Genomic DNA, 288,358 nt, shown 5'->3' on the forward strand with positions numbered 1-288,358 from the left:
GCGGAAATAGTGTACCGCTTCCAGAACGAACGTATGTTAAGAACACGAAGTATCAATTCATCTATGGATAGAACAAAGCGATAGGGTTCAATAGACGAAACTATTAAGATTAAACCCTATGAATTGCTTGAGAACTTTATTTACTCTATAGATAAACGTTTTAATTCAGTCGGTTCGTGCTACATCTGAGGACTGACCTGTAAACTGTCGACATCGAAAATACATAGAAAGTGAAATTATGTCTTATTTTATTAATAGTTCTCCATGAAATTTTGAAACATCAAAAAATTAAATGTTAGAAAATATTTTATCTAGGGTATATATTCAACTAGAACTAAATTTACATTATCTATCTTAAGCTTTGTCAATTGCGGTTTTTGAATTTTAATTGTCATAATAGGCTGCATGTGAATTACCAGTTAATAAGGAATTAGCGCAAGAAGACGCGGCTCTAACATCGACGACTCACATTTAACGGTACCTTCCCTCAAAGCCTTTACGGGATAGGCAACTTTAGTGAATTCATCGTCCTCGAAGATGATGTCGTTATTAAATCTGTTTATACGTATATGCTCTTAATTACAAGCTCACTTCGTAAAGAGGAAAAGCAGGATACATTAATACAACCTGTTGGCTACAGTTCATACTCTAGCAATCTTATTGTCGTCCATAATACTCATGTGCTCAACCTTCATAGGAGTCTTCATTCAGGATCCGACGTTGATTAGTCTTAGAGAAATCAACAAACATATGGAAATGCTTCACAATCGCTGTCAAATTTACGACCATCCGAATCTTAAAAAAAGACTTGGTTTGTAACTGTTTATTTTCCCTTTACCTTTAGTTAACTGAACAAGGCTGTTAATATCAAGTTGTTTGTCTGTATAAGACTCGCTGCTATCAGCTAGCTTAATTTTTATACAAAAGAAAACGTCATACTTTATGGCACAACTATAAAAGCAGCATTAGGTTTCTCAGTTGTGTCGCTTACCATTATTTGACCATCTTCATAATCCACCTGGTTAGAGATTAGGTTACACTTGTGACGCCAATAGGAATTTTGACTCAAGCTTGATTGATTGGATCTCTCAAGGCAAATGCTTATCTACTTTCTGAGATAATAACGAATCAAATTGTTTTTCTTGTTAGTTCATTGTTGACACGGAACCTGAGAATGTCGTAAAATCATTTTTGGTGCGCGACGTGAATTGCTACTGTCCCGTAACCGTGGAAAGCCCAGCGAAAAAATCGAACAAAATATAAAATACTCCAGGAAGAGATCTCAATAATAATAAGAAGGAACTGCAAACTTTTTGTGCCAAAAGAGTTCACAGAATTACCATTTAGACTACAATTAAAATCCTGCACTCGAGTTCGATTATGCGGAGCGATCGATTAACTTGACATTATATTACTTTTTAAGTGATCTAATACTAACTAAGTAACTATTGCGAATTCTCCATCCGATACTGCAGTTCAACTTCAACTATTTCAGTCAGTTGGCTTTCACCGAGAAACGTAAGTAGACCTACGCCCCACTTTCGATTACGGCGATACTTCAGTTACTCGAATATAAGCAGCCTATCCTCATAGATTTCCCGCACACGCTTTAGAATTTGCTTTTACTGGCTGGTAGCGAACGAGGAATTATTTTTGCAAAAAAAAATGCAATAAGTGAGTTAAATACTGTACGATGTATGGAGACTAAATTTTTAAATGCATCAGCTATTGCTAGAGGTATGGCAGCAAATGAAATCTATACATTTTCCGATCAGTAGGGCAGTGGTTAATATATACGTGCGGAATTTCAGTGCGGAAGATTGGTACAAAAATCAAAATTAGCATTTCATCATTACTGCGAATCAACCCCTATTACTAAGTCGAAACACTTACCTCATCACGTTCACGCCTGCATACTGTCGCCGTTTGAATCTGGATGCAGGGACAACAAGGCTCGCTCTTAGAGTCCGCGTGTCTAACTACGTCGCTGGTATCGCTCCTTTGTTAGCGGACCTTGGCCCGCTAGAGGGATACCATCATACTCATTGAGGAACCCAACGGCAGATTTCGATTTAGACAACCTGTTTTCGTATATTTTCTCCCATGAAGCAGACCTAACTATGGCTATTTTAGACTAACACGACTAGCAAGTGCCAGACTATACTGATTGGCTAATGTATTGATAAACAAGATTTATACGGGAAACTTTAGAATTAACGAACAATCAACGTCAAGGACAGTTTCGTTATGCTTAATTGAGAACTTTGGCATTGTCTCATTGCTTTTTGCTGTACGGCTTGTCTGACATGAAGCTGAATACCCCATAAGAATATACGTACTGAATTAATCTTATAGTGTTTACGTGTGAACATACAATTGCTTTTTAAGTAAAACTGATATTACTTATTTTCAGCGATCATGTATAGACTCAAATGTATTAAAGCTGTTTGAGAGATAATATACAAACACTGAATATACGATAGTTACTTACAACTTTCACGTGTGTTCAACAAGTGGCGCAACTCCGTGCGCCCACTAACTTGAATTTAAGTGTACATTTCTTTGAATGCGTTGCCATGATTCCTATGAACTAAGAAACATACAGCTACGATGGCTCAAATCTCAACGTTGGCGACCACCAAAAATAACGGCCAGGGTCTAAGTAGAGTAAGGAATTACGGAGAAGAAGAAATAACTATTAAGGTTAGCAACTGCTTGTTGGTTGCCACGCCGTTTAATATATTTGATGGAAAATTTCCAGACAAACCCAGCAAGATCAAGTTCAATTAGACTCCTAGAAATAGGCTGCATATTCTTTTAAAGACTGTGTATGTGCACAGTTCTGTCGCGTTCGGTCTTCGCTAATTTGTTTCTAAAATGTTCTTACTATTATGCCTGTCTTTCTCTAGATGAAAGCCATGTTCGAAAGCTGTACGTCCATCGAAGTCCGCCTCTTCCCAATACAGTTCCGTTGTGTTATTGAACCCTTGTCTGTCGGTAAACTGAATTTCTCACGGATATTATGAAAGCAATCCGGTACGTCCAGTCGCCTACAGAGATCTATAATGACGCCAATGGCATAGGCAAAGCATCATCACCGAGCGTGTGGTCAATATGGTTACATCGTTATAGGGTGCGTCTCAATGAAGAGTGTGCAAAACTTAAGCAGTACTGAAGCAAGCTTAAACATTAGTAAAAGTGCTTCATATTTGGTATCAGGCAATCAAGGTTTTCTTCACCGGTGACGGCAGAGAAAGCAGCGAAATTGATAGCCTCGATGGCACTTTCAAATCATAAAATAACTTTGCGGAAACTCTCCTACAAAAATGAGAGTCTTCACAGTGAGGAATTCCAGTACACGTCTAAATCTTTTGACATGCGGTGCTCCTAAAATAAATGACAGGAGAAAAACAATGGCTCAAACCAATGACAAGGCAATCTTAAACAAACTAACTGTATAGGCGCAAATGATGCGGAAGATATAAAACTTATTCACGTAATACATCTAGAAATTAGTTTGGTGAGAGAAAGAAAAAAAAAAAGCAAAATGTCTTCTAGGAGAAATAAAATGTTACCAATGCCAGCCGGAAAGACGCGTGTAGACGATGCGTGGCTGCGAGGCTAAACACGTACACGTTATGGCTTTTGAAGCAGCTTCCTCAGAGTTTGAAAAAGATCGGGAAATACCTTCTATGTACAATCATCAAATAGAATATCTCTAGCAATTATAATGAGCTTAGTTGAGTACAACGCCTTTTCGATGTACTTCACATGATTTCAATGAAGTGGGAATACTTCGTGAAGGCCGACAATACTGTGTTAAATAGAGAGATCGAAGTAGGCTTACAGGTTGAGTCGCCATCCGGACATAAAGAAGCGATTTATCATTAGGTTGTGTTCGCTGAACTCTCGTCGAAATCGTTTACAGTGGAGAAAATAGCAGCCGAACTTCCTCATTGACTTGGCTAAGATTGATTTTTGTTAAATGGAGTTTTTATTTTACCGTGCAACAATAGTGGTAGGCCAATTCAGCCTATATAGAATCTCATACAACAACTTCTCAGACGTATGAGATACGTTGTTAAACGGGTTAAGTAAAGCATACATCAAGTATATCCGTAACAGTAGGTCAACTGCCTATGATAGTTCGATGGATTGAGACAAGTGAGTCACCTATATACAGTTTAGCATCATTCATACGGCCGTAAATAATCTATATTGCGACGATGACTCGTGCTTTAATGAACGCATATAAACATCTGTTAATGCTCGAACATTCTCTTAATTGTGAGCCTATTCTAGAATACTACCGTGGCCCATCAGTTCTCGTAACCCTTTTCTTTCAGAGAACCTATCACGAATAAGCTATTCGTACAGGCGCAGTTATCTACAAGAGTGTTTTAAATTTGTAAACAAATGTGCGGCCTTTTAAAACATCGGATCACACCAGTCCACAGCTGCCACCATCTCGAGCATGGTATTATATATTGTTACGATCTCCTACGTTTCCTAATCAGCTCTAGACGAAAAATAGTTACATAAAACATTTTATTTACGCCATTTGTAGATCGTAAACATTATATCTAATTAGGCAATTGCAGCATTCCAGAATAGCAGAGCTCCCTTTAGCTCTATTTTTTTTTATTATTTATTATATTATTTAGTTTATTAAAGTCTGGTTAATTTGTGGGAATCATTCACTTTCGAATGCATAGCTATACGAAATATTCCAAAAAAATCTGACAGAAAAAAAACTAAAGCAAACTAAAATGTTTACGATTAATCCGTGACAAACATGAAGTATTCCTCGTAAAAAATTGTATAAGTATTGAAAGGAAAAGGTCGGAGGCCTAAGAAATAAAAGCCACTCTAAAGGTATGGGAAAAAATGGGAGAACAGCCAATTTTTTTGTTGTTTCACAATGTCCGTTACTGTACATTACACACGGTAAAAATTTAAAGGCTTAAAAAAGCCAAAGCTTTTATAAACTGATTGTGGCCTTTTTGCGTCGTACTGCCTCATTTATTTCTGCTTAGCTAGATCTCACCTGAAAAAGCAAAGAAATTCGATTTATGCAAATTATTCGAAGTATTTTACTCGTAAATTTGCTCATAGATCGACTACTCGTTAGTAAGGGTGTATTGGATTTAGCATCATTTTAGAACACTATAACATGGCAGTGCTTCATAACTTTAGGAGAGTTTATAGTTTCTTGCACTGCGGATGATACTAATGACAAGGACGACATCCTCAAAGGAATGGGACCCGAAGGAAAGCTTCTCCTGCTTAATCCGAATGTATATATCCAGAAAATGTGCCCAGTAACTATGTTTGAACACTATTTTATGTGAAAATATGAGTGTACACAATTGAATCTGTTTTTTAAGAAGGTAAAAAATTTACCTTCTTTACCTTAAGAAGATTAATTATTCTCTTCCCTAACTATCTATAATCCTTTATTTAGAATTTTTAGGTATTTTGAGCATGTACAATACAGATTCGTTGGTCGACCGGTAATTATGTGCGATTGTGTGTATTATAAGTCAATATTATTGTAATAACGTTTTTAGCCTTGGTAAGTGTCCTACTGTGTGCATAAAAGGCAACAGTATAATGTATTTTTGAATTTAATTGATTTAAGGTGAAAGCAAAACCATGTTGCTAATATAAAAGGAAAATAAATATCTAACGAGAGGCCTTCCTTGTTGATTAACACGGAAAAAAAAACTCTGTAACGAACAAACGCCAATATTTTTGTCAGTCATTCGCATAATATTGGTAAGGCGAGAAAAAGCCCAAATTTTCTTATGCTTAGCATACGATAAACCATATATATCATAAAAGTGTACTTATATATCAAATTTATTTATATACTAATTTCGGACTTATAATAAGCTCAAATATTCTGCAGTAATTTCTGTATATGTCCTGTTCATGTCTGGTTTTAGGTAACCATCATTGCCACATTGAGGAGATCCTGAGAGCCTACCGCACCCTGGCAGTTAACTTTGGCAAAATTGTTTTACCTAAAAAGAACCAGCGAGCCAGCCAGACTAAGCATCACTACGAAAGGAAATGATAGTACGTAGTTATATAGTGTTTTTTATTCCTCTGAATTTGCATTCATTGCTCGGTAAATGAACTAAACATTGTATATACATATATTTTAATTCTTGTCGCAGTAGGCTGGCGACCATCAAAGAAATCGCTAGCAATTGCGAGTGACGTAAGACTGTAAGGCATTGAAAGAAGCAACAGGGACACGGAGGCAGGAGGCTCGGTCGAGTTAGCGACGCTATCTTGGACGAGGCAGACCAGACGTGTCATACGGAGAATAAGCGGCCATATACCATACGAAGTTGCCAGATTCGGACCGTGGCTCCGGTTACGTACTATAACGACGGACGAAAGCGGGATGGCGCCAGAACCGGTCGACGGTAGCGCGCAGCTACTAGGAGCTAACCAGCCGGAAATCGTTGTACTAGAAACACAAAATCACTCACGTACAGAGTTGTAGAGGGCGCAGCCGCGGGGGATGTGAGAATAGTGCGTGGGCGCAGGACGGTTGTCGGCAACAGCCGAAAACAGAAACAGCTGCGATCACATGAGCCACGACCTGATGTCGCTGCTAGTACCGGGAGTTGCCCCGAAGGTGCCAACACAATCAGGCTTCCAACTGGCTAACCCCTTGAAGCGAGCTTCCGTGTTCCAAACTAATCCTCAAATTTCGTGCTTCTTACCCATGTCCGAACTGACAGTTGTCAGTTGTCTTCGTTACGTATTATTCATTTAAAATGTGAAAGAAACGATAGAAAATATTTCTAATTACTGCTCTATTTTTGTGCTTACTTATTTATTTAGAACAGCTAAGTACGAACTTTTGCTCGATGTTTGCACAAAATTTCAGTAGTTTTATTTGTAACAATCACATCAAAAAAGGCATAAATGCAAAAGATATTGAAGATCAAAGCCTTTGACGGAAGAAGTAAACAGGAAATTATCGTAAGAACTTGAACTGTGTATATTCGTTCGAACTATTATTGTACCAGGTATTGAAATAACCTACTTCTTGGATTGCATCAATAGGAAACGTTAAGCAATATGAACGTGTGCGGTCCACCCACGAATTACGAAATGCATAGTTATAAAATGATTAGTTCGGTTCCGAGGCTTCAGCACGTCACCGATTGGGATGTTAGATCCGGTTTTTACTTGAACGTAAAGGTGGCATATTTAAAGTATCGTGATTTTCTTAAAATACGCTGCTTTATAATCTCCCATAAACATTAAACAATTCTTATAAACAAACTATAGAATTTAATACGTATTTTCTTTAGTCGCAGCTAATAGCCGAGCGTAGAAACGTATCTCTACATTTCTACGAAGGTTATATCTCTGTTATCTGAAGTGTTCGACGTAAGTTCGAAAGATCGCAAAACCCCTTGCAGGAAATAAAATGTCAGCAGGAAGGTGGAGATCAACGTAGATTTCGTATAACAGTGCTACTTCGGAAAAGATCCGATCGCCTGGGGACACGTTCCATAATCTTTCTTTGAATACCTTCCTTGTACATCCTTGACCAGACGTAAGGGGTCCCGGGGCAGAATTCTCGGAAGAACAAAGGCGATACATATTCTTTCATAAAATCTTTGAACTTGATTGTAAACCGCCGAAAAATCATCTTAAAAATCTTGCTTGTCAATTAAATCAGATCTATTATGTGACTGTCAGCGGTTGGACTTCGACTAGAACATGAAAACCACGAAATATTATATTTCAATTATATGAGTCACTAGGTGTACGGGCAATAACTATAACAACATAAGGATAACAAGCATATAAACAATATAACATTAACAGGTATAACAAGTGACACTAAAAACCATTTGTTGATATCTACCTGCCATCATATTTAGGCTAGCTAGGCATGACTGAGTTCGCAAATTGGAACCTACTAGCATAGCCAGCAATCTGAATAAACATGTAGATTTTCCAATAATTTTTAGGGGATGCTACCAGTTATTATTGTTGTCAATGTATTATAAATATAGGGGAAGGTGGCAAAATTCCATGGCGCTTTGAATGAGCCAATTTAAACATCACTGGCTGACCGATTCACAATAGTACCGATTCGGTGAATCGGCATTGATCTTGTCAACTTTATGCTTGGGCACCCCTGATCCATAAAGCTTTTACATTAACATTGTCTGGTTGACCTGATTATTGACGCGGAAGGAATTAGAATGCTCTGTGTGTAAAACTCCAATATATGTTCTTGTGTGGCTTCTTCTTCTACTTTAGTTCATCGTGACTAACCGGAAATATATTATTTTTCACTGGAGGCATATTAAACCTGTTTACCAGTATGAAATATCACTATGAAATAAGCCAGGGGCTATTACATGTGCCCTTAAGTACTAAAAATGTTATGCTTTAACGAGGCACCTAAATTCTACAGAGATCTTCTACCGCACTTTAAAGGAGGTTTCGGCATAAACATTGTTGTACGCGTTGGGTTTTACCATGTGAGTTAAATACATGATGCAATATGTTGCACAATTATAGAGTTCACTAGGAAAAGCCCAAGACTGAGCAAATCAATGAAGAAGGTTAATAACAGTGCCACCTTACGTCAACTTGTCTACCAAACTTCCATTACATCGGATGGGCTGGTAAAGTTGGAACCGTTTTTTCCTGTGCGATGTGCGGACATATGGAAAATCGGTGTTTAATTTGGTGATATACTATTTTACGGGTAGGAAATAGAAGGAAAGTCTCGGTACTTACAAGCCAAGAGGAATTTAGACTGCTAAAGTCCAAATTGGTATTCAATATTATAGGCTTTTACCTTTCTTTACCTTCCTTTGACGGAACCTTGTGATAATGTCTCTAAGATCTGTCACAGAATGGGTCAAAATTCGCCAGAGGGCTGGAATCAGCTAGAGCAAGTTTTTTTTTTTTTGTCATCGGAACTTTTTATGCTACTATTGGCCAATTATTAATGCGTATTTTCATAATCGTCCAATACCAGATATAAGAAGATTGTTACTTTGTGTACCATGCGAAAACTCAGCTCTGTATGGAGTTTCTATTCTGCTTTCCACATTTTTCAACTTTTCTGAGCATAAACTGATATAAATCATTGACAAGTGCTTCTAGTTTATTTTTAAGGAACGTATTACTATTCATGTACGGTTAAGTCTAGCAGGATAATGTCTACCTAGAATAGACAGATGATAAGTACGTTATTACCGTAGTAGCAATGAAACCAAAAATATAAAAGAAGTCTAATAGTTGTTTGCTTACTTGTGCCAAGTGTAGAAAAGCTGTATATTCATTAATTACAAATCCAACATCTTCAAACTGCACTATTCACCAGTAACTATGATCAAGTACGGAAAGGACCAGTATGGCCATAATACGAATAAAAAGAAAGTAAACGGGACCCTTGGACAGAGACATGATCCATGTGTTTGCCTGTCACCTTAATTTCACGTGTGTGATTTTTTTGGAGATCTATTAATGATGTAGGTCAAATCTAGCAGGTTTCAGTCCCTACAGCCTGCGCGTGAAGCATTTCATCTTTCCGTTGTTTGTCTTGATTGGTCAATAAATTTTAATATGCACGCTCTCGTTTTACCGAGGTTCCTTATTTTTTTGCGTAAAATCAAATGGGTCGTTTCGCCCGAACCCGAGCCAGGTATGCCTGATCACAACGGTAACTTCGCCCGTGGTATTATGGCAGCAGAAAATCGACGTTGGCCTCTATCCGTTCATCATTACGAAACAACGTTGACGTCTGGACTATCGGCACTGAGGAGACCTATGTACGGTTTTTGATAATGTGGCCACATATCAACTACAGGTTTATCTCCTTCATGCCATTCGCCTGGGACGTACGTTTATATTAGCGTCCCTATTCTGTATTACACGTGGAAAATATTCGTTATAACTAAAAAACAGACCTGATTTAATTAATTTCAATTTTTTTTTATATTGTGATTTTATCAAGTGGTTCTAGACGTGGGTGTGCACATTTACGGCACTCTTCATTGTTCCAGCGATGCTTTGGTGCCTCCATCACAATTCAAGATTCTACGAATACAACGAGGTAAGTCAGAAGAATTATTAATCATAAATTACACAATAGGTATCAATATAACAAATGATTATTTACTCTATTAGGGTTAGCCAGTATTAGGTAGTCGTAGGTGATTGTGAGTTTGCCCCCGTGATAGTGCGTTGGCAAGGTGTTTGACCATTAAACAGTAATAGAATAGGTAGGTTATACTTTAGATTTTAATCCAGACGCGGATACGTTTTGCTTCGTGGTAAAAACGAACCGTATAAAGCAATGCCGAAAGACTCGAAAATACGGTTAAAATGCAAAATATGTAACTTTAACTGGTAGATTAGGATGGTTTGAACGTTAAGTACAGCTATTGATATGATACAGTATTAGAACATGCATGAGCCATTGAAGGCGGTACGTATATTCCTGAAGCTTCATCTGGCCGCATACTCTTTAGTTTTTGGTCGCCGTTCGTTGCTATTTCAATGTCAACGTATTCGGGTAATCTCGTCGCCGATTCAACATTGTACCGCAAGTACGATACATCTTCGTCTATGCGTCTCAGCTTGTCTTCTATGGAAGAACGATGGACTGGGAATCTTGGAGAGGAACTGCTTTCAAACAAACACTTGGCGTAAGAAAAGTAATCCTGAAACTCTGGAAGCGGCTCTATATCCACAGTCATAAGCAATACAGTGTAGATAGTTTGCTTGTTTCTATTTATTCTTGTATGATACTTTGCTTTTTATCTGTTTAAACAGGCTCCATGTCTTTTCTTTTGGACCGTTATTATGTCTGGCAAGAAGCTGTTTTCACGGTGTCAAAAAAATTCGATATTTCTCAAAACACTGATAGCAATCTTTATAGGGAGATGTTCGCAGACAGTCGAAGACTATGGAGGCAAATAGCAGACGGCATATTCTGTAGAGAAATATTTGAATTTTTTCGCAGAATTGTCTCTGTTTCTACGCGCCTTGAAAGACTCGTGAGAGTCGTCAACTTGATCATAATAAATTTATAATATGAAATGCATGCACTTTTTTTGGAACAGCACATTTAATGCAACCTTTGTTTACGCGCTCAATCTCAGGAGGAAAGTGGGAAAATGCATACTAAGATCCTCAAGTGAATGAAGGAATTTGACCCCAATAATGACAACTACGTCCTAAAAAGGATCCGGTGAGGTAACCGAGCTCCGATGGAAATACACTTGAGGTACTTCGTGTCGAGGGCCTTATCCCAGAGGAAGCATTGCGACTCTTACGTGTCAAAAGAGGCCTTTTTCGAGTACTCCTCGCACATCGCCCTCAGAAAGGGATTCCCCTACATGGCACGTTTCAATGAACGGTATGTGCTCAACGGAAGAACAAGAAGCTTAATGCTTACTCATGGTCTTCAAATAATTATCCATGCATGTCATGCAAAGTAGAAGTCCGTATTTTTCTGTCAATCTTTTTTTGCTAAAGATATTTAATTAATATTGCGCGCAGACGGTGAAAAAAGAAAAAACTAAAAGTCCGTACAAGTATATTTCCTTATCTATATAGAATCGTTTGGTGAATGCGATGTGGATTCTACGCAGGCTGGATACAAAACCCTAGGGCAAGGAAACGAGTGCACTGTAGAACCTAAGGTTCATATGGGGGACCACCGAATCGTAGGCTTGCATCAAGTGGACGGCGCGGTCTGGGTACTCGGTGTAGATTGGGTGTTGGCCTTTTTTACCTTATTTAGCGACTTCATGCGTAAATGCCGAGAGATGAAGCCGCCCAGATGTGTGTCGTTGCTAAGCGATTCGTCGTTATTTAACTTTCCGTTGGGTACCTCCTTTATTTAACTTAATATGCAATATGTTAAACCCAATTCAAGAAAACACTGCGTCATCAATTGCCCGTGACCCCATGTTCTCAGTCTACCTTCTTTTGCCATAAAATAAGTAAACGTCTTACGCGCCAATTAAGAATTCTGATAGTTACAACTTAATCCGATCGCTTAATTTGCTATTGGTTACCAACTGCTTAGTATTATGAAAGCATCTTGATGTACTTTCCCTAATTCCATGTGTTAACTGACTTACACTTACAGCGGTCACGACTACTCCATTCCTATAGAGTTCAGTAATAAAATCTACGACGCTCGATATGCAAAGAAATCGATGATCAATGCCTAATTTGATTTAAGATTCACCATGAAAACAGGAGCCCAACGGGAGTTCGCATTTGATCAGCCTGCCGAACCATTCCGACACGCTGCCCTTCCCAACAAAACCGATCTCGTACAAGATGGCTATCCATCCAGAAGATATTAATACAGCAGTTCAATGCAGCAGGACACTGCATTATAGAGGCTTCGTGCAGAAGTAATAACGTTATGAATATTGCATGCAATGATGACATTTCCGAGCGCCGAACTTCTCATAAAACAAACGAAGTCTCTGAGTGCTGTGTTCAGATATGCAGATTTTCTTTTGCCAATCAGAATTGTGCGAGTTTAAATCTATTGCAATATGGAAGCTTGTAAATTGTTTGCGATAGTAATACCATAGGGAAATGTGACCCTGAAAAGGGCTTCAGTCAGACATCTAATCTGTTATATTAGCTTAGCTAGACATAACGTGGCACGAGACGATACTTACGAACAATTGTTGTAAGTAAATGACGGGTGGTAGTCATCATTCAATAGGAATTCGAATAAAACACTGCATGGCTAAGGTCCCTACAAAAGGATAGGTTGGTTATTCGTTTACTGTATCAAGCAATGCAAGTAAATGACAGTTAAACTCAGCAGATCGTAATTTGAAAATATATAGGGAAAATATGCTTCGTTAGACTTGGTAACACAAATATACAGAGCTTTGAGTTCGATCTTTGCTATTATGATAATTATTTAATAATAATAACTTGCGCTCTACTATAGCATTAATGGGCGGAAGTTACGGGTACAGTCGGCGACAGGGTTACCTGCACGATGATGCTAAAATCTATTAAGTTCTAAGCTTTTCATTTCAGATGAGACTGTGTTTATTTTTTCAACTATATTATGAATCATTGACCCATTAAAGTCGGCGGTGTAGGATAGATAACATCGCATCCACCTATACCGCTATGTAATATATAGTTAATAGCAGTATTCTATTCATATGTATATATATCTAGGAGAATACGACTTGTCCTAATTACACGTACCAGTAAGAAACCAAATGGATTTCAAAGTAGATGGAAATGTACGTAGTTAAAAGTTAAAGTTTACTTTCTCTAGCCTTCTACGCTTCGTTCAACGACTGAACACTAGGGATAGCTGACGAGCGTCGATATCCTACTAGATGCACAGTGATGAGAGCTAGTTACTCATTGAGCGAAGGCTGCCAATGCGGGGACAATCAAAAAACGTAATTAGACCAATGGCAAGACTCGTTCCCACGCTGAATAAATGTTCAGTATTTGTGGTGGTAGCATTTTACTTTTTTACTAATAATCAATAAATGGGTTTCATTCATTGGTCTTGTGAGAAAAGCTAGCAAATATATTTTTGGTATGATAGTGGTTACATAAAACTAACCCAGCCGGAGGAGATTGTACCTAAGCGTTGTCACTATTTGTTTAGTAGATTGATCTCTCGTCGATCAAATCGCAAAAAAAAACACCACGAAAAACAACCAAGAGCAAAGGACGCAGCGAAAAATCGTTTTTCCTAGACAGGCTTTTGGTCCTCATATAGAACTATGGGAGGTATGCAAAAAGTATCACGCCAATAGCAACGCTTGGATTTGTGGCCATCCGTTGCCAGAACCACTCAGAGGCCGCGTTACTGTCACACTGCCGATCTAGAAAATTTTGACACTTTCGATATGTATAACGCGGGAACGTGTATGTATATATGGCTGATTAATTCAGATGCTGCTCCATGCATGTATGAGACGGGCGGATATCTCTGTAGCAGTTGGGCTGTCGTTGTTTTCGCCATTATATGTACAATCATGTATTTGGCACTACTACGAGTCTCTGAAAAAGCACAACGGATATCATCAGACAGGCTGGTTTCAATAGAAATATAATCTTTATTGATCCTGTACCTTTTTCTTAATACGCTCCGAACTATAACACCGCTGCTGCTGCTGCTGCTGCTGATGATATCGAGCGTTCCTGCCGTTGTTAAGTTTCCTTATCGTTCTACAGCGACAAGTGATAGTTGTTGCTGACGAAATCGTTGCAGTCGCCGAAGGCGTCGCCTTCGACTAAGGCGTTACCATGATAGGTATTCACTATATATCGATGCGACGTTTGCATGCGAGGTGTCGTGAGATAAAAGCGACGCGATGAAACCCCTCGGCGAGACCTGAGTGCGTGCGGCCGAGATGACAAAGGCATCTTCTATAGTCGTGTCGTTTCTGCATTGGCTGATGTATTGATCTGTTGGTTGACTGCCTACCTGTTCTGCTCTACCTAGCTACTTTAACCATGTAACGCAGTGATGAGAAGGACTGGACTTCGTTCCAGAGCAAAAGCTGATCACTTCGAAGCTTTCATAACTGCCCATCATCGACAACTCTGTCAGGCTGTGAAGTGCAAGTGTCTGTTGCCTTCGGATACATCACAGGCTGAACACTTTTATTATCTAAAGCAAGAACTGACAACCCAAACGAGGCAACTTACCGTTGCGGTACATGACGCGAATGGATGGTATGGTTGAAGATACAAGACCGCCCATAAATAACGTCCTCAGTCTAATTAGGGCGCGTGAAAAAAAGAGCTAAACGTAGAAAAAGCAAGACACTAACATTTTTCGTCAACATAAATTTGTCGCCGGATCAATAAGGTGTTAATCTCATATCTCACCATCGTTCTTATTGGGATGACTAATCATCAAATCAGTTAACTAGCGGTAAGTAACTTACTTCCGAACCTACAACTATATTTGTAGTCCGATCCTTCTGATAACTACAGTAATGAAATCTAGAGTAAGGACGTAATAGCCATTTGAGGAGTTCGTTTACTTTGCAGGAAGTACCGTGAGCTAAAGTCAAAAGTAGAAATAGTTCGATGACGAAATGTTAAGTCAGGGTCCTGTTGACTTGACGTATTGGTAGGTAAGAGCACTTATAGCCTTTGTAGTGAGTATAAACAAAGGGCATGCTTCGTAGGGCCCTTACTGTTCAGGGCAGCTTCTGCTCCCTGAGCAATAAGCAAAGAAGCTGCAAGCGCCGTTGTACCTCTTAGCTCTCCCCAAAGGTAAACATAAATTTTTGGGCATTTACGAAGTTATATTGGATAGCAATAATATTGCAGTAGTGAAAACGTCACTGGAATGCGTGTCGTTCTTGAGGACTGCAATACACAGGCTTCAGCTACATTGAACGGCTATTCGGTTCATTTTCCAGTACGTAACTCATTAAGTTTCAATAAGTTTTTACTACCTGAATCTTGGGTTTTGCATATCCAAAGTGAATAATCGCGAGGTATTTCTTTATCAGCACTGTGGTTATGCGCAGATGGTGTTTATTCAGTGAACACTTTTTTTCCACTTTAAAAACACGGTGCTTTACGTAAAAACCAACAATAGCAATGGTTTTGAAATTTGAAAACTAGCATTTTTTATTATCAGCACCAGGCGGAATTTATAAATTGGCATTTCTCGTGCCCAACATGATATGGCAGATTTCTGGCCAAAAAGACCAAGTTAGAATTAAAACTAAAATCATTATTTCCAATTTGTACGAAATGAAGGCTACTTATTTGGACCAACAAGCTAGCCCACAATCGTATAAAACGTTTGAGCTAACATGTAGCAATTCCCACGTGTCAAACTAAAACGAAAAACGTACTCTTTAAACTTAGCTATGGCCTTATAGTGACAACTTGTTTTCAATGGGTATCTCTTCAAAATCCTGTTTGGTCTCCGCGGCAGTTTCCGGCGACAAGTTCTAATCCAGGCAGACCATCTGCAAGCATTTATTTCTCGTACCCCTCAGTCACTAATTTCAAAATACTGGTTGCTTTATTTAATCACTTTATTCCTAATTACCTTCAAACGTAAAAAATTACCAGTGTATAGGCTTACGGCCTTTTGTTTGCCTTATTATTATTATGCTCTGTTCCGAAACCTGTGCACGTAACGCATAATCGTGTTTCCCAAACATGTTTGTATCGCATTTTGAAGTATTAATTGTAGAAATGGCATCACAATATATCTCTATAGTGTAATGTTGCTCTGGACTTGTTATTTTTTTTTCTCGCTATTTTTTAGTTTTGTTATCGAGCAGTTGTATTGACGAATTGTTTGTCTGCTTTGTTTGTCTAAAAGGTGTTTTGTTGTATAAAATAAGAGTGTGTAGAAGAAAAATTAGTTCATACATCTAAAACAACTTAAACATTTCACTCCAAGTATACGAAGTATTTGCATTAGAGATCCGCATGGCACTCAAAAACGACTTTATAATAGTTGCATAGGACATATAAGGCTAAAAAGTCGATCTATACGAACACTTCTGTTGACATCGAACCCGCAATGTAGGTAGCGTTACGCAACAGTGTCCTTGTCATCGTTTAAAGGGTGAAAAAGGAGCATGTTTTAAGCTGCGTACCAATGAAGCTGCATATATTTGAGATTCGATAGAACTTAATAGAAATTCGTTCCCGGGCGTATTACACGCCACACTGTTAATCAAAGTTACTTGTAACGACCAATTACGTTCCAGTCCCTATACAGAGAACTATATATATGTAGTGTTGCTCTAACCGGGTAAGTAAAAACAACGTAAATACTGGTCTTGTGAGTGTCTCACGGCGTTCTACTGCGGACCTAGTAACGTGCTTCACTAAGAATATGTCATCACCATATATATGCACCATATATATGCTGCAAAACTCAGTTTTTCGTAGCGTGTCACCATGAACTTATCTATTAGGCATCACTGAACAACCAGTATACTGCTATATGGCAAATAAAGGTAACGAATTTTTAATACTAATCGATGTATGATAAGAACAACTCCATTATCAATGAAAATTCATTTTTGCAGAAAGGCTTCACGAGTACTGTGATTTTCTCGGGCCAGTGGTATTCTGTTGGCGACCTAACAATGTCCCCTTTGTGCCCCGTTCTCTATTGTACGAAAAGCTGGATATAGCCACTGCCTTTTCGAGCGTGCCCTCCCGTCCATGTAGATAAGCTGTCGTGGCTTGACAAATCGAAAAGATTTATTGATAACCAAAGGCCATGGGTAAGATTCAAGTTGACCGGCACAACAGACAGGCATTATAGATTATTATTCCGGCCTGCTGAATTCAATTTGGCCAGACTCCAACCTCTCATTTTACAATAAAAAAAATAGATTATATATTTATGTGTGTAGAAGATATGTGGGTCATTGATTTTACGCGGCTGCCCTCTGAACAAGGAACCAGCTTTACCAAATTGCCCTTTTCTAATTTAGTGCGGAACTCACCTAAATGACCATATATTCATGGCATGACCCAGTTTTATTGAAAATCTTAGTTGTTATCTTCTCTATGTGACAAAGCGAAGTTGAGGTAACATGTTGTGACAAACATAGAAGATCGATTTAAAACGAACAGAATCGATCATTTCGTCGCTTCGTTGCGCTTATTCAAGGTAAGATTAGCGTCGAGCAAGAGATGACTGGCTAAATCATTAGATCAATTCAATAGTTACGTTCATCGGTTAAGAAAGCCCCTGAAGTTCGATTTGTCCTGCAGCTGAATCGGAAATGTACGTTATAAGCTTGTTTTATATACAAAACAAGGCACAAAGATGTTGCTCGTAAAATTTAACCTTGATAAATGGCCGTTAGTTTCGTTTCTCATTATATAGCCGTGAAAATTTATAGTGAGATTGCCTTTTACAATACAATTGCCAAATGATTTATTCTTAATATCGGTCGCTACGATATAATGCAGCCCTTTAGAGTTTTAGAGAGAGCCCTTTAGAGAGAATTTAGGTTTAGATACCTTAAAGGAGTTTGGTCGATAATAATTTACCCAACGATTTTCTATTTTTCCGCGGTGACCTTTCGCCTGTCGTCATTATGAATCTCCGTATAGGCACACTTCTGATTTGACGGACAGTTTTTTGGTCAATCAAATCATGATCACGAACGTAAATCCTACAATGATATCGGGACACAATGGTTGACTGACCTACTTCTATTGTGATTGAATTTATGCATGTTAATACAGTGGAAAGCGGTAAACATACAGCGGGAAGTACACGACTAGATAAGAGTGCCAGGGATACTGAAGACAACTTGCTTAGTTCCGATAGGAAAAAAGGCCCATATTAAACAATCAAATGTGCATGTAAGCACATGAATGAATCATAGTGCTTCAGGCCACAATGTATCCCATGTTTTGAATCACTCAAAATATACTAAACGTGTCAAGTTCTACATACGCCCGGATCCAAACTTAGATTACCAACTATCCCTAAGCTTAGCAGGCAAACTCCTTAACCCGAGACGTAGTAAACTCTCGGAGCTACCCTCGTGTCTTTATCTTTGTCCTCCTTGTTGGCAAAACGCGGACGTAAGCTATGCGTTTGAAAATCAGATTATTCTTTTGTTAGTTCAAATCGGATTCTAATTGGAGAATCAAAGCTTGTCTTGTAGCTTAAGTTACGTTTTACGTGAATTGCATTAACGCACAAGTAAAGAAAAATTTTATTAAGCTTACGCCGATAAGAAAGAAGCTATCAATAACGTGAAATAGCTCCGTTGTGTGATGGGTTACGTGGTACTTGCAATTGAAAATTTCATTTTTCATACGACATGAATCCAACAAAAGCATTACTACATTTTGCTATGTTGGATCTAGGCTTACTTGAAAAATATTGTCAATATATTGACGGGCGTATATAGTTAACTGCGTGGTTTTTGTAAGTATGTAATGTTACTTTCAGTAAGGAAATCAGGTCAAGGCTCCAACTCCGTGCTATTATATCATAAATCTAAACGCGTCCTACTTCCTGTCGTACGTCAAGTCACGTTCCAGGGTGACCAGCATTAACTTACTCGTTCCTGCCTCGATATTCTGTGGTATCTGCGGAAGTTCAAAAACCGATTTGAGTCTCGGACTCCCAAGTGAATTCCTTTGTCAGTCACTACAGTTACACTTCAAAAAAAGGAACAAGAGAAGTAAGCTGTTCTCTTTTTGATCTCTGTTATCTAAAAACATTAGATTGTTTGAATGCAATGTGGGCCGTAAGACCGTGGCGTCGTTTTTGTTTCGCACCTATCAGATTTGTCAGCTATGTGTCTGGATTGAGGCGTGTTCGTTATATGTACTGCGTGCGTTGGTGTAGTTTCCTAACTTGGGTATATTTCAGAAAACCAAAGTCGACAACGGGCCTGCATTATGTGCCTACATTCGTGCGTGCTCATCCAGTAAATTTGATTATGAAATTTCTAATTCGCTGTGCGGGAATAAGATGTTAACGAGTCATTTTTGTGTTCTTCATCTTTATGTTAAATGAGAACATCAGTAGATTATTTGTTCTAAAAACGTACTGCATTAAATGTTTCGTTTAATGCGAAACGTTAGCCCTAGGCGAAGCGACCTTATATACGTACAGTGGTCGTTATAAGAATTGTCCGCACATATATATATATATATATATATAGCATTTATTCTCCGGGAAGAGCATGGACAGAAAAGCAGTCTCAAGTGCTTCAAGCAGTCAAGCAGTTACTTAGGACTGACTTAGTCTGAAGTGTCCCACTATGACACATCTATGTGATATCCTAGTAGGCAGCGTGTTTGCCTGCTTAACATAAGGAGACGTTGTGGTGTAGGTTCGAACCCAGAAGTGGGCACGCCTTGCTTCGTGGTGGGAGCCAGCGATCTCCCGTAGCGATACCACACGTAAAATTCGAAACATTGTGCTGTCCCATTATATACGATTTAACAAACGACAATGCAGATAAGGGAGTCAGTCAGTCTCACAAAGCAGCTTTGTATTAATCAAACGATGCATATACCGTACATAATGTTGCGGCTAATGCCAGAATCCCTGGCGGTGAAGGGAGAGAATTTGAAGAGGAATATCTGGTTAGACACGAATTCGGATGTGTAGACGATGCTGACACCTCATAACGAACCGACCCTTACCTAATTCATGTAACATTAGCCAGAACAGCGTCTCGGTGATCTTCGCAAGATATATCGACAACAAAAACCTGATTGTAGCAAAAATCGAGTCTCATCTTGAAGGCAGTATTGGATATCTCGGTAGAATTTTCCGGCTATTCTTCTTTCTGCATATTTCTGGAAATATGAACCTTCGTGAGAAATTCTAATAATTTTGTTTAATAATTTCACCCAGATACACATAATGGCTGTTCATCTGTTGAGATAATAATTCTTAACTTACAACCACGCTGCTACGCGTCGGTGAAAATTACTGCTAGCAATTGGTAATGAGGTAAATAGGGAATTAGGGAGAAAAAGTAACTTCAAGAAAATAAGGTATTGTTATCAAGGTTAGTAGCTGCTTGTATGTTTGCCATGCCGTTTCATACGTTATAGGTCTGTTGGAAAAGTCTCAGATTAGTCCCTTTCTATCATACAGCGGCTTAAAGGTAGCTGAAAGTGGAGCAGTACGTGTTTTGTGTGGGTGACAGTATCGACTTGCAACTATATTGGATAATTACCCCCCCCCCTAAACGATGTTGAGTATTCTCATTAACAAAAGGTTTCATCGCCACAAAGGTCCTAGAGTTTTTCTCGAGTTCTTAAAGAAGGAACTCTTTAAAATGGTTATTCCTATTCATGATTTAAATGTATGGTACGATAACTTGCGAACGGAGAAAGTTGTATGAAAAACGTATTTGCAGCGTTTTACCATACGTGGTTTTTTTTCAGTTTGTACAAATTGAGATTTACTAAGCTAAGGATTTTACTTTTTCTATTATTATGATTATTACGCGTACACGTTTCATCTGTACATACACCTTCAGTAGTACCTCATTATGTCTTGTACAACTGTTGCTTTGTGCCAGACGGCCAATATCAATATCTCAAGATGCTGCTGGAAGTATAAAAAGTATCCTATAGAAGCTTACTAAGTAGCTTCTCTTTTTTTTTTTTCAAGGATAGAGTATCTATTGCTTGATCTTGGCGACAAGAGCCGAGATGTTCTTCGTCACTTATCTAAGTATTACGTCAGACGGATGACCTCCTATACGAAACAAAGGTGCTTATTCCAGCATTGACAGGTCCTCCGAGAGTAGTCATATTGCCACTCAACCATCGCCCAACCGGGTGTTGCGGGTTGTTGTATCCCAACCGGGATTATGGTGTCGCAGCACGCGATTTTTGAATGTCTAACTTGAACTCATGTACTCAGTCCCCAGTGAACTGCTCACGTCTTCTATTACGGGCATTTTGATTAAACTTTGCTGCAAAAGTATGCTCTCATGTCTAGATACTGCTGGTTGTATGAAAGTGTTCGAAAGACCTTTTTTACCGACCAAACATATTTCCCGTCTGACGAATTGAGTGATGCATATAGATCTACCGTTTTATTGTAGTGCCATCTCAAATGTTGTAATTTTTGTCTTATACAATAGTTTGTACGATAGTTACGTGATCTCTGAAATCCCATCTCGAGCCTAAAATGCCTATCTGTCAACCTGACTTGTTGACCTGCTTTATACAGCATATGTAGATCCCTACATAATGACGGTACCATACAGCGACCTAGCGAGGTTTTATTCTACGGTATGCTGAGAGAATTTCGCTTGAGTGCTATCTTGAGTAGTTCACTAAGGGGCATGGGCGACAAGCATGCAGGGCTGTACACTTTTGGAGATTTAACAGGCGAGGAAACGAAAAGCTTTAATTGAACTTACCCGCTGTTCGTTCCTATTATTTAGAATGAACAGGCTTCACTTCTTGAAGTTACCAGTTTCATTCCTGCCACGTGCCTGAACGAATCTGCGCAACTTGCGGGATACTTCGGCCGTTCAAAATGGAGACGCATTTGCAATTCACAAATGGTTCTCTTTTACCAGTGCGCCGAACAATGATCGTTCAAATCGGTTATGATTATTATATCGCATTGACTGCCACAATAACCGCTTAAGTCAACCAGGTGAACAAGGCCTCCTCCTTGACAGAGACAAGCCTTCGAAGTCGTAAAATATAAATCGACTAGTGTCCTAGCGATTTTTCTAGGTACGGTGTGTCCGTCTAAAACACAGGATGCGCAGTAACTTGCCAACTCCTGAGATCGTTGTGTGAGGATGACGTGCTTGCACCCGTTGAGTGTATATCCTCTATATAGAAGCGAAGCAAAGAAGTGTCGGCCAAAAAAAACTCGTCGAAAAAAATGTAAACTTTATCAGGTACATAAGAAGCACACCTTGCTATTCTAGCGGAGTTCAATGTCCCTTTGTATGCTATATAATGTTGAAGATGATCCATTTGTGAGTTGTCACACTTAAACAACTCTTTTTTGTCTTGCGGAAATTCATTTTTTTTAGCTTACATTGGTGCATGATATTTCATACAAATTTTAAAGGTTCCTTCACGCCCAGTATCCCCAAAAACGTGTAGGAATAAGTATAGTGTATCACAAATAACGAACGTGACGACACCCTCTTTGACAAAATGGGTCAGTGCAATGAGCTAAAGGTAGGACCCAAGTAATTTAAAAAAATACTTTCCGTGCTTTGGAGATCAACGGCTTTGTCTGAGCATGTTCAAGCCTCAAGTTCGTTAAATAGGGGCAGCAAATTAAGCTGTACTACAAGTTCGAACAAACTTTGTGTGTCCATTCGCCATTATTGACACTAAAAGAAAAGACAGCTCATGCTAGAACAAGACCGCAAGCTGGCCATTGCAATTGCAAAAGGCCTGAATTTGCAAATGCAAAAAGGGTCAACTATTCTCTACCGCATGGCGAAAGTCTATTAAAATGGCATAAAGAACATTTCTGACTGAACTTTTCGATACGGAAATTAACAGCTGTTTTTATGTTTAGCCTATCTTTAATATCTGTTTTGAATAGCCTATCTTTGAAGGTGCTTCTTAAAGGTAATGTGAAGTCTTCCCAATTTTACGCTTTCTGACTTCCTATGTAATACTGTTGGACTTACTATTGCAGCAAAATGAATGCTTAGGGCGGAAAAGAATAACAGGGTGCTTGCATTTAGCATTATGTCGGACTTTTCCCCGATGCTTACAAGCTAACGCACCTCCTACCCTTAAGCTTCATTTTAAAAAAACTTCATTTGATAGGAGTACAAGCTGATTGAAGGCTGATTACCATTTTCGCCTGATGTACGTTTACTAGTAAAACGTTACTTGCGGATTTTGCGGACACAACATATTTTGAAAATGGCTAGTCGGTCGCCTGGCTTCAACATGTAGTTAGTCTGTTAGCACACACAAAAAAGTTTGCTGAAATATCTGTGCTTGTTTAAATAGACTCTCAGATAGAAATCATGAGAAAAGTTCCTAGTTTAGATGGGCCAGCCTGTTGTAAGTTGCCTGTCACCTCTACCAATCATAGTTACATGGGTTAACCCAGCTGGTTTTCTCAAGTAATGCAACTCTTTGGGCTTCCCGAAACCGTTCATTCCGAAACAGGCAGTCTTGAATCGAATAGAATCCAGTTCGTAAAACTTCAGGACGGTGCGTTCAAGCTGGGAAAAAATCAGGTGGGCTATTTGTCATAACGGGCATGCACTCGTTCCCTAGTGCTGTTAATATGAAAGTGAATTTTTTCTACAACAAAATAACAAACGCGTCATAACGAACTACAGTGCATTGTTTTCAAAATTTCAGCGAAGATCTGCACATGAGCGATCTCTTCACGTTGGGCGAAACTTCAACAAGATCATATATTTTTTGTGTTGTTCCCAGTCGTCTATGCACGGAGTCGCATATGAACATACGGCTGAAAAAGAAGCAGAACCAGGTTCCAGCGCAGGACAAGGAAAATCCACTACACAGAAACAATGATACGGACTCGAAAGGAAATCGATGCCCTCTAAAAGTGCATTTCAGGTTATTCTTCTGTTAACGTCGAATCGTTTGTGAAGAAATTTGACGTAGGTGCGCATACAATACTACGGGATATCTATGAAGATTTTAACTATACGTTATAAAAATTAAATAGATTATTACCAGGATGTTTGATTAGTATTATTTGCTGTTCGATTCTCTGAAGAATGAGAGAGAGAAAGAGAGAGAGGGCCACCTTTTATTATTCTGTGACGAGAAACATTTTATTCTCGTACTAACCGCAAAATTATCGGTAGCTTACTCACGATCCTAAAAAGATATGCTTTTAGCAGGTGGAAGCGAGCCTTCGGCTAAAATTTACGTTCCGATATCCACTGAAAAAAGACACCACACCACTTTACTCCTTCTAGAAGGGCAAACGTGTTAATAAACAAGTTGATCTGTATATTCTACAGACTGTTGCGTAATCCTAAATAGCTGAGTTGTCCAACGAGAGGTTGGTGCACCGGTTCGTGTAGGCTAATCAGCACAATACAAACATATTCAGAATCGAGCGCCTATGGCCGCGGAACAGCTCGGTTCGAATACGTCGGTGTACTATGCATGGAAAGCATAACAGGCCTCGACATGAAAACGTCGGCCAGCCCAGTCGTGTTTCAACATATGGGGGGCATTCGCACACTGCAAAGGGAACTTTTCAAACACGTCCGTGAGCGATTAACCCGCCCGCAATTGAAATTATAACCCCGTTGAATAAGCGTTACATTACATGACGTGACAGTCGGTAACGGTACTTCTAGCGCATGCAAAACATTTAATTGAACCGTTTCAGAGGCAAACAAATTATCGGTTCTATACGTAAGTATGCCTCACCCAATAAAATTAATATAATTACACTTATAAAAATATATAACGGCTAAGGGGACGGAGGACACCAGTCCGGCAGATCTGACGGCAGCGTGTTTGCGTCCTTCTGTACTCTATTGATACGTTTAGCAATCCCAACGATGAGGGGCTGTCTCCAGAACGCCTTGGCTAATAGCCACGATCGATTCTGTATTACAGAGCAAGAAATATTCTGTGTTTATCATGCTCAGGCTAACTCTCTATGTGTCGAGCCTTACGACCAGCATCGACCATAGACATCCCACCACCTATCCTACATAGATATGCTTCAGCTCCGAAATCAGTTCCCAGTCGACAGAAAGCGTAGTAATCACCTATTGGCATTTGTTTTGATTTTTTGTTAAATTAACGAAACTTAGATTATTTTTGTATTATTATTGCTCTACTCTAAATTTTTGGAAAAAAAATGGTAAAAGCTAGAATCGTTCTCTATATACATGGGAAAGTAACCAACTATTAACATACGTTGTTTTATGCAACAAGGATGCGCAGTAAAATGCTCGCGACCGTATTGCGTAGCAATGAGGGATGGATCGCTGCTTAGAGGTTTAGCCCCCTCAAGCAACCCACTATGCTAACTCGGATCATTATTATATCTTGTGGAAACCTACTCTACTTAGGTATGAACCTATCCTTTGTTAAATAAATAGCACATTTAAGGTACTTTTTTGTTGCTCTCTCAGAGAGGGTTTGTTCGGTTAAATATGACCTATGGCACATTTATCTACGATAACTGTCGTATCGTTTTTGGCGTAAGCTGGAACCTTTTTTGCAAAGGAAACACTTTTTAAGCACAATTAGAGTACTATGGACGATTGACTTTCTTCGAACACTCGATTTCTACTGTGAATAGCCAAAAAGTGGCGCGGAACCCTGTTCGGAGGAACTATCGCTTCGCTCAGTATCAAATAAAGCCACTGCGATTCCTCATATCGATTGTTCGGTATCCGTTCACTCATGGTAAGGTTTAAATGTGAGCCAGGGCTAAACGGGCTATATCTCTACCATCTAACGAATCTACACCCGTATTCTAATTTGGTTAAAATTTCAATATGTCATTTCGGTCTGATTAGATTTTTTTCGCGCTATTGTTTGCTCGACTTCAGCTGCTGGGCTGGTAGCGTCCCCTTGCGCCCAAACAGCAAAGCATAGCGATGTGCATGTTTTATAGGGGTGCATTCATCCATGACGCGAAACAGAGTCCTTTTAAATAAGAGGATACGGTGTCTCCTCTCGACCACTAAATGCGGCCAACCTTGGCTCATTAGTGCGCACAAACGTTTGTCGATCGCGTATGCTGATCCTTGCGGTTCGACGAATTTGAGGCAGCGGCAACCCGGTCGCCTCGTCCGTCGGCGCCGACGCGTGTTACCGGGGGTTGTGCGCGCGTCGTTCAAAAGATGAACGCCAAGCTTAATTGTTGCTATGAGTGATGGGTTGCTATTTATCATGTCTGAGTTGAGCTGATGTAGTAATAGCCGTATCGGTTCCCGCTGTCCACTGAGTTGACCAACTTTCAGGAGAACCCTCACCCTTTCTGTAGGAGGCGGCGCCGTCCGGCAGGCCCGGCCTCCATGCCAAGACGCCCTCTGGGGCCGCTTGGTTAGCTTTAGCGGCGCCGGGGGCGATCAGAACTACATCGTGGCACTGCTGTTTACGTCTTGATGGCCGAATTTCAGTGTTATTCAGGCGCCAACAACAACTAGCAGCAGACTCTCCGCCGAACGAAACGGCACGACGCACCATCCTGATCGTCAGTTTCATTCACTCGTCGATAAATCAAATGTAACTAATTTGCAAGTGGCCTCAGAAGAGCCAGTGGGGATACCATGTGTCCGTGAACTGTTCGGGGAAGATAGTGATTTAGACAGCGTTTCCATTAATCGGAAAAGAGCAAAGTCTTGGAAAGCTGCGTCACTCACCGGCGTGTGAAGATGTGGCTAGGAGTCTTCGTATTCGCCATACTCGTAGGTGGATGGAGATCATATGGCGAAGAAATCAAAGCTGGTAAGCAACTGGCCAACTAATATTGTTACAATTGATTAGATTGCGCTACCTATCATCTCCAGTTATGCAATGATATAATACGGTACACCAAATAGCCGCGTATTGACCGCTTAACCCCAAGAGAACTGATCATTTTTCATGAGCTTCTTACATCGGGATAGGCATCGTCTATAGCTGGTTACAAATTGATCTCGGCGCGAAACAGGCATTATCTTCTATTCTGTGGTTCCAATGCATTCGGTCGAGAAAACTCGAAAAAAATAAATGTCTTCTCGCATCTCCTTTAGTAACCCGCTACCGGAAAGGGCCAGGGTTTGGTAAAAAAAGTTGCTTTTATACTCAATCACTAGACTTTGCCTGAGTCACATGAACGGCCGTACCCCCTTCTCGGCCAATAACTCTCTTGTGTTGCGACAGTGCTTTCGGTTTCAGTGTTCGAGTAATTTTTTTCCAATTAAATTGAAGTCATTTAAAACGCATCTCTCGCTAACAACACGAACCACAATCTATGGTGATCTTATTTGCTGCTTGTGAATGAATCCTCACAATTCCAAGGTATTGTTCGAAGGGTACTGACGTAAAAGAGGGCGCCAGCAGTAACGTACTGTAAACTGTGAATATGCATCAAGAACATTTACTTAGTAGATTGCTTATATCATAACGGCATGCCAATGGCAACTTCGCTAAGATTCGTTCGGTGATAGAATTTCCGCACTTTTTATCTATGTACCACCGGCATGTTGTTCTATTAGAGTCGGAGAACGATGCAGACGGGCTGTTTCATTGCCGATGGTACTTTGCTTGCAGTGGTCCTACCCGACAGTCAAATCGAGGTGGATGGGCAGGATATTCGCGCTTTCATATTTAACAACACTAACAAATACAACATCACTTTCGGCGAGGTGGGCCATTTCCTCTCCTTCATAGCGACGAATATCATGGACGTTAGTGAGCTAAAGGAAAGGCAAGTAAGTCAAGATCAAGGCCGTTCATGGCCGTACACACGACAAATTCTGCAAAAGGCAAAGATGAACATCTCGACCTATTTCATTGCTGCAGGGTAAATCCGGAGTCGGAGAATAGCATCAACCTAAACCTGCTTGTGACCGCTCTGGATTGCGAAGACACATACAGTGCTATCGACGTGCAGATGAAGAAATTTCCCACTGCAATGCTTCTTGCTTTCAATAGACCCTTTTGTCCCAGGTGAGTAAGTTAGGCCATAGAGAAACGGCACGATTTCTAATATAGAAGTAGAGCGTGTCGTGACAATTTCAAAATACAGCACGTCATTGTGACGATCCGAAATTTCTGTTTGTACGCATTGGGTTAACCGATCCGGCGCCGGAAAATTTTTTCAAAGCTTATTGCGCGTGTTCTATGCCAGGATACCGATAAAAGTTCAGCATCAACTTTTTTAGCGAACAGTTTTTTTTAAGTACTTGCACAAATTCCCACTAATGCCCTTTTCGTGTTATTACTGCAGATTCGATGCAGATGACCAGGAAATAGCAACCAAAAAACCTTTTGCTATCAGCATTCCCGTAACTGAGGGGCCGACTGATGTCTTACCAATTCTTGCGGACTTCCGAGCGATGCATCCACTCAGCCGGTGGAGTGAAATCACCATTATAGTTCCGTACTCATACAGTAAGCACCGTATTTATGGCTCGTTATAGTACTACAGATCTTTAATTATACATCTTATCAGTAAATTTTCTAAAATATACAAATATAGAAGATTCTATGGTATATTGGATATGCGCTTTACGAGATTGTAAATAGCTAATAGGTGTAAGTAACAGTATGTATTTTGCATTTTTACGCCTGTAGAAAGATGCTGTTTCATCTGCTAAAACTTTTATCCACCATGCAGTAGCTTCACGAGCAACTACATAGACAATATACCTTTTGGCTAAACGATCTTCTCTTCCGAACTGCAATACGTAGCTCACACATAATTCCTATAAGTCTAAAATGTATATATTAGGGGACAAATGGTTTTGACTGTAAATGACGAAAACACAGACGTTTCAATTAGCTAACGCTCGGTAGAAATGCCTCACTTGGATGACTTGGGGTCCGTGGCGGCCTTATCGAGGAACCCTATCATAGTGAATAGTCTCGACATACAACCTCGATATTATGCTAACGGGCATCTTTTACATTGCTTCTATAATGACCCGCCACACACAAGCTAGTATAGCCAATATATGTTAGGATAAATTTCCTAAGTAATTCAGTTATATGTCAATAGTCTTGAGTGGTTCATTTAAATTGCATCTATCTCGACTGTGGAATATGTCGGCCTAAGCTAAACCCCCAATTGGAATTCTGTGCCAAATTATAAACACGAAAAAAGCTAAAAGTCGGCCTTAGTTATGTTTCCAATTTGTAACTCGAGATAAAGCCTCTTCTACCAATTTATTGAATAGAAGCCTAACTTTCATAAAAGCTGAGGCTGTAGGTGATAAAATCGACACCTTGTACAAACAACAAATGTTTATCATATGAGTTGTTGTAATGTATCCTCGATTTGAGATTTCAAAGGCTTTGATTAGAGATTTTTACTACGTTTTGAAATAACATTTACTTTTAGCTGATCAATCCAAAATGATATGTTGGCTTACAAGGAAGATTCTCAAACATAATCAAGGCCCTTGTTGTAGGTTTGCAAAGAGCACATAAAACTAAAAATTAACAACAGGCATATTGTGGCGGAGCTCTTTCTTCAAAGACGTTTTATCTAACAGCTAGAACACCCACCTGGTGACCTAGCGCGGCACACTTCGTCTACATTTTACTCAACGCGGGTTTAAGAATTGGGTGGATTCGGCGTTTCCGGAGCTGCCCCAGTGGGCGGCATGTGACCTGTAAGCGAATGCCTCTTGTCCTTTCCTACGAACGAACCATATCAAGCGACTATTATTTTGATCGTATGAACGTAAAACTTATTCTAGCGATGGATATTAATGTATGCCCTTCTGTGCTCCACGAAACGCCAATCACAATTTGCGCACAACAACTTCTAACAAATGCCCTATTGTTTCATTAGTAAACATTGTTATTTCTGATTTGCTGCAGGACATCATATAGACATACATGTGAATCAATATAATATTAATGGTAATAAAGAAACATTTTACAAAATCTTTCAATGGGAGACCGTAATTAAACGATAAGCAAAACATACGTGCTACATTGTAGATTAAGAACCAAATGTTGAATTCTATTCTTTTAATAAAATTACATCACAGGTTACACCTCAGGACATGGAATACTATGCTGATATTCTTCCAATAGAAGAGCAAGGAACTGAAGCTTATACGTATGCAGACGAATGGAAGATCACTTTAAAAGTTTCCCATGCTTTGTTGATTAAGCCGTGGCACATAGGATATCAGTAGCGTGAAAGCGTGTATCTCATTATTAACAAGTACGCCAAACACGAAAGTCCGGATAACTCGCCCAAGAGTCAAAGCAGAAAGGCTAGATATATACATTAACAATACGGCGGTATGAATGAGGTTTTGAAAAACAACAATCGCTGAGGTATCTGCCTTAAATGTTTAACAGCTGGGAAGTATAACGTCATTTGTCAATGATGCATTCAACATATTAGCTGGAGAATATCTGGAGCAGATCATGCGCGCCGTGGAAGGTGTCCGCAGCAATGATCAGGTCAATTCGGCGGCATCAATCGCCCTTTGGAAATATTGCCCTCCATCGGCACGCTCTGTCGGAAAGTGTGGATTAAACTCTGCGTCCATGAGGGGTGCGTAACTTTTTGCAAGGAACTTTAGTCTGCTGTTGCAAAACAAAGAGTAACGGAATGAATGAGACAAAGCTTATTTGGTGTTGTTTCTATTTAGTTTCTAAAACTAGTATTCAACTATCCGGCTATAATACTTTACTATCTTTACTACACTCCGTTAATCGAGCTTTGATGCAATTCCAATTCCCAGTCAGGTAGGCCTCTAAGGCCTCAGAAAGCAGAACTACTTCTAAATAAGCTGTGGCAGATGGGACCATCTGCAGCAGCGGTACATAGGTAAAATAGAGGAAATATATTAACAATGGTGATAGAATAATGGTATATGTTGTGCTAGTGAATAGTCTGTTGTTGTGCGAAAAATCAACGCTAACAAGCATCATTCAGCTCAAGAACAGCGCATTAGTCCTTCACATCGAGTGAAACAGCTGAAGCTGAGGGGAATTTCCTTTATTTAAGCCTTCGCATGGTTACACATGAAGTAGAATTTTCATCAATAAAGACTCATGGAAGCGACGTCGTACAACAGGTTGTACTTCGGTCATTTAAGTCAGTGAAATTAAACATATCTACAAGTTCCCAAAATGTTTCGATCTTATATTCTGACCTTCGATCGGCTCGTCTTTCTCTAAACAGCCGCTGAAGGAACTGCTCGTTTTCGGTATATGATATTCCTTCATAAACCTGTGCACCATCCTCAAATGCTCTCATGGCTGTGCCTAACAAGCGTGCAGCTGTTACGTGCACTCGGTATACGACAACATGCAGTGTAATTTACTTGAAATAGCACAAACCCAGAATTCCTCAAGCTCACGGTGACCGTTGTTGCTTACTCTCGTATGTTGCTGATACGGTCACTGAAAAGAGTTCTTGGTAAAAAAAAATGTGATAACAGTACTTGGACGCTTAACCTAGGACATTATCTGTTCCAGTTTGTTACACAGATGTTTGACTTTAGTGCTGCCCCCAGATTATTCAGCTCGCTTACGTGCGTTTTCTTATCATTTTCATTGAAATTGAACTGCGTTAGCTTGTTGTGTTGAATTTTCTCTTCAAAGTAATAACAATTGTCCTGGGGTAAGTTTTTTGTCCTAACCACAGTTAAACGTAATGTGTAACGTGACCATCACAGTAACTGAGAGATCTCGATAGTACCCTGTTGTTGTTGTTTAGTAATCTGGCGATCTCAGCGATTGCTTCCAATTAACTTTAGCGGCCCAGGATTTGATCACACAGACTTGAATCATTTTCGGTGGCTAATTTTAAAAGGGGTCAGTGTATGCTTTCATCAAGCAGTTTTAACAGCCAGCAAGCCAGCTAACCAGTAGCGTATTTTCTTAATGACGTTTTAAAACTAGCCGCTATATGGAGCGCATTGGCATGGGCACCCGGAGTGATCCAGGTTCGAATCCGGGCATAGACACACTTTGTTTCTTGATGGCTGGGAGCCAGCTAGCCAGCCGTCAGTGTTTGGGTATGGCTAACGGCGATGCCGGACGAAAACATTGAAACATAGGGAATTGGAGCTTGTTTGCCACCAGCTATTGTCCATAGGGTTCTATTAAGCCATTCGTTTTTAAACTGTTTCATGGCACATGATAACGATTTGCTTCATGCTTTACGAACAGGAATTCTGGATGCGTATCGTGCAAACCCGAAAAAGAAGGATAATAGGGAATTTATCGTAATTGGCGATGAAGAATTAGCGTTGGATTTCTTTGAACAGAGCGTCGACTACGGGATGTTTAGTGTTTTTCGTGAATTCTTCATTATTCTCACCACGCCTTACTCCAATGTCGTCAAAGATTTCTTGTTTGACAAAGTTACGAGCGACGCCAATGTCGCGATCGCATCGACCGATGTTAAGGATGAGGATTGTCCTGTAAGTCTTCAACAATAGATTGTTTTGTCTATCATCGGTAGTTCTATTGGCAGAATCTGCATACCCTTAATGAAACAATTCGTGTACAATACATTTTGCAGTGATTGATGAAATATGTCAGTTGGTTATTGGTTGGCGTACTAACGATCGATGGGATAGAAGACGGGCCGTATTTTGCTGATGTATACGCTGCTCGACGTTCTCGTGACGGTCCGATAAACGTCATACCTGTATAAACATACTTGCCCCTATCGAGCATTTTCAGATTTGCGGTTAGTCGTATAATTGAATAGCTATAGAAAAGATAATCTTCACAAGAGATGTCGTAGCAGAACGTTATAAACGAAAAAACAGAAGAATAGTATTATGTAGCTGAGGAGGGTTATGCAGGCCATGTGCCCTATTCGGGGACTGGTTACTAACGTTAGGGATCATTTTAACGCGTCGAACCTTCAGTGTCGAGCCATTTAAGGTTAGGTATGATCTGTGATTTAAATATCGTTATACCGCCATCCACAATGGAGTCAAAGATTGGTTGTCATAGGGTTGTATTCAATGTCGTCCATTGTAGAGATACGTTTAGCTGCTGCTGCTGAGAGGGATTAACTTTAGAAAATGTAAACATGGCCTGCTAAATACTGATTTTGTCCATTGCAGGTAACGGACAATTGCCACATTGAGCTGCCTATGAACGCTTACATTAATGCTGTGAAGAATAATCCTGATCTTTTTGGTCGGAACGTTGATAAATTTAATCATAAATATACCGTGAAAAAAGCTATTCTGGTAAGATATTTTGAGTAGTTATTTCTCGTTTATCCACATGTTAGAGCTCATCGGTTCTCAACGTACCAACAAACTCAACGGGGTGTAACATATTATTAGCAGTAGGTAAGCAGTATCTCTTAAAACTGCTTCTGTCTATTATCAAAAAAAGCACACCCAGTAAAAGACTCTATGAATATGTCCACTATTATTCTCCGTGCGTTGACCCACCTACCGTTTCATGGCATACGGTACTTGCTTAATATCGTCATGGTCTTCCGTTAGATTACAGCAAAATGAGGAAAAGTATTACTTCTATACATGGGATATTTCTATTTAGATTTCACCAACATAAAGGCTGAAGCTGGAAGTCATCGAGCCGACGGCATCGGCTAAAAAGTCAGTGACTATAGCCCCCCTTGAAAACGCTGCCTGGAAGCCCCTATGTTTGATCTATAGATGTGCTATGTAGCTTAAATTTCAATATTTTCAGAACTTGATCATCTTCTCGGACAGACGAAGCTGCTCTCCTATAGCTCAAAAAATAACGATAATCGATTACTCTTTCTACTTGCGTATTTGTATAGAAAGAATTGCGTGGATCTGGTCAATGTGGCTTCTGTGCGAAATATACTATACGAACCCTGACTGTGAAGGCTGGTCGAAAAACGTTTGACCCAGTGGCCGTTTGGGACTATTTCAATGGACTTCAAATGATTGACGGAGCGACCCGGGTCAACTATCAGCTATTTCCACGATTTCTTGGAGATATGGGTGGAGTGAACCTTCGAATCGGCGTTATTAACGTGCGTTCTCCTGTCCACAATCATTTTTGCTAGCTAGGCTCTCAGTCGGCTTTCCATTAAATAAAGAAAATGTTTCTTTGAAGTGCATAATAGCTCTAAAGATATAGACACATCTTCATGATTTATAGGTACGTATACAGTTTTATATCTAAAAAGTCATCAGGCCATGAGGATACATAGCACATTGCTTTAAATATTATGTTGTTGTATTCAGATGGGTCGAAGTATGCGTCACATACTGAAATCTTTATTATTTACAACCAATACGCACCGTTAGAAGAACGTTAAACGGTAACGACAATGAATGAATTCGCGTTTTCGTTTGTAGTTTGTTTTTGACGATGTTCCAAACTATACTAATTGCTCCTTCAACACGTTGTGTCTTGTAACTTCTTTTTAAGCATAACTTCAATTCGATCAGCGCGGTAATTAATCAACTGCTGCTGTACCGTGAGATTACAGGATTCAATTAGCGTTTATTTCATTCTACTGGATGATTACAGTCCATTTTAGATTAAACAAAAACCGCTAAATTTACGCGACCTTCCTAGGAGCCTCCTATGACAGAAGTAACTTCTCGGGAAGGACGGGTGGTCAACGTTAACGGAACCCTCGTCGAGCTCTTGAAAGAGCTTGCGAGAAAGCTCAACTTCACGTAAGTAAGACTAATATTCATTCGAAATAGGTCCCGGGTGCACTCACTACATGAAGCTTTTTAACCTTTTTTTGTTTCAAACAACCATATTAATCAAAGGTTAGCAAGGATTTACGAGCGAATCACGTGGTTTCTTTCCAGTGACTCCATTGTTTAATATAGCCTCAGCTAGAACTAATCGAATCCCTATTAGACCCGATAGATGTGGGATCCTCCCTAGGTGACAGCTTAGACTGATCCATAAAATTGTCATTTTTATACATTAGAATTATGTATTTAATGAATAGATCGTTTGAAGTAATGATTTAAACAACTCTAAATAAGGTAGAACAAATGCTTTATAGATACACGTTCATCATGCCTCCGGAGCCTGTACCAGGCTTGAAACAGAGCGATGGCCGATGGTCGGGTTTGATTGGTCTGCTGGTTCGTCAAGAGATCGATTTAGCCCTTTATGATTTCACGCCAACGCCGGATCGTCAACAGGCTGTTAATTTTACCGTCGCTTTCGACGAGTCGCCGTACAAGTTTCTTGTTCCCAAACCGCAGCCCAACTACAAATATCTATTCCTCGACCCATTCACTTGGGATGTACGTATGGCTGATCTCGCCCCCAAACAATAAATAAATAGCTATCATAAGTAACACTTCAAGATCACGATGGCATCTAGTCAATCAAAATAAATATAGCGCTTACTTGGCCTAGGGTTACATACATATGCTCGTACCTGCTCTCTGCCTGCCCTTAATCTAACAGTCAGTATCATTTTGCAACGGCTAATCGTACGTTGTCTAGAGTGTCAGGCTAGTTTTCTTGATCCATCATCAGCCTCTTCGCTGGGAATAATGGCAGCTAAGTTAAGTTGTCTAGCGATACATCGCTCTCGGTTCGAGCTTTTACATCGGCGAGATTTTCGTATCTACAAAACGATCATACATTAACGCTTGTATAGGTTGATAAAATGAATAATCAGTGCATATAATTCGTACTCGTTCGTTGAAGTTACGAACGAACTACTGAAGTTAGCGTTTTCTTCAGACCTGGTTGGCCGTGCTGGGAACTGTGTTAATCATCGGTCCTATCCTATGGTGTGTTCATATTAACTCCAAGTTCTATGACTACTACGACATGCGCGACGGCAAAGGTCTCTTCAAGTTAGCCAACTGCGAATGGTACTGCTTTGGAGCCATTATACAACAAGGTACTTGCTATTTAGCAATTTGAATAGCATCATCTGCCCCTGCTTCGCGATGGGTTCGTTCTCACTGGTCTTGCTGTTGCAGGCGGCATTCATCTTCCTGACGCTATCTCTGGCCGTATACTCGTTGGGTTCTGGTGGCTGTTTGTAATTGTTACCCTAACTACTTACTCCGGCAATCTCGTCGCTGATCTAACTTTCCCCAAGATTCGAAATCCGTACGATACCGTTAGCTCGCTACTGAATTCGGACATCACGTGGGGCGCTTTCAAGGGTCACGCAGTTATCGAGATCCTCAAGGTACGTTTAATTTTTTCATAGTAAACAGCTTTCATTTGATCGCAAAGTACTAACACAAACCTTCGATAGCTTATATACATATCAATCTGGCTCTAACATACGGATTTAGTATATTGTGATTACAGGATATATAAAAAGCACATCGCATGGACCCAAATAGGAATATCGGTATGCTTTTTGAGTCAAAGGCTTAGCAAGCCCGTATTTCGTGTTAGTATCTTCTGTTATCTACTGCTAGTCAATAAACATTTTTTTTTTTCTACAAATAAACTGGGATCACATTGGGCTAAAGATGCGGCTCTTTTATAACTACGTTTGTATGGAACCGTTACAGCTCCAGCAACAAGGGCTATTAACCCAACTGTCTGCTAAATTAGCCCATATTGAGACGGCGCATGAAAGTTGGGCACTGAAAGAAGTTGCTGATGGTAAGATGGCTTTAATAGGATCCGAAGTGACTCTGTTTCATTACATTGGCAAGCAGTTTATAGCTACAAACTTATGCCAGTACGCAGTAGCCAAAAAAGAGATTATCCGACAAGTTAAAGTTCTCGCGGTCCGTCCGGGATTTCCATTCCTCGCTCGTTTCAATACCTTGTGAGTTGAACTTTATATATAACCGATTTTTAGAATAACTTTTCGAATACTACTCCACAATTAACGATATTACTGTTTTTAACATGTATCAATCTCCCCAATGAGTCGTTCTTTCGGATGTTTTGCAGATTAACTCGGATAGTTGAGACAGGCCTAATAATCCGTTGGAAGAAGAAATATTGGCCCAAAGAGAACGAGTGCACGGTCGATTCGAAACCTCAAGCCGGGGATATTCGACGAATTACAATTGCCCATATGGAGGGTTCGTTCTGGATATTGGGTGTCGGTTTTCTCGTTTCATTTACACTACTAGCCCTCGAGATATTTCGAAAGAGACGCGAACTTCGAGACCCCAACGGAGGTACGGCACGGTCCTGCTTCATATTTCGAACAATTTCTTTTCGAGTATTGTAAATATGAGAAAAAGGCACACGATCTTTTGTTTTACAATCATTTCTATGAAACAACGCTTTGCATTTAGATAAACACGCGGGCTTCGCTCTGCGCCTGTAGATTTCATTGTACCTGTGTACAGGTGAAAGGCTTTATTGTTTGATAGAAAGCTAGTTTCGAACAGCGGCCAGCTCTTTTCTAATAACCTTTTTCCGTAACGTTGTTTAAACACAGTATGACCACACTTATTCACGTAGCATTATTTTCGTAGAAGTTTTGTTTATTTAATAACAAGTGGTGGCAATGGCCTCGATATGTATAAACAGCGATATGACATTATTTTCAAACGTGGATTGCAAGCAAAAGCTTAATCTACAACCAACCAGACTGAGATCGCAGCCTAAGGCGAAAAGGTAAACTTTCTTTCCAGGGGAACAATATTTGCCCTATCGGCTTCATCTTCCGATACGGCACGCTGACCGGGGCAAAAGTTCCCTACTCCGAGGATCGGATAAATGGGTTTTTCAGGATTTATAGTAATTAACATAAGTAGATAGATCGGTGATGGAAAAGTAACACCCGAAAAAGAGCTTCTAATGATTTCACCTATCTATCCACGGGTTCTTTCTGAATTCACAGGGAGACCCCAGCGTATCGGCCCCAGAGATTTCAAGGACAATTTGTTCAGAAAGACGAATTACTCAGACAAAGATCATTACAATACCGATTATGGCGCACAAGTTGGAGGCGCTGGTCCTGGCGCAGGAAAAGGTGGTCAATCGGGTTACGGTTTCGAACCCTCAAACACGCCCTTCCGAGGTTATTCTGGATTTCCGAACAGAACCGATCTCATTCCCTACAATTATCCAGCCAGAAGATACTAATTCCCCATAGTCAAAACTACAATCAACAATGTCCTAAAAAAGGATCAGTTCGACAGACGTCGTCCGTGCAAAAGATAGTGTCGAATGAAGTTTCCTTTGTTCTTCTCCACTTTGACAGTATTTACTTGTTCTCTGGCTTTGGAATGACTCAGGTTGTAGACGGACCAAGACGAATTGTTGGTTCTAATAATGTGTCCCTGAATCACTAAAAGAAAGTACAAAAAAAAAACTTTGCTAGCATACGTTTCGAAATGCTGCACCTTATAAAAGTTGTTATTTTGTTTGTAATTACAACGCAATTGTTTTTAGTATCGTGTAAATTAAAGTTGTAGCATTGTTGGAAATTTGTAAACGTTGACAATTTCATTTAACTTTATACTGTAATGCCATGCGTAGCTGTGTACATCTATAAGTATAGACATATTGACCTATGGCTCATTCAAAAAAAAAAAGTAAACATTGGCTAGCTCTATTTTATTTTGCTGTGGTGTTTTAAGTTTGGTTGGACAAAAATGATCCCTTGCCCAGTGGCCTTTTATACGAAGTTGTCGATAATTTATAAAATACAAATGAAACTGTGACATGAAGAACAACGGCTGACGTAACTTGATGTAGCGGAATCGAAGAAGTTGATAGGGAAACTAGGATGGGAGAGCTGCGATTAAACTAGAATTAGTTTTGGTGTGAATAAAAATTCTATAAAATCCGTTGTGTTTTTCCTTAGCGGCTTTTATGTCGGAACTGCAATGAGAGAAATGTATACTCAGCCTGTGATAATGGCCTAACTGTAACACGGCAGCATAAACCAGTGTAAGGACAGTGTGCACGCAATATGGATCATGGATCAGGATAACAGGGCAACCTGCAGGTTATAGCGATGACCGATCAGGTCTCTACCTAGACTTCGTTAATGTTCAATCCCTAACATGAAGCTAAGCAGTAATGAATCGGACTCCGCGTACAAAGTGTGCAGATTGACATTGAGGAGACTGAATTCGATTCGTTTGAGCTCAGCGATATTTTCAGGCAAGGAAAACATAAAAATGAGGGAACGTGATGCTTAAAACTGGGATGACTGTTCCGAGACAATTACACACAATTTATAATTTCAAATAGAACCAGAATAAATTCTCTATTCTAATCGCACCTAGACACGGAAATATCTTTGAAAGACATTGTTTCCCTGCACCGATAAAAAAAATAGCCTTGGCAAATATCACTGAGCTTCGATCACGGTTTCAACCCAGAGCCTATACCGACTACGAATCTTTTATTCGAACATGCCCCTCCATGTTTTAAACGCTTCCCTAAGGGTCACAATCAACTCTAGGTAAATCAGATACAAGGTTTGGACCGCGGGGCTGTCGTAGTCCTTGGTAAAGGACATTCTTGGACAGCGGCGTGCCATTTTGCTGAAAGGCGTGTAATTCACCATTCTATATAGCAGCCACCTATTTTCCATCCATAGAGTTTTTTGGGAATGGACAAGTTTTTTTTTTAAATACAGGTGTGGTGGCATGGTGTTTCCTTAAGTGAATAGGGCGTTTGGAACGTGGATACTGGTTTAGCTTTATCCATAATGGGGACGTTTTCAGGATCCTTCAATTGATCTTTGCATCCATTTTCTCGTTGCTAAAGAATCAACGACTGTTTGCTGGTTTGTAATGAAGAAAACTCGGGAACAAATGACATGGACTAAGTTGCTTGGCTTTATCGTCCTTAGAAGGCTTTTGTCCACGATAGATTTGTACCTGAGGCTTTCATGAACATGCTGAATCATTGCATTTCTTGTTCAACGGTGCTTCCACACCCTTCCCTCGCTAATAAGCAAAAGACACAATTGATTAGAGAGATGGCTTTGATCAATGTCAGATGAGAAAAAAATTCGGAGCATTGCATCCCACAAGATGTACCTAATTCCGAAGATGTTTCAAAAGCTTCCCGAACTAAAGAGTTCCTGCGAGTGTCATGGACGTGCTCCCGTTCAAGCTCCGTGCGCTTTTCTGTTAAGCAATACTGTTCAAATGACTATAACGAAATAATAATTAGTAAAATACCGTACATCGTGTCAAGAAAACAGACCCACTTCCGCTCGTCTCCGAAACTGTTAATGAGTCAGGCTACGCTGACGAAACCCAAAGCTGTTCTTCTAATGAATACAATATGGGTCGTATCTCGACATCGGCACCTTTACACTAACGACTTTCTTACACTAGACAAAATTGCACAAAATGTAGCTTTGACGATAGACTTCACTGTATCTGCTCTAAGCAGGTATAAGAATTATCACTACATTAGATATCCATGGACCACGAAAACAACGAACTACGTAGGCGAAATCGGTTCGGCTTCAGCTATAAACGTAGATCAAATTAGACGATTTTCAAATCCATGCATAAAAGCCCGCGCTGTACTTTCCTGGCCACCAATCGCAAATGCGAGTTCGACAGCGTCCATCATGACATAGTTTTTGTCAGTTAGTCAGCCTTAACGTGGTCTCAGCTCTACGGCCCCCTCTCTCTCTCTGCAGTCCTCGAGATTCACTTGTACGAACGTACTGACAAAATACCATTAATGGAAGTTAACTTCTACAGCGTACCTAACTAACGACTAGTAACTAACTAAGGTTCATCTAAAATGACAGATTTCCTATACGTTATTAATGATCTAGAAAGATCTAGCAGAGTGCCGCTATATTGTATGTCAGGCGACAGTTCCTTTAAATACGTCCTTTTTGCACAAGTAAATTCATAGATGTCGGAAGTCTTCGACCACTGGAAGCATGGTGCGATGCACATAAGGTACCAACACTGCGAGCGTTTACGTTTGTACGATGCGAGGGCAGGCCAGCGTATCTATGATTGTATATAATGAGCACATCATAAGGCTTCTATAGTAAAGCTTAGTAATGTCACAGTCGATGCTACATTGGTCCAGACGGTAGGGTAACAGGGCAGAAAGGTCCTAGGTGTACAGAAGAGATACGAACATGGTCACTTGAAAATGGATTTTTTTTATTCATACAGGCTATGTGAAACAGGTCGCTTGGAGAACCTGAAGCAGCAATTCGTAGGCTCTTTCTGTCAAAGGCTTAGCGGTCCGAGCCCCCGCGCGGGAAACGAAACTCCGCCATAGTAACCATACCAATGCAACCGTACCCTTAGCATAAGAGTGGCCTAAAAATGAAGCCGTCCCACAATTGTTGCCTAAGCTGGCAAAAGCTGGGTATATACCAAATGTATATATAAATGAAGACATTGTTAGTAGGTAGCAATAATAGTCTAGTTTATATAGTGTTAGCGCTCAATTAGAAAAGCTAAACAGAGTACTATGAAATATCTACCTGGCCTATTCTCTTTGCTTTCTAACTATAAAGATAGAAATCAGTAGACATACTGCTTTTATGAGTAATGGTACTTTTATTTCCTGTTTTAGCCAAGTCAAATTGGTTTGTCGTTTTAATATCAATTTACGGCAGTATCAGATCGCGGACGTTGCGAAATGTTCCAAAGAAAGAATAATGTCTTTATTATTTATTTGTTTTTATGTTTATTGTGATTGTTTGTAATAGACGTGCCACCTGACTAAATTATATATTTTTAAGCGCTACAATGACACTTGTCTTTTTAATTTTCCAAAGTTACTTTTTTTTTTTTGTTTTTTGAATAAACGAAGTTGAACAGATAACCTGTATAGAATGTGATGGAGATTTAAAGATGAACTTTGTTAAATTAAATGTAGATAGGTATTCTCAATAGGTTATTAGTAAACACTGTTAATAAGTCATATAAGCAAGATGAGATGTTTGCTCGATATGACTACTCTCAAGGGTGTCAGGGCTACTTAAGCAGCATAGGAATGACGGTACCACCCAATAATTAAAAACAAAAACCAGAGAAAAGTAAATCGAGCATGGTGGGCATAATTATCTATTTAGAGAGCAAAGGGGAACACTGAAATACCTCGAACGAACAAGTAGACAAGATAGTAGATAGCATTCGATCTATTTCTTGGTATTACAGTGTGATCACGTATATTAAGTATGATAAAATCAACTGCCATTATTAGCGCAAACTAATTTATTTGTTAAAGTAAATAAAATTAATCTTAGTTTATGAACCAAAGCCAATTTAGGCAAGCAATTTGTTGTTTCCCTTTTTGTCGATTTCTTTGACTTTTATATTTAGGGGGCATTAAATAGCTTGGAAAATCTATCCTTTACTTTCCGTTTATATTTTTCATGCGCTTCCTCCTATAACTTTGTTTCGACCTAAACCACGGTCGATTACAAATGCCGCAATTGAAGTTTTTGTCGACTGCATGTGCTCGAAATGTATTTGTTAGACGTATAAGATTTTCCTATATAGGAACGAGCGTGATAGTGTTGCGAATTGAATTAGGTCGCCTTCTTAATTTTAAAATGGAATCGAGTATGTAAGCCAAGTATGCGTAACGCTTCTGCAGCGGCCACTCTGACCGTTTCCCCCTACTCGTACTTCTTCCCTCGAGAATCCCTCCGTTCTCGCTGAGGTCGCCCATGTGTCGATCCTGTCTTACTGTGGAAAGTGTCTTCAACAAGTAGGGCATGCATGACCGGGGGTGCCGGGACCATCTATGACACTATCGCCATCGAGCGAAATGTCGACCAGGTTTGGCCTGATCGGCTTCCCTCGACGACGGCTTATGTTCAAGGCGAGAGAGAATGAAGTTGGTTTGAAGGGGGGTAATCATTCGTGCGACTCTTTGAATCCTTGGACAACGCATATCTATCTTGAATCCCCATCAGTGTTCGGGTGCTTCCGTCAGACTACCCCCATGAGTATCCGTGAACACGCTGATTGGTGTGGGCGGTCCCGTGATGGGAGAGGGCGGCCGGCCAATAAACGATCGAGGAGCGGTCTTTGTCAAGGTCTTTGAAGTCATGAAGCTGACCACGTCTTCAGATGGCGTAAAGCGTGAATATTCCAAGCCGCTATGGAGATCCTTTTACGGTAAGTTTCTCTCGTTAACAAACGATTAAATGTGACATTACATTGTCTTCGATGATAGGGATGTGTTACACCACTTTACGCTGATAGGGCTTTGCGCGTGATTGACAACCTAGCGAACGGAAAAGCACAAGATGCTTATTCTACTTAATTTAGTTTTCCTTTTCAAGTCCTAAAAAATAATTATTCACATCAAAGGATCACTTAACTACGGAGCTGAAGGCGACGTGCGCATGCACGTGCAGGCGCCCTTACCCGCCGCTGTAATGCGATAAAAGTAACACTAGCGGGAGGGTATGGCGTGCTGTATCGGTAGTGTGGTACGTCACTGCATGTATCGTGATTTATACCTGTAATACGTCGATTTGGCTTGGGTACTTGGAAGGTGGAGAATCTGTTGGAAACGGAAGCAATATCACGGCCCAAGTAGCTTTCGTGATGTGCGTTTGCCAAAATCAAAGTGGAGCTTTTATTGGCATGATTAAATAGAGAGACTTTGCTGAAGTAGCATAGAGCGGTTGCGCAAGTACGCTTTCGTGATGGCAGTCTCTTTCTGTTCATAGTTTGTTTTTTGGAAAACTGATAAAGGTCCACAATGTTCCTAAAGATGCAAGCCTATTCAGGCCGAGCAGCAGCTTGTGCAGTGTAGTTTGATATTGAACACGATAACGTCCTAGAAGAAACGTAGTGCCGGCGCGCCTCGAAAAATGTTCATTTTTTTTTATGTTCATCGTTAGAGAAGTGTCCTTACCGTTCGATTCCCATCCATAACTCATTGATTTATTGCGTTTCTTTTATTTGCAGAGTAGTATACGAATTACTGGTGACTCTATATTTCGTCGAAAATGGTCTTGGACAGACGCTTAATATTGGTAACAATTTCTTTATTTTTTTTGTTTTATCCTAGCGTTTTAGCACTTCTAAAAATGAAATTCGTGCGATACCGTTACGGTGAGCATACGTAGATGAAAGCTTCTAACAAAGTAAATTTGATATAAAGAACCCTGTACTATTTTGATTGATCACCCAGCCAAGTTACCAAGCTAGTCCTACCGTCGTTTCTTCTTTGTGTCTCCTTTATTGTCATACCAGCCTGTATTGGCTTACAAATCGGCCATACCGCAAGTGTGCCTCTTACTCATAGTTCTGAGTTTGCTAAATTCGCAGACCGCTAAGGCGGTACCGATCGAAGAACATCAGTCCCACAACGAACGGTGTTCCCTGAGGCAATGTAGATCTGTACTGATATGTGGCACCCTACGTCCGACATAGAGAGATATACACCGATATAACCTCAGACCAACAATGAAATTGTTTCATAGCGACTTAGGGGATTTAGCTGCAAATAGCTCGTATATACAAGTACTAAAGATTATTTCCTATACACTTGGGAGCATATTTCACACAAACTGGTCGGTTTGTCTATTAAGCAACTGTTGTGAAGACGTAAACCGGATTTGCTTAGTTCTTTACGCATAGTACTTTGCCATAAAAAAAAAAATAATATTAAGAACGCTTCCCAGGTTCGTTTATGATAAAGTCAATTTTCAGCTGGGCCTTCTCTGGTCCGGACCATAACACACACATATATATATATATATATATATATATTATTGCAAACAAGCAAAAGTTTATCTTTAATATTGAATAAGATATAATAGATCGGTCAGAAAGCGATTTCAGCAATTTTTAGATCTTTTTGTTTTAAGGCGAATGTTGTCTGACCTGGCCCACGTTTGCTACAGAGATTACGTTTTAACAGAGCTCGCAAATAGCAGTGTCCTACATGATCGAAGACAAAGTATCAAGGGCTGCATATATGATATTTTATTCATTATCCTGCTGGGAAAGCATCGTTGAAATGACGACGATCAAAGATGCATACGAAATATTTGCCGGATAAATAGATCAAGACAATGTTACGAGCAGCCGCATCGGTGTCGGTGTAAGAAAGCCAATGGGGTAGATTTAATTTTTCCCTAAAGGCTAGCAGTGTTTAGAAGGGCTGAAAAAGGAAAACTACTTTTTAAGCTATTCAATAGTTTTAGGCTAGCATAGATATCTATTGGTCTAATTGATGCCAGAGAAGCATTTTGGCTCTTGAAATAAATAACTGCCATCATGTAACAAGAACTATTATCGGGTGAGCCTTCAGTAACGTTACATGTAAGAAAATTCTATTCATAGCTCGGATTGCTTCAAGGACTTCCGTATATTATTCAGTATCGGTACAATAAGCAGTGATTGACCCTGTACACGAACCAAAGTCTAAAAGAACGATGAGTATTGAAGGTTCGAACGGTAATATCTATCGCTTAAGAGTTGCTAAGCTAAACAGCGAAAGCAGTTTTGTCAAGCTCAGACCAGTAATTAACATTAATAAGCCGTTCTATCGTATAGTCTTTGTAAATGAGCTGTATCAGACCTAAACCGCCAGAGCGGTGGGGCAAAACGGTATCGGTCTACGCCGATCTCAAGGACTGCCATCTCGTGCCGTACTGACCCTTATTGTTGTTCTCTCATTGTTGATTTCTATCTCCGCGTACAGTTTCTATTAATTAGAAAAGCTCATCACTGCCAAGACAACTTTTTAGGGTCGTGTAGTCGAAGTAACGACGCTTGTTTGGCTGATTGGAAGCCGCAGTTATTGCCACTATTCAGTATTTACATATCTTTCTTTGTGAGCTCAACGATCCCGAAAGGGACAAAGGGATCTCTTGTTAATACTAGCAGTGCATTGTCACTGCCTGAATTATGATGCCCAGAGCTACGCGAAACAGATTATTAAACACCGAGGTATTGGTGATGAGGTGTTTTAGTCATACGGCATTAAATTTACTAGACCTTATTTCTGGTATGAGTTCTCATATACAACAAGCCTAGTTTTTCTATGCCGTTCGCAACAGAGTCGCGGGAAAAGCACTCACTCTCACTTTATTTAGCAGAAAATATAGTCAACTAATTATGATTTTATTTTAAATATGAACGTTTCCATACAGAGGTCTTCATGTTTCTCTTTGTCCATGTAATAATGTACATATATACAGATCCGTCCAACTAGAATTCAGCAGCTCGATACCGATACATTGCACACGATGCGTTCTTACGAACGCATCGTGTGCAATATATCGGTAATGGAAACGAAAAATTCTTGGACTTGCAATGAAAATCGTTTCCTGATAAAAGTAAAACTGAGCCCAATGACCCTAGTTGTTTTTGGGTCAAGCTAAACCCATATTAAGGTATACGACGTAGCAATCGAACGCATTTTGATTAAATGAAACAATTCTATCTATAGTTGCTGGCTAATATAAGGAGAAGAGCGGGAAGAACTCCTCGGGGGATAATTCCACCGGATTCCTTTCAGCAACAATAAACCTAACTTTGCAGGACGATTTCCGCCTACGGTAAAGGTACAATTTCGTTACGGCGCTTCCCCAATCCGTTTAGGCTACTGCAAAATTAGTGCGTTGCGCCCTATATTCTATCCTGCTGCAAAAACCTGCAGATATGTTAGCTGGTATGTTAGACCGTTACTAAAGATTCTCCTAGGTTACTGCTTGAATCACTGCGAGGCCATCTTTGTTTCATATAGAGTAAAACGCTGGTTGAACGTCAATACAAGATAACATTTTCTCCTTTGAGGAAATAGAAACATGCAATATTGTAATCAAAAACCGGGTGAAGCTATATATCCATATGACTCTACATTTTCATGTGTGCGGCTCTAATTCAAGCCTATTTGTTTATTAGACCTAGCTCATCCATTACCTGACAAAAATTATATACAATAAATATAAAAACGAGATTTTGACATTCATTCGGCATAGCGCCTGATAATTAGGTATTATTTATTGCTCAAATATCGAAGTGCCGGATGTTCTGAGTGCCTTATAGATTACATTAGAGATCAGGCTGGTTGATAATATAACTACTGAAAATTTTATATTTTTTTATATCAACAAAGCAATGCGTAGCAGTTGACGCATTTTGCAGTGATCTGTCAACTTTACGAAGAGTTATTAAACCTGGGCCAACTCCGTCGTAGCCTCGCAGATCTTACCCGCCCTTGGCAACGAGGGACCTCCTTGCGCGCGCGCTCGCCTATGGTCCGTCACTCTTGGATGCGCGCAGCGACGGGTTGCTGGACCATAAGACTAGCCCAATATATCACACACACACACACACATATATATATATATATATATATATATATATATATATATATATATATATCTGTAGAGAGAGAGAGAGTAATACAAACCCAGCTTCTTACCTATAACCATGTTCCTTTGTCCCTTTTTGTAACGAATTATGCCAGAACAGAAACTCCCCACCAATGTATCATTTGTAGACATAACATAAGCATCACGCTCCCCGCCAGCGGTCGAAACCGCGCAAGAAATGTCAGAACAAGAGTCGTTCTGCTAGGAATACCCCGAGGGAAACGATCGATCAAGCTACAGTTCTCAGCCCAGCTAACTATTTCTTACCCCCCTCTTTCTGTAGCAGGCTCCCTGTGTTTTTCTCTATCTCGACTTCATTGGGTTCAGCTCACGCGTTACAACCCAACTTTCTCGCTTCAGCCTACTAGATGAGCGTCCGCGTCGTGCATGTTACCACGGCGACTTGAATCTACCTACATACAAATATTTGCTTGTGCGCGCGTATGTAGCATGGCGCTCGGACCGATAGGCATGATAGAACAATAGCCTATCCAGCACTCCGAGCACCACCATTGTTACTGGCTACAAATACTTTTTTCGATTGAAAAATCGTTTGTACCTCTCACGCCTCTTGTTTGATAGCTTATTTGTTAAGCACCTACTGTGCCCATGTAATCTTTTTTTGGCGTAGCCTTTTTTTTGTTGTTCGAACATTGCATCCGCTTAACTAAATTACATATACATATTTGCTACATATATTCTAATTACACCTAAATGAGCAACAACTCGGATTTCAGTGGCGGCCAGTGGCGAGTCCGCGTGTATTATTTACTCAGTCAGTGTGATCACCTTTAAAAATGGCCATTGGAAACGCTGTGCAATCACTTAAGTCGCTTACACGGATCTTATTCAATAGCGTTGACCCCGGACTCACTGCAGACAATCTTTGACCATTCGAGGCTGAAGTAGGCCTTATTCGAAAATACCTACTAAAATCATACTTGACCGTATGTAACGTAAACTCAAAAAAGTTACGAGATATGTTTACGACCCATGTTTTATATTTACGACCCATAATCGTGATTTGTTCGTTGTTCGCACGCTAGGCAGTACCTTAATCGCCTTCAACTCAGGCAAGCATGATGACCAGTGGCCCTGATTCTACTACCATAGCTATAATGTCATACCTAGGAAACAGTCTGATCTGATCAATTTTTTTGCCAACTGACAGCCGTCATCGTCGAGAAGAAGTTCGAGCTGGCAAGACAAGCCGTTGAAGCTGGCCTACAGCGTGCAAAAAACGACGGAAAAACTATCCATTGGCAGTTCGTCGTTATGGATGCAGACGACGAATTAAAAGATTGTAAGTTTAAAATCATGCTAAAAACATTCAGGCTTATTAAGTAGTAAGTATTTGAATAGAACACTTGCACAGATGGAACGGCAGAATGTTCTATAAACTTCTACTCCTGTCTTAAACACCGCTCAGCAATTATGATTATTAACTCTAATAAACCAATGTGGGAACGCACGGCGGCTGAGCCTTGGATTTTGTCGACTTCAGTGATCAGATAGGACAGATGCTTTGTTCATATGAAGTTTTTTCGTATATATTAAAAGCTAGTCTGGTTTTGAATGGGTGTTCTCGACGGGCTTGTTCAGTATGCGACATCATTATGGAGAATCAGCCGAGTCTCGTTATAAATACGGTTCGTACACCCGGAAGCAACTATTATAAACTGACAAAAGAAATCAAGCAAACAGTGAGAAATCTCGCTATACCAACACTGGATCTCTCATACGGTATGTTGTTTGAGATGTATTTCCTAATGGGTATTTAACCTATTGTTGTCACAATGGTACGACGCCGCATGAGTAAAATACATATCGATTATATTGTTTGACCACCTAGTTAATTCGTAAGTAACCGAAAGACTTATCGTTTGATAGGTTTTTGTATAGCTGTAATCTGTTGTTTTTCTGTTTGTATCGCAATGGTCGCATGATGTGTTTCTGCCCCAGTCGCAGGCTTAGAACTGTTCACAAACAGGAATTCTAAAATAGATGAAAAAGAGCCCAAGTACCGTTGTGTTTACGAAAATTTAGTGATTTAAACATGGAGAATACGGACTTCAATCCCTTCAGATGAAAGTTGGTTCTGTAAACAGATCCTTGAATATTAAAATTAGTTTTATATTTGAAACAATTTATAAGCTATATTTTTACGTTACGCAGTTACTTTGCGAATTCCGCTTGCTGAGAACATTTGGAGTGGATGCATTGAACTCATTGTTATTGTGTGCGTCGTAAATAGTTTTTTTGTCAAGGTTTTGTCGGTGTGGCGTATAAGGGTTCCGTTGACTGTAGCCGCTATCATAAGGCGACTTCGAAAACGTCTCTAGCATTTTCCTTATTCTACTACAGGTTTTTTGACTCCAGGAGATGATGTAGAAAGATCTGCCATAGGCTCAATGATTTCGTTTGTCTACATCAATCTTCAACTGATTAGAACTAGACAGCAGCCTTCTTAAATCTAATATTTATTTACTGATACCGTGAACTCATTTAGGCGTTGGCTATTGACTCATAGATGGCGCGCTCCCCTGCCATTTATAGCCTATTTACGCCGCAAACAAGGGAATTAATAGATGTGGAAATATTGCTGTTTTGCCATCGTGAGAAGCTGTCACAGGGACTATGGAATGACTTCAGGACACGGGACCAATCCCAAGTCCTGCCTACCGTACCTGCTCTAAGCAGCGTGCACGAATGCAGAGCTTATTCTTCCGTGAATAATCACTTCGAACATATTAACATAACATAGGCCTATTTTTATTTATTTTTACGTCATAAGCATTTTCTGATAAACTGCAGTGACCAAAGGCCTTATTATAGCTATAACCTTGCGATATTACATTCTACTTTATGGGGGCGGCAATAATACGGCACAGGAAGCACCGACGAATATCAGATGAGTGGGTGGAATGGTAAAAAACCAGAGGAGAATGACTACTTGATACACGTGACGCCGCCAGGCGATTCGTACACACAGGCCGTTCGGGAACTGAGCATTAAGATGGACCTAGCGACAGCTGGAATTCTTTATGATAAGAGTGTCAGTAAGTGATCAAGCTACTAAAGAATAAAAGTAGCGCCAATTACTAATCTGTACACAGTATTTATATGACATATGTATATGTTATTATGTTCTTGAAAATACACAAGTTCATTCGCTGAACTTATCCACTTTATCTACTCGTCCATTGTAACTTGTTTAGTCCAAATACTAAGTAACTCATTCTCGTTTACCTATGTTACAAGTTATCGACCACAAATACGCTCGCCTTTTGGAGAACGTTCCCACGCGACACATCATGCGCCAAGTGTCCGAATCGTCGGCGGATTTTGTTAACAAGACGAAGGTTATTCAGTCAACTGATGTGTCCAACTATTTCGTTGTGGGAACTATTAGCCACCTGAGTAATGCCCTCCATTCCGCCCAGGAGAACGACTGGAAACCGCGTCATCATTGCTGGGTGCTAATTACAAAACAGGAAGGCGAACCGGTCTGTGAGGATTGTATGAACCATGAAGTACTCTTTGTCCACCCTGCTGATAAGGAAGGAAAGCGTATTGGAATCGATGGCGCGTACGGCAGTGAGAAGGTACCATCCTCTAGATAGATACCGCCCTCTAGCCAGAAATAAGGTGACACTTGGCAATTTTCTCGATCTTCAATAATGTATTATTACTGGAAAGGAATAGAAAAAGATCTACCTATACAATAACACGTATTTTGTTGATTTACGATTAGCTGGACGGATTGTTCTATGAGGAAATTACCTACTACATGATAACCCGTATTTTCGCGGATAACAAGTATTCGAAGCAGCCTATTAGGGCATCGTGTCGTGAGAAACCCGCCACACGAGATGATTATAACCTATTAAACGCATTGGAGTCATCGAAGCTTTCGACCCGCTACGGTGACATTTACTTCACTGATGCGGGAAACAAACCCGGCTATCAAGCCATTAATATGAAGGTAACTTATAATTCGCATCTGCTAATTTTCGAAATATTTTCTTATTCTCGTCTGTAGAACATATATCGTTAAACGAGCAACACGTTGATAGCACGACCATGAATAAGTGAGTCTGTTAGCAGTGAGTCATTGTTTGCCTCGTGTTAAGCGTCAGCCACTTAATGCCGGTGCCGTTTGTAAAACATACAACGACGAAATTCCGTTTGCCTTATAAAGATATAGCATAATGATGAAGATGTAGCATAAATGACTAGATGATCGCTAGTAGAAATAGTTTTTGACCTCATGCGGACTTCACTAGGTGGCGCACTTTAACTACACGGCGTCTAAAACTCGACAAGACAACGAAAAAGGCTTTTACGTGTATGGGGGTGATGCGAAAGCGGCGATGTGGACCAAAGCTGATCAGACCGCACTGGAACAATTCGGATCGGTGACTTTCTACAAAGTGGTCACTCTAATCGTAGGTTTTAAGTGAAGAATTGTGTGAATCAATGTTATCAAATGAAATTACTTCGATTATGAGCTTCGCTTTTATCTTTCAGCACGTTGATTTCAATCGTTGTGTAGACAGACGTATGAGTAGACGAGACCATAAGCGATCGAATAGTTGATTTAGGACACCTATTGCATTTTTTGTTGCACGGCTGCATAGCAACCTCCGTTCGTTTATAAAGGCAACGGATCAGGCCCAGAGTTTTACGGTTATTGTATCGACCTGATTGACGAAATCAAGAAGATTCTCAAATTTGAGTATAATATTTACGCTGTTGAGGACAAGCACTTTGGATCGAAAGACAAGGAGACCGGCCTGTGGAATGGACTTATTGGCGAGCTCGTAAAAAAGGTTTGAAATCAACCGATCATAAGGAACACGTACGAATATGCTTTAGGCTTATGGAAATATGTTGGAACATGAAAGGTATCACAAGCCGTGTTGTGGTCCTATCTATCTCTTATCCTACTAGAGACAAAGAATAGTTTTCCCTATGTGAGGAACTAGATATTTACGAACTGCACTGGGGCTTCTTCTACACCATGTATCTAAAACCCGCTGATATCTAGTAGAACTGTATGGGTCTCTCAAATAGTGCCGACTCACATTTTGCCAGACCGTGTGGCATTGCCGGGTTACACAATATAGAAATTTTCCTTATAGCATACGTTCTACATGAAACATCCCTATCGAAGCTGTTAAAAAATTTGATTCTTTATTGTGCTCACGAGCAGAAAGCGGAAATCGCCCTTGGACCGATCGCGGTCATGGCGGAACGCGAGACAGTGGTTGACTTCACGGTGCCTTATTATGACCTTGTCGGTCTGTCAATTCTGATGAAAAAACCCGAGATTAAACCCTCGCTATTCAAGTTTCTTACTGTACTCGAGACAAATGTGTGGGGCTGCATCTTGGCTGCCTACTTCTTTACATCGTTTCTGATGTTCGTTTTCGATAGACTATCGCCGTACAGCTATAGGTAAGCAAAAATTCTAACCTCGATACTTGACAACATTCGGGATGTTTGTATACTGAACGATCTTTTCAATAACCGACAGCAATAGGCTTCTATTTAAGGTCTGGTAGTTGAGAGTCACTCATCGTATAATTTATTCGATTTTCTACTAGCATAGCTTGAGATAACTTGAATGAAGTTTGTAATGCTCTTCGTCGAATATGGCTTTTCCTACCGGGGGTAAAGAGCGACAGTTGGCGCACACACATACACACACACACATATAACAGTCTTATAAAATAATAATGTGTTCGGGTCCCTTCAGAAACAACAAGGAAAAATACAAAGACGATGACGAGAAACGTGAGTTTACCCTGAAGGAGTGCCTGTGGTTCTGCATGACATCGCTGACCCCTCAGGGTGGTGGTGAAGCTCCACGAAATTTATCTGGTCGACTGGTTGCAGCGACCTGGTGGTTATTTGGTTTCATCATAATTGCTTCGTACACCGCCAATTTGGCCGCTTTCCTCACTGTGTCCCGTCTGGAGTCGCCAATCGAATCTTTGGATGACCTTTCTAAACAGTATAAGGTCAAGTACGCTCCCCAAGGTCAAACGACAGCCTCTACCTATTTCCACCGAATGGCTAACATCGAAGAGAAATTCTATGAGTGAGTATTACGACATTATGAGGTGATGGTTTCGCTTGAAAACTACAGTGTGTAAACAAAATCATATTACAAGACTTGACATAAGTTTCGACGCACATAGTAAATATTACTTTAGATTGCAGATCTTGTTGCTAAATCATCGGATGTATTGCTCACTGAAATCTCATTTACATGATAGGATTTGGAAAAACATGTCTCTCGATGACACGCTCACTGACGATCAGAGGGCTGAGTTGGCCGTATGGGACTATCCAGTCAGTGACAAATATACTAAAATTTGGTGGACTATGCAGGAAGCTAGTCTGCCCCTGACTTTCGAGGAAGGCGTAGCCCGCGTCAAAAATAGTCAGGGAAGCGACGGTTTCGCATTCATTGGTAAACGAAATAACTATTTCAAACATTATCTGCGTATATGCATATATTCAAATCTACTTACAACATAAACCTGAATTAGATGTTAGCAAAGGACCTGAAACAAGTTATAAATCTTACCTATAGAAGCATTATAGACTATGTCAATGGAAGACCATGTCACAGCCAGTTCAGAAAGCTAGGTCATATAGAGCTTCCTTACCAACTCTAAAGTTGGCAATGTTCTTGGCAATGTTCTAAGTAAGTCTTTTAGATTCCCAAGAAAGCCCTTGAAATTGTTTTTGGATACATTTTTAATTATAACTATTGATTGTTCTTTGAGTTATTGATTATCGTAAATATAAGATTTGGCTTTTAATTTAAGCCATCCGATCATACATGCCCTAAAATTAATCTTTTATGCGCCATTTTAGCTGATGCGACACAGATCAAGTACGCAACAATGACCAACTGCGACCTTACCCAGATAGGCTCAGAGTTCTCGCGAAAACCGCTGGCGCTTGCTGTACAGCAGAATTCTCCACTTCGTGATCAACTTTCAAGCGCGTACGTAGCATGACCCAGGTCTAGATTAGATATGCGTTTAAAACGAGTGAGATAAGCGTATAAAAATCCGTGGTTCCTCACTGGTTACGGCCTAGTTTTTACCTCTTCATTGTACTGATAGCGCATACGGTTCATTTAATTGTGTTTTATGCTCATCCGACTCAAAGCACCCTCTTCCCTTTCGAAAATTTGACCCTAACTCACACCGTGATCATCAAATCGCCTATTTTTAGACGTTAGTTGATTGTTTACCTGGCCATCTTCGAACTCATCTTAGCCACAGCGTGAGCTGTCGAAAACAATAACAACAAATATTCTGTTTCGGATACGCTCCGTAACTAGGCCAAATAATCAGTTATTTTAGTTCTCGCTGTTCTGCGCTACTTTGAGGCGGTTAAGATTTCAGGCAAGTGTTTATGTTCAAACTTTAAACTATATTACCATTCATATTCAATTCCCTACCAACGGCAGCTCTCTACTAAAAACCAACTGAATCATTTAAGTTTATCTAAAAACCCTTGGGTAGAAAGTCGACATGTAGAGGTACACAGAACGGCCAGCATATGTGTATATTGCAACCTCCTGCACATTATATGGCGCCAAGCGTACATTCGTCGACGATCGTTTCTTTTGTTACCCATTTTCGATTATCTATTCCCAACGATGCAAACAATAACATTTACTGAATGGTTCCTCACGTATCGAATATTTTGGGGTCGTAAAATCTACTTAACCCACGCTGGTCATTTAGCACTAAAATGTAAACGTCGACATAAAATGTTTAACGAATGCTTCTACACGACCATGACCACTTCGGGAAACATTTGGCCATGTCGTCGTTTTGTACCTGGAGATTTGGTCTTGCAATGCCTATTACCATAAAAAATTTGGTACTTGACCATTGGACCATAGAAATGCACCAACCGTTTATACGAGCCATTTCCAATATGCCTTGCTGCAATTTTCCGGTTGTGAACTAAGTTCTTAAAGTCAGTCTTAGTGGCTAATGTCCATTTCTTTCAAATTCGTTGGGACATGCTCCCATCGCTGTTTCAAATTCTAGCATAGAAAATCGTCATCATACGGTTTGATAAATCTGTTGAAGGAAGGTAAGGCCAGTAGGACCCGCTTCGGCTAGACTTAGAGGGGGAAACTCCTTGCCACTAATATGCCACAAAGTGATATATGATAGTACAATACTACTTGGACAAAGGATAGGAATAATGTATATATATATATATAAAAATATTCTGTCCAGCAAATTCTGTGTTATCTCACTATGAGTACGGATCGTAACTTTCTTCGGCCAGAACGACAAAAAATGCCTCGTCTGAGTACAAAGCGACCTACTTTCCGATCTTCTCGCAGTTCAGCGATTACTATTGCTCACCGACGGCTCACCAGTTGAAGTGCCGCCAAGTCGTCATCGTTGTAGAGGTTCTGGATAATCAAACTGGTAGGCTAGTCCAAGATTTGCTCACGCAACGCGAAACTAGAACAGCTCGTGGAACCCGCTCCCTCCAGCAAGTGCCAAAGGCTTCCGGCATATAATCTCGAACCACCTGGAACAATTCAGCATAGCACTCCTTCAGCGGCGAGAAAAACAGGGAAACCTGATTTCGTCGAGCTTCGTTCCTAACTCCTCTGGCAGAGGCCGCTTGGCACTCCGAAACGTTTCACCAACTTTCCCATAGCGAAAGAAAATTTCTTCCAGCAAGCTTGCAACTCTTGTTTTGTCCCACGTTTGGTCTACACTGATTTTGGCACCGTACCGCTATTGGTAAATGTCTACGCCCGCGTCTCACGACCTAGCCCAGTGACCACTTCCGTCGCTTCGCAAGTCGCTCGTACTCGCTAGCCCTTCGCTTAGACTTGCTCTCATCGAATCTCTGGGAACAACCCCCAATCAGCCAGCCGTTGGAGAAACTCTTTAGCTACTTCGGTCATATCGCAATCCATCGCTCCGCTGCCATCGAAATGAAGCGGACTGCTTTAGCTTTATCGCTGGCTGACAGGAACGAGCTCCGCGCTTGTATTCATAGGCGTGTATTTATTTACATATATTTAAACTATAATATCTTGTTTATCGCGATAAGCACATATTTTCTTTTTATCATGGTACAAAATTGTGCCGGGCGGATTTGATTTGCTAGGTGACATGCGCAGATATATCGTCCAAATGAATGATCCAATATGTTGTAGCGGTGACATGATAATTTTCGCTCAGCAGAGTAACTTTTGGCAAGTGAATATTGTGACGGAATGACGAAGCGGAACTGGAATCACTGTGCCAAATATTAAGCGAATATTTCTCACTATTTGATTAAACGCGGTATAGGACTGGTGGAAAAAATCGCTGGCAGCGATCGACTGGCGATATACCTTAATCATCTGGTCTACCTCCATCTAAATTAGTTTCATCGGCTTATACGTTTTTTTTTCCCGTAATTTATGTGTTGTCTAAGCAAAACAATCAGCGGCGCCATACGCTAGTCAATATCGTTGTTCGATATTTTTATGAAATTAATATTTTTCCTCTCAATTTTTACATCATCATAGTGTACAATTATATATATGTGAGATTGCTAAGTATGTTTATAGTACTCGATCGAGCTTTGGCTGAATCATAAAGAAGCGAAATTACCGCCTCGTTTCACTATCGTAGTTGTGTTTGTCTCAATTCTATGTTAAACTGTAATTAAGTTATATTTCATCAAACTCAGTAAACTGAGCCCTCATAATCCTGATGGGGGCTAAACCGGCGAGATAAGAATGCGGGGCTATATGGACCAGCACTATTTCGAATGTCGTCGATCGCTTATCAGGCAGATAAATTAGAAAAATCAAATTGTCCCTGAGTACAATTCTCCATAGTAGGCACACATGTATCCATTATTTTAGAGTAGCTTTCGAAAGAAATTGTGCCGTCGATATTCTCATGCAGGATCATCGAAAAGAAAATACGTTTGTCGACAGGACTCAAACGCGTCATCCTGATAATCGCGATTACTATGTTACACGGTCACTACTACGACGATTAGTTAACGTCTTCAATTTGCTAACAGGTCAAATTTCTGCAGGCATGCTTGTCCTTTTAAGTTGACTGAATAAATTTATCTAACAGCGCAGTAGAATAAGCATTTCTCAGTGGCGCGTCGTCGAAACTACGCGATGTCGCCGACAAGGGTATCTAATTCCTAAATGTATCAGATTTTTAAACGTATCATCGTATCCGCAAATGGAAACCCAGTTCTACCGTATTTTGTGTGCACCTCAAGGACCATATGCCAATGGGGGCACCTGTTGGAAACTGAGGTTTTTCAAGTCTGTCTTGATGGATCACACGGTTTCAAGGCTGTATTAACCGTTTTATCGCGACTACATGCTGTTCCCCGGAGAAGGCATGCTTGCTAGTTATGGATAAGCACGAGATTATAGAGATTTAAGCGCGATCAAATTGGCTTTGAAAAAGGGCATCCATATCGTACACATTCATCATGGCGCAAACAATCTACAACCACTGGACGCGGCAGTCATTTATACAATTCAGTAGAATGTTGTCAGTGCTTACAGTAGAAGAATCACGATCTATCACATAATCAGATTCGTAGAAAGTGCGTACGAGGAATAATTTTCGGTAGGAAATATTGTTTCAAAGAACAGATATCGTTCTGTTGAAGGGAAACATAATCATAGAAGATGGTCTTTTTTCCTTCAATGGCACAGATTGATAATTAGCCAGTGCTGTCGAGTTATCACGGAGCGTCACTCCGGCAGGTCAGCCATGTATTCTCGGAAATAGAAGCTTTGTCATGGGAAGTCCCGTTGCTGATGCCCACCCTACCGCAAGTAGCAAATCGTAGAGCGCACAAGTCACCCGTTGTTCTCACAAAGCATCATCAGTAGTTTGTTTTTGAAGACATATGCGCTTATTTGCTTTAACTGTCCGACAGAGTAAATTACATTCAACTAACTTCCAAATAAATTTACTGCCCACTCGTATATTAATACCTGTTTCTTTAGAAGAGTAGATAGGAAGCGTCCAACTAAGATTATAGGAGCGCTATCTGTTCATTCCAATAACCCTAATAAACTTCTTTACGCAGAATATATATATATATATATATAGAATCACGCGTATAATCCTACCTCTGGCCGATAAGGCCCTAGAAGGTGGGATTGTAAGGGCTGACAACATAGAAGTCTTTAATTGATTTTTTTTCGAAAACTAGGGGTATATTGCTTCAATTTAGACAACAAGATAAAAGACTCCTTGGAGAATATACCCATATAATTCTCTCGTCTCTTGTAGCAAAATTTTTATCAGCTTTTATAACTTTTGCTCTGTGATAGCTTGTCCGCTTTGGCCCATACAGCTTTTTTGGCCTATAGATATATATATATATATATATATATGTTTTTTTGATCAGAATATCCCTAAAGTTACGTATGATACGAACTTTGCAGCATTCTGAAGCTTTTGAACCAGCGTAAATTAGAAAGCCTCAAGGAAGCGTGGTGGAATGGAAACCCCGAAAAGAAAAACTGTGATGATGAAGGAAAAAACAACGATGGTATCTCTATCAAAAATATCGGTCAGTAACTTATTTTTTCTAACTAAAAAAAACTGATACTAAAAGTAATATTTTGATTATTTTGCATAAGCGCTGCAGTATCATGGATCTGCCTGATGGTACATTTACAGTAAAAAGGGTATGCAACTATGGGTAGAATATTAACAACGCGCTCTGATCTTTAATACTAAGATTTCACGTTCAGCTACTGAACTACATAAAACCTTACTGCCTGCACTGTATGACGCTCCTTGTAACCAACTTGTAGTAAACACGAGATCAATAGTCGCTGATGTATACCTTAAATCTATCTTCATAAGAAGTGCGTTTAATAAATGAAATCCTATTTGAACAATTGTAGCAGACCTCGAAGCAGCATAGATCCTGTATGATCTTTGTCCGAAAGTGCTTTTTGCCGAGAGGAAAATTATTCCATCTGCTGTACCCATCATTACTTCGGTTTAGGGAGTGCAAATTCTGTATTAGGTAAAACAACCTCAGCGAGAAGTGTAGTCCTGGTGTTGGAGTTGGGCCAGTTCTTTAAACGAGACCACTTAGAACTGTACCGCAGGTTTATATAGGTTCATAGCATCCCTTTTAGCCTAAAGTTGCTGTTTCTACTTTTTCTTTTTTCCGTAAACCCTGACACGAGTGACAGAAAAAAATCCATTGGCTTTCTGGGAAGTCTTAGATTTGTTAATTAAAGTTTTTCTAATGCAATTTCTAGGAAATTTTTGACATCTAAAAAACTCTGCTTGCAAGTGGTCCTATTTGCTTATCTCGGTGATAACTTTAGACATCAAGAAGGACAGTCAGTTTTTTGTCCATTGTCAAATATTTTATCAAAAAACAGATATGTCATGAGACAAACTTTCCAGTTTGCGCAAACTGGTAGTTGGTAAATAGCTCAAGTTAAAGGTCGTGATGGTCGCTTCATGCTGTTCTTATATTGTTTCAATAGGTGGCGTGTTCATCGTGATCTTCATTGGCGTGGTGATGGCTTGCATCACATTGGTGTTTGAGTACTTCTGGTATAAGAATAAGAAGCCCCGCTCAAAGGTCGTTTCAGTAAAGGACCATATGCCGCAAAAGAAGTAGAAGGTCCTTGCCGTCATCAATAGATTCAGCACATTTCGGACGAGAAAGAGGCCTTTTTTCTTCACTAGCAGTCAAGTTCTTGCTCGCTATTTCGGAGAATGATGATCACTTAACCGTTTCAGGAGTATGAATTGCCATCGACTGATCACCACCGAAAGGACCAAGATTTGATGGACAGATATTGAGGTGGCTGATATAGCATAGGTGATAAATGAACTTGATAGTGAAACTTCTTAACCTTACCAGGTATACGTTGAATAGAATTTTTAAGAACAGAGAAAACGCTATTTCGAATGTAACATTTCCAGATACATTTGTTAGTGATTTTCGCTATTTTTTTTTAAACCCATACTAAAGTAAGACAAAAAGGTGATAATCCACCTGAGATCGTAGTCGTTTACGAGTAGTAGGTATTCCCTATGAAAAGTGACATCACTGAGTGGCGTTCCAGAAAACAGTGCATTTAAGAGAAAATCCAACCATAAGATCGATTTCGATAAAATCATTGATGGCCAGCATACACATCCTTATGAAGCCTGATTAAATTCAACATATTGAAGGAAAAAGTCTAGCGAGGTTTTGCAATGAGCGTAAAAACTTCTACCTTTATTTACGTTAGGAGAAAAGATCCTTAGTAGCCAATGCAATGCCACTTGTCTTTGCCTGGCTTGTCCTTTATGTTTGATAGTATCCTCTAATATTAAACATATGTAAGAATATTTAATAAACATTCTCCTATAAACTTTAAACATTATGCTTATCGTTTGTCTATTCTTGGAAATATTTCGGTTTCAGGGTTCGATGTGAACTTTCGATTGATGGACGAAGATTGTCGCTAAAACGATACGGTGGTAGCTGTCTAAAGTCAATGGGGCTTACCTGCATTGCTACTAATGTGCAACTAGAACTTATTACACGGACGTTCAACTTACTACAAGAATAGCCGTTAAGTGGCTCAGTGATGAAAGATCTGTGGCCCGAGACCGACCGTGATGTACGCTTATTCCGGAGGAAAGCGCAGTCAACCTTGGTCACCTACCTAAGACATAGGAATTTTAGAATTATCGAATAGCAGTTTTTTTTAGGGGCAAGCTCCCTGACAGCGGGTCGAACCGGATTGGGCGTATAACCGGTGTGCTTACTTGAAGTTTTTGAGACCGCATAAGCTAGGTGACTGTGTGCGCGTTTCTAAAATATCTATCATATGGCATCGAGTATTAACGTAAATGGCACGTCTCAAACACACTTATTTATTTAAATTTATAAATTTCAATCTGACTTGGTCAATTAAACAGGGGATTAATTAACTAGGGGTGAGAGGGTTTCAGTCTGAATCGGATCCAATTGATATTAAGCGCAAACTTCAATATAAATGATGCTTACTGATTGTCACTGACCTGGCTAAGTACTAAATGTGTCCTGTAATATAAAATGCTACTATACAGTTTTAAAAGGATCAGTGTGCAATCTCCTTTAGCTAGTGACGTTTATATAAGAACAATCCACATTATTTTTAAAATTCGTCAACTTTTTGGTTAGTACGCGGTGGGTGCATTGGATATCCTGATCGGCACAATTTTGATCAAAATTCGACATCTTTTGATGTTATTACGCTTCCATTGTTTTGCTTTTTTTTTTGTTTTAGAAATAAAGCCCATCATCCAATAATAAAAATAAATTTCATAATAGATAGCCCCTAGTAGCGCTGTAATTGTTCACAATGGTCTGTGAATACACAATGTTTTATTCAGCTGTTGTAAGTTAGTGGCTAACTTGACAACGCTAAACGTACGCGCCTCAACTTCGATGGGGTCGTTAGAAAACATACATAGTGATTCAAAGTATACAAAAGGCCCACATTTTAAGGCCTGATGCGTTTTACACGCTAAATAAAGCAAAACATGTACCTTTACACTACACTATATTCGAGAAGATTTTTGTCCAGTTTTAAATTGATAATATATCAGCTAATACGATCGTAGAGGCAAATCTAAAGTACGAAATCCGATGATCTTCAACTGGGTCAAGACACAGCAAATGAATTGCGCCAAAAAAAACAAATGACTAGTCTAAACATCAGAATTACACCAAGTTCCTATAACTTTGTCTAAAAGGTCATATTTTTAGGCTAAGATCTTGTTTAATATACAATAAAATACAATAGAATTTCTTATTGTATTTAAAGCAGCTCGACGTTTTTTGAGAACTTGCTTTTTCAAACTTTCTTATAAGGCAACTTATGTACATCCACAATGTAGTCCTTCTCATTCTTTTACCCGCCCGAAGAAACATTAATTTTCAGTCGTACAGACCGATCTTACCTCTGTTCGTCTAGATGTGCCACAAATTAGGAAGGAAAAAATAAAAGGTCAGGTTCTGCCCTCGCAACTACTGGCAACGAACCTCGACGACATTTGCCGAGCTCTCTACTTAGTGGACAAGTCTTGTTTAGCGCGTTGCCGAATGAACCTGCTATGAACTTTTTCTCGATGCTCGTATAATGCTCATAAACTGCATTTGAACGCCTCGTGCAGACCCTGCGCTCATAGCCGCATGTGAAGTTGCTTATAGAAGTTACTTATTCAGACAATGACAAAGTGAGCTAGCTTCAAACAGTTGCCAATATGAAACATACTGTTGTGTTGACACAACGACCTTGTCATATCTGCTACTTTCCATTATTTGTCCTGTTATGATAGTAATGGCTATTTTTGTCTGCCGCAAAACCCTAATGCGACCGCACTAATGAGATTGGCTGCCTATAATAGTCGGTCGGGCACCGGCTGGGAATGCTCGTAGTGATCCCCAATTCAATCTGAGCAAATCTAAATTCAAAGATTATCTCTGGGAATCGTTGGTATAGTTATCTGACCAATGGCACAGAGAGACCCAGCTTCGAATGTAATGACGCCCATAATGCTAGACGGAATGAGGTCACAATCTCCCAAGTGGCGACAGTGTTATTTCTGCTGCGATTTAGCGAGGCGGGAAATTAGATGTAAGCAAAATGTCTTGGACTTGTTGCGTACATTTGTAGTACGGTAGCCATATATCATAACCAGCCAGAACAGTTATACTGTTCTCTTGCAGAATAAAACTCCCGCCTTTCATACAGACAACCGGCCTGGCTCAGGGAGACAACCTAAGCCCACTCTTACCGTCCATCTTGCTTAAGAGCCTCCCTGATAAAACAAGAACGCCGAGGAAATTAGTCGAAGTCATCTTATACACGGTCGATTTGATGATGTACGGGTCCGGCAACTTTTAAATCCAGCAAACTCTAGCTAGGCCCCACGCGGTGCTTATAAATTTAGGACAGACCCGGGCCAAGTTGGAGACAGTAAAGTTTAGGCAAAAAAGCAGAACAGAGCTGACTGACATCTTGTATTTTGCCAGGTTGCCTCTTGTCTATCTAAACCGGTTTCCACACTTCGAGTTGCTCTACTTCGCGAATGGAAGAAGTTTCACTGGAAGATGTAGGAGGCCAGTGTTGGCCATATGAGCAATCAAAGTACCTTATCACTTGCCCCTCGCAACCGCTCTCAGATTGTTTGACATTAAAGAAGCTTCGATCGCAGCGTATAATATATGGGTCATCCTAGAAGATTTTACACTGAAGAACTTTGAACAATTACATTGCGTCAAAGCCTCCTCTTTCCCCAAAAGGGCACTGAAAGTATACACCCAAAATCGGCTCGTATATCTCCTAGCCGACTCGGTACTGTTATGCGAGAACTTAGGTCATCGCTTTGAGCTCACAATAACGGAAGCCTTTAACATAAACCTTAGAAACTCGATGCAAAGAATTCCTAGAGATAAATGGGAATTTCTTTGCTTCGGATGCGATGAGCAATAACGAGTGGAAGAGGGACGAGTCGTGCTCTAAATGCGAAGGAAATTATGCCTGTGCTACCTCTAGGACATGTGGTAAATTTCTCAAATCAGTTTTATAAGCGCAACACGATTCGCATAGCCCATATGACGCATACTGTCTTAAACGGTCCTATATACTCTCGTAGATGTAGAATCACCAGCACTATATAGACATACATAACTTCATATAGAGCAGCTTCTTCTCCTTTTTGTAAACAGGTGAAAATGATATTAGAAAGGTGCATATTGGATTACTGTAAAGGTACATCGATTATGAATTATGGCACTAGGGTAGAATTTAGAATCGTACTTGCTTACCCCTACTACCTGTTTCGCTGATTTTTCTATATCCCCTCGACATTGTTACAAAGCTATGGCTTAGACTTTAAATATCGGTGTTAGCAGGCTTGTTACGTTAGCGTGGTTATGTATAACGAAATGTTGGGCCTTTGACGGCCAACTTACGCTTCTAACGATCCTGAAATAATTGTTACTTTATTAGAATTGTGACACCTTGCTACTTGAAACGCCTAAATAACGTTTATCTTTCTATAAGCTTAACGCTTTGAGTAGAGTTGCCATAGTTAACGCCAGATATTAGTTGTAAAACACGTTACTGAACATAGGGTACTTCTAAAAATACAGCACAGAGAATTTGGCAATAGACAACGTTCCATATTTATCAAAGCCACAGCGTTTCGTCTTTAGGAAAATCGAGTATTTCGAAACAACCGTAACGTCAAACGAAAATCGCAAAATTATTTTCATAGACGTCTTAAGAATTTTGTGTCCTATTTCTTCTGACCGAACAATCAGAAATCAATAGTGGCTGCTCTTCCGCACGCTAGTTATATTAAGCTATTGAGATGTTACGTACAGCAAAACATTTCAGATTGACACACCCGGATTGATTGGCCCTAAATGATTACAGATAAAACTGATCATACTTGATGAATGTTTTAGATGTCAGCGATCGAATCAAGGCTCCCTTCCGTAGTGACAGATGCTTTGGGTTTCAGTATGGTTTCGGGTGCATACAAATCTCTAAACGTCTACATACCGCTAGCTCGATCTGAGCAATTATTTTCTGGCTTTATAAGCTTAAATCATAATTTCCTTTTAGATTGTCGTCGTTTTTTTCAGCTACTCCTACTCCCGCCATACTCGCTCTGTTAGGTGATTTCTTCAAGGCTCTTTCCGTTCCGTTCTGTCCTTGTCTGTCGGTTTTGTGCATGACGTAAATTTATACGTTTCGTTGCATTGTTCGTATGACGATAACGCGTATCGAGTGCTTTGGCGAACCGTCGTCGGATGACTCTGGTCACACAACCGATAAAATAATATTTACTCTATGAGAACGGTCTAAATAGCTGTAAGATACTAAACGTGAGCCTAGTCAAACGCCACAACCGTCGAAAGATGAAGGACCTGTACTGTAAATTAGATGTGTGGCTATTTAAAGCAAGTGCGTATGGGCCTATTCGGCCCAACAGCAACTACTGAATGTTTAATGTAAAAAAACTCTTACTTATTGAGCAACTAACGGATAGAATATGTCGCTATTACGGATATTATATCATTCCATCATCGGCTACACAGAGCCTGCAAACAGCGTAAATCAAATAGTAAATCTAATAAAGGGGTCTCACTGAGACAAGGTTAACTGACTGCTCAATGGTTTGCCAAACTAAGATCCCTCTTCGGTGCCCGTCCTTATCATCGGCTGTTCGCAGTAACGAAACTTAAAACGTACATTACGATTCAATTGAAGTATTCAAAGATGGACAGACGGTCGGCACTCGGTAGCATGGATTGCAGCATGTGTGTACACACGTGAACGATGCTAATGGAACAGAAAGCCCGTGGTCTTTTTCGCTTTCAGTAACCTTCAAAGATAATCGCCTACACAGTACCCGTAAAAGTTCTCGAGTTCGCTAGAATATTTAGTTAGGACCAGTACGCAGGACGACGTGCTAAAATTTGACCACTCCACCAGGGCACTAAAACCCACCAGTAACTTAAGCCCGATAGCGCTTAGTATCTCGATGTAATAGTGGGTCGTAAGTGCGTAAGGGTATTTATGGAAGGAGAATTATCTCACATGACATAAATACCAAAGGAAGAATTTCCATCAGAGCCAAAGTGTAGAGCAAGCCTCGAACGCTTTGGCCAAAGACATAAGGGTATCATTGTCTGACTACACGTATCTATTCCTCATTATAGCAGACGATCTAGACAAGGCAAGAAACATGTATGCATAGAAGTTATCATAAATATCTCTGGCAAATTTAAGGCCATACTGGATTAAGTCATCAATTCTTATTGTATGTCATCGTCGCTCGAAGGTGTAACTAATGAAACCTGCAACAAGTATGTCTGACGTATCTGTACGTACTTGGGACACGTTCAACTGTGTACTTAGCTGGTGAATGAAGCAAACGCTTGCAAGCGTCAGTGCATGAACAAATGAAGTCGTGTACGTTGGGAAAATAAGATTGTTTATAGCAAGACGCTGCTGAGGCTATAAATAAATAAAAAGTAACAATTGTCGTATTTGGGAATTAGTATACTCGCAACTAAATCATAGAGTATAGCTACAATTATATGGAGGAAAATTTACAATGTATTGTTCATCAAATCGCTTAAAAACGCACATGAGAGACCATAAACACCCTTCCTTTACCCAGCTCAGACAAAAATTAGGGCGTTATTGGTTCACAAATATAAGAATTTCAACATACGACCTTAGACAAATAACCCCTGTCAAAGTTTCCGGCATGGATTGCCGTGTGCCAAAAAAAAAGTTGTTCGAACTTAATGAAGTAGCTTTGGAGCAAATTTTAGGGTAGACATTCTTAGGAAGTCTTAAAGAAGTTCTTAGGACTCCAAGAAAGTAACTCTAAGCCAAACAAATTATAAGTAACGTTAAAGTAGCGAAGTAATGGTAGCGAACTATAATATACATAAACAGTATCTGTTGACGCATTGATACATTGACAAGTTAGTCCTCGACGCTGATATCATATATCGGTTAACGCTTATATATATGTATATAGATCATGCTTCAAAAAGGGGTCAAATAGATAACTTCTATCTTAAAAGGATAAAAAAAAGATGCTCAGCACAATCTGTCTAATGTTTAGGTTTCTATAGAATCATGACCTTTTGGGTTGTCCCGTTTTGTTTGATTGGGATATCTCATAATAAAGTAGTGTCAGCAGTTATTAGGGTCATTACCAGCCCACAAAAGATGACAATACAAAATGGAGATATAATTTTGCCGACGCCCGTTGTAGTTGTTTAAGATACTGCTCTGTTGAGGCGCGGTGCGGATTGTTTTCGATGTAGGCTGTGTTAACAGAAAAGACTCTAATGTGTCATTTCGAGCTTAATCGAGACATACTTTCCTATCAGTTTGGTCCACTTGGGGCATAGATCGTGTGTTTCTATTGAGATTATATTAGCAGATTGTTCGCCAGTGATCTTCCGTTGGCGTATTTCGCAAAACTCAGCGAATTAAGCTACACACTGGCTCTGCCATTATTTGGAGCACTCTTCTAGGCCGGTCTATTGTGTGAGACCCAGCTCGAACCTAATATTTCGTTAGAGGGAAACAACTATTTGTGTTTAATTCGTCTATAAACTACGTTGCTATCACTACAAATAGCTTTATATTTGTAATAATCATATAATTACACCGTTCCACTTACGACTGGGCCGACATTCCGCCTGTAACTGAGAAATCGACCTGCGCATACACAAAAACATCTGTCAAGAACATCACAAAAAAAAACACCATCGTATCGAGCATGTGGGTGAATAGAACGCGTACGGTCACATAAAGGTAAGAGGGGGGGGGGGGGCGACCACGACTCAAAAGACGTGTAAAAATACATCATCTATATACGATTTTTCGCCCGGTCGAGGAAGCATTTAGCAGAAAATTGATGAAGTGTCCAACGATTTCGCAGTATGCTAGTCTGCTGTATTCACAAGGCTGTGCCTGAAACCCTGATTACTTTTTGATTTTGTCAAATCCTTTAATACACTTACAACCGTATACCTTGTGATAAGAGGATATGATAGCACAGTTCATAGTATAAAAACTACATGCTGACAATCTTAACTACAGGAGAAGGAGAAATGCTTCCACTAAATGCAATCAACCAACTTTATTAGAGCTGGAACCAAAAAATACAAAGATCAACTTCTAAATGTAATATATACCGATGCAAACACAGTATAATTTTAGATAAGTTAAGCTTGTCAACCGAACTAACTTACTCCCCAACCCCATGCAACTGAATCCGCGGATCGTCGATTTTAAAAATCGTATTACGAATGCGCCTAAATCAGTTTCCTTATTCTGCAATACTTGACTTCCTGTTCTATTATCGAACGTCCAGAATTTCAGCTTGTGTGTCATTTTGGATAGTTCAACATGGTTCGTGTCGTAAAGCTTAGCGATTTTACCCGATCTACCTGCGTTACCTCTCTAGCGAAAAAGCTCAGAATAAAATAGATATTTACGAGGAGCTACCCTTCTTTGTAATGTTAGTCGTAATAACGCATTCCGCCGCCATGACAATTACGAAAGCAGGCTGATTTTAATATGGGACTCGTAGTCAATTGTAGACTAAACAGGACTAAGGATTTTTTTTTCTTTTAATTTAGAAACAGACTGTTTACAAGACGCGTATTGAATTGAATTACACGAGATTACGAGTGATGATCGAAACCAATACACGAATAGTAGGAAGGACTGCCCATTTGGTTGACAGAGCTTATTCATACAAACAAAAAGGGAAATTTAACAAAAAAAAAAAAAAAAAAAAACAACTAGTTAATATATTTCTTAGCATTGCGTTCATCTATCTGGCCTTACATTAACCCAACTGCATTACAATAATATTACATATGCAATGTGATGTTGTAGCGTCCCGATACTGATGATCAATGTGCACGTATGTAGGACTCTGACATACAGTTCCAGCTTCTGGCAATCTGTGAACCCACTCGATTATTCTAAGTACTGCCCATACGGTAATTTGGCTAAATACCCAAACACGTACTTATCATTCAACTAGCAGGATTCCCTATACAGTAATGTTCGCGTTCATTTTCTTTCGCGTCGTGAGAGGCAGGAAGTACGAAGATGCTCATATGCCATCCTGACTTAACTGATAGCCCTAACAAACGTCTAACTCACGCAATACCTAACCCTTGCAGCCTCAAGGCTTTACAATAGTCCATTACGTATTGCACGTCACACTGGAACACACTGACGTTTTCTTTTTATTGCGTAATTTCGTTCTCGTTCAAGCAACTATATTCATATTCTAAACAGAGATATCAGCTGATCGATTATGATTTTAACAAATGTCTGTAATTTTACGGAGTAGAAACAGGAAGATGGTCCGCGATATTCAGGATATTTTCAACTATTTTTATGTTACCGAACTTTGATATTATATCAGATCTGTACGAGTCTAATATATCAGGACTGCAGGAACAATAAACAGGCTTTCCTCATCAGAAATGCACGATCATCGACCTGATCGAAAGGGGTTAACGTATTGTTTGCATGAATCGTTTTATATTTGACTAGTTAAAAACAGCCTGCTACATTAAATTCGTAAGTTCCAGTTAGTTATATATGATTCTTACATATATCACATAAGTTTACTACATTAAGGTTACCGTTCAGTAGAGTTATCTATAACATTTCCTTCAACTACTGCTTATCACCTACTAGACAAAACTTTATGACTTAATATCGTATAGATCGATAAGATTAAGGCGAAATTAAACTGATGTTCAAGAGAATTATTTAGATCCTTTTTCAATTCACCGTCTCCAGGCAAACATACACTGGCATTGCACTGCAGCCATTATGCAAGCCATATATCATTGCCCTCAACTAGGATAACCTCGACTATTCAGGACAACTTACATCGCCCGACAACCCTCGTCGATCCCGTGTTCAAAAACAACAAATCTTTGCTCCACAATGTAGTGACGATAATACATGCATGGCGTCGAGGAACACCGGTAGCTTCTCCCTAGCCTTTCAATCACTGGATATATATACGTATTCTCAATGCAAACAGTACGTGTAGCATTAGTTCATCCTATATGGCATCCGTTTTATCATAAACGGTGATTCTTTCCTAATAGATCTGTTTTCCCAAATACGAATGCCAATGTTATTCAATCAAACCTTGATAAACATCAATGAATGGTTTGAGAAGCATCCTATGAAACGATAATGAAACATAAATCGTATTGACTTTATATACTTCTACGCACGTAACGTAATTTAAACGTATTATGCTCTACAGCGGTCCAGCACTCAACGATTCTTGTGGCAGAAGTACGACTGAGGTACGAATAAACGGAAAACAGAAATAGTCAAGTGGTATTAACATGTCTGATGTATGAAATCAGAGATCTGCGTAAAGTCGAAGACGTCTGAAGCTACCTGCATCGCAAAGTCTAAGTTACTTCCTCAGAACTGCTTTATTAGTTGTCAGAAAGTATATTAACTTTAACGATAAAATAGATAACCATATGAATTAATGCACTTTTATGCTTGACCATTTCTAGATACACAATATTAGCGCGCCCACGATTTTAGGCCTTTGTAACGACAAGTTACTTAATTCAACGTCCGTCATCGGATTTATTTAATCGGTAGAAGTAGGTCTTACGGTGAAGATAAGTTGTTTACGCATGATCGCCTCGTTTGTCTTAAGCTTGCCGATATTGCGGCTAAGGAACAGTTCTTCAGAAGACGGAAACCAACAAATCACTCTTGCGTGTCCAATTCTGTGCATTACAGAAGATCGCACACGAAGGATAGGAAAAGTTGCAAATGGGAATGTCAAAGCGAAGGAGTTTTTGGCTCGGCGTTTCGCCCAGCTTGTGTCAACAAGGACGTTCAGTCGTCTGGGTTGTTTGCAGCCCATCTGCATTAACACTGTCACTGACGAAATTTATCTATGGTTATAGGAATATAGCCATTTCGCTGAGGTTCTGGATTAGGAAGAATACGTTAAAGAGCGAAGTCCCTAACATTTTTCGGCAATTGTGACTATGTAAATGTCTCTCTTTCAGAGAGGGCTTCTAGTAGCAGCGTTCATTCCGTGAATCAAAAACGCTGTACCTAATTCCATCGGCAGCTAACGATCTATCAGGTGTTGACGACCATATATCCTCTACAGATAAATAAAGGGTGAGCACATTTAGCACCGTCATGAATTCTACCTTCTGAGCAGGTCGTTTCGGGGAGACCCGACAGCCTGATATGATCTATTTTTATTGCAAAATAACACGCGTAAAATATCAGCAATCGAACGGATTTTGTGTGTATTCAAAAAACAAGCAGATGACCCTGTGTACAATCATCTGTTACGCACAGCAGGGAACACTCAAGCACAACGACCTATTTCTGTACCACGAATGTCTGTGGTGACACGACTATACTTAAAGGCTGATAGCACTACGGCTGCCATAGCATGGACCGGCCTGGCTCAGTCGGCCAGTGCTGGGAGCCAGCCATTTGATGTAATGCCTAACGGCGATACCGGGCATAAAATTCAAAACATGGAGGCTCAGCCAGCCCGCCAGCGGTGTTTAAATGGCTGCCCGCCAAATCATCGCAGGTATGATTTTTTTATTCGCATAATTTCGAAGAATTCCATCGGGCTTCAAACGAAGCAAAAATAGCAAAGTATCTATTGTTATTGTATTAGGGCACCTGTATTAGTAATGGTGTCTGTAAGAAGCCAAATTAGGATCTGCAGAATGGATATAATGTTGCGTCTTTATATTACGCTACTGGTTAGTCGATTGGAAAAGTGGGTCGTACGCAAACTTCTATGGAGCAGGTAAAAGTGTATTGAAGGACAGAGCAATAATCTTGAACGTAGAGTTGTCTTTTATGCAGTCATATTGAAAAGCCAGCTTTAACTAACTGCATCATAATTTAGTGCACTTTTTTTATTTAGTACATTAGAAAAGCTACATTCAAAGGTAGGTAACAGTAATTGCTTGGCAAATATATCACCCAAGCGGCTTTTTTTTCGCGCGTTGAAACATTTTTAAAGGATCGAGTTTTTGCTTAAACAAACCTAAAATACCGACGACACTGACGGGGTTGTCTGTCATGTGTTTTTTGTACAATAGTGGAACCTGGGTATCAACCGAAGTCTATATCAGTTTAGTTGGAATAAACCTTTCACTCACCAAAAATATTCCTTTTTTGGCTCTATTTTAAGTATCTTCAGTTCCTCGCGATGCTATTATTTTCCCATATCGAAGCACCATATTTTAATAATGGAATCACGGAAGTGCTAAGCAGGCCTGTATATACTTTCGTTTGTGTGTAACATAAGGCCCCAAAAGTCCCAGTTTTTTTCAGCGATAAGTTCGCGGCATTACTTTCCACGTGCTCTCTGCACTTTAAAAAAAAGTGGTACATAGTAATTAAACCCTAAACAATGGCCCAAAAACTCGTCTTGCAGACACAGAATGTAATGTAAGAACGCAAATACATAGTATTGATTAAATTCTATATTCTGTCAAAGTACACACGTATAAAGGCTCGCTCGAGACCAACCTTGGCGGCTAATTCACCCTCTGCGAAATTACGTTATGTTTGAAAAAGGATAATTGAATTTATGTAGGCCACCCGTCAGGCTCTAAAGGATTATGACTTATGTACTATAAATTAAGTTTGTTCTAAGAAAAAAGGAGACTTGTGCCAGCTCTACTGGTTCGGATATAATAGAAATACTTTTGAGGGCAGACATCGCTGAGCTTACTTCTATTCACGTAAAAATGATGTGCGATAGTCTTGTTTCTACTTAACGATACGGTGCCCAGTCATTACCGTTGTGTCGTTGTGGTGATGCCTTACAAATCTATAAATGTTTGCCCAAAGACGTGAGCTATGTTAATCGAAGGCAGGCGATTTCGGTCAGGTTTTCTTCGCAACCTCTGATTAGGTATCCCATATTGGTAATGACTCAGCTAATGGTCAGCCCCATAATCACGGCGTCAATACGCTTCGTATTTCTGATTGCAACATCTATAATCTTCTCACAGCATAATATAGCCAAGATATATATAGGGTTGAACGATAGTGCTACTACCATTATCAATTAAAGTAGACTGCACACCCTTGTGTGGACATTTGTTTTTAGAGATAGATTCTAAGTTACTCTGTGTCTATTGTGTTGAATAGATATTGTTGTTCTTACGTCCGATGCTGTTGCTAGACACTGCTTAAGACGGCTGGCTCCCAGCATAAAACATATTGTTTCTACACCGGATTCGAACGTAAAGTTCCTGTCCAATAGGCAATCACGTTACCACTGCGTCATCACAGACACGGGTGTCAACCACCTGCATTAGTAACAAGCTTCTTCGTGCACCGGAAGATGTCGTTTTGATCTCGTCTTTAACTCAACACTGCGGAGAGCGCAAGCCAGCTCTTCTTCGGAAGTCCTTCAGAAGCTACGTGAGAGTTGGTAATCTTTTTTCATTTTAAAATTGAGTAATATGAAGTACCCGACTTTTCTTAATATCCTTATTAGTTAAGTTTAGATTTTTGGTTGGCTAGTGAGCAGCAGCTGAAATCTTGGAAATAAAAAAAGAAAAATCGAGCTAGACTCTCATCGCAAAACTACGTAGTTTTAGGGTTGATAAACACAGAGACTAGCTCTAGAAATAATCTAGGCCGAAACTTTTGCGTCGTAGTGAGACGGTTTGAATATAGAGTGCGATGAGTACAGAAACACTGGTCCGTGTGTTCTTCTAACAGTAAAAAGAAAAGTACATTAGATCTTTCAGAAAGGCTCTCTTGCCTAACAGAAGAATGCCTCTAAAGACGCAAAGTAGGGCTCTGTGAAATAGGACCGCAGGCCTTCCAGTGAAATGTGACAACAACCTGATCTATTTTATAGTGGACGACAGCCTACTTGATCAAGCGAGGTAAGACAAAGGAGAATTATAGTCCAGAGGCCCATTAACGGCTGCAGTAGTAACCTTATTTCTATTTAATCTGGAAAGTATCTTGATAGTTTACATACATGCTGCATATTCCATCAAAGCTTTAAACTTCTGAAAATAGACTGATCGATATGAATTTAAATGAAAAGAGTAAATAACCAGATACAGGGCGTGCAGATACAAATAACTCACAACAAAGAGGCTAACTCTTGTAAACGAACGACCATAAGGCCAATCGACATAGGCTCTTCCGAAATTCTACATGCTATTTATATAGTACATAGGCATATCGCCTTTCTGGCTCAAGAGATACTTAGGCCTTTTATTTAAACACTAGTTGTAGCATGTTTCCTCCATATTTACAGATTTATATTATTATAGCGTGTATCATTGTTAACAGTAACTAAATACATGACACTTACAAACAGTTAGAGGGCGTGTCTAATTTACGTTTCGCTGGAGTTTCTTTCCAACTTAAAGCAAGCGCTACCCTTGCACAGGTTTTTCTTATCCTTCGAACGTTTTTTTTAGTGTATCGGAACTTTGTGTCATGTTCGAGGCAACTAAGCTGAAATCTACTAAAATTCACATTATCTACTATTGGCGAAATCCGGTGAGATGGATCTGTGTTTTGAAATTAAAATAAGCCTGTAGGTTATCTATCGGGTATCTAATATGGTCTTATAAAATTATTTTTTGTTAGCAATTTAAGCACACAGTTTCATTTTGATTTCCTGTGAGAGCCGAGGAGGAGCCAGCGAAGCAGTTCGAATAAAAATATAAACTTACGCTTTATTCCGTAACTTCCAACGATATCGTATCAGCATGGGCAGTAATGATCAATTTATTACTTGATTTCCAGCTAATATTAGTAATTTTCACAGAAACGATACAAAATATGGTCATGTCCGTACAACTATAATATTTATATGAGACTTTTTACATTCCTTCAGTCATCATATTCAGTATCACTACTATCAGTAGGATCGTTTAAGGGAAGCGAAGTTCACTATAGGAACTGTTGTTTTTCGACCCGGTTCCTTGCCGGTTTTTCTGCCAGCATTTCTAGTAGCGGGCATGAACTTTTGGTAACTAGTTTGACATTTTATAGTTAAACAAGTGTTACGGCCAAAGGCAAAGTAAAGCTAGGAAAATCAGCTTAAGTTAACAGCTAATGCGTGGTATGTAACTCTGCTCTATTGCTATAGCAGTTAAGGACGCAAAGCTAAAGACATCTTTTCGTAATAGGTATATACTATCAGTCAACTATGTAGCTCACACATGTTTGCAACTCTATCGGAAAATTATTTGACTACTGGAAATAATCTTATTTTAGCATCGTAAACACGGATTGAAATATACCTACCTAGATATAACAACATATCGGCTAAAACAAGGTGCATCCGTAACAATGCTATATTTTCCATTGACAGACTTTTTCCTAGGAAACGTTTTTAGCAATAGCTCACTGAATTCACAGCCTGTCACCTACACAACAGAAACTAGTCCTTCTTGCTTGGCAGAACAGGGCTATATTATTTTTTAGGAGTAAGGAAAACTCTGAAGATCATGGCCAATGAATCCTCAGACAGCTTCTAAATTCCGGCTTGAATTCATTTACCCAGCTGGCACGTGACCGTCCCGAACTGGTATCTACCACATGTTCTTTACCGTTACGCTCAGTTGGTGCGAACGTTTGTTGTTACGCAGGTTATAATATCATGGCCATATTTCAGCACATCTAATATTTTGCTTACAGACATTGGCAGTTAATTAGCGATGAGAAATCGCCTTTCGGACTTCTCCTTGTTTGTTCCTAAGTGAGATGATAAGTAATGAGGACGGATCTTTGAAGCTGGGCCGCGTTTTAATTACGTAACGGAATTGCTTGTGACCGTTAAAGTGAAAAAATTCAAAAAAATAAATCAAGCAACAGGGCATAAATGTGCTTCGAAAAAACCGACAGTATCTGAATTACCGTTGCAGAACTCTCGTTAGAGAGAATAATTTGTCGAGCTAAATAGCTATAATACAATCAGCATATATCGATACAATAATAAAGGCATAAGGCGCCTTATACACTACTTAGGCTCTGAGGCCTTTATGAATATCTTAGACAACAGCGTCTTCGAATCTCCGTATTATGCGATATGCCTATGCAGCTATCAGCTTTATTGTGCTTAAAGGACGCTTCGGTTCACCTTTTGATGCGTTTTAGGTTTCTCGACCAGAGAGTAAGTACCTACTGCTGTACCATCACCACCACGAAGATGACGACGAGTCGGCAGATGGCCTGGTCGTCTGGTGGGCGTCTGTCAGGAGAAGGCTGAAGAGGGAGGAGGGCAGAGGCGGCGGCACTCTCCTGGGGGAGGCACGTCTGCGGTCATAGCAGCAGCAGCAGCAGCTACTGCCAGCAGCTGCAATTACACAACCAAGCGCCCACTTTCGCCATTGAGGCCGTGGGCTGGAGGCCATCAGTTCCTCAGCATAAAAGGCCACGTTCGAGGCTAGTCGGTCTGTGATTCTTGTTCGTGCTCTTTCGTCTCGTGTGCGTTCTACTGCCAGAAAGCCAGGGAAAAAAGGACGAAATCCAATAACCACAAAGCTTAAGAACAAACGAACTTGATAACTATACTAGTGCGCACGGATCGGGAGGTCGTCTATCAAATCAGCGAAGAAATTTAATTCGCTTAATCGAGGTTACAACATTAGCACATTTCCGGTTGGCGACAAGGACGGATAGTTGCGACCACCTGTTGTTGTAGCTGCCAGGTGGCTAGATTATCCGGGACCTTACACGGTAAGTCAGGGAGATGCACGTGCTCCAACTTCTAGTAGTCAATAAACATTTACGCTAATCAACAACTGTTTTCCCATGCTATAGGAGCGGTGTAGAGTCGACGGCTTTGGTTGTTGCTACGCAGGTACCTACTGTTCTCGTGATGCAGGCAACAAAGGTGATGGATAATCAAAAGTATGATCAACTTTTATATGGTTATTTATAGGGATTGCTATATTTAGAATTAAGCTAATTAGTTTCGGGGATACCATTGTACAGGGTAACTAAGAAGTAGCCGTCCAATTAGAATCTCAGAGAGTAATAAAAAAAAAGAAGGGTTCTGCCTGCAAAGTTCTGTCTGCACTTTTAATTACCTCTTACAGCTCTTGAACCTAACAAGGCATGTAGGCTGAGAGAAAATTAAACGAGATATCGGGATCAAACGTGCGCAAAACACTTTGCTTACTTGTTGAATATTCAATGACAAAATGGCTTCCTGATCAAAGATTTTATGTGATAAAAAAAATTCTGGCAAATCGCAATACATACGATTTCGTCTGCTAAGACTGATACTTGTAAACTTATTTTTTTCCTTAAGTGGCTCATCGCACGTAGCACCGAACAAAGTCTTATTTAACGACTTACCAAGTTTGTAGGGACTATTTTACTTTCGAGACCTTTAAGCATTAGGTAAATTTTTCTTGCATTTCGTGCACATGAAAACGGCGGTGTATAGCAGCTATACTCGTCGAAGTGGTTATACTACGGTCTTTAAAATGTCTGCTAAGCTCTTTGCTGTGCTCGTTTCGATAGGACCGTTCGCGGCGGGTTCACGGGAAGTGGCTTCAAAGCTGGATATGAACGTTGTTGTCTGATAATCTTTTTAGAAGTAGCACTTTAGTCGAAATCGTTTATCTATTTTTCTTTATTAGAATAGAGTCTCAGTCAATTTGTGCACCGCTTAGTTTGTTTACGTTCACTTTGGGAAGTTTGCTATAGTAGCTCCCCGCTGTCCAATTTAGTCAATATGAAATAGAAAGTATTCGTGTTTGAAAAAGCCTAACGAGACGTTGTTAACTTCAGCGTGTCGGTGGTGAAGGTGCCAATATCTGATGAGAATTTCTCATGCAAGAAAAACGTCCCATGTTAGATGGTAATGCGTTATAAGAATTTTTTCTTTTCTTTTTTTTTTTTTGATCAGATGCAATACGGCTACGAAAGCGCAATAATGCTTTATCGTAAATAGGAGATAAACTCATAGCTACATAGTTGGTACAATTTGAGCTGTACTTTGCCCGAGTCAAAGCATAAATCTCAAATAACGCAATACGAAGCAACAATTACCTATCTAGCAACGACGATGCGTTCCGCACAGAATTTTCTTATCTTGTCCATAGGGTACCAGTAGAAGCGTCTATCAGACTTTCATGTAGCACTATTCCACTTGTTACTGCGTAGTGCGTAAAAATAAGGCTTCAGCATAGACTCTAAACCATTTTCACCGCTACGATGAAATTACGTTCGATTACTGATATATTGCGATAACGGTTGCATATCTCCAGGGTCATCAGTGACGATGTCGATAACCGGCAATATAAACAGTATTATCCGATTGATGCCGTACGGCGCATATTCATTTGAGCGGAGACATAGACGGCGGTTCACGTGCGCTCGACGAGTGGATTTCGAAAAATACGGATTCGCTTATCGGAGTATTCGATGTACCGCCGCGTTTTGCGAAACTGAAAACATCGATCGTTTCATATTTACAGCTCTTAATCTTACCCTTCGCATAGTTCGTCTTAACTACTTGCTATTGGGGGGATAATATAAACAGAAATATTTATTCTTGAGAGAAGATTACTATGACGCGAGCGCACTTCAAAGGCTGTTGGCAGCCTGCTAGAGACTGATATACCAAATCGTCATTTTGCTTGCCACGCATCGACGACTGCGCTGTACATAGAAAATAATAGGCTAAATCTAAACGAACTTTACTTGTTCTTCCGTTTTGGCTCAAGTTATTTATCTAGAAATTGATTGTGTCGAGTCTGCTTGACAGTTTATGGCTAGACAGTTAGCCGCAAAGAGTTTCCATCCGTATCTCGAACTATAGAAACTAGTGCAAGCCAAATTACGTATAACTATAATTACATACTACCTACGAGCTTACGTGGAATTTACCCGTCGACTAATCTCATTTGCTGCATATGAATGAGACCGCGCATACAGCCACCGTCACTGAACAATTGTTCGAACTAATATATATATCAGTATCACTTTCTTAAAATACTGTAAAAAAAAACAGGCAAGTAATAAAGCTTTTTGATAAGCTCGGGCCTTTTTCGAACGTAACTCGTGTATTCTGAATTGATAGAATAATGCATATTTGGCCATTTTGATCCGGGGCTGTCTATTAGTATACTGTACTGCTCGCCAGGCCCCAGAGTATACAACAGAGTTGATGAGATCATAGTATATACAAAGATTTTAGTACCGAGAATAATAGGTGAGTCCCTCGCTCAATGCTACCTATGACAAAGCAAAATGGCTGTTTCGAATAAGCCACTCTAACGGCCCCCCATGATCACAATACTGTGAACAAGTACTATGAAGGTTGGTTACATTCATCCTAATTGTGTAAAGCAACATACCATAAATTAGTAATGATTTCAATCAGTAACGATTCATTATTACGCACCCACAGCGTCGAACGGACAAGCACGTAGACCCAATTTCAGCGGCTGGTTAAGGGGCAATAATTTTCAATGTATTCAAGTGTTTAATTAGCTCGGCCTAGAATTACGTTTCGCTACTCTTTCAATATAGCATATTCAAAATTCGTATCATTGTGGTACTGCTAGCAAGCACAGAGTTGTCGATAGTGAAGGTTTCTGTTGCGACAAAGGACATTCAGTCAACAAACTAAATTCAGCAACCTAACTAGGCTTATCGAATGTCCAAAGGAAAGCCTTTCAAGTATACTCAAGTTATCAAAGTTGCAGCGGTAGCGGCGGGGCCGGCAGCGGATACACTGCACGGTCTTGCGCCCACACGAACTTAAAAAAGCCGTTCAGAGGGTGTGCAATTTCAAATCCGAGAACACCCCGTAACCCTTGGGCGCTTTTGTCGTTATAGATCATTGCTGTTCGCCCGGGAACAGAAGCTGCCTCATAGAGCGTATCGACTATTGCGAACCTCAGTAGTGTAAAGTTACCCCCCTTTATAGGTGAAAGTAGATGGCGGTACAAATTTTCTTGACTCCTACTTCATTCTGCGCCCCAGGTATCTTCGAGTTCTCTAGCAGATTAGATATCTCTGAGCAAACTAATTCATTTCTGAATAGCAATATAAATCGTACAAATATTATACCTTGCGCGGCCTGTCAATTCCGCATTATTCGAAACATCCACAGATATTCAAACGTATTCAATAATAATAATAAACTGATACAAACCCGTAATTCTTCTCTATCAAAAATTCCATAGCATCGAACGGTACGAGGTTCAACTAACCTAACCTTGCCGCAAATCATTCGATGCTCTGGAGAAGAGTCAGCTTACTCTTCTTTAGTAAAAACAGATACTTCCAGAAAAGTCTACCAAGTTTAATATGCCATTGTCGACGTGACCAACGGCATTTTTTGGCACCGACTCATCATAGCCTTTCGAGTCAATATTGTCTTAACTAATGGTGATGTATCAGTAAAACGGAAGATTGCGGCGTCCAGTCGGTGGCGTCTGCTGCGGCACAGAAATACAAAAGGTTTCGTAATTCATCGCCCACTTTCGTCCGTCTCTTCTCACATGTTAAAATATCGCCCTAACAAAGCTAACACTCGCCATAGCGTCGGCGTTCCCGCACAACCGTGTAGAAATCCGTATGCATTTTTCGACGCCGTTAACCTTCCTAATACCAACGAGCATGTTTTCCTCAATACGTGTGACTACTATAATGTTCGTAAAAAGTGAATACGTCTGGTTACGTCATCGTCAAGTGCCATGGTTCTGCGCGCACGTACCTTTGCGGTTTGTGGTCAAGCAAACGATTTTTCAGTCTCGTGGTGGCCAATGCTGGTGGCAGCAGGCGTCTTGAATCGATTGAACTATGATCATATCTGTGAGTTTAAACACTGTCTTGGAAGCTGTGCAATCAGTTTAGCAATATCTACGCCAGGTAACCCAAGAGTACGCGGTAGTTAGTTATCACGGCCTGTCTAAGCCCAATATGGCACACGATGGTGGGAGTGGGATATGGGCAGGAAAAGAATGACTATTTCTAGGTATCCTATGTAGCCTCAACTGAAGCGGCGGTTCGCCCCTTGAAAAACCTGAGGAAGGAAAGCCATTGGTGCAAGACACTCTCAATGCTAAAAGTAAATTTCGCTCTAGGTCCAAGGCACTTTAGCTATACGACTCCACCAACCTCGTCACATATATCTCCTCGGTTTTTCTTTCTTTTCATTGTATCGAACACTGCTCCCCCGCTTGGTTTCCGATTAGTCCAAGTATCTATTTTAGCGCTTTTGGTGGGTCAACATGCCAGCCGACCATCGATCAGCTTGATTGCGATTATCACCCACAGAGTTGGGCAGTATGTCGTACTTTTCGGCGCTGTCATACGTAGAGTGTTGCCTGAGTTGAACACTGCAAATCTTCGACCAAGATAAGTCTTCGAAGCTTATTAGCATAGGTCTAAAAGAATCTTACCTTTGTTTATAAATTATGCAATGTCAGAAGATATGACTAAATCTGTACCATAAACCATACTGATATGCAAAGCGAAAGCCTGTTTTTCCTAACTACAACATTTGCTTATTACAAAATAGCGGACCTATTATAGTTATTTCCATGGTAGACTTCCGTGTCTAATTATCTCCACTCGTGCTGGCCACGTGAATATTTTCAAACTATTTCGTACGTCGTAGGTTCTAAATACGGCAACAATTCACTACAAGGTCTATTCCTTATATAGGACATAGATTGCTAACGTGTCGTACAGTTATACTAGGCTTGTATATTTAACCAATTATCCAAATAAAACATGCTTTTACCTAAGCTCTATAGTGGGCCTTTAGAGTATACCAAGATAGTCGGTCACGGTTTTGGTCTTATTATATAGGTGGTTTTGTTTATTACGAAGCTCTAGTCTGTGACTGCGTATCATAATTATAGATGCTGGCCTTTTTAGGAACGCAATTCTATTAATATGATCGACGCTAGCCGAAAATACCAAATCCTCTAGTTTAGTAAATAACTATACAGATAATCTTTCTGTGGTGAATTTATCGAATATTATGGAAGTAATCTATTGCTACATCAGTATAAAATCTTAGCCAAAAGCCATTGCTTCAAAATGATCGTTACTTATGACCGTCTTTCTGAAAATAGTAGTCAGTAGTACAAGAAGCACTTTTTCGTGTACACTGCGGAACATATCGGCAGAAGGCCTTTGCCTGAGGGCGAGCACGTTATCAGATGTTTCTTCGCCTTACTGGTGCAGCTTTTAACACTTCATATGATGATGATAATGGTCAACGATGGCTTCTGACCGATTAACACTCATTCGGTATTTTTTCGCTACTGAATTTGTCCGATTAAATTTGTATAATAAAAATAATTCGAGTAATACTTTTGGGTTCACATGGCCCAAACCACTGAATACCACCTCTAGTAGGTTTATATGACCTTTATCGATCCTCGTGTTGGTCAAATCAAGTATGAAGCGCCTTGTCAGATTCGGGAACCATTTCACGCCGCAGTAGGAACCTGGTAAGCCTCAAAGATAGTCGTACGCGGAACTTCGACGTGCCTACTACTACCGAGTCGTATTTGGCCTACAGAACTTCACGTCTGACATATATTGAATAAAGGTCAATCAAGAATAGCCACCTTTTTTAGAGAAAAGTAGAAGAATTACATATTTTGAAAGGTGCGCAACTTGCAGACTTAATTGTCGATATAAATCCGGGAGTTTAACAGACTCGATCCCCTACAGTAAAATAGCATGAACTTCTACGCGTTTTCTTAAGCGGGTCGTCGTAGAGACTGCTAAGTGCTATACGCACTACTTTACACTGCTTTCATCAAGGTTTATATTTACCTATGAACGCGCGTCTGGCCTATGGCTCCGTCCGTTCATGTGTTACCCTCAACAGCAGAAACAGGGCCGATTCCCAAGCTTCCCTTACGAAAGAGCTTATTTAATTCGACTTGAAGGAGGTGGGCGAGAAATAGCAAATGCCGGGTAAATTGGGCAGACCACTTTGAGCTTGAATTTGTAGGCGTCTTTTAAATATTCGCCTCACAGTTACTCGGTACCATTAGGCGTTCTACGATCCTAACTGATGTTAAGAAGTTACGCGATGTCGAGTCGACAGAGTCGTGCTAGCCAAGAATAATTGTTGACTTTATCCGGCGCGGGCTGTATCTCAATTTGTGGGCGCATCAGATATCTTAAGAGGACCAACCGCTTCAGGCTAGCTACCCGTTATTTAGTCAAAGAATAAAGTAAGGTAGACGAACTGCTCTTATTCATATTGTTTGTTAATTCGGTTGGGGGAAGCGGCGTTGTCAAAAATTAGCGCGAAAAACCGTGCGGGTAAACCCTAGAGAATTCTTCGATCGACCAAGGTTAATGTAGTGGCACAATAGAAATACACACTTTAACTTTCGCTGGCGTGAAAACCTGGTAGGCGTCCATAAATGGTTTATGAGGTTTGCCCAAATATTTGAAAAGTTTCGGACAACGAATGAATTTAGAAGCAGGAGCTATTCCTAGAAATCATGTGCCATACAAACGCCACGCGTATAATTTACACGCATGTTAGGGGCATCTGTCATACAGTCTAAACATTAACATTTATATAAGGTCTGTCTTTCATGCCAAGCAACATCTCTTAGAACTGAACCGTTTTCACACAAGTTTCACACAAAATAAAGAAAAGGTCTTTTAGCAGCCCTAAAACTTTGCAGTTTCGTAGGCTAGCGATCATAAGATTCAAACGTACATATATAGAAAAATATGTACTGATACTGTTGATTGGGAAAAAAAGTGTAAACACGTTTACACTTTACTGCAACCTGAGAAATGAAGCTAAAAATATATTGGCATAGACCCCCATAGTCTGTATATTTTATTGACTTTGTTTCACTAGGGAGTATCATGCGATTTGATAAATTTTACAAGCAATATATTATATTGTTCTTTCTGTTATTTGAAGCATTTCTCATCAAGTAACAATTCTATTCTTCACTAGTTCTCCTTCTGAACGGCTAAAGTTTTTTGAAAAATCATATTTATTGCTTATTGACGCGCAAGATTTTATAGGGAATAGGTATACTATTTGAAAAAAAAAAAAAAAAAAGTATATTTTTCTACAATCCAGTTTCAGAACCTGATGCTATCTTTCGTGACGGCTGATTTAGCCTCACAATGAAAACCTTGAAAAATGCCGTATTTCTTCTCAACTAATCAAGTGAAGCTGAGAATTTCCGTAAGGGACACATTTGTGAGCGTTGATTTGACGAAGGATGAACGTTTAAAAGAAGCTCGTGGAAGCTGCTGCCACGTTCACGTTTGAATATCAAACACGTGGTCTGCCTCGATCGTAGATCAGCCGTCAGATAGATTTACCTATTGGAAGCACGCCGACCTCTTATCATACTTATCAACTCTACCTACGTTAACCTTATGAACGCAAGCGTTGGTTGCCAACATTGTTGCCATGATTTTTGTAAAGGACGTTTCTATTTTTATGATATAAAATATTTTCAGTCAGCTTTTTCGTTTAATATCCAATCTTCTGCAGATAGGAACGCAGGTCAACCTAACCCACGTTTGCCCATTAGCTTATCTTGAAGATGCGTAATATAGATATTCCTATAGCTAACAGTGCAACGAACCGTAATCAACATTTAAGCTATGTCCCACGTTGATTGGTGCCAATGAATATGAAACCAATTAAAACTGGTGGTTTTACTGGACCGTTCCCATTTAAATGAATGAATCATTTCTTGAGAGGATTAATATAGAGATGACTCATTAGCGCGGGAACGGCGTTTTCTCTTGTTAACACTCTATTTTTTTTGCTTGCCGTCTCAATATATTTTCGTATAATCTGCAATACATATTTTGCGTTTCATCAATAGCTTAGGAACAAACTAAATTAAATTTCGCATCAGCCATTTTAATCGAAACAGCCGTCCTAACCGTTGGCGCTATTCCGTGCGAGTACGCTTCACCCATGGGGGGTTTCAGCGGATTCGTCGCTTTAGGGATTGTCCTAGTCCCGAAATGTCTCGTGCCATTAAACAATTCGAATCGACAGCCGCTTTCTTATGACCGTTACCGAGTTGTACGCCTCCCATCTTGTATACCGTTAGAAACAACCAGCAGATTTTCGACCCTTTCGAACACAAGTACTCAGATGCAACTGTGCTTTTTTCTACTGTGGCTAGAAGTATCTGAATTATGTGATATATTTTATTGCAATTGAAAGGTATCAGCCGACTCTCAAAAAACGAAAGTATTCGACAAACAAGGGGTTCTGCATGTTCTAGACGTGTTGGCCTCATACGGCTATACACTGACGAAGAGGATCCAGTTAAAAGTTAATGGAAAGCAATTTAGTGCTGTTTCCCTGCGATGAGCTGTTTGCAAGAAAATGACGGTGAGTTATAGCGGTCAGCCCGAGTAAGGATCAAGAGAAATCACCAAATGCTTAAGACAAGAAAAATTCTCGATTTAAATGCCAAGCTACGCTTATTTTTTTTTATCTTCAAAATTTAGAGTTTACCTATCTAGTAAGAGGTACCATTTACATTGCTAATTATAATGCTGTGTTATGAAGCCACTATTATGAATAATTGTGCTTTTACAACGCACGATTAGCCTTGAACAAGGCCTATAGAGGTCCTGAGAAAATCCCTTGTAAGCATTTTCCGATATTTAGCCAGAAATCGAAGTGCATCTTAATCTAATCTTTGATCTAATAGGTAGCAATGATGTGAGCTCATGCTAGAGGCTTCACTCTAATTTTCCATTTTGTGTGGGCGTATGTGTAGGTATCTATGTCGGCGTTCATGTTCGAGGACGCTATTGGTGTTACATGTTGGTTGCATCGTAGCTACACGATTTGGATGCCGGCCACGATGTGCCGTTTGTTTTCTCGTTGAGAAATAAAAGCCAGGATATAACATCTGGAAAGTGACAGCGATCGCAAAAGCATTGGCCTAAAACTAGTTGGCCACCTAGCGATTCACGTACAACCACATATTAAGGACGACCGGCGTTGCCCAAAAGTATGCAGCCGGAAAGCGTCGTTCGGAGACGGTGACGATACGGAATGGCCATGAGCGTTTGACTGGAAAATTAAGATGACAAAACTATCTCGTTTCGCGGCTTCACGCTCATTCGTTGCTGCTGCTGCTGCTGCTGCTGCCTCTTGCGGTCACGTTTCACGCGACTGCGTCATGAACGACTGCTCCAACAACACCTTCAAGTGTGAGTGTTTCCTGTCGCCGCAATAACAATAACAACAAAACAAACAGCCCCGAAAACCCCTACGGGAGCGGAGCAGCAACTGCGACAACAAACTCAGTAGTAACCAGCGAAAGCGTGTCGAGGCGCCAACACGAAACGCAACCTTGGTATAGACACGTAACCTTACCGCTCAAGTCCTCCCGTGTGAGTTGTCCTGGCAAGCAGGCTTACCCTATGCAGGTTGCTAGCGTAGCTGCCGCTGCACTCCAGGGAAGCCCTCCCATTGTACCACCTTCTTCTATATGTTCTGAAAACATCGCCTTTGAATAAGAAGCTTTCCTATGTTTAATTCTATGTAACACTTTTTCTATGGCCGGTAGAACTTGTGGTGTTTGCTTTTACAGCGACGTAGTAAATGCAGCTGCCTGTCATATTGAACCTCGTTACTAGGTGCTCATTAGGCCAATACCTTTTTGGAAAGTAAGCATTATGGAATCGGCATGTTATCGACAATTTACATGAAGCTTGAGTGCACTGTCAACGAATCCTAGGACGTGCGATTGCTTGCGAGAAACGCACCATATGACTTTCTGAAATCATTATATTGTACGCGAAAGTGCTCAGCTGATATTTTCAGACCTTTTTTGCTCCTGTCTTCCAGGCATGTGTAGTATGCCAACGAAATGAAACGACCGCATAACAGAGAACCTAAATACAATGTTCCTGTGACGGAGCAACTAAGGTGTAGGAATAGGCAAATCTCTTTCATTTTCGATACAAGTCTTCTACTCTTTTGCGTCTGCCACTTTTATGCGTCCGAATGAGAAGAAAGCAATGCTTTTCGCCTGGTCTATATAGTCCGCTTGTGTCCCGAAACTCCTGTGAGCCTCTGAAGATATTTGAAAAATACGAGAACGAAGATAAAATAGAGAAAAACACATTTTTTTTTTTTGTTCTTTGGTAAATTTAACGAGAGTCTGCGGTAACTCGACTTGCGTTTCAGGTATGTAACTCTGCTATGATTGATTTCGTGCAATTATGCAAGTCGTCGTGTAAGCGCGATAAGTACAAATCACCATTTTATTCCTAGATAGTATCGTTCCGCATCCGCAAGGAGCATTCAAACAGGTACAGGACTAACTCCGAAATGCCTCGACTAACTAGGGTGTCCCGCATGTTCGATTATGGGTGAGGGAAATTTTGCAAATAACAACTATTAAAGTTTAAATAGCGATATTCCGTATCAATTAACGACGATTCGCTTCACAGTACTTGCCAAATTTGGTCAGCAGACGATTTTCCGCTCAAAGTTTTCTTGCCATGTGTTCTTGCGTAATCAAGATCCATAATAAATCAGTTGATTTTGGTGGAATCTGTCAAAGTTTACTGATACGTTTAACTGACGTTCGATTGACCCGCTAGGGGGGACATCTATACATTTTTAGAAACTGGAAAAAGTAGAATTGTAGCTCAGCGGTCTAAGGACATGCGCGATCTGGATAGAGTACGAAAAGTCAAATATGGACGTAGTGAGGATCGCCGCTTGTCGTAGGCGTTGTCTTAGCTGGCATCGTTTCAGCCAGCTAGCTCCCTTCATTACGAGACGAAGCAATGACAAGGGGTCGCTGTCATCAAGTAACTGGCTGTATCAGACTGGTAACTTACTGATTCTATGTATTTTTTCGGCGTTGTGTGGCCGGAACAAAACAGTAACGCTATATGCCCTTGAACCATTCAAAGCTATTGACCATCCAGGTGGTAATGGGAATTCCGATGTCTAACTAGTTTAAAGAACTTTGCCAGCCTTTCGATGATGTCGCTTTATGTAGAAAGAATAGAATCATTTGCAATTACGAAGGACGGCTATGATGAAAATCGGTACATTTATTAGCCAAATCGAATGAGGCCTTCTGCCGAACCGTCGACATTCAGGAATTTTCGATAGCTATCTTGATACTGCCGGTGGCACTGATTGAAGCTAAGGGACACAAAACGGCCTGTACAATACAACGGAAAGGAGCCGTATGCTTCCGTATCCCTGAAATGATCTCACGATGATGTCAAATGATCGTCACGAGACTCTGCCGTACATAATAGAGTTTACCAAACGCTGATCGCATCAAGGAAATAAGCAGATGTAGAGCTAGTAAGCGGAATACGCAGACACCAAATCGCTCGAAGACGGACTGAATGATACAATTTATATAACGTAGCGGCGTCAACAACTGCGCAGTTTTCAAAGAACTCGACGATTAGCAGACGTTAGAACTCTTTCCAAATGAGTTGTGGAAATTTTTTACGCGTTTCAGTAATTGAATAAACCAGCGATTTTTGACATCCGACAAACCTCGCCAGAACCTAGCAACGATATTTTCGTTAATGGCAATGAACTAGTTGATACGAAGGCCGAACAACAGTAGGCCGACTAAGGTCAAAAATCAGCTTTCGCGTCACGACGGCTATCCGATCAATAGGGTTCGTACTATATTAAAGCAATATGGCGCATGTAAGGAATCCCAGCGGTCATGCTTTGCTATCAATACCTGCGTCAGACCAGCCGACTTGGCCGCGAATCGCGCTTAACACCACTCTATGCGGATAACCCATACTCCATCTCCGAAAGCTTCTCAAGCACCACTGCCGCTACTTGTCCCGTTCCAGCCCCATTACCCCAGTAGACAGCGTTGCTTTCGTAATGATGCCGTACCTTCAAAAGCCAAACTCAGCATCTTTGCCGAGATTGATTCCTCTTATTTGCTGATGTATTTGGCATTAGCCGCTGTTGCATGTACAATCATCTCTATCGCTAATATAATAATTCATAAACAAACCTAAATGTTGGCCTACCAGGTCGGATCTTCTTCTCGAAGGGGGACAGATAAAGTAGATGCGTATTTATTTGCATATTCGAACAAGTGATGCATAATTCATTTAACGTTTCTGCCATTACCATGTTTTTGAAAAGAAAAAGCCGAAACTAGAAGCAACGTCAGTTCCAGCAGTTAACTTCCAACTTGTATCGCATTCTGTCGAACAAGACATGCCAATGAGATTGAAAAGTTCCGGGAGCCGCATCGACTCATTGCGGTTCAGTGATCTTCTCCCGTATCTGCAGCGAGCGACTAGCGTGAGCTTTCTTCGTTTTCAACGTTTTATGGATATTTTAGCGTACTACCTTCTCTATCTCACGTAAGGTAAAATCCTCGTTAGTACTTTGTCGTATTCTAGCATCTGGTTCTTTTTAAGTTACGATATCCTTAGTTCTTCTTAAATCGGATCGAACATCAACGGGCAATATCTTGTGTCCATTGTAGTGAACTGGCCTGTTATGTTCTCTGCGTGCCAGTGTAGACTTTTCCTCTTAAGGAAATAGAGAGATGATGTCCAGCGAACGCCACGTACGATGTGAAGTAGTTAAAACTGGAGCACTCTAAAGTTAGCAATGAATAAGGAACTTTTTCGTTTGGGAACTCGAGCGGTAGGATCGCCCAGTCAGTGCTGCTCACTCAGGGATACTCTGTTCACTTTCGTGAGGTCTGAATGTCGCTATGCTATAGTCTAAATATTCCTGATCGTTCACTTCGCTGCGGACGTCTTGTATGTAAACGCGCATACAAACACAGCCACTGTAGCAGCGTATGGCAGCGCTCTATCGGCGGTTTTATTGACATCCCAGGAATGCTAGTTCTTGCATGTGCCCGGTCATGTCGGCTTGCACTATCCCCTTCCGATGTATATACACCGACCGCGAAGTTATTCCTGCGACCCGATGAAGCAACACGTAAGTGCACCATTAAGCCTTGATAGAGTTCATGGGTTGTTTCGTCGGAGTTCAAATTAGAGTTTCCGAGTACTTGGGCATGCAGAACGCGTGCCCATACACACACATGCGGCAATATGCAAACAGAAACAGACTTAGAGACACGCACGTCCACGCGAATTCTTCAACGGACGGTCAGATCGAATAGAGAAGTCAAATCACTTCGGTTGCATCATCCCGGATCGAGCCTCCTAGGCAGCGAAGGACAGAGTAGGATGAATGCGGAATTTGGTACGAGTTGGAGGTGACAGAGGCCAACTGAAGATTACATTAAAAAGCCGATATCTGACGAGATGGGAGGTGGGAGAGCTATGGGTCTCAAAATCAAGAGTATATATATGTACCGTACTATAGAGCCTAACATCATCAGTAAAGACAGTGGCTACAATTCACGCTGCGGTTATGCGTGACCTATATGGGAGAGAGAAACGAGGGCACCTGTCAGTTCCAATCGGAAGTCTTCCGAGAATATAGGGTATTTATTCTTGACCAGGTGCCCATTATTAACGTCAGGACCCGCATAGAGGTCATTTATATCTGCGGTTCTTTAGCAAATGGATCTGCGCAGAACTTTCGAGTTGCTGCGTAGGCTAAGCTATGCATCGCATCACGCAGCTGATAGCGTGGTAAGTAACAGGTTGCGTTAGGAAGAAACGCTGCGGTTTTCATGGCGCTTCTATTGAGACGTAAGATCCATTCGATAATCTGAAATGCACGCGTCGACCGCGAGAGGGCATGCCCGCCTACGTCGGAAGGCTGTCGCATTGTTCATCGCTATTTAAAATACTTTAGCTTTATTTACTTGTTGTACCAATTTCAGCAATAACGGATGATTCGAATTAAATTGACAACGCTGTAAAGTTGCGAATTCTACTAAGTCATTCTTAACCTATCCGTATATTGGAAATACAAGCTATAACGACACCGGTTGTTGTTAATTTTCGATTATGTTTTAGTATGTATCGTATCGTTTGAGTTGCGACTATGCGAGACAGAGATAGCGGCCTTGAGAGGAAGAGGCCTGCAGAAATTCCCGCCAAAATTTAGGCCATTGACAGTTTGATTGCTATGAATAACTATGTAATCTTTCTCGTTAGTGTTAGCTAAGTGTTTTAGGGCAGTCCTATCACGAAGAATAGGCTCGGGCTGTCAAGTGGTATCAAACGCAGAAAAGAATGAAAGCGACGATAGTTCAGGTTTACGAGATGAATTCTGTTTACGATGGAGAGGTCAACATTGGTCACGACGCCAATAACAAATGGCATGAGTGATACTTGCTAAGGAAACAAAATACTGTTATCGTTAACGTTCAGGAGAGCGTTCTCCAATCTTACACACGATAGACACACTTGAGAAGCGCCAGTTGATAAACGTTTCAAACTCCAGATTTGTCGTAAGTGCGCTGGACAAGTGAAGAAAGTCAAATGCAAAACAGGGCTACGTAGTTGTCGTAGTAAGTAGCAGCAGCCGAATGTAACGTCGTCAACCATGATAAAGACCGTATTACGACACCACGTACTCTCAATGAATAGTCAGACAGGGCACAGGCAGTAGGAAAGGCCACCGGAAATCGCACGGTTTCACTGAGAAAGCGCCTCGAGTGGAAACTGATGCTAGTCGTGGATGCTGATGTTGATCATGACGATGATGATGATGATTATTGTGGCGACGAGGATATTCTTGATGCGATGGTACCGTTTCGAAACACGAACCGCGCCACACTTGTCGAAACTCACGGGCCAATAGGTGTCCCATAAGTACGGCAGTCCCTGTCTGAACGGCCATTAACGCTAGTCACCTATCTATGAATGGAACTTCCCGTGAGCCCATTCAAATACTCATTTTCGCCCAAAGTCAAGTACGGCTTCCGTAGTAGCGGTGCAGATTCGAAGGCGGTAGGTAATATCGGCGCCGCTATACGCCAATAGACCAGCAGCCTAAAAGTGAAGCAACTCAGACAGCAATAAAAACCGTCATAGCAGTGGATCTATTTGGCCAACCCGTGCCTTGGTCGAGCCGCCGATTCTTTTGACCCAACCACCAGCGGACAAACCTAAGAATGAACGAAGGACAGAGAAAGAGGGGGGCCGCTTGAGTGTTTCCTTTAGGTGGCCCCCGAGAATGCGGAAGTATGGGCTGTGGCCGACTTTTGGGCCAGCGAGGTCACAAGGAACCGCTCGAGAACTACTGGCGTGATCGCAGTCGTGAACGAACGAGCTGAAAAAGCAATCAAAAATATCGAGAAAACGAAAATGAGGAGCGAGGCTATCTACGTTAACAATTCGGAATGTTTTTAGCGGTAGCTACCACACATTTCTATAATATATATGTATATATATATACGTATTAACACTAACGGTGCAGGCTAAAACCTAGTTCCAGCAGACAGGCAGGCAGGCAGACAGACAGACGCGTGCTACGATACAGTTCTATAATAAGCAGAAACGTTTTGAGGAAACTTTAGAAACGGGATGTTTAAATGCTTGGCTACAATGTACCAGCTTTGAAAACTGTTCGGCCGTATTCAGATCTACCGAATACTATGCTTCGGTGGAGGATTCGAAAACGAAGCTTGACCGTGGATGTGAAGGTCTTGGCGTGTCGAGTCGACCATTAGAATATCATGATGAGCTCTTTGTCATGGGATAGTCTATAAAACTTCTGAAAATTAACTACGATGACACTCGCTTATACCGTAGATGCGGACTAACAATAGTTATAAGTTCTATTGGCACTATTTGTGCATATAATAAATTCAAGAAAAACCGTACATGGCAACCAGGGCATGGCTTAACCTCAAAAATATAAAAATACACCCAAATAGCGGCGAGGCAAACTTGGAAACTTTTAATATATTTAAGAACCGACGAAATTGGGTAGCTACAAAAACGGATTCCATTCTAACGGGTATTAGTTAAATCTCAGTCTATGGTCGATTTATTCTTAATTATTCGCTATACTTAAGAAAGGACAAATTGCTAGGCCATAGCATATAAGCAAAACTTACCAATGTCTAAAAAAAGATGATGTTTCCAATTGAATAATGGCGAAGGTGCGGCATAGAATGCGTTTTTCCCTTGCAGAATATATATTTTAACACTTAAATTCGCGCCTCGACCATTGTCATCAGTATGAGAACTGGCCGAAACCGTCCTATATAAATAAAAGTAATTTTCGTAGTTTTTTTTGTTTATCAATCAATGTTATTGTGAGAATGAATGTTTACCAGTGCCGCCACGAGCTTATACATGTAAAATTGATATCAGCCGCTTCTGTTGTCGCAGCATCTCAAAGAAAACTCTATAGAAACACAGTATAAACCGCGCCTAGTGAGCGTTCCAAAAATTTTAGAATCGACCCCAGCAGTTCGATTATCATTATCATCAGCGCGATAACAACCGCAATCATCAGCGTTGACCTCGACAAAAAAGAAGTACATCATCTCAGTTAGGAGAAGCTTAATGAAGTACTACGTGACCAACGTCAGGCAGGCGCAAAATGATACATTATCTAGCACTCTCACAGGCCTACTACCCAAATATTGCCCGCAGAATTGATAAACAAAGCGTCCTACAGCGACAAATAATTAAATGGGCTGGAAGAGGGGTTAGTTAGTAGGTTATGACCGCTGAGGCCGGCCGCAACAGAAGACAGGTAAAGACGAGCTGCTATGCTAAACATACAGCGACCATCACTGCGAGGACAAGTTCAGCTGTTTCAGAGAAGCAGAAAGAAAATGAACGGGACTACTCATTACAATATATATCTTCTATATATGCGGTATTTCTGTCTTCTGAAATACTGCAGTCACGGACACAGCCGCCAAATATGGTTCGTGGCCTATATTCTGTGTTGCGTCGTAAATCGAATGATGAATTATCATTGTTACTAGTTGTCGTAATGGCCCCGACGACTCGTGCCGATTGCTGATGACGCCTCGCCTATCGCGGCATTAGCAACGGCCGTAGCAGCAACAGCGAGATTCGTAAGAGCAACTTAACGGCAGCGGCTGCAAACGACGTCCTATCCTCCGGGGTCAGGAGATGGTGGCGATGCAAACGCCGCCGTACGAACGCCTGTAATGCCGTTGCTGAGTGATAATCGTAGTCACAGGAGGATGGTGACGCAGGATGTGATGTCGGAGGGGCATCCCTGCCCATCGTCGTCGCCGCGCTGGCTGGCCAGTGCCGCTAAACGCTACTTAGATGAATCATCCTTAGCTTCTCTGTGACTGATGCAGCAGCAGCAGCAGCAGCAGCAATGACGCGACGCCATTTGCAAATCGCTGCCGTCAACGAGACGCAACAGCGGCTAAAGAAAGAGAAGGACCGTGTGGCAATGAACAAACAGGAATTACCAAAACAAACCAGAAAAGGGAAAAATGAATACAACAACTCGTTGTCGTTTGGTAAGGACGATTCATAGGTTCCGTCAGTTTGCTCTGTATGCTCATTTCTATTTATTATTTACTTCCATGATTGGTAATGTCATTGTTAGTTATCCATGTATCCAAGATCATGAGCAGGACCGCGAGAAATAACCTCAGACACGGAGCACATAGCAAGGATCAACAAATGAGGTGCAAGCTACTATAAAAATTACCTAGAAAACCTACAGAAAATCATTATTAGGGATTAAGGATAGAGATAGGTTATTTTGCGAAGTATCTAACTAGTTGAAGCTTGGCAATTATCAGGCGATAAGGCAAACTTCTTTCATCGCAGACTCTAGAATGTGTACGTAAGTTAAATATCGACTAAACAATTTCTCAGGCAATAGAATTGGTCAGGATTTTTTCGTCGTCTCGTCACGATGGAAAAATATCGCTTACGCGTATATAAATTAAATGAGCGCTAGAGGTGTGTCAAAAGGCGAAACATACCGTCAGATATTCCACAAGACGTTATTTGAAGTAGTTAGTGGAATAAGACTTGTAAAATTTTACTGATGTTACACTATGCCATTGAATATCAATATAAGTTTAAATAGGAACACTCACGAAAGTCGTACGGCTTCAATACAGGCAAACAATGGCCATAATGTAGCTGCTAACGCCTGGATTTTCAAGCAACTGATATCTAAGAAGCGGAATACCACAAATAATTATAGTAAAAAAAAAAAAAAAAGGAACACTTAATGCGCTGAGCCATATATTGGACTATTTGTGGAATGATCATCGACTAGCAAACGCTCAGACAATTGAATTGCCGATCTTTCCATTACTATAGCTTTGGGTTAGGTTCAGAGCGTCTCCTCATAGTTCAATTAAATCAAAAACTACACAATAAGTAAATTTGCGATCGAAAAAGCCTGTCTGAAGAGCTTGTCTTCGCGCATTGCTCCGGCTTGGAAGACATCATTGGAATCGTAGTTATCTTTCAAACCTAATACTAATCCTCATCAGAAAAGACGACTATCTGAAAACGAAAATACATACACGAATCCATGAAGCTTTCTCAGAAATACTCTCAACCGGGCAACATGAAGAAAAAAACATGTCAATAGATTGGATTAGCTTGAAAACGTATGCGACGATATCTTCTCGATAGAGTATATACGGACCCTCTGAATGAAGGACAACAAATATAAACGATGCGTTGACATGAAAAATAAATGAAAATTGCACTTTGTAGGCCAACTTCCTGTGTCACACAACTAACCAAGCTACATACATTTCCCAGAATACCTAACAAAGCTGAGGTACAATCAATAACTGCCTTTTCTTTCCGTCCCCTGTAGATTTACCCCGAATCAGTCATCAAATTAATTTGAGGTAATTTTTAGTTTAGCAGTTGCGGGGACGTGCCCCTACCCCTGTCCTCTTCTCCAATCCCCTCCTCCCTAAACGGAGGGCCGTTCGCGCATTCGGGGAAAAGCGCATGTAACCGCTGACCGGTGAGTGCCGATCCCGACCTACCCACACTTTGTTGTCAACTAGATCGATACTTAATTTCTTGCCGACGGTTGCCAGCAGAGCGCCTGAGACAGTGGCAGAAAGGAGCCGCTTTAAGCGTGCGTAAACCGCATTCATCAACAACCGCGCTCCGAGGAAATACACAAACGGGGAGATAGTCCCAATAACTAGAAGCCGACATGAACGTATCTACCGAGACTCTATAGGCATACGCACACACATGCACAAAGGCCAACGACATGGATGACTATTATTTTGCTTGCAGCTGTGCTTCCTGATAACAGTGAAAGGAAACCTTTCCTACTCTGTCAGCAGTAGGTTTGTTATCAGAATCGCTATTAGAAACTATGCTGCTCATGTTCTCTCTGATACTGTAGTTTTCTGTTTTCTATAGAAGCAGAAAGACGCTGACACTTTCAATATATCGGGAACTATCTCAATGAGTAGGGAAATGACTACACGTAGGTGAAAGATGACGAGGTAAACGATAAGGAAAATCATTGCTCGTCAATTATGAGTGTGACGATGATGATGGGTATTATTGGCAGTATTAGGAGGGCGTATGGAAAGATCTCGAGATAAAGTTGAAGCATTAATGAGAGAATCTGAACGGGCTGATGCACTCATCATGTGCTAAAGCAGCCGAACATGATACAATTTTTCGAGGCACTGCATTACCCATCTGGTTGGGAACAGCTTTAAACTAACACGAACAAAAAAAAAACATATCTTCATAAGTCTGATTTAATAACAAATACTGTACATTTGTATAGACATCGATAAAGGAGGGCTGCTTGGTTTTCTTGAGGTCTATTCAGTTGTGGGGCGCTCATTCGCATACATGTCGACGTATCTCTGGAATAGCGGCACGAATGTTTTGTCAAGTCTGTGCATTGCCAGGAGATTGTCGCACACGTTTTACTTTCTAAATAGCCCCATGGAGCGAAGCTGAGGGGCCGTTGGACGTAGTCCCACCTGAAATCAGCCGCTCATCAAGGTGATCCTTCATTAACTATATGGTGAAACAAACCACGTTGCTGAAATCACATGTTTCGCAAACCTGTTCCAACAATTCGGGGAGCACAACCTAAAGTTGTGTCCCGGTAGTAAAAAAGTTCGAAAAAAATGTCTACTACAACAATTCACGGACGGTGGATGAATTTTACGAAAATATCAATGCTTCCATTAGAACCAGATGTGTATTAAACGTGGTCAAAAGTCGGATTAAATAAATAACTGCCATGGAAAAGTTTTTATTGATGTTGTATTCAAATAGAATTTTAGATGTATATAGATTCCAAATAAAATGAGATTTGTGTACATACACTCGGTTGTTCTCTATTGGCGTCATTTTGAAGTTGTTCCTAACCGTGCGTCCCTGCACCGACCTACTATCGTAAACCTGATCATGAATTCTAAATGGAGCGCGAAAACTATCACCTGAAACGTCAGACAGCGTTCACTTGCCAATAACTTAATTCTATCCTGACAGAAAGTCCTCGAACTTGAGAGTGTGCCTTATTGCACCCCGCTAAGTTACAATATTACGCCAATTTAGTGATTATTTCTAAATGTGGCATATTTTTCTTTACTGAACTAAAAGTAATTCTTGTATAAACCGAATTTCAAGCTGATTGGAAGTGACGTGTGCAGGAGAACTTTTCAACCTGGGTTAGGAACGGTTTTTATCGGCTTCAATGCCGCTGTCAGAATTCGACTGTGAAACCAAATATTCACAAGAATAGCTTTTGCCTTAAAACAGTGGTTATTAGCCGCACGTTTTCACGTTTCTTACTGTGCTCTATGTGCGATGATACAACTGGGGTTCAACCGATATAAGTATCCAATAGCAAGCCTATTCTTCCGTGAAGATTTTTGCATCTTATAAAGACAGTACGGTGGGCAGACAACGATCAGACGACCTTGCGAATGATTATGCTGACAAATAACAATAAACGTCCACCTTTTCGAAGCTATATCAGCGTTAAAACGTACGATACGAGCCCTATCACAGGATGATGCGCATGAAAGCGAAACTACGCTTGGCCGCTTCGAGTAGGGCTCTGTCGTTTGGCGGCGGGTCTTGACTTGCCCTGTCCTACTGCAAACGAGATGAGAAAGGCGCAGGAAAAGCGGCGCGTGCAGTCTGGCGGGTAGGTCATTGGGTGCATCAGCTGGCACGTACAGCAGTATGATATGAGTAAGTGGCAGGTGACTCTAGAAGCAACAGGCCAAGTGAAAATTGTCACGCACGACACGCAACAACAGGCTGTATCTTTAACTAGAGAACTGATTTAGTCAAGCTGAACTCTTCTGTTTTCAAAATGTGTTCCAGGCCATCCAGGTGATGTTTTTTAAATGCTAGAAAAGCAACTAACACTGTTCGACAGGTAGGGGTGATAGGCGCAATAAGAACCCTTATAAGCCATATAGTACTCAAAAAAAAAAAGCTCCTCGTCACCATTTGTCCTGAGACTAAAGTTGGCTGAGTGACGATAATTACAAAGCAATAATTAGTACGGAAACTTTCACAAAGGAACAAAACTATAGTATGTGGGGGAATCCGAGAAAAAGAGATTATATGCGCACGAACGAATGTATATATGGGACTGTAAAGAGCTTTCGAAATGTCCACTTTGAACAACTAATGAGTTTTGGATATTGTTATTGGCCTAATTTTAAGAAATCTGAAGAGCAACCATATGAAGTGAAGTAAATTACTTCACTGTAGCGTATTTCACAAACACGTTATATTAATATTAATTGAATTGACAGTTGTCATCGCTATCCGATTATGACTTCATTAAGAAGTAAAAGTAAACATCTAGGTAATAGCTGGATGGGTACACGCTTACTAGGGTCGTTTGTTTAGTGGAGCCATATATATGATCGTGTCACATACTACAGATATTATTAAACATTTAATTGAAGTAATTAGCCCTAACAACGATTACCACATTATTCAATCAGCCGCTTAGCTCCCGCTCATTGACGTTCCTATTGTGGCAGAGTACTAGTTAGCAGCGATAAAGGCAAATCTACTGAGTTTAACGCCAACTAGATCCGCGGCTAGGTTTTGCCGTGTGGTACCGCTAGGGGGCTGGCGGAGCTTCACAAGAGTACGACTACTAATAAGGGCGAACCTGGTACGTCGACGATAATAACATTTATTTTGTTCTAATTCTCCACACGCCGAGGTAATTAGTCGATCGACTGAATAAATTATTATAACCGACCATCTTTTTACCATTTCAACTATTTACAGATGTCCATGATAAATACTCTAAAGGAAACCTCCATAGCGCTCCACTAATTATAAGATACTCTTGAAAATAGCTGAGAGATAGAATCCTTTACATTTTCACTAATCAGCCAACCGTGTATAGGCGATGCTGGCTTTGAGACGCCATCCGCTACGGCTGTACCTGCATAGCAACGCTAGTTGGAAAACTATTCCATCTTCATAACAAAGGGTTAATGATCTAAGATGCCTCGGTCGGCCTATCTTCTATTAGCGTTGTTACGTCGATTCAGTCATCACATTAAAAGTAATTTACATCTATTAATTATAGCGTAAAAATAACGTAATTAGCGCATGTTACTGCTTCCAGAGGCGGTGGGGGGTGCCATCGTTTCATGCCTTGACGTTCTACCCGCTAATATTCCATTTCCGTTTTCACATTAAGCTTTTGCTTGGACCGTTTTCGCATTACTTTGTACATCGAAGGGTGAGATTTTTTCGTGCGGGTGACTACAAGTGAATTGGGCAAGCTTTCGAATTGAATAACTTTAGAGCTAGACATCGCTAGCAGGCCAAATTCGGCCAGCAACTAAATACTCTAGGCTTCTACAGACTTTCGAGTAAAAATGGGTCCAATTAACACCAGAAGAAGATTTGGAAGAAAAAAACGTCTTAGGGGCCAAACGGATATTCTACATGTAACGCGTTATAGAACTAAAACGCCAATACTGAAGATGTGGAAATCGAGCGAAGAAGTAGTTGAGTTGACTCCAAGCTACCTGCAAACGCGTGTGATATGTTCCATACGCAATTTTCGGAACTTCAATCAACAAAAAACCTACCGGGAGCATTCAGTCGCTATGGACGGGATGCGGCTTAATCTCTACTGCCAGCCGGTAACGCAAGAATGGCATCGTTCTAAAAAGGAATTGAGTTGGGTCCAGACGAAAGGTAATAATAGTATTTACAAATGACCTAAGAGGCATTTACTACTATAAAATACTCGCCGAAAATAAAGGATTGAATTCAGCCAGCTATCTTGAGCTCCTTAAAAGGCTCACTGACCGTTGGCATAGCAATTGAAACCACGCAGTCTACTGACTTGATGACAAGCCCAGACCTCACCGCTATTTCTTAATTACTTATTCGATTGAGCAACGTTAACCTCAACCCGCTTATCCTCCCGAGCTAAATCCCTGTTGCTACGGGGCTTTCCGTGCCCTAAAGAGAGCAACTAGTGGATAAACATGTCCCAGTATAGAGTTACCTCGAGAAGTGATAGGTAGAAAAATTATACGTGAAAACGAGAATGGTAGGTGTATAGCTGTCTAGAAACCGGCATACGAGTGTAAGGAATACAAGGAAAGAGAGCACCTTTGACACACATTAAAAATCATCGCTCTAGCTAAAATATTTCAAAATTTATTCAATATCAGTGACCGCCAAATTTGCTTATAACAGCCTAGTATTATGCTTACGTGTGGCTACACATCACTGAATATATTTTGGGCTAAGTACATATATTAATGTACCCGTAACGATATTCAGGCCACGCTTTGTTATATGCATGCCTACGTATTGCCAGTTGAATCTACGCGACGCCGCGATTTGGATGTAACTCAACGAACATCTAAATCTATTCCTTCAGTGAACTTCAGTTTCTGTTTGTCCCTTCCGACTAAAGTTGTCTAATTTATTCCGTTTTTGCTAACTCTATCTTCAATCTAGTTTCCTTTTGCACGAGTAAATCTCGTATTGTATACTGTGCTAGGTCACTTTGTGCCCGTTACTCTAGGACCGTCTAAGGTCTCCAAAGGAACAGACGTATATTAAGACAGTGCTTACGGGAAAACTTGTTTGACCGCCTAGCCACTGGTGTTGAGCTCGACAAAAACAAATTCTTTAGTTTATACTACGAAGGATAGGGGGCGTTCACAATGTTAGCGAATATTGTCATATGGATTTTGTCCTGATCACATTCTCCACGAGCTTTGCACAGGTCACTAAATAATGACCGGCCCTTGATGGCAGGATCCCTATAATTTCTGGAGTCTTTTTATTGCCCAGTTGAAAAACCAAAAACCAGAATTGACCTCCTCGTCCGTTGTAGATGCCCAAACATGTTCTAGCGAATTGAACGATGGAACGCTGTTCCCGTCTTTGATCGTTCGTTCGGCGATTCGCCGTATCACTATGGGGAAAAGGGCAGCCGGAGTCAAGAGACGTTGTTCCATCAGATAGTTCATCAGGCTACTACGGCGCGGCAAAACATTTCGGACAACGGCCGTTCACCGTAACTATTCTACTGAAGTATTTTTCAGTTTCCCCTTCATGCGCGTTGTCGACCTCTAATATGATTACGACCCGAAACGATCTTCTGTCACCGAAATCATATTTAGGTAAAGCTATTCCGAATGTTTTGCCAGATCAATCTTGATTAATTGAAAAAATCAACCACGTATCACTTTCACAGTTGGCTATACTGCATTTGGGGAAATGACTGCGTCTGGAGTAGTGGCGTTTACCTCGATACATAACATTCAAATAAATGACTATAACATTATATATATATATATATATATATATCATGAGAATTGTTTAATGAAAAATAACTTGACTATTCAAATCATATATGTTTCAAAACCAATCGGCCTTAGAATAAGTTATAGCAAATCAATGCAGTAGAACGCATCAAACATCAAGATCTCCTTTTAAATTCTTCCTTTCCACGATTAAACTAGCAAGCGCATTGTCCTTCTCAGGCTCATACATAGAAAACGAAAAAATGACAGCACCCTCCGTATGACCTGCTCTGTTGAAGAAGCGTTCATTTAGCTATTCTAACTAGCTTCATCGAAGAGAAGTTATCAACGCCATGTTATTGCCTCATAACTAAACGTTGGGAATCTTAAGCTGTGAATTTTAACTTAGTACTGACCCTATCCAACAGATACGCTGAGAACGGGTTACATTATTCAGTTACCGACAGGCTGTTTGTTGGGAAAATGAACGAGTGAATGAGTGTGGGTATGACCGGGGGACCGATCAATATTGGAGGAAGGATCACTCCACTATGGCAAAGTCATATTTTCTAATTAATCAATTAGGTTTAAAATGAAATCTTCTAAACTAGTGAGTCGGTAATTTTCACCCCCCTGTTGTTACTAAATTCCAGCTTTATTTAGGCTATCTGTCCACCTCTAAGTGAGTTATATTCTTGACCGAATCAAGAGTCAAGTAGCAGCGGGAATGTGCGAATTAGTACGATCGTAGGTTTTGCCACACCAGCACGATTCGATATCCTTGAAATACACGCTTCATGTAAATCAAGACTGACTATATCTGAAATCTGTACATGATCGGGACGGAGAAAGGTCCGGGTCACTGTATCGCTCCCGACTAGATCTGGTGATATTCCCGTTTGTTAATCTCAGAACACAGCAGGTGCCGACACCATAGTTCCTGCCAAAGTCATGAGACGCTTGTACGGTTCTCTACCACTACAGCGCTAGCATATTCCGTCACGTTAAACGATCTTTGGTAGTAGGCATACTCTTGATTATTATTTGCTATTAGCAACTGGTACCCCACTAACAAAGCAGCGCTTTTAAGCCGGAAACGACCACTGTGCCGTGGAAGAAGTTCTCTTAAGATCGGATCTATAATGTTACTGTAAGCGCATACTATGGCCTTTAGAAACGGTTGCAATCATAACGCTGACAGCATCGCATCTTAAACCCAACTCGTGCGCCGTTCGCATGTAGTATTTATTCATACGTAATGTGGAAGCACTTTGTACTTGCTTACTTTATTCTGTTCGCGTGTACTATTTAGTGCTAGTATTATATATGTATGAGGATGCTACGTGAGTGCGTGTTAAAACCACAGAAAGTATGCAGTACCGTGCACTTTCTTTACAGCGTCGTTCAACGGAAAAGGACACCATAACGCGCCAGCCAAAATGTAGCTGGAGTGCGATGCGCGATGCCGCCGCCGTCGTCGTCGACGCTGAACATGGTGTTAGTTAACTGGAGTGTTCGGTAGTTCGATCAACGATAGATATATAGCGGATCATTAGAAACACGTCAGAGTGTATCATTGCCGACGAATATGAGACGACGTGCAAGAGATCACGCCCAGCCATTGGCGATAGTCCGGAGCGGTCAGTTGACATCAACCGGGGCCAGCGCGCTAACGGTACCCAGACGTGCCGTGATTTCGCTTTGCTAACCAGTACGATAAGTCAATAGGTGGCGTGGTGGGTTGGCCGTAGTGTGATGCAGCGACACTGCTGGTCGGCGGCGGCGTCGTCGTCACTACCACCAATACGTCTTGTCTACATTGCCATATCCTTTTTTGGTCAGTAATCCCCTCGCGCGGCGGCAGTACGCCAGCCGCAGGTGTTAGTCAGACGAGCATCGGTGCACACAGAACACTGCCGCGGTGCTCGCTGATGGCGGCAGACACCGGCCACCAGAGTGGTCTGTTAGGCAAGTGCTTATAAGCCAAAGTGAATGCTCGCCCGGTCGCTTGGCAGTCAGTCATCCGTTCTTTCGTCGGTCCGTCATGGGGGTAGACAAACATCGTTGGGCATCAAAAGGCAACGAGCACTAGAACAAAACATGGCGACGAACGACAGCGACGGCTAAGTCGCTGCGGCAGCAATGCCAGAGGAAAACACGATCAACTAATAAGAACTCGTCTGTGCACCAAGCCCCCTTCACGGAGTAGCGTCCTGTTTTCGGTGGCACCTGATTCGCGTCACGTGGTCGAATCCGATAACGACAAGGAAATATATTGTCTATGCCCATGTTTCCTTGTGGTGATATAGCAGTCGCAATGATGCCGCTTCTCCGAGTGATTGTATTTGTCTACGCAAAGAGCATTGCGTACATGCGATGCTGTACTTTGCTATGCGCTAGTTGAGTCCAAGCGTATGATGAAATGTTTCGTCACATCAGCTGAAAGGGCAGGCGATCTTTGGATGAGCTGATATCTTCGCGATATCTGCTACCATTATAATAACTATTGCTACAAGCGATCATACTACGAGCTAAGTACTACAAGTGAAACCAACGGTCAAGAAGAAAAAGTGCGCTGATCTTCACCTCAATCAAGCTAAAACAGGGAAAGAGGCCTCTCAAATAGAATCGATTCTTTTAAATGACGGACATCCTCATCACACGGAGCAGCTGAGATGCGTGAACGTTATTTGGGGATGATGTAAATTTGAGCAAGCCTTATTGTTATTATTTTATGGCTACTGGGATATTTGGGATCTAACTGTACGACGTACACATGCACATGCACAAATAAATAGACAGTCCTTTTTTTATGGTGTTTATGCAGATGTTCATGACGCACCGTAAGGTGTGCATGTTCATATATATATATATATATATATATATATATATATATATATATATATATTGCTATAAACCGCAAAATAATAGCTATTCTTCCAAATGACAAGAAATAATCTGCTCGTTTTAAACACACCTATTATCTAACGCCTATCGTCCGATCATTTTGTTTTACGAATATGGGTTGCTCTTCTTTGATCTCATTATGCAGAAGGATAACAAAAAGGGGAAGGAGACCTAATCTATCGGACAGTTTTAATAGATTCAGGGCTTCTTTTACGAAACGGTTTTAAAGGTCTATGTGCAGCAAACACATGGACTGATGCAATCCACCAATGAATATGTCACTGGTGGAATGTTTGACCTGTAGGGCATGCATGGGCCGCGCGCAGGACAACCACTAAGTTCCATCTTCGTTCGGGTCTGCGCGCTAATCCCGGGTCGTTATGCCTATGACGTTCTTTTAGCACGACGCGCCATTGTCTATTCGTAGTGAGAAGGTAGAAGTAACTTGTTATAGCTACCGTATCTGATGTCCGTTGTCTGACGTCACCAACTAGGGGGATATACCGTTCAGAGGGTTTCGCACAACGGAGATCTACAGAGATTCGCTAGCTTTTGGGGGCCAATGGAGAGGGCACGCTTGAATCCATGACAGCCGCTCACACGAGGCCATGAACGGCCAACGGTAAGATGCTGCTGTTACCGTTGTTATTACTGTCGTGACCGTGATGATAGTGATCTTCTCTATCCAATTGGTCTCCGTGCACGTTCCTGTAACAAACAGCGCGCCATTAGTAATCAGCCGTTCTTAAGTAGATAGCACATGGTCGCTCAAGAAGTCTCTTGAATGAACACGTTCCTATCATTAGAGCTAACCAATCCGCGCTCGAGGTAACTGGCACTACTTCTCATGTTTTTTTGAAAAACTGCAAAATTCAAAGTTAGCATTTCACGAAAGAGTAAATACAAGGTAGCGGATTATTAATACCTTAAAACAAGAAACGTTTAAACGGCAATTCCAAACGGTTAGGATTGCAGTAGCGACCCATTGTTTACACAGCTTAATTTTTCCTATTGTTTTCATAGAACCGAAACTTGTCATTATGAATGCGGCTAAAAACTTGGCCACAGGCCTCTTTCAAGCTGGAAAGTCTCCAATTGATAGGTAATTTTTTTTTGCAACAACTTCCTAATTGTATGTAGCAACAATCAGCTTCTAATTGAATCAAGTTCCCATTAGATCAGAGGCATATATTATCTAAAGGAGATCATACTTGAAATTCCCCCTAGCGATGCTCCACATGCGCGAATCTGCTCTAAATAGCGGGCAAAATATTAACCCGAGCATTGCCTTGAAGAGATACAAAAAAGGCTACAACAGCCCTATCGTAGCCGCACAAAACTACTATGCAGCACATTATCTTGGGGCCGCCGTCGTCTGGGAAGCCAACGCACAATTCTTCGAGCGCGTTACAATGGTCGCCATGACCATACGCCCGGTGCTAGCCAAAAATTCCAGCATAGGTTGATAGTTATCCTGGCGTATGGTTAGCATGACGGTTCATAGATTTGTGGGAAAAAAACCCAAATAAGTCCAGGAAACCCATCACAACTAGATCTTTTAGTGGGGGGCGAGTCCTTGATGCTGTACCGAAGAGCGGATTCCTTAGACTTGTTCACACAATAGGAATAGTCAAACGGGTTATAAAATTCATAAGAAATACTTTACAGCTAAGTTTGCTAGACTTTCTCTCGGGCACACAGCCTGCCAGAAAGGGCACCAACCCTCAGAAGAAGTTCCTCTACTTGACATCTTTGTATCTGATAAAACGATCGAACTCGGAGAATATTATAGAACCCTGACATAAGGTCCCAAAGACGAATTCAGATATTAAAATGTAAAGGTCTCTGTCTCATCACAATAATGTTTCCGCTCTCCAAGTGGTAATTGCCTTTGCTCAAGTCGGAGGTATTAAACTCCGGAATCATTGATCATTTCTCATTAACTCGGGACGCAAGTTCCGATTATTAGTTCTTCGACGAGAATGATCACGCGTTTCAAAGTAGATCATCGCTCGCACAACTGATCCCTGAGGGACGCTGTCGGTCAGAATTCTAGTCAAAAAAGAAACTGTCTATTTGAAAGGGATGGGCCGCGCCTGTGTATATTCGGCCTGTTGGATCAGGCGTGCTCAAACCAGATTACACTAGAGAAGAAGTGATCGAGATGCTTTCCCCAGAGAACAGTTTTTTTCCACTCTAGAAGCTTCCTTTTGAACCATCCAACGTTCCCGCGTTCTTCTCTCGATCGATTACCGGCACACGGCTGTTACCAGTCAAAGCCGACAGCCTAGAGAAAGTATAAGCGTTCAGCTGGATATGCTGCTATATCTGTGTATATGTATGTCTAAGCGCGTCGTGCCAGCAGCCACGGCATCAGTACCTACTGTAGAAGCAGCAGTAGTACTGGCGTAGTACTTCTTTTAAGGCACTAGCATCAATAGCAGTAGGCGTAGCAACAGTTAGCAATGGATTTTTCTCCTCTCCCCGAAGAGAGCGGGGCGGCTAGAGTGGGCGAGTGAGGGCAGCACTGGCGGCGATGGCAATCATGATGGTGGCTTTCGTTTGCTCCTACACCCGCCGCTATTGCTACTACCGTCGTCCCGTTGTTGGCGTTGTCATAGTTGTTGTTGTTGATTGCCGTTCGGTCTCCTCCATTGCTGCTGGTGTTGATAGTGGCTATGGTTTGTGGCGTCTGCCTTGCTGGCGAGCTGCGGGTCGCGCGGTTCGGCCCGGTTCAGCCCAGGCAGGCAGGCAGGCAGGCACCAAAGAGAGAAAGAAAAGGAGAGAGTAAAGGAAAGAAAAGGGGGGATGGGTCACGCGCGGAGAGGAGAAAGCCGACTCGAAGAAACGACGCGGCAGTAAACGGCCTGTGCGTCGCTCGGTGTGCTTGTCCGTCCGTCCGTCCGTCCGCCCATCCGTCCGTACGTCCGTCCGTCCGTCCATCCATCTGTCTGTCCGTCTGTCTGTCTGTCAGCATGTGTGTGTGTGTTTGTGTGTGTGTGTGTGTGTGTGTGTGTGTGAGTGAGTGTGTGTCTGTGTGTGTGTGTGTGTGTGTGTGTGTGTGTGTGTCTGTCGGTGTGTGTGTGCGCGTGTGTTAGTGAGTGTGTCTGTGTGTGCATGCGTGTCTGTTTGAGAGAGAGAGAGAGAGAGAGAGAGTCAGCGCGTTATATGAGCGACCTGTCGGCGCAGCGTGGGTCAGTTCAGTAGTGTTGTTAAGGGTCGCTGGATGTGTTTACACGCTTCCGAGCTCGCTGCTTGACTTGGACATGCTCCCTCTCGAGCCCGCCGACTTCCATCTTTCGACAGGCAAACAACTCTCAAACGCAAAGGACGTCTCTGTGTTAATATCGACGATTACTTCAGTACTATCAACGTGTAGAAACGGCGCCAACACTCACCAGGACGACGCAGTCAGCGCTCTGTCATACGGACTTGCATGACAGTAATTTACGCTAGGGAACTTTTTCCAATTCTAGTGTGTGTGTGTGTGTGTGCAACCTCGTGCCACCTTTACAACAAGAACAACAGCTATATATAGCTACAGCGGCTATATTATTAAGCTTCAAGTAATTTGTGTGTTTGAAACCAGTTAAGTAACAAGCAATTATTATAGAACGACAAGTTAGAAATAATAGTAATCTTAGCAAGACAGAGTCGCAAGATAGCGAGGCGGTTGTGCTACATTGTATCCGCTGAACCGCAGTGTTTCGGAGGAGCAAGCTCAAGAAGCCCCGGATGCAACGTACAAATGGTTGTTTACTTGTACAAGAACAGACGTGTACGACCACTGAATCAGTGTAAGGCTTATCGTTATCAGTCGTTAACATAGCTGCTTTAGTGAGCAATTGTATCAGCGACGAAGAACCACTTTCATCGTGAAAGACAGAAATCAACGCATTACCTTTACCATTCTGTAGCAGAAGTTGGACTGAGATAAATCGCCGTCGCCGACGATGTCCATTCATATATCTTCGGTTGTCGTAGTTTCTCTCGTTGCCGTCTTGTGATTATTGAACGCTTAGTACCGCAAGCGTGCGCCTACGTGAGTCAAATAGTACTCACTTCGACTATATTCCGCTCTGGTGATTCTCAGTGGTCCGGCACCAAGTTATGAACCGTGGGTCGTGTATATTCGGTCGTAGTTCGCTCCTCCTCCCGGCACTGCTGGCAGTCCTACTAGGCCTGGTGGTCCTATGCCAATCTGCAGGAGCCTATGTGCTGCCACGTCGTGGAGCAGTATCCGGTCGCGAGCAGAACGTCGACGGTGTGGACGCCGGCGCAGGACCCTATTTCAGCAGACACCTGCGCTCGCGAATTCATCGCAATGGCCGTAAGTAATGAAAACAACTTTTTTCTTACTCTATTGTATCGCACCGCGCATATGCTCAGTCCCTCGGATAGGCTATTTCACAACTGCTTTCAACCGACAGGCAGCGTAGACTTCGGTCGAGTAATAGTTCGAGGCCGTTCGCACCTAAATAAATTCTACGTTACAAAATGAAGATGCGACTGTTGAAATGCTAAATAATTGTCATCTTTTACTCTTAATTTATCGCAAAGATTAGCTACGAACGCGATACGGATTCTATTAGCGAGCCTTATTGAAACCCGTCTATGGTAGCCAGCGTTGGTTTACGTCAACGCATGTCGATGGGATACTCCATTATGACGCTTGTCGCGAGAGAGCGACGGGACCGCGACAATAAGTTGACCTTTAGCCGCCAATGCTTTGTTTTTTTCTAGTCAAAGGTTGCGAAGAGACAGGTCGCATAGTTCCGCCTTTACACTTTCTTCCCGTTATTTGAGTAAATGCCGCCGGTATAGGCCAATGTTGTAGCTTTGGACTGCAACTGCCCTAGCGCTGTAGATGAGCAACTGACCGTCCTCGGTTTTTCTTCCAAGGAGAAAGTTTATTAAGTGGGCTATTTATTATCTAGCTTGTTATATAATATGTCTGATTTCTAGCTGCTAGCTACTAGCTAGGACTACTAGCTATCGATAGATAAACTAAAGGCACACTTCGATTTGGAAGTGTGTTCCGAGCCGTCATATTTGGTTGAGCTCATTTCCACAGAAGGTTTCTCCTTCCGAAGGGAAGATGGGATCGCCGCTGTTAGCGCGCGCATTGCGCGATCTTTAGCCGTTACAGCGTCGTCCATTTACTGGTGCTATTGGACCAACAGTGTGCGCCAGCCGTCGCGAAACCGATGGGACGCACGTGGTCGCGATTGAGCGCCGCCTCTTCCAGTGGCCCTCTCTCAGTTTAGATTGATTAACTGTGTCGCGGCTTTACCCGCTACCGATAGACGAGGATAGACAGCTCCTCGTCTGAGACCATCATGTGTACCCGTATTAAAGAGATATACAACAGAGGTGAATCGCTGATGGTTCGAGGAGTCATTTCAGAGCAGTCAGGGCTACCTTTTACGTGGATCGTTTGAGTTGACTTCAATTGTTTAGTTTTTCCATATCTACTATATGTATATATTGAATATATTTTAATTTGTTGCCTTGCGTTGTAGGAAGTGATCGCCGTCGTCATGGTCGCCTAATCGTAAATGTCACAACTTCTGAGCAAGCTGTTTTCCAGAATGACCAAGCCGTCCTCCAGTGCGAGGCCACCGGTCCCTCCCCGGCGATTGTTTACTGGCTCAAGAACGGAGAAAGGATCTCACAGGTAAAAAGAACGACCAGTAGATAGAGCCACAGCAAAAAAATACACCTCTAGTAGAAACACTGCCTCGTAGACGACGAAGCATTCGGACGTTGGAAGTTGATAAACAGCCTACGGTGCACTTGGCCAGCTAGCAATTAGCTGCCAGCCCTTTTCTTACTACTTAATTAATGCTGATGATCGCTTTCGTGTCATTGTCTCGGTGAATCTCTCACTGATTCTGGCCGAACTAAGCTTCGTAAGCATAAGAACATCAGGCAGCCATCCTGTTACTGTTGAACCAGTCGCCTCAAGTATAACAGTATAAAAGCCCGGAGAGCTCTGTGCAATTAAGGACACTCACACGCACACAGATGCACAGGCATAGACAGCAAACACACACGTACACATGCACACACGCACGCGCGCGCGCGCACGCTTAATATCGTCGAGCTACGAAAAGCAGTGGCTAATAAAACTGTTTTTCTCGTTTCCGGTTGAGCAGCAAGATAATAGCGAAAGCCTGAATCTGGTCTCGTTTGATGATACCGACATCGTTAAATCTACCGATTTTACCCTTACCACCGTCAAGTCGAAGTTGTACATTGACTGTGCTTCAGCTGACGATGAGGCCGAGTACACATGCGTGGCCATTAGCAATGAACAGACGGAGTCGGCGACTTATAAGCTTCAGGTGTCGCGGTCACCAAACCCAATGACCCCGACAGGCTGTCGCACACACGCCAAAAAGTCACATCATATCGGTAAGTCTTTTTTATTATTGTAAAAAATTAATTTCTACAATGAAGCTGATATGATTATAATCTGTGGACTAGATGATCATTAGCTGTGGTTGAGGCCAATTTTGCTTAAGGTCCGCCTTGTCGAACAAGGAACACTTGTGTATGGGTCTTAGAGTTGATTACTGGAATCACCGACGAATAGCTGACCAACCTGTCTACGATAGTCCTAGAGAGAGAAGAATAGATTATTAATGTAATTAGAAAGTGCTTTCGATTTCTAGAAGGAATCGTTATTCACTCGTCAGCCAAGCTGTGAACCTTTTCCTAGCTAGCGATCATCGTCTGCTTTGTTTATTTCATTCTGCAATGCAGACGTCGTAACGGTCAGTCTCGTTACGCTTGTTGGCGCCGGAATTTCAGGCAAGCCCGCGCGTATCACATTCTGGACTCACAACAAGTTGGTGCCACTCAGCTCCAGCGTAGTATTGGTTTGTCGTGCACAAGGCACGAACCCGGCGATTACATGGGTAAACGAGGAGACTCAAGCGATGATCTCGGACTCAGATGCGGAACGAATCCACGTACGTGACAATGGTGATCTCGAGATCAAGAATGTTCAATGGACCGACATGGGCGGCTATGCGTGTCAAGCGGAAAACGAGGTCGGCGCAGACCGCCAGGTCGCCTTCCTCTACCCCTACACTCCATAAGACGCAGGCACGTATGGATGACCACGTCCGACCATCTACGCAGTCAGCTCCTCAATCAGGAGAACAAGATAGCAGGATAGCAGGATGACAGGACTACACTGGAAGAAAATAACCTGTGAAAAAAGTCTATATTTATATACAGACATGTAGATGTATCGGCGGATGTGTGGGCTGGGTAGGTTGTAACTTATAACCGATTATTGGTGCGTGTGTCCAGCACGCCACCCAAAACAAACCGTACTGCTCCGTTTCCTTCCACACGGCCTGACTCGCGCGCCTCGAGGGGCCCTGATTGGACAACAACTTTCTCGTACTCTGTTCTGCCACTCTTACTACTATTACTACTAGTACTACTGTTACAACTAGGCAGAGCCCGGCTCACAAGCCAGTCTCTTTAGTCGAAGTATGGCCCTCCCTCTTTGAAAACTTCTTTCACCTCATCCCGTTTTCGCACTCGTGACAGGGACCACTGGGAAACAAACACGTTTTCACATACACGGACTGAGCTCTGAACCACACTTAGTCTCTGGATCCGAGAGTGATTATTGACCGGATAGCCCTTCTTGCTATGTCTTTCCAAGGACGTTGATGACTATGATGATTCTTGATGATCACTGACTGAGTACTGACCGCGCTTTCTTCAATTCAACGAACCGATACATAGTATATATATAATTAGTGGGCAACTACTCAATGAGATCTGATAGACAGTGGTCATCTTGAACAGAGCGCACCCGTCGAATGCTACACACAAGAAAACAGCACAGAAAAAAAAAATATGGTAAAATTATATGCACGATGTTGTTCTATTTGAGATGGCACCGCTCCATAGAGATGTGTACGGTTCAAACACAGCGCCTGGTCACATGCAATCGTCAGATGGACACCGCACATTGAAAAGTGACAGGATACTGCTCCTTGTGTCTCGTCCATTTTTCTGACCTTACATTCAACTATAGCCGCTTCACCTTTACATGATCAGACTGCGTGTCTAGAATTGTCTTCTAAACCTCTTTCGGTAATTTGCTGCCAGCTTCTACTCTTACAAATACTATGACCACAGACGCTACAAGATAGGGCCCATAGCGTGGCCTTCGGTACTAGCAGCAAATGCCAAAAAGTCAAAAAAAAAAAACGTTAGAAATAACTCTAATCGAGTCAACCAAGTAATTAGCTATTAACAAATTAATTAATAATCATAAATAAAGAACAGCCGTGAAGAACGAATCGCATGAAGACGCACAGACGAAAACTGATAGTTACACATGCGTATACAAGCGATAAGTGAACAGACAAACATATTATGTAATGATTTTTTTTTGCCGAATAAACCCCTATGAGAAGCTAGATTTGTCTACGGAGATCTAGACACTTAGAGGTCGTGAATGATCGATCTACAACAGGGTGACAACAGAGAACAACCGGTACGAAATAGCTGACATCTTTAATTGTCCCGATCCCCCTTTGAAGCGATTCACGACAGCCATTCGAATTCTACAGCGACCGCTAACTGGACCGTTACTTTCCGATCGGTCGTGTGTTCTGTCGTCAGTTTGCTAATCCGGTGTCAGACCGAGTGCTTCAAGTGGTGCTCGTCCTGTTTTGTACCAATTCGGCTTATGTGTACCGGTCAGGAGTTGAAAGCCTTGCCAAAGTCGGCCCATTTTCTCTAAGAATGAAATAATTGAATGAAGGTGTACGCGTTCTAGGACCTTACTTTATTTATTTACTAGCTTAGCACTATTAAATTCAAATCTTATGTACATATTGCTATTTATGTTTAGGCGCATATATGAAATTAACTTAATAAATTTTTCGCAAAGGTGAATATTGTCTGCAAGTAAATCCCGTACGTGTTGTCAATTCTCATAATTTTTTTTATGCATTTATGGATGCGTAGAAGTCAATAGAAGTATTTAGAACCTTTTACTAGACGACAGCGACTACAAATCGCTTCTGCTTGTTATCTGGTTGAATCAATGGATGCACACCAACCACACAAAATATATAAGTACTACAATATAAGGCCTACAATATATATAAGTACTGTATAGTAGTTCATTATTAGTCAATTTTCAGACAGTTCGTAAAAATATAATAAAATATAGGTAATAACACGCCGACACTTTGAGTTTGAAGAGTTAGTTTTCTGGCCTCGAACAGACAAGAGGATTCCTTTAAGGAGGCTAAACTACTCCTGATTTGCCTTTACAAATCAAGCGACAAGACCGGTTCGTGACGATGACTCTTTCTGACAGCCGCGACCATCGTGACGTGCCGCAAGAGAAGAGTTTACTTATACAAAACATTAGCGATACAGCAAAACAACTATGTCAGGGAGGTGGCTCTCGGAATAAGTTAAGCAACGACTAAAACCATAAAGTTCAGGAGAACAATACTGCACATACATACTTCGGCTAAACCTTAAAGGCATCTACAAGGTATTTTGCAGCACGCATCAAGAACAGGATCAAGGGCAAAATGGTACCAGTAGTTAAAGTCCAGAATCGTCGAACGCTATCAATCGACACCGCCCTAAAACTGTTCAATCTAAAGATTGCACCGGAGGTTTCTTATGGTATCTGATCTATAAGGCTTCAGTTGTCCACTCAGCTTCGACACTTGAGTTTCGCACTTCATCACGGAATCGGGATGTATCTGTCAGAAGGTATCTCACCTTGATGTTATCTGCGAAATGTCTGACCTGCACGGAACAAGATCACTTCGCATTTTCACACATAGACGAAAACGGCCGGAACAAACGGACGAAAAAGGACAGATCCTTTGTCCTAGAAATCACTAATGATGGTTGGAAGTGCACTAACAAAAATAGTCGTCACATAGTAAACAGGTTTACAAGTTGAAGATTTCATTAGCTGACTGTGAAAGGTCATAGCCTAAATGCGAGGTTCGTTTATAAGTGTAGTAAAATTAGTTGTTGTTGTAAATAGAAAAAGCAAACAACAAAACAGGGTATTGGAAGCTACCATTTTTAGCTACTCGGCACGAGCTGAGAAACATTAGGTTGGAAATTTGAATAGATCCGCCTTATAGCTTATATCAGATTATTCTGTCAAAATTTCACCCAGAAACCACAGAAGTTTTACCGTGAATGAGTTACAATGTTATCAAAAAAGTGCTAGAAAATTGTCGATCAACATGGCCCATTTTCGTGTATATATAACGACAGCCCACAAACATGTATATATAAACAAATGCTTTGTTACAATTTTCGTTTAAAAATGATCGCTACTTTTTTGACAACCCAATATTATTGATCTTGTTCATAAATGAGTAGAATATCAGATTATTCCTTTTGAAACAGAAAGTTCTTTGTCTGCGTATCTTTTTTAACTAAAAAAATATCTCATGGTATTTCGTAACAAACATAGCACAGATTACGCAAAGCCAAGGCTGTCAGTCATTTACAGCATACAGTTACCTTTTTTTTGACCTCGCCTCTTGCCCTAGAGAGAAGCGTATTTGTCTTCCTGAGGGCATTTAGGCTAAATGTTTCGTGTTTTACGTCCGGTGCGGCCGTCAGGCGTTCCAGCAGACAGCTGCCTCGGAGCACCAAGAAAAGTGGTCCAGGCTCCGATTCGAACCCACACCGTCACATGTATCTCATTGGCGGGAAACACGCCGTTCACTATGTCATCACCATGACGCTCTAAGAAAGTCATCACTTAAGAAACTCTTAGCAAAATGCATGTGCATTGGAGGCTAGTTTCACAGAGAATCGGTAAGAATGCCTAACCTATGCTATACCCAGAATTTTATTCCCAGAATTGCCAAATGTCTGCTGTATTCATGTTGCAGACAATCGACATTGCCATGTATGTTTATGTGTATGTTCTGTATTGAATGTTTTTTTTTGTGGCAACGATTATAGAACAAAGATCGCCTCTCAGATCGTATGTAAATGATATACAAACAATATATATATATATATATATATATATATATAGAAACATCACTAAAATTTGTAGCCACAAATATTCTGTAATGCGGTCGCGTGCCCTGTGGACTTGGGTCCATCACCTAAACAACCGCCGCGAAATGATTAGTACCATCACATCCTATCCGACACTAAATATACGTAAGCCACAACACCGTATCAAATAAATCGAAGGAAAAAGCGCTTGCATAACAGTAACGTAGATTTATTCTTGATCTAATTGTTATTTCGGGCTGTCGACGCTTAGCAGGCCCTTCATTAATTTAAGTGGCACCCGGCGCGAAAATACAAAAAGTCGATGAAAATATATCATGATGTGACGCGTACAAACTAAGCTTAGGCTATTCTAGCTAAGATAAGAATGCTTGGTTACTACTGTTCATGTATGACCTTTTAAAAATGAAGATACTAAGTGATCCAGACGATCTATAAGAACGGAAGTGGCTGATTCGTAAATGGCTTATTAGTAAGAGACCTAATCAGAGTGACTCTTCAGTAGATAATTTCCCAAATATCAAGTGTACAACGAGCGACCAGTTAATCGAAGCGCCGGTAGTATTGTTTTTAAATACTATTAAATCCTAGTCAAAAAGTTAAATAATTAAAATTTTTGATTTAGTTAAAAACCTGTATAATATTTTCGAATAAAGTGCATGCTACTTACTGTTTAGCTACAGGTCTGCTAAAAATCTTGAGAGTAACCCCCTTTTCAAATCAGATCCGTTGGTTTGGATGACTCTGTCTTGTGAATCGCTCCGAGGGATTAAGCGAATATTGGCCGAGTCACAATGTCATCAACATTAATCAGCCATTTGAACTTTTATAATGAATTGGTGTGCATAGACCAAGCGAGACATTGTACAATGCCCAATCGATATGAATGCTACGATTTTCCCTATTGGAACTCAAACAAAGGATCTTCAACACGTGACTTAAATGGATATTTTTCTGTATTTTTTAGCAGCTACTCAGTTCCGTAGTATCTTCTGAACTAAACGGCAGAAAGCATCAGACAAACTGAAAGTACGGCCTTTCAAGTTTTCTTTCATACCTCGAAGACTAACTGCTTAGCAATTTATTGATTATCATTTAGTCAAAATGACATCTATTATTATAATGCAGTGCTGATAGTCACCGGAACGTATCGAATAGATTTCAGTCTAGCATTATAAATTTCAGACGTGATGTTTTTGGGTAAGTTAGTCTAAGAATAAACATATTTGGTTTCATAGACAGGGGCAGTCACGGCGATGGCGGGGTGTTAGCATCAATGCCTGCCAAAGATTTATGGACACGATATGGTCAAGGTTCAAAATCAGGTCTAGTTGTTTAATGTTGGAAGCCAATTGTCTGAAGCAGTGGTTAATAAAAGTACATAAGGCTCGAAAAATTTACGCGCTAGGATATTGCAAAATAAGAGTAAGCCTTCTTTATTTCACAGTATGTTTTGTATGTACGTGCATGAAGCGGGACAAAGCTCAAGCATAGTTAACTAGATAAAGAATATTTAAATAATTAAAAACTAAAAAGAGTTAGTAGAACTACTTCGGTTCTAAGCAAGATTAACATGAACCCTAAGAAGCCCTTCATTAGGCTTCCATGTGACTTTCTGGCAACGATGACTGTGGGATAAAACACTTCATCAAAAGCACAGGTAAATTTTTTTGGTCTACGATCGAACGGCCTATTTCATAGTTCTTTTTCTATTAATTAATTATTAATAAATAGACTTGTTATAATTGAACCTTTTTGTGGTCTAGTTATAAGAAGTCTGTTTCTCGATTTAAGGAAGCGATTGTATGGTGAACTGTATGACCTTTAGGAATGCGACTTTAGCAACGAATCCACATGATAAACGGTTGGCTTATCGATTCCTAACCATCACAATCTAAGCTAGAAAATGTTGACTGAGAAAAAATAAGCAGATGCTTGTAACACTATACATGTATATAATGTATAAACGAATATGTACAGATAGCCTGGCAGAATCTAGGATCCAGTCTATGACCTCTAGAACTATGACGAAGAGATGAATACCGCTATCTTTGCATAGTGTGAATATAAGGGAGGTATCAGCGTAACTAAAACGAGCTGTCTTTCGGTGATTTTAATGTTGCAGCCTTAATAAACCTAATAACTTGCAGCCTATTTTCAGGCCTAAGGGAAAATGTTCATAGACCCATACCAATAAGTGAAAATGTGATTTTAGCTAAAGCAATATGACAACATTTGCAGTACATGGCTTCAAATGTGGTGATTGCTCTTCGAATATATCATGATGGAACAAAACGAGTTAGTAAATAAAAAAAAAATCGAACTTAGCTATGATACAAACAGAAGTCGTTTAATTTACGTCGCGGATAATTTACGATTATGAGTTTTTGCTTTATCTACGAAAAGTGTTCGCAGGCCTTGCCTCTCACAAAGGTTTCCTTACTGCTCCGCAAGATGCGGTTTAAATTTTAACGTATTTGTAATATTGAAAAGAGTAAACAAAAAACGACTGGTTTGCTTCTTCGATAGTGTCTCGTCGCTAATATAAAGCATGAGATGGCTCCTGCGCATCGACTGCACTTGTAGCTGTTACGTGGAGCTCCGACGGTACGTGATCGATACAGGGCTGAGTCACGACTGAAAAGAAACACAACATGAGTGAACTTTAGATTTAATTTGCCGAAACTAATAATGACGTTATATGTTATAGTTTGTTAGAAAACGTAGTTATATAGTTATATAGCGATTATCCTCAAATAATACAAAGTTAACAGTACCACATCTTCAGTAAATTGAATGTTGCTGCAAAAAAGCTCTTTACTTCGATGATTACTGCTGGGCGTACAGCCATTGCTAATTTATAATTATCGTCAAGTTGTATTTTGAAGTTTTCAATTCAATCTATTGCAAAAAAAAAAACTGCGATTTGTTAGAGGTATCTCTTGCTAGGAAGCACAATGTATAGCAGATAGTACAATGTGGTAAGGTATTTACCGGGCTGTTCTGAATTGGGGTGAACGTGTTGCGGAGTTGACTGAATTGTCTCTGTTGGCACGTCTGTCTGCTGAAAAAAATTACATTAACGAAAAAATTATATTTAGAAATTTTGTAGTTTAACTTGTGCTTTCAGCAATTTCTTTTTACCTCCTATGAAACCCAGGCAATCAACCCGTCTTTTGCTTCCCTTTTCTACTATTTGGGTCTGTGTGATCTTCAGCCAGTAATTCCTCGCTGCTGTTTCAGTCATACTGACGAAGACTAATACAACATCTAGCTGATTGTAAACGCCTGTCTATTTATAACCGAATTATCTTATAATTTTAAGTCATGCATAGTAAGATTAACAAATGAATGACCTACCGGCCGTATTGCGTATATAGGTCTCAGAGGGCAGCAGGATCCCTGAAACCGGCAGCAATGTCTGCAATACCGTGGCAAAGACAAACGATTCAGGTATAATTATATATTTATCCCCGATTCCTTTGATTAGGTTAGGATTTTTAAGTGTAGAGTATGGCTGTTTGCAACTTCCATGTATATATACTACACCACAAAAAAATCATTTTCTAGCGGATAGTTGTATATATAGTTGTCAAAAGTCGTACCGCGCAGCTATCACGTCAGGAAATTACGATTTTGAAGTCCATAATACAATAATTTAACGTGAATTTGGTTGCTGTTAAACGTTAGTTTATTCTGCATGTCCTAACAAGAAGAACATTTTTCTAGAAGCTATCTGCCGCGAAGGCGAATTAACCTTTGCGATGGAGCGCGTAACGAGCCGCAGTTTTCCGGAAGACAGAGCGAAGTAGCTCTGCGGATGACTGTGCCAAGAAGAGAAGCCAGTGCATTTTTTTTAAACTGTATGAAGTCTGCAAATGGTTGGTAAATCTGCGTAGATGTTTCAACAAAGTGCACCAGTTCAGCCGGTACTGCTGCAGGTTTTACGGGTTTTTTCTGTCCTGATGCAGGTTTTACCGGTGTAGTCTGTGCTGGTGGGACCTTCATTGGTGCAGGCCGTAGGTTTACAGGTGTCACAGACGTCACAAGGCGCACGCTGTGCCGAACCGGCGCAGCGTGCCCTTGATCTAGAATTGTAGAGGTCGCTATTGATATGCCCTTGGATTGGCTTAGAGGCAGGAACCCTAAAGAGAGTAACAAATCGATGGAAGTTGGCAATATATAACATTTCATCGTTACATTGAATGCAAAGTTTGGTTGGGTAGCACCTTAGATTTTTGTAATAGTTAAAGGACAAATTAGCCGAGAGACATGCGCTTAGGTTACATTTATAAAAATGGGTTTGGCCTTAACTTTAACTGCAATGCTGTGGTCAGCTTACTTACTTGTGTCATACTATAGCCTACGTTTTCATACTTCAGGTTTGATTTTGATTGAACAAACCTTTTTACTTTGGTAACCTCGAGCCTAGTTTTTTGACTTGGGTTGAGGTTAGGTTAGGTTAGGTTAGGTTAGGTTAGGTTAGTTTTACCGACCCACAGAACAGAGGTCTTAGAAATTCTGTGGAATAACATAACCATATTAAAGGTACAGATCAACAAATACATCGTAAACATACCACAGCTAGAATGTCAAAATACGCTTTTTGTCTACACAAATCAACAATGTTTGCCTAAATAACGATATCTGGATGTTACGTTTTCTAGATTTACACATGGTGCTGGCGGACCGCTACGTTCCAGCAATCTTGAAGCGGATAAGACTTGCAAATTTACTATCGCAACATCGAATTCATTGTTAGCGTTAAAGACTGTTTGGTCCATGCAGATGAGACGCAATATTTTTTTCAATTTGAAACTTTTTCATAGAGAAAACACAGTCTCGCTTTGAGGCCTTAAATCATGATTCACTAAAGTAACAAAAGATACATTGCATCTGTTAGGTATTTCAATAACGTTCTATTCTTTCTTTCGCCGCTTCAGTTTACCTGGTAATATCGCAATTAGTATCGTATATACTGCAATACTACAAATAATTACACTGAATACTGGACGAAATGGGCAAGCAACCTTGAGTAAGTACTTTTTTTTTTTATGTTTTAATACAATATTAGCAGATAAGAGTACAAACAAGTGGCAAAAAAAAGAGGTATTGTGAAAATTTTAGACAATTCTATGCAGTTCTAACAATTGTTCGCTAGATAATAGAATTGTCTTGGTCTCAACGTGACTATGCAGCAGCCTAGATGCGAAGTGTTATTCTAAAGCAGTCATTGGGAAGCCACAGCCATGCTTCGCTCTGTGAACGATTCGAATTATAAAAGAACTCCCCCTTGAATTAGCGTTATTTATCATTACCTTCATATCGTTTGCGTAATATGTATATTACGTAATAAATATACGTATAGGTTACTCGCTCTACGATTACATTGATTAATAAGACGTGCTATTTTCTTTTGTAGTTATTCTTGACCCAGCCAATTCGATCTTCTCAACGGAGAGGTTACGTGTTAGATGATATCCTTTTTCGCGGAAGGATAGAAATTGCATTTTCAGTGTCCTAAACCCAAAAGTCCAACAAAACTAATCAATTGCTGACGACAGTAATTGTCGACGTAAGGATCGTCGGGCCCTATACTACATGAATCATAAATTGTCTGAAGGCTGCCCACCAACTGGCATTATTAGTGCGAAAGAGAATATTAATTTGCCTGTAGGTTTATTTATGATAGCGTATTCTGTTGTATTTTAAGATTTTGTTTCCATAATGTATAAGATTTCGATCTCCATAAAAGTTTATAAAGTACACTTGATATTTATAAGAGTTACAGTTTAAATAAAAAATAAATTTAGTACAACATCCGCTGCTAGGGGCCTTATCGCCATTAGTGTCTAACGTAAACAGAACAACTACCTGAGACGAGGTAAAGCAATGTCTCAGAGTTCTCAACAATGCGTTATAACATGTTCGTCACACTGTTTCTCCTGCCCACATTTATGTATTTTACATGAAACGCCTTCCATAAAAAAAAAACAGAGTAATATTCAAGTTACGTCCGTATTATTAATTTTATACAAGTATTTATACTGCTCTTCAAAACGCAGCCAATTATAACGCAGGACTTAACACAGTCGGAAGCAGAGGACCATTAACCCTGCCGTATCGGAAGGTCTTAATTTCGAAATCTAGAGTTGCTTTTGGATTCGACGTTTGATTTCTGGAAACTGCTGTTTTAAGGCTCAGAGCAATGGAATCAGAGTCGAAGCTGTACTTTCTCACCGTACTTTGGCCTTTTTTTTTACCTGATCTTGGCGGTGGTACTCAGGCGAACCAGGTATTCTCGAAAACAAAAAACATGTTGGGCTACTCTGACGAACAGAGCCATAGAAATTTTCCTACAGTTTCCGATCCACCCATAAAACTCTGAAGAAAATTTAAATATAGTGAGTAAATGTATGTAGTTCTATACATTTATATAAATATAGAGGTGAGAAAAAATTTATTTTGTCATAGCTTTCTTAGGTTTATAGTTTAATGACCACGTCCGCATTTTGGCAATAGTATAGATTGCGATTTAAGTAATTGTTTAAATATGTACCATTGTGCCTATGCACGCCTAAATGTTCGGTCACTTGTGGCCTACAGGATGTTCCGTCATTTGCACGCGTAGTTCTAGCTCAGCTTTTCGTGTATGCATGCTCCGCACGTGTTCTAAGAAATAAAAACATTGGAGTGACAGCTTCGCTTATGGGGTAATTGGTAACCCTTTGTGCATTTCAGCCTGACTACAGTTAGATCGAATACATTGCGGTAACTGTTACGTATACGTGTCACATGCCTGAAATCCATCCCACTTATGCCATGAATCAACTATTCGAAGCTTGATTTGGCTAGCAAATACGGTAGGACTCAATTGATAGCTTGCTTTCGAAAAGACGACAAGTATTCGTTTAACGGTTTTTAGTGCGCACGGCATACCCAGCTAAAATTGATAAAAGCAACATTCTTAAAAAAAATTACTCAGACGATTGGGCAATTACAGCATAATAAGTTCCCTATAGTGTTTTAACTTGTTGTACCAGACCAAGGTGCGACTGATCGTCCATAGTTAACCTTTTATTCATACCTCGCTCTGTATGCTGCTGTAAGTAGAACTATTGTGTTTTGTAAGCATCACCGGTCTGTTGCTTCACGCATAGATTAGAATGCCGATTTAATGAAGTAATTACTCTGCCAAAATTCGGTTTATAGAATTCTGCCCTGTGTCTTAATTGTCGCTCGGTAAAGCTACGTTTTATATAGTTGAAAGTGTGTAGAACTGCACAGGCTTCCAGATCCTTCATCTGTCAACGTTATTTATCTTAAGAGAGAGCCTGCCTCTGGTTTGAAGTTACGATGATAAAGAAGAATTTTGCATTATCGGCGTTAGTCGTATAGGTTTTTCTTGCTTATGCTCTATGGTAGTTGCCCATACTCGAGCTCAACGAATACCTTTTTCTATCTAAATCAGAAGAAAGTGTGGGGCCAAGTGACATAACGTGTAGTTGTAGTAACTTAACCGTAAATAGATCGCGCGTCAATCACACTTAACACTTTGACTATTCTCGTAGCGTAAGTTGCGATTGCGGCGAGGATTATCCGCAAAATAGATACAGCTGCTGCCAACCGATGAGACGTACGTTGAGAGACAAAACAGCTAATGGTATAGCCTACCTAATCTAGAAGTACACTTATGCGATGACAGGATAGGATAGGTACTTTGACTTTTTTAAATAAATCTTGAAAATTCTCTGTTTTGTGGGCCACAGAAGACGCGGCCTATACGAAGGACAGTGGCAGTTCGTCGGGTGGACCATTTAGGAAATCTGTAAAACTTTATACTGTCAAGGTAAGGACTATACGAGTTCTATCCTAAGAAGATATTAGTAAATGCTAAATAATGACTAGGACAAAGCCTACAAAACGAACAGCAGTAAATCAAGCCTTATTTTTTTTTTCTTGCATCTGCTGGGTAACAGAAGAGTTGCCTGCCATCGTACAGGCAACTTCAGATGCATAACCTCTTTACCTTTTAATTATATTTGATGATTGAATTTAGGATGAACAAGTGATACTGTTTAGTCACCTACTTCACTTTGTTAGTATTTAACAATTTCCTAACAAAGATAGAAATAATATTCTCACAATTTGGTCACCCAATAAATTAGCTGTAGGAATTACCCTTAAACGCGTTTCCAAAAAAAAAAAAAAAAAAAAACGTAACGATAACCTAACCTCAAATAACGTATCTCAAACACTCAAAATCAAATCTGTTAAGCTTGCGAATTGAAATATATCTTTCAGGTTTCAGGTTTGTGTTTTTAACACATCAAACTTTTTTTTTTTTAAGTGTCACGACAGCGGTCTAGAACTCACCATCGAGATAAATTCATGTACAAAAATTGCATCCGTAATTAGCAATTAGGTTGAGGTAGACCTATTGATCCCAAATATTTCGGCCCTAGAGCTTCTATTGTGTAGCTTCGATATGCGCCAGCAGGTACTGATGAGGCTTATATTTTTATGACAGAAATTAGCAGAATGCATTCTTGTACCTTCTGCCTAACACCAGTTTATGTGGACAGATCCCATTGTGTCACTTCGTTCTACATTGGTGCCAATATTCGCATTGCTTTATAGGAAAGCCGCCATCTTAGCCGCGCAAACTGTTGAATTTATGCATACCCCATGTGCGTCTTGTTTTAATTAAATATTGAGCGTTACCCGAGGTTCACTTGAAATTGATACGAGAACTAAATGTTTTTTTAAGTATTTAGGAAGTAACACGGGAATAGCTGCCGGTAGAGCTGAACGCGTCGCTCGAAACATTAAGCGGATGGCCAAGGTCAATTGTTTCACTTAGACTATCATTATAGCTAAGAGTTTGGCGAATAGTACGTATAGGGATTTTGCTCCCTAAAAACAACAATACCAATTTTTCTCAGCCATTTAGGATCACAGTGACTAAATAACAATTAGAAATCTTACCGTGAATTTGCGACACTCCACATAAAAGCAAGACAACAATCCAAGACGTCATTGCGGAGGCAATCGAAACTCAGATAACTTTCGAGATAGAAAAATTTTCCGTTTGGAAAATCGAACTTGCGATTGAAACGAGCAGCACCAACGGCCCTTTGCGTTGCGTCGCGTCGCATCGAAACGACTCCTGGGAAGATGAGATGCCATGTGAGCCTCTCGTGAACTTAGGGTAGCCTTAAAAGAAGAGGGGTACCATGAGGGTTCTCTCTTCTTCGTATTGGGAATCTCCTTTTCGTTAGAGATCTTCACGGACGGCGACATTCTACAACGAAGCGAGTAGCTAAAGAGGGCCACAGTCGTAAGATTCGACAGGGCTGCTCAAAGAGACAGCATTCGATTTTGGCGCCAATCGATGGCTGTAGCATTAAGAATTATCAGACGCTAATTTCCCCTAGTTAACGGCGCAGTTCATACAGACAATCGGTCTAACGGCTTAGTTACACTTTTCTCGAAAGTGTAACTTTTTCGCGGAAGTTTCGGCAGAACGAGTGATAAGTTACAAATAAAGGCGAAAAATGCCAATTTCGAAAACGGAGATTTTCGTTTGAAGCGTTCAAAACATTCAATAATCAGGCTCAACAACAATCGATGATCGTGTGCAAAAATTCGCTTCAAGATTAGCTGAAATAAACCCTTTAACGTCACGCTTATTCCAACAGTGAGTCTGTTTGTGGCTCCCCGGCTGATTGCATATAATACCATAAGCTTGCACACTCTAACAGTCTGTCCCTTACGACTGAAGCGACAATCCCTTTATAATAAACAACTTGTAGTTTGGCTCTGCTCAAATTGTTTGTCCAATACGATGAGCCGTTTATATTCTATGCTGATTTATTTGTATATTTACAATAGGCAAACTGAGAATCTCGCATGCGCTGTTTAACCGGTATATGGAGCGAAAAGAAAAAATCCTCGACAACTGCTGAATTTACGTTCTTTCCAAGCAAAGATCTCGCATCGTAAAGGATCGGACGAGCCAGGTATACGGATTACATTAGTAATAGTACAATAAGACATATGGATTCGTTTATAGAAGACTAATACAAATTTAGCCCGTTTTTCCGACTTTGTACATTTGAGGCGTCTTTCAATGATAAATTTGTCTTATTTTTGCTGTTAATAGTGGTACATAGTACGTCTGTCGATTTTTCCCAAGTGAATTTAATTTAACGACCATCGTAAATAACCCCAAAAGTAAGCAAAATGTATGCGACTATTAATTCCTGCTCGTCTTTCTTTATATAGCTCAGCCGCCAACATTCGGAGAATCCATATCTGATTAGGATAAAATGTATATAGGACCAGTCATCAGAAGTACTTATTAGATAAGCAAATATCACATTTGCCGAACGGTGTTCAGAATGATCAGACGAGGAAAAGTACCAACACCGAAAATGCAGCCATTTCGTTCAATTCATAAATAAATCTTAATTTGTTCGCACTTCCTGGATCGATACCGGCCGTTAGCTGGCTAACGCATAATTCCCTATAGACGATCGAGTGGCACAAATCTCTGTACTAAGAGTTTGTTCAAGTGACGTTGAATGTACTAACACACTAAGTAACGCGTACAGGAAGGGCTGACAATTGTCTCAGGCGAATCAGACATACAGATCCCTAGATTCGCTTGTGTCGAAGGGTTATGTACTATCATTCTCTACGTCTTTGTTTCCCTTACAGAACAGTTTATGGTTTTGAATTGAGTAAAAGGACGTTGCACGTATGGCATTCGTCAAACTCTTGGGCCGAAGCCTTTTTGTCCACGAATTGAAGGACCTTACAAGTGTGGCATTTGACAAGCATTTGGATCGAAGTTCTTTTCGTCAGCTAAGCAAATCGTGTCTTATACATGCACGTTTTTAGTTAGGCCAGGGTTGTTTCAGGCCATTGTTGCGTCTCTTCTCTCCTATAGGCCTGGAAAACAAATGCGACTACTTGCGACACGGCATATGCCGCACGTCACTGGGGTCGTCGCCATAATGACAACTCATGTAAAACTACACGGTCACTGGCGACCTTGACAATGCATCGATCCTTCAGTTTTCTCTCCATGTGTTTTCCCCGTACGCCTTTCTGTTCATAGGTCCTTTATAATCGCACATCGAGCAAATTTCTCACCAGCGCAATAACAGTAGAGTATCTGTGGAAAGTTTGCCCTGGGTACTCAGAGTAAGACAACACAACATAATCGAAATACTATACATGTGTTTAACTAAAGTCGACATTAAATAACAGGTGTACACGATGCGCTCTTGTATGGATACGCGCGACATTAGAGTTAATGACTAAAAACAGCAAAGTTCACTACAAGGTAATATTTACGCCTAACAAGTTAGAGCATTTTAGCTGCGATGGAAGTTATTAACATCGTCCAGACAGCCTCAAACCGTTCGTTTGGTATGAAGAGTGATTCTGCACAACTGCCGCGTTCAAAACAATATGGCAGGCCAGTCTCACTCAATGCACCGCTGCGCGTGTAAATTCAAATATTAAGCGAGTTGCAAAGAAAAAAATCGAAGGGATCTGTCGTTTCGATATAAGGAAAAGTAGCTCGATATTATTTACTGCCTACAGTTGGCCATTAGCAAGGAAAGACGCAACTTTTGCGATGCGTATTTAACCTAGACACAAGGCAAGCTTTAATTATCACGTTTATATTGCAGCTATGTATTTGAATCGTCTGCTTCTCACTGGCTCTGGGGTGGGCCGCAAGCAGCATTATCTAATTAAAAGCGTATTAACAAGCTACTTGCCAACAGACGATTGTATATTAAATTTAAGCCGCATAGCATGGAAGTTTAAAGAAACGACTGTTTCAGTAGACTTGGGAACGTACCCTGGGAACATGCTGAAGTTAGAGCAAACCGCTAGAAATGGTTTTCTTTCGGCTAGGTCACCTCATAAATTATCAGTCATTCTCTAAACCGGCTTCTGCGGTACTTCGAGTTGAAAGACCAGGATCAATTCTCTGACCTCTTGCCGCCTCTAGTGCTGACCAAACGTCATAGAGCGTAAGCGATGTTGCCTAGTGACCCCCTCTACATATAAGGCTGCATATAACAAGTGAGGATCATTGCTGCAGAAAAGCTGAATATCGGCAGCAAGTTTCGAGGCGGAAGGAAAGCTAGGGAATCGTGCCAAATTGATTTTTTTTGCAAAGAAGAACTATAAGAATCCTGCGCTCGCGCTGCTCGACACTTGCGTACCCATCTTAGATATCATTACGACGTTGAGATACCTAGCTTAAGATAGAGGAATTGTGGTTGTCTTCAGCGCGGATTTATAATCGCATTCTTCAAGCTGCCTTTTCTATCGTATAAATCGTGCGAAAGAAAGCCATCAAACTGAAATCTTTCTAGAAATTAGTTCAGAGTCCGTACACCATGTATGTCTACGTGTTAAGACACGGCACATTCGTTTATCATTGTGCCCATGACCAACTTCGAGGGGTAACTTTAAGCCGAGCAGCGTTTGTAAATCGTCAAGACCACCCTAACGTGGGTGTTCACGCGCTTTTAAAGCAGGAAAACCACTAGTGCAAAGCCCCTCTATCCTTATAGATCTTTGTATGAGGAAATCAGCTGTTCCTAGAAAGATTCAAAAGCCAAGTGTTAATTTAAGTAGGCTAAACATAGAATCTTATAATATAGATACTATGAAAATCAGTTTGTTGGCAATAGAGATTTCACATCGGATACCGTAGGTATACAGTGTTACTTTTGGTGGCTTGAAAAGTCGATTACGCAACCCTCCAAAATTAGATTTATAAAATATGAATTTTTAGGAATATTAGCTACGTTGTACGTCTTTTCGCGATAAAAATAAAACTAAAAAATGCTTCTGTTGAAAGGTTATTGAAAACAACAATCTCCGCTAGGAGCACGCAGCAATACCTAAATTTATTCACAACGTAATAGTTAATATCAACATTCTATATATTTATTATGGTATATATATATATATATATATATATATATATATATATATATATATATGCATATTAGCATATATGTACAGATTGGTGTTCGTCAGTATTTCTCCTGACTTATATATATAATAATAACTCAGGAAGGAGTGGCAATCGTATAACGTTTTCGTACTTTCTTCTTCAAACGACCGCCATTGCCTTTCTGGTGCAAGCTAGCATTCACGGTCTGTAACTTCGCGGCCATACAAAGAGTCAAAGTGCTACACGTGTCGACACCTGGAGAGTAACGTCACCTCCTCAAGTACAAGATAGAATCTGTCATATATCGTTGATATATATATATATGTATATATACGCGACTGCGTAGAGCGGACATATGGAGCCAGGTCAAGGCTTGCTCTTGATCGATCACTTCATTGCTATCTTTATAATATCAAGTTTGGCTTTGTTTTTAGTCATTAGCTTCGATGGCATTTCGCGACGATAGTACAGAGTCAATACGTCTGTTTCGAGTACATCATCTCCTGTCTTTCCTACGCAGACGCTGCGATCGCATTGTATATGGGATGTAAAGAATGGCAGTTGTTCAGACGCTCATCCCTTGTTTATGTTCGAATGTACTAACGATAAGGAGAGCGGCACGCTGTCCAACTTGTTCATGGTTTGCCTTTTCAATTTCTGCCCTAGCAAAACATTTCTGAGTAGCAGTAATTCGTTACGTTTGGAGAGGACGAGCCCCTAGTAAAGCTTCAGGTGGTAACGGATATTCCTTCAACGGGTTGGCAAACTCTAGCTAAGGTACTTTGTGGCTCTAGCATTTAAACATGCACGACAAGACGAGATCACGCGTACTCGTTTTTTTGCCGTAGTGCGTACGTGCATAAAATGCGCCCACGTCAGTGTCCACGGTTTCTTGACGCTGGCTGCTTACTTCTTGCTGGTGCTGGCGTCAGCTTATCGAAGACGTATTGACCGCTTTTAAGCAAATATTTCTTTTAATATTTCAAAATGTTATTACTTAACTCTTTATGCGCCGTTCTAATATAACCGTCTGTAATTTTTCCGTTGAAACCATAACACAAATGGAACTTTATAACCATAAAGTTCCATTTGTGTTTGTTTTGGTTGAACGATTGTAACAAACAATTTTTACGTACTTTCAATGGAACTAAATGAACATTATTAATGGTGATAGTCTGATGATACAAGGTCCGGGCGGATGTATTGAAATTGTCGTCCAGCTTCTCTCAATTTTTACCGACTAGCTAAAAATGCTTTATGTGATCTGGCGCTGTTATGATGGAAGACGACGCTGCCGATCTGTCACTGTCAATGATGACAGTAGCGATTCAAATCAATCGTTTCGTCACACGGCAGCGACCTTTAGTTTCACCAAATACATAGCTGCACCTTTTCCGGCGTCGGTTTTGCCATAAATTGTGGAGCACACTTATTTATTAACGTTTTTTTCTAGTTCAGACATTATTGTCGTATGTAATCCACTTTTTATTAGTCGTGATCAACCGCTTTATAGATTACTTGGTACTTTATAGATGACAAACGGAAATAGGGTCGAATACATTTTTTACGCCAATTTAATTTTTGAACACGAAGTTTTTTTTAATGGCCAATTTTGTTCAACCGGCTTCAGACAGTTCCTTTGCGATATGACCGCCATTCCAATATCGGTGTAGCTCACTTTTGCCATAATTTCATTAACTTTTTTTTGCTTAGGTCGAGATCTACAGAACTAAATCGGCAGAATCTTCTTTTATTTCTATTCGACCGTCTATTCCATATTGACCATGAAGAACAATTTCATGGACCTAGATAGTATTTGTGCCTTTATCGTAATAAGCTGTAAAGTATAGAACATTTTTGCAGAAATTTCAATTATCCTCAAGGAACTTTAAATCTAAGTATAGACACCTTAACCATTTCAATACGTCTAGTATTACTGCCCAAACCAGATGACACCAACGCCGATCGTGTGATTTAGCTATGTGACTCAAAAGCTGGAAAATGGATCAATACTTTGTTGACAAGCAAACAGTGTAGCACGTATCGACATTGTTAATGATGGGCAATGCTTATTTATACCAGAACTTTGATTTTGCCAACATGAACAGGCGACAGCAGCCGTGACGACTATTACTGCTCCCGCTGCCATGATAAGAAGCCGTACACAACATTCTGGGAAAGCGTGACCTTCCCTGCACAATGAACTGTGGACGCAAGAACTTTTTTTCTAAAAGAGGACAAGCCTTCTGTAGCCTGACTACTATTATGTATTTTACATTAGGACGCTAGCGATATGTAACTAAGCTACAGAAACTGGATACATTTGGTAGACAAGTGTTTTTCCTAGAGATTTCTTTCCGAGTAAACTCATGCCACGGAAAATTGACAGATTACAGCTCAACCATCATCTCATTTTGTTACGCCATGTGTCATATCTTCCGCTATGGCACATTCATTGCTGAGGTGACCATTAGCGTAAACTCATTCCATTATTTTAAATAGTGTGTTTGCCATTATTCATGGAGACCCAGAATTCACTTGACCATACCATCGCACATCTCTATGCTTCGAGCTGTTAGACCCAGTTCCATTAAACGGCTGGCTGACTCGCAGACGAAGTCTATCCATGTCCGGGTTCGAAGCTAAACCACAACATGTCGCCAAGGTTAGACAAATACGTTACTCAGTAAGCTATCACGGGGACCACCGCATGTCTCTTATATCCAGGCCTATCTGTTTGTTGACATTAAAATTTTCACAGTCCAACATTTAATTGTTCGCTTTTTTTATAATCTCACTTTATTTATTGTTAGTTACTATAACTTACTCGAGCTAAGATGAACAGCTGATAGCACTGCCCCACTTGAAAATTGTAATCTCTTTCAGCATCATCCACACACGGTTTCTGTCATTGGAAGCACCAGACATGCACAGGGTAAAACAGTTAACCAACGAGAAGAACTCTTCACGACACTTCGATAACTTTAAAACTCGTCTTAGCACAACCCGCCATCATCATCATAAGATGACATCATATTAGAGTTTTTGCAATAATATGACATAGCGAACGACGTATGACTAAATTGACGTTTTCAATGTTAGCATTGTCGTTGCAGCTGACGTAACGTGCCTCGCTACCAATCATTATTACAAATACGTGTACTCAACAAAAAGCCCGTGACATAACCTCACTTGTTCTCATTATCATTACCTTCATCACCATAATTACGCATGTCACCCATGTTGTAAATAAAAGTCCTTTTTAATATGTCTACATTTCTATATCTATATATATACTTCGATATAAATATGATTACTTATATCAACTATCAAAGCTCAAAATCACAACACGCGGACGATTGTGATGGGACCTTTTCGTATATATATATATTAGTTCCAGCAGAGCTGTTTGCAGAATGTCTATGGTGCTTGCTGGCGTACTCGTTATCGTACATGCTGCGCATGCGTAGTACGAAAAATCTCCCGGCCGTCTTCATGCACAATCAGCTTAGTAAACAGATGTCCGCTAGAGATATATCGCTATATTCACGTGAAGGAACGTGTTGACATTTCAAGTTCTTCGTACATACCTAGGCGAAGACGAATTATAAGTAAGTATGTAGCATTTTTCGCCAATATTCTGCTGTTGGCTGTTGCTGCGGAAGCTTCTGTAGCACGAAGCTATTGCTTAACCGGAACATGCGCCATAGTCCTCAGATTGTGGGCGGTGAAGGCTAGCGACCTGAGTTCGTTAAAGGACCTTAACAAAGTGAGGTGGTCCCATACCAATGGTCAGTACAACCGGCTCAATGACTGTCGGAAATATCCACAACGTTGCGCTAATTATAAAATACATAGGAGCCCGCTCGTTGTTGATTATTGTTATGAAGATACTGTTATTGTGAGAGAGAATTCAGAAAATGCTGGTACTGCGCATGGCGACTGACGGTCAACTTCGGTCGCTTATGCAGTTGCTCCTATCGCGGTGGACGCACTCATATGGAGAGTACTTCCGATCTCGAATTGAGTCGGGCTTGGCGTTCATCTGCGAAGCGTTATTTACATAAACATGATTTTGTTCTTCGTTAGTATCGACTGTTAGCAAAGCGTACTCTTTGTTCCCTGGCGATGCGAAAGCAGAAAAAACGAGACCTTGACCAGTCAGTAGCTTTCATATGGGAATCGATAGAGCAAATCTCATGCGTGTAGTCATAATTCATGCTAAGACCCTGCCCAGTCGCACCAGCTACGTATCGGCTTAGGTTGACGCAGATTAGTTAAAGGGAAGGCAATCGGATCCAGTGAAGTACTCTCGTCGAAAACCAATCGACGATGCTGATATAGAGTTGCTGTCCAGGCCAAAGCCTATACGTGTTTTGTCGTTGAGCCGTGATAAAATGATCACAGTTAGTCACAACTTATATTCTTCCATGGATGCGATCCTGCTGAAATAAAAGTTCATTTGGTGTTGTTTTCAATGGATCATTTGAAGCTCACTATGATGGTTAGTTGTGCATCTCACCTCGTCGTCCGTTTAAATTATTTGTGCTTACGCTGCCTTCTTAATATGTAGAATTACTCATTACGCTATAAGTATTACTAATGATGCCATTGATTAGTTTTCTCGACTCTATGCGCAAATTCCGTTTCTGTTTAACCTTACGTGAATGAAGGGTTTTCGGTCGAGTAATCTTATCGAAGCCTGCCAACGTATGCGACCACGAAAACTGTGCGGCCAACAAAACGAGACGTCTACGTGTCTTGAAAAGATACGTGGCAAACAGGGCCAGTGATGCAATAGCGTATCACAAAAAAACTCTACTCATCTCAACTCTCCTCGACCATTCTAATTCTCCACAGCGTCATTGCTTAAAACTTGGATGCGTTACCGAAACCTTCATCTCTCTAACCCCAAAAAAAAAATAAGAAGATCGCTCTCAGAAGGTTGACAAGAGTTTTGTGCCTACACGGCCGTGCTGTTGTTATTGTGATGGTACGGTTGAGCGTAGGCACATCTTCACCCTGACTGCCCAGAGTGTAAACGTTTTAAGTTTCAAATTATCCAAGAGTCGTGCTATTATATTTATCACGACGTTTCTAAATTTATTTCAGTCGTCTTCAGCACTTACGTTAATAAATGCTCGTTTCGTTGCTATCCCTGATTTAACGCAGGACTGTTTCTGCAGGACACCGTGTAAAAGTTACACCGCTGGAGAAGACTAATTATTGACTACAAGTTTCTCGCAGGTCCTATACTACCTTCCTAAAACGCTATTTAGGGTTTCTAGCACTGATCTTGTTGCCTAGTTCCACTACTTTTCACGCCTGTGATTTCAACGTGTTGGTCTTTGATTACTTCGTACAAATAATATCTTCTGTAACGATGACTTCGTTGCTTCTGGTAGAGCCGGTCGATTTATTGAGGGCAAGAGTCGATCTGGTACCGGCTGTATCTCGGTCCTCCTGATACATTGGCGTCTGATCCGTCGAGCTCCCTACCACGATGCAGCTATCCTACTAGCTGGATAGAATATGTGTGCGGACGATAGAATAGTAAGACTGACCAATTCAGCCTGTGACAACCGTCACAGATATTGAGTCTTATAATATGTATACCCATGTACGCTCGTAAGCGATAACGCAATGCGGTTAGATGTTGTACGACGCTCTGTCTAACAATGCGAAGCCGATGTCTCCGCTAAGCTTGCAGATGTACGCTATGTAGAGATTGACTTGAGCTCTGGACTGATTACTGGGATCCCATTGAAGTCGACCTTGAATGGCTTACTCTTCGAGCTTGGCGATTGGCGCGGAACAATTATACCCATAGTTGGTTTCGGCGTTCGACTCCTCAATAGCTACACTCACACACTCCGTTTGTTGTTGTTGGATAATTAGATGTGAACGACCCTCCTGATGGTGGCATTGATGGTAACCGCCGACGGCTGCCCCAGGTTCACCTTGGTCACGGTAACCCTGTGTTGTCTCCTTGTATCCGCTATTTCTGTCCTTAACGTGGTCTGCTTTCTGTGAGCCGTTGTTGTCCTTGACGCGACGTCCCTTCCTGTTTGTTTGCTTCGACGCTGCGATCTCCGTCTCTCCATCCTGAACCGTCACCCCTGATCAGCGCAACATCGAAAAACGCAATCAGGACAAAGTACAACGAACATAAAATAAGGTCAGACATGTTAGTTGATATCAATTGAAAAGATTGCAGGTGAATAAGCATTGTTAATCACGTTAACGTATTGAGCCCATAGGAGCCTGTAATGCGTCTTGGGTTCAGACAAAGAAGCATCTACTACTACAGTCGCGGAGCTGAGACGTGGTAGTAAAGGTAGCAGTTAGTACAATCAAGCTATTAGAAGCGCTGCGTCCAACTGTAAGCCTCAGTCATGTTAGATAAAATGGATGACAACAACAGCAGAAATAACAACGCGGTCAGACCGTACGGTGAGAGGACGGCGCGTCTCTAGAAGACGTTCCTATTGTGTATAGAGATAAAAAGGCTTTGGGTTTCCTTGATTAGTACAATTTAAGAATGGCAATTCACATAAACATGACAACAGCCCTCTTGAAACGTCTTTGGATGCGTTCATCCGTCTGGCAAGGATAATTTACGACCTCTTTTGGAAATCATCTTCACTTTTTTACTCTTTTTTAGTGAAACAAATCCTTTACATATGTCGCATTGCTCACGTTAGCACGCACCATAATTAAGACAGTTAATTAGGCAGCAGAGATACTATTTCTTGCAAAGAACATAGGCACAGAAGGCATCCCGATCGAAAATCGACCGAAACCCCGTCTTCCTGCTCGCCAGTCACCGCGTTGGTGTTGCATGGAAGTTACATGCTGAGACATAAATCATATAGAACTGTGCCACTAATACTGAGCGTGTCCCTTGATATAACCAATGAAAATTGTAATAATAACTAACGGGTATTTTTTTTCAGAGTAATATTTCATATTTTACCCTAATTGCATCGAGGTATGAAACTAGTCGACTTTTTACACCCAAGGAAATATAACAATGATAACAATGCAATCCACAAAATGTAAGGGATACAGTTCTTAAGTGATCTATATTTATTAAATTACATGATTTTTAGATATCGTTCCCCGGGATTTGGAAACGAACCTCAATAATTAATGCAACGAGTTTAAAATTTCTGTATTTTTGAGACACACTATAAATTCCGAATGCCATGAAAAAAATGGCTATGATTTTTTTTTTATCATGCTATGGTAGATTTGGTATACTGGGAAATGATCAGCATTCTCGTATCGCCCTGCCATGAGGCAAACACATGCAGCTGAAAATAGCTGATTTTTTGTTACAGAAAAAACGTAGTGCAATCGCATCGTGCATGGTTTCATATGCAGAACATTTTTCTATCATAGGACGATGTTCTAACGTCTATATAGGTCTTATATGGCCTATCGTCATTTCATCCTGTCTGTGCTTTATTTAGACTCTAGCTTATCTACGAATTCTGTGTGCCTTTAGCAGTTTAAATAAACAGTAAATAGACGGATTCGGCGATTCGGTGAACGATGCCCGTAATTAGATTCACAAAACTAACATATTATAATAGTATTAAAGCGTCGGCCACTGTCAAATGTTGGCCGGGTACTCTTCATTTGTATTAGTCGAAATTTAAATAATCATTTAATTTAACATTATCCTATACATTAAAAAATGTAGATAAAAGAACATGTATAATAAAGCACATGAACTGCGTAGCGCGAGCGTCTCTTACGGTTGTTTCTATCTGTTGTTGTTCTTTGCGCACCCAAGTCAGCGGGTCTTTTCGTGAGTGACAAATGAGTTTTCCCAATATTGGTCGCCGGCAAACAGAAACGAAGAAAAGTTGAAGCGAGACGACATTTTCTGTGACAATCGCGTTAAGACCATCAAAAAACTCATAATAAACGTATGTTACTTTATCAATGAAAAACCGATCTACACCTAAGCGTTGTACGTTCTTCATAAATTCGAATTTAATACCTGTCACAACGTATTACCGTATTATCTTCAGAGACCATCTTGCTAACAATGAGTTTTGTGACCAGCCAAATTTTTCGTGCGCGTGCTTTAATAATCCTTGCCTGTCGACCCTTGCTTGGCCGTTCCTTCCTGTTCTATCCGAGTTTTTCTCTATACGATTTGTCGGCGTAAAATCCTACTCGTATTTCCTAACTATATTGGCATCGATAACGATAAAGCAAACTGCCCATCACTTTGCAAATACCAGAAGCCTCCATTACGCTTATGCCCTGGCTGATTAGTTGTACAGATCTTCGAAACTATTTTGTGTATATGTATATTTCAATGTGTGCGCGAAGATCTCCTGAGATTTGCCGATTGATCGCAAATCCAACGAATCCGGAGCAGCTGTATTTACCATGAATGTGAACTGGACTTTTACCCAGACAACCAATGAAGTCACAGCCATCGGTTAGCCATATCCAGATATTTCGTAAAGAGGAGAAGAAAGAAGCGGCCAGATCGAGAAGCAGAATCAAATATAATACTCTCATCGAGAAATATTTAATAAGGTCTTCCGATAGCGTCTTCTCTACACATTATGATCTATCAGCAGGACCCAGATTTCGGCCACTGAATTGGTCAGCATTGCGTTCCGGCAACATTTATAAGCGCGAGCATGGCCGATAAATTATTAAATCGGTATGTATTGAAAAAGGCATCATCTTTAATTATGACTATCGTTAGCCTTTGGATTAATAGGTCAACAAATGCTATCTATGAAACGATACGAACGTACAAACTGAAACTCACCGCCAAATGAATTAAATTGAACTTTTCTCTTAGAAGTATATATTATATAGGAAGAACAAATAAATAACATGATATCAGGGCTACGGAGTTGGAACTATACGGTTCCAAGTCCCTCATGTTATCTAACGCGCAATTGTGATTCTCTCTTCATCAATTGACTTATCATTAGCTAATCATAAACATATTTTTATTAGCATTTAATAATAGAAGGTATAAACAGGTCTGTACAAAGAAGTTTAGGTAGCTTGGCCTACGGTGCACGAAAGAGAGACAGCGTTCGCACCATGGGTGCCTATTGATTGCTTACTAGCTAAGTTCAGAGATATCAGAAGACTTTTCTATTTAATGAATAGGCGCGGGTGTAGTATATCAAGCAGTATTCGATCAGCAATAGAAGCTTGTAAATGGCTATAGTGTATATAGTTTTGAATACTAGACATATCGGTGAGAAATCTCTCAGTTGGATTATCATTGGCATGGGATTTCGAGGCTTTTCTAACAACAACAATAACAAAAACCCCGTATGTACTCAGCCGTCACCGCTAGCGACTACATGGTTGTCTACCTATGAAATTCGCTGTAAGATGCTTGATAGCGCTAGCACAAAGACGTGCGTATGACATTATCATGCACCTCACATGATTCGCTAGCAAAGCTTCAACAACACCAAGTATGCCTTATGTCTGAAATAATGAAGAAAACAAAGATAGCAGCTTTGCTTTCGATTCTCCCCGGCGAAGCTCAGGCAAGTATTGAGGGTAGTCAAGTATTGAATTTAGCGATCTCATTTTGTAATTGGTAAATGGCACGAAGACAACGCTTAGCGTAACAAAGCGCTGCGGGCACTAACATAGCATTTGGTCTAGCGAATACTGATTGCCGTTTGAGGGTGGGCTACGCCTGTTTATTACAATGCTAGAAGCGCTTTTAGCAATTTTCTGTCTTGCCCGTGTCGCTTTTAACTGCCTAACTTCTAAACTGCATTAAAACGTTGTAGCGTACACATACCAGTCGACTCCTCGGTACAGACTCTTTCTCTCTCCCTCCCTCCCTCCCTCCCTCTCTCTCTCTCTCTCTCTCTCTCTCTCCCCTCTCTCACAAGCTTTCGTTTACAGTTGTTTTCAAAAGCTTTAAGGAACAAATTGTATTCTTACTATATGGCCACGGGAGTTGGCGGTAGTCACCAAGAATTATAACGAAAAATTCTGGTTTATGCAGTGCTAAAGATGCTGATAGACTTAGCAGAACTGCCAGGCCATAAGCACCAGAAATGCTACGCATGCGCAACGCTTGACGATCACGACGCGCTTTTCGCTGTGGTCGAACCTACCTGGCAGGGCGAGATTATAGAGAGAATCATTGGAGCCAAGCAGACGATGACGGCGAAGAGGCGCAGCGCGCCGCGGCTCTTCCGGTGTTATAACAAGTTTGAGGAAGCATAGGAAGGCGCCCAACGCGATGAAAAGTAACCCCACGGTTCGTGTAGGCGTCACTTGAACACCTACGCCAATAAACAGCAAAAACAGACCTAAAACACGGACAAACAATGTATCAGATTCTACCCGATTTCGTATTTCAGTCAGGCATGGTTTGTTTCGATGTAATTCTGTGCCGTCTGTTAAGCATTACCTGGTATTCGAACGCACCACGCCATCAACGAACGCTACAGGTAGGCACGTGATTCAGTGTCTTAGGTAGACCGCGATTCATAAACGATATATTTATTTAATGCTAATAACAACATCATTGAGTCAAATGAAAATTTGGTATCTAAAAAGCAGCGAAAGCTGCTGACTAGCTTAATGTGTGCAGGAGTCAAAATTTCAGTTTTCAATAAAGATTTCCACCGACTTTAGTTTGCTGTTGTATTTATTTATGATATGCTATACAGTGTAACTGCCATTGTAAGCGAAGTTAGTCACCTCAATTCCTGCCGGTTTTAAATAGATAGTGAATAAGAACCCGTATTCAGGAAGGCATGGAAGCTAAGAAGTTGTTGGAGAAAGCTTCAATAAAGTATTGTTTGATTATGGCAGTCCTCATGCATATGCGCACTATTGTGATTTTCGGTTATTAGTAATACCTATAGTTACGAACATGATCGTGTACATGTATACATTCTTCTGGATTGACCAGGACAGTGCCTAAAAGGGACGATGACAATTCAAAGTATAAAACAAATATGAGTTTTTTTCTAATTGGTTGAATTGAAGTATTGGCGATTTGTCATGAGCAGGATGACGTCCTGTTAGATCTTAGTCGTAAGTTACCTGTGACAAGACACAGGGTGCCGCAATACATAAACAGTTTTTCCCGTTGTTCCTGCTCCCGTGACTTGAATCTGAAACGAAGCCAATAGCCAACACTTTATTTTTATCGCTTATTGAAGTCAATGATCGTAGAATGAATGGAAATAGCATGTAAAATTATTAGCAAAGATCATTTGTGATCAGTGTAGCCGTTAAACTTATCGGCATTAGGTTCCTTTCCTCAATTGCTACATTGGAAATGAATCTGTGTACGCTCTCACGTCTTCCTTAACATTTTTTTTTTTTCTTTGACAGTTTTGCTCAAACAAAAGTTAAAGTCGCCCTGGGTATTCTTTCGATTCTTGCCATCTACGAGTAATTGATTAAGTCAATAGGGTGTCGAGCGAGTTGCTGCTTGCTTCCAATAGAACTACAAACTTTATCTAGAGTTAATAAGTTAGCATTGATCGCTGAACTAGGCAAACTGAGTTAGGCTGGATAGCATTTGATTTGCCAGAGACGACAATGCTCGTTTTCAAAAGAAATCGATCTAACTTTAACAGTGGTGCTATCCAATAAAGAACAAATCCGCTTTGACAGAGCAACCACTATCAATTACTGCGACGCTCGTTGAATAATAGTCTGCGTGCGTTGCTGAGAAACCAAATGGATCCCTTTCGAGAAATACTGAAAGCAAGTTTACTGAGCACATTGTTTCCCTCTGCATAGCAAACCTATTTTAGAGCTATATGTAGGTTTTGCCCTATTCTAGAGGGCGGCAATTCCTTATATAAAGCAATTTGCTATAAAAAGACTGCTTGCTTAATAGATTTGTTTTTCAAAAGTCGCAGTCTCGGAAGGACGACACGTAGTAGCTGCTCCTACAACGATAAAAACCTCCTGTTTCTCATTCACATTAACTTACAACGCATTACACTGCACCTTACGTTTTTCACTGTCTGCCATTACTACCTTTGGCTAATGTATCCTATGTATTACATTCTTATATTTCTTTTTACCGTACGAAACCCTTACGACTGTAAAATTAACGAAGAGATACTAATAGTTGGGCATCTGATATTCGAACACGTGAATCTAACACTTTCTTTTCATCTCAACCCGAGTAAAGCCCAGTCACGTCTATTGCCTTAAAGAGAGACCCGGACGCAGCGCACCTAGCTAACAATGCTTTAAGGTCGCCTCGTTTCTGCTTTATGCTATACTATGTGTGTGCTTGTGTAGTTTTTTACCGATCTGCGTAATTTACGATTTTCCACATCTCATTAACAGATGAAACTATTTATGATAAGGGCGTGGTCCACATACCATGGTTATATAATGGTAAATGAACTAGTTTTGTATTTAAGAGCGAAGCCGTTATTGCCCGTCACAAACGAAGTACCTCATGTTTCTCAGATGTTACTATACCATACGCCAATCTACAGTAGTTCGATAAATGCCATAACACAGAGTGATAATTATTACAGAACTGGAATAGTTATTTTTAATAGGGAAGCTATGCGTTTTTGATGAGTGCAAAGCTTAGGCACTGCATTCAATTGCTTAAAAACAATAGCCGTTTTTATTCATCGTTTATTTTTGCTAATTTTTTTTGTTGTTAATGATTAACAGCCTCATCCGCTGTAAGAAAGCTCTTCTTTTTCCCTACAAGGCTTTTTGCGTGTTCTTTCTACCATTATGCTTAATTTTAAGTTTGAATTTTAAAAATGTATAGGTTAAATAGAAAAAAAATAAATTTTCTACACGAATTTTTTTTTAAGTTAAAGTCGCCAAACTACGAAAGTAATCCTGGAAATTGATTCGCGTATAGTGAGTACTTTATGCATAAAAGATATTAAATCAGCTACCAATTATCTTCTTTTTTCTAAAGTAGTCAAGCTTGAAAAGTCGACAGCGATGCTTTCTTTTGCTTAAAAATACTCTAGTTCTTTTGGCAACTTTTTGATCTTGCGCCCCGCGAATAGGACGGATGGAAAATACAGTTTCTTTTGCCGTATTATTTTTAGACTAAATTTGTAATTTATACAGAGTTTCCCAAAAATGTGTCACCCTGAATCATCAGCGATTAAGAAACAAGAAAAAAGAACCGCCGGACCAAAATGGCCATTGCCTTTCTGACAATCTAATGTTTTGCCACTTTTAATCGATCAATCAGTCAATCAACAGTGATTAATCAATACTTCCTAGAAGGCGAAATGTGGAAAATGGCAGTTCGTCGACTCAATATTGACCTAACGAAATCTAGAGAAAGGTCTGTTACCTCCGTAGGTTCATTAGTCCTGTTTGCGTGGGGCTACCCTTGCTTCGTCACCCCTCTTAATGGAATCCTAGCAAAATCTGATAAAGAAGACAAACAGTATTTTCGGCCGCTCGTTCTCTGACATACTTGTTTGACTCTGACCGGTAACACGTGGTCCATGTTGCGAGTACAATAATATACGAGATTAACGAGACATCACATTGTGCCGTATATATATTGTACATATAGCGTGTTATACATAGTACATGTACACACATCGTGTGGTACTCTATTATATGCCATTCCTAAGTGTTAAGTGCAATCTATCCACTAGAAGATGCCTAGAGAGATCAAGCGTGGTTCGTAAACGACTCGCCTGTAGGTTATACATACATTAACATGACGTAGATAATAAACTGGGATAAGCTGGGAGCTGTGTTCTTTCTTAACTGAAACTGTTAACTATAGAAATTTAAAATTTGCACGAAAACGCGTAGTTATATCAATAACTATTTTTTTCCGAAAGATTCCGAACTTCCACGAGTTAAGGAATTGGTTACATATATAGAAGGAAACAGTATATGTTATTATTTCTGTATCAAGATGTAGAACTTACTCATAGAAAAATAATTTTTCCTCGTTATAGTGCACTATGGGGGACAGCAAATGAGGTGTCTTCATAGCCGCTTAAAATGCTATTAGAATTGACTGACCGTATCGTGAACAACCATTGGCTGGCCCTACATTGGCAAGGAAGCAGTTAAACCAAAACGATGACACGATATTTTTCGTTATGTTAGCATGTATTAGTATAAAGCATGAAGGATCGACTTTTCAAAAAGTTTGTGACTAGCGCAAGGCCTATTTGCATATAGATGGCTATCGGAGTTTTATCTACTAGTTGGTTTCATACACGAGCGTGCGGAACGCACTAGGTACAAAACATCGAGCACGTCGGTTGACTAATCCATGAAACTGGATAAATCGTGTTAATACTAGTTTCTTATGTCGCACATATCATCCTCGTTGAGCCTTTGCACGGGCCTATCACTACCTACTCTATGTTGCATATATGTATCCGTTTAACATATTGGAATGTATGTGTGATAAGCCTCAGTTTGACATTATGGGTTAATTGCACCACTGTCGAACGAACCATAGAATCCAGAAGGAACCACAGGTTTAATTATTTTTTAGATGCATTTCATATTTCAGTGTTTGGCTGTGATCGCTCGCTGCTCTTAGCGTTATAAGTAAGTCGTCGCTTAACAGTAGTGTCTAGGTGTTCTAGGTTCCTATTGTGTCCAGGAAGGGCTTGGGGCCCCCAAACCAGCAGAGCTACCCTAGACCATTGCTTAATGGTGGCTTAGTTATAAAGCGTAGCAGGATCGTAGCAGTCGGAACCACAGCGATGACTACAAGGACAAATTGGAAAGGGAGCGAGATGCTGGGGGTATGTGGACAGTAGTTAGAGGTGCTTATTCATTGTGCTGTATTCTATTATGGGTATGTACTGTGTGCATTGCCGTGATGCTCGGTTAGTTGGTGCGGTGTCTGGACGGTATTCGTACCTGACAATGCGTTGTGGTATGTCGAGCGTGGAAACGGACGGCGCTCTGTTTGCGTCTCCTTGGCTTGCGACGTCCTTGGCCTGGCCTCCAAATGAAGCAGCGGAACTGGCCCTCGCTAGGCCTGGTTTGCTCCGCTTCTTTTCGCGGCGCAAGGCCACCGCTGGCATTGCCGAGATCATCTTGATTGTTGATCGGCGGCTTGCTCTTCTACTTTGTATTCTATTTTCTTTTGAGTAAACACTAATAACTTTTCCTCTAAGATCTGGCTTGTGGTCTTGATCGCAAAAGGTTAATTAACTTCCCGTTTGAATTATGCGGCTTAAACAATAGACAGAATCTAGATAGAATGTGCCAGTTGGTGTTAATTTTGGTGTAAATTTTCACAAAATCTCAAGTGTCGTTGCTTGTTTCTGTGTGTATTCAGTGACCACAAACAATGTATCTCCATGCGATTCAGGTGTATGGTATATGTGATCAGTCTACAGCCGAAACCATTGCTATCCCTTAACTCCGGTTCGCTGGGCTATGCTAGCTAACGTGAAGCAAAGGCTCGTTTCTGTTTAGCGTGTTTTTTTGGCAATGAGACCCAATTAAGCCTGCTAAGCGGTATAGTCACTGCAAACGGTGGCTCCCACTGGTACGATTGGGCAAAGGTTGTTGGGCGAAAAATGCAACAATGTTAATTATGCAGATTTCCTTCACTGGGCCTTTTTGCCTACGTCTTCGCTGCGCGAGCCAATTATATATTATCGATAGTACTAGAACATGTTAGTTATCTAAATCAGTTTCTTTTTATTATCTGCACCGAACGTTGATGTTGAAGGTGTTCCAATGTCCAAGGTATCCATCTTCAAAGTTCCTGTTTGCGTTCCTTCGCTTCTGCTGCCCTGTATGTGATATGTATCTGTAACGGAAAAACAAAATAGAATTAGGTCCGGAGAACTCACCTTTATTACACACTCATGTTGAGGTCTATAACTATCTGTACCCTGTAACTGGTAAGGTGCCGAGTTCGAAAACGTTTCACCGATAGGTCAGTCAATGGAACATAAACGCATAAAAGTAATGAGCGAGGAGGCGCAAATTAATGGCTTGATGTGGAGTCAGTCCTGTCGTATATTCTCTTGTGGAATGGCTAGGACAAAAAGGACTGCTTCTTCTATGCAAGCAGGTTAGATTAGGAATACAACTTAGAACAACAATATAACTCATAGGGCACCAACAGGTTTGGAACTAACCTAGGAGAGTGATATAAAAGTTATGCAAGAATTGGATACAATATAACTTAGGTGGTCAGTGGTTAACTGAGGCGTTTATGTCACGCTTACAGATGACCCCGTTTCAGCAACGTACCATTCGACAAGCCTCCACTGATCAACGATCTACAAATCCATTCGGCCTTTGTGATCGTTCCGTCAACACTCGCTGCCAAAAAACTGACTTTGCCGAAATCCTTATTTCGACTAAAGGTCTTTTAAAGAGAGATTTAAGAGTAAAAATTTAGCTCCATCGCTTTCGTTCTATTATGTGAACAGCAAACGAGTAACATGTCAATGGAGAAAAATGCTGAATGATTCTCAAATAATGGCAAAAAGTAGGGACAACTGTTAGGGTAAAATACCTATTTTTCAGATCACACGCCACCTGTATTCACTTCGAAATCTATAGATAGCGTTGTCCAGACTCGTTGTTTATATTCCCTTCTGCCCCTCTTTCCCTTACCACCCGCAGAATAGGTCACCCACGGAGTGGCAATAAACCAGTTCTGTTTTTATTGTAGTACAATTTCAATCATTCTAGGTCAATGGTATATACAGACCTTTTAGCTTCTGTACCCTGCCAAACATGGCTTGTTCTATACTCCTACTTATCGTGCTTATTACACACAGCACCTTTTTGTGCCATTGCTTTATCCGCATCCATAGCCGCATTCGTTCTATGGCTATGTTAGTGGCTTCTGTCAAGTGGAGGATCATGCTTGTTGTTAGGAATAGTTACGAATTCTCGACACAACCGAGACGCCCTCTTTTTTTCTAGCTAGTATAAGGCTTCATTTGTCTCAAAATAGAGCTCACCGCTTCAACAACTTCCTGATTTGATGGCAAGCAATCGCTCGTTACCCTGCCGGCATATTGAAAAGTTTTCACGTACAATCGCACTGTATGGTTTCGTATGATTGGAAGCCGATGCTCTGTAACCTGTTCTTTCCTGTGACCTTTTCAGTCTTTATCGTTCAACATCCGCTTAGCCTTGCCAACTTTTGCCTATCGATACTAACTTTCACTGGTCCTTATTAGAGAAAAAACCAGCAGTATCAGAATTCGGGCACGTTGACCGAAGACGCAACATAAAAACTGTTTGCGTGGGCAAACGCAGTTCTGCCTACGAGATGTTCAAGCGTATATCGGTAATTTAGGTCGGATCCGTCAGACTCACTTGTGCCACAGTTGTTTTCGGTCCCCTGACTTAAGAAAAAGTATGGCGTAAAATAGGCTAGCATGTTGCCCCTTAAATTGATGCCATTGTCTTTGACAATATTCGTTGCCTTTAAATGCAGAGAAAATAAACGGAAGAGAAGTTGAATGCCAATAAAGTAACGGCGAATTGAAGGAATTTTTATGTTTCTGTTTTTAATCCGCATTTCCTGTTTGCTTAAATTTTAACAAGAAGACTAAACGAAATGCCCTGTAAAATTTCGGTCCTCACTGTCAGATAGCGTCCATGAATTCCACAATCTATCCGCTAATAGCCGTGGCGCTTTTATCTGCAGACGCTACATGAGAACACACTATGATCTTGTAATTAGAAAGTAATATATTAACATTTGCTGTTGTCATCGTACTACTACTCTCATACAGTTAAAGACAATCCTCCCCATGGGCTGAATAATGGTATTCTTCTTGTCACTAATGTTACTTTAACTGGTAGAGCCGTTTTAGCTACCCGACGTGGGGCATAGGCCCCAGACAATCCGATGTCCTACGCTCTCGCTCACAGCTCACTCGAAGCTCGGATTCAACTGTCCGACATCAAAAGCCCTTATTTTTGTCGAGTTTGTGAAAATCCAATGGCTTTTGGCAAGTGGCTCATTCGTGTCAAACAACTGAGAACTTTGCACTAAAGATACAAATATTATCTAGAGTATAAGCGATTCAGTGTAGTGTTTGAAACGTGCGCACGCCTAATGATGTCAACAAAAACGTGAACAGGTGGTCGTTTTCTGAAACGACAGGTCGAATGAAGTATTGCGTGCGTATGAAGGTCCAGAAAGAGAAGCGCTTTTTCCGCTATGGAAAAGCATCATCACACTGCCTGCGTCGTCCAACAGCTTCCTCCATAACCATCAAAATCGTCATTATTCGGCTGCTGTTAATTTTCACTCAGCTACCGAAATGATGTTGCACCATTGAAGGCGGGCACAACGTAAATTGCTCGAAGCCAGGGCACTCAGGCGGTCCTCGATTCACCCACCTCATCTACTTCCGGAGAGACGACGGTGAGGTACCACTAAAGCAGCCTCGCGTCAGAACCCAGTAGAGCCCTCTCAATGTCATCTACGGTACCGTATTTTGTCGCGTAAAGAGTTTGCGGTATCGTACGATTCCGAAATATGCATGGATCTGCTATCCCGACAAACGACACTTAGTTTAGCATTGCTGTACCCGACGGGTCTGAGAAACGCAAAAGAGACGAGCAACCTACTCGGGACAGGCGAGAAACCTCTCCGTAGCAAAAAAACATGAGGCGCGTGGCCGGAAGAGAGACTGCTGCCGACTATGATGTTCTTTTTCGAGTGCAATGAAATCAAGCCAATCCTTTACCGGTATCAGTTTCGAAACACTTAATCGTCGGATGTCGTCTGCAGATGCCGAAGACGCCGGCAGCCGCAGCGACACTGTCAAGGGTTCCGCCCACGTGGAAAGCAAATAGAGTAGTTCTACATTAAGTCAGCTTAAACGTGTACTATACCGGAAAAGCTCAGCCGGGTAACGCAATGAACTATTAAAAAAAAATTATGTTTTAGCCACTTGTACTAAATGCAAGAACTTTTTGTTGTAGCTCAGTTAAAGATTTCGTCTAATTACAGTGGGATTTTTCTCGCGAATTCATCAGTAATAGCAATAATTGCTATAATGATTAAGTGAATCGTAGGTGTAGCAATAACTTTGTCACCAGCGGTAATCGCAAAAGTTAACATTGTACTACCTATGTTACGATCCTAAACGACTTTTGTAGGTAACTGCGTAGCTGGTCATTTCGATGTAATTGTACCGAAACTATACATGGCTCGTAAAAGCCACCGTACACTAAAGCTAGCAGAAGTGACAATGCAAGATAATATTATCTGGCCTTACAGTTCGGCTAGGACGCCAACTACCGCCTTATTTAGGTTGAAGGACAGCCTTTGCGGTACGTCCAGAGCATGGCTCCAAGGCATCGAAGACATACATGGGTCGATTTTCATTCGGTAAGCATATTTCGAAAGTAGGCTTTACAACAAATCACGGCAGATAATTATCAGAAGACCTCCTAAAGTTTACCGCATACGTCCAGTAGTTGTATTTGCAGTCCGCTTTGTGTGTTAAGTTAAAAATGTTTTACTTGAGAGAATTAAACATCTTTTCGGTTTTAATCTTAAGCTGGCAAGGCCTAGCTGGCGACCTTGCAATCCTTGAAAGTATCGTCTTTAACTGGAAAGATACTTGCCTTTATTTATTCTGTTAATTCTCCCTTCTTCTTCTTGCCCAGTTAAAATACATAAGATCCCAAAAGACATCATCGTATAATAGGTTGTTGATTCCACAGGGACTATCGCAGATGAAATTCGGGGGACTTTGTTTGTAACGGCTGAAACTTCTCAAATCCGGGAACCGTAATTACGGGTACGATGCTCTCTACACTTCGCCATCGTAGCAGATTACATGTATTCGTATTTATTTAACATAGAGGGCTCTTGAAAAAGAGTTGCGAGATTCAAATCGTTGAGTCACCGACAGGACAAGGACGTACTCAAATGACTCTATATTCTTTACGATAGCGTTCACAAAGCATGTTATTGCTTCACTGCAAATTATCGATATTTAGCTAGTGAACAACCTTTTACGTTTCGCGACACTTGGTTTCCTTCCTATTTAATTATTCTCTTACCTTTTCTTGTACCGTCAACGTCAGTCACATCGTGGCTTCGCGAGGTGCGGAAAATACACAGCAACGCAAAGAGAGCTCTCGTTGCCGAGTGGTTGACGCAGGCGGATCAAAATCGCGCAGCCACCAAAAAAGTACGACGAGGAGAGGCAATGGCGCGACATCATTGACTGTGCTTTATACCTATTCCATATCTCTTTCATGAAATCTAGCCTGTTTTTGCTGAACCATATGGTTGAGGATCACCACGCTACCAATACATCAAATAGCTATCATATGGTTTCCATAATCTTACGTTGTTTGAGGGTTTTGATAGAGCGTCCTGGATGGATGGACGGATGAATACAAGCACAATGATGAGGGATGCTCATCAAATGCTAATAATGACCTGTGACGCCATCTTTGGGGCACAGGTCTCGCTAGATGCATTGCCTCTTCCCTCGGGAAGCATAGCAAACCCACTCCTATGGCCTTCTTTAAGGCACATTATGGGAGACCGTCGAAAAGCTGATTCTGCCATGACCGAACTGCCATCAACGCGCTGGAGATATTTTGAAACATTCTCATGATCACTACGAAGTCCATCTGTCGGCCAGCATGAATAGCTTGTTCCAAAAACAAGCTGCTGAAAGACTCCCTTTATAATAAAAATTTGACAAGGGGCAGAAATAGATTCTATGTCCCTCTGGTGAACATTAAATATTGTTATGAAATGTCACAATGATAAGAGCTATAAATATCTATTAGGCGTTTAATTAGACAATTATGAAGACGATACGCTTTGCTGTTGTTTGCTAAAAGTGGATGTTTCCGAAAGTGAAATGATACTGCTGCAATGAGGCCCACGTTTATCCACTTCCTGATGATAGCCGATTTAAATGTATTAGTAATTAACTAACTCATTTAGGGTAACGCCCGCCGACGTCGGCGAATGACGCGCAACTGCGATCCCAATGGTAACGGAATAATTACGTTTAGAGCCACTAGTATTATTTTGTAGAAAACGTAACGTTTTTTCTGTTAGCTCATCGGGAGCAAAAACTTTTTCGAGGTAAAAGTGTTTGCTTTTCTAGCAAGCCTTCCGAATATATTTGTTGTACCCCGTACTGAACACTTGTTTAGCCTCACTTGTAACGAGTCACATAGCGCCGCTCGTTCGGATCTTGCTGCGAGTCATTCGTGCCCTTCTAAAAGCAGCATCGTATTCTACGGAACTCTAAACGTCGCCTATATTTCATTACTCAGACAGCAAATACGTGTCTCACTATAGGCAGATAATCAGTGACGTATCGGGAAGTGGCTACTTTAACTCACATTGAATAATACATAATGAGCGGATCATTTTTATATAAGAGAATAAAAATCGCACAGCGCTCAGACTTACGAAGCGGCAGCTTCCCAAATCAATTAGATCGGATTCTTTAAAGAAGTTCGGCATTGAAGCCGTTTACATCCTCAGAGAAGCGCACGTCGCGGCCGCCATACACGTGTAGTAGCATAGCAAAGCATACGTCCACCGAATATTTTCGAATTGTTATTTCCTCCTTTGAAAAGGTCCTCAATTAAAAGCCTATCCCGCTGATGAACGTCTCTATATTCCACCTACAGGCTTACCGAGCTGCCACACCCAGCTTGATTCCGACCGCGTTTACTGCGAAACATCAGGGATAGAGGAAAGGCGACAGGCAAACGAAACTGACCCGCAACGTTTAGGTTATATCATAGAACATATTGCTACTTTTACTGTTGTAGTTGTAATAGTAAGCCATTGACCTGTAGCCATAGCCTGCAACATCAAGACTTTAATTCCAGTATATTCTACAAGCCACGTTCATTGCTGGAATAGAATTACACGTGGCCAAAAGGTGTACCCACAGACCGATCCGATGTGCCCAGTTTCGGTAACCTTCAAGCGACCGCTGTGTGTAGTCACATCAGGCAACACACGTACTTACAAAGCGTGGTAACTAGGGCTCACGCTTATTTTATGATTGGTCAACCTGAGGAATAATTTGTTTCACATAAATCGTTTTTATTCAAATCTTCGCACTTCTACTTAGCTGTGGTTGCAAACGGGATACTACATAAAAGGAGCAACGAAGTGGACTTAGGTAGACTGTGAGCCTGTTGTTTTATGACGGTATTGTATACTCTTCAGTAGGCGTGCTGCAGGTTCTAGTAACTGGGGGCCTGTTAAAGAAACTGAACACCTCATTTTCGTGCAGATTATATAGTTGAACATGTAGTATTTAGTATCTAACGTGTGTCACGAAAGCCGTATTGTTGTGATACCATAAGATTTGCTTAACTCAGGAGTTGAAATACACAGCCGTTGCAAAACGTCGGTCATTTCCTGTTTAGGCCGAAAAGCAGCTGGGACATGATATTAATTTAGTGCCGAAAATCAGGTGATTCACATTTATAGAAAAAAAAAGATGTCAACAGGCCGTCCTTTTTGTCTAAATACTATAGACGTATGGTAAAAAAGTATTTGTAATTGAAACTAGGTGGGTCTGAATTTAAGTACATGTCGTCCGGATAAGACAATGTCGTGCGCCATTTTGCGTTCGAAACGGTGAAGTTAGCGCCATTTTCTCTAAAGTGTTCGTGCCACAACGTCACTAGACCTTTAAACATGTCTTGTTCAAAAACAGCGTGTAAGCACTCGGTCTGGAAAGAGTGTTGGTTATTATTTAGTGTTAGAAACAAGACGGCAGGTACGGCTGTTAGTAATACGACCTTAACCTGGTTAATATTAATGAAAGTGGGGTTATTTTTCATAGTTTGACATTCATGCATCAACAATAAATAACCCCATATATTAGGGATGAGATCGTCATGTTAATAGATAGCTCACTGAATAGTACGCGAGAGAAACGGTTACAAACAGAATGATGTTTTACGAGCGTGTTTTTGCGGACACGTCTACCGTACTTTTAATGCCTACACATGTTTATAGGTTGCTCTGATATAACTGTAGCTATTGGTTTGCTGTATGGAACAACCGTATAGACAGGCATATAACTTACATCCTTCGAGCTCAAACGAATGCTTTTGTCTCAGCGATAGAACAGATGAAGAGACTTTAGGATTTGCCTAACTAATCCATTTGCAAATAAGATGGCAGGTCTATTCCACTTGTGTTGTTAAATGATAAACCTATATGAGTACTCGATACACCCTTCTAAAGAGAACAAAAGGCCTAAATACGCTAATAAAACTGATTCAAAATTCTGTATACTCTTAAGTCTCACACGTCGACGATTCTTTCTATTTGGTGTTGTGTCAAACATTGACGGAAGTTGTTATTATCGTAACGAAAACATCAAGTGAAACCTGAGCAAAGGTCTTCAGCAGTTCGTCTTCGAGTAGGTCAGTAAGTCAGACGTAGCACCCACCAAGGACTACTCGTTTTTACATATGCTAAACAGCGGGCAGCTGGAACATAGTTTTTCTACACGATATGTCAGCTATCAGCTATACCTTTCTTTCAAGTTCTTGAAAAAAATCACTAGAATTTATACCGGTACCAGCTTTTCGTGAGCAAGCGAAAAGTTCGCTTTTGTACTATGCCAAGCTCACCTTTTAGAAGACTGCGTACACGTTTCTTTGACAAACACTTCATAATGATGTCCTTTTTTTTCTGTCTTAACATAGAACAAGGCTCGATAACGAAAATCATCTGCTCACTTTATAATCCCCGCAGGGTGCTGCTAGCTTCAGCACTCTTTTTGTAATGATTAGAGTAACAAGTAATAATGTCGCGACGGTCGTTGTGCGACCAAAGTGCCGTTAACAGATCTCTTTTTGGTTTTGGGAAACGTTATCATCCTGTAACAGCAAGAGCATCACTCGCCGAGGGAAAACTTGCCCTATTTATTACGGTAGAGGTCCTGACCACGAACACCAAGAGCATCTCTGTGCGGTACATTTGCCACAACTCCCCGTTCTTTCACAGTCAACTACTTTTGATAAGTCCTGGTATTCTAAAATATGTTCGGGTGCCAACATCTATAATTTCCTTTATGGACGACAGTATCGCCTCCTATAAACACTTGGTTGACAGTTTATTATATTGTGAATTGTTTTGAAAATATAATTACATACGATATTATCGAAAATAAATTACCATAAGAGCTAGAAACGTATATAGTTAGCTTTGTAAGCAGTCTGTACAATCTCACATCTGAAATTGGCAAGTCTGTAATTGATGCAGACGGTTTCACTATAGATGGAAGTAAGCCACCAGAAACGGCACTTTTTTGCAGAAACGGCAATTTTTTGTTATATTATTTTCTCTCGACTCCCACGCCGTTGCCATACCTGAGTTGCATTATACAGTCCTGCCGTAGGCTTTTCCTATGCTCAAAGGGATGTTTGTAAATAGTTAAAGACCCTTTACTGTAGACAGTGATTTTGCGATATATATAGTTACTCAAGCTAGGTGCAATTTTTTCAGGAGCCAAGCACCTTTATTATAATTGCATGAGTTGTGTTTACATAAAATTCAAATTAATAAATATTAGCAATTGGCTGTCCATTCGCTGACGTTCACTACATGTGAGACCAATAATCCTCACAGATGTTTTTCGCCTACAAAGGCATTTGTGTAGCGCTATCCTCTCGCTCTGTCTAACGGGATATAGCGACGGAATAATTATCTGTGAGCACACTGGCAAACACTGTCCATTTGTTATGTAGCAAGTATTAGCCTGGTTGATGAGCAGACGCTCTACAATAAAAAAAACAGTTGTATGAAGAACTGCGCTAAAGGGAGACTGTAACGGCTACCTGCACAAGCCGCTGTATCAGCGGATAAGAAAGTGATGGTAATTAACGACGTGTTATGCTGGGCTCCACCAAGCTGCATCGAGCTGTTCGCCACGTACGCCATTACCTGTGACCGTTAAGGATCCTTTTAGATTGTTGCCCGTCGTGTTATGCAACAATGTCTAGCAGCCCTTCTACAGCCCCACAGATTGAAACGTTGTGGAAGCATAAACACCCCATGCTCGGGGTTCGGCCCTACACATTGAAATTACTAACTTCTCACTGACAGAATCTGTTTCCATAGGGACAGCCATAGGGATATAAGATCAAATCCCGCATAACTTTAATTGGATTTGGCAACGCATCGACTGCAACGTAAGTCATTGCCTAAAAAGCTTGCCCCCTTTTTTAGAGGAATAGGGGAGGCATGTTGGTAGCGTTGTGTTTCCTTGACAGCGATCTTGTTACTAAAGAGAGAAGGTACCATTGCAACTCGTCTGTTGGAGTGTACATTAAATACCGAAACCATGCACAACACTTATGCTAATGGTGAACGGGGCAGTAGTAGTGATGTCTAATGACGTAGCACTCAAAACATTATACCGAACACGCTGATTGAAGTGGTGCTTCGTCCAAGGTACCCGATTAGCTCAGGTGATTGCTGTTACTCCTTCACTTCCTGCCGGGTTATAAAGCTAGAGCGATAAACATAAGACACAAATGCTAAAAGATAATCTAACATATTAATTACTACCAAATTTTTTGTTCAACGTGAACCCCGCTATCAACACAAAGCCGTACCACGAAATATTGTATTGCAATGAAATGTACATCCTTATTCTACAATATAGGTATATTAACGTCGAAAATTCTTCTTCAGTTCCTTGCCGTTGTGTTACAGTGAAATAAGAGTTTAAAGTAAATTACAAAATAAACACTTCAACAATTGCTGCGAACCGCTTCTTTGGCCCTTAGGAACCTTTAGCGCACTTCAATGATTTTTTTAAGCTCTGTTTATAACCCAATTATGAGCTATTAGTTCCCTTACAGAGAAACGATAGCCCAAATCATCTCAAACCGAATATCAGAGAAGATTCGATTTCTCTGATAAAAAGTTATAGTACCGTCATAATTGCCACTCCACGCCTTCTGTTCATTACAATAACGCTTTGGAGAGAAATATATGATCGAACGATTGCTTTGAGAAGACCCCATTGGGTTGCCGTAAAGACGTGCATTTTTCAAGTGGAACTATAATATTGATAGGCAAAGAGTATGAAAAAACGCTAGCATTCCCATAACAGACTTAATACATAACGAATATTAGACTAAAAAAGTCTATCTTTACTTGCACACGTATTCAAAAGAGTACTTTTTCTATTCGACATAGGTTTCAAGTTAGCTTGAGTTCCCAGCAGACACAAATTCTAACATTAATCTCAAGGATAAGGAAGTAGGAAAATAAAGCTAATTTTGAAAGCATATTAACCTTGTACCTTCTTGCAAGAAAAAAGAAGACGTATTCTCTTTATACTTCATGCAACGTATACGTGGTATTATTATTTCTCTAGGAACTTGTAAGTTTTGTATTCGAAGATTTCTCTCGCTAGAACGCAGCGAATGCTCATGCACGAAGACCACTAAAACTCAACGATCCAAATTCGTTTTTGAGCTGTGCTATTTATAGACAGAATCGTGATGGAGAACGGTAAAAACAGCAGACCCTTTCAAGGTATAGAAAGCACCAGCTAAACTACGAGGCATCTGAGTAAGAATCTATTACTTGAGGCCAGCATATCCTGTCAGATACTTGAAACTGCTCGTAGGCCTCGTTTCGAGCAGTACGTGCAGAAATTTTTTCAGATATTCATAGAACTAGCATATTCGAGTAGTATCCTGACGTCTGACGGCTGCGTATGTTGTCTGCTGTGCTGTTTCGTGATGAAATGAATGATGAAAAATGTTATGTGTAATTCTGTTTCATAAAGTGTCGAACCGTTCCGCGTATGTTTGTGGGCGTGGTTAACGAATCCTGGCTCCGTTGTCGCCTCTATGCATTGTCTGCGCGTATAGCTGGGATACAGCTGAAATCAAAATTAGCAAATGGAGAGAACGCCAGATGGTATAAAGCTCCTCGGAGGAGCCGACTAAGCATAAAAAACTACGGCGGCCGTTTCACGGAACGATGCCTGCCTAATTCCGACAGAACTATATACATATACTTCGAAGAGCATCAGTTTAATCCTCGCTATAATAAGTATCGAAGCAGGTTGCGCGTGACTATTTACCTATGAGGTAACTATTTACCCTCTGAAGTTTATAATATGAAAAGGATCCTTGCTACAATACAGGGCCATTAGCCGCGATCTTTTCGAACTTGTGTAACGCAAGTCAACACAAAAGTTTATTACCACTAATAGACAGCACCAGACAGTCTCGATAAATAAACGGATACATTTATTAATGGGTAACAAGCCCGGGCAGCGGGCGCGTGGCGATCAATTAAATTCTGTATTCGTGTGCTGTCATGTGAATCCTGCAGTGTACCTACGTGCGCACAAATGTACATAATATATATATATATATATATATATATATATATAGAGAGAGAGAGAGAGAGAGAGAGATGTGCTTGTATATGAACGTTTGCAATATATAGGGCGGTGGCTTCTTTTAGCTTGTTTAGGCCACTACTACCGGATTGTCTGCTGTATCTCTTTTGAGTCATTTACCATGAATCGCTAAGCATGGCTATCAGTGCGATTTCTCGTTGAGACCTCGAAGTAACATTAATTGTAAGGGTACAGTTGCCGAAAGCTGCTGATAGGCCACGCCCCTTTCACTCATTAAATGTTTGCCTTTGGCTGATTAGGCAGTTTTAATGCAGAGTGGACGACCGCAGAAGTATATCTGCGATCATCGATTGGTAGTTTACTAAGGCTTGCCTCGAAGTATCTGCATGATGGACGTGAAAAAAGATTGCCACATATACTGACTATGGGCTAAAGTTCGGGAATAGCGTACCTTTTAGCAGATTACTTGCTATCCAGCTTGGCTCCTTGACTAATATATTATCTAGAACCCAACCACAAGCAGTGACACGACTCCTCACCTACCTGCGTAACAGAAACTGCTATCTGTATTAGCCAAGTTTGCTAGCATTTTCTTTAGCCTAAAAATTGTCGTTGCACCTTGTAATCTAATTGAAGCGTACCGTAGAAGCTGGTTTCATGCCAGATGTAGATTCGTACGATGCACATCTGCATAGCACTAACAAGAAACAAAAACAAACTGAAGAAAGCTCAAGGCGTCACATCGCTCCAAAACTTCGATAACATATAAAGGCGCCTTTCTGGCTAGCATTGGGTGAGGATGCTACTTTGTTTTGGGTGGATTTTACTGAACATAATAAATGTCTACTATTCCTGCCTTAAACATATCATATTGCGAACAAATGGAACATTTATGGGTTATCGTTTTCAAACCCCCCAGTCTCACCGTACACGTATCTTATCGACTTGTCTTATCGTTAATGTTGTGCTAACGCATGGATAATAACAGCGAGTGAAATGCCATCGTGTTTGGCAGTATCCGAATATTCTTGACACGTGCTGTGACAATGAATGAGGGTGTTTGCGAGCCGTAAAAGAGGACAAAACCCACCCGCGGCAGCGACCCAGTTGTCTTTATCATTTCCAAACAAGCAGTTTCCGTAGCCTCGGTACCTTCTTCTCCACGTCGGCCTGCGATTTCTCCTGATTCGGCAGCTATACGGAAGCTTCTGCAGCCTATCCAGGACAACGGCGTCTGTGGCATATCAATGCAACCGGTTTCAGTCACAACAGCAGAAGCAGTATCATTCCGTAGGGATCGCGGCAGTACAGCTGCTGCTGAGGGCGGTCTATGGTTCTCTTTCGCGCAGCACATGGCCACCAAGCTGACATGTAGTCTAGTTACAGCGATAACCAATTATGTATTGACTGTATCTCAGTTTTGCGTGGATGCACATGCGCATATTCTCATTTACTTTTGATTGAAGTCCGGTAAAAAATCAAAGTTGGCTGATCCTTACGGGGGTTGCAACTGTGACACCGCTGTCTCCTGACCTAAAAAGCGTATCGTCCTTCTGCGAGACAAGATCTTTATAATTCAACCCTTGTAGCAGTTCGCCAGGACAGGGGGTGGCGATGGTGCATTCCGGATGGACGTTTTCAAACAGCATTCTCACAAGTGCCTACGGTTCAGCTAGAAATCGCACCGTTTCTAGGCGATTACGCAACATTTTCGGTAAATTAATGGAACCTTGCAACAACAAAGAGACGTCAGCATTCGTGGATTGAGGGGAACATAGGACAGGTTGGATAGCGATAGGCTGAAACAATAGCCGCTAAGTGATAAGGCGTGGGTTTACTTCGATTGGGACGTCGACTAGCTAAAGGTCACTGTTCATTAAATTGAAAGCCTTGCGCTTTGAATCTCGTAAGGAATAGTACCTATCATGGTTTGCAGGTGGAGTTTCCTTATCTAGTAACTACAGGCTTTTCCATTTTCTATGTTAATTTCTTACATAAATCTTTTGTATAGTTTGTACAGTTGCATCAATTTTCATGATTTAATATCAAATTTATGTAAACAGGCGCCTATGCCCAATTCTGCTGTATTGACTTCACAAAACTCGAACGCAAAAATGCAATACTCTTTCATCCTATGACGGAATCATACATTCGCAATATAGGCGCAGCTCGATAGTTGCAGATGAGTCTTCGCGTTCAACGTTAACCATTGCTGGCTGATATGATAACGTAGATTTGGCAATTGGTTCGAAGTATCACATATATTTGACGTGCCGATTTCCGACAAATCCTTACCTGAATACTTGTTGCAAGCTAGCTGAGACAGATGTTTAGCGACGGATCAATCGTCAGAAGAAAGAAGTTTTAAAGGACATCTCGTTTTCAAGGACCAATTATGCAATCCTATATATCATCTGGTCCAAATTAGACTTCTCATAAATTCCATTGACACAAAACATAAGGGGTTGCGGCACCTACATATTTTCAGTTTCTGAAATCTATGAAGAGGATTTGTAAGTACTGAAAGTTCTCAGGTCCCGGTTGAAAACTAGTGCTAGTCATAGGCCTTGACGTAAGACGTAAAAACGTTCGAATGTAAATATAAAGGGCAGATATAAAAACGAAAGGTATTGGATACACTCAAAGCTTAAATGGATTACCTCTTCGAAGTAGTGCATTTCAAAACCCTACTGCCAAATTACATCATATACGTGTGTCTTGTAAATTTCATAAAAAAAATTGCACTTATAAATATGAGCGGTGTTTATATCCTGCGTGTCTTTTCTTTATATATGCCCTGTGAAATTAAGGCCAGACATCCAGTAATAATCCTACAATTAACTGAACCTACAGTATTACCCGAACTAGATCGAACAGTGTGGCCTGAAATTTTGTATGATGAGGTGAGTTAGCGTTAGCGCATTAGTAAAGCAACTCGCGCTGTCATTTTAATAAGAATAAACATCTAAAATACAAACTCATGAATCCTCGAATATTCGTTAAATCATTCTCGTTGTATCATATTAAAATTTTAGACCACGAAATGGCTTAACAAGTAGTACGTTTTTAATTGAATGGATGTTAAGTAGGCAGGATTTGAAAGAGATTCGGACATCATGCCAAGCATCAAATACTGCTGCTGTTGTTTTTTAATTTGCCCCCTACCATCGCTGAGCGATGAACACGCTGGATTCAACCACTCCGGTGGACTGATTTTTAATCTTGTTCGTGCCAAAAAACGAGTTCTGAGTTTAGGTGATTCCCCCATCGTCAACTACCTCTAAAAACTTATTTACCATATCGGTTAAAAGTGCAAGTGCATACGCAGGCCGTTCTGTATGTAAGGACCGTAGTGCCCCTTGATGTAATCCCGTAATTGAATGCATAGATCACGCCAGCTACATTCGATTACGATAAAAGCAATCAAATGTAGAGTTGTATTCTAGTGAAGATAAAATGCATTCTATTTTCTTCAATTTTTAGGTCGCCTCTTACTGTGCCGTTAGTACTAACATTTTAACACCAAAACACATTGTTTTTAAGTGCGTCCTCCAAGTCGCTTGATGCTATATCAACGTTCGCGTTATTGACTCGCTTCTCACCACCTACGTTGAATAATAATAAATACACAATGTTGTCTTTAACTAGCGCACTGCTTTGCTTTATCTGTGTTTGCTTTCTCCTAAATAAAGCTTTGTTATTCCATAGTGAGACGGGCCTGCCAATTACTCGTTGCTCAATGAAAACTTCGAAAGACGGACTTATCTGTAGCGAGGATTGTAACATCAGGTTGTAGCCCCGTCGCCATCGTCTTTCTTATTCGCGAGTTCCAATTGTCAGATGTCTGTGACAGGTTGTGGCGGTGGGGTGCCGGCGGTGGTGTACTAGAGCAGCAGTATACAGGAAATTATAAATGAGCGAGCGGCGGGCACGTCGATCATCTCCGCTTCCTTTTCCCTTTTTGACTTTTCCGTCAATGAAAACGACGATCACTCTTACAACTCCCGGTGCCGACGATCGCAGAGAATCGGTCGTTTTCTGTCATTACTGGCAACAAGACCTGCCTGCTGCTTGCCCGCTAAATGCCCTTAACCCCTTCGCCCCTACCGACCGGCCTAAGAAAGCTGGGGCCTACTGCACTGATGGCTAGCACTGCACGTAGTACATACCTGTCTACTGCAGCTGGTTCTCACCATAGGAGCAGCGGATACGGTTACTGCTGTTTTTGATGCTGCTGTTGCTGCATCGTATCATCATACTCAACTTTCTACGTGTTCCCGTGTTCTTTATCACCCATCCCCGAAGGCAACTTTCCGCCGCTTATTTTCAGCTTAGCAGCAAGACTTTTACAACATTGACGACTGCTCTCGTAGTTGCGCGGGTGCATTCATCTATGCCAATCATAGGTAGAAGGCCAAGGAGAACAATACGCCAACAGGAATACAAAAGACAGGATACAGACAGGAATCCTTTACTGGCACTTACAGTTCCGGATAGATTGTGTCATGATAATGCGTCTGGTCTAACGACAGACGAGCGAACAGAGGCCGAAGAAAGAAGCACGGAAGTCGGTTTCAAGGTCCATGAGGTTAACCACGATAGCGTAAGTTAGCTGGAAGCTTTTCCTACCACACCGCAGCCACAACGGTAGCAGCAGCGAAATCTTACTTAAGCCCTTGTTAGGCAGCAGGCGTCTACGCATGACTGTTCATTGCACATTAGCCCTTTCGTTTCCCTTCGGTTGTTAGCAGTCTGAAATTCATTAGGCCTGACAGGGCCCATTCTGCGGCTGTACGAATATGTCAAAGGTGTCAAAATTTCAGAAAAAAAAATACCCTTCCATAACACCTTTTTCTATACATATTAAGCCTAGACAAGGAGGATTGCACAATTCATTCTGAACTATATTGTAGACTCACCTTAGTGGATGCGCGTGCAACTGGTCGGTGATCATGCATTTATACGAGTGTGTGGGCTTCGATGTCTGAGCAAAGAATAGTATTCGAATTGTCCTTGGGCCTAAAGCCTTGTTGCATAGTAATAGGATAGACAATATGCAAAAGTTGTTTCTGTTGGCTCTGCTGAGCGATGCCTGCCTTTGCTTGTGAAACCTTCGCATGTTCCCTCTTTTACTTTATAAATCCTATATCCTAGTACCCTTATAGCTACGCTGCATCTACTACGTAGCTTTAGGCAAAATTGCGTTTTTGTCTACATGCCGACAGGGAGCCTGGCGCATTTGTTTACAGGGCTTGGTATCCACTACAAGCTACAGGTGTCTCCATGCAAGTAAGCTCAATTGCGATTTGTAAAATCGCTCATTTCTTTGCACCCATACAAGTGCTATTTAGCTTTTTTTGGTCATCTAAAGGGAAGGAACGTTTAAGTTCGGTGGCAGTAATATTTTCTCTTGGGTCGGTAATGCTTTGTCCAATGGACAATACTAATCAAGAGGTGGATTGTCGCAGTATCATACGTTACTTCTTCGTTCATGGTACTCGTTCATGCCATGACGACGTCCTAAGCTATTACCCTTGCCTTCCTGTCTATGATGTGTAAGCCACTATCTAACGAGTATTTGTTACTTACAACAATCAGTTTTGAACAATGTCTGATTAGACAACAGCCGCACTCTGTGGGACCGTGTCGGATCAGATACATCATCAGGAACGTAATCGATCCCAGGTTGCGCCTATTCAGATAAACAGCGAGATGCGCCTATGTGCTTGAAAACATATGGGAAACAGAGCACAACGTAGCTTAGGTAAACAGGTAAATGGTAACGACTATTGCTGGCGCTTCAAGGTCAAGACTATAGTCAGTGTATGTAGGGTAAAGCAAACGTTAACTATATAAGCATGAAAGAGGCATCTTTTGAACAATTTTGATAGATGTACATGTATCCGCTCCCTTTTCATGAAAATAATGTATCTCGCAGTGAACTGACTTTTCACCGCACAACCAGCACTACACACCGTTCGTTAGACCGCGAATCCAAAATTTCTGCCATACAAATATTTATCAATGACGATTATGTTTAGATTACTACTTATGCCGCGTAATTAGTCTCTCTATATTTATAATTGTATCTTTGACAGGATAGAATGTCTTACTAGGTGCATATATAGAACCCACCTGCAGCCGCAAGATGGCTATCACAATGTTCTTGGACTATGACTGAGTCGTTAGTAATGATATGTCTTCGGATGGGTAAAGGTTCACAACCTGGGTCACAGCTGGCCTTTGTGGCCAAAAATACGCAAAGAAGCACAAGATGTTTGGCACCTTCCAATATGATCTGATGTTGCTATGGTACTTGTACTCCTTGTTGCTTCAGCTATACACTACACACTGTATCGTAACATGGACGATTGATTTTTTAATCTGAGGTCATTGTGGCTACGCTAAGATTCGCAGAATTGTAGAAATGTTAAAACTCAATCTCCGCAGTGGTCGTGCACTTCCTTGTTGTTATGGATGGTCCGAGACGGGCGCCTTAAACTACTAGTTTGGTCTAGTTGTAATACGTACACATAAACATTACGTATTTGCACGCAGGCGTCATACAGACTTATTCGAATGGATGGCTTGAAATTCAAAGGATTTTGCTACCGTATGAAAGAAAGCAGTCAATCTAGAAGAGAGATACACTTTTTTCTTCTGCTTGATTAAATCGCGTTGTTGCTACAACTGGCCAATGTTTGTTGCTGCCTAAGTTGTCTATAGTACTTGGACTAGTCTAAAATCTAGTAAAGAACATAGATCATTTTCTCATAACAACGATAGCAATAAATGTGTTGGTATTTTTTTATGTCTCTCGTTTTTCTTTCTTTGTAATATTAGACTCTTTCAGATATCGTGATAATTTTTTCATATATATATATATATATAGGTGTGTATGTATAGATCGAGGTCGTCGATACTAGACTTCCTACGTCACTTGGCACTGCAGCACAATACAACAAAAGCTCTGAAATTGATAATAGAGCTGGACAACTGTCAGAGCAATAAACTAGGCCAACGAAGCGGGCACGCGACTGGTAGACAGTGTGTCGCCCAGAAGTGACTGCTAGTAGCAATGGTGAACGTACATAATAGCAGCTTCCGTTTCGTGCAGTTGGCATGTACGATTCGGCGCTTCTTATTTTTTCGACGTAATGATCGGTGCACAATAGACACACGAAGGCGGTCACGCCTCGTTTTGGCTTCGGCTGCTTACAGACGACACCGAAAACATCAGGTGTCGGAAGACGGAGAGGGCCTTAAGATTACTATCGGAGGGGTCGGAGCACTGTCAGTGGTTAAGGGCCATGCTGTTTGGCTCCTCTCACTATACCGGGCGCTTTTCTCGTGCGCTGCTGCCGCTCCTGCTGTGACACCGCGTTCTGCTCAGCATTCTTGTCTATGGTGGTGTCGCGGCTGTTCGTTGGCCGGAACCAACCCGTCGACCACCTGACAACCGAAAATAGGAAATTACTGCTGTAACTGTACAACAGTGCCAGCGTACATAGAGCGTCCAGCTGCAGACACGTCACTGTCACTGCGGGGGGCAAAATCTATTCTACACACGTTGTTCTCGCGGGATGCCAATACATACCTCCACTCTTTTTACACGTGCTTCATTTGTTCTGTGCTGTTTACAATTTTGTTCGTTGTTTTTTTCTGTTGTTTGTGTGACAACAAGAGAAAACAATTTCTGCCGTCTTATCGTGTGCAGCACAAATTTTCTTAGCGCGAGAACATTTTTTAGGGAAATTATGAAAATTTCCGACTTTCATACTTCGTTACATTACGCTTCGTGCGACTGGTACATAGACTTCCGAAAATAAAACGTTTCCTGCTTCAACAATTGTAGAGCGGTAATTACTTCGTGAGTGGCAAATAAAGAACTAATTTTCTTTTTCTTTCCTTCTTCTGTATGTTCTCTACAGGTCTCTTACTGTTGCAACCCGGTCCATTCACTCTAAGTAGATAGGTACAGAAATGCCGAGCAGGCGAGTATCTAGTCGTGTTTTGCTATACGTCGTACGAGCTGTCTGTATGGCGAAGGGTGAGCCGAACGATGAGTCCCTCCACCCAGAATATGGGAGAGACACGGGGCCCGGCCGTTGGGGCGAAAGAGCCACGATCAACACTCGATGCTCTCCAGGCGGTAGGGACTTGGTGAAGGCACGACTGGTTAGGTAAGGTCCGTTTCTGCTTGTGGGGAGAGGGCGTTTCTAGGCGCTTGCTTTCACCATCGTCAAAGCACGGCAGACCCCAAACATAGGGGCCTAGGGAAGGAACGCAGGAACCTCAACATGACAGACGAGCATCTGGGGGCCTTGTCCAGGTTCTGCAGGTTATGAACGAGTGGTCAGAGGGTCTCTGAGGTGGCTGGTCGAGATTCGTTGCTTACTTGAGTTTCGGCTTCTTGGAAGGTAGCTGGGGCATGGTGCAGAACAGGGGAGAAGGAAGCGTGGGGTTTGGGTGAGCACGGAAGGATATTCACTGGGAAGAAAAGGTGTAAGAACGTGTATTTGTAGGGCAACCGAACGAAACAGAAGCAAGGTCGGGAAAAGTACTTGGTTAGTTCATTACGTTGAGGCCTAGTGTGTATGATCGCTACCACTTTCCGACGTACCAATGATCTTTTTTGTGATAAATAGTTAACAGTGATTATAGACCGGTCAAGATCACATTGAATAATATCCTATATATCACAATAATTAAAGCAATGTAGCAAGGGGAAGTTGGTAGTACTAAGACTGAACTTACGAAAGGTGAATGCGTCAATAATACGATGGTCAATAATTTGCTACTGAATTTCGTTTGAACTTCGATAATTATTATGTATAAAAAACACGGTTTCTACGTGTTTAATTATTCCGGAGATGTGCGAACGACATCAGTCGTCAACGGCCGTGCGCCTCAGATAAATCCGATGCCTCCTCAACAAAAACACATTATTTATCTTTTTTTCGCCGACGCTAAGGTGGGCTAGGCCTCGTAATGCCCTTTATTATTATTACGATGCTTTATTTTATCAAATACATACCTCTGCTGACATTTGTACATGCAAATACGTTACGGCAAAGATTATTACACTACTATATTTCTGACACATGCAACGTAAGTATACACAGCGAACATGAGTTCGATCGTTCTGTTTGTCATTTCCATATTGCACTCAATAGAGACCTCTAACTGGTTCATCTAACCTGCTGGTACGGGACGTTGAAACAGTTTTTCTTTTCGGATGTCTCATTTTTTTACAGATATGCAAGCATTTCCCAGCCGAGTATAATCATGCCACTCACCCATTCTTTTCTTTGATCTCACTCAATTTCTCTCTTTAATCAGCTGAATATCAGACGAACGATGTCTCTTTGAACCAAATTGGGATGTTCTTCTCAACATAAATAGCAAATCGAAAAATGGCCGCCCTCCGGGACGATTCCTTCGTGGGCGGCCGGCTACTGCAAAACAACAACAAGGACTAGTAGACGTACTAATCCTTCATTAGCTTCTTGACGAAAATGTACCTGTTAGTTCACTCACACAACAAAAATGCAGCCGCCCCGTCTTCTATTATAGAGACGATTTGATAACTATAGCCTTTGTCGCCACTGCAACCTACAGCGCTGTGCTTTACGGTATATTTATACACATATATGTAAATACATATATGCATATTTATATACATATATGTATATATATATAGCGGAGCACAAACAAAAGCAAGCTCCTAATGTATGTGTAATCCGATTAAAGTGACGGATCAGAAGTCCCGAAGGCTGAAGTCATCGTTCGTTTGGTTGCTGACAGCAAAACTCTACATACAGACGCGAACTTGAATATATAAAAGATAATGCGAATATTGTCCAGTAAATATGTGCACACACATATATACAAACGTGGACACACACAATATTTTTCTAGCTTTATTTTTAGGATATTATCTTGACTATTGCCATTGCCACCATGTTTGTTGTTATTGTCACTAGGCGGCGCGGTACTTCGATATTTTGCCGTCGACAAGGTCTGCCAGTTGTAAATCATCTTTTACAAGCGGTACGGGTCTGTGAAACAAGCCGAGATCTTGTAAATTACTACCGAAAAAGTCGTGAGATTCAATGCCGAACTTTCTTGATGAGAAATGCCCTGCACTGGTAAAATCCAACCCTGCCGCAAGGCTCAAGGAATCTGCTGAGGCTACCTTTTTTATAGGCGCAATAGGACTGATGTCAATAGGTCCTTTGTGTCCAGATCTGCCTATTGCAGGTACTGCAAACTCGGCTTCTGAAAACGATCGTAGTAGCGAAGGAGAGCTTAACGAATCGTGAAAGTTAACGGAAGCACTCGACGTTAGACCGAAAGGACCACTAGCATCGGCCGTCTGTTTTAGAAACGCGGTATTACTAGCTAGCGACGCCACCTTGATGGGAGACGCAGATTCAAGCTTATCCTCAACGGGTGGGATCTTAGACAGAGGTGAAATAATGCTATCCGTAGGAATTGACTGCGTTTCGGCTGCGAGGCCGCTATAGTTTTCGTCCTGGAAGTCATCGATTAGGGGAGCCGGCGCGTGATCCAGCAGAGTGTCAGATAACTTCTTTTCTAAATCAATGGGTAGAAACGGTTCGGCGCCAGCAACAGATGTCCTTGACGCAGTACCGGCAAACCTTGGCAGGGAAGGCTCGATAATAGGAAGATGGACCGGAGTTGGTGTGATGGACCCAAACGACGGTCCTAAGGGCACGTCGCTGATAGACGAAACGTGGTGGTGGCCTTGAACAGAGTGCCCATGTAGATGATTTATACTAAAAGATAAACAAGAGAAAACATAATACAGATAATACAGCAGCTATCTACACCTTGTAATAGGTTACTAAATGAGAGATAAGTCAACTGGAATATTTGTCATCCGATTAAGCAGTGTTGCTCTTACCCTAATAGCATTCAAATAGTACAGATCAGCATGCAGACGAGCTAAGCCGATTAACCCAGTGTCAGATCGTACGCAAAAACACTCCAAATGCAAGGGGTTGTATTCTTAGCACTGGCTGCAATTCGTTCTTAGGGAAATCCGCACTTGCCGTACACTTTATATGCACTCGATGTTTTTTTCCATCTGCTGTACGTAAGAGTCACTGAGTCATAAAGATAACAAAGCATGGAGATAAATTTTGGTCAGTTTAGGGTGGTCAAGTATCAACTAACAGAGAGCGTGCATTGACGTCGTTCATGCCCTTAAACGAAAAAGAAAGCTTAAATTTTAGCTAAAGTGGTCAGGTAATGAATGTTAAGGGTTCAGCCCAGCAATTGAGCTACAAGACATTTGTGTCTTTTTTACGTTAGGATCATTAACGCTGACTACATTATCTGATCTCCTAATAATCACCATGTACATCCATTGCTATTTTTGCATACGACGCCGGCTTTCCGGCCGAAAATAGTCTTAGCAGTCTTAGCGATATACGAGTGCTAATAGGGTCGGCGCGACACCGATGAATCGTATGATTCCTATACGGATGTTCCAATTGGTCTATCTTTTTCCACATACACTGTTTCGTGCAACGAGTTGTCTATCGCAAAATTGTGTTTATATGGGATAAAAATATGGCCAACTTTAACGATTGACTAGAATTCAGACGTTTGTCATGTTTACTAGTGCTCTATAGCTTCTCACTCGACAATTAATCTATAATTGAAGATTTATGAAGATCATTTATTTTATTTATCGGTGTGCCAAGTTCGTATTTTTCTTGAACTTTAGAAAAAGCTGTTTTTGATAAAACTACAAGTGGCACACACGGTTCAATTGACTTTTTATGGGAATCTAATAGGAAAACTAACACAATTGTAAAAACGTATATTGAAAACGCGTATTCGGTTGAGGATAATACTAAATATACAATATGGTAAGTGTCAAGCAAATGTTCCAAAGCTTCAAGCGGGACAACAGCGGTGCCAAAAGCTTTTTTTTTTTTATATATTTTATATATATTATTTTTATATATGCTGTTCATTCTCTGTTTAATGCAGCAATAGTATATCGGTCTAAGTATTGACAGGCTAAACGACAACAAACAATATAACTGATATGTATAGAACATAGGACATATAGGATAGGACATAGAAATTGCAATTGTTAGAACAACCATTGGCCATGCCATTGATCTAAAGCGTATATACTGTTATTAGTAACTAGAATCACGGGGTCGTACATGGTGTATCTTTTACTGTACCCCTTTGCAAAGAAAGGATACATTTATGTGTTTAGACTTTACATCTTTCATAGAACTAATGTGCAATCATAGACCTTGATGTTTACTAATGTTTGAGGGATTTATTTACTCCGTTAAATATCAGAGCGCGTCACGTGGGTTCGTAGCAAGATCAAATGAACTAATTTAGTTTTGTTATCGCCCCGAGACGAAACCAGCTTTGTACGATTTCAGTCCTGGTCGGGACTGGGCCCATGACGTATTCTGCGAATGATAATGAAGTTACTTCTGAGTGATATGTGGACGGCACCAGTTTTATAAGTTACCGTTCTGCACTTAAGCTTCAATGCTACGCAGTGCGGCATTACACTGCTGTCGCACGATTAAACCAGACACGTTCGATTCTGTCATTAAGTATTGTTTATACAACTGGCTCCTTTCGACATAAAATAGGATACGTTAAATTTGGGCACGCTTACTCCCTATCGATTTTATTTTCGCCTAAAATCTATAAATCTGATCTGGAAGTTGCGTACTACTTTGAGTTTTTCTGAAGGCATTTTTATTCGAAGGAGAGGATCGCCGATGTTTGATAGCGCATTGAATTTTAGCTAGCACTTTGGTTTCTACACTGCAATGCGGTAATATGCGGCTTCTGATGTTAGAACGTTAAAACCAAATAGCTTCGCAAAACGACCGCATATATGTGATGTAATTATAATAATAAATAAGTATATATACTTATAGTATAATATAAAAAAATAAATAAAAAAGAACCTATCATTCAGCAAACTCATCACGGCGTACCGAAAAAATCGTTGATATCAACTACTAACATAATAATGATGACTACGTCTGTATAGCCACTGCAATATTGGTTGACCATTGGTTTTCTAAAGCCCTAGCCCCACCGCACGACACACACCCCTTTGGCAAGCTGGTGCACGTTAACTGTATCTGTGGGGGGCTTATATACGAGAATAGACTTGCTCCAAAAGTTAAGTAAAGCCGTTTGTCGCTATGGGTAGTCAATCAGTGATTTGGAATCGAGCAATACAATTTGAATAAAATTGGTTAATTAATAGTATATATATGTAGATAGAAATGACCGCGGCAGCTGTGACAAAGTTCAGAGCATTTGAAGGTACTGAGTGGTTAAGACCTTTAGAAAAAGATAGTCCTGAATGATTTTGAATAGTCGTTTAGGACATCGGGCCAATAATCTCCAGTTCGGACTCGACCGCCAAAGAAATCAGTGTAGAAAACTTCCCTGATTCATATAAGCTATACAGTTAGGTCATCAGAGGGACCTAAGACAGCGAGTTTCAATCTCTTTCAATTAGAGACCTAGTTACCTAAATCGAGCAACGGCAATTTACTAGTGGAACGGAAACTGAAATACGCGACAGATACAAATTCGCATTCGTTATAGAGACAACTAACCGTATTTAGCAAGCGAACGTAAAAACTCGCAGGCATACAAAAACAGCGAAAGACTGCTAATCTGTTGTTAGTCAGTCACCCAGAAACGTACCGGCGACCGATATCTACATAGACTGGAAAATGTCAGATGAGGCTTGAATCGCATTGAGCTGAATACGAAGTAAAAGACCTAGCTATATACGAAGATATTTACATAACACTGTCTTACCCATGAGATGTACAACGAACGTTCCCTTCATGCTAGAACAATTACTACGATAACTTGTCATGCATGTCTTCATAAAACAGATCGTAATAGAACGACGTATTTTCGTTACAGACACTGTCGCCAGTTATAGACACTGATTAAAAAAACAGACGTATGTGAAGGCATTTATAGATAGCTAGGTCTGCGAATTTGGTTGCTACATCGTTTTGTCATCACCTGCGGCTCGTTTTCAGAAGGTTAGCGTAGCAAAATGCTTTACCTGATAGAGACCGCTGCTGCATTTAACTGGTACAAAACGAATAGCTGCGAGAAGAATCAATCACACACAGTGAAATAGATGTTTTTTACGAGTACGTTATGATTATCTCAGAAAAAAAGGTGTTCACAAAATTAGCATAGTAATGCCGGAGCACCAATGGACACTCAAAGAAATAAAGTGTCGTATTCGGTGCAACAAATCATTACATTTTATTTTTCTCTAGCTGCCATTGGCTGCATAGTAGCCAATAACAGAAAACAACGTCGAGGTAGGACGTCTGAATGTTGCCAGAACAAGCCTTGAAAATCGCATCAGCGTTGCGTGTGAAGGCCTGTTGTCTACTACGGCCGCCAAGCCTAATCTAGCCTACCTCAACGCCTGAGCTTACATAACGTTTCAGGACGCCAAGTGGGCGAATGTCGCCAAACAGAATTAGATGCAATGTGAAAGTAAGTTAAGCCTATACTCAGAACAACCACGGTACTGATCTAGTTCTTAGGTTTGTGTGAATTACGGATGTACATTTACATGTAGGGCTCGGAAGTGTTTATGCGTACAATGTTATCATTGCTTATCAGCGCCACGAGGCATCGAATCATGTAGCAGGTACATGAAACGTCGGTACTCACTCGTAGACATGGTATTTCGGATCATGCTTTTTATGTCCGATGCTAACTTTAATGGTGGGAAATTTGCTCGTTCTACGATCATGCGTATCCTTGCGAACAGGAATAGGTAGTGGTAGAGGCACAGGAATGTGTATGGGACGTTTCAAAAAGCCCTGCAAAATAAGATGAAGGAATAAGTATACATGAATGGGATTATTTGAAAAAAAAAAACTACAGTTCATTGAAATTAGTGAGATACGTTACATGAAAAACGAAAACTACGCAGAGTATGAAGGTGTCATCGTCGGTGTCGGCCATTTCTAAGATTTACAGCTAGAGTATGTCAATGCGATACAGTATACATCACCAAAACCGTAGAAAAGACATTTAGCGAAACATTCATATTGTTAGTTCAGTCTGCCGTACGTGAATCTTGGCCGCTGACGTCCTAATTAGCTATGGAAGAAACTGTTTACAAATTCGGTACTGTGAATTTGACGAAGGGAACGGCGATAAAATTCAGAAGAAGAAGGCTGACTGGTTCTCAAGACGCCCTCCCTACAACCGGGATAGTCCCTTGGCTGTGCGTTTCTACTGGGCCGTCTCTTCTGATCGCACGTCACCGAAATATAAAAAAAAAAAAAAAACAACGATAACGGTTTCTACCAGTAGGAATCTTTATCTTCACTAAGTCGCTAGCCCTCCGGCTACCCGATCTCTCCATTGGCTGCTTACAGCGTAGATATCGAACTAGGGAGGACGTTCCTGCAATCTGGTAATTAGAGCGACCCTGAGCTGTCTATCTTAAGCGTACCCACAAATTCGGCTGTATGGCGCGAACTTAGTTAGTTTACTCTTTCGTTTATAAAGCATTAAAAAAAAAACATGTTTCGAAATCTGCAACTGTATAGGATGCCTGGAACACTGTGATATATATCGCCGCCCGTGATTTCTCCAGTTAAACTCGCTAGGAACCCTAGCGTTTTAGCTATCCCGAAAATACATCGTCTTCGACCTTCCCGAATTGCTTGAAATAATATGTTTATACGAAATGTTACTACGGAATAATCTTTGAGACCTACCTAATGAAGAGAGCTACGTTTTGCTTAGCCGACTCATGATTCAATGCACCAATAAGGAAAACAAGAGACAATATCTGTAATCAAAGGTAGATGAAACGTCATACGAAAATATTGTTTTAAATCGCTATTATTTTTTCATTATCTATACTATTGTACGGTACTATATTTGGCTGTGGGGATTATGTATCTGTTTAGATCGTTACGTTTCTAATTGTCAAGAGTGGACTTAGCAAACCCTGACTCGACTTATAGAATATACGTATGGCGTAGATTACTTATCCATATAACACTAACGAAGATCAGTTCTTTAAAATTGCATACCTTAAAAAGCACGAGCCGAATGATCTTATGAGCTGGAATAGCTTCGGAAGGGGCCGCCGCCGCCAATAGATACATTGTCACTAAGATGCAAGCCGATTTCATTACAATAGAAGAATAATATTCAAGGGATGCCATTGTAACGTAATAAATAGGCGATGGTCGATTGTATCGCCACCATACGAAAGCTAAAGCACACACGACAGCTGCAAACAAACAGAAGACATAGACACATTTATACACCTGTAAGATACTTCGTAGGTTCGGACATTTTTTTTTTTTTTTTGTTCTAAATTTTGGAACTTCAATGAAAAAACAAACAGTGGGATACCATAACCGTTCAGAAAATTCACCTCATTTTCTTAGATCGATTGCCGTGTGGTTGAAGGCGCTTTGAAAATACAAGCCAGCCTATGAGATGCTTTTAGGTTGAAAAGGCCCAAAAAAGACCCAGTGGCGAAAAAGCGTTCACAGTTACCACCGGTCAAGCAGCGTCGATGCATCGACTGATAATTTTTTTCTTTAAACTGAATCCTGCTTCCTCTTGGTTGCTGTAATATTTTTTGCGCCTACTTGGTAGTTTTATCTCTTTGTGGTGAGATAGAAATTTACCATGGCCGAATTGGGTGGCCATAAAAGATGTCAGAGAAGTGCAGCTTTAAACTAAGTTCCTCACCGGCCACACCCGATTAGCGCTAGTCTTATCAAACGGCTGTACAAGTTTATCTGGATAGGTACGCATGAGATTACTAAATTTTTTTAAAGGTTTTGATACCTCCTCAAACATACCGAGCTATAAAAATTCACAGCGGTTTAGCATTCGAGGAGCAATTCGTTAGCACAGTGGACATATGTTGGCCAAAAGACACTACTTTCCCAATAATATCATGTTGATTTCTATGATTCTATGTATGATCATCTAAGTTGCATCGCATCCAGTGGAAAAAAACCCTCAACAGCAGGTGTGTCTCAGCGAATTTAGTTTACTTCAGCTTTTCGGGGTTTCCCTGTTCCCAAGAGTCGTATAGACGTCGCCGAATTTGAGATAGGTCAAATACGTTGACGTGTGGGATTTTTGACAGAAACTCTCTCCGTAGTGGCAACAATTGGCGTAGCAAGGCAGAATCAGTTAGTCTTCTAAACACACAGCCGATGAGAGCCTTTGTTTCTCGTAGAGGTCGTAGGCCGGTCGTCGCCAATCATGAAGTACTGAATTTGAATAATAGAGAATTGAATATAAAAGCAAATGATGTTTGAAACACGACCCCCGTTTTCAGTATAGGCTTTGATTTGGACTGATAACAGATGTAAAAAGAAAGAGAATCCGCGCTTAGCGCCAGTTACTCTTAAAAACACCAGGAACAGAGATCATCGGTACATTTGTAGTGGTTCTATGTGAATGATTTATTCTCTTGGTTTGAGAGTAGTTTATTTTCTTGGATTGAGCTTGAGGTACACAGTAGTATCAAAATGAATAGTTACAGAAGAAAAGAACCAGTGTTGCAAAACAAGTTACTATCTTTATAGTCAAACATCGTTTAGCTCTCCATAGGCTTGCGTAACTTTCCGAGTACCTAATATTGTCCTAAGTCCAATCGACAAATATAGCGCTGCGGCTAAATCATTTCCAATTTCTGTGGAATTTCTATAGAATATTTTTGCGACGCAGACTTTGGCTTGATGAATTTTAGGACCGAAAAATACCTCCACTGTTCTTCAATCAATGTTTTATTCTGCTTCGGGCCAGCTTGTTATGCCCTTTGAATGTGGGCACCGTAACAGTAACGCTAGGAAAACTTCGTTACGTCATCTTGAAGACATTCAAGGACTTTTACACCCTTCAGGCGCGCCCCGTACGAAAAACGGCTTGTACCGCATGCCAATCCGAACGAATAAAAGTTCAGTAAACTTTCGCCCATAGCGCAGACCGATACGCCAGACCTTGGGTATGGATAGCACATAAAACTAGTAGTTATGGATAGGACTGGGAAGTTTGTTTTGTAAAAAAATATAGCTAACGTATAAAGCAGCGCCTTGGTTACTACAGGCAAGGCCAATGATATCTCGCGCGTTTAGTTCACTCTCTGAAAATGGGAGAATGTCCACTTTTTCGTATCTGCTGGCAACGAGCGTTGATGCACAATTTGTCCTTCCTACAACACAGCTAATTTTCTCCGACGAGAAAAACTTCTTATACAATTCCAAAATGCTTGTTACGATAGTGAACGAGTACATCGCGTTACATTGGAGTGCGGTAGGACTACCGATTTGATACAATATGCGCAGACGAGATTCGACGGTACGAACCGTTGAAGCACTGACGAAAAGTCTGCGTTTCACGATCACTTAACACTATGTCTACCAGTAACTATGGAGTCGCGCACAACACTGATGGACTATGGATTCAAACTCCCTTTTATTAAGCGATAACTTTACCATCGTTGTCTATTCCGAGCAAGCGCAAGAAGGCATCGATAAGCCTATGGCAGGACAGCACAGTAACGCCCAGTAAGTCGGATGCTACCGCTGTATGGGCAGTATGTCGTATAAAGAAGTGATCCCGACGCACGCGCAGGTGAGCATTGAAAACAGATGGAAGTCCTTATCGTCATTGCGCACACCAATGACAAATATTCCAGACGACGATAAAAGCATTATCCTAGTTAGATTCCATAAGGATAGGAAGAAACAACCGGTTTATACGTGTGTACGCGTACGTCAACATTACTATACGGAGAAGAATTTATCGGGTAATGCCATTTGCCATCGAAAAGATACATCCATTAAACTATGATGGCTCGCTCGCAGTCAATGACTGTTTATCATGAGTACGTATTTACGTCATTCGATCATTGTAGGCAACTAGGAGATGTAAATCAGACAATTTACTTTTGCCCTAGACAGCCGTTTTCCGTTGGATTAATGTCAATGTCATTTGATTCGATTATATCTTCCGGATCTACGACGACCAAGTACGGCATGATGCTTCAGATTACTAGGCAATAAACTTATTCAATAGAGAGCACACGATATATGGCCATGTCGAGACGCGTTACAAGTCGCAGCGCCGGTCTAAAGGTTCAGTTCAGACGTTTATAATTCAGCAAAAAGATATTACATATACTAGAATTGACTGAATTCTATATTACGATAGGGCAAGTATTTGATGTCTGAGGTGTTTTTTTTCAAGCTGAAGATACTACATTACAGTGAGCAAATGTGTGCCTGTTTGAAGACATAGGTACGAATAGTGTTGCTAAATATATTGAATTCGTATTTACCGCACCGGATTGCTTCTCGCTAACGCCTACTTTACAATCATCCCAACCCAAATCCGCCATAAATCGCCACTCGTAACATTCATTATATTTACACATTTCGAAATTGTTTATATATGTGTATACACTTCGTTGCAACTGAAACATTAGTAACGATGCAATCTATTATTTTTATCTTTAAATCTAAAGATAACAAGTCCGTATCTGAGAGGCATAGAAGGGTGTCGAACCGACTCGTTTGCAATGCTCGTACGAGTGCGTAAATCGGAAGGCGAGCAGAAATCCAAAGAAATATAGCCGTCGGTTTTACAGTAACCCGAAGCATTTATGTGTCTCCTAATAGTGGCTAAAGCCTCCCATATTAAAGTCCTGTTTCACATGCTTTGTGGATAGCAATCAGCTTTTCTATTAATGGTTAGTGCGCTAAGCCCTAAGTTTCTTATAGCAATGAGACTTAGCATTTAAAAATAGAGGCGATGGTCCGTACTGCTGTCGCGTTCCCAAAATATGGACTAGCGTTTTCTTTTTTAAAACGTCTCTGTGTTGTTCCTTACACTGAACATGCCACCGCTGCCCAGTGGTGGATATCTAGCCCAGAGGATTGAACCCACCTCTGCACTTCTGAGTTTCTATCTATATATATACATATATTCAGAGAAACGGGACAAGTGCAGGCTTCATTTGGATAATGCGTTATATTATTACTGTAGTTGGAAAAGTGTCTTTTACACTGAGTTTAGATTTCGTCATTATCCTTTATTATTGTTTGTTTCCGCGTCTCTTTTCGGTCGAACAACAGCTACCCAGCTGGGTTTAGAACCGAATTCGGCAGTTTCACGTACGCCGAACGAAATCCTACCACGACGCTCCTCTGCGAATAGAACTGATAAAGAAGATCGCGACCGTCATTGGCCGTACGATGTATAGACACAGATTGAGTGCTGTTGTATTCAGTATTAATAACCGGCCGTATTGATCGCCAGCGAGCAGTAGAGAAATACTAATATTAACACTGTGAACGAGGATTAATTAAATGATAACCCTTGGAACATGCGGGAATAGTGGTGCATTCTCACAACGCAACCCGAACGGGGCTATCGTATTGACAAGTGGTGGCATGCACATAAATTAAGCCCTCCGTTCATTGATCTTTTCCGTACTGCTCGACGCTAAACGTACGTACACGACGTCGCTATGCCATCACACGACGTAATAAAATCAAACACCTGTACCACTAGCGTTACGTTTTTTCATCATTTTTAAAATGTCTATTTGTGAATGCCTTGATTATTGCCATTTTCATTCACTGCAAGCGTATGCATATGGATTTTTTTTCCAGATGCAGCTGTGAGTCCGTTAACAACTTATAATTACAATGGGAACTCACATATCGGAACTTAGCGGTTCGCACTAATGAAGTAAGTTATGGTTGTACAGATAGACCTGTCGTGTGCTGTAACGCGTTGAGTTTTACCTATCGAGATGGCCATCCTCTGCCCACTATGAACAAGTTTTCTATTTAGTCGACAAACACAGTTCCCTAAAAACTAAATCGTACTGCTAACAACAACAAATGAATAGAATAGCGATTCGTTCGTAGAAAAACCTGAGAGACCCTTACCAACCTGTTACGTTGGGCAATAAACGAGTAGATCGCCCCCTGCAGAAACAAACAGCACTGTTTATTAGATAATGTTTGACAGTGGTAGATCCTAAATTTGTTAAGTGGAATGTAAATATTTTCTACATTAAATAGGTAAAAGTTTATCGTACTACTATCGGCCGACTACCGCAAGATAAACTCAGTGTGTTCTGCGGTATGGCAAACACCGTTGATTGCAACTGCATCCCAATCATTGGAGCGGTATTCACCAGAAGTATTAAATATGATTTCGGGTTCTGTGTCGACAGCTTGACCTGGCACCCCCGTTCATCAAACTAGCTTCCCACTGATTTTAAATAACCCAGAATCAAAGACAACTACAATCAGACTGACGAATATCACTAGCGGTAATAAATATATTATTATTATAGGCAATAATAATTATGATTCATGATATGAACGGGACCTCTGTTGCACGGGAAGGTCTTGACCCAACTTGCCGTTATCATCGGACTGAAGAAAGGCCGTTAGCTGCCTATTGAATGAGGTTTACCTTCGCTATACATAAGACTTAGGTAATGGCAACAGCAGGTTTGTGTACAAAAAGTGGTTTTTTTAATTGAGATAAAATTAAACTGGACGCGTGTTAACTGGAAAGTTGAACGTTAACTGTCGTACAGGAAAAGGACGCCAGATTATTCAACGAAGCTGTAGCTCTATTTCGATGGACTTCTGAGTTTTTGGCGAACTTTAGCAGCGTGCTGCACCAAAAATAAGAATGAGTTATTTAGTAAAGCGGCAACTCTTAACCGTATTTAAGCACCATACTCCACTGCTACAACAACGTTGTAGCTTTGGTTCAATAATTTTTAAGTTGAACAAGTTGTCTTCTAAACTTCCGAATAGATGACTTATGTTAGTTGGTCGACGTTAAACGTTACAGAATAGGTATAATTAATCTTTAAGTATTAATCAGCGCACTTCTTCTGTCATTTCTGTACTTACCTATTATTCGTGCTAACCGAATGATATCGTTCCCATCAAGACTAGACTTTATACTACTTCTAATCGTTCAGTGTAAACCTGAGTTAAAAATTAAAGTTCGTCGATTAATTTTATTAAAAAAATATGAAAATAATACCAGCGAAATAAGCCATTCTATGTATTGCGTCGTTTGTGCACAAACACCCCTCGGACAACCATTTCTTTACCACCTCTCACCTAGTAGTGTATGTCTTTATTTGTAGGGCTTGTTGTTTTATTAAAATGAAAAAAAAAACTGCCTCTAATCCTGTTCTCTAAGCCTAAAGCTTCTGAAAGCCACTGAAATTCGCTAATGAGCAGTGGAGAACGTATACAGAATTTCCATAGGCGATTTCTAATTAAGCACTAAGGGTCTGTTTCACCTCGAACGGGACGTCAACGCTGCCATTCTAGTGATAATCAATTCGGAATCGATACTTTTCTTTTTAAGGTAGGTAAGTCTCCTATAGGTAGGTACAATGTTAAATAACGCTAACCTTGTCAAGTGGCTCCGGCCTGTAGCCTAGCCTGATTCCTTCATACGCTGTGAGGGTTTATGGATGTAGACAATCTAGTGGCTTGCCAAGAAGAGGCTAATCGTGGACATAATTTCGCCGCTGCACTTATATACCTTGATGCATAGGAATCTTCCATGAGATTAGCAGTGCTCACATCTTGATGATTTAACATATATCTCACGGATATTTTTATTTTTCTTCACGGATAATATTATTCAGTATCCATTGATACAATTAGAGGAAATGTTATATGGATTTAGCCAAAATAGTATTATGCCTCGTTACATCTAACTTCTATCACTTATTATAAGTGCACAGTGATTTTTCAGCACGGGATTATTGTACTAGAGCCATTGTACTTATTGAAAATTTACACTTAGTTCAAGTTAGAAAACGTTTTAACATCAAGATCAAGATGCAGACTTCAATTGCAGTAAGATGATGTTTTACTATACTGCCTGTCAGAAGGTTCCTGTTCGAGTCCGTCAAGCTAACAGGAAGTCTAAATCAGATTAGTAAGTAACAGTTACCTGTATAAATACATACACTCGGTACCATGAAGTCGGCTGTGTATAAGGCTCTTAAATAAGATGCTTAGGTACCTTAAACACATGGAGTAATACGTTTAGAATGTAATTGTTGTTCTTGCAGTTTTTTTTTTCACACATATACACGATTTCGATCGATGACCTTCTGCCATTCTTCTGGTAACAGCATAATTCCAATATTGTAAAGCTTTTACGGCTTCCAGGTGACAAGCTATCCTAAGTGATTTTAGCATTCCTTTATTGAAAGTCAATAGATGTAAACAATAGTGCAGTACGGCGGGTGCACTTTTCCATCTAAGATTTCCCAATTTTTTTAGCCAGCTAAAAACGTATGTGATGTGACATTGTTATAATAGAGGACGATGGCCTTTTTTGCCCACTAGTTTCGGTCGATTTCTTCACTGGGATGTTGTAATCTCGTTAGTTATTAACAGTAAAAGTTCGACTCAATCATTTTGTCTTCCTTGCCAGTTCCATCAAACAATCACCTTCTTTGATTGAAACAAATTTTCGAGTACTTCTTTTATTTGCACATTATTGTCGTACGTTAGCCACCTTTCCTCGTGACCAGCCACCCTAGAAACGCTTCAATTTCGTTGCGTTTCTGCTGAATTTTACAAATAGAAGATAAAGTGTCCTGCATTAATTCGTGTAATATCAACGTTTTTGATAGCCAGTTCTTCTCGGATAATTTAAAATTGTACAGTACTTCCGCGATATTAAGGCCATCTACGTGTCGCTCATTCTTAACCTTCACGACTGCTTCATCAATTTTTTTTTTGTAGTAGATTAACTACCACATCAGGGAGCGACCTCCACATCAAATCTCCAGGACAAAACCGATGGAACTATTTAAGCCGTTTCTTTCGATAACGCAGAGCAATTTGTTATGAGCCTTTCCAGTGTTTGTGGCCTTCTCGTAATAATAGAATTGTATAATATAGTTACATATCTAATACACAATTTCGCCGAAATTGCACTCATTGTTTTGTGTTAATTTCGATCACAAGAATCGCGACGATTCTACTAGGCATCTACTACAGTCGAACTTCAGCTTTCAAATAAGGACAACGCTGAAGTATGTGACTTCAGCCATCTAAATAGAAAAACGGCCAATACGTTTTTGAAAGTACGCGACTTTTGACAGATTTCATCATATGAAAAACATTTTCAAGTCAAAGAAAAATAGATTGAAATATTAGATATGATTAACAGAGTAACCCTATAAGCAAACAAAGTGTATCATAACGCTTACTTAGTAACGCTTATTACTTGTCTTCAATTTACTCAACAGTATTTGTCTTCTTCGTAGCGTTTTTGATTTTTATTGTCGATTGTTATTTAAATCTGCTTTTCAGTCCATGTTTTAGTTGATGGCTCCTTGCTTTTCCAGTTGTTACACTTTTTTTAACCTTACGATATCTTTTTGATGAACGTTTAGAAAATACTCTAGAAAATACTGCGGCGTTGTAATTGGCTATTGTACAGATAATAAGATAGTATTAAACAAAACTACGGCTTGAAATTGGCTTTAGGATCTTTTCAAAACAACCAAAGCATTATTGGGGTTATTGCTAAGCGCCACCGGATAGTACTGAGTATACGGAGCTCAGTATTTTGCAGTGGACCGAAAAATGGGTGGGTACAATTTCGAATTCTCTGTTCAGATGCACCATAGTACCTCACTGTAGATATGCATATCAAACTGTCAAAAAAATTATCTCTGCGGCACCTATTAACTCCTTATTGGCCAGCATGCTTACAATGAATCTTACTGCATAATCATCAGTTTAATAGCGCCGTTTATATTCCACCTGCATTGGCCTCAAATACCAATTTCGAACACGGCTTCCTAATGTAGATAAATTGCTCTTTTCCTTCGAGCCCCTAAAGTACTATGCACTATTTGATTTTCTATAGCTTGTTCGACAAGAAGAGAAAACCAAATAAGAAAATTAATTTAAAAAAATACATAGACAACTTCATTCTAAAAAAACATTTTTTAATACCTTCTACATAACTTTGTGAGCGGAGACGACTGAACTATCGTGTTTGCTCTCGGCTCGGTTTGCGATCAGCATCTTCGTAGAACTTCGTAGAATGAGCTCTCCCATAGCTTCTCAAGATATCAGATTTATTAAAGAAAGTACCTACGTACTGCAGAAAGGTAATATAAAATAGAAGGGTCAATTATTAGCTGAAATATGCAGTGAAAGAAGCCTGGAAAACATGTATCTTTAAGATTTTTTCCTATAGTAAAAGAATGGAAACGTGATGTAGCCTGGAATAGTTTAGGACGAAATAATTTGGCCCACTTAATTTGACAGACATTGGGTTTCAATCTTCTACTGCACCCTCAATAAAAACAGTTTATAACCCATAAAATATTTGCAATTAACTACTGTCAGAAGACACAGACATTGCAAACGCGTACTATTATATATATATATATATGCATGTTAAGGCATACAACGAAATCTTTCCCAGATACTTCAAGAGCCATTTAACAACTGGCAAAAGTCTTTAGATTAGTTTATTTCGGTAACTTAGACTTTACCCAACACGGAGTCATTGTATAACAATAGATAATGCTTGTTCATTTTCAGAAAGCAAAACTTCCGGATTCTAGTAAACAAAGTGTGCCTCTAGTGGTAAGCACAGCGAATGAACGCATGCGGGCGACGACAGGGAGCCCCCCAGAATGCATCTCAACTTATCCCGAACACGCTGAGTATACTGTAGGTAAGTAATGTACTGGAGAAACTTCATGCATAGCATAACTAATTACAAAACTGTTGTTGGCGGTATTTATTATTCCGTAGATTGTGTACGACTGTCAATTTTTTTTTTTTTAGTAAACAAGATCTGATCTGACTTTCTCTAGAAGTACATTTATCCATTACGACCATCTACAATTTGTACACTGAAAATGCAATAGAAATGGCCGATCTTGTTTGTGTATCTTCACTTTGTGACTCTGTACCCTATTACATGGCATCTATCTACTGAACCCACACATCGTAATGATGTACAATTAGTATTATATATAGACACGTATAAAGTAGGGCACCTAAAAATCAATTGTCTTTCAGACTATACTTAAACTGTCAAATAGTGTTAGCGGAACGAAATTTTCTGCGTACTCGATTTAAGAGGATGCCATAATTATATTTTCAGTCCAGACAACAAATCGCGAAATGTTCCTCCTTTGATCCGACAACATTTGCTTTGCTAGAGACCGTGCGACAAGCTGTAACAATAAACGCAAGCTTGTTGTAGTGTCGCAGGAAACCTCGACAGAATTTAGCATCAGATGGATGGTCAACAGGTCAAAGGTGGTAAAAAAGTGCCAATAAATACTAGAAGTACAAAACACACAGGAGGTCCCAAGAAAACTAGCTCAGAAAGAGCTGATTTGGACGCCCTAACTGACTATCCATATCCAGCCCTACAAAAAATTTCTATATAAAAAATCGAGGCGTCTTTTCAAGCCACTTTGATAAACTTTCACAGAAGTTATTTCGGTTAGCCTTTTGGAAATGTCCGAATTATTCGGAAGCCGCGTAAAAACTAATAGTAACATAGACGGCTGATATGAACAAAAAAAGTTGATAATTTTGGTGGTGATTCATCCCGCACGAATACAGCCGATCATAACTGACTTTTCTTAGGTTCGCTGTTTAGTTCGAGAAAAAAGGCTTTTTTCATATACCAAGAATAGCGAATGTATGACCGTCACGACAAACAGCCCGTCAATATATTCTAATGTTCCTTCTAATATATGTGGCTCCATCGAGTAATCGACCTAAATGGGTAACTGAGCAAATAGTTGATCCCTGTTTATAGACCTTCAGGCATATGAAATCGCGCACACTATAGCATCTAATCTAGCGTAACGCGTTTGTTGATTCTGCCTGAACGCATATCTGGATGTCACAATACGCTGTTCTAAATTTCTACACGGAAATCCTAGAGATACATGCATATTGTGTAATTACAAGTTTGTGTAGCCCAGAAAATTTCGATCTGTCTGGAGATACGCGGGATACGTACTAAAAATAGTAATAGTCCATCGAGGCACTGTAGTACAACATTTCTAGTAAGTTCGAGGTGAACGAAGGTCGCTAGCTTCATTATTAAGCCCCCCGATCAACCTGATGTTAAATCCACACGCCGACGCTTTACGTTATTAACTAAACTGAGACGTATTGTACGAAGTACTACATGACGTACGCATTATTCTAGCAGAGTCAGAACAGTATCGGGCGGTGTCGTTGCGATAATTATGAGCTTGACACGAAACACAAACCAAACTAGTTTCTACAAGGATATTGTAATTGATATCTGGGAGAAATTGATACAAACCATTGAGTTTAACGCATACAGAACTAATTGGTTGGTGGAAGTTCACTATATAATCTACTGCTCTACACACTACCAGTCACAATACAGACATAAAATCCTCAGCATTGAAAAAAAGGAAACGCACCCATCAATAGGATTACAGGAAAATAAATTTAATTGAAGGCAAGGGCAAAGGCAAATTCACAAACACAAGCATTCTCACTTCATCTTTAGATCTCCTATTTTTTAAATGAAAAGAAAGTTTTGGTGCAATGAACAGGGCTCTGGTCACAGAGCAACCATAATTGAATAAAGAAACGTACAGATAAGCGAAAGCTGAGCTAGAGGATATCAAACATAAATACTATATATATATATGAAATAACGCGTACCCCAATAACATTGTCACCCTAAGTAAGGACAAATACTTTAAAATACACAGCATACCAGTATAATTGTGTGACAGCGAAGTTGTTTACATTGTTATGGGGCAATTTATTAGGTACATTACATATGACAAGATATAAGTAGAATACGAAGCGTCGCAAATCGGTTGCAAGTTTACGACTGAGAACTTTGTAAAGCAACATAAACGACGAAAAAAATATGGCTCTAGACTTTTGACCTTTCATAAAATTGATACAGTCAGTTCTAGACGCCGTATCATTTACAAAGGAATGCGTATTTATTAGCCCAGATTGTGGGTTTACTTCAAATCTATACATCTAGGACCTATACATCGGACAGACTTCGGTACGGTTATAGGTCGCGAGCAATCTGTAATGCTTACCTAATATAGTTGAAAAAAGCACTGTGTGCTTTATGTTATATACATCTTTCGCAGGAGACGTGTTAGTACAGCTTATGTCGGAATGGCACTACACGAGTTGAAGTAAGTTCCATCTTTAGCGTTGGTAGCACCACACATATTTCCAGTGGGTGTTTATCTGTTACATATGTAAGCCCCGCATTGACAGATTAGCACAGACGCAATTGCCTGGAACGACCTCAAAACTGGTTTTATAAACAGGTGAAGAACACAAATAGAGCTTTCACGGATGTCTACTTATTAATCGGTCTACACACTTTCATATACCACAGATTGGAGCATACTCCTACACTGATACAATGTATTCAAAAGATTTTTAATTTCAGATTGAACGAAAAACAGCAGCTGGTAACTTCTTTCTTCCAACTATAAGCCACCAAGATGGTGCAAAGCAGTGTACACACACACACCTACATATTCTACATACAAATTACATGCACGATACGGTCCTGTGATTACCGCAAAGTGTTTTGCTTTTTTTTGCTTCCATTCTCAGCGATATCCAGCTCCCATCTATATTTAAAGCATAAGATGTTTTCAAAAAAAAAAACTGTTCATTTTTCATGCCCTCCATTCGATAGTGTTTTCACGTTAATATAGTAATTGTACCGTTACAGAACAAATGCACAATTTCCTCTCAAGTCAAAAAGAGGTATGGGAAAAAATTCTATGTACATGTAAAAGAATGAACGAATAATTCTGCTCATATTGAAAAGAATATACGTCGTAGGTGCGCTCTTTGCATGGATTATAATTTTTAAATACACGCTGGTGTTAATTCAAAGCACGAAAAAGGTTCATAGAAACAGGTTGTATGCTTTCCTGCTTATTGGATCATAGGCCTAATCTTGTTCTCGCAACTATCTCGTTTCATCCTTTGAAAGGTCCATAAAAAACCGAAACAGATCTCGTCAATCTTAATGATCTAACACTGTTACCAGAGGCATCATTTGCTTGTCCAAAACTCGTTGCCAAGACCATTAAAAAACGAAACCCTTTATATTAAATTTACAATAAACTCACATCCGTTTTCGGACCAGGACAAAGTAGGGCAGCGAGGATTTGTGGAAATTCTATTCTGGGGAAATCCATATTGTTATAAATAATTTTACCCGTTTTCGAAACGCTGTTGGCTATAGCGAAACGAACTGTTTTACCCTGATTCATTCCCAAACATACATTACAAAAATAGACTACTTAACATCCTATCGCAATGATTATAAAAGTCACAGTCTTTGAAGCCAGCTTATGCTATTTGACACAAAATATATACCCAAATATATCCGAAACACCAGTAGTTGATTTTTTCCCAAATGTAAACCCAAGATCGCCCAACTGGAATTGAGAGAATTACTCGGTTATATATTCTCTGACTAAATACTTCGAGCGAAAATGTCCTCCTTACCAATCATCTTCGCAAGGCGTTATAAACACCTGCTCCTTAGATGAACCTGCCGATCATCCTGGTACCTGTCTATATGTTTGCTGCTATTTACGACAGTCCCTCCCCTCCCTCCCGTTCCCGCACCAGATCTGTTGCTTTTATTTATACCATTTGAAAATTCATTTCTGTGTTTTGTAAATGTTACACTCATGAGTACACTTTTACCTGTTCATATATCGCGCACAGGGACCTACACATACCGAAATACATACATGCTCCAATACATTAGCTTTTCAAAGTCCTGTAAATTGCCATCCATATTAGGTGGAGGGTATACGAATCGTGCTGCCTTTAATAACTTAAAGGCACGTTATATTTATTCAATAAATTTGCTGACTAGTCGTATATTTGTGGAATACGTGAGCTCGATGATTTATCGCCTTACCCATAACTGAGACACGCGGCCTGCCTCATTCTATAACGGGAAATGTCTATAACAGGACAGGTTATTTAATTTGTTTCTTCTTGGTTCGTCGGTCTTCTTCCGGCTCTTTTCCGCTTTTACTTCCTCTCGATCAAACTAATAGATCGCGCTGATCATTTACTCAGTAAGCAAAAGTTTTGTAATGACTCATTGCGTCGATTACTTTTCACAGGGGTAGCATTTGTATACACACTTGTTTTTTACGTACACGCATGCAATGCACCCGTACGTGCAGCGTGAAATGCCCTCAGCGAGATCCTTGTACAGGAGTCGAGATTCTTCATATTTCAGGCACATCTAATCACGGTCAAATGCACTCTTTTAACACCGCGTCAATTTAGAATATGTATATATATATATACGTGGACGATGTACACGAACGAATCAATTGTGCACTTTTCACTACAAAATCGATAACGTCTAGTTTCCGTCTGTTGTTTTTGCCCTTAGTATTTCTCCTTCCGAACAGTGCTATCCAGCTTCATCAAAAGATTAGCTACGTTACACTTGGTAGACGGTGGCACACCTTCGGACTATCGTTTAAGATAGCACAATACATAAATATGGTAAGTAACTTGGTAATGGTAAGTGAAGAAAGGTTACATTACATAAATAGAGCACAATATACACTAAGAAGGGACACGTGAACAATTAGGCTTATCTTATACAAGTTACAGCGGTTATCCATTACTCCTCTAAGATGACAAATTGACGCCGAACGTATCCTCGCATTCCTGTAATTGCATATTAGCCTAACGTAAATAACAATTTTATCGCCAGGTTTAAAATCTTAGTAAAAATTAATAAGCGGCACAATTGGCTGGCCTGTGATTGAGTCGTTATGGCCACTTACATCCTACCGGTGGTCACAAGATTTACTTTGCTCTTCCCAGCCAGGTAGGGTATCATGATTTTAACCTTGCGGCATCTGTATTCGCTGACGCCTCTTAAAATCACCCCCCACCCGAGTGCCGGATACCTCGCGTAGCCACTCCGTTAACAAATGAATCCAAGTTAATACCCGTTCGAATGAACTTACAATTTACCGCCTACAACCCAAATTTCATTTTATCCTGTACAGTTTTCAGGAGAAGTTATTTAAACAGCCGGTATATTAACAAGCTTTTGGTATTATGGTCTAAAAAGCCTAGAATATATTAATCCGCACATGACTCTGTAACATTTATGATCACCAGTGCAACACTATGTACACGTTGCGTGACTTGTGGTACTGGGCTCTACTCCTCCTCGTATCACGTAAACCTCCGGAATAGTTGAGGGGGTCCATCTACTAACTATCCATCTCATTACGAACGTAATTATAAATAGCTTAAATATACTTAAAAACGTTCTCATTTATCGTGAGCTAAGCTCCAAGGTTCCACTTGTCTTGATGTTGATTCTGTATTTTCCATATGTCGCGGTCCACTTCAATTTTATCTGCGAAACGTTTAAACCCACACGATTGTGGTCTATTAAGATATTGATCATTTTAATTTTCGCCTGAAAGACTCAAGCTGTCCTTCACATGTTGGATAAATAAGCCATTTTCTATAAGCCTTTTCATTAGATAAATTCCGCGTTCCTCTAGGCCAAGACGAGTCAGTCAACTTCCGGCAAACGCGCACTTAGGGTACCTTGATTCAGGTCTGTGGCGTTTGAGTTATACCGAAACTTGTTACCTTCCCTACGTTTCCGAATCGCACATTCAAATATCCAAAGGCTGGCAGAAACCAAACACACGCCGCCCATCGTGTGGAATAGGCCGTGATAATTGTTCGATTCGTCCTTGAAATACCCTGAAAAATCACGAAAATATAGAAAAACAACAATATTGCTAATTATTGAGGGAAATAATGATTTGATACAAGTGCGATGGCTAGATTTCATAAACAGGGGAGAGAGCAAACATTTCTCTCAGTACAAGAGAATTTTGCCGCTCTGTAACTTCGTATTTAAAAAATCGTATTCATTAAAAACTTCCAAATGGCTTCAAATTATAATTTTTATTAGCGTATTTGGTATTAACCGTTATTCTCAAAGCTTCATTAATCTATGTTTCTAGTGATGATCGGTGAGCGTGCCTGAAAGCACCCGCACTTTCGATTGAACGAAACGTTCAATCCTCATGTGATATCCTCGTCTTTTATAGAGCAGAAAAGCCCATTTGTGCTCAGAAGTTGGGCTCAAAAGATCTCCGACGTGGGTACACATTCAGCTGTTGTTCCTGAGGTAACTGTCTATTATTGAACATCTTCCATTTGCCTTCCGCGAACAACAGTCTAAGAGGCACGGTTTTTGTTCTTCTTTCGTGATCAGTTACGTTACTAGTTTCACTAAATGATCCTTCTGAAAAAGGAAACAGCATCAAAGCTTCCTTTTATTGGTCCTTCAACGGCAGGCGCGATCAACTACGCTTGGCTTCACAAAGCTTTTCTTCGCATGAGTGTAGTTGCTTTAGGAATGAGTGAGTATGAAAGCGTAGTTCAATGAAGGTTATATATGAAGGGATAGATATTTCTTGTAGGTATACGCATATATCCCTGGATATAGCAGAAGGTATATTTGTGCGTCATGTAACTTGCGTCACCTGCATCGAACGGCTGAACAGCTGATAAGCGATATATAAAAAATAAAAAGAAATTTCCAGGCCGAAAAGAGGTAAGTTTTTCGCTTCAACGAGAAATATGGTAATGAAAGAGAGAAGGAGAGAGAGGTCAAATCGTGGGGACTTTTGGGAAAATCAGACGTGAGAACGGTCGGGAACAGCTGGGGGCAATCTAGGGCCCGCTCTCTTTAGTACGAACAACTCGTTTGCGTTGGCTGTAAACAGACCAGGTCACACTATTTTTAAAAGCAACGACCCTCTCTCAGTTCTCCGCTTCCCTGTTAGGTTTTATGATGCCTAGTCACGCAGTGGTTCGCTGAACACCTGGCGGCGTCACAAAACGAGGTCTATCTGTCGCATAAGACGTTTCGAACGAATTTCTGGTAACGTTGTTTTCAGGCGCAAATAAAGCGAAGTGAGGCAAATGAGCTACATACGTTCTGACAGAGCTATATGAAGGTGGTGGTACGTTTTGATATACGAAACGCGGACCTCTGCATCTGAAGGGCAAAGAAACTTTCAAGTTTTCAAATAAGCTTTTTTCAAGCTTTCCGTGAAAAGAAATACGATCGAATTATTAGTTTTCGGTGTCGATCTTAATTTCCTTCACCTTATACGAACGTAAAGGTCAGTTAAATTATCAGTATTTTTAGCTTCTAGCGACGAATTAGATATGATGTTTAATACCAACGTTTTTATATATATATATATATATATATATATATATATATATAGATTTGATGTTTCATTATTATCTACTCAAGAGGTTAGATGCTATTATTTGGATAACTACATTTTGAATACTTTTGATAATAATCTACCTAGCTGGCGGGTATCCGATAGACTTGACGTAGAAATCCCCATGCCGTACGCTAATAGCATCGTAAAACATCTATCAAGCAAAATATCACAAGTATCTTTGGTCTTCGTAACGATAGTTAAATACAAACACAGCTACCTAGACTGTGTCTGTTAGCTTATAACCTACGTTTCATCGAGCAAATTGTGTTTCGATTTCGATGTGCCTTACCTATGAAAGCCGGCCTTAAGAAGCCTGTGATTCCCACAAAGAAGTTACTCAATCCAACCGCAATTGGGGCCCTCTCTATCGGTAAAAACTCCGTGATCAGAATTGGGGTCAAGAACACCTGGCAAGGGTCAATTAGTTTAATTTACCTCATCTCCACATTCTCAGCCAAATCTTGTTTCTTACAGCTTTACATGTTAATATTTATCATATTTTATAGTTGAGGGACATTGTGTTGTTGATCTACATAATATATATATATATATATACATGAATATTTTGACGACTACCAGCACACGCGAATAAATCAAAGGTGATTTGCTGTTTTACATACTAAAACAACACATGTACATAAAAATCCATTGTCCATTACATTTTAGTTATTTGGTTCAATATGTTCTTTATAATATTTGCCCTCAACTTAAACGATTGTTGATCGGTAAACTAGCGCTTATACCCATCTTCCAAGTGCACTTCCCTTATATTTTAGCAAGTTATATAAGCCTGCGTTTGAAATTAAGTTTATAATGGTTTCGTGTCTTCTATGTGACTTACTAGTCCTCCTGTAAGTAGGCCGTAAAGAAACGAGATCACGGAGAATCCTATGTATGACGTTGTATGTGGTAGAATGAAACAAATGGCGCCCATTGAAGCAACGCCAATAATCATAATGTCTCTGTTCGTAAGAATGTTCTTACATGTCAGCCAGCCTGAAACGAAAGCGGGCGGAACGAGATATAGAAAAAAAGAAGTGGCTAAACATTTCACTAAAACGAAGACCGAGAACATATACGAAAATGATCTTTTGCGTTAAGCACATCCACCGGTACAAAGTCTACATTATCATTTTCATTTCATTACTGATCTATGGGTCTCTGCTTCTGCTTGCCTTTATGATACCATTCGTTTCGACAAATGAAAAACATGTTTGTAGTTTTAACTTTAACTAATATACTACACCTAAAAGCTTGTGTTTGAAATCTCCTCTATAAGCTGCAAGTTATTTATTGAAGTTTCCCAACAAACCTAACCTTGCGATGTTTATTACATACTAATACAAACGACTTGGTGAGCACCAGATAAAATAACACTGTAATGTCCTCTCCCCCCGTCCCCCCGGGGCGCCTTACAAGCAAGAGCCTAATATAAGCTGGTCGGTGTCAATTTACGGAATTTTCTAAATCTTTATTTGCTTCAATTATTTGATACGCTATCGATAAAAGTTTTCTTGTAGACAGTGCTCCCTCACTGCGTCCTTGCAGGCAAATAGACTGGTAGCAGGGTGTCAATAAACAGCAGAACATGCGTCGTGTGTCATAGATACAACGTAAAAAAAAGTAACTCACTATCGCCCACGCGATTCATCTCTGTACAAGCGACACCGACACGAACGTGAGACGCTATACAACAAAACGTTTCCTTTTTTGCTTTCCTCATCATGTTAACTGTTGGCTTAATGATAACGAGAATCCCCCTTCTGTTGGAAGAGTGAGCTGTGTCTTATGTCGTTGATGTAGTTAAAGAAAGACTTATCGAGTTATGTAAAATGCATCAAAATAGTACAATCGTTAATACTCGAGAAGCATAGTACGAAGGTCACTAGAAGTTGTAAGGGCCAAACGATGGGTCAGGGACCTCTTTTGTACGGCCATATTCGACAAATAAACTTCTGCAGGTAAATTTTGTCAGTGAAATAGGCTTACTGCACAGTTTACGTCGTCAGCGGATGCCGAAAGTCTCACCCGAATAGAAGACGATTATGTAGACCCCTTTATACATATATTTTAATTACACTTTCCTGGATACCTCACGATTTCTAATCATGCAGCCATCACCGCAGATATGTTCCAACATATAACTACAAAGTAAATGAAGTATTTTAGAATATAGTTGGCACAAACTGAGATTTTACCTGGCACTGGCTTTACAAGAAGGTCCGCAATGCTAAATATTGTTATGAGGTGCATAGCATTTCCGTAAGATATGCCGTTATCCATGGCGTAGTCCGTTATAATGATAAATACCGTAACGTAGACGAAAAGAAAGCATACAGACGATACTGTGACGAGTTGGAAATAGGGGTCCGCTAATATAGAGATTTCCCTTTGTGCTTCACTGAAAAAACGACGGATCAATGAGGGCTGCTTGATCCTGACAACTGAATTTGCTCCAGCGTTCAGGTCCTTGCGATCTGTGTTTTAAAACAAAAGCCAGCATCCAAAGAACAAACGATAAAATAAACTAAACAAGTATTTTGAAGATCTGTCTGGCTATTCTAAATCATGCCGAAAGTTCTACTAGGAGGATACAGTTTGATAGGCATCTCGTACTGAAGCAGACAACCTTCTACTTAGACAATTATCGTTCTTTAATAGTTTATAATGTTTTCTAGAGACACAAGATGATATATAAAATTATGTAATTTAATAGATAACTTTAATTGGCGAAATTATATTTCAAATTCCCTATCCTGAGCTGCTTTACAAGCCCGGAACGATACCCACCGTAGGCATCTTTGGTAATCAAGGGTATTCCATTGGCCTTTTTGACTGCAGCCTGAGAACTGACCGTGACTACGGCGAGCTTGGCTTCCGTGCAGCTATCTAGCCCATTTTCGACTCGCACCTCGATTCTGCCGCCGTTACCAATATTTATTCTTTTAGAAGCTTCCTTGTCCATGGTGTTCGCCGTTCCCTTGTTCGCAAGTGCCGTATCATTCGGAACGGAATTCTTCGACCGTTTTAGAAGCATTGATCCCAGTAAAGCGTGTAGAATTAATCCTGCAATATTGCAATACAGATTGGAAGAAAGCAAGCATTCATAAACCAAGTTGTCTCAGACAGTGTACGAAGTCCATGCTGATCTTGGTACACAAAAACACTGTAGTTGCTCAAAGAGAGAACTTCTTACCATTTTTTCGCTATTGTGTGTACAATTAACGAATAACTTTACCAACTAACACGAGATTGTTATGGTAGTCTGTATGAAAAATAGATCATAGTAGTCTTTTCTATATGAAGACCCGTTGATAAAAAAGAAACTCGACGCGATCTTCCTTGTCTTATATATATATATATATATATATATATATATATATATATATGCAATACGCGACTCCCGTGTACTGTTTACTCACCTCCGTAAATAAGCATTGCTCCTCGAAGGTTAACCTGCTCAATGAAATACTCAATAAGGTACGGCCAAGCAAATGATCCCAACGTAGAACCGGCGAATGCAATACCACACGCCTGGAATAACCTCAGCGTTAATTAACAATAAACATTATTTGAATATAAACCTTGAAGCATTAATTTAGCTTATTTTGAAATAAGTTACTTTTTTTTTTTAAATATATACGTGCTGTTCTATTCCCCTGCTCGGATTAAAAATTGTTTGCTCCGAAAGTCAATCCCTGCCTGAACACACTACGTAATCCGTACGGTAACACTTAATTTGATTAAAACAAACCTAAAATCAATCATTCAAGCCTATCCGTGGATAAACAGGGGACCGAAACCAGCACGGATCTCTATGATACTTAGAAAATGTGGGAAATTGTGCGGAATTCGGTCAGACCATCAATAAGCCTATAGAGGTCTTCTAGGCAGCAAATATTCTGTCAACCATGGGGTCAAAAGGTAAGTTCACTAAAGACAACCGAAAATAAGGTAGTTTTTGTTTTTATCAATTGTGGACAGAAAACAGTAATCAATCTTTACCTAGGTACCTAGGACTGCTCGAGTGTGTTATTTTGTTATAACAGTATTTAGTGGGACAGCTGATGATAAAAATGTTACGGGTTCTTATTCACCACAGAACTCTGAGCGATACCTAGTGGGAGCTAAAGGAAGAGCCTAAGTATAGGCGCTATGGCTTGGATCTCCAGAAAGCGAATCTGGTGTTGCTACTGGTAAAAGAATAGCAGTAGGAAAACTGACTGGCGCCTGCAACCGATACATAATATTAGGATGAGAGGGTAGCCCGTAATGTATAGGCAAACCCTTGGAAGGTCGTAGTGACTCAAAATATGGAAGCCAAAAGTTACACGATTCCTAGGTAGAGACCTGAAGCATGCTCCTAAAAGGGTGTGCAGTTTAACTATTCGAAAAAGTGCTATATTTACGGAATTGGCTGTGGCATGAGCAGTGTGAGCTTTACGCATGTCAATGGCAATAACATTAGCTATTTACAATGGAATTAACCCATTTCAGTGAAACACAAACTACGCATAGGACCGCTTACTATTACCAATCCACTTAAGGACGAGACGTCTTTTATCAATAGTGAGTGACTAAATTATACTTTCATTCCGGACAAGCTGCATCCAATGTCAAATGGAAGGCACGCTCGATCCACACTAGGACCCCAATATGGTTCGAGATTTTCGAAAGACAAGGGAAAATACTCTTTTTCTTCAGACAAACTTTTTTTTAACTACCTACGATTTGATGAGTGGCTTTAAGCCAGCGTGCATATCTACTGTACGGCGTAAAAACTATTTGGCTCTAATTACGTTGAACGTATTAGAGATCAAATGGAAGCAGACGATACTCATTATTTATAAGATTTAAGAATACATCATAAATATTGCCTTAATAAGCCCTTTCAGAGTCTCTTCCATAGACACAATTGAACCTACGTTCGATACCGGTCGCGGACAGATTTTACGTTAGAGGAGATGAACCGTTTGAAGCAACGCTTAACGACAGTGCAAGACGTAAAACCCGAAACATTTAGTTAAGGCAGAACTAACGGTTATATTTTTTTGAGGCGTATGAAAAGTAATACTTTACTTTATATTAAAAATAGTTAGCTAGTAATACATAACTATATACTTAAAGAACAGCTGAATATAATTTTCTTTGGTGCCTACGCGCCCTCGACGCTTTTTTTTTCGAAAATCGATAGCTCTTTTTAAAACGGATTCCCCTACTCGAAATTCTACGCAAAACGTGTGTGAACGTCGACGATTGAGGAATACATTTATTATTGATTCTGTCGATCTGCTATACTAGCCATGTAGTAATCTATTGCGAGTTATGCCACGTGAAGGAAGTAGACAGTTCAGTCTTAATTGGGTTTCGTATACATGCTATTTTTTACAATGGCGAATCCCGTTCAACAGTTCGACCCAATAGCCCAATGTATTACGTTGAAAAAAAGTTTTGGAGCTTTTTTTACAGCTTTTTTTTTTTTTTTTTTTTTGTTTTACTCAGACTGCTTCGACGGCCACCTGAATTTGAAAACCTTAACCATTGTCACAACTGTCCTTCGAGGCTCTAAGTAGGAAATCTTTCTGCATCCTCTATAATATTCAGATCCTTCGCGGACAGACTTTCATCGTTGTCGCTCGCTGGGCAATTACCTCAGCGGCCTTAATTTCGACACAAATCAAGAACATAACGTTTTAAAGGCCAGCAAATATAAAACATGGTAAGTCCTTGACATGGCATTAAACATAGCGTGTTTTTTTTCAGTAAAAAACGCAAGAACTTATTTTTTAAGCTCATACATTGGCCGTATGTCGAAATGAATACAAATAGGTACCACATTTCGCCTAGGAAGTACTTTGAGCTAGGACACGGAATCATACCCTGTTAGCCTTAACATTCCAATGCCAAAACTGCTAGCTGAACTCCATTTAGTATTTGGGACGGCTTTAACCAACGAGCGTATGGTGTCATTTGTAAGCGTACAAAGGCAGTACGTACGATACGACAAGGTGAAAAATGATCGTCAGCGAGCCGCGACGGCCATGCCACAGGTTTATTTGAGATGTATTTCTTTGTTATATCTGTCTTCGAAAACGACACGTTCGAGATTCATACACTTGAAGATGTTGGTTTCTTCCTTGTCCCTCTATCATGTACGAATAAATTTTTTCTTTGCTCTGGATTTATATGCATGTTGTTATGTTAAATTTAAAATAACGTTATACAAACTGCTTGCACGATAAACGTTGCCTTGGAGTTCGAAGGTATTATTAAGGCGTGTTCGTTCGCCCACAGTATCGTGCTTAAGGTGCACACGTAATTAGGAACTGCTTTTTCAAGGTACAACCGAATCGAAACCCTATCTAATAATTACCATAACGTTATAGCTTATATTTCGTATCTTGTTGTTGTTGTTGTTGTTGAAAGGCCACAAGGCGCCCATACTTTAGGTGTCGTTAGACATTTTAGCCTCTTTTGCCGGGCAATTTAAAGAACCGAACACGTTACTTATACGTAACCAAACGGCAGACATCAACGTATCTCCGCATCCACGTTTAAACCAGCTTGGCAGTTTATCAAATTTGCCTTGCGGCACGTTCTTATAACACGCCCCCACACGCACACATATGCAAAGTAGACAAATGGGTCTCTTAGAGTGAACGAAAGCGTTTGTGACGTTATCAAAGCACTCCAATAGCCGGCAACACCTTCTGATGTTTTATAGTTATTTATATACAGCTGGATCTATAGACGCAGAATATAGTTTAGCAACAGATTTAAACTTCGTTGAACGGTCGGCCTAAGCCGGCCCACGATGCCCCTAAGAAGGGCGCTAATACAACGTACAGACGGCACAAGCTACCGGCAGCAGCACCGGTAAATTCTTATCAAACGACTAGATATAACTAACAACAGTGATATTTTGAAACGATCTCGATAATATTATGGCATAGAGGGTCTTTATTAATAGGCTAGTCAGTTGTGTATCCAGATAGATCAACTGTTTCATATAGCCAGCTGCATTAAGGAACTTACTCTGTCTATTGCCTAGTTGGTTACCTTAAAAGCTGCAAGAAACCGACGCTTCGGCCCTATGCTAGATGGTGGGATAACAGTCCACTCTGACAAGTCTCTCGTATAGACGTTATTTTAATACAGTCCTTGAAAGGTCAACAAAAAAAAAGTCGATCTACATAGTTTTTTTTTTTCTTTAATTTCAATGTCCGTTACATTGCTTTCGTACTTTATGCCGCATTAGATCATGCAACAGCATGCCTCAGTACCTTTTCAAGGAACTTCTAAGCTCATAATTTTATTGATTTGGCGATCTTCGTCTGGCATCTTAAACTAATTGACTCTGATCAAGTTGTAAACAAACTACGTTCACCGCGAAACAAAATGAGACATAGAATTAACCTAATGAACACCGTAAAGCATGGGGCTTACCAGGGCACGGCGTTCTGGCTCGAAACGCTCATTAAGAAGGATCGGGGTTAAAGTGGAAGCTAGCCCGGTGCCAATACCGTACAGGCCGCCTATGAGAAGAATAAATATCGTCACATTATAAGCAAAATAGCATAGAATAGATGAAATGGCAGCAGTGAGCACTCCCCAAGTCACAATTGCCCGAATCGACATAATCTTCTCCAGCAATCCCGCAATCGGACCTGAAATCATCAGACGGAAAAAGCCGAAGAGAATAGGTAAACTTGAGGAGGTTTAGTTTCATTAATAAGTAGTATACAAAACATGTACTGAAATAGTCGCTTCGACCGTCTATCTTTTTTTCTATAGTTCTAATGAAGTTAAATAATTATTAAAAGTTTTCTTATTAAGCTAAATCCGCCCATCGAATACAATTAAAATTTTTGAGATTGTCCATATAGTATATAAGTAAAAAGGTCCCATAAAAACGGTAACATCAACTAAAGGAAGAATAGTGTTTTTTTTCGTCTACTATTAAAAGTATTAGCAAACCTAACTATATTTGTAGATTATAGAGGATTTTTTCTATTTACAGTTTAGGGAAATCGCATGTATCGAAGTTCTCCGGCACGTGTTGCCATCTAACTAACCCTATGGTGGTTGCGTTATAAATTTTTCCTTTATGGGCACCAGGAGAACTATACTCTGCTTTAAATCAAGGGAAAGCTCTTCATGGATAGAGATAATTATGTAGATAACTTGATTTCATGGTGCATCTTTGACCCACGGCGTAACGACGTTTCGTTGAAAATACTAAAGTGGAGCGAGCTGAAGTAGTTCGGGAATCTCTCAATACAAAAGGATGCTTCTATCAGACCATTAGCTGCTGGATGAACGCTTGACTTCTGTTTACCAATAAGGTGACGTGAGTGGTCTGACTGCACGAAACTGTGCCAAATTAAAAGCCATAGGAAAAAAAAAATAGTTAATTTTTTCGAAGAGACATCTCTCGTCGATATTGATCACCTACAGACAACTAACTGTCAGATTATCCACATTTAGATACCTCGTTAACATCAAAATCTCTTTCTAGACGGCCACGGATAAGGTAGAACGTTCCTACGCGTTAGTTGCACGTATGCCTACCTAGCAGTAATTGGAATTCAATGCCAGTTTGTTTCCACAGGTAGTCACCAGAATCAGTGCAGCTTGCAGTAACTGTGTCGTCTTTTCCGATCGCTTTAAGGCACAACGATTTTTTGACAACTTTAGTCGTCAGTCTGGTCATATACTTGAATTAAGAAACACATTGTAACATCAAAAACTTGCGTCGCCCGATTAGCACTCTAGCCATACCTTGTAACTAACTAAGAAAAGCAAAACACTTACGTGCATTTATGAAAATGCGGACGTAAGAGCAAACGTTGGCGAACAATAAGATTTCTAGCTTCTGGAATCAATTGCGGCGGACATCCATTAAGTCAATCGAGATACTTAGACTTATGCCCGTCTAATACAACTTCTGCAACTTAGAAATTTTCAATTATCGTTTATTTAACACAATGAAAGAAGGTATTTTGGTGCTAGTGTGACTTGATTGAAGTTTAAGTTTAAACTAGGATCGAACCGCATTCGAATAGAATTTAGTATATATTATTGTTTATAAATGGGAGCAACAATGCTTCGATCACGCCGCACAGAGCGTACGCATAAACCAGCTTCCTATTTCTCCCATGTACAGAAATACAGACATTTATCTAGAGTACTAACGATTTTTCCGTATGCAGAACTAAAAAACGTAAAACGTTTGAATAAAGGTTCTGTCCTTTGGCTGATTTAAAAGCAACGCTCCGACGACATCAGCACTGGCTGCGTCCGAAAAACACGAAGAAGTAACATTCAGTTTAATTCAACTTTTCTGATGGCTTTCGTGGCAGCGTGGACCTATCGTACTAGAAACGTAAAAGTTGAGATGAAGATACATTGGAGAACGAGTAGCTGCGCGTACTTCTTATCAGATTAACCGAAACGTAAATCGAAACGAATGACTTCACGTAAACGCTGCGGGTGGTGTCGAATACATAAATATAAGGCACCTGCTGTACCCACTTGATTAGAGGTCATGATAAATTGATGCTACGTCAATTGTCTATGCAAACCCCCCATACTGAAACTGTGATCGATGCTATCGCAACCAATTCCACGTTATCAGTAAATGTCAGTGTACAAAGAAACTTACATAGATATAACCTACAAGCAAGAGATAACCTACGAGCATACCTAACATTATGTCCGGAAAATTTCAAGGTTTCCTATTCAAAAGGAGTTATTATCCGAAACGAAATGTAATGGGATTGTATATTGGACAGTGCGGCCGTATTACACCCGGTGAGGCAGCGACAACAATCATCGATAGTATACATCGCGCTTCGATCTTGAACAATGGAAGGCAAGGCGAGGATGATGGTGTGCTTGAAGCAGCAGTTTAAAATAATGGCAGGGAACGCGCGTACGCATGGTGTAATGCCTTTCTTCTAAACGGATTTCAGATCTGAATGGTACTTTTATGAAGTTGAAAATGCGATGACAGGACGTCATGCATCGCGTTTTCCCTGGATCATTATTTAAATATAGCGAGAAAAAAAAAAGTGTATGTACCATTTTGTGAACAAGAACATTTCAGCGTCTGGATCATTGTTTTTAGCATCCATCCACTTCTCTACATATTCAAGGGAGCAGTAGCGAAGGGCCAGTGCTTATTACGTACAAAAGGAAGACTGTTCAGTGAAAACAATACAACCTAGATCAACCTTTTGCTCCTCATTCATAACTAAAAAATCTGCTATGTCCTTCAATATGACACTGGGTAATGTTGGAGCTGCGACGGATGCTTCAATTGGTATTCTATAAATGACTTGAATACTGATATTGTTTCTTCAGTTTTCAACCGTTGCACTTCATGATTTTTTGGTCTTGGATCGAACCTTGAAAAAATCCGTTTTACGACTTCTAGGAACAGCACTCCGTGGAGCCCGACCGACGAGCCAAGTCGGTCACCGACCGCTGAATGTTTACTAGTGGATGAAGAGTTAATTCGTTAGAACTACACACCCGTTTTCTACTATCATACAAGTACATGATTTTTCATGCACGAAAGGAATGTTACCAGTGTTGGATATAGAAAACGATAGTTGTTCTTTGCTGGGGGCCAGTAGCGACCTTTAACTCGTCCTAATCACTGGTCACCTAACAGGGGTATTTGTTAGGCTCTCTGAGTCAAACTTCTACGATGTTCCAGTTCAAGCAGTTTTGTTACTAGTATACGAACTAACAACGACCGTTCAAGTTCTGCTTGTAGCATTTTAGTATTGTGCTCTGTGATTGCTCTTATCTATCTTCCCAACGATACTGCAGTCTATTTTAGGGCAATCTATAGACAGCCTTGTTAAGCATTCCAGTTAATGATGAACTCAATCTCATTCTCGCTTTTCTTCTATCCTCCCGTTGTTGCTGCTATTGCTGCTGCTGCTGCTGCTGCTGCTGATCCACTCACCGCAGTTTTTATCGCCGTTGCTGTTGTTATAGAAACTATAGCTAAAATATTGCTCGGACGCCGTACGTACATGGAATAGTATATCGTATTTTTACTATTATGCTATAAATTGTCATAGTACAGGTAGTGATTGTGCGTTCCATGCCTTTTTCAGGGGCTATACGCCATCTATCGTCGTCTTTCTAGCCTTCAGCAACAGCGACAATATAGATGGCGCTGAATGAGGTGGTTTTGTAATGTGGCAACCGCGCCAACTACTTTGAGCAGCACGTGCGCCGCCGGTTTAGACGAAGTCAACGTTTGCGGTCGTTGCCCGTTATCGGCTTCAGCAAGATCATAAACATCATTGTCGTAGTTAGCGTCGTTATCGGTGAAAAAAACTCGACTGCAGCAGAAGCGGAGGCGGTTAATTTTCGAATTATCAACTTGCTTCGAAACCTCTAGTTCGCAGTCTAAATAAGCAGGCAAAAAACAAACGGAACGGCCAATGTGACTGCAGTATAGCCGCAGTCTGCTTCATATCTCTGAAAGCTGTTTTTAACAGAGACAGTAGCACGACAAAAGTTGCAATTCAACTTTTACCAGCAGTTCATTTCGTAACTCCTTCTTCTTCTATTATATCTCCATAGTCCTGTTTGCTTTCTGTCGCTAACCGGTCCTAGCAATCTTTTATCGGCTCAATTCCCCCGCCATGTTGTCCGACAATTTAGCTTGTCGAATTGTGCCTTGCTCACTTCTCTGCTGCTGTTTTCGAATAACCCGATTTTGCCGTTCATATTGGCTTCCCCTTTTAGTTACTGCCGTCTCTGATATTAATACGGTTGTTAACTTGCACTTCTCGACCAAAGCAGCCGTTGTAAATTTCAGATCATGGAATATAATCATGTTTGCGATTCATAGTCAATATTTCGCAAATCCCTCTTCTATGCTCGACTCCTTTTTCAATTTTTTGATATTCACTGATTGGTCGCCAGCGAGCGTTTTCTACGCCATTGCAACCCAGTACCCATCTGGCAGCAAATGACGACCCACTATGGCCGCAAGCGCCGATAGCTGGCCTAACCATGATCGTCACCTTTATAATGATAATAAGGGGTAATGAGGTCTCCAATGACACGTTTGAATTCCTTCTTTTTCTATTCGCAAACATATATATATATAAACATATATATGGTATTAAAAATAGTCATCCTTCTGAAAAATATTGGGCTGCAGAAACCATTTTTTAATTTCATCGGAGGATGCTTGTGAACGTGGCTACATTAAAGTATATCTCAGTATTTGAATAGCAGCACGAAGTGACATCTGCTACATACAATTAGGAATACTTTGTTTTTACGTTTCTTTTACGCAAACTTGAATAGATCTGTAAATTTCTTTAAAAACCTAAATTTTGTACACTTTTCATCCGATCTGAGTGTTTCAAATGTACCTAGATAGCTTACATACTTAGATAGACAGATAGATAGAAAAGAAACATCATGGGTATCCTCTGCGTATTCAAAGAGCTCAGCTTTTTCAAGCGATAAATTATATATATATATATATATGAGAAGTGTGTCTATGCCCAGATTCGGACCCAGACCACAACATGTCCCTAAGATTGGCAGGCAAATACGTTAACCACTGAGCTTTGACAGGGAGCTGAGCTAGTAGTTTACCGGTATGAAATAGCTCAGCTTGAACCGACGCGCATTTTTACCAACGTTTACGAGACGTTTTTAACTTTGCCCACCTGTGTTTCGACAACGTATTGTACATCATTTACCTTACACAGCGCCTGTGTGACGGAAATGAGAGGTAAATACTCAACTAACTTGAGCATAAAATCAATAAAAAATAATTTTTAGTTCCAAATTAATTAACGCAGCTAATAGCATTAAAAATAGAATATCAATATCACTCTGCTGTAGGAAAGATTCTTTCCTGAGAGGATTATTTTGATTTTTGCTATTTTGATTGTTTCAACATGTATGAATACAACTTTCTCATAGAGCGTCCGAAATCCATAATGCCAACTGAATTACCTTTCAGAAGTGATAAAGTGAACGGCTAGTACTATGACAATTTTATTATTGTTAGTTATTTAGGTGTTATTTAGTAATGCCAGCAGACGGACGCTCAAGGTAAATCTTTCACGCAGTTAAGAATTATACTCACTGCACAAATTAACGGAAAGGCGACAGTTATGCCGATAAGCTTGTTGGTAAACACGAATTTGATTAGCTCTCTATACGTGGTATACCTCAGGGATCAGTATTTGGTGTCACTCTGTGGAACCTCAAATATGATGGCGTACTTAACTTACTAGGCCTAACAAAGGAGCCGAGTAGCAGACGCCGATGGCCTGCTCTTGCTAGTCAGCCAGTATCTGAAAGATGCCTCTTAGAATAAAACAAACCCTGCACTAGCCAACATAATAGTTTAAGTGAAAGCGCGTTTTTTCGAGATTACACCAGGGAAAAGTGAGGCTATTTATTTGGCCAGTAGAAAATAGTGCCAATCAATTAATATCCGGATAATTAAATGCCCTATTCAGATTGCGGGAATATTGAGACATTTCGGACTAATCTTCGACAGAGGACTTAAGGGGGGCGCATGCGGAGAATGTGCAACGGGGAAGGCTACCAAGAACACTCATTAATTTCACGAGGATAGGTAGGAGGTCCATCGAAAGATGTCTATTGGGGAGAGTAGCTGAATCTGTGGTTCTTTACACCGCCCCCGTCTGGGCAGAGAAACAGACGAACTCTACTCCCCGTATCAACAGGGGCAGCAATCAGAGTGGTCCAAGCGTATCGAACTGCCTTTACGGAAGCCACCCGATGTCTTGCTGATATGCATTCATGGAACCTACTGGCTAAGCAAACTGCTAAGCACTAACCTGAGGAGGAACTGGATCCCACAACAGTACGAAAAGCTACATTGCGAAAGTGGCAAGAAAAACGAGTGCGGGATGCATCCTGAGATTAAACAGGGGCATCCAGCGAGCCAGGTTCCAACCAGCCGCAGCCAGCTTCGAACATACGGAGAAGTACCGGCAAAACACAGATGACCATGTGTTTTCTAGAGGAGCAGACGAAGTGGAGCACACGAGATCACACCGTGGCAAAGTCTTGGGCACCACAGAAATCTACACTTGACGACGGTTAAAGAAGCAGTAGGAAACATGATGAAGACATAAAAGTTAAGGGTCGCAGGTTCGGCTTTCCTCGGTGTCAGTATACGAAAAAAAGGGGGGAGCTAAAATATAAAAGACGATGACAGGTAGAAAGCTTTAATGCGAACCCTAGAGTGGAAATGGCGTCGATAGGATCTCACCAATTCATTCCCTTTCCAGAGTTCGCAGTAATGCAATATAACTAGGTTGAAGACACATTGAGCAAAACTCATAGCTTTAAGGTAAAATCGAATGCTAGATTAGATAGAATCGAATGTGATCAGGCAAAAAAAAGCTTTTCAATTTGCATTACAGGTCTTCGGACATTGCGAAGAGGTTATGGTCTGCCTAGGATATAGCGCAGTTGATTTTAGCTAAAGCCATTACTGCATTAAACTGTTGTCAAAAGCCATCTATTATCTATACGTTACATAGAATAAGCTTGCTATCAATATACACCAGCTTTTAAAAGTAGCCCCGTACTCACTTCGGAACTTTTGAGGACCCTTCAAGTGACTCTTTCCACGCGCGTTCATCGTGAAGTGCAATCGGCAGTCGAATAGTCGTACAGCGTCACCAAACTACCGTGCTTTTACTTTCGTCAAACTGATCGTCGTTGGTCGTTTTTCGCGACTGAATTACCGGCTATTTATTTTATGCGATCAAGCTTTCGGAATCATCACCATGGTTATAGCACCAAAGACTTCGCCCCATTAGGAGTCCAATCGGTGCACTTGTCTGGGGTTTTTCCAATAGACCCGCGAAACAGTATGTTGACCATACAAGCAATTATTACCCTTAAAAATAGTAATCTTATACTGTTTAGTTCCTTGTTTGATTTTCGTTCCTTGCTTTCTTGATTACTAATAACGAGTAATAAGTTTCGCTAACGCTGAGATATGAATTAGAGTGACAGCATGCGTATTAGTTATCGTCACCGTAGCAGCGCACTGAGAGATGCGTATCACCCACTCGGATGACTGTCTTTTTACGCTAGTCGTGGTAACGAGTAGATTTTTCGTGATGCAATCTTAGTCTCCGAGGCACGTCACTTACATCATATTATACAAATCGTCTTACTGAAGGATAAATACATGGCGAAGAGGTACCTTTTACCTCAGAGTTATGTTGCCGTAATTACTGGCTAAAGATGCGATCATCTTGAGATTTCTTCTTTATTTCGATTTAACAGAGATTTAAAGAAAGCTGTTTAGACTAGAAGAACAAATACCAATACTTCCTCCACTCGAACGAGTGAAGACAGGTGGTACGAGTTAAAGAAGAAGTGAAACACCGGTGGGAGGGATAGCGTCATACATTTTGGAATGCCTTTGGTTCATTACCTACAAATCGAATATCGTCCTATAATATATATATATATATATATATATATATATATATATATAATCGAAATTCCTATTTATACAATCACTTGAAAGCAGTTGTTGTCTGCAATTTTATGAACCTGAATAGCGGAACAGCTACCATCACATGTGTGCAAGATTACTTTCTATATTCCTGCATATTTCCTCGTGATCCTGAGAAATTTTTCAGCCAAAAGGGAGTGAGTGGGGCGTGTGGTCAAGAGGTGGGGCATTTCGCATTCCACGTAATGTTAGCCTTTTAGGGCATACGTTATACGACCGCTGACACACATAGACATGTTGACACAAGGAAAAGACCTATAAAGGAAAAATACGTGAAGAAGATCGGCCAGTTCCAAAGATCGTCTTACCAATCATCTTTAAGGCTAGCTATGAGCATAGGACAGGCAGTAACGAACAATGTCGAGCACCTAGCGCATTTCGTGGCGTTTCGCCTCATAAGCAATACGTATTACTAGCTTGTCGCTCCTCTCGTCCCGTTGTCGTTACTTACGCGGACGTTGGGCATCTCTGGCTCTAGGCGATGGCGGCTGTTGACCATCAACCATGTAAGCACCGGTGAGCCACAAGGGAATCGAAGCACTGACGACTCTAGTCGAACGATACTCGAATACTAATTGGCCACTAGGTCAGCTATAATAATGGCATAATGCTGTGCAAACCCTCACAATTGGCTAGCGTCGGTGTACTTCGTCGCTTGTCACGTGACCTTTATGCGGTATGCCACTTTCCATTACCAGCTGACAGCAGAGGTGCTTGCGCAACACCTGGCGACAATAATGAGAACAACTCTAATCTCTCTAACGTCAAAAGCAAAAAAATACGAAATATCGTTCCATCTTACATAATCGTACGCTCCTATGAAAACGGAGACTTTTTTCTAGTTGAAGCACTCTGTGCTCTTTGTGTTACGAATACGTAGAATAGTATCTTCCTGATAACTCGTCTATGCTTTTTACGTTTTTGTTAAAAAGCTTACGTTATGACCTAGCCATCCATCCATCCATCCATCCATCAAAAACAGTTATTGTTCTATCGGTTGTTAGCAACTACCACAAGTTGTTTGTTCTTAGTAATCTAACTAGTTAATCTGATTACTTTAAATTATTTTTCAATATTACACTAATGTACAGTGACCGCATCATCGAATGGTGCTCAGATTGACGTCTATCACTTATGTGCCGTATCCAAGTTATCCTGAGTTCCATGGCCGGAGGAGGAAGGATGAAAAGACTAGGCAAATCTCCTTGTTTAGCAGCTAAAAAATATCTGAAGAGTTTGGATACTGAGACGAATCTTTGCTGGACAGAGCGTTCTAAATTGATGGCAATAGTTGGCTTCATTGTCACTTGGTCGCGTGGCATGCTCGGCGTCAAAAATATATGGGAACTCTATTGTGATAGCTAAATGATAGTGCCTCTAGAAGTAACGTGCTTTACTATTATAGCAAAGAAGTTCTTTAAGCAATAAATTAAATACTATCGTTATATAGTGCAACAAATGCCGAACGGGTTCATTTCAGATAAGATCTACGTGCTGACCTTCTTTGGCTCGCGTAATAGGTGTTTGTGTAATAGAACGACTGGTTCTTATGCAAAAGAGCGGACATTTCGGTAAAAGTTACTACTTATGCACGCGTTGCTTAATAGCATTATGGACCCACTCAAATACGGTATATTTACACTGACATAATTAAATACTTCTTTCATAGTGTAGTCCAATCCAGTATGCCAAGTAGTTGATAATATTGCCTCTTGATACTTAATGGTTCAAAAATACAAGGGCACGAAGGGCACCCGTAAGAGCTACTCTCCGAATAATGTAAATATATATACACACACACACATGTACGCGTATGATCTTCGAAGCAGTCGACGCTTATTTTTGTTAACATCTGTGAAATCGTAACATCGAACTTACGATCAGTCCTACGATAAGGTAGGTACTTCAACCCACGTGTAGTGAGCGGCAGTCTGGCCTATGAGAATTCAGGACGTACAAAAATACTTGTGCTGTCGATATATCTAGCACGCGGGATGACAGACACAGGTATCAGAAACGGATGATGAATTTTTGTTACGGAACGCCAAATAGTCGTTTGACTTGTCGTTAAAGGACGCTATTTATCTGTAGGCACCCGCGTGGGTCTGGAACAATCGACGAAGTAGCCCATTTAGAACTCGATGTTCCGTATCGGCATGATGCTCCTGTATGCTGCCGTTGCGTCTTGATTTAAAGGCAGTTCAGCGACGCTACGTCTAGAGCAAGGCGTAGGCGTTCATTTAATTAGCTGGACGCCTCTCCGCAGCAGTATTCAATGAAAAACATACGAATCTGACGTATATTCGTCAAATGAAAGAAGCTAAATGCTCGGAAGCAGAGGCTATGAAGAATGGAAGTGCAGTGTGACCGCGCTACAAAACGAGACATCCAGCTAGAAGATACAGTGAACAGAAGGTCAAAACAAAGACTTACAAATAAATAACTACCGAGAGTTAGATGAAATGTTGCTTTTTTTTTTTCTGTTTTCCTAATTATAGTCAATCTTCTTTTTTGGTGCAATACGGCTAATGGCAAACTCAATTTAGTATAGATCTAGTGAATCTATATCAAGTTGGATTTGTTATCAGTGATACATAAGGTCGATTCATACGTTCTTGGAAAATCCAGATCTCAATAATTGAAATTTTATTTGCGAGCTATCAAACGTGTCGGAGTATATACGATCTACTGAATCTAATCTATCATATCTGAAGGGACATACAAACGTGGAGAGTAGCAACAACAAATCTGTACAAAGTTTCCATATACATTTTGCCTGTTGGGCTAATATAGCTTTCAGCATCCTTTAATCTACAAACGACTATTTAGGTCCTTGTCCTTAAAGTGGCCAAAGCAACGTAGGAAGCTATGATATCAGTTGCCAAAGTTCGTGCCTTAGACAACAAAAGTAATAAGGAGAAAAAGTGTGTGGCTACGTAATTTGCTCCATTCGACGATTTGGACTAATCTGTGTCTGCATAATTTTTGTGCAGATGCTAAATAAAAGAAAAAAACGAAATGACGAGAATCACAATTTAGATTATAAACGACACACGTAGCGATGGTACATAAACATGTAAACATGTTAATTTTTGGGCAGAATATCGATGTAGATAAAGCGTAGATTAGCGTCTAATGAATATTTGACGATCGTTTACTCGAGAGGGCAAAGGGCAATGAAACAAAGTAACTATAATCGGCGCTGTCCTTTACATTGAACAATTTCTTTCATCACCAGATTTATTTCGTCACTTATTTATGCACGGATTATTTTCTAGCTATGCTATTTTACTTTGATAACTATGAAGGCAGTGGTACAAATAACACTTTTTTCAGCGGATAGATAAATCAATGATCGAAAAAAAAACATCTAACAGTTCACGCTTCCTAATCATTTCGTCAGCAGAATGGAGGGAGGAGAATGAAAGGATTTCAGTAAATTAACATTAATCAGATGATCGTACACCTGAATGTGTTTAGAACTGTGACAACTATAACTTTACAAGGTTCCCAAAATAGTACATCACGGACCTTTTCTTAAACGTATAATTGCTTTAACAACCATCCATCGTGATACTGGCAAATGTTTAAGTCTAATATGAAGGACCGTGGAGGACGCCTTAAGTAGGGCCTGAAATCATATATTTAGGCGGCGATCTAATGTTTTCAAGGTGAAATACGTTCCCATCTATGGTATTTGTCACGAGAGCATAGGCCCAAAATCAGAAACACTAGTGGCTTGGTAACACGGTCGCCTGCTGTAACAAAAAATGTTCTAATTGTATTTCCATAAATTATTTGGCAAATCCGTAGGGTCAGTTTGCTTTAATTAGTATACCCTTATTATTTAGAAATAACTATTCTTTTGTCCAATGCGTACGTTTCAACAAGAAATTACTAAGTCGAAAAGCATTTTGGGGATGTAACGTTCTTTCAGATTAAATATAAGCAATTCATTTGCTTATTTCTATAGATTGGATGTCATATAATATACATTTTTGCGGTCCATTTCAGTGAGCTAAACGAAATTAGCGGAAGGCTGTAATTGAAGTTGAGACTGAACGTAAATCTGTCCTATGGTACATATGTTTATATATGATTTCTTTGACATTTCTGTGGTCGAATCTCGATACAGCGGTAAGCATTTTTTTTATAGACAAAAAAAGATCTATAAATCGTTTAACTTCTCTTATTTATTAAGGGGCATTAACTACTTTTCTAGCGTTTTATCCCGATGTGAAAATCACACATCTCAAATAGCGTGGGCCAGCGTTAGTGTCATTTAAAAGCATACATTCGATAGCAGTAGATATGCTAACGTCGTAGGAATGGCTTTGTTCAGATTTAAGAAATCGGTAAAATTTCTGCAAAAAAAAAAAAAGCTAATTTTTATAAATTTTATCACAATAAGCGCACTAAAAGCCCGCCATCTTTGCAATATAAAGAAGAAAACTGACTACAAGAACAGCTCGGCGTTACGGGTGCCGCACAAATTTACGCAAACAGAAAAAGAGTTACTTGATTGTATTTTTATCTGCGAAACACTAAAAAAAATTCAGCGAAAGTTCTTAAGACGGCTAATCATGTCACATAGAACAATGACGCACAAATATAAAAACAAAACTTCGAAAAATATACTCGACCATCTGCGGCAATGCTCGGACTGATGCGAGACAGAGTGCGAGATATGCTTTTGGTAGGTCTGGACGAAAAATAATTTATTGGACCCCTACTGACAACAGCTAAAATAATTACGACAAGCCACTGACAGACTAACGGAAATTAGTGAACAAATAACCTGTACACTATTAACTATATAGCAAAAAGCAAGAAAGCTCAAATGGAAAATTCTAATGCAATTGCCGTATAGGCCGGCCGGACCTTGCAACATCAGGCTATCTCTACAAAGCTTGATGGTGTTATTTCAGTTTAACGGAAGGAGGCGAAAATCACTTGTCGCTTTTTTATTACGGACCACACAAGTTCTACAGTGAAAGGATTACAGTTACACCAAAGAACGGCAGAAATCAAACTAATGCATATCTAGTTATGTAATATAGTTTCAACATATAACAAGAAGCTGCGCCAATTTTCGCCAATATAAACGTTCAATATATATGCGCTATCACTAAGATGTGCATGTAAGGCCTCAGCTAGCCTCTCATTAATGTTATCTCGGATCTGCTACCTGCAGCGTTTTCGATTTGGCTTTACAGTTAATATACAAAGGTAGCTTTCTATTTTCGTTAGAAAAAAAAATGTGTCCTTATACACGCGTCTCTCCTAGGAATCGAAATCACTGCGATACGACAGGCCGGGGATGCCATTTACTGTGCACGAAAAACAGACATTTGATCAAACGCTTTTTTCTTTTCATCTAGTTTGTTATAAATTTCTAAGTAATTGGAGTTTGTTAAGTCCATTTTATTAGATAACCATATTAGATTCAGAGGAATCAGAAGTAAATTTTTGAATTAGTGGCTACTGTTAGCTCATGTGGCTCGAGCAGAAATTTTACGTTTACGATCCTTTCCAAGTTGACCTAAGGCGCATCATCTATGCGCAAGATAAGATATCGTTAATTCAACAACGGATGGTCTATTAGGTTCTGACGAACAAATATACAGGGTGCTAGCTTTAAATCCGGGCTTTTTTTTGGACTGCTTACCATCTGTCCTTTGATTTATCTAAAACTAGCACAGTTAAACGAGGCTTCTTTCTAATGAAAATGTAATCAAACTTGGAGCCATGACGTACAACGAACCTTGCGACTGTTTTAAAGAACCATATCAACTACCAATTTGGTAGCCGAGGTGAGCTCTCCTTTTGAACCTTTTAGCATTTCTAAAACTTTAAGGCCATTTTGAACATTTGTGTGCAAGGTACTTTTGGCCTACTAGCCGTCCAAAATAGATTCCCCTAGATTTTTTGTATCGCGCGTGTTCGACATTTTGACGAATCTATATTCACAAACATCGCTTTATCCGCGGTTACTATTAACAAGTTATTCTCGGGTTAAGGAAAGACCAACTACTTTGGGGATAACTAGTGCATGGCTTAGGTTTTGGATTAAAGTTTTAATCGAGGTAAACAGGGATTACACTGAACAGATATGATCATTAAGAGTGACCTTGTTAGCACATGCGTCGGCTAAAATATTCGTTGAAAGATCTCTTTTAGTTAAAATAGAATTTCAGAAATCACGCATAAAAAAACAATTATAGGCTTCAGCGTAGCACTTCGTATACGTATGCGTACATATATATATATATATATATATATATATATTCCAATTAAAACAATACAGTAACCGACACGGTTCGTTATGGCATCGTGTGGAATCGACGCGGCATACAAGCAACGTAATTAATTAAGTTTTTAACTGTCTGCGCTGAAGTTGTAAACGTCCATTTTAAAATAGTAGCAAAAGGCGCAGATTCGACCCAGATCGCCGATCACCGCAAGCTACACGTGCTCACAGAACCTCCTGCAGATGTCACCGGTCGTTTCCTTGGTAGCGTATACACAAAAAGTAAATTCGTGAGATCTGCGTACGTCTTTTGGGTTGCTCCATGGAATTTTGATTGGCCGTGCGCTTGCGCGCGTGTCACGTGAATTAAAATGTATTACCGGTGATAACGTCCTACGATACTGATTTGTTTCGGGCGTCGTATTGCCTCTGGTTCGATAAACATAGTAAGGGAACGAAGAAAAAAAAACAGATAATAAAAAACGAGGCCAATAAAAGGCTAAATTAAGATAGTTTATTCAATCTATGTGGCGTCATGGGTCCGCGCTACTGTGCGGGAGCAAAGATGCGCGTTTCCGTAAATCAGAGGCACTTTTTCATCATTATCGTCGTCGTCGTCGTCACGATACTTAAAACTGTCACGAGTCATCGCCTCTCCCTGTTTGTGCCCCCGAAACGTCAGACGCAGCAACTGATCTTAATGAATGAAGACAATCATGAAAAAGTTGACAGAACACGGGAAAGCCTTCCAAGTACAACTACGGCGACACCAAGATCACCATCGTCATCCCTACGACCACCAACATTGATTCAGTAATAGCAGCGGTGATGTTCATCGTTAGACGGATGGCGCAATGCTGCCGGCCGCCACGGGTCCCATCTGCACCGCGCGCATCATCGTCCAACGGCTCAAACGCCACCGTAATCAACTGGCAGCGAACCTGACAATACTGAACATGTAATAGCAGCACCATAATCTATGATAGTGTAATTATTATGGCCGCCACCGGCCGTAGCAACAATGGTCGTTTTATACGGCAAATGACAAGACGACAGTGTCGCTAATAGCAGGGGGCGTAATGGAGGAATAGAGCATGTTTCTAGCAGCGCAATCATAAAACGATGCTGTTGCCGTACAACGAAAAGCTAATGGCGGCTGCTGGCTTCGATACTGCTACGGGGAATGCTCTAAAGGCAGTCCGGGGACGATAGAGCTCAGTAAACGAGGTACTCTTTACAACGAAAATAATAGTGCACTGACGCTCACTTTTCCTTCTAAACTATACATGAAAATAGATTGTAAAAGGAACGAACTCCCTAATATCGTTTCGGGAAATGTCTTATTATGTGAGAAGTACGTTCTTAGTTGAGAAGGTAAGAACATGCACGAAACAATCGGCAGCCGTTTCTCCATGTTGATTATAGTCTTACAGTTAACAGTAATGGCAATCTAATTTTCAAGTATTTTACTACACGCTACATATATTGGCCATTGTGACTATTTTGATCATTGCTCAATGCACGATTCTACTTTGTGATGAGTTCGTCGCAGATGTTACTAGACTAAACGGTGTTCACTATTGGGCTTGTACCAGTTCGATCTGATTAATTGTGTTGAACTTCTTTAGGTAATGTTAAATCAACGAACGAATTCTCTCCTTTGCGTGCCTATCTCCTCTCGTACCTCTTTAGTTCAGGGAGCATTTCGCACAAAATCATATCTTTTTCGGACTGATATCTGCCGAGTTCCGGTTCTTAGCGCCACCTATTGTTGCCCCAGGGGTTCCTCTAGGAAACGCCTTGCTCGCTGAACCCTGGCACTCCCTCGAAAATCGACGCTGAATTTTAGAAAATCTTGTATACTTCTTGCTCCCAATTCCTTTTCCCTCGCGTTAACTTGGATTCGCTAGGATTGCCTCCGTTTTCCCAGCGAGAAAGCGACAAACATTCCACAAGAATCGATTTTAGATCAGCGACAACGTTGGTGAATTGGGAGCCGTTTCAACAGCCGAATAAGCGGACCGAGAACTTGTCGATCTTCATCTCGCAATGGATACGAATACACCCAGAAAACGTAAATAAGCAAGTTTTTGGATGGCAGCGACGCGACAAAAAATAGAGTTTCTGCAAGCGTCATCGATTATGACTACATATATATCTAGATATATTTGTGATTGTCACCCTGTGTCTCTCTGTGTGCCGATATGTCGCACTGTATGGATATGATATAATATGACGACAGACTGTAAATAGGCAGGCAGGCAGGCAGGCAGACAAAATGGCTCGCTTATACCTGTTATCTGTATCTGGTCGCGTTACGTTGCGTGTTGCATCTGTGTATCATCGTATAAATGCCAATTATCAACACCGAACGATAGGCAAAACGATCAATATAATAAATGTGTTTAGCGAGACAAACTTTAGCGAGAATGAAGGATGCGGCAGTGATAATAATAATAAAGGCAGGCTTCAAGTACTGAAACGTGTTCATCAGTGATTTATCATTAATGCCAGGTCCGTATTCAATATCACGTATATATATCATTCAATTTTGGAGCGAGAAAGTGATGGTATGATGAACCGTAGCTCTTAGAGGGTCCCCGGTATCGTTTGGTCCCATATCATAGAAAATGAATCGTGTAAATAACCCATCTGACCATCTCGTAAATACATATGACAGACACGATACATTCACAAACATATATTTATGTACAACAGCGCTAGATCTATGTATATAACACAAGTCACGCTACACGCTTGTCGACTATTTCGTTTAAGCTTGATACTAAACATTTATCCTGCACTTTTTGTCCTGTTGAAAACTTTTTCAACTTACCTATTAGGCATATTGAAGACCCTGCCAACGTCAGAGGCCATGCGGCGAGTTCGTGCGAGCACTCGAACGTCTCTATCAAAGCGACATAAAGCAGCGCGCCTGATCGAATTATACCGAAGAGACAGAAATTGATAAACAGTACACATAATACTAAGAAATAGTCCTCAAATGTTTTAGTCCACATCCTGCTGTCCCGCAAGGCGTAGACGTGGATTTCGTGGCGACTTCTACAGTATACTTCGGCGGCAACACTGACTATATTTGAAACATGTAGATATAGACTCAAAGTTGATAATGGCTTTCACTGTATTTTGTTGATACAGAACTCACTCAGGAGACTGATACACATACTTTCAGATGATTAGGGTCCATGTTGTATCTCGAGCTCTGTTTGCTTACGGAAACCTTCTCTCGAACTGTGTAGCTATCACTTCTTGCGGCAACACTGACAGTCAGTAGAATCAGAAACTGCTCCTAATTCTCCCGAATGATTAAGTCCCTTCTATAGATGACGACCCAAATCGCCACAAAGTATGCTTATATTTATCTGTGCATATACAGGAAAGTGCAGGACCAGGAATAGGTGTCTTTAGACAGCATCTTATCGAGCAGAATGGCTAAATATGTTATTAAAGCGAAACACACGACACAACAATCGCGCAACTCCCTGTTTTGACCGGCTGACATTGACAGATGGTTGTTACCGTCTCGTAAATGTCTACACGTGGGTGGCGACGCGCTTATTTGCTACTGTCGCCGTTCACAACGACTAGCACTACCTCGTTTACGTTCATGTGAGATGTCTCGGAAGAAACGGGCATCGATAACTGTGTAGTGATTACTTCAATCGAGTGCTGTCTGCAGATTTGTGCTGACTGAATGCATGCGCAGATCGATTCGTCCGCATCACTTCACTTTGGTTCGATGTCCTCACTGTGTTCCACTGTGCTGCCCGCTATGAAGATGTAAACTAACAGATGAAACTCGCAATCTGAGAGCTACGCTGACAGGGCTGCCGATGAAGTTGCCGGGAGACCCATTTCACTGTTACTGCACTTCGCTCGACTGTCCCTCGGTGAATTCAGCATCGGCGGCAGCGGTAACGACGAAGACGATGATATTCAGCGGCGGGATCGATTGTGCTGCTAGTAGCATTGGTGCCCGTAGGGGCGACCGACGCGAACTCGTGAGCGTCGTCACAGTGTTATCTGCCGCTGTTATCGACGTCCTCGGCAGAACCACTGCTGTAGTTGCGCGCAACTTTGCGACTATACCCGACAACGTCAATAACTTCATACAAATTACCACTACCACCATTTCACCCTTCCCCAAACAAAGTCCGTTCCCTGTCATCCCGTTGGCAAACACCGGCTGGCATCGTGGCGTGCGCGGCCACTCGGCCGCGGCAGAGCGTCATACGGCAGAAGGGCTGGTATCAGTACCGCGCCTAACTCGGTCGCCGTTGCTGTCGTTAGCGTCACTCGGTGCAATTCCTCTTCCACAGCACTTCCAACAACAACAGCGACAACAATAACAACAGTATCAGCTGCAGCCACGGTGTGCCTTTCCACTCGCTCAGTTAATTAGTCGTTTGGCAACTCTTTCACACGTATTCTTTCCCGTACTCCTTTACTTCGTCCTCTCTCAACAGCGATCACTGCCTTCTCACACGCCCTCTGGATTGCTGCTACTATAGCGCCGGCAGCTGCTGGCGCGCGTGTCGCTGCTGCAGAAGCAACCACCATCGCTACCAGTTACGATTGAGAATAATACTACTATTCTCACTAGTAGACTGGCTGTCTTCTACTAGAAAAACTATCGATCTCGCGTAACATCAGCACGGAGACACAGCGGTAGCGGTACGAGCCCGGGTCTCGCATTGGCAGCATGAGGGCAAACAGTCAGTGGCGAACGCTTCGGCGCTGTTCAGGTTTCTGTAACCGTTTTATCGAACTGTCACCCGACAGCTTAGCATCCGACACGGTCGTTGTAACCGGGACGTAACCGAACAAGTCTGTTATTATACTCGAAGTGCTTGTGGGACGATGTGTAGCCCTTGAACTGGAAAAGTTATGATCCACTTTGAATGGTGGCCAGTCGCTATTAGACGCCGATCAAGTGACTGGATGGAGAAGACCTAAGTTACTGCATCACTGTTCTAAACTTGTTAGTGATTAGGCGATATCAGCATATAGTTGTTGTGAAATTCAAATATGGCAGTAGAAAAATTTTAACGCTTCTTATCTGCCGTGCCGCCGATCATTAAGTTTATCTTCAAGTTCAGGTTACTTATCTTTACTAACTTAGTGCCTCCTTATGTATGCGCTTTCCTTACGAACTTTTCATTCTCAGGTAAACTTGAAGAGCGAAATGTAACCTGGAATTGACACTTAACAACAAAAGATAGGCTCGAACAAACGAAGTCAACTGGACAACTTTGAAGGTTGAGTCAAAACCGAGGCACTTAGAGGCGGTGAGGGTTCTATCCAGTTGCCGCCACCGATCCGTAGGGGCTAAAAGTCAGGCCGATAACAGTCAGGTGGTTGCGTTTCGTCCGGTAGTAGTAGTAGTAGTAAAAAAGTGTTACATTCACAACGAATTAGTCATTCTTATCTGCCCTGCCCGTTAGGCCTTTTTGCCGTCGTCGCTTCGCGTGCCTGCTGCCGTCCCCATCGTACAAGCTACAGTCGCTGTGGTCAGAACTCGATGGACTGTTCGCCTACCTCAGTGAATCATACTGCAATAACGAGCAACAGCGCTCGTTCCCGATCACGCGCATGTACGAATGTGCCACACAAGCATGGCCAGGGCTGGATCAGTGCGTCTGTCACCATTGCTTCTGCTTACGACCGTTCTACCACAGCTATATCGAGTTAACGACTAGCGCTTATTTTTATCCTGACATCCTACGTGCCACCAAACTAGCTAGTCGAAACTGACTGACCGCCGAAAAGTTCACTCTTTTGGCTTATCAGGCCCGCCCGCCCGCCCGCCCGCCCGCCGGCTTACATCAGTTCGCCCACTCAGAGTCGAGTGATGTAAACAGCGAAACGTCGCTAGCGCCTACACCCAGCGGCCGAACAAAGAACGTTTGTAGAGGTAACAGTCGCAGCACCACCAGAAGCAGGAAAAGGATTGACGATAACATTAATGGATGCCGACAGTGATGGTATCACAACGCTGCTTTTAGCCACGTTTTTTGTAGCGCTAACGACGACACCATAATGACGAGGAGACTGATAGAAAGCCATTGCTGCGCGACAATTTTCTATTTGTCAATAAACTAAAACATAGTGGTATCCATTGGTTGGAGGTGTTGCGCGCTGTAGAATAACCAACTGCAACACGGTCTGTCATTTTCCGTGGCCTTACTTTGGGGGCTTCTCGCAGCTGGCAAGGCCCTATTCCGGATGCCTGACTGGTATACCTATTATTCTAGGTCTCTGCGACGTTGTCACGTGCCTGCTACCGCTGCTCCGTAGTCGCTTACCTTATCTCACCGGAGGACGTTCGATTCGATACGTCCAATACACAAATAACCCTTCATTTGATGTATTTCGCAGCTAATCGTGGGGACACGTAGCGGCCTAAATTGAAGTCCGGGTATGGAACACTTTGTTTCGTGCTGGGAGCTAGTCGTCTGATGGATGAATGGCTAACGGCGATGCCGAACGTAAAGCTCGAAATATTTAGTTCTGTCTTGTCTATCACAGTTACACCAACTAAGCGTGACGGCCTCACCTCCTTCGTCACGGGACAGACGCTCACTGGTGATGGTGTGTTAAAGAAAGGCGAAATAACGAAAAGAAACGATAGCAGCTTAAATAGGAAACAAGCGACAGGAGCTTAAGTGACTGTGCCGAACGACTTGACTGCGACAGCTGCTATCGTGGTAGCGGTACCGCTTTATGTTTTCGCAGCAATTGCAGACCCGCAAGGAAAAGCTCTAACACCATTTCAGACTTACTATCGAACATTGGCATCGGCCGTTGTTTCGTCCGTTTCGCTAGCTATACTGACCGTCTTGTCTCACACCTTCTGATCAGGCCCGCTTTTCTCCGTCCCGATCGTGCTGCTGCTGTTGTTGTCGTTCTTATTGGCACTAACAACAACAATAGCAGCAGCAGCAGCAGCAGCAGCAGCAGTAAGCCTGGTTGTTGTTGTTGTTGTTGCTGCTACTGCTGCCGCCGCCGCCCTCGAATACACAATACCATTTACCATTCGCTAGTTGTGGTGACGGTAGCGGTGGTGGCGTGCCGGTAGCCCATGAAAAACAGGAAGTGTGAGCTTTCCCTTTGCTTCAAGTAGAGAGGACGAGGCCCCGAGGAGGAGGGCCACTGCTTGTTTTCTAGCTTGCTAAACTGCGTGTGTGGGAGGGATGAAGGCCCATATACACACAGAGACAGAGATGCGGATTCTGGCGATGCCTGCCTGCCGGCCGGCTGTACCGTTGACAACTACTGTCACCGTTTTGCGCATATATAAAAGAAAGAATACAGCCATAGTATACGTACAGACTCTATATCTGTAGGCTGCAGATTATAGCCAAACCGAGCTGACAGGGCACATACAACGGCGTTTCCATTAACCTACTAAAGCACAGAGAGAGAGAGAGAGAGAGAGAACGAGACAGTAAAAGTCGGAATGTACATACATGAGCTAGTAAAGTTATACAAATTGAAAACAACCGCCAGAGAGCGCAGTCGATAAGGCGGTGCATACGTGAAACTGATTAAGTTCAGGGGGTTTGAATTTGCCGCATCTCGTATACGATCGATAAATGAACTAAGCTGTGAAATCAAATGTGGGATTTCTGTATACGGACTGTAATGTTATTTAGTTCATTCAATCCGAAATGAGGCTGATGAGCTTATTCATGCCTACTACAGAATACTTTTAAAAACAATGACTTCTCAGACAATTCGTCTTCTTAAAGCCGATTGTTGTCACTTTATGAACCTCGAACTAAGGAAAAAAGGACTAGACAATATCTATAGGACTAAATTGGCTTCAAAACCATTTATCGTTTTTATATTTATTAGTGGCACTAGGAAGTTACAGTCGTTCCTACGCAACACGTAGCCATTTCCCTGTTGGTGCTTTTTCAAAAGAAAATCTGGTTTAAGTCAGGGGTTCATTCGAATAGTGTCTTCAGATTCCCTAATGGGTTCGCAATGCCAATTAAACACTTACAAAAATAATCTCTGTCATCCCAAAACCAAGATCTACAATGGAACTTACGAGAAAGGCCACGTTACCCTGAGGTTGCATCTACGGGGCACAATCCTGATGTCAGTAACTTTCTTCTATGGGAACAAAAGTAGCCTAATCATCTCTGGAGCATCACTCACAAATACTGTTAACGACTTCGAAAAAGTATATCCATACAAAGGGCGCATCGTCTAAGCCTAATTTCTAAAGTTTCACCATATAAGCATGCAACTAGGCGACTAAAAGATAGCTCCCAGAAAAGCGCTGCTAGAAACAACCATGCGTTCATGGCGCCCGTCCATAAAGCAGGTCCTATCGATAGATGTCAGAATCGAAGCACCGTAAATGGGACTATGAAGACCTTTAATTTATGGGATCAGAGGTCTACACAGTGAGCACTTTGTTAGCTAATATGAGTGGATCAAATAAAGCTTGAAAATTGATCCAGAATCCTCTCAAAAGTATTTTTTTTGAGGATCCTAAAGCCTTGATGCACAGATTATCCGCTATTTTGGAATAGAGAGTATTTGTTGACTATCGGCTCGCTTCAGTATGCACTAAAAGTTAGTTTTCTCCTGTTCCCTGCATCTTCCGCACTTTTTCGGCTTTTCCGATTGTTGGATTTTGCAGAAGTTTAAACTATTACCATCTAAATTCACTGCAGTTTTTATAATGTAGATTGCATTTGAGCTAGATCTGAACGAGTTTCCATGTGCCACCATCCATATGCCAACTATTGGTTATACGTACACAATTAATTTAACAGCTTTACGCAGAGTTACGAACGGATTTTTTTAAATTAACTTATCATTTATTTGAGGCGAGAATAAAAGAAAAGCAAATGGTAGCCGCACTGAGTAAAAAGTTCGCCAATCGCGGAATTGTTCTTTCGGAATACTAAAAACAAAATAACAGAATTGCAACTTTTAGTGAAATCGATACGTATAATGAATAGCATTAAATTTTAGAGAAAATTACTGCCAACCCTTCGAAAAAGCTATTTTCTCATGGAATCTTCACAGTGTTTTTGTGGGATGTTTTTGGTCTTCTAAAAATGTCTTCATTTCTTACTCGTAGTTGTTGGCTTCTGTTCATTTAGTAGATACGAATCACCGTAGCCGCTCCCTGCTGGTTCTAAATTGAGTTTACGTTTCACAACCCACTTAGTTCGTTCAGTTCACTAGCCATACTGCAAACTTTGACTTCAGAAGGGATCCTGCCTCTATTGTATCACACATCTGCAATTACGTAGACGTGACAAACATTCACCGTCCAGCTTCGGACGGTAGATGTTTAATGCGAAAAATTAATTTCTAAATTAAATTTCTAAAATTAATTTAATAGGCCGACTAACGAAACAATGAGCAAGTGAGAATTTTTTTTTTTTTTTTTTTGAGTAAAAAACGAAGCCTGGGCCTTTCCGGTCATATAATTTCATGAGCCATAAGTTTGAACTTGGTGTATGTGTAAATTTAAGCTTGTTACTTAAGTTGGGGCATGCAAGTATAAACAAAAGTATTTTGACCCAGGCCTGTAAAAATACTCTACTAAACACCACTTTTTGCACTCAATTTTCAATACATTCTTATTTTATACGCATCGTTGTTAGCTTGGACTTCTTTCGTCATAGCGATCTACTATCTACGCCAGCAAGTCTTTGCGTGATTTGGCGGTTATCTAACTAAAGAGGCTACGAGACAAAGTATATTAAGCAATCAACCCGCAGGTCACTCCACTTTAGAATCAGTCAATATTTTTCGCTGTATATTGAGACACACGATATTAAAGAGCGTCTTTGTCGTATCCTGCAGGCACTTAACACACATCTGACTGTATCATAAAGGTAAAAAAACTTCTTGCTAGAATTAACTAAAAAGTTGCCTGCAGCTCTCTGTGCTATTTCCCTGTACAGTTCGATTCTAAATCGTGTATAGACGATATTAAGTTTACTATCCCAAACTTGTGAAACCAAAAGATATGTTGTGGAACGGGGTTCTGCAGTTTTAGCACTCATTGCACCTCTATTCATTTGAGAGCTTGAACTCAGATAGATCAAGTTGTCCTTGTTGCTGAGTTCAACCAGTGACAGGTAAATAAACGTGGTATTAAGTAATAATCATGTTAATTAACAGAAATACTCGGGTCCTTTATAAACTATTGAACAAGAGGGAGCTTGTTGTGTCAGGTGCGCTGCATTTAGCACAATACATGTCCTGGTTTAAACCAATGCTGACCGCTAAATGAGAATATCTAATGTTTTAAAATAGGGCCCTGGCATTATTAGCTGCCACCGTATCAATCGGTTTTCAGCCGTTCTTATTGAGCGTTAATAACAAAGCCGGGTTTAAAATGGTCCACTGTTAAATATTGACTGTATTCAAAACGATATCAGGAAAAAGATACTTTGATCACAAGACGTAAACCCTAGTGGCTTCAGGCTATAAGGGTGCCCGTCATAGCTTCATGGATGACGAATTTGCCTGCTAATCTTTAGCACACGTTGTGGTTTTTTCTTCGAACGAAGTCCGGGTTCGAACTTCACTTTGTGTTGAGAGCCTATTGACGTACGACAACAACAATCGAACTTCCTTCTTCGTTTGACCCGCAGATCAGGTCAAGCAAGCACATTTCAAGGAACCGTTATGGTATATCAATTTCGAATTCGACAGTATCTTTTTTTCAGTTAGATACAATAAGTATTCCAGGCCCGGGACCACTGTTAAAATTGGAAACCCACAAATATGTACAAAGGATATGTGTGAATATTCGATGGCCGATGAGAGTATCCTTCGCTGTCATGCCGAGTGGAAAGTAACTTGGATCGGCCCGATACCGCGTGCCCACTAAACTTGGGCACGTATGAATCTTGGGCTCCAGTCTTGAAATGGGTAGATTTGTTTGGTCAGATACATTGTTTACTGCAGTGCCTACGTGGAACTCCTTTTAGCTCGATCGTTCTTCTAGCTCGACCGTTCAAAATCTGCTAACCACTGTCTATTTTTGATTTTGGTCGCCAAATTCTCTCGATAGAGGTTCATGCTTTTATGTTTACAATTTGATTTATGACCATATGTCATCCTCACAACAATGTTTCCTTGTAACTTGTACCTGTACATAAGTGATGACGAAATCCAAAAGCCTTATTTTTATTATCATCTACTTCCGTCGTGTGTTTCGTTTATTTTTTAACCACTTCAATTCGCTCGCATATATATATATATATATAATGTACAATCAACACTTGGATAAATTTAATTTATTATTTATTTAATTTATTTAATTAAATTTTATTTATTTATTATTTCTTTGCTCTGTCCTCTAATTTTTATTTCGTTTTTCATTTTAATACTTTCATTCCGACAATCTATCTAATTATACCTCATTTAAATAATTATTATAACCCTATTTTACTATTATTATATATTACTAATTACTATTATAAATTTTAATAGTTATTTATCTCAAGTGTTCATATTTATGCTACTCTCTTTTTTTTTGTAATCAGTGTTAAACTTAAAGGTACACTATCTGTAGATGGTTAGTGATTATTTGAAGATCATCGATATATAAAGTTACATAGATAGGTTAAACAAGGCTAGTGGATAGTTGCGTAGACGGCATTGTAGCAACTGCGAGCAAATATTAATGGATTGATGTCAACTAGTATTTCTAGTATTTCACCTCACAATCATTTGGTGTTCGATGTTAAAAACCATCAATCGGCACTTGTAAAACAGGGTACTAATAGACACCTGCAGTACACCTATCTGCAACGATTCCTTGACGGAGTAATGGCAAACATGGATATATAACATTGGTATATATCAGTTCAGTCCTAAAATTCATTCTGTATCATTATTTTGCCTGTTACACAATAACATGTGGAGTGTCCGGTCCGTACATATCCATTGCAGGCAAACAAACACAATGTCCTGATATATGCGCAATTTGTTTCATTTTATATTTAACGTGGGCTCCCATCAAAGCGATTGCTGCTAGCTCATGGTTTTAAAAGAAATTAACATTTAGCAGATTTTTAGTACGCTATTCCATTTGTATATCAGGCGATGGTCTCGATCGTTCAGTAACTTTAGCAGTGACGTGTAACTTTCGTGTTGTACCAACTACATCGACAAGCTTAACGAAAGGTACGTGAGTTAGCGATGCTTCTTAAGAGAACGTCGACACTAAACCTCGTTTATATATTATTTAAAGATTTTTCCCTTCCGCTATATGTGTTTGTCTATTTTGCCGGAGCGGTTTAATAACCCTATGCATAAAGTATACTAAACGTGGCTCTAAACATAGGGATTATACACCCGTAGGGAAATTTCAGTTTATTTTTGTTCTTTTCATGTGTCTTTTGGCCCTAATTCAATCCATCCTACAGAATTATTATTAATACTTAATATAAAATAATTCAATTTAAGGCATACAGGACAACTAAAATAATCTAAATAGGATCTAGAATTACTGACTACGTTATGTTAGTGAATAAGTTACATTAGAGGAGATCATTGAAATGGACGGTTTGATTTCGTAGGGCCGCGGCAGCCACTGGATAATGTCTGGAATAGTTCCGAAATAAAAATAACAACATCGTCGACCGATCTAGTTATGGTAACTGTAGCCGTATTGAGATATCTATCTTTATAACTAACAAGTGAAAACTGCAACCTGCCAAAATCAGCCCCCTTTGCCCGTACGCTTTTATTTTTTATAGCTTAATTAGTGTTAAATATTTCTATTCTGTACAAATTGAAAAATATGACTTGTAACTTATACTTATTACTTGGATCACCGTTTTCCGGAGCACAAAATGGCTTATTTTCACAAAACCGCAACGTTTACTTTGAGGGCAATACTCCGAAGTAACATTTCCAAAATAAAGTTTTTTACCTTTAGCATCAAGGACTTGTTACATTACGAGTCTAACCGGAAAGGGCTCCACTGATCTTAGCTGGGCCTTTTTTTTAATCGACCGCTAGTAACTTCAGATTAACAGATATCCACGTTTCTTTAGTTCTTTGTTTTTTGTATTCTGGAAATAATTTTTTTGTCAATTTCGAAACTGGAACCAGCGTGATAATGTGTTTGCTAGTTACGGTTGGCATGGCAACAGCTAGACCACCTCGCCCCTACTTTGAGCGCTGCTTATCATGCACTGCCAGTTAGTTACAAAGTGCGTATCTCGGGAGACTGTTTATGCGATAAATTTGTGCTGTACAATGACTTGATCATCTCGGGCCAGAGGTGGAGGTCGCCTGTACTTGACATTCTGATACCGTGATGTACTTCTGTTCGGGTACATCGAAAACAGAGAAAGTCTAATGCAATACAATCCGCGCGAAAACTTTTAAGGTGGATAAAAATTTGCCGGTATGTGAGTTATGCCCATCAGGTTCGAATTTTGTCACGGGGCTCTTCTGGTACGCCTGGGCAGATTTTCAACACAGCCAGTAAACGTCAGTCCTGTGAAGTCTCTAATGTACGACCCCAACCTCATCATCACAGCTTGGACCCTAGGCCTTCTAGGACCTTTGCAAAGCAGCACGGAAGAAGCATATCATACATTTCATTCTACCATTGGGAAAAACAAAGTAGTACAACTGTTGTTTCTAGCTGTGCAGGGCTACGTTTATGGGGGTGCTTGCTATAGGCATTCAAGGGAAAGTTGCCGTTCCGAAAAAAAGAAAGCTATATCAAAAGATAATCGTCTAGCAAAAAATGGCGAATTCACCCCTATATAACCTTGAGAAGTAAAGGCACACGAATAAAGTAGAGGTTGGTGGGGCCTGAGTTAGCACGTCAGGACAACTCAGCTGGAAGGATATTGTCCTGGTTTCAAAGCAAATTAAGATGTTTTGTTTTGAATTTCATTCGACAACAAAATTAGTCTAGAAAGGCCGCTATAACGCTAGTGTAATTGCAGTATAGATAGATCTTGCTTCGGAACTAAGTAATGGAAGTGTCTTTGTAGGTAAACACAATCAAGGAATACTTTTTTTAAAAGAGTTCTCGCATTTTGAAAGCAAGTTATCTACCATTATTAGTCGAGAATTGATAGCTTTCACTTGTTAACATCGAATTAAACAACAATTTTCGGGTGACCGTAACAGCTTTTCCTAGTTACAGAGATCGCTCTAGGTCTAATTTGGCCACATTTGTATAGAGGATGTAGATATAATGGCCCACAAAATCAGGATTGTCTCTTACGAGATTTTAAATCTCGTACTAAAATAAGGATTCGTATCTTCTATTTCTTCGTAAGTTAAAGCATTCATATGGTAAAGCTTCCAGATACCTTACGGTGTGTACATGGTTCTCCAGTCGTTCGTTCGTTGTTGTACTACGACTCAATTTTTTCTTTGGTCTAAATCATGCCGATACCCTAAAAATCATTCAATAGTTTAATCACGGCTGCTTGCGATATATTTATCATTACCATTAAAATATTTATTAAGTCTAGATTTAATATTTGGATCTTATCGACATAAATTATCTTTTTGATTTTTTTAGTAAATAAAGTTTGCCTTCATAAGCTAATTCGCTAATGTGTAAGCGTTATTCATCTCATTATTCTTAAGCACGACATCACCTGGATCGTTAGTTCCGGAATAGTTAGCGGCACACGTCGCTATATCGGGAATACGGGGCAAAAACTAACCCCACTACCGCTGAACCCAAACAGACCCCTTCTTGCTTATATGTTACAGCTATTTCGACCATACTGGATGAATGTGGCACTTTTTAGAGTTCTCCCACTTCAAGTTGTTCAACTCGTGCATATTCCGGCGCAAACAGTCAATTTTGTTGGGTCTGAAACGGTCCGTTTGTATTCCAGTCAGCAATAAATTGGTAGACTGGCCTTCTTAAAGAAGGTTCTGTGACGGAACGACTCAAGGAAGAACGGTGTGCCTTTTTTTAAGCCAGTATGTTTTGTTGTTCAGGGAGATTATAGTTTGGCATAGACAAACTTATATATACATCTGTCAATGCTTCTCAAAATCGATTTCTCTTTATTACTGAGCGAAAGTTACTCAATCTCGCGAACTTCAACAGGCGTTTTGCCATAATAAGCAGTTAAACGCGCGTCTGCTACGGTCGCCCAGTAGGCAGCTATACTATCACGGCTCGATAATCTTATTTCTTAAGCAACTCCGACTCAATCATGTCCAAGCTTCCTGAAGTATATGGATTTCGCCCCAAAAAGTAGGCCAGTAATCATCTAAGGCCGTTGCCCGGCTTGGTAATTTAATAGTTAACTCAAATGCATTTCCTTTGCCCTATATCGTATCTAGTGGCCTACCAATGTGTTGAATTTGAAAATTATTTATAGGATACCACCAGCCTAGTCTATGTTCTAAGATGAGCATGGACACACGGTTCGTTTCGTGCGGGGAGCCAGTCGTATGTCTGATGGAGTGCCTCACAGCATTACCGGACGTAAAACACGGAACATGGATACCAGCGGCCTCAAGCTTTCGGGTTTCAAAGCGGTACTGACTAATAGAATACAGACCTCACTGTTTTATATTATATTATAGCAATATTATACAGCAATTATAGAGGAGCTCTTCGATGCCCGAAAACAACACAATTGAAGTTCGAACTTTTCGCAGTGAAAGATTAAAAAGGTCACTTAAGCGATCGGTAAGAACGAAAAATCAGCATTTGTCGGATTGCCCTATAAAAGTATATTAAGACAAACATTAATCAACATCATCTGGATCGATGCTATTCTGAATGAATGGCATAGATTTATTCAGAATATGGAATCGTTTGTAATTGCTCTTAGTTTTTACGAACGAAGAACGGAGCGTGTGCCTTTATTGCCGAAGACAAGCTTAGTTCCTTAGGGCATGCTTGCGGGGGGACACTACGGGAGGCTATAGCTATTTATCGAAATGCAGGTAGAATGTTCATAATATCTTTGCTTTTTCCTTCGATACGGTCATTTTGAGACAATTAAACATTTTTCTGTAGAAAAAAGGGGCGGTGCTTCTCTCGACCAGATGACGGCGCATCGAAAAATTGAACTTTTCCCGCCACTGTTGTAATCCACTGTCGACATTCAAAAAATTAAACTTTTCCCGCCACTGTTGTAATCCACTGTCGACATTCAAAAAATTAAACTTTTCCCGCCACTGTTGTACTCCACTGTCGACATTCGAAAAATAGTATTTGTCGTCCGTTTTAAAACATCACATACTACGTATCAGAGAGGGAAAATTTTCTAAAGTAATAAGTTAGTTTACAGGTTATCGATAGCGATGACATTTTAGACGCGATGCAAGAATCGTACATTTTTCTCATATCTTCCATTTCTTATCTTACAAAATACGAGGAAAGTTCTTATTGGCAAAAACCGTGCCATATATGCATATGTACATGGCAGGATTTCGCATGGACTACAATGATTCCAGCTCATATCAAATTTAAAGTAAGTATGGTCTAATTCAGTAAGTAACTTAGTCAAGTATCGAATGATATTATTTTATGAACTAATCAATACTGTGAGTCAGCTGTAACCAGTATATATGTAATATGTAATAATGGTAACTTTTCAATCGTTGATATCGTTGAATCTATCGTGAATCCGTTGTCTCTAGCCACTTGAGCGGCCTTGCACCTCTTCGCCTGTCCGCTACTGTGAATCCTTAGGACAGAGCATGTACGACCGCCGTTTAATGTCCAGAAGATGTCAGTTGGCGAAATATAATTCTACCGCAGCTAAGACTAAGTAAAATGCCATACTAGACAAAGGTACACGGCGACCGATTACTAAAACTGGTACCTTATGCCTGACGGCACGAAATTCATTACGAAGGTGTCTGTGTCACCGTGGGCATCTGGGATAGACGTACTCCGAATAGCCGTCATTGTGTATTTGAAGCACGTTTGCATGGCAAATGTCGTTGGGCCGTCAGTGTACAAATGCAAGACTTATGAAACCGCTGCATGAAGTAAAGCTTACCATGATATGAGAATGTTTTTAAGATAGCCAGTTGCGCGCCACGTAACTTTAAACCGTCTCTCTTATTAATGTTTTGGTTTTTGAATGGTTAAAATAAAGGTAGTATCATAGGAAACATCAATTCGCAATGTGGAAGGACTTGAGCTGATATTAATATGTAACATTCATAGTCATATTTTAAAGGCATGTACGTTTCAAGAGGGACGCTTAAACAATATCGCCTTTCAAAGCTGTCGTGTTTGGGTTTAAAATTAAGGACCTATTGATTGTTTTGTTTTATTAGAGTTTGTTTTCTTACGTGTAGTAAAAGAAATAATTTAATCAATGAACACTGGCATATGTGTGCCTTTTTTTTTTTAAATGTAGGGCTAAAACTATTTACGTTTTTAACTTTGACCAAACATATTTAGCGATACGCACATTCAAACTGTATAGGCAGGATATTCGGTCGTTACGTCATGCTGTGTCAGAGCCACCCGCACAAAACCGACCAGAGGCGTATCAATCAGAATAATCAGATATTGCATTTTATCTTCATTTATATATTTTTAATTAAAATTAGTTTCAATTATAGGGAAGATTGAAGCGACTAAGTCATCAGCAGTGGCGCCAGTTTTATTAGTACCGTTCCGCCACCTTCTTTGCTTACGCTTGTGCTAGAACCTTGGCTTCAGAATCATTCGTCGCTTTTTTGTTCAAAACCTTTTTCAGTCAATAAAAAGAACCTCACAGGGTGACAAGTACGAGTGTAGGTATAGTCATCCGAGAGATGCGGTGAATCAGTCAACCTTTCTTAAACACTTCACCTCAGAAAACCAAGGGATTCTGTTAACCAAAACATTGGCTACTACAAAGCCTGCGATATTTTTCCAGATGTACACAAATTCCATTTTAAAGGGCAATAAAGTCGCTCCTAATGTGGAGCGTAAATAATAATAATATTTCGCTGCGTTTTCTTGAGTATTAGGTTTTCAAGAGCGGTATGTTAGCTTTGCCTGTGTCGATTTAGCCGCTATCAAACCCGCAGATACGCACGAAATCTAAGAAAGTTTCGAGCTTTTTTGTGCAATACCACCGTTAAGCGTTGCCTTAGACGGGTGACTCCTAGCATGACACAAAATGCACAAAGCCGGCCTCCAACCTAGGCCACCTCACGTATCCCTAGGTTTAAATGCAAACATGTTACCCACTGCACCATTACGGACAGAGAGACAACGAGGCAATCAACAGGGACCATCAAATATACGAAATGACTTCGTTGGACACATTCTAACGGTTTACAGCGTTGGCTAGGACAGGTAATGCACCAGTGATGAATTAGCTATAGACAGATGTGGTCACGAATAAAGAGGCACGTTATGCAGAGACGTTATAAAGAGGCAGAGAGGTTATGTTTGTATTTGGTGCATGCAGGAAATACTGGGGTACAGAAAGTAGTTCCGTGGTTTAAAATGTACTTTTTACATACTAAACATACTTGAATATGCGCCAGAATAATGTGTGGGCAAACCTTTTGACGTTTGTTGCTCCTGTTCAGCCACGAAAAAGCGATTCAAATGCTCCAAAAAAACACAGGCCAAGAAAAGGAGAAACATACCCGTACGGGACAAGCAGCCGACATTTCGTTACAATTATTTTCCGATAATCCAATATGTTTGCGTAATTAAAGATTATCCTTATCTATTTATATCTCAGACATTAGTAAAACTCTCTTTGTTTGTCCATATGTCCAAAACGATTTCTTAGAGTAGTTGAATCGGTACCATCCAGAACAGAGCTGCGCATGAGATAGAATGGATCGGTTAAACGCTTTACGTCCGATAGAGCGTAACCTGCATTTGGACAAATTAGTCGGTTTTTTGCAATCAATGCACTTTTTTGTGGTCTTTTCTGCAGTGTTCGTTTATACGTGTCGAATCCTTATATAGAGGTTTATGTGGAGCGAATCGTTCTTGGTAGCAATCGAAAGCTCCCGCCCAGTTGGAGAAAACACGATATAGTTTCTCTCAGTTTTCAGGTTGAAAATGTTCCCCGACAATCAAAAACTTTTTTCCTTGATGCCGACCTTGACAGGCTAAGTACAAATTTAATGCACCTTCGTTTTGCTGAAATTGATATTTGGGCGTGAAAAAGGTTAAAAGCCAAATGTAGTAGCTTCTTCTGTTTGGTGACGCTGGAATAAACATTTTCTACATGGCAGTCGGTGTAGGAGAGCTATTTCTTGATGTCAATCGAAAGCTCTGGATAAGCCGAATCGAACTGCAAAACATAGTCATATACCTAGGTCGGAGTCTTCGGCTCAAAAACGTTGTTTCATATGTGAAAATTCAACATGATACTTATGTAAAGGGAGTTCTTCTCGATGTCGGTTAAGAAATCTTGATAAGCCCAATAAAGATGCAATAAATATATCAAAAATACGAGAAAAAATCGCAAAAACCTTGTTGGCCGTGTTAGATCGTCCATGTAATAATCGGGAGAGAATGCGTTTCAAGCCGTCTATTCCTGGCAAATTCCTGATAAACGTTAATTGGAAAGTTCAAGTGGAAAATGTAAACTTAATTTCCATACAACTCCTCCTCGACTAATTTTTAGTGAAAATGCCAAAAAATCAGAATTTTTATTAATAAACAGAAACCAAAAAGATGAGAAAGCCTTGAGATTTGGTGAAGTTTCAGAAGTACAGTCAATAATCCATCAGTTGGAATAATTATGGAATGTTTGTCATCGATTCATAAAGCAGAAAGGTAAAATGTTAATACCTAGGTAATTTTCTGAGAATCGATACGCTAAACAAAATGTATCAGTCGAAACCAATGTACCCCCATATCATATATATCTTCATTTAAAAAAAATGCTTAACTACTCATTACAAAAAAAAAAAAAAAAAAAAAAAAATGGAAAGACATCAGTCATGTCCACGGCGGGCAACACAAAATTGGTTTCCGCCGCCTCGTTATCTGAACTAGAGCTGGGCATTGGATAGAGCCAATTGACTTTCTCTTAGAAGAAATTTATGTTTAATTCTATAGAACTTAATGTAAATTGGGTAGATGTTTTGTTTTTCGTGCTGCTTACCCTTTTTAGGTGTTTATTTTGCACTATTCTCCTATGAGAAAGCTGTAAGAGCTAATGTAGGTTGTGTCTTGAAGGGGCTTTGAAGAGAATTTTTTCCAGTGGCAAAATGGTAGCCAAATGTTTATGTGGAGGTCTATGCAGAGTTGTTCCTTGCGCCAATTGAAAGCTCTCGATGAGCTAAATCAAAATGCTACACATATCTTTATATCGAAACCTTACCTTTCAGGTTAAAAATGTCCCTCGAACAGCGAGAGCATAACGTGACGTTCTGTGGTCGTTCCTTGACGCTAATCGATAGATTCTGACGAGTTGAACAAAGAAGTATATGTCCCTATACATAAAATGGATATATGGCGGGAAATTCATTAAAGTCCTATTTAGAAGTTCGCTTCGCCCATGTGAGGGTGGGTTGAAGATGCGTTCCGATCTACATTTGTTATTTCTGTTAGACGTCAATTAGAACGTTGTGACAAAAATTTTTAATCAAAGATTTACTAAAATGTCAAAATACCTTTTCTTTGCAAAGTACTACTTCAATTCTTCACATCAATCAGTAGATAAGTCGACTTTAATGATATCCCAAGACTAATTTTGATTAATTGTAATTTGTGTAATCGTTTGTTTTTTTCAGAATTTTGATCCTTAATCTTCGGTAAGGTCGCAGGAACAGAATTAATAGGCCAGCGGATTCTATCAACAGCGACGTCTATTAACAGCTCGCTTTTGCATTATCAGTATTTTTTCCATCGTAACCCTTATATATTGATATATTTTGCAAATTATCGTTTTATCGAAGATAAAAAAACTCTTCTCAAAAATGCGATTAATTTAAGTTAGTTTGGCTTGGAAACGGTTGCCTAACAAAGCTCCCGCCTAAATTTTGCAAAAAAAATCCCGCTTAAAGTAGTAATCAAACAATCACCAAGATCGAAATGTATCAAAGGCTCATTCTCGAATTGGACTCCTCGATCGAAACGATCATTTTCAGATTTAGATCGTAGGTTTAGGGAGACAACACAACATATACATACAAAGCTCTATATACATAAGATATTGAGATGTTTCGAATTTCTTGCTTGGAATAGGGTTAACGTAAGTAAAAAATTTCAACCCTTGTATCCCCCCTAATTTTATTAATACTTCACCACGAACGCTATACTAGAGTTTTGTTATTGATTGGTTTTGTTATTGCACTTGATTGCATAGGTCCACGAAGCATTTCAGACACATTAAGAGTCATGTGGAATGGAACAATCGTTCCTTTTCTTGCCTTTCCATTGCTTGCCAAAGATCACCAGAGATTTCGATGAATAACACGTTCTCGGATGAAGGGGAATCCTTCAGTCGGTCCGTGTCCTTAACGGATCCCTTCTGAATAAATCTAGAAGTCTGTTTCGCTGGGTGTTAAGTGCTTCTATATGATTCGCGAACAGTTTTTACAATTGGTTAACTCTCGGTTCCCGGCGCGTTTTTTGTGCGGCGTTCTTACAGACTGCAATAGATGCTTCTGTAGATTACCATATATGCATCTTTTTTTCAATGTTCAATAATTATTATTACGAAAATGCTTTTTACTAATTACAGTTACTCCAGGAAATGCCGCAAAATTTACAGATACAAAGTCTTTAAGGTGTGTTGTGCTAATTTGATCGGGTAGGAGGATACAATGTACATAAATACTGATTCAGAGCTGCTCTATACCACGAGTTCTAACTCGAAAAATTGATCAGTAAAAGGTGAGTAAGCAAAATAGACAAGGACGTACGATAGATAATTACGATAAGATCTATTCGCGACAAGTTATCTCAGGCTCTATGTCACACCGACGACCAGTTAATTCATAAATCAAAGCATTCAATCTATTGGACGATTATAACCGGCAACGTCATATTATAACTTACCATATTAATTATCTGCACGCAACTCTAAAAATATTGGAATTTTTAACGCAACAGTGATTAGATTAATCATACGGTCGCCTTGTTCTGGCTAGCTACGCTAGGTTCTCTCCTCACAATCAAAAAAAAAATTGCAGAAGTTTTTTCGACGAATTGTTTTTGCCGCTTTTCCTTCGGTGCCTATTGCTGCCATTGTTATCATTATGGTTATCATCATCAAAACTTTAGCTATCATATATAACCTATGAGACGTATGAGGGAAAATGAACATTATCTCTAATCGGCTTAAAATAACGTACAGTTTAGTATTTGATAAGCATTAACGCGTCCGATTTACTCCCTTCGATAGCAGTAGAATTTCATCAGAAAAATAGCATCATAAATCATAGCTGATCCGCGTTTAACATTCAAATTACGAGAAAAACATCTGTCTTTGGATCGATACGTTCTGTCCATGTAAGCATATAGTGAAAATGTTTTATTTTTGGCATTCTAAATAATAACAATAATATTTTGTGTGTATTAGGGCTAGGATCTTTGGATTCTAATACCATCAACTTTAGTTTATTCGTATGATGATATCTACTAAAAACTCTCAAGCAATCACTTCCGTGTGAAAAAATCACTTCACTCGTAAAGCAGAAGCGCTCGGTAACAGCAACTTCTGATGTCAATTTACTGCTTTTAAGTGCAAAATACAGAGGTGAAGCTAATTAAAAGAGAAAACAATTGGAGCCTTTTAGGCAAGCTAATGTATATGATATCTAATGGAATTACGGGACCTTGTGAGTTATTTGATGAACGCCCGAATGAAATTCAACTGAAAGAGGAGGCTTATGTTGGACGTTATTGAATAACTTATACTATAATGGCTCCGATAAAAAATAATGAAATCATAGACGTAATCGATATATAGTGTAGTGTAATACACTGGTAAAAACGAGATGTGATAATACGCTTTTGCGAAAGGTATTGTGAGCAGAAAAAAAACAATGGAAAAACTTTAAATTAAGCTATTCATTTTAAAGGATCGAATTTGTTTTGTCACGACTTTATTTGGGAAGCTACCAATAAACATTTATATAAAGTGTGAATAATTATGCGCATTTAGCAAGAATATATTGGAAGAGGAAATAAAGTCCTCCTATCGCTGTAAATAAAGCCATTATGAAAAATGGCTTCGGCCTTTATCTAACCAAGTCTAGCCTTTAGCTTTCATCTAACGGCTGATAAAAGAGAGATTTTTTTTATGCCACTGTTAGGTAGGTAGGAACACTGTCCAGTTTAAATTTTCTCGTGCATCCTTGCATGTGATTCATTGCAATTTGGCAAAAACGATTTAGAGCTGGAACTATCACCATTAGAACAAATGGATCCTGCTTTGCCGAGCTCAGTGGGTGCGGGCCCGAGTCTGATCAACGCTCGTATACGCACGCACTTGTTCTGAACGAGAAAATTCTCCAGAGAAATGAAAGAAAACCAGTGAAATTAGTTATCAATATGACTCGCTACCAAAAAAAACGAACCGCCCCATTATCATGTAGTACCAGAAAAATTTTAACCATCTAATCCATGTCAGACGCCACATCTTTTTTGTAATCGATGCAATTGCACCATTAATGAACAAGCACAGAATATACGCGTTAATAACACATTTCTATGTGCTTGTGGGTATGTTCCCAATGCAAATGCTTAGTCCAGTTGTAGGTCAGCCATCTTCAGAGCCGCGCTTACCTCCTGCGTAGGCTATAGACGCGCCAATCTCAGCGAGCCATACAGTGATTGGAATCATTGCTTTTGCCAGAACAATATTTGAGTGTACTGCGCGAAAAAACGTGATACGCCCAACTATGTCATATTTAGGTTACGTATCACAAATGAAGTACATTGTAGCCTTGGGTACAATTGGGTCTGTTATGGCTCCAAAGCAACGTTTGTTACGAGCTGTGTCTATTGCTCTTGTTTATGTTATTGATTGTTGTCTAGGTAGCATTCGGCGGAAGCTACCCGTAGTCCTGCAGACCCTTGTCTGAGTCTATCGCTAAACAAAAACGCCGTTTACGTCCCGTGGACGTAGACCGGATTTTTCTCTTATCGCCATTATGAACTTGAAATATTTCCCTCTATTTACTAATCGTAGTCGTCGTGCTCAACGTATATATGGTCACAGCTGATTTTTTAGAACTAGATCGTGACATGCTTGGTTATGCCACTTCTGCTGTTAAGAGCGTTGCGTTAATTCCATACCTTTATCATGTAAGTCGTACACGACCTTCTGCTTATGGAAGCCTGCGAAGTCCAATAGCGATCTGCTCAACGTAAATTGAGTTGATTATTAATGGCTTATATATTTTTACAAAATCAAAAGCGCGGCTATTGCAAACACTCAGCGACAGTCAACAATATGGCTCCTTACCGTTTCTACCAAAATCACTCAAATTGGAAGCGACGAAATGGTCGATTTATCCCAATTCATTCAAAGGCTTGAGAGATACGAAATTTAAGCTATCGAAGATATGGAAAATTCACCGCCAGGTTCTGAAGCTCGCACAAGACGCAATAATTGATGCCCGCTATAAAACTGGTCAATTTAGAATGACTCATATAAAAAAAAAACTATCGAAAATCTGCGCTTCTAGAATCATTTTAGGATTTATTTTTCAAATTTGGCGGTATACATTTTTTAGACATTGAGGTGCACTCTTAAACAACATTACAACTTCAACATAAGTTGGTTGTACACTTCAGTGGGCCAATGGGTGCGTGGAACGGATCGATAACTTCTATGGCTTCAACTATTTCGATATTTTTCTGGTTCAAAGTTGCGTATAATAACATTGCTTCGACGTTTCCAGGAATACATCCTTGTGGTGAATAGCTGGGTATCCTTGTTAATTATAGTGACTGATGTAATACTTATCTATGTGAACTTATCCACAACAGAACCAACCTCAACCTCTCAATTGTAAGAATACATAATATAAGTATATGCTTGCACATCCATTGTAAAAGCAATAGGATGTACATGCAAAGGCGTTCCATTATTTTGGCTACTATGCTCGTCGCTCGGTTAACACATCTTGAATCAGTCCAGCTAAAATACTTCCTCATACAACAAACAACATGTCAATGGTTTAGTGCCTTTTTTATACTGATTTGAAGTGTCGATAGGGCCTTCCTGGCACACTAGTACACAAATGTACTAAACGCCGCTAGCCAATGTCTTTTCAGGCCATTCTTCTAGAATATTTCAATAGGAAGAGCCAAAATTGACTTGGAAATAAGCGTTGGATTATTAAAGGAAAAACGATTGAAGGACGAACATGACATGCAAACTGCAAGGCTTAAGGGCACATTTCGTACTCTATGTGCCTTCTCTTTTTACGCGTATGAATTTCAACTTTTTGTTTCCTGCAGTTTTTAGAAAACAGATCGCCATCTTTGTTAACTATTCTTTCGCTGTTTCCTTTAGTCTTCCATTTGTATCAGATGTTCGAGATCTAATATTAAAAGTTGTGACCGAAAATCTTGTTTGAGCGGGGTCAAAAAACCTCCTCGCGGGAGCTTGTGGCACATGAATACTGCAATGTCCGCCCGATATATAGTGGTTTGTCCACAAGCAATAATGGACTCATATAGTATCAATAGTCTAGCTTTTGTTATCGCTTTTTCTTCTGTAAGTTGTAGGTGCTCTAGTTCAGTTTGAAACGTAATGCTGGCTTGGGTCTTGTAGAAAGGCTACAGACTACGACACAAAGTAAAGCACCTGATTATGACTACTACGCAACAGACGCCCAGAGACGCAGATCGTACGTGTCTGCTGCACAAAACAAATGAGTAATTATACTATGATAATAAAAGAGCCTATGTAATCTATACTATGTAACAATCTAGTAAGGAAATATTCTGTATTTGGCTGGTTGTTGTCAATAAACCGAACCAGTCGTCTATGACAAGCAACTGGTTTGCTAGATGGATTCCCCTTGATTTGCCCTGAATTGCTTTTCCTTACAACTTGCCCTTGTTGAATATTTTGTATGACTAAACCATCCTGCAGATTGTAAATGTCTTCACTTCTTTACCGATGCTGTTCATATTATAGCGAGAATACGTCTATTAGAGCTCCTGTAGCGTCTATTTTCAGGGACTCGAAGTTCGTCATCTACCCCTTCTATACAACACAACGATCTTCTCTTGTAACAAGTTAAACATGGCGGCTTTGTGTGATATGTCGCTATTTGCTGCGAAATAATAATTTTAATGGTTAATGCAGGTATAAAAATCTTCCGGCTTACCCAAGGAAGTGATGCCTTGGTCGCCAGTGAATTTGGCTTTCAGTAAACGTTAACCGGTTTTCGTTCCGCATTCAATCTGTTATAGCATAGGGCGGGGTTATATAGACAGCCATTTAAAAAGAATGACTTTTCGGATATACACATGGCCGCGCGCGATATTCTTTCCGATTGGCATAACTAATATAGCTGCTGAAGCTTGCTGTATCGCCAATCTGTCGGAGCCGAAGTAGTAGTCTTCGCCTTCAAATAAGAGTCAATGGGAGTAGTATGGAATATTAAATGGTATATATAATATTAAATGGCGATTTTAGGGAAATTGAAGGTATATCATTTTTGCCTGCATTATTTATGCACGCTAAACTTTGCCGTCACGACAAAATCTGCGCTTTCAACTGCCGGACATCAACAACACAAACAACAATCGAGAGACGAAACACCAGTACAGCCCATAGTATATTTTTTTTTTGTATCTATAATTTCAATATAACCCGAAGAGTCCCTCAGAGTCTTATACGAATTTGTTTTCCTTCAAATTTTCAATTGTGCGCTGTCATAGTCGCCACTTACGTCTGGTCTACGCCTACAGAAAAATGTATATATTGAGCCACCAAACGGAACTATCCTGTTATAGTCTCAAGGCCCTTCAAGCTCGGCTCTTACCGCAATGAAGTTCGACACCTAAACTTGACAGCTTTGAATGCAAATAAAAGCAAACACAGTTGACCTTCATCGCACATACAAGAAAGCCTCAAGCTGTTCGCGGTACTTTGGTATTTAACGAATGTCATGATACTGCTATTAGGCGTATGGCTACATGATCCGAAACGTAAACACGAGTATCAATATAAGTGAACATTTGACATTCTCTCAGTTTTGCGAATTATGTGGGAAGACTCGTTTGGGAAAACTACACGAACGATGCTGAGAATTTTTGATTGACATCTCCCCTATTGCCATGCCTAATAAATGAACTTATCGCGGGAAAATTGTTCCCTCTTAGTCACCGATACGTCGTGCAGTTAGCTCTGCTGTGCAAGAAGACCGCTAATAGAACGGAATCACATAACGAAGCTCCAAGAAATATCTAGAAATTAGTATTGGTATATTCTATCATTAACTACGTTATTATGGCTATTACGGTTTTCGGCGTACTGCTCACTCAGCAGTATTGTTGTTTCGTTCTTGCGCCGTAATTACAATGCAGGTTGTCATAAAGGCTGTTGATCATGGCTTAGAGGTTATTAAAAAAAAGCCTTTCCCAGGTTCACGTACTACAGTCATTACCCGCAACATTTTGCGATTCTTGTATTGAAAGCAAAAATAAATATTTAAGCCGCTTATAACCATTTCGAACTTACGAAAGCTATGACCTACTTCGGCCATCGGGTCAGACCTTATCACCTGGCGCGATAGTATCCACGATGGTTAAGCCGCCATCAGTCATCTTGGAGATCTATAGGTTCCAATATAATTCCTTAGAAATCTGCCTTTTTGAACACGTTGTCCAAAACATCGTTCATATAAACTATAGCGACTTAGGTCAATCAGGCGTTGTGCAGCGTAATTAAAAATGTCTCCCCAGTCGACCCTCGATAAGGAGCGCCTCATAGTTTCTGGCTTTGGAGGCTTTCAGGTCACTGCTACAAGAGTTTCAGCGTTGTAGCCACGCATCCTTCATATTTATCTCTCCGGCTTGGTATAAATAGCATATCTAATCTTCTAGGAGACACGCATGCCTTCCTTGGTAGGTTTCTATCGACATGATGCCTCGAGTCGTAAGCTTCTTTTCCGGCGCACAAGTTCATGCCCTTTCCCGTAAGCTCTAGGTTATTGTCTGGCCTTTGCGTTTTTCCTTCCCGTGCTTTGAGAGGCTAGCCTATCAATACGAGGTCCACGCTATTGAGCCTTCTTCTTTTGTGCGAAAATATTTATAAAAAAATATTTGACGCCTACGCTCAGGTTTGCGACGGCTAATGTGCACATGTGGTCTCTCGGATCATATCCGAACCCATTAAATGCTCGGAACTGGTTGTGCACAAGTATTCCTCATATCAGTCACGCCTCTATAGCTACATGAGATTGTTTTACCTAATGTTTAATTAAGCGATTCGGGACCATCCACTTCGCTTTCAAGCTCAATGCTTTCAATATAATGGGCTACATACCAAAGGTAATATTGTAGATATTGCTGACTAGTTACCTCGAACCACGAAAGATTCGACCTATGCCGCAATATATAAACCTGTGAGGCTACTGGAAGATAGGTATTTATTTAGATATTGTGCGGATATTAGCCCATCTAAGCTAATATGACAAATCTACAAGTGGACAAAAAAAATGGCCTACAATATCAATAACAATCTGATACTTTCGCTATTAATATAATGCTACATGGGTTCGTTCATAGCTAGATATGCATGTGTTCCGCTTATTCAATACCTCGACTATCGACTGTCGATTATTGAAAAAAAAAAAAAAAAAAAAAAAAAAAATGATAGTAACTTCCCTCAATCACCGTAATGAACAAATGATGAAATACGCTACTGGCATGTTCATTCTTTAAACTTAACTGCTTTACTTATTTATCTTGATATGTTTGAAACAACGCATCAGTTCAATAGTCCAGGCGAACAAGAAGCGTTCTCTTTTGTTTTTTCTTTTTTAACCGTTAGCGGCACTGTACCTCGTGCAGACTTCACACTACCTTTGTTTTCTTGAGGAAAAGAGTTTAGATAATCGATATTAATTACGCAATTCTTGGCTTATGTTACTAGACTTCTACTATGAGCAAACAGACTGAACCTCTACTAGAACATGGTGGTCAATATATTCCGTTTATTTAATTACAAAATAACACACAAATTGGTTTATATCTAGCCTCTAGCCGAAGTAATACAGAAGTCTTTGAAGTATTTGAGATTCATTAAAGCCACGGAAATGTATACATTTTATAGTAAATAGAGTCCCTTTCGTATTGAATGTGGTCAACCGTTTAAAGCAATACTGCATGATTATAGTAGTGCTTGTGGTACTAACTATGGTAATTAACATATATTTCTCAAGATTCGTAGACTGATCTGTCAGTGCTGAACCATGACAAGGACTTCTCCTTCTGGAGCAATATCTGTTTCAAGTTCATCCTTATCACCACCAGTTAGAACGTTCCCGGGTGCCTCTTTTCGGAAAATGCTTGTACAGAATATCTACAGCAATCGCCCTTTTAGATTCTGTCAAGTTCGGTCTTACAAACGGAATTACCGAATATAACCTAGGTGTGCCTGTTGAAATCAACACTCACATATTTTTTTTTTTATCAAGAGTGTATATAATAGTTTTGTGCCTGATCTCAAAGCCATTCACCATTATTTTATTCAGATTAGAAATTATTAAATGCGACTACGAATATTCAATTCAAACTCATATTTGCCGTCATCTCATATAAAACGAAGTTAAGGTTATTGTTATATTTTAACTTTAACATAGTTTAACTTTTTTCGTACGTTAAGTAGTTTTCTTCACCAGCAACGCGGATTAGCTGTTCATCATTATCTATTGGTTTCTAGTCAATAGAGTAGAAATAATCTAAGCTAAATTGAAATACTGTCTGTGCGCCCCGTAGTATCTGTAGGCCACGGACAATGAGCCTTTGCATAGTTCTTACTCGTAAAAATACGTCAAAATCAGAACATTATATGTTTTCGACAATTTAATGTTGTCTATAGTAACGATTGAATGTTTCTCTATATTAGATGACTGTTTAGATTTGAATGTTTAAATAGTTTTTCTCGTGAACGAATCATCATAGGGGGTCAACAGAAATAAGGGACAACCTGTATATAAAGTGGTACTTTGGCAGCTGGCAATATAACTCATAAAGATAAATTTTGTTTTCATCATTATTATTTGTTTTTATTATTATTATATTTATCATCAAGGGGATATCTCGAGAGTATTTGGCGTCTTCTTTAGCTAAAGTGATTATCTGTATAAGCAAATTTTTTTTATTTCTGTTCGGTGATTCTTTTTTGTGACGATCATTGTCAAGGTCACCGCATCCCCATAACACATCTTGCTCTTTAACAGAGCCGGCTTCGAGGTAAACGTCTTTCTAGCTGCCTCAGCCCCCTATTGACGTGTGTATATATATGCGCGTCCGCATTTCTGCTATCGTTGCTTTAATAGGCTCTTTGCACAATCAACTATGACAGCATCTTTCAGAGAACTCTGAAATCCTTGCCTTTGCTATTACGCGCGTTATTTCTTTTTCTTCGCTTCAGGCAGTGTAGGCGAAAATCTCAACGAAGCACGGTTCAAATTTTGGCGCCGTATAAAATAGTAATCTAAATCACGAGCACTGGCCATAAGTGGCTAGAGGAGACTCAGAAGCAAAAGTGAAAAGCAGTTGGGGGTAAATACGTCATCAAGGCTACAGTGAGGAGAGTTGGAGCTTTGCGTGCGAGAACAGGACGGAGACGACCCCGCTTTGTCCCACGTACTGGTCGTTCAGTGTTTAATGATGTTTGTTGGAAAAGTAGCGGTGGGCGATGCTCGAATAGGAATAGAGCGTGACGAGCCTCGTCCCCACCATATTGTCGACGTAGCAAACGTAGACATTAAACGCACATAACGAAGAACATATGATTCTTTATAAGGTCTATGCAGGAACTTTTAAAAATAATACCGCTAATAAGAGATTAACTTCCAGTATCTGAGGAGTAAAATACTGCACGCGTTTAAGATAAGACATAAGATCTACTTTTAAATTATTAAATTTGCTCAAGAACAACACAAGCCTAAATTTAATTATCTAGGTAGTCAAACAGGGCATGTCTAGCCTTGTCCGACCTTTTCATATCTATGGATTCATGAAAAGTCAATAGGTGTATATCAAGTTAAGCTGTTATTTTTGTTTATCGTTCGTTTACTATCATCAGAAAAGCTCGTTTGATCTCGGTCAGCAATGAAATTAGTTCTCTAGGTTAAATTGGCAAATGTTTCCTGTTCCCGTGGAGTCGTAATCAGTAATGGTAAATTCAACGAACTTACTGGATAGATATAAATAAAAGTAGATACTCATTGTATGATACTCAGCGTTGCTACTTGTTTTTTCGTCTCCTATAATCACCCACTGAACTTGCTGGTTATTTTAAGATGTAATTTTTGAAAAATTGAAAAAATAGTTGATTCAAAGGGACCGGAACGGGCGTGGATAGCGTCATAAGAGTAGAAGTTAAAAAAACTGTTTTCGGATCATCTACGAGACACGGGACATGTACTTGCTCTTCTATAATAATGTAATGACAGTCGTATTTTGCTATTTTATGGAGTCGAAACGAAGGGGTTCACTTAACAGGGTCTCGTGTTGCAACGTCCAAGCAGGCTACCGGACTTTCAAACAACGGGCTTCACATTGAAGCTCATGACCGTTCAATAACGGGGCCCATAGCAACGAATATGTGCGCCACAGAGGTAGGCATGCGAATAATATAAAAACAGAATTTGACAACGGACCACGATGAGTGCTGGAAACTGCACGTTTTACAGCTGTATCTTGATATATATATATATCAGTTCTGGTTTAGGGACAATTCGCTTGTAGTTAAGGGTATGACGACACGTCGCTCTGGCAGTTCTATAGTGCGAAAAACTTATCTCTTTCATAGCCGTCCTTCGTTAAAAGGGATGTAGCAGCTTTTGTGGAGCAAACTTGTTGGAAGTCGCCGAAGCTCGCTGATTCAGAATATAGATAAATAGCTTGTGTGCGTTTTTATAAGGTAAGTATGACTCTGAGCTCCTTTTGCCGACACACAGGTTGCACAAAATACGCGCGTCAGCAGAGTAGAATCAGCGATAATCATTGATATTAAGAATATAGGCATATTTATCTGTGAGTACCCAATCCTGATTACATTAAGAATTCCATAGAAAAGGTGATTTGTTTACTAGACCAGTAGACGCTATTAGCTTTTTTGATCGGAAAGAAAAGGTAGAACGGCAAATAGTTCCGTGGGAGCTTTAGCGGAGAATGTATATTGCTTTTACTTTCTAGTACTCAAAATAGGAAAACAATAAATTTGTTGAAAAACCCAGTACGTGAATAGCTAGAATATTTCGTGCAGCTTAAACTAATTATAAAATACCAATGTCGAGTTCATTTAAAAAAGAAAAGAGATATGATGAGGAAATAACATATTCTTGGTAGGTATAGTATCTCTGTATAGTATATGATTGATGTAGAATACCTGCCACATTGGTTATACATTGCATTTAGTTGTAGCAGACGCCTACGTTGTGGAAGAGACTCGCCCCCGATCGATGCGCGCGAATGCTGCACTCTCGGACATGCGCGTGGTATCTCTCAGTGGGATCTTGGGGGAGACGTGGGGAACGAGCGAGGGACGATTGTCGCTGCTGTTGCTGTATTTGCCGCACGAAGGAGCACAGCCAGAGAGCCCATAGGGTAGTAAACCAGGTCCAGGGAACGAACAAGCAGTAGCCACTGACCAGACAGGACGAAAGGCAGATGTATTGAAACCGTTCAGTGTTACGACACCAGATTCGAAGTTACCGATTCCTTTGGAACATAGTTAGCATACACAAAGCGATACATGAAAGGGATCTTATTTGCGGAAGCACCGGTGCCCAGGCCATTGGCATGTGGCCTTGGCTGTCACGGAATAAATAAATAAAGTACGGAATAAACGGAGCCACAGATGAAATCTTTGAACCCGTGTATATCTGTGAATCTAGTATAAACTCCACGAACAAAGTAAACCTGTGCGTGCGGTGCTGGAATGAAGACCAACACTTCGTCTAGGATTGTTTAGCCAAATTAGAAATGGCGCTGCTATCTCTCGTAGAGAGAGCGTAAGTCTGACATCAATAAATTATTTGTTAGTGTTTGTCTTCCAAGTGACGTGCCATAATATCGACTTAATATTAATATATAAACTTGATGTGTCATGGTAACTTTATTTTTCCTCCCTTGTTTAAACAGAACCTGAGTCCCGCCATTAGATTGTTTGATCTATTTACCTTCACAGCAAGAATCGTACTATCACGGTATTTTCCTTATCAACGTCGCAGCCCGCTTTAGATGTCACTTTCTGCGTTGCGTTGCGAGTGCCGTTAAGCTTGCTATACCGCTATTGCTACCGCGACAACTGTGCAACAGAAGTATCAGGGCCAGCAGGGCGTCAAACATTCAGACGTTTAATGACTAACGCGTCCGTTACGTCATAGTGGACCCCCGTTTAATGTTTCACTATCCTCCCCTTCCCCTCCCCCGACCCATTTTTCATCTTGAGCGAGGACCACAACCATAACCATCATCATTATCGCCACCATCACCATAATCGCCAGCATCAGCACCATCAACAAATAGGCAAGTGAACAGACAGACGCGGGCAAAAGCGGTCGCTTATTTGCGTCGGCAGCAGCGTTAGCGGCGGTTGTTTTCCATGCGTCGCAGCACGACGTTCCCGCCCGCTGGATATTCAATGCTTTCATGGTGGCTGGCTAGCCCCAAGAGAAGCGAGCACCATCATGGCCATCCACCCTTGCCCCCAGAAGCTGTGCTAATGCTAACGGCAGGATCCGTTCACCGTTAGCTACTGCAACTGCCGCAAGAGCTAACGGCGTGCAATAACAGCTCGTGTCGTGAGCAGTTATTAAAGTGGTCCACGACAACTGATAGATTCTACCCTTTCTTTCTGTCGTTTTCAAATTGAGCTGACTGCCTCTTCTGTATGGTCTAGTGTGACGGCACCGAGCAACGGTTTGGTGACGTCTAACGTGACGGCTAAGTTGATGAAGGTGAATGTCCTAACGGAGAGGACAGAAACACGGTCAGCTGGCTGCTGACAGGCGACGCTGTCTCGTACGGTGTGGGTGTGTGTGTGCGTGTGCGTGTGTACTCAGTTGGAGGTATTAGGGGCAACTTCCAGTGCTGATGGAGGTGATTCCGGCGATTATCTAGAGGATCCTATATTCGCACACATTAATTGTGGTATCATTGCTATAGTTTCTGTTGACTCTGCTTCTGTGGTATCTTCGGTACTCTCTGGGTGTTTTGAGTTGCTTCGCTGCATGGTCGTTTACCTTGACTTGATACGACGATATAGGTGTACGGCTATACGAGTCACTATAGTTAAGAAGTGAATTGTGCTACGTTATTATATATTACTGCAAAGACGAAGACGCCGTCGACACGAGTTAGCCACGACTATACGAGGATATAGGTGCAATGGCGAGACTATCATGTACCAACTGGATTTTGGATTCAAAGCTGTCCGCAGGGAACGGCTGCAGCGGTCCGCTGGTTCCGGACCTACTGAAGAACGCAATCGACGACGGATTAGCCGTTCGCTGCAGACAAAAGCTGGCCACAGAGTTGCAGCTGCAGGACGACAGCAAGTTCCTTGAGATAAAGGCCGGTGGAATCGATTCGTATGATGATCCCAAAGAGTCTAAAGAGAACGTTGAGGAGGGTACAGAAGTATGTTACGTTGATAGCCAAGGCAGATGGAGTGTATGTCACTTTTCGATGCTGCCCAAATGGCTTCAAGATAACGACTTCCTGCTCAACGGACACCGACCACCCCTGAGGTCATTCAAGGCCTGTCTGGCGTCCATGTTTCGCGTGCATACGGAGACCGGAAACATCTGGTCACATCTGATCGGCGCGTTCATGTTTGCCTGTACGGGCTTTGGCTTCCTTAGTGCCCATCCAATGGCGTTTAACGAGCAACTCGCGTTCGCGGTGTTCTTCACGTGTGTATTCATCTGTTTCTTCACATCGACCCTATACCATACAATGCATTGTCACTCGATGAACGTGAGTCGGGTTTTCAGCCGATTGGACTACTGTGGGATTATTAGCATCGTGGCTGGTTGCTTCACTCCGTGGATCCACTTTCTATTTTGGTGCTCCCCAAGGATCAAGATATTTTACATGGTGCTCGCCTATACACTATGCACGCTCACCGTCAACCTGACAATGTGGGAGAAGTTTGGACGGTCACATTATCGATTATTACGGGCCGCCGTCTTCACTGGGCTGGGGGTGAGTTGCTCGATACTCCCGGGCATTCACTTCGTGCTTGTGCACGGTCTGCGGACAGCTTTTGTCGACCTTGCGTTTGGTTGGCTGTTTGTGATGTCGGCTGTTGCAATGCTTGGTGTGGCACTCTACGCTCTTCGAATCCCTGAACGCTTCGTGCCTGGCAAGTTCGACATCATGTGCCACTCGCATCAGTTCTTCCATATCGCTGTCATTGTGGGCGCTTACGTGCACTTGCATTGCCTATGCCAAATGGCGCGCTTTCGGCACGGAATAGGCGCCATATGTCCGGCTGACCTCGACGAAATGAAGGTGTTCTAGAAACGGGGCAGTAGTTGAATCCTTACGACGTCCCTTCGATGATTCAGCTTGTTCAAGCTCTATAGAAACAAGCTTTCCACCCAGCTAGCTTACTTCTTCTGGCCTCGTTCGCGACAACATTTCTAAGCTATCGAACTTCAAAAACGTTGCCGCACATGGTGGCCCGCTCCATACTAGAGAGGGCCAAACCGAAGCAAACAGATGTTGGATTACATGCAAACACAGTTCAACACCGATAGTTACAGAAACTCGAATCAACAATGATATGCAAGAATAGATCAGCGGCAAAGATCAAGCCCTAAGTAGCCTTGGGGATTTAAAGGACATCGCACTTAGACCTACAAAATTAACCGCCCGCAGCATAGTACGGACCGACAAGCTCAAGCAAGCCGACAGATAAAAGCCGAAAGCATGCCTAATACATGACAACATAATATATCCGATTCGGACCACCTTCTATAACGTTACAAACGATAATCAGCTTCCACTGATTAGCGTGATGAAGGCACGTGACAGCAAGTGTGGTATAGCAATAATAGCGATCTTGGTCATTGGTTATCTTATTGATCAACTGGCCTTTCCTCTAAAACATTAGATCAGTTGCACGCCAAACAACTGCAGTATCAAATTGGCCTTGGCGAAACTTTTCAAAGATCATCTCGAGCGAGATGGTTAAGGTGTGTCCAGCTTTCGAGATGGCCAACACAGGACAAATAATTAGTATAATACTAATGATAGTTATAAATGAATTATAGTGATGATCTTTAAGAGTAATCCATTCATATCTGTACATAATCATATCTATAGTGCTGATAGTGAAAGCTGATAGTGAAAAGGTGACATACGCAAACTGTTGTTTTCTAGCCAGCAATACGCACCAATTCCTATTGGAAGGCTTTCTAACAAAAGAAAGCGACAAACGTTAATTTCTGACATCACCATACGCTACGGCAAAGAGCACTAGCTATCACGACATTCTAGCTAGAATATATGTAAAAGGGATTTCATCAAATCGGTCATCAAAGTAGATGCTGAACGCAGGTAATTTCTGTGTTTGTCTTTCGACGCTTACAAGAAGTGAAACCAGATATGAGCTGAAGATAATCCATATAGCAAGTACGATACTGTGGTCAGCTAGCGCCCACATGAGCTATTGTTTGGTTGACTTGTACAAATCTGGCTTATACAACTTACTGCTTCGATTTTTCCTGAAGCGCCACGCTAATTTTTTTAGTTCAAGGATGAACGGGAGAGCGCACTGCTTTTTTATGGATTCAGCTGGTTAGGAAAGACACAAATCTCCTTGTACAAACTAGTTATCGCGACCCGGCAGAACGAACCAGCGACTGCAACACAACTACACATCTACATACAATATTAATCGATAGCACCAACAGTTATTAACGATAGTGAGCGCAAAAGACTTCATTCGGTGACTAGGAATTATTGCAAATCGTACTAAACAGTCCCTATTGTTTTGCACTCGTATAAAACTTATTCGTTTGTGTTTTTCGAAACGGTGCAAGGTTCTGTTCTAGCACATAGAAAAGAAAGAAGGTACGACTACCTCTGACCGCCATCTTCCACTAGCCAAAATATAATAACGGTCTAATTTTATAATCTTGATAAAGACGCTCCTGATCTGAATGTGTTCACGTGTCTGGCCCACCTAACCTAAGCTCCGTCTCTAAAAATTCACCACGCTACTCCACCGAGTAGCGACAGAGTGAATATAAATATATATATATAAGGAGGGAGATGATGCCGGTAGACTAACTTCGTAGCTGGATACTAGCAAACGATATTGTTGCCGCTTTGACAACTATCACCAATGTACAGCGGTTAAACTACTGGTAACAATTTACTCATTGTGCTGAAAATAACTTTACTACTCGTGTAACAATATTATCGATTATAGAAAACGCCAAACAATCGAACAATAATATTGCCAGTGACTTCGATGGCCATGACGATTTGCGCATGACCATGATGATGTATACTGTGTACTACATGAAGTGACATTGAAGTGAGAGAGGGCGATTAGAGCTAAGGTCGTATCATATTATTATCATTATATGGTAGTGATGGCAATTATTACTATTGTTTCATCGTTGTTATTACCGCTAATGAGCACTCTTGTGATCTCCTGTGGCCAGAGACTTGTGGACGAGTGGGCAAACGTTGACAAACGCGAAACAACTACATCTTTCTGCATTTGTAAGGCGTGCCGTATAGTTGTTAAAGTGGCAAGCTTGTTTTCAGCCGCCAACTTTCGATATGTCTGCGTCTCTCAATGAACCACGTATGTGTCGACGGGGTAGTTGGCCGCAGATGCAAACTACCCTTTCATCAACGTTTTTACCCCCCCCCCCACCCCCCACCCCTGGAACAAAATGACTAAACATCATCAATATCTTGTTCAACTTTGTCAAGGCAGTAGCGGACATTGACCATGTATTCTTGCCTTCTCACTTCGTCGCTGCTGCACCAAATTATAATAAAGTATTAGTTTTGTTAATTCCTTGTGATGGTAATGGTAAAACAATCCCGATGGACGAGGGACACCTTCAGCCAGTCAGGCTGACGACCTTTTCATCCGAGTATCGTGTCGCAAAGCCACGTTTCAGACGGTTTAATCACACTGGTTCCCATATAACGTAAAAATATAGAAATGCTAGCTGATCAGACGGTTACTCCATTAGACATACGTGATCGAACATGGCGCAGTGTACGTCGACTGGAAATCAACTCTTATCAAAACCATTCCAACACAACGATCACGAGCTCTGTCTGGATCATATAATTATAATACTAATAGAATAAAACAAGCAGGCCAATTTGGAGTTAGTAAACTGAAAGACCAAGGCCAGAACGTAACTTAAGAAAAGGCTTAGCGAAGAGGGAGGAGGTATCGAATTCTTTGCAACTTTCGGCAACAAAATGTAATAGATGAATGGCGATAAACTGGAACACGTATCTATTATATACGTATATAGTTTATATCATTACGTGAAAATGCTACCACGCGTGGTAAGCGGTCATAGCATCATATGTTATAATCCGCATTGCCAGTCAGTTTACACAGGCTGGTGTTTCAAGGGAACAGATCTAATCTGACCTCTATTTCTGCTGCTAATCCATGTCTTATTCTGACTCTTTTTTTTTTGGTTAAACGGGATCTTGTGCGCGAACTCTTTAACAGAATTGGCAACGCTTAACAATAGCCGTTCTAGATAAATATCGTGCGTAGTTGCTGTAAGGTTCTTGCCCTTTTCGCGTATGCTAAACGTCGTCCGAAGACGTTTACTAGATAATAGAGTGGTGCTAAAGCCCTGCGTATCTCCATTCTTATTCAATATTCGCTAATTCTCTTCACTATAAGTATACATGCTTGCAATAATTAGCACAGGTAAGTCCGATCTTTCTCGACATGCTATTCTCTATCGTAGCCTCAAAGTAAAGCTGACGTTAGGTGGAGTTTCCGGATCTATACTGACAGGGAGATTCGACTCTGTCCGTGACTGAGAAGGAGACTTGAGGTTCAGATAAATCAATGAGAGAACACAAAATAGAATTAATAAAAGAATTATATCGCCAACGGACAAGGCCACCTTCCTTCGCTTGTCTTTCCCATAGAGTATCTTTGAAATTCATGCGACTCCGAGGGTGCGCTCTTCTCTGATTCCGAAAAAGCTACGCGGCGCGCATTGAAAGTGATACGGCGCCTGTAAAAAGTGAGCTATCTAGACTGACGAAAAAAAAGCTTCTAGGGTATAGAGAAGATCATCATGCACTTTGAAAGGTGCAGTATATGCAACTCAGATTGAAGCTGGTGGAGAAAAGTTCGTAGTAGATTTTTCTGTTTCTTCCTTGAAAAGTGTGTGAATAAAAGAAAGAACTTATTAGATCTACTAGCGAAGCACACGGGTGGGAACCTTTGGTGGCACTTGCAATTCAGCCGACCAATAAATGATATGAAAAAGAAAAGCAAATATAGAAAGAAAACCATAAAAGCCTAGAAGTAGGAAACGAATAGCAAACAAGATAGTTATTGTATATGACGATCCATTTGGAGGAGCAGTACAGGGGCAGAAATCTTGACTTTGTCTAAACCTAGTCTTGTGAATCAATCGTGAAATTATGAAATTTTGCTAGACAAATTATATCGTACACTATTGATCCGGCTACCTTTATTGAAAGCCTTTCTTTAGCTCTGATGATGACCATCTTGTTTGTGTGACTGTCGTGCGAATATATCGTATCTTATTTAATCGACAGGTATATTTACTCTAGCTTTGAGCAAACGTACGATTCAGAGCTGACGCCAAAGCAACTACGAGAGCGCCAACAATTCATATAAAACAATGATGATGCCGACGATACTGACATGCAGGGTCTTGGGGCAATGGAACACCCTGATGCAAATGGTCCGATTTCATATGGGCGTACATCATGTATAGGTACTTAGTTGCTTAAGCCATTTCGATCACTACTACCTACCACAACGACGCCTGATGGTAGAACGAGACATAATCCGAAATCAAAGAAACTAGCATTGATCGACGACGATAACACCTCTAACCGAAACTCACGTCATCAGGAACGTAGTACCTAACGCAGACTTGATCGGGTTTTCATCTAGTCTAAATTATCCATATCCATATAATATTAACTGTTAACAACAAACAAACAAACAAATAGTAAGTAAATTGATCAATCATCCATCAAAAGTGAATGAATAAGATGCGGATTTCTACAAACGGTTGTGAAGACATATAACATATTATATTACTAGAAGAGACGCCGTCTGATGACAATAGCAGATATAAGACGTCAAATGTAAAGGCACTAGGATAAATATGCCCTAGAACGTGATCGAGCACAGAAAAATGAGATAAAAACAAGTTATCGTGTGAATTCGACGAATACTGCGCGTACGAAATTCGGATTAGGTTAAAATGTCTGCTGCATTACTGTGTACTTTACGATGCTGTATTGGCGAAGATGATGAGAGTGGTGTAATCAACAGTATCAAAACAGAAAAACCGTAGACGGTATGGTGATTACGACATACACAGGCATATAAGGAAAAAATAGAATTGGTCTAGATACCCTATAAGCATACGATCGAAGCGCCACGATGATGTGGTGTGGCGTGGCGCTGCGGTTCGCTTCGAGCAGACAGCATCTTACCAGCTTGTTGATCAGTTTGTCCCCAGCGTTGTGGGATCGACTTTGGTGATGTACATACAGCGATGCATAGGTCAGCCATGCAAAATGGCTCATTATTATTAGGATGCAGCTGGAGGGGCGAGGGCACAAAAAGGCTTCCTTTACTTCGAAAATTTATAGGAGGCGCGTGGCGAAGGTAACGTTGAAGTTCAAACTCATGAGATGAAATTCACGACAAGACAAAGGCCTTCGATACTGATGCTGGCGCAATGATGGCTTCTCCTGAAGAGTTCACGGGGGTGTTACAGAACATGTATCTGCCACGCGATAAGAAACATATTGAATCGAAGTTGGTGTGTGAGATATGTGTGATAAGGTCAATCGATGGAGTATGCTAATCGATAAAGTATGAGGGAATTATTTTTTCGATAATATTAATAATACTAATAATAATAAAAAAAAATCACTTATTCAAATGATAATTTTGAAAGACTTTTCAATTTATATAGGTATTAATTTGTAATCAATGGCTACTTAATCATGTAATTAGAATTAGATGCTATTGCAGTACTACTGGTATATGAACGTTTGTGTAATTAGTTCGCGCACCTTTGAAGATTCATGTGTAGATAACGTAGATTGAAAAAAAGCAAATTTTCCGTGAATAGAGCTAGCTTGAAAATGCAATTGAACTGGGAACAAGGATTTCGAGGGCGCAGGTGATCATTCAATCGATTTGAATGCCGGTGGCCAAACTAGGACCGAAATGTCAAATATCTTGGGGAAGGTGAACACTGCCGATAGAAATTTTATCATAATTTCTTATATTCTAAAGCTTCTCATCATGATTCTAATATTGTAAAAGCATACAAGGACCAAAACTAGTCCGTTCTATACTCGAGCAAAACAATGTTCATCGTTCACAATACAACAGGCAAAATCACAGAAGTGTTTACAACGAATAATCCATCACTCATATATCCCATTCAGGTCCGACGAACGCCGTAAAGAACAAGATAAGGTAAAATTAGACAGTCTTTGCAGAAACGTGCAAGGAACAATTGTTTCTTTTTAGGTGTTACAAAAAAACGTTTATGTTTATTGAAATTCACGCTTTCGAAAGAAGCATTTATGCTATTACACATATATTATTTCGAGTAGACAGTTGATGGTAATCTATATAATCTATCAAGTACTATTGTGACTGATTTCTTTCACAGTTTTTATTGTTGAATTTGAGACAGACTAGTTTCACACATACGTACGAAGGGTTAAATCTCAGGCACTTCTTTCAACTGTATATGCCCATATGCATTTCACATTGTCACCAGCAGTGGGAAAGAAGCCACTATTGTTAACCTATCTTTACCTTTAGGTTCTTAGACACGGTGCATGCGATGGTTTTGTGGTTTGTAACGCATTTCGTAAAATCTGTAAAAGGCTGGGCTGGCGTTAAGCAACGAGTCAAAATTCAAAACACCTGCCTTAGGTGCCCCTGGTTTATCGGAATATCAAATCAATCTTTTGTAAGTGTAGTTAATTGAGAAGCAAACCCAGATAACAATTAAATATTTATAAAATATCTATTCTCTCAGCTGAGTCCTTGTGGGTGTTTGTCGCCTACTCACGGTGTTTTTCACAGTCACTTACGATTACTCGTAGACAGGCCCATTTTACTGATCGCGACAGAGGCAGAGTTGGAAGTCTGACAAGGTACGAAAGAACATTAAAATTAGATTTATTCAACCAGGCTGTACTATGTTTGTAGTGTAGCGCATTAGTTGCAAACGAAGTTACCTTCTTTCGCTGTTGCTCTGAGCAATAAACACGGAGGCTAGCATCAGCCATCACCTGCTTTTTTGTGTACACGAACACTGAGATCTGTTAGAGAGAACTGGTCTGTGTGCTTTTTATCTGCGGTAGACGTCGAACGACGTACCTTCGCAAGCAAGAAACAACGTCCAGGTGCATAAGGCGCCGAGCGTAGTTGCACTAGCAGGACGTACCTAGTAGGATCGATAGAATGGCATGCTTTCCACGTAAACCGATTAAGCTTTTAAGTCTCACCTCTGGTCATATACAGCGAAGTTGATGAACTGCTGGGCAGTTATTTTTCATGTTAAACTATTCTAGTTTTTATCTGTGCGGTACTTGATGTTACAGTAATAATAATACGGGTAATATGCGGTAATACATATTACCGGTACCGGTAATACGGTACTGGTAATAATATACGGTTGACGGAGTCATTAATATAAATCACCATACGTTTTAGCTTTTTAGTGTTTTAGCTATTTAGTGTTTATCAAAAAGTCATATACGGGTTGTTGCGGTAGGGCGAATCAGAGATAGGGATTGCAGAAATAGATTAAGTTAATATAATTTTCTCAGAAAATAATTGTTATCAGAAATGTTTTCAGCGCTAGTCTATAGTTTCAATTGAATACTTTTACCCATAAAAAAAAAACTAACAGAATAAATAAAGAATACTTGGTAAGTTTTGTAAGTTCAATATGTATAGATCCTATATAATTGACCCATAGAAAGCTAACCTTTACCTGAGACACCTTTACCAAAGATACCCAATTAGTACGAAATAGAAAACACCTTAGGAGTTTACCAAGCCTCCAAAGACAGCTTCCAACTAATGCTAAGATTTTTTTCATGGTGGAAAGTGCGCATAGAACATAGAACTTGTAACGTATTACACAAAAGAAGAAGAAATTTAATAGCGATCGAAGCAAAACGAATGCAAAGGTCTGTGGATCAACTGAATCAAAATGTCCTCTAAGGCAATCTAAATTATTGTCAAAAAATATATTAATTTGCTATGTCCATGGGTTAATGCGGACGTAACGTTCTAGGGGTAATGCTATGAAGTTTTTTAACCCTTTGCTGATCCTGCTTAACTGTTCACCATGGTATAGAATATTTCCAATTAGTTGTTTTTCTTAGCAGTAATAGCAGATTGATTTTCAATGATCAACAATCATTAAAGTTATCATTGTGAAATCACGGTGAAACGCACCGTCGATAAGATTTGAACACTTCAAGGCCGCATAGTAGTAAGGTCTTTATAGCTAGAAAGCATTGTTGTGTTCCATATCCGGTTTTCAGTCAGCTCCGTTATTAAAATAGTAAGGTAAACAGCCAGATATTTAAAAATGTATAATAGGACTGCAAGCTTGATGGCCAGAAAATCGAATGATGACTCGCTTCTACTAATTAGCCAAGGTCGATTGATGATAAAACATGGTATATAAGTGGTTCGATTCCTTATTCGTGATGCTTAAACACATCAAACGTTTTTAAAAAACACAACTGCCGAAATTTCTCAATTTGATTGCTACGAAGGGCTAAAGTAGGCCTGAATCGTCAGCATTTGCCACGGGCAGGCTTCAAAAATCAACCAGAACTTTCGTAGCAAATAAATACAAGAGACGTTTCAACATCGTTATTTTATAGTATGAAATAGAAGCCATGGTGGCGCCCTTCAGGGGTACATGGAAATATCAAAAAAATAATTACTAAAAAAATAAAATACTAACTGTGACATGAAACAAAGAATGGCACAACTTTTCATCTTAAAATTTAGAACAGAAAATATATTTTAAAACTGGATTGCATTCATTCGGAACATCGGAATACCAAACAAAGTAGTCGAATTTTCTTGATGATTCAAGTTGCCTCTCAACTTGGTTAACCTTTGTTGAGTTTGCAATTTAGTTATGATTGTCAGGATTTTATTTGTAGTAGTATAAAAGCCTTCGGTGAAATGCTTTATTAATCCTAGCTATTGTTTGGTTTATATAGTGTAAGACAAGAAGTAGATCTATTTCCTAAAGTTTACTAAAGAAAAGGGTCATCTAAAAGGGAAACGGTGAAAAGTGAAAATTTTGAAGCCATTTGCCTTACACTTATCGACGCTGCTTTCGTATATATATATATATATATATAAACACTGACTTACAACGTTTTCTGGCGTTCAGTTTCACATTATCGAAAAATACTTAGCTTTCAAGTCTTTGTTTGACTATAGCAATACGAAGAGTGATATGTTCTTGAATAGTACTATCTTGGTACGGTATAGAGATCTTTTACTGGCAGAAGCGAAGGTTCTATCATTCGTTTTAACCCGAAAATGTTGGCTGCTATTCTAACAGATTGCCTTTAAGCAGCTCTGTGGATTTTCAATGTCACTCTCTAAGGATCGCCTTATTAGCCTGTCTTACACCGAGTCTAGTGATGTTCAATGAGGCCAAATAACACAGTGAAATAAGCGTAAATAAAAAAAATTGTCGAGTCTTTTTTCTGACGTTTCATAGGAATTGACGAAAAATGAATGCAGGATGGGTATCGCTTACATTTTTAACCACTTAGCCTATTTTAGTTAAAATTAAGTGAACTGAGACATTAGAAATTGTTCTAAGTGTCCCACCTTGAATGGATGGTGCTTCGGGATTAATGTACATCATATATGATATATATGTTTAAGAAGTTAAATTGTAAAAAAGTACGATAAACTCTATATGATCATTTTTTTTCTATGCACTTTACATATTTTTCTACAGAGATCAATTTAACCTGCTCGGCTAATTTCCTTCTGTTCCTATTGTATTTTTGTCACAAAGGCAACGTCTGGTATTTCTTCGATTATTCTGCAAAACGCATTACCCCAACTCGCAGCGGCCCTGAGTGTATGTGCAAATAAAGACGAACCGATGAATGATAGAACTAAGTTACCGAAAAAAAAAACTTAACGATAGTATAGTATCCAAATAAGTTAGCAGAACGACTGGGCAACCTGTCTCATTCGAGTGCATATGGCCCATCCGTGGCGCTGTACTTTCTTTGAGCTTATGCACGCCGATAAGGATCCGGCTTTTCCATTCGGCTAATGCTTAAAGAGTCTGGGAGGGGTCAGCGAGAACGGATGAACTGACGCTTCTCGAACAAAACTATTGACACTCCAGAACCACCCAGGCGTATGTTTCCCTTCGGGCGTTTTCCTACATTCGATATTAGTTTTCAGAAGCACGCTGTCGTATGTTTTATTGTATAAAACCATTTCCGTCCTAACGCTGGATCCGAGTACCTACGAAAGGCAGCAAGAGCAACGTAATATTTTCTATTTATCTGTTTCTTATAAATCTTACCGCTAGAGACTATTCTCCTAAAATATAATGCAATTGAAAAACATTTTTGGGATAGGAGCCTGAAGCTATTTCTATAACCTGAAATGTTCAATATAGGCGCGACAAAGGAAGAATAGAGGAAATAAATTTGGCAAATAAATATAATGCAATTTCTGAAAAACAGTTGCTGGTTACCTCAGCGGGTGCAGTAAACACTGCACGACAGATTCGATTTTGTTTCGAAGGCACTATATTTATTACCTTATAGAAATTAATAAATAGACGAAGGAAATCGACTATACTGAGCCAGAGAAGTTAAACTTTTGAGTGAAACTGACCGATCGGTACTCATCGCCCGCAAGTGGCAGGTCGTTGTTTCTATCATGCCTTTTATTTTCCAGACAACGACATTTCGAACGAGTCCAGCTCTAGTGTATGTCCTTCAGCTGCTGTTGGTTTCTACCGCAGGTGCCGCCCGTGCTTAATTAGCTCTTAATGAGAACCGCCACATCGACAGAAAGTACCTCTAGGACACTTCAAGCGAGTTGCACCTCGTCCTGACTGCTGTACTTCGCAACCACCGACAGATCACTTGGAAAACAGGGACATTTTGAAGGGGGAACGTGATGGCCGTGCAGTTTCGTGTAGTAGAGATCATTGCGGACCTCTAAGTAAAACCGATGTTGCGAACCGGTGTTCAGTAGATGTTCTTTTGCCAATTACTTATCGAGTATAGGGGGTACGATATAATCTACGATACGACTAAGATATATAAAAAAAAAAACCTGGTCAGCCATAATGTTTTTAATCCGACTGCTAAGTCTATTGAACTCAGGTTGATTTTTATTTCTCGGGGGTTAGAAGACACAATAAGCAGCCGAAGACACGTAGATTATTGCAGTAGAGACAGGATTTAAACGTGCAGTATATCTGCAGCCCTAATACGATTTTTATAAATTTAGATTATAATGCCATAACATTAGAATATGTTTAAAATGCAAGAGACTACTATGGTTTTTATACGGTTTTATTAACTAAAATCAGTATTCATTGTAGCACGCTTAATAATAATATCAAAGCGTCACTGTTGCATATAATATATTACATATGTAACAGCAGTACGTAGATACTATTCTATATTGCTAACCTATTATTAGGCACGCGCTGACGCCAGTTACTGTGGACCCAGACGAAGCCCCTACCATCTGCGGGGTTCAAAATAACAAAGAGCAAAAATAAAGCCGCCATTACTTCCGCTATATCTTCACGTGAATGTGATTTATATTCGATAATAAAAAATTGTATTTTTCTGTTATTAATTATTTCGTATTTATCTGATCTTGTTGACAAACTGATTGTTTATTAGCAGTAATTATGCAATGAAAAATTGTATTTACGGAAATTTTGGAAAACATAAAAATCGGGGACGAATGGTAAGTTACCACTAGTAATATACGAACGAACGAGTGTTAGACACTTTTGAAGTCAAGCATTGTATTGATATTTGAATAAATAAAGGTTTTCATTTTTAAAAAAGTAGTTTAAAATGTACAATTTCTATTTGAATATACAGGCATAAGACTCATACATTATCATGTCGACTATATCGATGCGTAAAGTTTAGGGCACGGTTGTAGCACACCGAGCGTTGTCTTCGCATAATACTGAATAGCATATAATAAATACACAAAGCTGTGATTATTAGGGATTTATTAATTAATTAATTAATTATACATAGCAGCTATACACGTGTCCTTCCAGTCTTTAATACTGGAATAAAATATCCCATATGCAATTACAATAAGCTACTTATTTTTTGGGTTCCATATATGAAACCCAGGTATTACTACGTTATGAGAACGTTCAAATAGAATGTAACGTAACGCATATATTCTCATACGGAACATTTAATGCTCCTCATTAGTCAAGATTACGTATTTCTACTCAAGTTATAAACAGCAACTTTTACGCGTCCGCAATTATTTAAACATATCGTTAGCCCCTTTAAAGGGAATATAAAACTTCGTTTCAAAAATAGTCAGTCAATAATAATTAGAAGGGGGTATATGATATACCAAATCGCTTAACTGGCTTGGAATACACAAATATTGAAGTATAAGAAGTATAAGGGGGAAGATATAAATTGTAGTTCGACCACAGATTGAAACTACAGGTTCGATGCAATAGGTCTAGCGATAAACCATAGTTTCTAAGCTAATGGCCGCAAGGTCATGGGTCGTTTTTATAATTTAAAATGATGAGCACGCAATTTGAAGCATCCAAGCCAGGTACGACGTACGCGGTCACTGTTTGTATATGCTTTCAAATGGACGGCTATTTCTCAACTCGCTTGTTGTTTTTTTGCCCAATTTTCAGACGCCCCACGACACACTAATAAGCAGAAGTCAAGGATGGCGTAAGAGTAACACTTAGAATTAAAAACTCACGCTTAAAGTGTCGCTTATTTGGCCCTCCAGACGAATTCTTCATTTGCTCTAGGTTCTGCACAAATGATGTGAATAGTAATTATTATTGTTATTATTAAATGAGCTCTTAACTTCTTTGACCCAAGCTCAATTTAAAGGTGTTCGACAATCGGGACACTTATTCAACTTCTGAATTTTTTAGAAATATTTCACATCAACTTAAATATGCGGTAATCAAAAGGAGTGCAGCGAACGATAATATTTTATATAAAATAATTTTCAGGCCCAGTGGAAGGCGGTTTCCTTTCCGTTGATGTTTGTACATGACCTCTTTGAACGGAAAACTACCTTTTTTTAAGTTCCGTAAACCACAGAAAGGAGGACCTGCTTATCCTCGATGAAATGATGATATCTTTCACTCAGGATTAAAGCAAAAGATGCGCATCTCATGGCCAGCAAAAAATGATTTCTTTAAACTGACCTGTTAGAACGAATGCGATAGATACATTTCCATCCGCCATCGATGTTATTAGCCATAGCGCACGGGCGATTCCAGATCAGCAGTTTCATGCTAAGTTTACCCACTAATCCTTGAATATCTTCATCCCTCCGAGACTTTCGGGCTGAAGATAATTCTTCCAGAAAAAAAAATCAATCTCTATAAAGAATCTAGTAAACTATTTGTTGTAACAACGATTGAATTATCACTCAGCGTAGCAGCAACATGATCCATTATACGGATAATATCGATCTATTTAAAATATATTTATAAATTAAGGGTATTTACCGTCGTTTCCATTTCAGTGTCTTTTTTACAACTACAAACTATAAACAGCATTTGATATACGCTTAATGAAGTGATACCGTATATTGAATAAAATGTCGAACTTCATGATGAGTTCCATTTTGAAAAATAAGCGTTGCGAAAAAAAAATTTATCTCTAAGCCTAGTATACGAGCCTTTTAGTTAATTACCAAGTAAATCACCACTACTTTCGGCCATCTAGCCGCATCGGACATGTTCCTCAACAGTACCTACTATTTGATTGAGATATACGTAGATCCATATACAATTAACTGTAATGATTAATCATGCCTTTGATTAGCCCATTGGAGGACGGTAATAGTTAGAAAGATTTATATGAAACAAACAGTTAGAATATGTCTATCTAAAAACGCTTGCTTTTTTTTTTTTTCGCTGCTTCGGCAGACCATCAAGCAGCAAATAATACTCGCCCGTGCTTCTTTGGGAGGTTGCAATTATGATCATTCGTTCAAAATTCATATAAGTTTGTCGTTACCTCCCTATTGCCATTCCATCCGTCACCAATAAAGCTATAACACTGAGTCACTAGTCGAGGCTCAATACGCGTTTCGTACAAAACAGTAGTTCTGTGATGCGAGCATATCGCGCACACGTTCAAACCAGATTTACCCCTGGGAGACATGATGGATTACCCCATTTCATCTTCTATTGCCACTGCGGTCGTGACTGTTATTAACGAAGATGTTGTCATTGGCCCTGTGAAAGGTCGTCGTTGTCTAGCACCATAGCAGTTGCCGGCTAAAATTCTATTGTACTCAGTCACCGACTGACGATTCGTCGGTGAGCGGCATCGACGTATTTGACAGATACGGTAAAGATAAAACGGCCTTCAAATAGGCGCATGTTAACGTGAGACTAGCACCTGCACAACATGTACAGTGAAAACAGCTGGGATTCAGCTGAAAAAATATGAAGCATATTACCGATATGACTAGAATCCCAGAAACACAAGGTGAAAAATGGCTTTACGGAACAAGTACGTGTGTGTATACACAAACGACTACCCTGACGATGCGGTTAGGTGGATAACTGAATGTGATAGATTTGAAATCTGCTGGATTCAATTGATCAGCTGGTTAAAAATCGAAATCATCTATTTTTTGATGGCCTTTTCTGCTGTAATAGAAATTGATTACTCTCTGTTAGTACTGCTAGCATTAATCATTTAGCAGAGGTGTGTTATAGACTCCTGTGAAACCATTCTCCTTTCCGCCATTACCTTGTCAATTGTTGCAACTAGGAACGTCGTAATGATTATCGTCAAATTCATTATTATCTAATTTTGATCCAGTGGGTTTAATGCACTGCACATATGGGGTTTTCGTGTGATGTAGATAAATCTAAATGTGTGTCTTCTTCAGCTATACACTGCAGATATCCCTGTCAACGTAATAAGGGTATTTGCTTTATGACGGCCATAGCAATTCGATAAATTCCGTGAACATTGTGAGCTGTGACGGCGAGAGGCGACGATGGTGTCTGTCGGTGATGTGCTCCACCCGTTCGGTGCTCGCTGCTCAAAGCCTACCTATAACAAAGCCCAAACGAGTGACATAACAAAACTGGGCTTAGCTGAAGGTACTGGTAAGCAACGACGAAGTAGTAACATGTGAACCTATACGACTCCCGGTTTTGCAACAAGCGGTAGCCTGCTACAGGTCTGTAGTGCGCGCGGGGCCCGCCTTGGCCTAACGATAATGATAACTGTGATCACTTGTGATGGGAGCTACAACGGTAATGTCAGTTCTAATAGTATACGTTGTACTTTCGGAATTATTCAGTCGAAGCTAACTGCGAGCAGCCGATTCGTCGGGCTCGGTAATAAACTAAGGAGACGACGGGCACGCTTAGTAACCTAGAGATGGTGTTCGACCTGGAGTATGTAGCCTCTCGCACATTAATATTAGCTTATGTTACTAGATTACTAGGATAGGCCTAACACCAGTCACCTTCACCTCCGCCACTACCATCGTTATGCCAGTCTAAATTCATCCTTTCGCCGTCGTGCATGAATGTCCGCTGATTGCACAACCTCCGCTGTTAGGCTCACCTGTAGCCACCGGTACGCAGGGCTTTAGTGGAGGAGACAATTTGGTGAAAAAATGGAAGGTATTAGGCTCAACGGAGGTTAATACCGACCGATAAGTTCCAGTCGATTAAGCTGTTATACATATATATATACCGTGCACATACGTTATATTGTAATAACGTACTGCGAATGCTGTTCGTACAGCCACTGTATCTGTTCGATAACAATATGGCTTGCGTACGCCGTCGATTAAAACACACCCGTCATCACCAGGGACATTCCGTCATGTTGATGTTGATTTCTTCCGTAAGTGCGATGAGTAATGGTCTAAATGATAGAACATTGCACTGTGTGTTGTAGAGTCGACAATTATCGAGAATGGTGTAGAAACTGTCTGCTAGATTATATATATATATATATACGTAGATGTACAATATATGATTACCTACCTTCTATTGAAAATATTGACGCTAGGTAATGTCTCATTGCTTCTTCCCTAGCATTCATTGTTATTCCTTATTATCGTATACATCTTTCTGGCTACAATGGAGAAACGCGAGGTTCTGCAATACCTATTATAAGGTGTAATCGACGACCTATCAACGCGTTTGCTTCAGCTGAGCTTACGATATCAGTAAGTCCGTTTGAGGCGTTGATTGCTATATCGTATGGAGCTATTGTCGTATAGTCAGTCAAGGCCCACCTGTACAGCAGGTTATTCTCAATGTCACCTTTTAGACTTTTCAAAGAGATAAGATTACGATTTAAAATTGCAACCCATTTATATTTAGTGGTACGCTTGCCTCGTGTCCCATTGGATTATTGAGCCATTTGTTTGCTCAACTTGTTTTGCGGAAAATTTAAGCCCTTTTTTCATAGAAAAGGTTGCTAACGCAAGACCACTGTCTCCGATTTGGCTTCATATAGGCCCTATAAAGTGTCATTTTGCTCTTTTTTTTTCTTTCAATAATTTAAGGGGTTAAAAAAAACTATAGGAAACATAATGGCAGCATAGTAAACACGTGCTTTAGTCGACATATCTTTATTTTATCATCGTTAGTAGTTTTCCTTTGGCTACACACGCTTCCATATTTCCGTGCATTCATTTTGTGTAAACATTTAGCTTGAGTAATAAAATATCTAGCGTAGCAAACCGTCCACGAAAACTTTAGCAAGATGCATGACGCTGCCAAGACGCTGAGTCCGTATGACCTGCTCTACATGAAAGTGCACAAAGGGTTGAATGCATCGTTTACCAGTTAAAGAATTCTGTGAAAAGACTTGTAGCTACGGTCATGTAAATTTGAAGATTCTAAATCGAAGGTGGGTCGAGGGTTGGCCACAATCAATTTTCTATTGCTTACTTTTATTCTGTGCAAGCTTCGATTCCTCGTGCCTGCACGTTAAATACGGTCACTCCAGCTACGGCAATGACCAACAGCTATGAAACAAATCTATGGACCATTTCGGTACCCACATCTAAGAACAATGTTGAACGATGGTGTTAAAGGAACAGTAGATAATAGTAGCAAAGTGAACCGAACACACCCCTAGAGTAAAATGGTAGGAACGATGATAGCCGGATTGTTTCCTCATTTTCCTTTCGCCTCACATATTGACCCCTAATTTACGTTCCCCTTACAGTCCGTACTTCCGGTAAGGAAATATGTGACAACAGGGGAAGAAAGGAAAAAACAAGGGAAGGTGTAAAAGCTTGAAAGCAAATGACGTTTATTTGTTATAGGCGATACCATAAGTAAAAATAAATATTCTCGAGAGCTAGAAAACAGAGCGAAGCAATAATCAAAGGGTTTCACCTGCCTGAAAAAAAAGAGGTGTCATTCCCAAGGCACCATTGGGGAATCGCAGAGGATGGTGAGTTCTCATAGCATACACGTCTACGCAGCAAGCCACAGAAAGACCAGTGCCGCAGTTGAAATTGATAATCGGACAGAGAACGGATGGCAGGCAGCAAAGCCTGTTTAATTAACTGACCTACTGCCTGTTCGCCTTCGCACGCAGACGCCCCACTTTTTCTTGTGCGACGCGCTTCTCTCATTCAACAAATGCATGTGGAATGATACATGCTGAAAATGGTAATGGGAGCGAAATATAAGGGAAAAGATAGAGGAAAATTTAAGGAGAACCACTTTTTAGAAAAGCACTTGCTAAATGTTTATACCTATTTACGCTAGTCAAATTTAATTTTCAAACCCGCATCGGTTCCCGTGAAGTTACAGGAAGGAAGTGAGCACTGTCGCTAAACATCGCTGAAGATCTGAGCTGGTTCATTGGCTCTTTGCTTGAAAAGCAATCGATGGCATTGCGTGAGAACATCCACTGATTTGCCAAAAGGGACCACCTTGCGGGAGAAAACACTGTAGATCGTTTTGGAAATGGCAACACTCGTATGGTTTTTGCGTTTGCCAAAGCGAATATTGCGGCATTTCTAAAAGGCATGCTGAGAACAGAGTGAGCTCCAGTGAGAGGAACGGTAAGGATTTTGGAAGATAAGCTACCCATTAAAAAAATAATAATACCTTGCTAACAGGATACAATGACATGCATTTGTCTACTAGGAAATTTCGATAAAACAATGTAGCCCTATTGGGATTTTCAATAAACACATCACAAAAGAATCATGCATACTGTTCAACCTACTCATTTCAGCTAAGAACTGCGCGCTAGAAAAATCTAGGGGAAGTTTTATTAGCATTTGCTCTGCAAGAATATAGACTAAAAAAATTTGAGGATCGAAAATATTTTTAGAGACTGGAGGAAATGAGTGTGCTTTTATATACAGTTTGGGACGTATATTAGCAACGACGTTTGAAAAAGGTATGTCTATAGAGTCGTTACGATTTTAGAAACAGATTGCCCCACGTGCCGACGTCAAGCACAAAGCTGCTTTAGAAACTGTCCTTCTTTTCGCCTTCTGTTCACTTCTTCACTTGAGCGTGTTACGAGTCTGCAGGGATTGCGGGGCATTTCAAAGGGCAGCAGAATTTATCCCTAGTTGAAAGCCTCTACCCCCCAAGAACTTTGCGTGCAGACTGATTATCATCACGACCACTACTATAGCACCTGTTCCACCCAACAGAAACTATTCGCATCTTGCTCACGGCAAGATGTAACGGTATTCGTCCACTTCATTGGCAGTAACTGCTGTTGTCCGTGTCGAAAGCGCAGGGTAAAGTCGCAGGCCGCTCTGCACGAAATGTCTTGGCTGCGATCTCCGATGTTCTTTGGCCATTCTACTTCTGCTTGAATGACCTTTGCCGATGGGAGGAGTTCGCCCGCTGCTTGACTGAAACTGTCTTACCTATGCTAAACTCTTTTGGCAAACATCGAATATTGTCGTCTCTGGACATGCCACCAGCCTGCGTTCAGGGGTTGCCATTTTATTTTCTATCGCTTGCTGTTTTGAGGAACAGAGGTCAAGACGGTGACCTTATACGAAAAAACCCACGGATTAAGCTTCTGGCTAAAATGGCCTTTCTTTTGGCCATTGAGGCATTTGACCTTTCTTGCCTTACAAAGTGCTGATGTGGCTATAAGCCCAGTTCGCGTCCCCCATATCCAGCATCAAACGTCCGTTGCGGCCACAAGAAGATAGCAACCAGGCGTATGAGATCTTCAATCTCTATCCTTGTCTGTTCTCGGACAAGTTATGTGTTGTAGAGGCGACCTTATTTCATAAGGTCAACGTTGCGAGATAATCTTAAGCAAATCACAGCTTTGTTTTCTTTTTGAGAAAGGCACTTCTAAACTAAAGCGCTTTGAGGGCTTAGGTAGAGAAGTCGAGATTCCTGCCTGAATTCCTAACTCGTCTCCTGTGACCGACATTTTTATGCATAACAACGCTTCTTTCAACTAAAAGGCTCATTTGAAGGAATTGTCTTGCCAATAAAGTGTAATTTATGCAGTTCTCTTCTAATTATCTCGTTTTGTTTGTCATTTCAAAAGTGTCAGTTATTACCTTGTTTAACTAGAAATATATATCTATTTGCCTTTTAATATTTAGCTATTTTTTTTTCGTCTAATTTTAGCCGCGCAGTTCGAAACACGGGAGCGCGCAAACTGCAGAGTGAGTGGACGGGGAGAAAAAGAATGTAACGTACATACATAACCGCTGTTTGTTAAACGAAGTCCGAGTAACTTTTCCCCGTCATATTGAAATGAAGATCTCAATTTGGATTTCGGCTCTTCAGCGCCCAGTATATGACAGACATAACACTAGTCTTCAAGTAGCCCTAGCATTCGAAGATACAAGCTGAACTGAGAAGAGATAAACCCCAATATTCAATCGTGCATTTTGCACTATCTTTCTTCGTCTTCTAACGTTCATTCCACAGTTAGTTGTAAATTTCAAAACACGCTACGATTAATACAGTGCCATATCCTGCGATAACATTCAGCTCGAAATGTAATGTATGACCAAATATGTATAATGGAAAAAAAGGAAACAATTCTCAATAATTATCCATTGAATCGGATCCTGATGATCGAAATTAAGCTGATGATAAATAATGCTCAATGTTAACTGGAAGATAGAAAATGCCTTTTGCACGGCGCCGTGTTGGCGGATTTCATTTTCATTAGAAAATTCACTTTAACACCCACGTATTATTATACAGAATTGTCCAATATGTTCGTCTATGGATCGTTTGCGTCTTTTGAAAGCTGCTTGTTTTTCTACCCATTTTCTACCCACGCCTTAGTTATGTTTCCAGTTATCCAGTTGAATAGGAGTGTGCATAATGGGACCCGCGTTTCCAATAATCACCCACCATATTCGATATAGATATCATAGAAGATACATTTCTATACCGAACAAGAGGCATTTTTATCTCGATATGACCGATTACTACGAACGGCGTTCACTAGAGCCGCACGCTACACTTAGTGACCGAAAAACCGTTGTTGCACTTTTTCGTTTACCGAGAGCTCGATTCGAATTTTAGTCAATACACAGTAACATTCTAAGCTGACGTAAAGTTTACACTTTAACTTAAACTTAGTTTTTGCAAAAAAGATACCTCTAAGATCTTGTTATCAGCCGACTACACTACGCCTATTACAATATGGCCAACGAAACCATAAGCACGAAGACAAGAACACGGTTCTCTCGAACATCAACGGGCCGTCTTCTCGCTCGCCAGAAAATCGACTGAGCTTCATCCCGACAACAGTTGAATCGGAGAGTAAAGAAAATATATGTTACTGCCCAAGGCTTGATGAATATAAGGCCATGGATCAACGGCGTCACAACGATTGTCGAGAGGGTGGTTTCAACAACAGAGGCTGACAGCGAAAAGTCAGTCGGTAAAACAAAAGTAAGACAGAAATCATCGTCGTGTTGTCAACATGAGAATAATCGTTACTGGTTTAAGAGGAGGTGTCGAACAGCAAACGGGTTTGAATTTGAATAAAAAAAAAATGCGAACCTTGCAATAATTAACGGGCAACGTTCACGCTGGTAATCATAAGACTATTATAAATGAATGTATATATTTATGTAATGTCGTCTGCGTTTTGGCCGTAGGTACCTGCAAAGACACTACTATACTAAATTCGTGTAGTCTATATCTTTTAAAATGGTGTTAAGCGGCCAAAACGAACATACAAAACACTCATCTGAAACGCTCGAGATCCTGCGACGGACATCGATGTCCAGTGCGATAGCGGTCTAGTAATTCTCCGAACCGTTTTTGTGAGTCTGATGCCTGCCTACCAAAACAGAATCGTATCGGAGACGGTAACAAATTTCAATTTTTAACCGCCGGCAGGCCGTATATCACTTGACTATATGTGTATATAGTGACTGCTTCCAATTATGAGAAGCCTTCTATCCGATCCTGTACACTATATCAGCCATTTCCCATACAATACACTCAGGTAACGTATTTCCACACATCTAGTGTAGAGGAGAACGACTGATGTATTTGTTGCGCTTTCAATCAATCAACCATTGCTTATACACGACTCAACGCTCTACGTATGACAGCTGCGTATGATTTACCAAAGTAAGCTGACAAAAGTTAGGATGCTACTCAAAGACGTCCACCCCGCTAGATTTCTAGAAAGCCATCAATGAACTTGTCTAACGCACGTTCGAAAAAAAATAATAGAAGACCTTTGTCCGCGGGGACATACTCTCAGCATCGCCAAACTCCTGCGACATCATTCCGACGTAAGCCGGCAATCACCATTACCAGCAATTTAACTGGCACCTACATTCGCGTTCAAAGCACGACTGATAAACTGGAACAACACAGTATGTACACAAACTCATTCGTAAGCCGCCTAAACATAGCTCATTTATGACCAGTATGTTGAATTATCGATTTTATGTATTTTCAATGTTTTCATTAACTGAATCATTGTTAGGGATAATTAGACCAAAGCACTGCTCTGCGGTGTATGGGATTTTAAGGAAAAAAACCTTGTCACAAAGTACATTGTAATATGTGTAGCAACAAGGGCGTAACGTCGTGTTATTCAAGCGTTAGCGGATCAATAGAAGCTATCGGGGAATTACCGAGAACCTTTTTTTTTTATCGAACAATATCGCCTGCGAATCCGACTTAAATTTTCTATAACGTACGTGTTAAGCTTCCGTATAAAACTATCATCTTTTCATCTCGATAGTGAAAAAACACTGATTATTATTATTATTATTATTATTATTATAGTATTAGCTAAATCGGTGGCAGAAACTTGATTAACTCCATGATATTAAATGCCTCATTGACGCTGGTAGTGCAAACGTCGAAGTAGACAGTCAACTCTGACATTGTTGACTGCGAGCTACAAGGGCAAAGATTCGTTTCGAGTTCCTGCGAAATAGAACAAAGATTGCAACAAGCAGCAATGGAACAGCGTCGACTATCAGACGAAGGATCAGCATTTGTAACTAATAAAAGGTATTCGTTATTTGTGGGAAGATTCACTCACTTCGAACGTTCAAAAGAACAGCAATTTCTGAGAAAAAAACAAAGCAAGCTAAACGAAAGAGAATATCAATCCACCAAGCGCTTAGGATACCTGTCATTACCAGCCATCTTAGCTTCCTGTCAAGTGGCGCAGGTCAGGGTACCGATAGATAAGCTTGAATAAATAATCACAGATACACGGGCGCCCACAAGCAGCGATCAGATAAAATCCAGAATTTTCCGTCGTTGGATATGTGTAAAGTTAGAATTTGTGCTTGATTTCTGTCTATCTATAAACAAGCGGATAAGATTATTATGGCAGCGTTTGCTGCCCCACGTTAATTAAATGTATGTTTAGTAGATACGCACGGTCTGTAGCTCTGGCCAAAAGATCGTGTTGCTAATCGAGGCGCTTACCTGCTGCGTTGTTCAGGACCTTCCCTCCCGACACGAGTCGGCAACGCATTTTTACTTAAAATGGCAAGGTCACAACTGAGCATCGGTGATCGGTACAACGTGATCTTGTGTGGTGTTGCCCATAACTGCGTCGCCACATGGAAAATTCTGTCAGATAGGCACGGAAAGCAGGACAGCAACGAAAACAACTGCTTAGAGACAACAACGATTCATTTATGTATTAGTTCAGTATTTGGGCATATGACCGCAAATCTTAGCAACAAACTTTAAACGTGGCTATAAAAATGGCCAAACCACGTTATCGTCTGCACCATTTTCTCGCTGTCTGTTGCTGTCGGCCCTAGTCGGTAGCCTCCGGTGACGCCACTGCTGTCGCTTGCGTTTACTATCCTTATCCTGTATTTCAGTCGCTGAAGATATTGCAGCTCGTGGACGTTAACCCAGTACCCATTGTTTGTGTGTCTGAATGTTTGCTGTGACACTGTAAGGCGTCGCTAAGGCTCGCTAAGATCCCGTTGTCTGCATTGTTATTACGATTTATTATTAGTGCTCATTGTTATTACGGCCACTGCTGCCGTTGTCGATGGGGCTGTCATCGTCGTCCCGCTTTGTAGACTTCGCTTTTTCTTCATCCACGTTGCTGACTGTCAATTGCGTCTGTCTGTGTGGCCAACTATCTGTCGGCGCGTATGTCTGTACTAAACAGATTCAAGTGTTTCAAGGCCAACGGCCACGCAACGGCAAAATAGGTCCAGCTTAAGTTCTTGCGCAACCCAGCTGGTTTCAATCGATATGTCAGACCGGCAAGAGATCCGGAATGCCGTGACGCTATGTCAACGATCATCGACAGCGTATAGGGGACACCTTACCTGATAACTTAACCAAATTAAACACGGAGCTCAATTGTGGGCACCACGATGATGATGATGATGAATCAGGCAAACTGGGCGCTAGTCAATAGTAGATAAAGTATTGCCGCTCTTGTAGCCATTCTCGTTGTGCCTATAGCCGTCGGCCCTAAAGCATTAGTTGTCATTATCAGCAACATGGTCGACTTCATTTCTTTTCTAAAATACTGATCGTCAATGATATCGACCGATCTAGCACGAATAGCTTCAGGCATAGTAGCGGCTGTATGACGTATGCCGCTAACTTGTCTAATTTAATTTCAGTATCGTATAGTTATATGTATACGATATAAAGAGGATATATATATATAAAGTAGGATTCCCGTTGAGTAAGCAAGGAAGGATCGTACAGCCTTACAGTGGTTACCCACTTAACTTGTGGGCAACGTTTGAAACCAAGCATAGATACGTAGATGTTGCTTTGTGCTAAAGGCACCTAGCCGTCTGAAACAGAACTTAACGGCAATATCGGATAGAAAAATTTCAATTCGCAACCTTATGACAAAAAAGTAAACTAATTATTGTGATAAATTCTCTTGCCCTGTTATAAGGGCGCTCTATTTTAAGTGCACACTTTTCTGTTACTCTATAACGTTCTCCTCTATAATAATGTGACGATGATATGGGGTCAACGATTGGGCTAAGACGCAGGGAAAGGGAAGGCCTCAACGAAACCGGAATCTCTTTCTCTTACATTGTCCATATGTGAAGTGTGCTGTTCTTGTTGTTGTTACCTATTGCTGATGCAGACGACATATAGCAACAACCATGACACGTTTTACGTCTAAGACGTATATGGCGACTCAGACGCTCTGTCCTTGGTTGTAATTGTGCACTGCATTGATCAACGTGGCGACTGCTGCTACTGACGCTGGTTACTTTTAGCATTAGCGTTTATTCTCGCTGCAGAAGCGACTGCTCAGCACTGGCGCTTCCTACTCTCTTGCAGGCATCTGCCGGCCTTTGCTGCTCGCTTCGCTTGCATCAGAAAGCCTAAGACATGGTTTAAAGCGTCGCGGAGAGGGAATTATCCGTGTCAGGGTCCAATCGCTGCCACAGTTGTAAACGGTGTTTGTAATACATAGAATTCAATGTATTTTATCTCATGATTGATCATTATCCATGATATTAGCTGAACGGTGTGTTTGTGGCCAACTGTATTACTCTTTGCCTCGTAAAAGTTACACAGAAGATCTAAGATGATAAAAAATCACTTGTAATAACCGCACAAGACATATTTTGGTTAAATGACTATATTGTATCTAACGGGCAAGCTCCACATTGTATCTAAATATAATATATATATGTAAGCTATTTGATCTCATCAAATTGTGCAGTATTTCGAAGTGTTTAGACGAGCAAATGTCTTTGCTTCACCAGCCGGGAACTTCCCCGCAGTGAATTTTACCGTAAGAAACTTTCAAGTCTTCTGTATGGTGCCGACTGAAACTTATATGCAAACTGAAGGGGGCATATAAAGCTTCAGCCACTGAACACGATACGCCACGACACGACAAGCCTTAATATGAACGCCTACAAGCTCTGATCGTGGCGCCTTCGCCTGAACCTATCAACATAAAAACAACGCTAATTCAAATTAAGAGAAACCAAATGATTCCAATGAATATCCCATATGTATTGCACCATTGTGTGTTACAGCTAGCTGAGCGACCAGAAGGATAACTACGCGATAAGTATATTTTAGGCTATGGGAAAATAATGACGGGCTTACCTTTCTATAGGATTTTATGCCGCAGGACATTCTTCATTTGCCGCAGCAAATAGCTATTTGGGGTGGAGTCATAAGCGACTCGCATAACCATGTGATCAAGGCGTATACAAGAATAACGCGCAGTTCTATATACCTAGAACGGGAGAGAGAGTACCCAGTGGACTCCTCTAAGAAAAACGTCAACTTCAATGACGGCCGAGGTGTTTTCAGGCAATACACGGGGCCTGGTCACGCTAGCTGAACTTTGCTGACTTTGACGACAGTAATTCTTCCATATTCAGCATGCACGAGTCAAAATTGTATGGAAGAACACTTAGGTAAAAAAACGTGCGATAATTGAACGAATTTACTTGAATCTAAGTTAAGAATCGCATGATCTCAACAAAAGTACTCTCCTTCTCTATTAGGTTCGAACGAAAAATACCTTGAATCTGTTTCTCAGGCACCTCATTCGAGCCAAAGTCGTATCATTAAGTTTCGTACTTGTCCTTATCCTTAAATATAGTCACAATTATATATACAATATACACTTTAACATAACTTTCACCTTAAGAAACGGTTCAGAACTCTAGCCAGCGCTTACCCTTTTTAATAAAAACATTCAACAAAAATCTTATCTTTACCTACTACCTACTTAGCAAATATTTGGCTGATCACGTTTTGCTTGTAATTATCTAGAGGCTATACGCATTGACAGCTTATTTCAAACTATCGAATGTTATTATTTCTATTGATTTTGTCTGAGTAAAGCTAAACAGTTCTACGTGCGAAAGGCGGTCTCATTTAAATTCCGTGACGCCCTTTCGCCGTACCTGCCGGTAATTAACAGCGGCTGACGGGAATCATCGTTAGCTATGAATGCTATGATCGTAGTGGTTATATTAATAGCTAACATTTATCTAGAGCCTTGTTGACATTAGCTTTCAGTTTGTCTAGGGTCGTCTGGTGGATAGCAAGCTTCTCAGTGGCTTCCGTTTCGGTTGGGGACAAAAGAAATAGTAAAATAATCATTTGTTAAAGTTATGACGTAATAGTAGTTGAACTAGTCGTGATGTAGAGAAATCGACGAAGTCGGGCCATTTCAGGGAAAAACTCTAGATGGATGCAGCGCGTGTATTCGAACGATGCTGAAATAGATAATTGCACAAAGGCGTGCAAGCGTACATTCGGTTAGATGATGACAGGTAGCCGTGATGTTTTACGCTGTGCTGATCCCACTATGATCGGCTTGCCATATACACACCATATGCGTGTAACTTGAACTTGACTCTCGGCTGTCGACCAATCTACGTCGACAGATCTTCAATTACGTTTTTAATAATATTTCACACATTTCCAGAAGGTGTTATCGGACTTATCTGGGATTTCTCGTACGTACCTATGTTAGTCTAACCATCTAGCAGCTTCTAGTTCATTTTTTCACCCATACTTTTCTCCATCGTCTGCGGTTTGAGTCAGTGGCTTGATTTTTAGTGTTGTTTATAGTTACTGTGGCAACGCATTAATGAGATGCCGATTGACCGTCCAGACCACTCCGCCCCGCGTACAGGCACGTACGTGTATATCGCATGTGGCATTACACTTGTTGAGCGTTATATGTGATTATATATAAACAAAAGTTTTTCCTTTTAGATGCCGTACAGCGTGCAATTATATTGTTGATAATATAACACATGTCGAAGGTAAGTAAGTAAGCTCGGTGGAATAAATTGTAAATATTAAAATAAATAGTATGTCGTCAAGTATGTTGTGGATTTTTTTTTAAATACTCGTATTTAAAAATGTTTGGAATTTTATATTATACACTTTTTTTTTGAAATTTTATTATTATTATTATATGTTTATTTGCTATAAATATCTGAGTTACAGTTATGACTGTCATAATTAATTGTAGTAGCAATAATAATAAGCGTTGTTTTAGTCCGGTGCGGCCTTAAGCAGACGTGAGTCTTCAACAAATACACATGCCATTATTTTTAGGCAGATAACGTAAATTTGGCAAGGCCCTGTCTCAATATATAAAATGCGGAGTTCATGGACGAAGCTACGTACGTCAAAATCTATCCTCGGGCCTATAAAATGAATGTCTAAGATGGTCTCATATATCCTATAATGATAATAAATAACTGGAATATATAACACTGCAGACAAGGTTCAGCGTGGGCGACTGGCAGAAATGAGCCCCATATATATAGAAGGCACTTCGGCCTTTTCTGCCTAAACCAACTTCCTTAATACTATTTAAAAGAACAAAACCTTTTAAACTGATCGTGGGCATACGGTGGTCATTCAGCGGTATTTGGATAGGCAAATAAGTTTAAAATAGTATCTAACAAAAGTTGCCTTATATCTTCTCCATGTTATTGCCCAAGACCGCGGTAAATTACAACTCGTAATAACGTTCTTTCGGCATAAAATTATAACCTTATTGATAGTATGTTACGTGCAATTCAAAACAAAGCATTTTCCAAGTAAAAATTTGTGGGATTTTCCTGTCTGGTTTGCAGCGATTGACAACTACAGATGATGCGATATTTTCTTATAATGATTGTGATTCCTTCGGTCCAAAAAAATGAGTCTGAACGGCGCTTAAACATCAGGCGCAAGATTTCAAAGGTTCACCAGTTCAAATGTTGCAGCCATTTTAGCTGAATCTTTCAAGCGTGATATTTACCTCCAATTGCACGCGTTCTGCAAGGGCGTACTTCGATCAATGCAATACAACTAGCGGTATTTGTAACGTTCGAACACGTTACAAATTAACTTTGAAAACTGATCAAATCGATCAATGAGTATCTTTCCTTTATTTGAAATGGATCAGCTTTTCTACTCTATCTACGCCATTTTAATTTTAGCCAAAACGCCATGACGCGATCAAAGTGTACTGTCTACGAAGTTACCCGGAGCAGATCTAAATATACGTTCATACTAAATAAAATAAATATAGCATTCGCTAGGTAAAAGAACGGCCATCTGTGAGTAGTGAAACTCGACAGATCATTCGTGACGGTTGCAAAGTTTTGCCCAGAGCAAGACTGGGAAAAATGCCCGTATTATTCGAGCATCTAGTAGAGAAGATGACCAGGTTCTTGTGGATGCTGAAACGAGCGTATACATTATAATGCACAAGGGGCTCATAACACCCTTGTGGTACATGATTTAGGTGGCCATAGTCTGATGTGCATTAGTGGTAGTAAATCTGAGGGTCACAAACTAGTTCTACCAACAATGCTTCAGAGAAGAAAGAAAATATTGTACCATTTGAAAAAAAGATTACAGTCAATGGAGAGTTTAATAAGGACTATGACAAAGAAATGTCGACGAAGGGTGCTTCCGTTTATGTTGCACGAAACATTTTTTAGGCTCCCGGCCTCATCCGGAATGAGCTTGATGCTATGCCTGTCCAGCAGGATCTACGTATGGCTGTAATCGATAGTCTGGCCCCTTCCGCAAGCCCCTTTAATACTGGAACCATCATGAACGTTTAAACGAAAAAATTTTTATTCTCCAAAAACCGATCACGTATGAAGTATCCAATGGTTCTACAATCGATGCTACTAGCAATTGTCGGATATTTAATGAAAATATCCTTTCCGTTTTCCTATCAGAACTGAACTCAGGAGGTTCTCCAAAACAAAATTAGCTTGCACAGTGCATCCTCGAGAGGAACTGCCGACTTCCGACAGTCGAATAAAGCCTAGCCAATCTGATATTAGACAATGAGTCGTATCTGTTCGTCCTTTAGAAGCAACAGGAGAAACTCCGCCCCCACATTCTTTTACTCCACTACCCACTTAACTACTCAATATCTTTCGTTTTACTGAACAGAGGTTTTCCAACGACAGGTAACTCTTCAAGCACACGAGCATCGTTCCTCGTTGGGTCATCGCGAACAGTCTAACGCACGTTTTAATGATGTCTGTTTCTCTAATAAAACCCAGATATGGGTCCGCCTTTACTGCTACATGAAGGCGGGAAGGTAAGTTTTCTGCCTTTTTAATTCGAAATAGCTCGGTCGAGATGGCGTCACTGTAACCAGCTGCATCGTTATATTAAGAGCACTCAGTTACGCATCGTGCAGTCAAAATTGGGCCAATGCTACATAACGCGCCCTCCTCTTGCCGGAATCTGTTACTCCGGCGGACGACAGAATCGCCAGAGTCTGGAAGTCACAAAATGGATATACTCCCAGAATTCTGTTATCTGAGCTCTTGCCATTCTGTGGTTCACGTGATAGAGATTGAGACGTATGAGGAAACCGTTGGAATTGTAAGAGACGTTGCAAGCTGTTCCAGTCGTTCTGGATATGACAATGGCGAACGGTGGGCGACGTTGTGCGACCCAGTTATCATAAAGACCTCGTGGGCAAGGAGGCTAAGTTAACCCTCTTCTATCAGCGTTGCAAAAATGCAACTCTTTCCTTGTTTTTAGCGACCAGCTGCTCAACTTTTTGCTACCGTTTTTCTTTTTTTTTTTGTTATAAAAACGATAATGTATGCCTCATAGGCATTGGTAATACTTTAAGACTCCTAGCAGAAAAAAGCGCTATACAAAACTTCACATGGCTATTGTCAACATGGTCACTCCAAAACAACTGGGGTGCGCATCGAAGGGCGACTGCAACCATTTCAACGTGCGCGGCCTAGCAGGAGGGCACGTATGGTCTCGCGATGGCCACCAACGAAGACATTTACCGAATTAAACAGCTTCGATCCGACCTTAAACTGCTCGTCAGTACATTTAAAAACCAAGCTAGTGCAAAGGATCGGTAGCTCTGTAATCAGCACGCATCTTTTTCAAAAAATGTACGAAAGATGGAACCATGATTGCTTTCTGGGCATTCGATAAGGCCTACAGGCCCAAACATCTCTCAAAGCACGTGCAGTTATGCGGTTCATCAAACAGTAGAAGCTGAAGGAGGTTTATCGTCAGGTAGCGATCGGGAGACTGTTTTCAGGCGAGGGGGATCTCGGATACTCCCCAAATAACTAGAAAGAAAATTATAAAGGCATCCAAAGGTGGGCAAGCAAAAGAACATCTTTTCCAGAGCCTTTTCTTTTAACCTTAAAAAGGAATTGTCGTTGCAAAACTTGGCTCTGTGCTCGTATGCTAGTTATGTATCTCTTTCTTACTTTACTGTATCAAAAATACTTACGCGTGTTGTCGATCTGATCTAATATGGTTGATCCGCCAGAGAAAATTCTTAGTTCTAATACTGAGGTAAACTCCGGCCAATGTGAAATGGGGATAACGAAGAATTCAAATGTAGACACAACATAAGTATCCGACATGGAATAACTCATAAACCTGGCGTTTTTTTTTCGAAAAAGCACTAACATTATACACAAGGATAGAAATGTGTAAAACGTTTGAGAGGGAAGTGTATATGATTTTCTCAGAAGAAGAACTGAGATTAGTGCATTAGAAAAGCTCCAGCAATGTACTTGTCCTTAGTAAAAAATGCCTTAGTAAAAATTATACGAAAATAATCATATGGCGAAACATCGGGGTGGTGCCGTTCGATTTTGTAAATATATATACAGTGTTTCGTTAGGTGATGCTTGTAATTCAAGCGCAAAACAGTACGTTTCAAACGAAAATTGAGAACTTAGAAAAATCTAACTTTGCCAGCAGAGGATACTTTTTTTCAAATGGGTGGTTTCTGATCCTGCGAATAATCGCAAGCTTTTACGACGCGCAATGCAAGTTACGTTATAATAGGCTTTCAGAAAATGATCGACCATATTTTCTGGATGCAATCAACTTTTTCAGTTCCTTTTTATTCTATAAAAAAGTGTATGGAGCATCTATAAAAGTAAAATACATATGAAAAACATCCAATTGGACCTCGGTTTGCTTTCCCCTACATATCATAATATAGTTATGAAAACATTGATGAAGATACATATGAACTTTTAATAACCATTTTAGCAGAAGACAATATGAATGAGTTTTCGACCGAACTTGAGCTAACTTGAAGATCCTGAAGAGTTTCAGCTGCTGGTTCCATCCTGAATCTTTCAAGGAAATCCCTAAGCATGATATTCAGGCACAGTCTTAATGTGCTGATTGATGTTGGTACAGGGTGGATTCATAAAACCGAGCTCATATACCAAGATGAGGGCCTCGATAACCTGATATCTGTATAGAATAGGAGAGACATTTTACCATCAACTTTAGATAAATATCGATTTAAATGCTATCGCTTATCGAAGACATCAGCTTCATACGGCCACGTTGCTGAGTAGCCTCGCTAGCTGCTGCCCTTTTGTTCAAACTCAACACCTAGGCAAAAGTTAACAATAGTGGATACATAAAATTACTTTTCTCTGATAGATAAAACCTTTTCTCTGACCTGCTGAATAACAGAATAGTACCTGGACTGCGCGCTTCACACCTATAAAAACATATTTTAATTGTAGTAGATTTCGAGTTGGCCTAGTCGTTGAGACAGTTGGCGTATTCACCTCTCGTCTTACCAAAAAGATATTTCAGGCCCTTTGGCCATCATCGAGTCACTATGTATAACGCGGTTAAACTAAGTAATGCATGCCTTTAACAGCTCACTGAGCTAAAAATAGAAAAGTTTTTGCCAATTCTATTTGAGAAATAACACGTATATGTAGTGATTTGGCCAGCTTTATCGATGTTAAAAGTATTAGGTATAGTTTTCAATTGAGTACTTTAGTCACTGACCGCAATATCGACGTCTTTAGCCAGGAAAACCTTAGAAAGGATCTGCACGCTTTCCATGCACCTGCAGAATATCACATGTACACCAAGATCATTTGATAAAAACTATTACCATTTCAAAATTAATATCAAGGCGTTATGACAGGTGATTTCCTGTCCTAACCTAACCTAACCTCAACAGATACAAAATCTGTGACAAAAAAAAATTACGCAATCTATAGTGTAGCACGTGTGCTTTGTGAGTACGCTAACAGTAATCAAAAATGCCTTTCTCAATACGTGTAACAATAAACAGAATCGCAGGCAGTTGACAATGAGTTTAAATCTTTTATCGCTAACACATCCTGACAAGTTAATGTTAGACGGGAGAGTAAAGGATAGCAGTGAAGCACCTTATAAATTGTTTACTTATCTGGTTGATTTAGAAAGTGTAAAAGTTTCAATCATCATTCAAGGTCAATAAAGGACACGAAAATTAAATTGTATTGTTTGTCTTATTAAATTATATTAAATTGTCGTTATAATAATATAGCCACCAACAGACGTCTCCTGCATCGATGTTCTTTTCTATGATCAAACAATAGAGGGAAAAGTAAGTAACACCGTCGAGCGTCCTGAAGCTATTCACCGCCACCTGCTCTGCGCAGTGTTACGGTCCTGTATTGCAATCCATGTACGGAGAAGCGCAAATTCACTTACTGCTCACTGCATAACAAATACGAACTTACTTAGGTAATGCACGAAGCTGAAAATTAGAGAAAACGTCATATGCTAACGATGAGTGTCTAATCTTTCTTGGACGATTATATTAGGTGCGACAAGCGAGTTCCGATAGACTATAGCAGACTAGCTTTCACATCAGACTACGTGGGATTCGAGCTGCGTAACAAATTGAGAAAGATCAACTGTTATAAAATTATGTAGTAACTAAACTAAGTCGAAAGAAACACTGAATAAGACTTTGCATGCATTTCGATCTAAAATAATAACGTTGATACAACATACTACAGCGTCCTTATGTTTCTTTGTAGAGGCTCTAAAGCGGTGTCCTCTGCACAGATTGTAAACCTAGGCAACGACTAAATTGCTTTTTAAAAATGACGGAGAAGATAGGTGATCATCGCCATTCGTCACGGATCTCTCCGTCTGTCCGTCATCAGTTGCATAATAGAACCACACTCCCGCAATTACTTTTAAACCATTGATCAACTCGAATAACTGACATATCTGATATAGCGACTAAGGTTTTGTCGTTGACCGTATCTTTCTATCGACCACGTGAATTGCTAGTCTGTAAACAGATTTTGAATGTCTGTTTTTTTAAACAATGTAAATACACAAGTTCTAGAAACAAAGGCCTGCTATTTTCCGTACCGATCCTATATACATGCGCTAAATCCCTACCCTATACTATTCTGTTATGTTTTTCAGGGCAACACAAAACGAATTTAGTTCCGTTAGACTAAAATCCATGTTTGCATTTAGCGCAGAGCTTTCGTTACTCCATTGTGCTGTTCTGGTTACATCCTTTTAATCCTTTCATCGTTATTACATCACCCTGTTTCAACTATCCCGTCCGCTCATTACAATTGGCCCAACAATTCATTATCCTAGGCTCTTCTTCTTTTAAAATAGCTCTGTTCCCCCGCCATAAATTTCTGTTCGTTAGTTGCAAGAAAACATCTTTATTTTCACGAGGATCTCAATCCTTTTTCTGAAAAAAAAACACCAGGACAAAAGCAAGTTATGGTCTTTTTTAAGTCAACTTTTTTATATAGAACTTGAAAAATCAAAGATTTGATTTTTGCTTTTGGATATCTCACAAGTTTTCAGGTGATACGACCTGCCTGAAAGTGATCCGATTCACAATCAAGTGTATGGGCAGGTCTTGAATTTTTTTTTATCTAAAACTCATTTCTATCAGATCTGCCGCTTTCGTCCATATACAAAAAGATCTCAAAAATTGTTGAATTGATGGGATTAGAGATAGACGTATAGATACAAACTGTTTCTCGCCGAAGGCTAGAGTGTTTGTTATTATCACTGTTACTAAAGTTCTTACATATTAGAGTGAAAGTCAAGCATGGCCGCAGCTAATACTGAGCTTCGGAAGGGATTATATGCCAATGAAGTTTCGCATGGGATTCGCATATCCCCTTGAGCTTGCGCAGCCAATATTAAACTGAAACTGAATTATTGTGTGCACTATAGTACCATGTGAGCAGCAAATGCTAGCTCATCTGATATAATTTTTACTCAGGACGGATCTACGTATAGTGTACTTTATAGTATAGTATTTATACTGGGCTGTAGTAAGTTGTGCTGAAAGAAAGGTAGCCCGTGAAGTACTCGTTGAGGGACTGTGCTGCCAGTCTTCAAGGCAGTCCCGTATTTCAAATCAAGTGCTCGAATTTGTTTACGGCCACGATCGGTTAATTTTCCTTTAATTATGTAAATGTTACTGCGATTAAAACGCTATGACTCATTTTAGGTATACTATCCTTTGTCATGTAAACTACTTATTTATTATTAGACATCTGTTCTATGTGGATATAGAACAGGCAAGTCGGAAAAACAGGTATCTTGAAGTGTGTAAACGAACCAGTAATAAACTCCGTACACGGTCTTATTTACAATGAGTTAGTAGAACTTCAAAGCATAACCAACTGCAACTGGGTCAACTGATTTGGAAAAAAAAGAAAAAAGAAAATACATAAAATAATATCATTCATCTCAATCACCTACATCTTTGATACTTATCGCAAATGATTTCGCAAAGTTTCTTAGGACTCCCTATTAGAGATGTATGCTTGTCATGAATTCTTTAAATTTCATTTAATCATCATTAATGATGGCGCTAAGGGTCGCCAACATCTAATGGCAATTACATTTCGAAAATACAAACACCGATCTGCCCGAAATTTAGCCGAAAATTAATCTGTTATCAGCTGAGATTAAGCAGCGTAGTGTCCCTTACAAATAAATAAATTTCACTTACCTAAATTTGTTTTTTCATCTGGGGGGCCTATTCCGTCAAAGGCTCGTAGTTTGAACTTTTCGATCTAACGGAGCTAATGTGCCAGGGTTGCTTGAGCTGGTGGAAGTTGGCAGCAAAATGTTTCCTGAGATGGCACCAGGCCCACAAAGGCCTGGAGACAGCGTTTGAAGTCGTCACTTAAGGCCATCTTTGATAGATATGCTGGATCTCGAAGCGGACAGCAATAGTAAACTACTTAACTGAAATACCCCGTTCATTGCCTTACCAATGGTGAAATGGCCAAGCATTTCACGCTGTTTTCCTCGGAAATACGAACTAGTAATAGACAGTTATAGGTTATAGAAAAGCCATAGATTTACTCTTACACTTGAAATTGTTTTATATTGAATTTTATCAATCTTTCCTGCTGATTCGTTAAGGAAATACGGGCCACCTATAGCAAACCATAGGCGGGTATTAATACAACGATTGAGCCGTGCCTACCAAATACGTCTTGTGGTTACGATAACTAGAACTTGTTGAAATATGTAAATTAAATATGTATATTTGACCTCAATAATTATCTGAAGAAAAACAAAACGGAAACATGTGAATACGTATGAAGTGTTGCTTACAACTGTCATTGACACTACTTGAAATTATACTATACCGATATAATATTTTTGCTAAAAAAACGTTCTGATTAGGGTGGGTCTGTATGCCGAAGGTGTCCATATGACATGTTGAATAAACGAATAAATTTACTTATCTTTAAAGCATCATCTTTTGTGCTTATATAATGCTTTTCTATTAATTTAGTTTTTATGACAAAACCTGTGCACTGCATTTGGTATACACCCGGAAAGCAAACATTTGTGTTTCCCACACCCCGACCAAAGGGAACGAGACAAATTAGCTTATCATTGTTGTCCAACATAGGACCGCGCAATACGTTCATGCAGCGATAGCTTTTTGTACAAGATCATTATAACAAAGTGAGCGCAAATGTATCTATATGAACATAACGAGACACGGCAGAGCCCAAATCCAGCCTAAGAAGGACCTTCATTGGAAAGGGAAATCATTCTAACCGCTTTTACTTGATTTGATGCAAATAAACTTTATTCAAACGTACAAGCCCTACGGCCGCATCAGTTTGAAGAGGCCTAGGTTTGCCAAGAATCAAATCACAGTTTCACCTAACTAACATAGCTAACATCATAAACAGCGTCGACACCAAGTTATCGCGAGAAATGTGTAATAAATCATAGTCACAATTTTGCCTTTCATGCACGTACGTAGAGTGGTAGAAATATACTAGTGTTGAAAACTCGGGGAATCAATCATTGTAGTTTCTGTATCCAGTTGGCTTAGCAACGTCTGCTGATAATTTCTAATGGAGCTCCAGACCAGAGATAGTTTGACTTCGCTGTATATGTGTGCACTGACTTTGCACGTAGGCAACCAACTTAAGCTGAATCATTCAGATGCTGAAGAAATGTTTTGCTTTAAGCCATAATGGCGTACGTAATTATAAATTCAAGAAAGGATCTATAAAGGTAGAGAAGTATGCGTTGAAGTAACCCTTAGTTCGAAAGCCAGGTCGAACAGTAATGCAAGCATATAAGTTTGGGTCTAATTTAAGGAAATACGTAGCCCAATTTAATTTTTATCCAAATGTCAAGCGAAGGCACTTCGCGCATGAGCCTATTTCAATGGTCACCCAGTAATGTTAATAAGGTTGCTCGTTATATTGATAAAGCACTGATAAGTTTTGAAAAGACATATTCCATTTAGGAAATGTTTATAGAAAAGTCAAGTGTATCATAGCTACATTGAACATTAGCCTGTATTCTAAAAGTCACAGACGTTAGCCTGTGGAGGAGGACACGACTTGCAAATCTGTCTTATGAGAGAAAGAGGGGGCTCGTCTGTAAAATAAACAGTACGCAATCTGTTTTCACGGAGCGCGACATGGAGGAGTGGTACATTCATATAAAGGGTAAATATAAATGGAGCTAAGACCTTGTAAAACCCCACGTTTTCATAAATGGTCATTAAAAACCACATGGCAAGATAACTGAATTAATTTGCAAGCTACAGGGAAAAAAGTCATAGTAGGACACTATTTCTTAAAAGACATTCAGGGAAATATGGATCAAAAGCATCTACTACATAAATGAAAGCCACAGGGAAGGCATCTATACGTATAGATATCACTAAGAGCCAAAGCTTGAAAAGAAATTGAAAGGGCGAGTTCCGAAACGCCGTTTGACACCTGTTTTAAAAGGTTTTAAAAAGTAGGTCATAGTAACGGGTCTATAATTTGTCAGATCATCTCGGTTGCCCTCACCTTTGAATATGAGAAACCTTAAACGATGCTGTTTTTGACGACAAGTTTAAAGGGGAGTCGAATGTATGTGCCAGTGGGAAGGCACTTACATGCAATGTTTGTTGGAAAATTTTAGATGTACCAACAGTAGTGAACTAGTAAAGTCGGTGCCAAGTAATCAACTAGTTCCTGCGTAATATATGAGCTTAAATTACGAGGAAGACAAAAGTAAGGGACCTTGAGGCATCTGCTAGTGACAAACGTAAACGAGCTGTCATATTTGAACCCACGCTGGAACATAAAGACGCAAATAATTCAGCTACTTCATTATAACCTTTCAAAGTCGTGTTATATTGGTTCTTGGCGGACAGCTCTTCTTAATAGGGCTGTAGAATTTGTCAGCATTATGGCCCAGCCAACCCTTGTGCGGCAGTCTCGACTAACATTCGATCGATACCTTTTTAGTTCCCTACAGTATGTATTTTTGCGTTATCTTTTTTATTTTGTCAAGAATATGCCTGCAGCGACTAGGCTTTGCTGAAGAAGATCCAGGGGTAAGCCATCTACAATGGAAAAAATTGTTTATTGAAAAAGAACTGCCATAAGCGTTATGAAGGGCATCGTTTGAAAAACTGCTTGTGAAATCTCTTTTAATTTTATTGGGAAATTATTTATACTAAACGTTTTTCGGACCTCTCAAATTGGCTTCGAGAGTACTGGTCAGAAAATCAATAGCCGAAAACACAAAGTATTTGAGGCTGTATAAGTGTTGAGGCGGTCTCAGTCATAAACGCCCCAGGCGGTGAAAATATGTCTTCCATACACGCTTCAGACTCATCTTTCGTTATGGGATCAATTATAGCTAATAAGCTCTCGGAAGAAAGACATGACAGATAGTTCACGTCTCCAACTGGTAAGTTTATGTTAGTGTCACTAGGGGCAATCGTAAGTATAGTTTTTGTATTATTATATAATCGTAAGTATTATTAAATTAATGTATTACAATTTGGTCGCTTATGAGAGTCAATTATAACGACAACACATTAAATAAATGGCTGTTCTTTGCGGTTTATACAAATTCATACGGCAACAAAAAGTGTTTAGTAGAACGCTCTTCAAAGCATTCTGATATGTTATCATTGCCGCGCATAAGGCGAGAAAGAGCAAGGTTATGAATGAAATGCATTAATTGTAAAAGTGGCAGTTTTTAATTTTTCTATATTTGATAACAACGGTTATGCCTCCTGCCAGTAATCGGGCTAGTTTGACACATTTACTCTTGTCAAATGTATTAGTGGGGGCTTTGGTAATGTATCCAAATATATTTGAGGTGAATTTGGTAACAAGGGGTATTGAGTCCCTATATTGAACGTGCATTAGGTACATTAGGAAATATTTGGAATAAACGAACGATCGGTAAGCGTATCTAGCATGATCAATCAGACACAACCGACATAACTTCATCTTTTTGCTTCATGATCTTTGCATCGTGCACTGTCCTGTTATAGTTTTCCGTACGCTATTTATATTTAGGACCTGATGCTGGAGGATCGAAGATTGGTGGCGTAACTTTTATAGGTAAAGGATTAAGCCAAGGCTTTAGCGAAATTCAATAGTTTAATAAAGAAAAATAGAGAAAATTGTGTTTTGAACTAATATAATAAGGAAGCCTTCTGATGATCTACTACTTCTACCCCTGGTTGCGCTGATCGTTCGGGTGGATTTACTTGTAGATTTTCATTCAGAATAGAGTCATAAGATCGTGTAAGCTACTTAACGTAGTAATAGCTCACATTTTATTTGTTTTGTAAAAAAAAAAAGCCCGTTATTATCAGCTCCGTAACCTGTGAACTTCGCATACTCTTTACAGATCTGAATGTGGCCATTTTATTAGCAAGCGTTAGCTCTGTTTTACCGTAGATAAAGTCTTGTTAAGTCTTCACTGTGTCTATATTTCGTGCAAATCATAGATCTCTACATGACATGACAACAGTAAACGGTTACAAATTTTACTGAAATCAGCCTTTCAAGCTAGCGGTCATTTTGCGTAGCACACAACTGACATAAATTGCATATTTTCCATTTCTTTCTGAATAAACTTGCCTTGATAATATTGTTAATCAATAATATTATCAACAAATGAATCAGTGTATCGGCTGTATGACGCGATCTTCATTCACACCAAGTTTTTGCATATGTATAACGAAACGCTAACATGAGCTACTACGTATATCATATGTGTTTTAAGCTCACATTTACAAACAGATAAACGCAAATAGTAAGTTCACTCGACACCGTATAAAGAAGAATCTTAGACAAGCTACTCGATGTAAATTACCCCAGCAAATGGCCACGTTACGGCGGAAATTGTGATTATATGACCGGCAAAAAGAGAGCCAACGAGTCTTTTATGCACCCACGTACCGTCTGGTGGCGCATGGAAGGACGTTCCTACTATTGCAGCCGATCGAACACGCATGTTCTTTCCTCCAGATCCGCGTGGTTTATAGTATTCTATTTGGGAACGTGCCTTACGCAGATTTACTTGTTACGTTCGGCACGTAATACGGTTCAAGCGTAGCACTATATATACACGTTTTTACATGAACGATATTGTTGATAAAACTACACTAATGCTGTAAAATGTCATTATTCATAACGTAGCAGAATTTCATCATTCATTTTCACAAAACACCATAATGAATAGTTTGAACAACTTCTGTGAAAATGAAGATCTTATTTTGGCAAGTTACAACACGCATTTCGAAGCTAATATTATCTCCCGCTCTTCTTGGGTTCCTTTACCTTATGCTTAACTATAGCAGACCTTTAAAAATGTTTCGTTATCTAAGCATCGTGAAATAATGTCTTTTTTCATACCTTTATTTTGTTATATTAACAACACGTGGGGTACGCGACAAAATCATCAGTGACGAATGCTCGTTCGACACGCACTATCGACTTGTTCGGTTGAATCGCTATGTCTCTCCATTTACCAACGATAAAATCTTTTTGCATCTCTATATTTAATAGGAAGACCGATGATTCGTTGTTATCTATCATGCTCTGTTGTCTGTCAATTACACTGTGAGTAGCTTTTTAGCAATGTCTGCTTATCACGACACTGTATCGGCATCGATAATATCGATTCATTTATTGATATTGTATGATAAATATGGATCTTCGCTGTCCCGTTTGTATGATACTGACAAGATAAATGATTTTATAAAAAGTCGAATTCAATTCTCATGGTCACGTACGTCGATTATTAACTAGAAAGCTTCACCGCAATAACTCTGACAACTAACATAGATAGCGTATGATATTCTATAAAGTTGTACAGCCAACGTAGCCACTTCATTTAGTCGATGTGATTAGAATAAATCTTCCTTTCAACACTTGACCTTATTCGACGATATATTGCACCCCGATCGATCATGTGTTCCAACGCGGTGTGACGACAAAAAAACAACTTAACTACTCATAGTAGACCAGCAGTAACTATAGCAATAGCGGTAACCACCGTCACAGGCGGCGCAAGTGCCGAACAAGTTACTCCAGCCGACAAGAGACCGGCTATTGTTCATCGAATATTGCCATTCGCTGCTCGAAGTCAGACTAAACATATCGCTATAACTATACAATGCCGCTGGCAGCAGAGCGAAGGTTTTTCGTGATCAAACATTTGTTTTGC

At 40.4% G+C, this 288,358-nt stretch overlaps 8 protein-coding genes, 3 long non-coding RNA genes and 1 pseudogene across 32 annotated transcripts in view; 9 read left to right on the forward strand and 3 right to left on the reverse strand.

Moving 5' to 3' along the window:
- LOC111251425 (uncharacterized) overlaps positions 1-13,075 on the forward strand; it is a 17,480-nt gene extending 4,405 nt beyond the window's left edge. Inside the window, exons 2-5 of one of the 2 annotated variants that reach the window (XR_015328473.1) lie at positions 5,949-6,081; positions 10,013-10,111; positions 11,163-11,419; positions 12,158-13,075. This is a non-coding gene — a long non-coding RNA (uncharacterized LOC111251425). Of the gene's footprint in view, positions 1-5,948; positions 6,082-10,012; positions 10,112-10,197; positions 10,707-11,162; positions 11,420-12,157 lie in introns of those variants that run through there. The other variant, XR_015328474.1, reaches the window with a different exon arrangement.
- A 1,422-nt stretch (positions 13,076-14,497) lies between these two features.
- LOC147755609 (ionotropic receptor 93a-like) lies at positions 14,498-38,924 on the forward strand. 5 transcript variants are annotated; one of them, XM_086990657.1, is made up of 17 exons: positions 14,498-14,953; positions 23,875-24,144; positions 26,640-26,967; positions 27,720-27,931; positions 28,027-28,173; positions 28,454-28,617; positions 30,590-30,742; positions 32,368-32,621; positions 33,279-33,407; positions 33,974-34,192; positions 34,744-34,847; positions 35,192-35,438; positions 35,887-36,049; positions 36,132-36,346; positions 36,681-36,943; positions 37,072-37,304; positions 37,976-38,924. In XM_086990657.1, exons 3-17 carry the CDS (start codon positions 26,947-26,949, stop codon positions 38,218-38,220), a joined length of 2,769 nt encoding a protein of 922 aa, XP_086846783.1. In that variant the 5' UTR covers positions 14,498-14,953; positions 23,875-24,144; positions 26,640-26,946; the 3' UTR covers positions 38,221-38,924. The 5 variants fall into 5 exon arrangements, with proteins under 5 accessions (XP_086846783.1, XP_086846785.1, XP_086846786.1 ...); XM_086990659.1 differs by having other exon boundaries at positions 14,501-14,953; positions 27,775-27,931; XM_086990660.1 differs by lacking the exon at positions 27,720-27,931 and having other exon boundaries at positions 14,522-14,953.
- Positions 38,925-43,157: 4,233 nt separating this feature from the next.
- On the forward strand, positions 43,158-61,586 carry Ir25a (ionotropic receptor 25a). Of its 5 annotated transcripts, none has more exons than XM_086990686.1 (16): positions 43,158-43,211; positions 44,013-44,080; positions 48,606-48,737; positions 49,037-49,177; positions 50,326-50,493; positions 50,696-51,039; positions 51,189-51,419; positions 51,721-51,882; positions 52,075-52,266; positions 52,650-52,894; positions 53,196-53,540; positions 53,719-53,915; positions 54,326-54,458; positions 58,926-59,053; positions 59,994-60,376; positions 60,926-61,586. In XM_086990686.1, exons 1-15 carry the CDS (start codon positions 43,195-43,197, stop codon positions 60,128-60,130), a joined length of 2,640 nt encoding a protein of 879 aa, XP_086846812.1. In that variant the 5' UTR covers positions 43,158-43,194; the 3' UTR covers positions 60,131-60,376; positions 60,926-61,586. The 5 variants fall into 5 exon arrangements, with proteins under 5 accessions (XP_086846812.1, XP_086846813.1, XP_086846811.1 ...); XM_086990687.1 differs by having other exon boundaries at positions 59,994-60,334; XM_086990685.1 differs by having other exon boundaries at positions 59,994-60,316.
- Positions 61,587-76,452: 14,866 nt separating this feature from the next.
- ImpL2 (Ecdysone-inducible gene L2) lies at positions 76,453-113,634 on the forward strand. Of its 3 annotated transcripts, none has more exons than XM_086991253.1 (5): positions 76,453-76,817; positions 108,777-109,013; positions 110,206-110,360; positions 110,842-111,100; positions 111,452-113,634. In XM_086991253.1, exons 2-5 carry the CDS (start codon positions 108,794-108,796, stop codon positions 111,787-111,789), a joined length of 972 nt encoding a protein of 323 aa, XP_086847379.1. In that variant the 5' UTR covers positions 76,453-76,817; positions 108,777-108,793; the 3' UTR covers positions 111,790-113,634. The 3 variants fall into 3 exon arrangements, with proteins under 3 accessions (XP_086847379.1, XP_086847378.1, XP_086847380.1); XM_086991252.1 differs by lacking the exon at positions 76,453-76,817 and adding an exon at positions 76,975-76,991; XM_086991254.1 differs by lacking the exon at positions 76,453-76,817 and adding an exon at positions 76,976-76,991 and having other exon boundaries at positions 111,500-113,634.
- Positions 113,635-118,065: 4,431 nt separating this feature from the next.
- Positions 118,066-164,110, reverse strand: LOC111251618 (uncharacterized). Of its 2 annotated transcripts, none has more exons than XM_022808351.2 (11): positions 162,239-164,110; positions 143,616-144,519; positions 139,806-139,876; positions 138,866-139,063; positions 134,601-134,851; positions 131,560-131,637; positions 131,281-131,374; positions 119,499-119,886; positions 119,102-119,162; positions 118,736-118,802; positions 118,066-118,378 (listed from the first exon to the last, which is right to left on the reverse strand). In XM_022808351.2, the coding sequence occupies exons 2-11, from the start codon at positions 143,792-143,794 to the stop codon at positions 118,281-118,283; spliced, it is 1,485 nt and encodes a 494-aa protein (XP_022664086.2). In that variant the 5' UTR covers positions 143,795-144,519; positions 162,239-164,110; the 3' UTR covers positions 118,066-118,280. The 2 variants fall into 2 exon arrangements, with proteins under 2 accessions (XP_022664086.2, XP_086847376.1); XM_086991250.1 differs by having other exon boundaries at positions 118,736-118,805; positions 162,239-164,100.
- A 16-nt stretch (positions 164,111-164,126) lies between these two features.
- Positions 164,127-203,108, forward strand: LOC111251619 (uncharacterized). 4 transcript variants are annotated; one of them, XR_015329247.1, is made up of 5 exons: positions 164,127-164,255; positions 181,807-181,942; positions 186,692-186,807; positions 195,093-195,309; positions 200,723-203,108. XR_015329247.1 is itself a non-coding variant. In XM_086991256.1 (5 exons), exons 1-4 carry the CDS (start codon positions 164,166-164,168, stop codon positions 195,285-195,287), a joined length of 435 nt encoding a protein of 144 aa, XP_086847382.1. In that variant the 5' UTR covers positions 164,127-164,165; the 3' UTR covers positions 195,288-195,309; positions 200,723-203,108. The 4 variants fall into 4 exon arrangements, 3 of the variants coding, with proteins under 3 accessions (XP_086847382.1, XP_086847383.1, XP_086847384.1); XM_086991256.1 differs by having other exon boundaries at positions 195,195-195,309; XM_086991257.1 differs by lacking the exons at positions 195,093-195,309; positions 200,723-203,108 and adding an exon at positions 189,249-192,979.
- On the reverse strand, positions 183,973-215,107 carry LOC111251615 (monocarboxylate transporter 12-like). Of its 5 annotated transcripts, none has more exons than XM_086991248.1 (10): positions 214,242-215,107; positions 197,037-197,257; positions 193,013-193,124; positions 192,381-192,656; positions 191,789-192,067; positions 190,432-190,586; positions 189,880-189,997; positions 187,924-188,040; positions 186,933-186,975; positions 183,973-184,491 (listed from the first exon to the last, which is right to left on the reverse strand). In XM_086991248.1, exons 1-10 carry the CDS (start codon positions 214,423-214,425, stop codon positions 184,488-184,490), a joined length of 1,509 nt encoding a protein of 502 aa, XP_086847374.1. In that variant the 5' UTR covers positions 214,426-215,107; the 3' UTR covers positions 183,973-184,487. The 5 variants fall into 5 exon arrangements, 4 of the variants coding, with proteins under 4 accessions (XP_086847374.1, XP_086847373.1, XP_022664076.1 ...); XM_086991247.1 differs by having other exon boundaries at positions 183,973-186,538; XR_015329246.1 differs by having other exon boundaries at positions 186,203-188,040.
- Positions 215,108-215,259: 152 nt separating this feature from the next.
- Positions 215,260-219,902, forward strand: LOC147755610 (uncharacterized). Its single transcript, XM_086991255.1, has 2 exons — positions 215,260-216,407; positions 216,594-219,902. The coding sequence occupies exon 1, from the start codon at positions 215,260-215,262 to the stop codon at positions 215,773-215,775; it is 516 nt and encodes a 171-aa protein (XP_086847381.1). The 3' UTR covers positions 215,776-216,407; positions 216,594-219,902.
- A 7,525-nt stretch (positions 219,903-227,427) lies between these two features.
- On the forward strand, positions 227,428-229,807 carry LOC147755611 (uncharacterized). Its single transcript, XR_015328367.1, has 2 exons — positions 227,428-227,895; positions 228,065-229,807. It is a non-coding gene; the product is annotated as an uncharacterized LOC147755611 (long non-coding RNA).
- Positions 229,808-233,267: 3,460 nt separating this feature from the next.
- Positions 233,268-242,786, forward strand: LOC147755612 (uncharacterized). Its single transcript, XR_015328368.1, has 2 exons — positions 233,268-240,972; positions 241,978-242,786. It is a non-coding gene; the product is annotated as an uncharacterized LOC147755612 (long non-coding RNA).
- A 123-nt stretch (positions 242,787-242,909) lies between these two features.
- LOC147755613 (uncharacterized) lies at positions 242,910-254,234 on the reverse strand. Of its 2 annotated transcripts, XM_086990105.1 has the most exons (3): positions 254,052-254,234; positions 253,905-253,959; positions 242,910-244,199 (listed from the first exon to the last, which is right to left on the reverse strand). In XM_086990105.1, exons 1-3 carry the CDS (start codon positions 254,100-254,102, stop codon positions 243,985-243,987), a joined length of 321 nt encoding a protein of 106 aa, XP_086846231.1. In that variant the 5' UTR covers positions 254,103-254,234; the 3' UTR covers positions 242,910-243,984. The 2 variants fall into 2 exon arrangements, 1 of the variants encoding a protein (XP_086846231.1); XR_015328366.1 differs by lacking the exons at positions 253,905-253,959; positions 254,052-254,234 and adding an exon at positions 248,277-248,517.
- LOC111251617 (adiponectin receptor protein 2 pseudogene) lies at positions 244,149-252,736 on the forward strand (annotated as a pseudogene). Its single transcript, XR_015328365.1, has one exon. The product of XR_015328365.1 is annotated as an adiponectin receptor protein 2 pseudogene (transcript).
- Positions 254,235-288,358: the final 34,124 nt, after the last annotated feature.

This window comes from Varroa destructor, unplaced genomic scaffold (genome assembly GCF_002443255.2).
Source record: "Varroa destructor unplaced genomic scaffold, Vdes_3.0 BEIS01000005.1, whole genome shotgun sequence".
NCBI classification, from domain to species: Eukaryota; Metazoa; Arthropoda; class Arachnida; order Mesostigmata; family Varroidae; genus Varroa; species Varroa destructor.

What these genes read in the sequence shown, in the direction of transcription:
- ImpL2 (XM_086991252.1), top strand. An exon ending in GCGAATTCATCGCAATGGCC is followed by an intron (nt 109,014 to 110,205) that starts GTAAGTAATGAA and finishes CTTGCGTTGTAG; the next exon opens with GAAGTGATCGCCGTCGTCAT. An exon ending in ACGGAGAAAGGATCTCACAG is followed by an intron (nt 110,361 to 110,841) that starts GTAAAAAGAACG and finishes CCGGTTGAGCAG; the next exon opens with CAAGATAATAGCGAAAGCCT.
- LOC111251618 (XM_086991250.1), bottom strand. Translation starts at nt 143,794, where the DNA reads ATGATCTCGGCAATGCCAGCGGTGGCCTTGCGCCGCGAAAAGAAGCGG. An exon ending in CACCCTGTGTCTTGTCACAG is followed by an intron (nt 139,064 to 139,805) that starts GTAACTTACGAC and finishes TCCGTGTTTTAG; the next exon opens with GTCTGTTTTTGCTGTTTATT. An exon ending in AGCTGTTCATCTTAGCTCGA is followed by an intron (nt 131,375 to 131,559) that starts GTAAGTTATAGT and finishes GTTGTGGTTTAG; the next exon opens with CTTCGAACCCGGACATGGAT.
- LOC147755609 (XM_086990657.1), top strand. Translation starts at nt 26,947, where the DNA reads ATGGCGAAGAAATCAAAGCTG. An exon ending in TATAGTTCCGTACTCATACA is followed by an intron (nt 28,618 to 30,589) that starts GTAAGCACCGTA and finishes TCAACATATTAG; the next exon opens with CTGGAGAATATCTGGAGCAG. An exon ending in GCGAGAAAGCTCAACTTCAC is followed by an intron (nt 34,848 to 35,191) that starts GTAAGTAAGACT and finishes AATGCTTTATAG; the next exon opens with ATACACGTTCATCATGCCTC.
- Ir25a (XM_086990686.1), top strand. An exon ending in TGGACAGACGCTTAATATTG is followed by an intron (nt 44,081 to 48,605) that starts GTAACAATTTCT and finishes GCCAACTGACAG; the next exon opens with CCGTCATCGTCGAGAAGAAG. An exon ending in AACACTGGATCTCTCATACG is followed by an intron (nt 49,178 to 50,325) that starts GTATGTTGTTTG and finishes AATACGGCACAG; the next exon opens with GAAGCACCGACGAATATCAG.
- LOC111251615 (XM_022808341.2), bottom strand. Translation starts at nt 214,425, where the DNA reads ATGTGGACTAAAACATTTGAGGACTATTTCTTAGTATTATGTGTACTG. An exon ending in GTCTTCAATATGCCTAATAG is followed by an intron (nt 197,258 to 214,241) that starts GTAAGTTGAAAA and finishes TGATGATTTCAG; the next exon opens with GTCCGATTGCGGGATTGCTG. An exon ending in TCTTGTAAAGCCAGTGCCAG is followed by an intron (nt 190,587 to 191,788) that starts GTAAAATCTCAG and finishes CTTTCGTTTCAG; the next exon opens with GCTGGCTGACATGTAAGAAC.
- LOC147755613 (XM_086990105.1), bottom strand. Translation starts at nt 254,102, where the DNA reads ATGGCTGATGCTAGCCTCCGTGTTTATTGCTCAGAGCAACAGCGAAAG. An exon ending in CAGAGCAACAGCGAAAGAAG is followed by an intron (nt 253,960 to 254,051) that starts GTAACTTCGTTT and finishes GTACCTTGTCAG; the next exon opens with ACTTCCAACTCTGCCTCTGT. An exon ending in GGGCCTGTCTACGAGTAATC is followed by an intron (nt 244,200 to 253,904) that starts GTAAGTGACTGT and finishes CTGTCTGGTCAG; the next exon opens with TGGCTACTGCTTGTTCGTTC.
- LOC111251619 (XM_086991256.1), top strand. Translation starts at nt 164,166, where the DNA reads ATGAGTCCCTCCACCCAGAATATGGGAGAGACACGGGGCCCGGCCGTT. An exon ending in CACTCGATGCTCTCCAGGCG is followed by an intron (nt 164,256 to 181,806) that starts GTAGGGACTTGG and finishes GTTCATTTTCAG; the next exon opens with AAAGCAAAACTTCCGGATTC. An exon ending in ACACGCTGAGTATACTGTAG is followed by an intron (nt 181,943 to 186,691) that starts GTAAGTAATGTA and finishes TTTTGCCCTTAG; the next exon opens with TATTTCTCCTTCCGAACAGT.
- LOC147755610 (XM_086991255.1), top strand. Translation starts at nt 215,260, where the DNA reads ATGAAGTTGCCGGGAGACCCATTTCACTGTTACTGCACTTCGCTCGAC.